Genomic DNA, 222,237 nt, shown 5'->3' on the forward strand with positions numbered 1-222,237 from the left:
AAGTGTGATTTTACTGTACTTCTGTCTTAGTCTGATTCATGGTTTCTGACAGTAGGTGAAGACCATGCATTCATAAGATTCAGTCAATCCACTTGTTGGTAATATTTTTTTCCAGATTGGATGAACTGGATCACCGCATGGATCAGTTTGCCATGGCATTACAAACGCTCCTGAGTCGCACAGCTCACCTGGAATCTCCCACTGTGGCTGTCCCGGTACAACCTATGTTGCAGACCGACCCTACTGCTGCTCCAGTCTCTGTGCAGGCACCCGCCTCGAGTATTACCTCTATAAGAGGTATGTCCGGTTCCGCCCCGCTTCCCCAATGCAGAGGGTTTCTCAACCAGGTTGAGATATACTTTGAGATGCTGCCCCTGGCGTTTCCCACGGACAGAAGCAAAGTAGGTTTCGTGATATCTTTGCTTTCTGAGAGAGCCTTGGCCTGGGCAAACCCTCTATGGGAGAAGCAAAAACCTGTTGTCTTGTGCTACCCAGAGTTTGTGGCTTAGTTTAAAAGGGAATTTGAAGTTCCCACACGCTCCACTTCTGCTGCCAAGTGCCTCATGTCCATCGAACAGAGAACGAGAACTGTTGCCGACTACGCCATTGAATTCCGTACTCTGGCAGCAGAGGTTGCGTGGAACAATGAGGCCCTCATGGCTGCTTTTTCTCATGGTCTCTCGGATAACATCAAGGATGAGATAGCAGCCTGAGATATACCCACTGAGCTGGGAAGTTGATCACATTTGCCATCCTCATTGACTCCAGACTCAGAGAAAGACCCTCTTTTAAGGAGAGCTTGCAGAAGCCTCCTGTACGTTTGCCTCCAAGCTTTGCAGTCCCACCCGTGCCTCCCTCACCTCCCATGCCTCCTGGTACCGAGTCGGTCGGTGAAGATGAACCCATGCACTTGGGTTTCACGCATCTCTCTGCGGATGAGAGAACCTTTAGGAGGAAGAAGAGATTGTGCCTTTATTGTGGCCAGGCAGGTCACTTTTTGAAGTCTTGTCCTACACGTCCAGGGACCGCCCAAACCTTGAGGTCCTGTCACGGTCAGACCTTAGGTGGCGTTGTTTCATCCCCAGTTATCCAGAAGGATAAGCCCCTGGTTTCGGTTACCCTTTCTTGGGCTGAGTTGTCAGTCGAGATACAGGCTATAATCGACTCTGGGGCTGCATGCCTGTTCATTGATGCTGCCTTTGTATTGCAGCACTCGATTCGGCTGCATCTGCGTGATACTCCACTTGCCTTTGAGGCTCTTGATAGGAGACCTCTATAGCCTGCCCATGTGACTCATGAGACGGTTCCATTGTCCATGGCCATAGGGGCTCTTCACCATGAGATTATCCAATCCCAAGTTATTCCCTCACCTACGTTTCCGCTGGTTATTGGTTATCCTTGGTTACAGAGGCACAACCCCTCTTTTGATTGGCTCCGTGCTGAGGTTCTCTCCTGGTCACCACAATGTAGTGAGAGATGCTTCCAGAAGGTAGCCAAGGTCCTGTGCACCTCTTCACTCTCCTCCCTGCCAGAGGAGTACCGTGATTTTAGTGATGTCTTTGATAAAGGTCAAGCCGGTACTTTGCCTCTACACCGGACGTATGATTGCGCAATTGACCTTCAACCTGGTGCCATACCCTCTCGTGGTCGGGTTTACCTTTTGTCGGTCTTGGAGGATAGGGCCATGGAGGAGTATGTTGCAGATGCACTTTCTCGAGGTTTCATCCGCAAATCCTCGTCTCCTGCTGGTGCTGGTTTCTTCTTTGTGAAGAAGAGGAGTGGTGAACTGAGACCTTGTATTGATTATAGGGGTCTCAATCATTTCATGATTAAGAATGCTTATCCGATTTAGTTGATTACGGAGTTATTTGACTGCCTCAAGGGAGCAACGGTTTTCACAAAGCTTGATTTGAGAGGGGCATACAATCTTGTCCCTGGAGAGCCACCACACAGATATCTGTTGTGTGCTTCAGAAACTAAGAGAAAACAATCTCTATTGTAAACTGGAGAAGTGCGAGTTCCATCGTGAACAGGTTAAATTCCTGGGCTATGTCATTTCCACTGCTGGTTTTTCGATGGACCCAGAGAATCTTTCGGCAGTCTTACAGTGGCCCCGACCCGTGGGGTTACGTCCTCTGCAGCGTTTCCTGGGCTTTGCCAACTATTATCGGAAGTTTATTCATAACTTCTCGTCTCTGGTCAAGCCCTTGACTGATATGACCAGAAAGAACGGTAACCCACAGAGTTGGTCTCCAGAGACCATTAAGGCCTTTGAAAGTCTCAAGGCTGCCTTTGTTTCTGCCTTTGTTGGCACATCCTGATCCTACGTTACCTTTTATCCTTGAGGTTGATGCTTCTGAGACTGGAGTTGGCGCCCTTCTGTTTTAACGTCCTACCTCAGAGTGCTATGCATCCTTGTGGCTAATTTTCCAAGAAATTGTCACCTGCCAAGTGCAATTACGAGACTGTGACAGAGAGCTGTTGGCGATCATTTTAGCCCTGAAAGAATGGAGACATCTCCTCGAAGGTACCACTCTGCCGGTTCTCATTCTTACTGACCATATCTCACATTCTTGTTTGAGGCTAAACGCCTCTCTCCCAGAAGGGCGCGATGGGCTCTTTTCTTGTCAAGTTTCAATTACATTGTCTCATTCTTATCCGGTACTAAGAATGTAAGGGCTGACGTCTTGTCACGACAATTTTCCTCCACTTCCAAGTTGGAGTCGGTTCCAGTTCCTATGATTCCTCCTGATTGTATTCTGGCTGTGGTTCGCACCAGTCTTACTTCTCCTTTGGGTGACAAAATTCTTGTTGCTCAGGTCCATGCTTCTCCTGAGAAACCTTGTGACTGCTGCTTTGTCCCAGAGAGTCTCCGTACCGCCGTGCTCCAGACTTACCATTCTCCCAAGGCTGCTGGCCACCCTATGAAGAATCAACTCTTTTGGGCCAATATTCCAACAATTCTGGGGGCCTAGTCTACGAGCTGATGTAACTGCCTGTTCCGTGTGTGCTCAGAGTAAGACTCCACGACACCTTCCAGTGGGCCTCCTACAACCCATACCCAATGGAGAGAGGCCCTGGACCCACCGGTCTATGGATTTCATTGTGCAGTTGCCCGACTTCCAGGGCAACACAGTTATCCTTATGGTGGTTGACCGGTTCTCAAAGATGTGTCATTGTATTCCACTTAAGAAGTTGCCCACTTCTAAGGAACTGGCTCCCATTTTTGCTCGGGAGATCTTTCGCTTACAAGGTGATTGTCTCGGACAGGGGTAGTCAGTTTGTGTCCCGGTTCTGGCGAGCCTTTTGTGCACAGTTGGGAATTCAGTTTGCTTTCTCCTCTGCGTATCACCTGCAGTCTAATGAGGCTGCAGAACGAGCCAATCAGTCCTTGGAGAAATTCCTACGTTGCTATATTTCTGACCATCATAACAACTGGTCAGATCTCTTACCGTGGGCAGAGTTTGCTCATAATAGTGCCTTGAATTCTGCTTCCCGATTGTCCCCGTTTATGGTGAATTATGGTTTCCAACCTTCCATGTTGCCTGACTCATTTTTTTTCCGCAGAGTATTCCTGTATTAGAGGAGCATCTCCGTGGTCTTCGTTCCACTTGGGCACAAGTCCAGGAGGCTTTGTGACATGCTAATTATTGGTACAGACTCCATGCTGACCGCAGACGCCTGCCTGTGCCTTCCTACCAGGTTGGGGACAGGGTCTGGCTGTCATCTCGCAACCTCCGACTTCGTGTTCCCTCACTGAAGTTCGCACCTCGGTTTATTGGGCCTTTCCGTATTCTTCACAGGATTAACCCAGTGGCTTACGCATTAGACCCTCCTTCTAATATGTGTATCTCAAATGTATTTCATGTTTCCTTATTAAAACCTTTGGTCTGCAACTGCTTTACCACCTCGGTGTCACGTCCTCACCCTGTAGAGATTGAGAACCATGAGGAGTATGAAGTACATTCCATTGTTGACTCCCATAGGTTCCGTGGGCATATACAGTACCTGGTGCATTTGAAGGGGTACGGTCTGGAGGAACGCTCTTGGGTCTCATCCTCGGATGTACATGCCCGTCCTCCTCCGTGATTTCCATAGAAGGTTTCCCCTCAAGCCTGGTGGTCCTCCGAGGGGGAGGGGTCATTGAGGAGGGGGTACTCAGCCCTTCCTTCTTAGAGCTGGCCGTTCAGCTGTCGGCTAATTGCCAGCTCCTATCTCTCCACAGTTACTCAGCTGTTGATGATATCCTGCTCGTCAGTCCTGCCTACTTAAGCCGTCCAGTCCAGAGGATCTCTGCCTTCGCCTTGGTCAACATCACAGAAACTATCTCCTGCTTTCCTGTTTAAAGACTTGCTTTGCTGACATCCCTTCTGGCTCCAGATCCTGCTTGCTGTTCTACTACATTGATCCCTGACTTCTGGCTTGGCTGACTATCCATTCCGGTCGCTGAACTTTGGCTATGTTTTGACTACGTTTGTTCTTTTTACTTTTATTATTAAACAAGTGTGATTTAACTGTACTTCTGTCTCGGCCTGATTTCATGGTTTCTGACACAGCGGTTTAGACATTAATGGCTGTGTGTTGAGTTATTTTGAGGGGACAGAAAATTTACACTGTTATACAAGCTGTACACTCACTACTTTACATTGTAGACAAGTGTCATTTCTTCAGTGTTGTCACATGAAAAGAAAGGAAAAATGTTTACAAAAATGTGAGTGAGGGGTGTACTCACTTTTGTCAGTGGGTAGAGGGGAGAGAGCAGAAGTCAGGACTATGTAATGTACAACATATTGTATATAGTTGTAATGTCAGGATTTATAATATTGGTATTCAGTAATCAGTGGAAGATTAAATGTTTACATGAGACAAGTTGCAGAGGTCCCACACCGCTGCCTCCCATCTCCTGAGACTGCACTCAGTGACTTGGGTCTGAGACTATACAGACATATCCCTCCACCCGGCACAGCCAGCAAATAACAGAGCAAGTAACCCCGGGAGAATTGTTCTGTCAGAGGTCTTGCTAGACCCGGGAATGGGGCAGAAGACCCAAGGTACATACCCCAGGTGCCTAGGTCAAGCAACGCCTATGGTGAAAATCAACATTTTGCTGCCAGCTGAACCCCAGAATATCCATAAATCCAGTCTAGATACATAAATTGTGTCTGCAGCACAGAGAAGGAAGATTATCCGAGAGAAATACAGGAATACAGGACGGGGAACACAGCTCAGGAAAGTGACCAGGGGATTACAGGCTGATATCACCCAGTCCCCGCCCTACTCTGGACCAATCAGTGAGCAGTATGGGTGGAGGAATGGATTTAGTGTTAATGACCCACCTTTGCTGATTTTTGTAGGAGTGTCCTCCTCTATAAATGTCCCCGTTATTCCATCCTCCTCCATAGACTGCTGATCATCCCTCACATACGCCTCTTCTTCTGATTTAGGCTCAACTTTAGAATCTCTCAGCTTTCCACTCTGAAGATAAAATACAAATGACATACATTGTAACAATGCAGATAATGTACAGATCCTAATGATACTATCAGTGATTGTTCCTCATCTACCTGATGATGGTGGGGGATGGTGTGATCTTCCTGTTTGGACTCCCGGGAATACAGAGGACGGGGACATCTCTCTGGTGGGTTCCTGGTATTAGGTGATGCCATCATATCCTTGTGTCCTTCTGAAAAGTCCTCCATCACTCCATACTCCTCATCCTCATCTTCATACTCTTCTTTAATGACAATATTATAATCACTCAGGTTTTCACTCTGGATATAAAAGAAATAGACAGTGACATCCTGACACCTTATAGGAACCTGACACACACAATGATACAGTCACCATCCAGACACATCCCTTGTCTGTTACTGGATAATGTCCCAGAATTCCCAGAATCCTCCTCACCTCTCCTGTCAGCAGCTCCATCATCTTCTTGGTGACTTCTAGAATCTTCTGCATGTTGTGTCTCTCAGGTTTTAGGGAGTCACATGGAGGCACTTTGATGGTCATATGATCACCTGACTTCACAAGAGGAGATCTCTGTATTGGAGAACCAATAGGAACATCATGTTAGAATCCCAGAATCCTCCTCACCTCTCCGGTCAGGTCTGTGTTTTAATAATAGAGATAAGAGTGATGTCATGTGACCTCCCAGAATCCTCCTCACCTCTCCGGTCAGGTCTGTGTTTTATTACTAGAGATAAGAGTGATGTCATGTGACCTCCCAGAATCCTCCTCACCTCTCCAGTCAGGTCTGTGTTTTATTAATAGAGATAAGAGTGATGTCATGTGACCTCCCAGAATCCTCCTCACCTCTCCGGTCAGGTCTGTGTTTTATTAATAGAGATAAGAGTGATGTCATGTGACCTCCCAGAATCCTCCTCACCTCTCCGGTCAGGTCTGTGTTTTATTAATAGAGATAAGAGTGATGTCATGTGACCTCCCAGAATCCTCCTACCTCTCCGGTCAGGTCTGTGTTTTATTAATAGAGATAAGAGTGATGTCATGTGACCTCCCAGAATCCTCCTCACCTCTCCGGTCAGCAGGTAGATGATCTCCAGGGTGAGGTTTAGTATCTTCTCAGTCATGTGACTCCGGTCCTCCTCCATCCTCATTGTTCATGTGATCTATACAGGTTCCCTGTAGATCAAAAATTGTTGACAGAAAATGATCTGGACTGTACTGGTTGTACAATATTAGGATGGGGGTAATCTGAGGGTTTCTATCAGGGAAGAACGGTCCCCAGTGTGATTACACATAGAGGAACATTCCTTTTGGCATTTTTGTGATCTGGGAGCCTCTTACTTGGCTTGATGGATCACAAACTCCTTTTTCTACGTAATGTCAGTTTTTGCTAGTTTTTCACAATTCCCTTTATGTCTAAATAAACTCCCCCCCCCCCCCCCCCCCCCCCCCACCATATAAAAGTCATATAAGCCATTAGAAGCCACTGATAAAATGAAGAGAATGTTCCGGCCCCGTAAGTGGGGGAAATGTTCTGCCCCTGAAGGGGTTAATATAGGTTTCCACACTATATATGTGTGTATCATCATCTTCTGGAGATAAAAGACATCACAGTGACTATGGAGGAAGAGGACGGACATGACGGGGGGGTTACTGGGTGTAAATAGAAAATAAGATCTTATTACCTCCTCTGCTGCAACTTCCAACGATGTCTTCGCTCTACTTCCTCCCAACTCAACTTTAACCTGGAACTTCCTGTCTGTAGCTGACATCACTTCCTGTCTTCCATAGAGACTTCTTATCTCTATGGTAGAAGTGAGATCACCACCTGGTGGAGCTCAGAGGAACTGCAGCCCCCGAGAAACGTCTCGTAGTGTGAACATGGCCTTGTGCTGTGTGTGTATGTACTGTATATCCTTATAGATGGGGTCATCTCCACTCCCACCAAGGGGGAGAGAAATATATTACTGCCTAGTCCAGCCTTTCTCATCCAGGGTTCCTTTCAAAGGGTTCTAGGGGTTCCTTGAGCAATAAACAATTTCTGTCTCTCAGTAACAACTGATTCATGATCTGTAAGGAGGGGCAGTCTTCCCACTGATGAAGATGTTAGAATGTCCTTCTATCACTGGCTGCTGATATTAAGGGGTCTTACGCCGATTGTTCACCAATGTAAGGGACCACTAATATAAGGGGGTCCTTCTCCCCTTGGTCTCCAATGTAAGGGACCACTACACTGACCACTGATGTAAGGGGGTCCTTCTCCAATTGGTTAGCAATGTAAGGGACCACTACACTGATATAAGGGGGTCCTTCTCCTTTTGGTCTCCAATGTAATGGACCACTACACTGACCACTGATAAAAGGAGGTCCTTCTCCCATTGGTCTCCAATGTAAGGGACCACTACACTGACCACTGATATTAGGGGATCCTTCTCCCATTGCTCACCAATGTAAGGGACCACTATACTGACCACTGATATAAGGGGGTCCTTCTTCGAATGATAACTATGATAAGGGGTTCTTTGATGGGAAATCCCTAACTCAAGTGTTTCAGTAAACATTTTCACTACTGAAGTGAGAAATAGATGTATTTAATACTTACAAGTGAAATGCTTTCCCCCACAAGGGAACTGAATATGACCCAGGTCTTCTTTTTCTAGTACCGAGGCTGCTTGCCACAGTCACAGTTCCATGCACACCGGCAAACACAGGCTCTGCCTAGGCCTAGGGGATGTCTTTTTGTGGATTTATTGCAGAGACTTGAACGGGAGAGGGATAAGGGTGCAGGGTACTCCAGCAACAGGAGGACCAGCTCTTAAAAGAAATCCTATAGCAGCAGCCTTTGCTGGAGGTAAAGGGAAATGGCCAGTAAACCTTGAACTCTATATGAGCAGCCCCAGTCCTTGCAGCAAGTTCTGGCACTTACTTCCCTTAAACACATGCCTACCTGGGATCCTAATGCTCTGTACACACCACCGGTTTTGCTGTCGGAATAAGCTCTGAAGGTTTTTTGCGACGGAATTCCGCTCAAGCTGTCTTGCATACACACGGTCACACCAAATTCCGACCGTCAAGAACGCAGTGGCGTACAACACGTACGACGGGACAACACGTACGACTTCTTGTACTTGCTTCAGACCATGCCACCGTCATTGAGACGAAATGACCACCGTCATTTTTGGAACATCGGAACAGCATACAGACAAGCGGTTTTTCCGCTCGAAATTTATTCCGTCTGAAAAATATAGAACATGTTCTCTATCTAAGTCTGAATTTTTGACGGAAATAGTCCGATAGGACATACACATGGTCGGATTATACGATGGAAAGCTCCCAACGGCATTAGACTCACCATGTCCTAGGACTAGGGATGAGCCGAATACCCCCCCCCCCGGTTCGCATCAGAACTTGTGAACAGGCTAAAAATTCGTTCGAACAATACAGCAGCAAAATGACATTTCTAAAGGAAAAAAACTGATCACGGCTGTAATGAATTGTCGGGCCTCGTCAATATACATAAAACTCATTGAAAAAAAAATGATTTAAAAAATGTGCGTGGAGGTCCCCCTAAAATCCATACCAGGCCCTTCAGGTCTGGTTGAATATTAAGGGGAACCCTGCGCCAAATGTAAAAATAAAAAAATGGCCACATGATGTCAGAGGGGGGCGGGGTCTCTCGTTTACGTCACCGGGTGGCCCCGTCCTCAGCTATATAACAGCTGTCACCAAAAAGAAGCGTCACTCGGCAGGAGCCTCCGTGGAGGCGGAGCTGTTGAGGCTTTTTTTTTTTCTTTTTTCGGGTCCGTAGGGCGGCGTGAGATGGATTTACATTACGGGACATTTTTTTTTTTTTAATAAAGGACTTGTTCCAAAGTGTCTCTTGTCTTTTTTACTATTTTGACACTTTTTTGTGAAATGGTAGAGGTACAATGTACCCTGTTACCAATTCACATCTGGGGGTCCCCTTGTTAAAGGGGGCTTCCAGATTTCGATAAGCCCCTCCCCTCCGCCCGCAGACCCCCACAACAACCGGGCAAGGGTTGTGGGGATGAGGCCCTTGTCCCCATCAACATGGGGACAAGGTGCTTTGGGGACCCCAAAACATCCTCCCCATGTTGAGGACATGTGGCCTGGTACAGTTCAGGAGGGGGGCCGCTCTCTTGTCCCCCCTCTTTTCCTGCGGCCTGCCAGGCTGCGTGTTCGGATAAGGACCTGGTATGGATTTTGGGGGGGACCCCTACGCCATTTTTAAAAAAAAATTTGGGGCGGGGTTTCCCTTAATTTCTATACCAGACCTGAAGGGCCTAGTATGGATTTTGGGGGGGACCCCCAGCAATTTTATTTTTTATATTTGGTGCGGGGTTCCCCTTAATATTCATACCAGACTCAAAGGGCCTGGTAATGGATTGGGAGGAATCCATGCCGTTTTTTATAATGAGTTTTATCTATATTGCTGAGACCCGACAATTCATTACAGCCGCGATCAGTTTTAAATTACTTTTTTTCCTTTAGAAATGTCATTTTGCTCTCGGACTGTTCTAAACACGGGAAACATGCACCCGTTTACAGGCATACTATAGACACCCCCAGGTACGATATTTAAAGGAATATTACACTTTTATTGTTTCACTTTAAGCATTATTAAAATCACTGCTCCCGAAAAAAACAACCATTTTTAAAACTTTTTTCGGCATTGATACATGTCCCCTGGGGCAGGACCCGGGTCCTCAAACACTTTTTATGACAATAAATTGCATATAAGCCTTTAAAATGAGCATGTTAGTGTCCCATAGACTTTAACGGGGTATATGAGCATGTTAGTGTCCCATAGACTTTAACGGGGTATATGGTTCCGCGAACACCGCATAATGTTCGTTGTTCACCAAAAGTCCGAACAACCAAAGTTTGGCCCGAACTTAAGCCCATCCCTACCTAGGACAGCTGCCGCCCACTCCGGCGTCCATGGGCCGCTCTACAGTAAGGGAGAAAAAGGATCCTTCTCCAGACCAGTGTTCCCAGGTCATGACCTTGAGCAAATAGTTACGTTCCTTTAGGTCCTCAGCCAAGCACACACTGAGGCCTAGCAACAGCTCTTCAGTAGACACACCTACAGGGCAAAGAACCAGTCTGAGCAAGCCTTCCAAACATTTATCTTCTCCCCAGCCATATTCTAGGTGCTACCTCCCAAGGATTGGCTGAGGTCAGGTAAATATTCATAACTTTAGTGGCTGACCCTCCCAGCTATTTCTGAAAGCTTCTTCCAGAGGCATGCAGGAGCAATCAACGACCCAGTTTAGGGAAACCTGACAGACCACAAAATACAGATTGCAACTCCACTGAGTACCCCAGAGCCAAAAACTACATTTAGCCTGACTAGAGCAGGGTACTACATAAGCAAGTAGGCAGGTGCAGTCTGCTTTCTCCACTACAGGTGGCACTCAAGCACAGCGGCATTGCAGAGGGAAAGGAAGTCAAGAGAAATGTAGTTAATCTATGGTTGCTTGGTTTACAGGGGCAGCTATCTGATTGAATGCTAGCGCCTCATGTGACTCTGGTGGCCATCTTGGGCCAGGCAGAGTCTATTTAAGACCCTGGCTCCCAATTTCGAGTGTGGCTAGAGTAGAGACAGGATACCTGTCTGGCAGGGAAAGTGCTTAGCATCAGGGAGAGGTTCTGGAGGAGTAGGGAAAATGCAGGGTTATGCCACCATCCTATCTGGAAGCCTACCCACTTAGGTCTGCACCGGCCAGGCCGCATTCCACCACTCAAGTCAGATGCTGCTGGCACACCCGAGGCCTACTTCTACTGACACGTCTCTGTTTCATGCTGTGAGTGTTTCCAGTCGGGACGCCGTCCTGCCGGGCCTGTTCTGTATTGAGAAACTACAGTTCCAATATATTCCTGTTTCCCTGCACTGGGACTAAATATTTTTCTACTGCCACACCACACTGCACTTACCCACAAGCATGCAGGGAGAGCAAAGAGCAATACAGGGTATTGTGTTCAGAAAGGTTCCTCTGACAAGCTGGGGCTATTACAATTAATATGTCCTAAGATGGGTGGGACATGGCTCCATCCTTGTTTCTGGCGGAATTCATTGAGACGATAATGATCATTCACACGGGTTTGTTACTTTCAGAAGTTCCTCTGGAGAAGTACACGCAATATATCTGCTTTATCAAAACTGAATGTTTGATAAATAAAATGGCTGTTGCATTTTCCCCTTCAGTCTTCTCCTATTGGTTACCAATGTAAGGGACTTCTACACTGACCACTAATATAAGAGGGTCCTTCTCCCATTGGTCACCAATATAAGGGACCACTACACTGACCACTAGGGATGAGCTTCGAGTTCGAGTCGAACTCATGTTCGACTCGAACATTGGCTGTTCGCAAGTTCGCCGAACAGCGAACAATTTGGGGTGTTCGCGGCAAATTCGAATGCCGCGGAACACCCTTTAAAAGTCTATGGGAGAAATCAAAAGTGCTTAAAGGCTAATATGCAAGTTATTGTCATAAAAAGTGTTTGGGGACCTGGGTCCTGCCCCAGGGGACATGGATCAATGCAAAAAAAAGTTTTAAAAACGGCCGTTTTTTCAGGAGCAGTGATTTTAATAATGCTTAAAGTCAAACAATAAAAGTGTAATATCCCTTTAAATTTCGTACCTGGGGGGTGTCTATAGTATGCCTGTAAAGGGGCGCATGTTTCCTGTGTTTAGAACAGTCTGACAGCAAAATGACATTTTGAAGGAAAAAACTCATTTAAAACTACCCGCGGCTATTGCATTGCCGACAATACACATAGAAGTTCATTGATAAAAACGGCATGGGAATTCCCCAAAGGGGAACCCCGAACCAAAATTAAAAAAAAAAAATGACGTGGGAGTCCCCCTAAATTCCATACCAGGCCCTTCAGGTCTGGTATGGATATTAAGGGGAACCCCGGCCAAAATGTAAAAAAAAAAATGACGTGGGGTTCCCCCTAAATTCCATACCAGACCCTTCAGGTCTGGTATGGATTTTAAGGGGAACCCCGAGCCAAAAAAAAAAAAAAACCGGCGTGGGGTCCCCCCAAAAATCCATATCAGACCCTTATCCGAGCACGCAACCTGGCAGGCCGCAGGAAAAAGAGGGGGGGACGAGAGTGCGGCCCCCCCCCTCCTGAACCGTACCAGGCCACATGCCCTCAACATTGGGAGGGTGCTTTGGGGTAGCCCCCCAAAACACCTTGTCCCCATTTTGATGAGGACAAGGGCCTCATCCCCACAACCCTGGCCGGTGGTTGTGGGTTGTGGGGGTCTGCGGGCGGGGGGCTTATCGGAATCTGGAAGCCCCCTTTAACAAGGGGACCCCCAGATCCCAGCCCCCCCCTGTGTGAAATGGTAAGGGGGTACAAAAGTACCCCTACCATTTCACTAAAAAACTGTCAAAAATGTTAAAAATGACAAGAGACAGTTTTTGACAATTCCTTTATTTAAATACTTCTTCTTTCTTCTATCTTCCTTCATCTTCTGGTTCTTCTGGCTCTTCTGGTTCTTCCTCCGGCGTTCTCGTCCAGCATCTCCTCCGGGGCGTCTTCTATCTTCTTCTCCTCGGGCCGCTCCGCAGCCATGGCATGGGGGGAGGCTCCCGCTCTTCTCTTCTTCTTCATCTTCTTCTCTTCTTCTTTTCTTCTCTTCTTCATTTTCTTCTCCGGGCCGCTCCTCACACATGCTAGCATAGCGGGAGGCTCCCGCTGTGTGACGGCGCTCCTCGTCTGACAGTTCTTAAATAACGGGGGGCGGGGCCACCCGGTGACCCCGCCCCCCTCTGACGCACGGTGACTTGACGGGACTTCCCTGTGACGTCACGGGGAATGCCACAGGGAAGTCCCGTCATGTCCCGTGCGTCAGAGGGGGGCGGGGTCACCGGGTGGCCCCGCCCCCCGTTATTTAAGAACTGTCAGACGAGGAGCGCCGTCACACAGCGGGAGCCTCCCTTCATGCCAGCATGGATGCGGAGCGGCCCGGAGAAGAAAATGAAGAAGAGAAGAAGAGAAGAAGAGAAGAAGATGAAGAAGAAGAGAAGAGCGGGAGCCTCCCCCCATGCCATGGGTGCGGAGCGGCCCGAGGAGAAGAAGATAGGAGACGCCGCGGAGGAGATGCTGGACGAGAACGCCGGAGGAAGAACCAGAAGAGCCAGAAGAACCAGAAGATGAAGGAAGATAGAAGAAAGAAGAAGTATTTAAATAAAGGAATTGTCAAAAACTGTCTCTTGTCATTTTTAACATTTTTGACAGTTTTTTAGTGAAATGGTAGGGGTACTTTTGTACCCCCTTACCATTTCACACAGGGGGGGGGGCCGGGATCTGGGGGTCCCCTTGTTAAAGGGGGCTTCCAGATTCCGATAAGCCCCCCGCCCGGAGACCCCCACAACCACCGGCCAGGGTTGTGGGGATGAGGCCCTTGTCCTCATCAACATGGGGACAAGGTGTTTTGGGGGGCTACCCCAAAGCACCCTCCCAATGTTGAGGGCATGTGGCCTGGTACGGTTCAGGAGGGAGGGGGGGCCGCACTCTCGTCCCCCCCTCTTTTCCTGCGGCCTGCCAGTTTGCGTGCTCGGATAAGGGTCTGGTATGGAATTTAGGAGGAACCCCACGTCATTTTTTTTTTTTAATTTTGGCCGGGGTTCCCCTTAATATCCATACCAGACCTGAAGGGCCTGGTATAGAATTTAGGGGGACTCCCACGTCATTTTTTTTTTTTTAAATTTTGGTTCGGGGTTCCCCTTTGGGGAATTCCCATGCCGTTTTTATCAATGAACTTCTATGTGTATTGTCGGCAATGCAATAGCCGCGGGTAGTTTTAAATGAGTTTTTTCCTTCAAAATGTCATTTTGCTGTCAGACTGTTCTAAACACAGGAAACATGCGCCCCTTTACAGGCATACTATAGACACCCCCCAGGTACGAAATTTAAAGGGATATTACACTTTTATTGTTTGACTTTAAGCATTATTAAAATCACTGCTCCTGAAAAAACGGCCGTTTTTAAAACTTTTTTTTTGCATTGATCCATGTCCCCTGGGGCAGGACCCAGGTCCCCAAACACTTTTTATGACAATAACTTGCATATTAGCCTTTAAAATTAGCACTTTTGATTATTCATGTTCGTGTCCCATAGACTTTAACGGTGTTCGCGTGTGTTCGAACGAACTTTTTTCCTGTTCGCGTGTTCTGGTGCGAACCGAACAGGGGGGTGTTCGGCTCATCCCTACTGACCACTGATATAAGTGGGTCCTTCTCCCATTGGTCACCACTGTAAGGGATCACTACACTGATATAAGAGGGTCCTTTTCCCATTGGTCAGCAGTGTAACGGATCACTACACTATCCACTGATATAAGATGGTCCTTCTCCTATTGGTCACCAATATAAGAGACCAGTACACTGACCTCTGATATAAGGGGGTCCTTCTACCATTGGTCACCCTTATAAGGGACCACTACACTGATATAAGAGGGTCCTTCTCCCATTGGTCACCACCCCCTTATATTAAAGTAGTGGTCCCTTACTATAAGGGGGTCCTTCTCCCATTGGTCACCGATATAAGAGACCACTACGCTGACCACTAATATAAGGGGGTCCTTTTCCCATTGGTCACCAATGTAAGGGACCTCTACACTGACCACTGATATAAGGGCATTCTTCTCCCATTGGTCACCAATGTAGTGGACCACTACACTGACCTCTAATATAAGGGGGTCCTTCCCCCATTGGTCACCATTGTAAGGAACCACTACACTGACCACTGATATAAGGGGGTCCTTCTCCCACTGGTCACCAATTTTAGGGACCACTACACTGACCACTGATATAAGTGGGTCATTCTCACACTGGTCACCAATTTTAGGGACCACTACACTGTCCGCTGATATAAGGGTTTTTTTTTTTCCCATTGGTCACGGTGATAGACCTAACCAAGATAGGGGCATCTGGAGAGGACTAGGAGCAAGCCACTTACTCACTGACTATGGCCCAGGGAGAGAGCAGATCATTCTTTAATGATCTGTTCACTTAATGGACACTGAGAACGTGGTTTGGATTACTTCAGATGGGACAGTAATATTTATCCACAATATCTCCCAGGAAATATATAAAGACTATTCCTGGTTTGTTAGATTCTGAACTATACATGTTAATTGAAAGAGCTGGGCACCATGATCTGCATTTCATGTTCTTCAATGTAGGACCCGAACAGTCTGCTATTGAGGTCTCCTGCTATAGTCTGTTGCCTAGGCTGAGGAGGGAGGAGAGCACTGTTTGTATTGTTAATTGTGTAAAATTTGAACACCTTTTGTCTCTCCTAGCAAACCCTTGTGGGATGTGTTTATACTTATGATAATGTATCCTTTGTATTCAGTGTTGTAGGGGCCAAATAGTCTAGTCATCCATGTGGCCAATTAAGGTAATGTTTATAGTATGTCAGTTGTAATGATGTTTCTGGTTACAGTTTGTATTGTTAGGGTAATATAATCAGGAGGGGGGAATGTCCTCCTGTGGTATATATTAGGTGTGAGTTTGTTCAAATAAACGTTCCATGTTCCTACAAGCTAGTGTCAACTAGTGTTGTACGGGCGCCTAAAATATCTGATTTATGATGTTCAGACTGGAGGAGGCTGTATACTGATGGAAGCATTCAAGCTGAGTGGGACGGGTTCCATGACATTTGGTGGCAAGCCGTGGGATGCTTCCTGCAGTCTGGGACATCCAAACCTCCACCGGGATCCAAGGTCTGGATAGCAGAAGAGGAGAGATACAGATACCAGCCACCATGGAAGAGGAATTTGGAAGGAGGTTGCGAGAGAGGCAGATACGGCACAGAGGACCAGTATCAGAGCAGGTCCTGCTGGGATGGTATGATTCTATCCACTGCGAACTCTTGAAGGAAACTCTAGCCCATGAACAGCGCCACCAGGGAAAAATTCTCCCCTCCATCCAGGAAAGGTACCGGTCGCAGTATGGATTGAGGGTGCTGTTTTTGGGAGAAGCAGGCTAGTCTGGGCAGAGATGCGGTTGGACGAGAGCTACAGAGCCCTCCAGTGGCACGTATCCCAAGCATGCCCTTGGATAGTGGAAGACAGCCCAACGGAAGGCTTTGGGTACGGTGGCCTGAGACTGCTGTATGTGAAGCTGTCAGGGGAACCTAACTGTGGGAGCAATTTGGAGTGGCGCTTGGACGAAGTCATGGATTTCAGAGAAAAGATATTGAATATCTCAGAAGTGCACTGAAAGATATAGAGTTTCTCGCCATTCAAGAATGTGAGCTGGAGATCGCCTATAGATGTCTGCTAGAATCTGCTCAGCGCCAGGGCTGGGCTACCTTTGCCTGGGACTATCCAGAAGTACCAGCCGACAGTCCTCGCTACAGTGTCAGCAATGGAGCAGAGTAACAGTGTGCTTTGCCCATCTCCACCCACAGGTATGGAAGCAGAGGTCTTATGGAGGATGCAGCAAGTGTTGACTGACCCTAACTAACCTGTTTCCTGCACAGGATGAGCTTGGATGGAGAAATGCATCTGTCCAATGGCAGTTCAAGGGCTCAGGAAGCTGCCCTCATTCCCCAGACATGGATCACAGAAAGCATGGATTTACTTTACTTTTCATCTGAGGATGTTTTGGATGATGAGTCACCTGCCAAAGTGTTGGCACTGGGCCCAAGGCCGCATGCCCTGGACTTTTAGCAATTCCAGAGACTGGGGATTTAATAGACTTTTCTGCAGAGGAGGAACCACCTAACGAATCCCCAGCAGAAGTGCTGGCAGCAGGACAGAGTACTGCAGACCCCTGCTCCACACCCGTGGCAGTTTCGGAGGCCCGAGGTGAGAAGGTAGAGGTTCTTCTTCCCCAGTGGATTTCAAAGATGCAGGGAGGGGAAGCAGCCATTCCCCCTCCCAACAAGGATTTGTGCACCTGGGAGACAGTACCAGATAAAGGGAGTCCCAGCAGCAGAAGGTGCCCCAGAGTGATGACACCAACCCAGCTGAAGCGCTGGCAACCGGACAGAGGGTCCAAGACCTCTGCCCCACAACTGCAGCAGTGCTGGTGGCCCAGGGTGAGGAGGTGGCGGTCACTCCCGAGCAGCAGATCAGGATCCAGGGGGAGAAGGGATAGAAGGTTGTTGTCTTCCCACCACAAGTCAGCCAGAGTGGAGGAAACTGTCTTCCCTGCCCAACAGTTAGCCGGAGCGGATGAGGTGAGCACTGAAGTGCTAACAGGGCAGAACACTACTCTGCACACAACAATCCACTCCACAGAAGCTGATCTGGTGTCGGTGGATGGGCCTGCGGTCTCTACTAACAGAAACCCAGCAGAAGTGCTGGCAACAGGGCAGAGTGCTACCAACCTCTGCCCAGCACCGGCAACAACTGCGGAGTTCATACGGATTGACTATGTGAGCTCACTCTGTCCGACTAACGCATGTCCATACCAGGTGGTGGTCTGGGACCTTGTTAGTCGAATTTTGATAGGGGAGAAATGTGACAGACCTAACCTAGATAGGGGCTTCTGGAGAAGACTAGGAGCAAGCCTCTTACCCACTGACTATGGCCCAGGGAGAGAACAGATCATTCTCTAATGATGGACCACCATTTAATGAACACTAAGAACGTGGTTTGGCTTACTTCAGATGGGAAGTAATATTTATCCACAATATCTTCCAGGAAATATATAAAGACTATTCCTGGTTTGTTTACTTCTGAACTATACATGTTAATTGATATAGCTGATCACATTGGCCTCTGTTTATGTTCTTCAATGTAGGAGCCAAACAGTCTGCATTTGAGGTCTCCTGCTATAGTCTGTTGTCTACTAGGCTGAGGAGGGGGAAATCACTGTTTGTATTGTTAATTGTGCTAATTGGAACACCTTTTGTCTCTCCTAGCAAATCCTTGTGGGATGTGTTTATACTTATGATAATGTGTCCTTTGTATTCACTGTTGTAGGGGCCGAATAGTCTAGCCATCCAGGTGGCCAATTAAAGTGATTGTAAAGGATCGTTTTTAATTTTTTTTAAATAACAAACATATCATACTTACCTCCCCTGTGCAGCTCGTTTTGCACAGGGTGGCCCCCGAACCTCCTCTTCTGGGGTCCCCCGGCGGCTCTTGCGGCTCCTCCCCGCATCAGATAACCCCCTAGGAGAAGCACTCTCCTGAGGGGGTTACCTTGCGGGCGTGCTCCCGAGTCCAGCATTGATTGACAGCAGCAGGAGCTAATGGCTGCGCTGCTATCAATCCATCCAATCAAGAGCCGGGACCCCATGGAGAGAGGGACAGCATGTCCCCGTTGAGGAGATGAAGGGGCTCAGGTAAGTAAAACGGGGGGGGGGGGGGGGTGGGTGGGGGTGGTGACTGCCAGGTGTTTTTTCACCTTAATGCATAGGATGCATTAAAGCAGAGTTCCACTCAAATTTTGAACAATATCTGTATGTATTCTCTTCCTTGCCTAGATGCTGACATGCCGTTTAAAAAAATTTAAATCGCCGTAATTACCTTTTATTTTTCTATTCTTCTTAGCACTTCCTGGTTCTCCTCCCATGGGAGTAGGCGTGTTTCTAGCCTCTCCCAGACTCCTGGGAGCTAGTCTCAGGCTTCCCAGGATGCCACTGAGCATGTGCGGGAAGGAGCGGTGAATGCTGGGAGCACAGCATTCACCACATCCAGGAAATAAATGCTTGTGGGTTTCAAATGCCCACAATGAAGATGGAAACCGCCTGCAGTGAATAATATAAGTTATTCTTTCCGACAAAATCTGACACAGGCGGACATATTACACACAATATGTGAGTATGTAATGCTGAGAAGAAAAGTTTGTGAATGAACTCAAAAAAAAAAAGAAAAAACGATAGATAGGTGGACCCCCGCTTTAAGGTGAAAAAACATGAAGGTTTATAACCACTTTAAGGTAATGTGTATAGTATGTCAGTTGTTGTAATTATGTTTCTGGTTATAGTTTGTATTGTTAAGGTAATATGATTAGGAGGGGGGAATGTCCTCCTGTGGTATATATTTGGTGCGAGCTTGTTCAAATAAACGTTCCATGTTGCAGGTTTGTAACTGAGCTAGTCTCCCCTGGTTTTTAGTTACAACATGTGGCTGTAATATCTGGTATCTGAAGGTCCAGACTGGAGGAAGCAGTGTACTGACGGGAGCACTCAAGCAGAGTGTTGGAAGAGGTTCCTTGACAGTCACCAATGTAAGCGACCACTACACTGACCACTGATATAAGGGGGTCCTTCTCCCATTGGTCACCAATGTAAGGGACCACTACACTGACCACTGATATAAGGGGGTCCTTCTCCCATTGGTCACCAATGTAAGGGACCACTACACTTACCACTGATATAAGGGGGTCCTTCTCTCATTGGTCACCAATATAAGGGACCACTACACTGACCACTGATATAAGGTGGTTCTTCTCCCATTGGTCACCGATGTAAGGGACCACTACACTGACCACTGATATAAGGGGGTCCTTCTCTCATTGGTCACCAATATAAGGGACCACTACACTGACCACTGATATAAGGGGGTCCTTCTCTCATTGGTCACCAATATAAGGGACCACTACACTGACCACTGATATAAGGGGGTCCTTCTCTCATTGGTCACCAATATAAGGGACCACTACACTGACCACTGATATAAGGGGGTCCTTCTCTCATTGGTCACCGATGTAAGGGACCACTACACTGACCACTGATATAAGGGGGTCCTTCTCTCATTGGTCACCAATGTAAGGAACCACTACACTGACCACTGATATAAGGGGGTCCTTCTCTCATTGGTCACCAATATAAGGAACCACTACACTGACCACTGATATAAGGGTGTCCTTCTCTCATTGGTCACCGATGTAAGGGACCACTACACTGACCACTGATATAAGGGGGTCCTTCTCTCATTGGTCACCAATGTAAGGAACCACTACACTGACCACTGATATAAGGGGGTCCTTCTCTCATTGGTCACCAATATAAGGAACCACTACACTGACCACTGATATAAGGGTGTCCTTCTCTCATTGGTCACCAATATAAGGAACCACTACACTGACCACTGATATAAGGGTGTCCTTCTCTCATTGGTCACCAATATAAGGAACCACTACACTGACCACTGATATAAGGGGGTCCTTCTCTCATTGGTCACCAATGTAGGGAACCACTACACTGACCTCTATGGATGAGCTCCTTGTTTCATTTTTTAAAGTAGGGGTGAGCATTTTGAACTGAACATTGGATTTTCAGGCCCCCTTCAGTTTGAATCGTGCATAATACCGTATATAGAAGCGATCGTTCTACCACCCCTTTCCATTGTCACAAATATTTAAAGGAAGCAGCTGGTTCTTGCACCCGTCAAATCTCTGGAAACTGCTGACCTCACGGGGATGGCAGTAAAACCACTGCCCAAATATGACCACTGGGCAATGTCTCCACTATCTCCTGCCTTTCCTTATAGAGCTGATAACAGCTCGGGGATCTGTCATTCAGCTTGTGGTACCTTCAGGTACTATGTAACCCGTACCCATTCATGTCGGTGGGGGTCAGTATCTTATTATTAAAAGGAAGCTTCCAGATTTCAATAAACTTTCTACTGGAAGACCCCAACAACCACCGGCAAGGGTTGTAGGGAAGAGGGCCTCGATAAATTCTGGCCTTCATTTATTTAACGCAGTGATTTTCTTGGCTCGTCAGCTCCACCTAGTGGCCATAATGTGGCATTTTTCCTGAAAGGCCTAAGTCAGGAAAAAGAGCGGAATATGACTTTATGGCCACTAGATGGGGCGAACGATTATAGGAAGTTAATTAAAATACTGCCAGAATTTGTCACGGCTGGAGGAAAATAGACCTCTATGTGTTTTTACACCACAAAATGTACTCAGCCAATGAGAGGTAATGACTCCATTTTTATTTTAAAAGGCCTAAAGGACTGCCTTTTAAATGGTGGCGTTAACGTGTTTCGTCCTGGAAGACGACTTGAGAAAACAGACCTCTTGCAGAGTTTGCACCACAAAATGTACTCAGCCAATGAGAGGTAATGACTCCATTTTTATTTTTCTCCTGCTATCAATGACCAACACGGTACAACACTTCATCCATGTCTTTGGTGATCTCTGATCTCCTTATCAACTGTTTCTTACATGATGAAGATCAGCCATGGAGTATATCTGAGGTGTATATCAGGGTGTGCTTCTTCCCCACATGTCCAGCAACATTCATATACAAGACATTTCCCGCACTCACTAATACACCTCGAGGGTTGTGTGGGACCCCTGATGTACAGGAAGACAGGACTTCAGGGAGGAACATTTCCCTCACTCAAGACAGGAATACGGCTTTTTCCCGGTGTGAGATCTCTGATGTGTGACAAGTTGTGATTCTTTTACAAAACATTTTCCGCACTCAGGAAGTTACTTCTCCCCCGTGTGCAATCTCTGATGTTTGTAAAGATTGGACTTATCTGAAAAACATTTCCCGCACTCTGGACAGGGAAACGGCTTCTCCCCCGTGTGAGACCTCTGATGTGTGATAAGATAGGACTTCTTTGAAAATAATTTCCCGCACACGGGGCAGGTGTGCGCCTTCTCACCTGTGTGCAATCTCTGATGATTATTAAGAAAGGACTTATCCGAAAAACATTTCCCGCACTCAGCACAAGAAAATGGCTTCTCCCCCGTGTGAGACCTCAGATGTATGGAGAGATTGGACTTCTTTGAAAAACATTTCATGCACTCAGGACAGGAATACGGCTTCTCCCCCGTGTGAGACCTGTGGTGTCTGCTGAGGCTGGATTTCTTTGAAAAACTTTTCCCGCACTCAGAACAAGAAAACGGCTTCTCCCCCGTGTGAGATCTCTGATGTGTGACAAGGTCTGATTTTTGTATAAAACATTTCTCGCAATCAGAACAGGAATACAGCTTCTCCCCCGTGTGCAATCTCCGATGATTGTAAAGATTGGACTTATCCGAAAAACTTTTCCCGCACTCGGGACAGGAAAACGGCTTCTCTCCCGTGTGTGATCTCTGATGTATGGAAAGATACCACTTGTTTGAAAAAGATTTCCCACACACTGGACAAGGATACGGCTTCTCTCCCGTGTGAGATCTCTGATGATTATAAAGAAAGGACTTCACTGAAAAACATTTCCCGCACTCAGAACAGGAATACGGCTTCTCCCCTGTGTGAGATCTCTGATGAATGGAGAGATTGGACTTCTTTGAAAAACATTTCCCACACTCGGGGCAGGAATGTGGCTTCTCTCCCGTGTGAGATCTTTTATGCTCATTAAGACCCGATTTGAAACGGAAACTCTTCCCGCACTCAGTACAGGGAAACTTCTTATTTGTTGGAAGGGCGGCACCGTCCCTCACAGTCTGAGGTTCATTTGAGGTAGTCGGGTTTTCTCCTGGACTATACTGTGTGATGTCCTCATCTTCTACTTTACAGTCTGGAGACAAAGTGAGACAATCCTCTGAGGTTTTCCTCATCTCCCGTCCATGTACTAAAATAGAAATACAAAGATTATTACTAGACATAAGCTGATTGGTTCCCCTAAACCAGGACTCCGCCCACATCAGGCAGCTTTGTCTCTGAGGATCTTACAATTCCCCCCTCAAGGTAACTAGTAAATGGGTCCTCTGATCTCCTACCAGTTCATTTCTTTATTCATGGACCTTAGTCAGAGAGTGAGGAAACAACGAGAACTGTCTTTTATAGGAGTGACAGTGATGAGGGGTGTGACGGGAGTCACTTTGGGTGGGGGGGGGCTTGTGGAACTCAGCTTACCTTGGATGAGCTCTGGAATCTCCTTGTCCAGCTCCCCCGGCCCTTCTATATGTGTAAGTCACCCTGTGTCTGATCTGCACCAATTAGACTCACTGTACAATCTATATATATATCTATCTATATATATATATAGATATATATATATAGATATATATATATCTATATATATATATCTATATATATATATATATAGATATATATATTATAGTATAGTATATTGTCTCATATACTGTTGTAGACTCTTTACCAGATCGTTTGAGGTGTGGCTGTATCCCAGTGTTCTATTGTTTGTGTCTGCCTTGGGAGCAACCTATTATGGGATGTACATGTCTATGTGGATTAGCTGTGAGGAGGGAAGGGGGGAATTCCTGTGTTGCTATGGCCATTTGTATAGTGACTTTATTGCAATAATACAGATTTAGGTTTAGTAAGAGCATATTTTTACAAAGGCTTTCCTCCCCCATTCATTGATATGTTAATAAACCAGTTGGATAGGTCTTGGAGCTGAGACAGGAAGTTGTCAGCAGGATGTGATGTAAGCAGGAGATTTAGCTTTTGAAAGAGACATGTGTTCGGAAAAGAGATGTGTTTGGAAGGACAATGAGGAAAGACATGGCTACCAGGAGCTGGAGAGTTTTGGAGACGCTTTTGAGTTGGACTGAGAAAGGAACTATGAAGGACATTACATCCTAAACCCCAAGTTGAGTAACCGTTTAGGTTACTTAATGCGTACATATTGTACATGCTTATATTTGTAGGCATATTTTTGTATGCTATGAGTTGTGTTGTATTGTGTATCCTACAGTTGTATGTGCAGCTTTCCTGTTTAGTAAAGTCTAAGCTTCTTTGGTTTTACCGCAAGAATCTGTAATAGCTAGACGCAAAGCATAACATTGGGGGCTCGTCCGGGATTTGTGCCAAAATCTCAACTGAAGCAGACCTGTTTTCTGTGGTGTTTTGTTGCTTGTGCTGGGGGAAAAATGCTGTGTACATTGTTTAGGAAGAATAAGGCTGCAAAGGTTTCTGGTGCGCCCTTCCTATCTGGGCCAGAAATAGTCAGTGGATGTCTGTAGTAAAGGAGCTGGCTGGATATGCTTCTCCTTTGAACAGAGCTTGGGGTGGAGTCTCTGCTCTTTCCTCATATTTAGTCTCAAAAGTTTTGGGTTCAGTAAGGGAGAGATGCGGGCAGTTTGTTTTGCACTTCCTGCATGCTCTACATATTGAATCTGAAAAGAGGGAAAAGGCAGAATTAGAAAGAGATTTATTAATAGCTCTCCCTGCTGATAGGACAGTCTACTGATGAGAAGTTTGAATACAGCTGTGTCATGCTACTGGTGGAGGTAAAGTCTACCCCGTCCTGTGTCATTATGCCACAGAGGGGGAGGGGGGGATTGTCCTCTGAGTGTATATCTATGTACCAGTATTCAAATAAACAATTCATGTTCCAGCTTTGCAGCCAAACAAGTACTGCCTAGTTCTTGGTTGTAATATGCGGCTATAATATCTATATTCAGTATATGAGGGAAGCACTCAAGTGGAGTGTGGTCAGCGATTCCATTACAAGGGGATTATAGGACAAGTGTCCCCACCCCCTCTATCACTCATTGCCATCTTCCCAACACAAGAAGTCCTGCACTTCCTTATTTAGTCCATGATTTAGTCATGAATAACAGCGGGGCTGAGCCCCACCAGAGGTCAGAGAGTGAGGATGGGGGGGGAGAACAACCAAGATGAAGACTGGACTGATCCTGAAGACCACCATCATTGGGTTACTGACTCCTCCCTCATTATCACTTTCTGTTTAAGGTTCCAAAGTTGGAGGATGTTATCACATTATTATCAACATGTAAAAGTCTGTGCTCCAATCAAATCATCAGATATAAAATGTCCAGCTGGTAGGAAATGGGTGTAACAAAAGAGAATACATATTATGTGTATATATAGCAGTGGGTAGAGGGGAGAGAGTAGAAGTCAGGAGTATGTAATGTATAACAGAGTATATAGTGCAGGGGTCAGGAGTATGTAATGTACAATAAACTGATCAGCCATACTATCATGACCACCCGCCTAATGAGTTTTCCTCCCAGACTGAACCCCAGAATCTCCATAAATCCAGTCTAGATACATAAATTGTGTCTGCAGCACAGAGAAGAAGATTATCCGAGAGAAATACAGGAATACAGGACGGGGAACACAGCTCAGGAATGTGACCAGGGGATTACAGGCTGATATCATCCAGTCCCCGCCCTACTCGCCCTAATCAGTGAGCAGTATGGGTGGAGGAATGGATTTAGTGTTAATGACCCACCTGTGCTGATCTCTGTAGGAGTGTCCTCCTGTGTGGTATCCCAGGAATACAGAGGATGGGGACATCTCTCTGGTGGGTTCCTGGTATTAGGTGGCTCCATCTTACCTTTGTGTCTTTCTGAAAACTCCTCCATCACTCCATACTCCTCATCCTCCTCTTTATACTCTTCTTTGACAATAATATTAAAATCCTCAAGATTTCCACTCTGAAATATAATAAAATATTTATTGGAACATTTATGCTTCTGTATAAATCTTAACTAACTTAACTTGTAACAATGCAGATAATGTACAGATCCTAATTATACTATCAGTGATTGTTCCTCATCTACCTGATATTGGTGAGGGATGGTGTGACCTTCCTGTGTGGAATCCCGGGAATACAGAGGACGGGGACATCTCTCTGGTGGGTTCCTGGTATTAGGTGTCTCCATCATATCCTTGTGTCCTTCAGAAAACTCCTCCATCACTCCATACTCCTCATCCTCCTCTTTATACTCTTCTTTGACAACAATATTATAATCTCCGAGGTTTCCACTCTGAATATATAATAAAACATTCATTGTAACAAACATGCTTGTGTATAAATCAGAACTACCAATAATTATCAATCATCTACCTGATGTTGGGGGGGGGTGGTGTGACCTTCCTGCGTGGAATCCCGGGAATACAGAGGACGGGGACATCTCTCTGGTGGGTTCCCATTACTGGATCCATCTGTAGGAAACACACACACTGACTGAATACATTGTTTCTATGTGTTTATCAGATGATGGGGGATCTAGGTGGAGCCTCCGTACTGCTCTCTCCTTTACAATAAAGTCTCCTCTTACCCGGTGATGTGAGGGGCGGCTGATTGTCCATCATGACGTCCTTGTAGAGATCCTTGTGTCCTTCTAAATACTCCCACTCCTCCATGGAGAAATAGACAGTGACATCCTGACACCTTATAGGAACCTGACACACACAATGATACAGTCACCATCCAGACACAGGGTTATCATGATATAAGATGGTGGTGAATAGCTCTAGTTTCCTATGATTGTATGGCGGTGTCAGCCACCAATTTACCTAAGAACTCCGCATGAGCTGTGGGAAAGCCTTTAACGAGGAATCATCCCTACCGCTCACCTCTCCGGTCAGGTCTGTGTTTTATTAATAGAAATAAGAGTGATGTCATGTGACCTCCCAGAATCCTCCTCACCTCTCCGGTCAGGTCTGTGTATTATTAATAGAGATAAGAGTGATGTCATGTGACCTCCCAGAATCCTCCTCACCTCTCCGGTCAGGTCTGTGTTTTAATAATAGAGATAAGAGTGATGTCATGTGACCTCCCAGAATCCTCCTCACCTCTCTGGTCAGGTCTGTGTTTTAATAATAGAGATAAGAGTGATGTCATGTGACCTCCCAGAATCCTCCTCACCTCTCCGGTCAGGTTTTCCCTCACCTTCCCCCATAGGGGAGAAGAAAGGTTTCACATTTCTTAAGATGGAAAAGTTTGTGTATATATGAGAATATAAGTTCTTTATATTACAACATTTCTTAAATAGGATATTAATAAGATCATTGGGTTTTCAACTAATACAATATACATACTGATGTATGTAGTATTTCACCCAGATGTTATATTGTATAGGTTTAATGTTTTCATACACATTGTTCTTGCCCACTCCTCAGGAATGTCAATGCATAGAGACTGTGCAACCCCCATCCTTGGGTGAGAGGTGGGAGGGAAGCTATGTCTCATTAGAAGAGTCTGTAGGACAATAAGGCTCAGAGGAACTTTAAACCAGCCCTTTTAAAGTGGGGGGGTCAGATTTCAGGAGTAAAAGCTAGGAAGAGAAGCACAGTTAGACTGATTCAGGCAGACATTGAGGGAAGCTGCCACAGCTTCACACACAAACAAAGACACACATCTGATTCAATCTTCACCTTAAGAAATAATTACATTATTGATGTTATTTTTACGTTTTACATTGATATTGTTCTTGTAATATTTTGCCATTTTATTATTAAATCAATTTTTGAGTTTTTTACACGAGAACGGAACGGGTTTTCTTGGAACTTTCCTCATCAATATAATTGACAGAATATCGGTAATAATACCATAATAACGGTATTTTAACATGATCTTTAACAATCGTGTCATATTTTATACAAATCTTGGGGTGTAGGATTGAGATACCATTAACCTTAGGGTCTCTTTCCTAATACACCTTGCAGATTAGAGAGTTTGGCAATTATTTCAATTATTGTAGTCATTGCTTTGATATGTTCATAACCAACATGTATGTGTATATAGATGAAATGTATGGGTTATATTACCGCTATCAATTATTGTTTTTATCTTGCTAATCATGGTCCTATTGTACCAAAATAAACATATTTATATTTATACTATTGATAGTTGGTTGTCCCTCAGACTGCATGCTTCATACAAAGTCCCACTTGCCCTTATTGTCCCCCTTTTCTCAATAGATAGGGATGGAGGTACATGACCTAATTGGTCTTGACCTCATACAAAGTCCCACTTGCCCTTATTGTGCCCCCTTTTCCCGTATTTCTCAATAGATAGGGATGGAGGTACATGACCTAAATTGGTCTTGAACTCATACAATGTCCCAAACAATTGTTTTCTTTTCAAGGTAAAAAGTTCTAGTTGGTGGTGAAAAGGAGGGTTCTGACAAAAACAGAGTCGGGTCTCGGATCGTTCAGGTAACCAAAAGGTTTTGAAAGAACAAATAGCTTTTTAGGGGAGGTCAGTCACTATATTTTATGCTCTAAGGGTAAGTAGACTTGGAAGGTCTTAGGCGGCTTGGGCAATTTTAGGGACCCCATGCTGGAGACCTGGGGGGGTGATCAGACTAAGTCTCCTCCAATGCTAAACAGGAGCATACAGTATTGATACGGGTAGCAGTAGATATCCTCAACCACTTTCCACCTGTGTGACATCATATGACGTCCTGGACTTGAAGTGGCTACATCTGGTTGATGGCGGCAGCTACAGGCATCACCTGAATATCTTTATTTTCGGCTGGTGATTCTCTCTAACATAAATGAAAAGGGTTTCTGATATGGAGAACTCAAGGAAGGTGTGCCACATCCCGAATGTATCAAGGAACAAGGAGGAACCCCCTACGAGTGGGACTTTACAGGCACTACCACATATACAAACAGTATTAAAAAATATCAAATATTTATTGAAAAACACATATAGAATATTGCACATAAACATGGATGTATAAATACAAAAAAATGCAAAGAAAAGATATGGCTTCCTGAAGTTCAGGAAGCCATATCTTTTCTTTGCATTTTTTGTATATGTGGTAGTGTCGGTAAAGACCTACTCGTAGGGGGTTCCTCCTTGTTCCTCTCTAACATAAAAGCCATCCTAGCAGCTGATTAGCAGCTGGATTGCTTTTACAGGCAGAAGGAGGGGCTGTTTTTTTCCTACCACCACCCATTGGTGCCTCTCTTGGCTCTCCCGTGTGATAAGGGAGCCTGAGATCCGATCTGGTGGGCCTCTACTGAGTTACCACAGAGCTGGCCGAAGAGCAGATGGTCTCCGGCCATCTCTATGATCTTGGGAGGCTGGAAGCGGCATCAAGGCTGTGTGGCCAAATGGCCAATATAGTTCCCAAATCAATGAAGTGCAAAGAATCAGATTGGGTGGGGGGCAACTGTGGAGATAGACTACTAGGACCCTGTAGAGAAAGAACTTCAACACCCCCCCCCCCAGAGCCATATGCTGAGTATGAACTAGCAAGGCCATCTGACCCACACCCTTGTGATTATCAGGGCTGGGCTCAGCCCTTCCTTCTCTGAGCTGGCCGCTCAGCTGTCAGCTAATTGCCAGCTCCTACCTCTCCACAGTTACTCAGCTGTTGATGATATTCTGCTCGTCAGTCCTGCCTACTTAAGCCATCCAGTCCAGAGGTTCTCTGCCTTCGCCTTGGTCAACATCACAGAAACTTTCTCCTGCGATCCTGTTCAAGACTTGCTTTGCTGACATCCCTTCTGGATCCAGATCCTGCTTGCTGTTCCACTACATTGATACCTGACTTCTGGCTTGGCTGACTATCCGTTCTGGTTACTGAAGTTTTTATGTTTTTGACTACGTTGACACTATAGGCTACTGAACCCAGGCAACATCCAAAGATCACTGTTCTGTATGGTATGGAGCCGGGAGCTGCTGGTGCCAACCAAGGGAAGCCAGACCAAAAGAAAAAAATGGAGCACACATGCTCAGTAAAGCAGCTGAAAAAACGAGACCAGGTAGGCACCTCAGACTTGCACCAAACCACCCAGAAAATGGCAGCGGTGTAAATTGTCCCCTGGCTCCACGGCTGCGAAATGCTGTTTAGGAGTGTCACAGTCCACCCATGCTTCTCCATGGCCTAGGCTAAGGGTAGGCAACCTGGGGTCCCTCCAGCTGTTGCAGAACTACAAGTCCCATGATGCCTCTGGGAGTCATTGTAACTGCCAGCCTTGCAATGCTTCATGGGAAATGTAGTTCCACAACAGCTGAAGGGCCCCCAGGTTGCCTATCCCTGGCCTAGGCATACAAGCCCCAGCACCCTGGGACTGAATTTAAAGGCGCAAGTCCTGATTAGACAAGTGCAATTCGTTTAGTTTTTTTTACATTTTTTTGGACACAAATTTTATTTTTTGAGATTCGGATGTATCCAAATTTCCTGAATGGACATAGAAACGAATGGCAACGAACACCAAAAAAATGAAAACAAAGTTTTCATATCCATTTGTTTCATTCGGATGACGTCACGCGATGAGATAGTTTTTCCGGGCCAATGGGGAAGTTAAATTAATTTTTCAAATTAGTTTGTATTTTCGGAAAGCGAAAAATGAATGGATCAGAATTTTCGTTGTGTTTGTTCATTCGAAAGAACATGACGCCAGTTGATATTGTCCAATCAGCGCATGCCATATCTCTTGCTGGGTTGGGCTTGCATCCAAAAATATAGAATCCTTATGGTTTCGATAATATATTAATTATAGAGAAATCTTCAGAAAAAAAAAAAAAAAAAAAATGCAAAATTTTTTTGAATCCAGTCGGACAAACAAATTTACAAAACGAATGTCGAAGATACAAAATGAATTCTGAAAACGAATCGATTCAACATAGTGAATCTGATGAAACAAAATTCTTCAATTAACAAACGTATCTAAAACGAACACCCCCCCCCCCCCCCCGATGTCTTCATACTCATACTACAGTATCTCACAAAAGTAAGTACACCCCTCAGTCACATTTGTGTAAATCTTTTCTTCTATCTTTTCATGTGACAACACTGAAGAAATGACACTTGTCTACAATGTAAAGTAGTGAGTGTACAGCTTGTATAACAGTGTAAATTTACTGTCCCCTCAAAATAACTCAACACACAGCCATTAATGTCTAAACCGCTGGCAACAAAAGTCAGTACACCCCTAAGTGAAAATCTCCAAACTGGGCCCAATTAGCCATTTTCTCTCCCCGGTGTCATGTGACTCATTAGTGTTACAAGGTCTCAGGTGTGAATGAGGAGCAGGTGTGTTAAATTTGGTGTTATCGCTCTCACTCTCTCATACTGGTCACTGGAAGTACAACATGGCACCTCATGGCAAAGAACTTTCTGAGGATCTGAAAAAAAGAATTGTTGCTCTACATAAAGATGGCCTAGGCTATAAGAAGATTGCCAAGACCCTGAAACTGAGCTGCAGCACGGTGGCCAAGACCATACAGCGGTATAACAGGACAGGTTCCCCTCAGAACAGGCCTCGCCATGGTCAACCATAGAAGTTGAGGTCACATGCTCAAAGTCATATCCAGAGGTTGTCTTTGGGAAATAGACATATGAGTGCTGCCAGCATTGCTGCAGAGGTTGTAGGGGTGGGGGGGTCAGCCTGTCAGTGCTCAGACCATACGTCGCACACTGCATCAAATTGGTCTGCATGGCTGTTGTCCCAGAAGGAAGCCTTTTCTAAAGATGCTGCACAAGAAAGCCCACAGTTTGCTGAAGACAAGCAGACTAAGGAGATGGATTACTGGAACCATGTCCTGTGGTCTGATGAGACCAAGATAAACGTATTTGGTTCAGATGGTGACAAGCGTGTGTGGGGGCAACCAGGTGAGGAGGACAAAGACAAGTGTGTCTTGTCTACAGTCAAGCATGGTGGTGGGAGTGTCATGGTCTGGGGCTGCATGAGTGCTGCCGGCACTGGGGGGCTACAGATCATTGAGGGAACCATGAACGTCAACATGTACTGTGACATACCGTATATACTCAAATATAAGCCGAGTTTTTCAGCAAATTTTTTTGTGCTGAAAATGTCCCCCTCGGCTTATACTCGAGTCAAACACTTTACTGCAGCAGAGAATTACATTTTCCGAACCGAATTTGGGGCCCTGTATCTCGGGGCCACTTGGTGCTAGGAACCCCATATTTGGTGTGCAAACCCAGTGGAGCTAGCACTACAACATATCCAAAGCTGGGGTTCCTAGCACCAGGTGGCCCCGAAATACGGGGTCCCAAATCAGTTCAGAAAATGTCATTCTCTGCTGCAGAAAAGTGCTTGACATTTTCCGAACCGACTTTGGGGCCCCGTATCTCGGGGCCACCTGGTGCTAGGAACCTCAACTTTGGATATGTTGTAGTGCTAGTTCCACTGGGTTTGTACACCAAATTTGGGGTCAACTTAGTGTGACCACATTTCCAAACAGCCATTCAGGGAGTGGTAAAATTAGGTGCCTAGAGGCGATTCAGTTCGCATGTGCAGCACTATACAAATCATTCATTCATAAAATTAGGTGCCTCAGCTTATATTCGGGTTGGTTTATACTCGAGTATGTACGGTACTGAAGCAGAGCATGATCCCCTCCCTTCGGAGACCAGGCCGCAGGGCAGTATTCCAACATGATAACCACCCCAAACACACCTCCAAGATGACCACTGCCTTGCTAATGAAGCTGAGGGTAAAGGTGAAGGACTGGCCAAGAATGTCTCCAGACCTAAACCCTATTGATCATCTGTGGGACATCTTCAAACGGAAGGTGGAGGAGCTCAAGCTCTCTAACATCCACCAGCTCTGTGATGTCGTCATGGAGGAGGGGAAGAGGACTCCAGTGACAACCTGTGAAGCTCTGGTGACCTCCATGCCCAAGAGGGTTAAGGCAGTGCTGGAAAATAATGGTGGCCACACAAAATATTGACACTTTGAGCCCAATTTGGAGATTTTCACTTAGGGGTGTACTGACTTTTGTTGCCAGCGGTTTAGACATTAATGGCTGTGTGTTGAGTTATTTTGAGGGGACAGCAAATTTACACTGTTATACAAGCTGTACACTCACTACTTTACATTGTAGCAAAGTGTCATTTCTTTAGTGTTGTCACATTGAAAGATAGAAGGAAATATTTACAAAAATGTGAGGGGTGTACTTACTTTTGTGAGATACTGTACATACATACATACATACATACAGGTAGGATGTAAAGAATTAGACTCCATCCTGACTTTCCCTCCACAGTGGGCAGAATAGGTCTTCAGGGAAATGCAGAGTGGCCCTGGACCTGTACAGAAATCAGAATCTAACTCTACAGGATGCAGCACAGGTCAAGATGAGCGTCCAAACAGGATCCAGTATCTGAAGTAACATTAAAGCCCGACCCCGCATCTTTATCCAAGTGGGGTCAGGGTAGGGTTCCCTCAAGGCTCAGCTGAGGAGTCAACCAATCTGGGAGCTGCAAAAGGAGATGCAGTGGTTGTGGTGAAGCCAGGAATCCGGAAAGAAGAAGCTTCTGAAGTTGACCACACATTAGTAAAACTTTCTTTGAAAATTTTGGCTAAATTTTCTAATGGTTAGTGAGGTCAAATCAGCCTTCGTTTTCGATCCATAGTGACAAGAAGAGCTGAAGGAGCAGGATGGAATGTTTTTCTAAATTCTATCTGTGAATGTGGTTTTTACTTCAGAAATATTGTACATAATAATGTAATGAAACCCATTCAATTCGCTCAGAAAAATCGTACATATCGTAATGAACCCATTTAATACATCTGGGATTCCATTCAAATAGCGAGTCTGGATGAAACTCGCTTTCAAATGAAATTAGCTGATTCGATGATGGCAAGAAAAAAATTTTCTGAAGAAGGATTGTTCTACAAACACTGGAAAGAAAATCTCAACCCTGAATGTCCATCTGTAGAAAGAACAACCTTCAGAGGAAAGAGGGGGGTCCTCTCAGAAGGGATGGATTAAGGAGTCAAAACTGGTGGAACAATACATCTCCAAATGAGGAGAATGTTCTGGCCCCGTAAGTGGGGGATTGTTCTGCCCCTGAAGGGGTTAATCTAGGTTTCCACACTATATATGTGTGTATCGTCATCTGCTGGAGATAAAAGACATCACAGTGACTATGGAGGAAGAGGACGGAACATGACGGGGGGTTACTGGGTGTAAATAGAAAGTAAGATCTTATTACCTCCTCTGCTGCCTCTTCCAACAATGTCTCCTCGCTACTCCGTACCTCATGGAACGGTTTTGTCTTTACCTGACATCACTTCCTGTCTGTACCTGACATCACTTCCTGTCTTCCATAGAGACTTCCCATCTGGGTAGAAGTGAGATCACCACCATGTGGAGCTCAGAGGAACTGCACCCCCCGAGAAACGTCTCATAGAGGTTGATTTTTCCAAAGGCAAATATATACCGTTACTTTAGAGCTTAGTAAATGAGGCGAAGCTTGACTTTGCAAATAATACCCAATCACAAAGAAAAAAAGAAAACACCATATTTGCTTCCACATGATTGTATGATGGAAATCAGCAGAGCTTTGCTTCATGCTGTGTGTGTGTATGTACTGTATATCCTTATAGATGGGGTTATCTGCACTTCCAAGGGGGATAGATATATACTATATTACCAGTGGCTGGACCTGAAGACTGTGCTACACTATAATACCAAAAGTATTGGGACGCCTGCCTTTACACACACATGAACTTTAATGGCATCCCAGTCTTAGTCCGGAGGGTTCAATATTGAGTTGGCTCCGCCCTTTGCAGCTATAACAGCTTCAACTCTTCTGGGAAGGCCGTCCACAAGGTTTAGGAGGGTGTCTATGGGAATGTTTGACCATGTTTGTTCGATAGTTTCAAAAAACTATTAGATAAGCACCTGAACGACCGCAACATACAGGGATATATAATGTAATACTGACATATAATCACACACATAGGTTGGACTTGATGGACTTGTGTCTTTTTTCAACCTCACCTTCTATGTAACTATGTGAGGTCAAGCACTGATGTTGGATGAGAAGGCCTGGCTCGCAGTCTCCACTCTAATTCATCCCAAAGGTGTTCTATCGGGTTGAGGTCAGGACTCTGTGCAGGCCAGTCACGTTCATCCACCCCGAACTTGCTCATCCATGTCTTTATGGAACTTACTTCATGGACACTTGTCTGGAGACAGACCTAGGGTTGCCACCTGTCCGGGATTCACCCGGACAGTCCAGGTTTTGAATCAGGTGTTTGGGTTTTTCGGTCCGCCTGAAATCCAGACACATTATTCAGACTGGACTGTCCCTACACCTTACTTACATCAAGTCCCCCTGTGCAGCCGGGATGCCCTGGACAGGCAGAGCCCCTCCTCTGCTTCTATGGTTGCTGCTGCTCGGGGTGATCCTGCCAGGGGGGAGGACAACTACCCTGACCTGTACCAAGAGCTGGATGAGTCGGAGGATGACAAGGACTCCAGTAAGACTGATGAGAGTGGAGAGCCGGGGAGGAGACAGGGGGAAGGGAGCAAATTTATTATTACGAAAACTATGTATACATCCCACCCTGAATGCATGTGTGTGTAAAGGGGGTGGAACATGGGGGGAGGGGGAACTCTGCTACATTGTATCTGTGTACACATAGCAAGACACAATCTGGGTGTACACATAGTAGCACATGCTCTGTACTTTGTCACTTATGGCTGCCCAGCAACATCCCTGCGTCATTGTTATGTAACCTAAGCTCCTGGGGGGGCAGAGCGAAATGCGTCGGTGGCATGGCCTGGGCTGCCTCATATTCCTTCACAGTGATCTTGCAGCAATGTGCGGTCTACGGGATATCTTCTCTTTTCTACATGTAGACGTTTGGAGCCAAGACAAGCTCTTTTTTTCCGTCTGGCACTCTCAGCGGTTGGCGTTGGACTGTGGTACTTTGCGGCGCCTATATATTTTTGCATTTGGTTTACAAAAATTCTTTCATTTTATTTAACAATGTTGCTTTAAGCCTCTCCCAACGTTGAGCTTGTCCCGTGTGAAGTACAAGGTATGATGTAACCTGACTTCCCTGAACTTTATCACACCTCAGCGTTATTTCCGCACATGTTAAACTGGTTCCCGTGCCCGTTTACGAAAGCTTCTACAATAGTGGAGCAAGACGTGTCCCCGGCAAATTCGAGGGCGCTAACCTAGCATAATGGTCTTCCTGAACCCTCTCACCATTATAGGCGGGCTCATTGCGAAAATGGTACCATCCAGTTGGTCTGTATGTACTCTCCACTGATCTGAGTCTGCTTTCCCCACTATTAAATAATCCTCTCTTACCAGCCGGTCTCCATGTGGCCAATTTTGGGAGGCATGACACATCAAAGTGGCCTCTGGCTCATCTCTTTGTTCATTTTGATAACTGGTTCCTTTATATTTTACTCTTCCAGCGAGGCGCATCCTCGTTGAATTGGCCCATGAAGCTTCAGCTGTTGGCCTTCAGTAAGTCTTTACATTGCACAGGCATAGTGAACAGACCCCTCTGTCAGAAACCATGAATCAGACTGAGACAGAAGTACAGTTAAATCACACTTGTTTAATAATAATAAAAAAAAGGTAAACGTAGTCAAAACCAGAGCCAGAGTTCAGTAACCGGGACGGATAGTCAGACAAGCCAAAACGTCAGGGAGCCAGAGAACAGCGTAGTAGAACAGCAAGCAGGATCTGGAGCCAGAAGGAATGTCAGCCAAGCAAATCTTTAAGAGGAACACAGGAGAGCTTCTCTAGAGATGTGACCAAGGTAAAGGCAGAGATCATCTGGGCTGGATGGCTTAAGTAGGCAGGACTGACGAGCAGGATATCATCAACAGGTGAGTCACTGTGGAGGGATAGGAGCTGGCAATTAGCCAACAGCTGAGCGGCCAGCTCAGAGAAGGAAGGGCTGAGCCCAGCCCTGACACCCTCACTGATTTTGAGAACTTGCGTCTCCTTGGGGATGCACCTCGCCACACCCTCTCCACTGTATACAAATCCGTGATACAACACACTCATGGGACCCTTACAACTTTGAGGCTGGGTTCACACTATTGCGAATTGGATGCAGGTTTTTCCCCGCATCCAATTTGCATGTCAGGAGATTGTGACTGGCTCTGTATGGAGCCGGTTCACACATCTCCGGAGCGGCTCCGGTGCAAATTGCACAGCAGCCCTGTGTGTCTTCTGGTCTGTTTCCGGTCTGAATTCAGCCCAAAATTCGGACTGAAATCGGACCTGAAATGGTGAACGGGGATGTACCAGACCCCCTGCTGTGAGCCGCTCCATAAGGCCGCGTGAACCCAGGATTTCTAGATTGTGGTCCAGAGACTTAAGCCTTGTACACACGATTGGATTTTCGGCAGACAAAGCGGCAGACTTTTGTCCGAAGGGCGTGTGCCGGGAACTTGTCTTGCATACTAATGGCACACAATTGTCGGCCAACAAACACGAACGTAGTGACGTACTACGTGGAATTTCAGCTCTTGAGCCCCACCCTTTGGGCACCTTCTGCTACTGTCTGGTTTAGTGAGCATTGATTCCGAGCATGCGTGTTTGTACTTTGGACTTCTGTGTGACGCACAATACGAAAATCTGACAACAGACCGTTGTCCGCCGAAAATTTACTAGCCTGCCATCCAACATCTGTTGGCCGAAAGTTGAACAATTGTCTGAAGGAGCGTACTAATGGTCAGATTTTAGGCCAACAGTCTGTCATCACACAATTCCCTGCCGAAAATACGATCGTGTGTACGAGGCTTTAGGGCGTGAAATCCCTCCTGAAGACTGGAAAGCGGCTTTCAAGTTCACACATAATCTTCCACATCCTGTTATATCCAAGAAAAAAAACGATAAGCTTGCTTTCCAGATGGTACAGGGACCTTGTCACCCTCCATCGCATTTTTCATACCACTTCAGAGAGCTGCTGGCATTACCTCCTAACCGTCCCTGATTCTGCGGGACTGTCCCGAGATTTTAAGTAACTCCCGCAAATCTGAGCTGGAGCTCCCGGACCACAGTGCCAGGACAAGTTCCGGAACTGGGCTCCACTCAGTAGTGGTATCCTCAATAGGTGCAATGTGTGCTCTCACACACACACAGCACCAAGTGGGGATTACTGGCAGAACAGCTTGACAGCAATCTCTGCCCCTCCCTAATGCAGTGATTGGTTGCTAAGACCGCTGGCATCCTAGCAACCGATGACATATTTTGCAGGCCACCTCCCAGCTCTGCCCCCCCGCCTTCGTCTCCCGATTCCTGCCTCTCAGCGGCTCCTGACTGGTAAGCAGTTCTGAAGCCCTTTTCTTTCCACCTTGTCACACAGAAGCACTCCACCAGCTTCTGGGTGTTAGCCCCAGGCCCCCAGGGTATATGCCCCACATTTGCTGGTGGGTGCCCCCGGGTCCGGCCCCACAACCGCCCAAATTGTTTTTTGTTTGTTGAGGATTCCGGATGTGGATTCTTTCCCTGCCTGTCAGAACCGTGTAGCATGGAGCCGAGTGAAGAACTGTGAAACTCCTCCTCGGCTCCGTGCTACAGTCCTGATAATTGGAGCTGTCAGGGGGACTGTGCTGAAAAAAAGGACAGAAATATGTAGTATTCTGTATTTGTGAGAGCTGGGGGGGGGGGGGGGGGCACTAGTAAGAGCAGGGCTTTTTTTCAGCTGGAACATGGCGGAACTCATTTTCCTGCCATCTTCAGCGCTGAATGTATGCAATGGCAAGGGGTACTGGAGTGTGCTGGAGGGTCTATTGATGCTGGCTGCTGGGGGATCTATGGTTGCTGTGGGGATCTTTTGTTGTGGGGGTCTAGTGTTGCTGGGGAGGCTAATTATTTCTGGTGGAGGATCGACTATTGCTGGAGGGAGATGATCAATTGTTGCTGGGAGGGATCTACTGTTGAGGGAGGGGTCTATTGCTGCTTGGAGATCTATTGTTGCTAGTGGGGGTCTATTGTTGCTGGGGTGGGGGGTAGTTGTTTGTGGCAGCTCTACTGTTGTTGGGGGGGAGTATATTGTTGCTGGGTGGATATTTTGTTGCTTGGGGGGATCTATTGTTGTTGACTGCAGGGGATCTATGTTATTGCTTTTCTTGTTATTAGTGTCAAATTCCATACAAATTACTTCCATGCAAATTACTTGTTTCTATATTCCTTATAAGGGGTGGTAATGAGAGGTGGGTAGGGGGTGGAACCAAGGGACGGTGCTTTAAGGTGGGTAGGTGGCGGATACAAGGGGTGATGTGGAAGGGGGAGTACCTGCACCTATTACCCAAGAAAAAAAGCCCTGAGTAAGAAAGGAGGGGGGCATTGGTGAGAGAGCTGGGGGCATTAGTAAGGGAGGAGGTAACGCATTGGTGAGAGAGCTGGGGGGGCATTGGTGAGAAAGCTGAGGGGGCATTAGTGAGAGAGCTGGGGGGGGCATTAGTGAGAGAGCTGGGGGGGCATTAGTGAGAAAGCTGAGGGGGCATTAGTGAGAGAGCTGGGGGGCATTAGCGAGAGGTGGAGGGGCATTGATGAGAGAGCTGGGGGGGCATTAGTGAGAGAGCTGGGGGGCATTGGTGAGAGAGCTGGGGGCATTAGTGATAGTTGGGGGGCATTGGTGAGAAAGCTGAGGGTGCATTGGTGAGAGAGCTCGGGGGCATTAGTGAGAGCTGGGGGGGATTAGTGAAAGAGCTGGGTGGCATTGGTGAGAGAGCTGGGGGGCATTAATGAGAGCTGGGTTGGGCATAAGTGAGAGCTGGGGGGCATTGGTGAGAAAGCTGAGGGGGGCATTGGTCAGAGAGCTGGGGGGCCATGGTGAGAGAGCTGAGGGGGTATTGGTCAAAGAGCTGGAGGGGCATTGGTCAGAGAGCTAGGAGGCATTGGTCAGAGAGCTGGGGGGCATTGGTCAGAGAGCTAGGAGGCATTGGTCAGGGAGCTGAGGGGCATTGGTCAGAGAGCTGGGGGGGATTGGTGAGAGAGTTGGGGGGACAATAGTGAGAGAGCTGGGGGGCATTAGTGATAGTTGGGGGGCATTGGTGAGAAAGCTGAGGGGGCATTGGTAAGAGAACTGGGGGGCATTAGTGAGAGCTGGGGGGATTAGTGAAAGAGCTGGGCGGCATTGGTGAGAGAGCTGGGGGGCATTAATGAGAGCTTGGTGGGGCATAAGTGAGAGCTGGGGGGCATTGGTGAGAAAGCTGAGGGGGGCATTGGTCAGAGAGCTGGGGGGCCATGGTGAGAGAGCTGAGGGGGCATTGGTCAGAGAGCTGGGGGGGCATTGGTCAGAGAGCTGTGAGGCATTGGTCAGAGAGCTGGGGGGCATTGGTCAGAGAGCTGGAGGGGCATTGGTGAGAGAGTTGGGGGGGACAATAGTGAGAGAGCTGGGGGGCATTGGTGAGAAAGCTGGGGGGCACTGTTGAGAAAGCTGGGGGGCATTGGTGAGAAAGCAGAGGGCATTGGTCAGAGAGCTGGGGGCATTGGTGAGAGAGTTGGGGAGCAATGGTGAGAAAGCTGGGGGGCATTGGTCAGAGAGCTGGGGAGCAATGGTGAGAAAGCTGGGGGGGGCAATGGTGAGAAAGCTGGGGGGCATGGTGAGAGAGTTGGGGGGGCATTGGTGAGAAAGTTGGGGACCATAGGTGAGAGAGCTGGGGGGCATTGGTCAGAGAGTTAGGGGGCATTGGTGAGAGAGCTGAGGGGGCATTAGTGAGAGAGTTTGGGGGGCAATGGTGAGAAAGCTGGGGGTAATGGTGAGAGCTAGGGGGCAATGGTGAGAGAGCTGGGGGGCATGGGTGAGAAAGCTGGGGGGGGGCAATGGTGAGAGCTGGGGGCATTGGTGAAAAAGCTGGGGGGCATTGGTCAGAGAGCTATGGGGCATTGGTCAGAGAGCTAGGGGGGCATTGGTGAGAGAGCTGAGGGGGCATTAGTGAGAGAGCTTGGGGTGGCATTGTTGAGAGAGTTGTGGGGCATTGGTGAGAGAGCTGGGGGTTATTGGTGAGAGAGCTGGGGGGCATTGATGAGAGAGCTGGGGGGCATTGGTCAGAGAGCTGGGGAGCAATGGTGAGAAAGCTGGGGGGGCAATGGTGAGAAAGCTGGGGGGCATGGTGAGAGAGTTGGGGGGGCATTGGTGAGAAAGTTGGGGGGCATTGGTGAGAGAGCTGGGGGGGCATTGGTCAGAGAGTTAGGGGGCATTGGTGAGAGAGCTGAGGGGGCATTAGTGAGAGAGTTTGGGGGGCAATGGTGAGAAAGCTGGGGGTAATGGTGAGAAAGCTAGGGGGCAATGGTGAGAGAGCTGGGGGGCATGGGTGAGAAAGCTGGGGGGCATAGGTGAGAAAGCTGGGGGGGCAATGGTGAGAGCTGGGGGCATTGGTGAAAAAGCTGGGGGGCATTGGTCAGAGAGCTGGGGGGCATTGGTCAGAGAGCTAGGGGGGCATTGGTGAGAGAGCTGAGGGGGCATTAGTGAGAGAGCTTGGGGTGGCATTGTTGAGAGAGTTGTGGGGCATTGGTGAGAGAGCTGGGGGTTATTGGTGAGAGAGCCGGGGGGCATTGATGAGAGAGCTGAGGGGGCATTAGTGAGAGAGTTTGGGGGGCAATGGTGAGAAAGCTGGGGGTAATGGTGAGAAAGCTAGGGGGCAATGGTGAGAGAGCTGGGGGGCATGGGTGAGAAAGCTGGGGGGCATAGGTGAGAGAGCTGGGGGGGCAATGGTGAGAGCTGGGGGCATTGGTGAAAAAGCTGGGGGGCATTGGTCAGAGAGCTGGGGGGCATTGGTCAGAGAGCTAGGGGGGCATTGGTGAGAGAGCTGAGGGGGCATTAGTGAGAGAGCTTGGGGTGGCATTGTTGAGAGAGTTGTGGGGCATTGGTGAGAGAGCTGGGGGTTATTGGTGAGAGAGCCGGGGGGCATTGATGAGAGAGCTGAGAGGGCATTGATGAGAAAGCTGGGGGGGCATTAGTGAGAGAGCTAGGGGGTATTGGTGAAAGAGCTGAGGGGGCATTCATTTTTAGCCCCCAGGTTTCGTTTAAGCATTCCCCTTTTTCTCCTGCCACCATGAGAGGTATGGAATACCAGAGGTAGGTATCTGTAGAGTGTACGTTGATACGGCCACTTTGGAATACGATCTTTTCAAATTCACATCGAGATCTACGGCGAGTCTCTCACCCCGTCCTCTACCATCGTCTTACTATTTTTACTCCTTGGCTCCATTTAGTCCCAGAAAAAAATGTTGACTGTGGTTCTTTCCTTCATCAGCCTGACAACCGATTTCCAGATTCTGGAAGCCTGACCCTTCCCTCCCGTTATCCCAGCGGGTGGACACTGGACAGACACAGATGTGGCCACAGGAGACTCATGGGACAAATTTACCACTTTTGGTGGTTAGCTTTCTTTTGATCGTGGTCTGGTCTTGCTGACCCGCCATTCCAGAGCATTAGAGTTAAGTGTAGAGGGACTACTTGTAAAGTTGGAGGTGTAGTAGGGAGGAAGAGCCGCATAAGCCGATGCCTCCTATGTGGTGCCAATCCTGTCCCATATGGAGTGATACCAATGGCACTCCACCTCTTATCCCGGCTAGTGGTCTCCATAGTGGTGCCAGCAGCAGGAAAGAGGAGATCTTCAGGTCAGTGTGAAGTAATACACCGGGCATAACAGTATAGGGATGCTTTCACAGTGATGTGCTGCGGCTTACCCCCACCACAGGTGCAGTGTACCGGTAGCTTTTTCTGCAGGTTTGCTGCGCTTAAAAAGCGCTTCCCCTGCATCTCAATAGGTGCTTCCACACTGGGGTGGTGCGCTGGTGGGGCGTTGGGAAAAGTCCTGCAAGCAGCATTTTTGGAGCATGTTTGGGGCGCTTCAAAAACACCCATCTCCATTGAAATGAATGGGAAGCGCTTTAAGAGTGCCTTCAAAGCGCCTAAAAAACCGCCCTGAAGCTGTGGGAAAGTCACATGACCGGAGTGCAGTGTAGGATGCTGGGATATCAGGAAATCCTGTTGAGAGGAGAGAGAGAAGAGAGCTTGGATGCAGAAAATGACCAACCAATGCGGGCCGGAAAAGAGGATGGGATTAGCCAGAGGAGTTCATACACTCCATGGGGGCCCCACTGAATTGTGGGATCTCAAGAATACCCGCTAGGCCAACTGGACTAGGAAGAACATGGCATGGAATACCATCGCTGAAAAACACATACAGGACTGGAGTGCCCTTACCAGAAAGTAAAAATCCAGCAAAAGTGAATGCCCAATCCCCTTATCCCCAACCCTAATCCCAGTCCCGCTAGTCCCAATCTTCTAATCCCCAACCCTAATCCCAGTCCCAATCCCCTAACTGTAATCCCAGTCCCACTAGTCCCAATCCCCCAAACCTAACCCTAATCCCAGTCCCAATCCCCTAATCCCCAACCCTAATCCCAGTCCCGCTAGTCCCAATCCCCCAAACCTAACCCTAATCCCTGTCCCGCTAGTCCCAATCCCCCAAACCTAACCCTAATCCCAGTCCCAATCCCCTAATCCCCAACCCTAATCCCAGTCCCGCTAGTCCCAATCCCCCAAACCTAACCCTAATCCCAGTCCCGCTAGTCCCAATCCCCCAAATCTAACCCTAATGCCAGTCCCAATCCCCTAACCCTAATCCCAGTCCCACTACCACAACCCTTATCCCAGTCCCAATCTCCTAACCCTAATCCCAGTCCCACTAGACCCAATCCCCTAATCTCAGTCCCAATCACACAAACCTAACAATAATCCTAGTCTCACTAATCCCAATCCCCTAATTCTAATCCCAGTCCCACTAGTCCCAATCCCCTAAACCTAATCCCAGTCCCACTAGTCCAAACCCCCTAATCTCAGTCCCACTAGTCCCAATCCCCTAACCTTAGTCCCAATCTCCTAAACCTAACCCTAATCCCAGTCCCACTAGTCCAAACCCGCTAATCTCAGTCCCAATCACACAAACCTAACCCTAATCCCAGTCCCACTAATCCCAATCCCCTAACCCTAATCCCAGTCCCACTAGTTCCAATCCCCTAACCTTAGTCCCAATCCCCTAAACCTAACCCCAGTCCCACTAGTCCTGATCCCCTAACCCTAATCCCAGTCCCACTAGTCCCAATCCCCTAACCTTAGTCCCAATCCCCTAAACCTAACCCTAATCCCAGTCCCACTAGTCCTGATCCCCTAACCCTAATCCCAGTCCCACTAGTCCCAATCCCCTAACCTTAGTCTCACTAGTCCCAATCCCCTAAACCTAATCCCAGTCCCACTAGTCCCGATCCCCTAACCCTAATCCCAGTCCCACTAGTCCCAATCCCCTAACCTTAGTCTCACTAGTTCCAATCCCCTAAACCTAACCCTAATCCCACTAGTCCCAATCCCTTAACCTTAGTCCCACTAGTCCCAATCACCTAAACCTAACCCTAATCCCAATCCCACTAGTCTCAATCCCCTAACCCTAATCCCAGTCCCACTAATCCCAATCCCCTAACCCTAATCCCAGTCCCACTAGTTCCAATCCCCTAACCTTAGTCCCACTAGTCCCAATCCCCTAAACCTAACCCTAATCCCAGTCCCACTAGTCCCGATCCCCTAACCCTAATCCCAGTCCCACTAGTCCCAATCCCCTAACCTTAGTCCCACTCCCCTAAACCCAGCCCTAATCCCAGTCCCACTAGTCCCGATCCTCTAACCCTAATCCCAGTCCCACTAGTCCCAATCCCCTAACCTTAGTCCCACTAGTCCCAATCCCCTAAACCTAATCCCAGTCCCACTAGTCCTGATCCCCTAACAGACCCACTAGTCCCAATCCCCTAACCTTAGTCTCACTAGTCCCAATCCCCCAAACCTAACCCTAATCCCAGTCCCACTAGTCCCAATCCCCTAACCGTAGTCCCAATCCCCTAAACCTAACCCTAATCCCAGTCCCGCTAATCCCAATCCCCCAATCCCCTAACCACAGTCCCACTAGTCCAAACCCCCTAATCTCAGTCCCAATCACACAAACCTAACCCTAATTCCAGTCCCACTAGTCCCGATCTCCTAACCCTAATCCCAGTCCCACTAGTCCCAAGCCCCTAACCTTAGTCCCAATCCCCTAAACCTAACCCTAATCCCAGTCCCACTAGTCCCGATCCCCTAACCGTAATTCCAGTCCCACTAGTCCCAATCCCCTAAACCTAACCCTAATCCCAGTCCCACTAGTCCTGATCCCCCAACCCTAATCCCAGTCCCACTAGTCCCAATCCCCTAAACCTAATCCCAGTCCCACTAGTCCCGATCCCCTAACGCTAAACCCAGTCCCACTAGTCCCAACCCCCTAACTTTAGTCTCACTAGTCCCAATCCCCTAAACTTAACCCTAATCCCAGTCCCACTCCCCTAACCTTAGTCCCAATCCCCTAACCCTAATCCCAATCCCCTAACCCTAATCTCAGTCCCACTACTCCAAACCCCCTAATCTCAGTCCCAATCACACAAAGCTAACCCTAAACCCTAATCCCAGTCCCCTAACCTTAATCCCAATCCCCTAAACCTAATCCCAGTCCCCTAACCCTAGTCCCAATCCCCTTACCCCAGTCCCACTAATCCCAACCCTAGTCCCAATCCCCTAACCCCAGTCCCACTAGTCCCAATCCCCTAACCCTAACCCCAGTCCCAATACCCCAACCCTAATCCCAGTCCCAATACCCCAACCCTAACCCATATTCCCAGTCCCACTAGTCCAAATCCCCCAAACCTAACCCTAATCCCAGTCCCATTCCCCAAACCTAACCCTAATCCCAGTCCCACTAGTCCCAATCCCCCAACCCTAATCCCAGTCCCACTCCCCCAACCCTAATCCCAGTCCCACTAGTCCCAATCCCCTAACCCTAATGCCAGAACCACTAGTTCCAATCCCCTAACCCTAATCCCAGTCCCAATCCCCTAACCCTAATCCCAGTCCCACTAGTCCCAATCCCCCAACCCTAATTCCAGCCCCACTAATCCCAACCCTAATCCTAATCCCTCAACCCTAATCCCAGCCCCACTAATCCTAACCCTAATCTTAGTCCCAATCCCCTAACCCTAATCCCAGCCCCACTAATCCCAGTCCCAATACCCCAACCCTATTAGAATTTTATGGCTAAGCGCAGCTAGCCCAGGAAAGTTGCAGATGCACTGCACCTGTGGTTCAGGTGAACCCTCAGCACATCAGTGTGAAAGCAGCCTTATAGGGGGTTCAGAACAGTAAGGGTTCATTTACATTTGCAGTTTGGGGGGAGGGGGGTGGTAAAACCCCCTAGTTAAGGCGTTAGGGTTTAGGGGGATAGGGTTAGGGTAGGGTTTCCCCTTGAAGAAAAAGGTTAGGACTCAGGGATTGGAATAGGGCCCTTCCCCAAATGTCAAAGGTCAGCAGGCGTGTCCCCAGAGGTCAAAGGTCAAGAGGCATGGCTGACCCACCCCCACCAAAGTGTTCCACCTACCCCAACTGAGTCGGGGAATGAACAAGTTGGGGTAAGCGCTTTGCTGCAGTGGCCGGGGGTGCACACATGCCGCAGCCTCAGCAGGAGTTATACGCCCTCTCATGGTTGGTGGGTGTAGCACCTGCCAAGCATGACACATTCTACTCAGCAAGTGCCCCACAACCTTGTGCAGCACAGCAAACAAGAGGTTAAAGCGGGCAGCATTGTGTTGCTTTCCCAATCACCTGTTTTAACCCCTTGGAACCCGCAGAAGCATGCAGTTGCGGGCTTGCAGAGTGGCCACATTTACTTGAATGGGTCATGATTGGCAGGCGGTAGCACCCACCAGAAGCAACAGGGGGCTTAATTCCTGCTGCAGCTTGTGTACACTCTTTGCTGCTGCCTCAGCAGCTAAAGGAGGTAGGGATTGGGGGTGGTAAAACCACGACTGAAACCGCAAGGTTTTACCACCCCCTAATTTTATGCATGACCAATCTCTTAAGGGTGCCGCTGCTGCTTGAAACTAAGAGCTCATTCACAAGTGCAGAAGGCACTGCTGATCCTCTGAAAAGCGATCTGACTGTGTTTAATAGGTGGTGAGGAGGTGATATGTTGCCTCCTCACAACCTGATTGAGACCCATGGTTGCCGTGCAATGCATGCGATTTCGACACTGGAGGCGACACTGTCCCTGGTGTAGATGCTCCTTTTACACAAGCCGGTTATCGATTCTCCTCTCCTGCTGTCAGCGTGATGATAAGAATGCTGATAATGGGCTTCTGTTTACATCGTGATTAGCTGCGATTGGACACAGCTGATCATGTGGTAAAGGGCCGCTGTGATTGGCCCTTTACCCCCGATCTGTGATCAGCTGAGTGCTAGGGACTCGGCGATCACAGAGCACGCCGCCCGCGATCATCTGACTCCCTCCCAGAACTGAACAACCGCGATGTAGCCATCATTTGGTTATAGCGCAGTCAGGAAGTGGTTAAAACTTCACTTCCCATGTGATACTTGGAGTTTCTCCAGGCTACTGTCTTCTCCCTCAGCCCCCCCCTCCATCGTTGTGTGAGGGACACCACTTTTTGGAAACCACCCTGGGCGATTTCAGGTCCCCAGAAACATATTGGTGGGCCTACAATGGTCTTTTTCATTCTTCATTTACTCCCTTTTTTTTTTTTTTTTTAGCCCTACGTCGCTGATGTTTGCCATTGCGGCTGGTTCTTTGTTTAATGGTTCGGCCCCCATAGCCCAAATTTCTTTCTCTTTTTTTCCATACTTCTTTTTCTGTTTGTAGCACATTCTAGTGTGCTAGATGTAAATAGGTTTAGCTGTGGGAAAATTTAGCTTGGCTGAGAGCCAGGCTGGGGTTGAATCTGGGTCAGGGCTGAGTGACTCAGGGAGACTGGATGGCTCAATAAGCAGCATCTTTGGTACCTCCCCCTGCTTTCTAGAACCTTGGAGAAGCTTCTAGAAGTGGTGGGCGGGTCCTTCCTTTCTCTACAGGTTTATGTACCTCCATGGGGCTTCATGGAAGACCTAACCGGACTGTTATGGTCTTCTTCCGTTCCTTCTCTCTCTTATATTTGTGTGTCATTTGTTGTTATGTGTACGGAGTACGAGAGGATTGTTCGTTGCTCTGCTAAGTGATCTTTTCTTTTTGTTATTTTCAAAATAACTAATAAAAACTATTGAAACAGAAGTGGTGGGCGTAGGTTGGGAGGAGCTGCTTGGCATATTTATGAGGTCCTGCTCAATCCCCAGCAGAAAGCAGCTGTAGGAGGGCCTATTTACCTCATAAATATGCATGGGTTGGGGCAGCAGTTGGGTGAAAGGAGATGGGGTGCTGAAGTGGACCTTGAGGGTGCCCCCTAGTCTGGGGGGTGACCTTGGGCCTGGTGCTGGATGGACCCTCTACAACACACAGAGAATATCCTTCCTGGAGGCATGGGAGCAAGGAAGGGACAGCAGTAGAGTCAGCATGTCTGGGAGATCCCTTGAGGAGTCAGCTGGGTGGGATGGTGAGTGTTTCAGTCTGGAGAAGACTGTGGAGAAGTTAGCAGGGAGGGCTAGTGAAAGGGGCAGCTAACTATTAAACATGTACAATATGAACTCTCTAGGCACACATAGTTATATGCTGAAATGGGAGCAGGCTCGTGGGGAAGAGCTCGACAACGAACAGTGGCAGGTCATATGGTCCCGGGCAGCCAAAAGATTTATTTGTACTCCTTACAAGGAAAATACATATAAAATGCTATTCTTTGGGTACATGACATATACTCACCAGATTCGGATTGTTGCTGGAGGTGTCGTAGAGACTGTGGCACTTTCCTTCACATCTCTTGGCAATGTCCATCTTTGCAACCATACTGGCGCTCGGTCCAAAATCTCCTCCACTGACTATTCGATGTTGATGTTCCCCTCCACCCAAAAATCTATTTTTTTAGGGCTACCCCCCCCCCCCCCCCAATTACCGAGATTAGCCAAGAAACTAACATAGTTTACATAGGTTGGACTTGGTGGACTTGTGTCTTTTTTCAACCACACCTACTATGTAACTGACCAGTCACATCTTAACAGTGGCCAGATGTTTGAAAGCTCTCCAATGGAAACCGCAAACACCGCCGACTTTGACTGAGCTTTATGCTAAGATAGTTCCTGTTGTTCAGACGTTTAGTCATGTCCAACTCTTCGTGACTTCATGGACCATGGCACGCCAGGCTTTTATGTCCTCCACTGCCTCCCAGAACTTGCTTAACTTCATGTTCATTGTTTTGATGATGCTATTCTTTTCTGTCGACCTCCTCTTCTTTTTCCTTCCACGTTTCCCAGCATTAGGGTCTTTTTCAACTAGTCTTCTCTTCGTATTAGGTGGCCAAAGTATTCGAGTTTCAGCTTCAGGATCTGTCCTTCCAGTGAATATTCAGGGTTTATTTTCTTCAAGATTGACTAGTTTGATCTTCTTGTCGTCCAAGGGACATCCAAGAGTCTTCTCCAACACCACAGCTCAAAAGCATAAATTCTTCGGCATTCAGCCTTCCTTGTGGTCCAACTTTCACAGCCATAGTTTACTACTGGGAATATCATAGCTTTGACTACATTGTCGGTAGGGTGATGTCTCTGCTTTTTATAACCTTGTCTAGGTTTGCCATTGCCTTAATCCCAAGAAGCAAGCGTCTCTTAGTTTCATGGCCACAGTCACCGGCTGCCGTGATCTTGGTTTCCATTTCTTCTCCTTTGAATTGCCAAGGAGTGGTGGATCTTAGTTTCCTTAATGTTCAATTTTAGGTCTGCTTTTGCGCTCACCTCTTCCAGGGCCGTCTTTAATATTGATTGGACCCTGGGCAAAACTTTTCTTGGGGCCCCCCATGCAGTTTTGCTCTCCACCTGCTCTGAGACATAAAATAAATAGCAGCTAGACTCAGAATCAGTTTACTGAATCAGATCAGGCAGCTATTGCGATTGGTTGCCAGAGGTTACAGTGTATCATTACCGCTCACTGACTGGTTGCTAGAGGTTACAGCACACATTACGGCTCACTGATTAGTTGCTAGAGGTTACAGCACATGATTTCTGCTTGTTGATTGGTTGCTGGAGATTACTGTGGATATGACCTCAGGGGGGCAAGATATACATATCAATGCCACTGGCTGCTCCTATTTACATATGAATGCCAGTAATTTACATGTAAACACAGGGTCTGAAGGTGAGTCATCTGTACACAACAATAGGGCAGAGCTGGGCAGCATTAGTAGCAGCACTTCACACTGAGATATTGGGACACAGCACAGGACTAAAACCTCAAGGGATGAGGGAATTTAAACCAGCATAGTTGGCAAGTATGAGGCAGCTGCTTTGGGCCCCACAACAATGACAGGGCCCAGGGCAGCTGCCCCTTTTGCCCTGCCTTAAAAACGGCCCTGACCTCTTCCACCTTCATTAAGAGACTCTTTAGTTCTTCTTCACGTTCTGCCATTAGTGTGGTATCAACTGCACATCTCAGGTTGTCGATATTTCTCCCGGCTATCTTAATTCCGGCTTGTGATTCGTCGATCCTGGCACTTCACATGATGCTAAGATCAAGGATGTGGAAATTATCCCTAACGACACGTTTGGCTGATAAGGTAGACCATCACCGTGTGGTTTGGGAACCCTGGCAACTCAGAGAGGATCCCCTGTGAGCTTCTAAAGACCCTTTCCCGTTTGTGGTCTTGACTCTCTTTCTATACCCAGGAGCGACAAGCCTCTTTCTCCCTTATCTTAGTTTTCTCTTTTTTCTTTGCTGCTTTCTGGATTTCTTATATAAGAAACTAGGAGGCATCTGACCTACTCCTTTGGGTTTGAAGTTATTAGGAACATTCTTTTTTCAGGAAACTACTACAATGTTATTGTACGACGAGTTTGATTGATTCCTACGCACTGTATTGTAGCTGATCTTAGCTGCAGATTTGAAGGCTTTATTCATTATCTAAGTGAATTAATATACAGCGCCCTGAAAAAGTATTCATACCCCTTGAAATTTTCCACATTTTGTCATGTTACAACCAAACACATATTTTATTGGAATTTTATGTGATAGACCAACACAAAGTGGCACATAATTGTGAAGTGGAAGGAAAATGATAAGTGTTTTTTACGGGTATTGGTGCGATACAAAGAAAGTTTCTTGGCCGAGTGTGACGAGCATTCGTCCAGCCGTGATAAACTTTGGCCATAATTTAAGAAAGTGATTTCCTAGGATCTGCAGCTCCATCTAGTGGCCATAATGGGATATTTTTCCTGAAATACCTCAATCAGGAAAAATGGCAAAGGACCACATTTTGTCCACTAGATGGAGCTGATGATTATAGGAAATCACTGTGTTATTTAAAATAATACAGCCAAAATTCATAACTTTTTTGACGAATACGTGTCACATACAGCGTGTCCAAAGATTTTTCTTAAAACAGACCTGTAAGTGTTTGTGAAATCTTCCACCACAAAATGTTCTCAGCCAATGAGAGGTAATGACTCCATTTTTATTTGAAAAAGCCTAGAGGACCGCCTTTTAAGTGGTGGGGTTAACGTGTTTCGTCCTGGAAGACGACTTGAGTAAAAACAGACCTCTTGCAAGAGTTTACACCATAAAATGTACTCAGCCAATGAGAGGTAATGACTCCATTTTTATTTTTCTTCTGCTATCAATGGCCAACACAGTACAACACTTCATCCATGTCTTTGGTGCTCTCTGATCTCCTTATCAACTGTTTCTTACATGATGAAGATCAGCCATGGAGTATATCTGAGGTGTATATCAGGGTGTGCTTCTTCCCCACATGTCCAGCAACATTCATATACAAGACATTTCCCGCACTCACTAATACACCTCGAGGGTTGTGTGGGACCCCTGATGTACAGGAAGACAGGACTTCAGTGAAGAACAATTCCCTCAGTCAGGACAGACAGATGGCTTCTCCCTCATGTGCAATCTCTGATGTGTGAGAAGACTGGACCTCATTGAAAAACATTTCCCGCACTCAGAACAGGGAAACGGCTTCTCCCCCGTGTGAGATCTCTGATGTCTGTAAAGACTGGACTTCACTGAAAAACATTTCCCGCACTCAGGACAAGAATACGGCTTCTCTCCCGTGTGCAATCTCTGATGTTTGGAAAGACTGCACTTCACAGAAAAACATTTTCCGCACTCAGGACAGGAATACGGCTTCAACCCCGTGTGAGATCTTTGATGTTTGTAAAGCTTGGGCTTATCTGAAAAACATTTCCCGCACTCAGAACAGGAATGTGGCTTCTCCCCTGTGTGCAATCTCTGATGAGTGTATAGATTGGACTTCACTGAAAAACATTTCCCGCACTCAGGACAGGAATGTGGCTTCTCCCCCGTGTGAGACCTCAGATGTGAGTAAAGATGGGCCTTTACTGGAAAACATTTCCCGCACTCAGGACAGGAATACGGCTTCTCCCCCGTGTGAGACCGTTGGTGTCTGCTGAGAATGGATTTCCTGGTGAAACATTTCCCGCACTCAGAACAAGAGTAAGGTTTTTCCCCCGTGTGAGTCCATTGATGTGTAACAAGCTCTGCTTTTTTTATAAAACATTTTCCGCACGTAGAACAGGAAAACGGCTTCTCCCCCGTGTGCAGTTGCCGATGAGTATGAAGATTGGACTTATCTGAAAAACATTTCCCACACTCAGGGCAGGAATACGGCTTCTCCCCCGTGTGAGATCTCTTATGCACAATAAGATGGGCATTAGAACGGAAACGCTTCCCGCACTCAGGACAGGGAAACCTTTTATGTTTTGGTAGGACGGCACCGTCCCTCACAGTCTGAGGTTCCTTAGGATAAGAAGACAATGGTCCATCTACACTGTGTGGTGCCGGATGGACATTTGAGGTAGTCGGGTTTTCTCCTGGACTATACTGTGTGATGTCCTCATCTTCTACTTTACAGTCTGGAGACAAAGTGAGACAATCCTCTGAGGTTTTCCTCATCTTCCATCTACGTACTAAAAATAAAAAGAATACATTTATTTTATTATAAAATTATTACCAGACATGAGAAGATTGGTTCCCCTAAACCTAGAGGGTAGAGAGAGAAGTGTGACTTCTGCGACCCCGGGAGTTCCGCCACTGGTGTCAGATTTGTATTATTTTTTTACTATTTTTTTTTTTTTTTTTACTATTTTATTTTTTTTTACTATTTTTTAGGACCCCTGTTTGGGGGGAGGGGCTTTGGTGAGATATTGTGGGTGGGTGGGGCAATAGCCCAGACTGTGGCCCCCCAGTGGGTTTGCTGGCTGCTGTTCTCTGAGCTGAGAGCATCCCAGGTGCCTAGGTCAAGCAACGCCTATGGTGAAAATCAAGATTTTGCTGCCAGCTGAACCCCAGAATCTCCATAAATCCAGTCTAGATACATAAATTGTGTCTGCAGCACAGAGAAGGAAGATTATCCGAGAGAAATACAGGAATACAGGACGGGGAACACAGCTCAGGAAAGTGACCAGGGGATTACAGGCTGATATCACCCAGTCCCTGCCCTACTCTGGACCAATCAGTGAGCAGTATGGGTGGAGGAATGTATTTAGTGTTAATGATCCACCTGTGCTGATCTTTGTAGGAGTGTCCTCCTCTATAAATGTCCCCGTTATTCCATCCTCCTCCATAGACTGCTGATCATCGCTCACATACGTCTCTTCTTCTTCTGATTTAACCTCAATTTTTATATCTATCGGATCTTCACCCTAAATCAAGAGGAGAGAAATATCATCTGTAAAATATAAGCTTCAATATTGTGACATCATATAACAAATATCCACACATCATCTCCATGAGTCCATGTTCTAGATGCTCCACTCCACCAACCTTGTAACAGTGAGGGATGGTGTGATCTTCCTGTGTGGAATCCCGGGAATACAGAGGACGGGGACATCTCTCTGGTGGGTTTCTGTAGCTGGATGACTCCACCATGGTGTCCTGGTACAGATCTTTGTGAACTTCCTCTATCACCCCATCCTCATCATCCTCCTCTTTTATCTCTTCTTTAACCTCAACTTTAGAATCTCTTAGGTTTGCACTCTGAATATATAATAAAAATGACATCAATGGCAGCAATGCAGATAATGTACAGATCCTAATGATACTATCAGTGATTGTTCCTCATCTACCTGATGATGGTGAGGGATGGTGTGATCTTCCTGTGTGGAATCCCGGGAATACAGAGGACGGGGACATCTCTCTGGTGGGTTCCTGGTATTAGGTGGCTCCATCATATCCTTGTGTCCTTCAGAAAACTCCTCCATCAACCCATATTCCTCATCCTCCCCTGTAAATTCTTCTTTTACAACAATATTATCCTTGGAGTTTTCATTCTGAAAGATTTAATAAAACATTCATTGTAACAAAATGCTTGTGTATAAATCATAATGACCAATAATTGTTCCTCATCTACCTGATGATGGTGAGGGATGGTGTGACCTTCCTGTGTGGAATCCCGGGAATACAGAGGACGGGGACATCTCTCTGGTGGGTTCCCATTACTGGATCCATCTGTAGGAAACACACACACTGACTGAATACATTGTTTCTATGTGTTTATCAGATGATGGGGGATCTAGGTGGACCCTCCGTACTGCTCTCTCCTTTACAATAAAGTCTCCTCTTACCCGGTGATGTGAGGGGCGGCTGATTGTCCATCATGACGTCCTTGTAGAGATCCTTGTGTCCTTCTAAATACTCCCACTCCTCCATGGAGAAATAGACAGTGACATCCTGACACCTTATAGGAACCTGACACACACAATGATACAGTCACCATCCAGACACATCCCTTGTGTTGAACCTTCACAGACATCAGGAATAATTATTTCCTCCTCCATAAAGATTATAAAAATCAAACATACGTATCATAAGTCCACCTCTGCATAAAACCCCCAACCCGTATCATCGTATAATCCCTTAGTATAGACCGAAAAGGTGAAATTGATGGAAGAAAAACACATCTCCAATATGAAGAGAACGTTCCGGCCCAATAAGTGTGGAAATGTTCTGCCCCTGAAGGGGTTAATCTAGGTTTCCACACTATATATGTGTGTATCATCATCTGCTGGAGATAAAAGACATCACAGTGACTATGGAGGAAGAGGACGGACATGACGGGGGGTTACTGGGTGTAAATAGAAAATAAGATCTTATTACCTCCTCAGCTGCCACTCCCAGCTTTGTCTCCTCTCTACTTCCTCCCGACTCACCTCTCACACGGAACTTCCTGTCTGGACTTGACATCACTTCCTGTCTTCCATAGAGACTGCCTGTCTGGGTAGAAGTGAGATCACCACCTTGTGGCCTTCAGAGGAACTGCAGCCCCCGAGAAACGTCTCGCAGGTGTTGATTTACTAAAGGCAAATATACTGTGCACCTTGCAAGTGTAGCGCACTCCCTTAAGGGCCGCAAGTAACTGGGATCCCCCCACCCTGCACAGACAGGCACACCAAATTTTCAGTCACTCTAAAGTCAGAGAACAGTCCGTTCCTTTTGTTTTTTTGTTTTGTTTTGTTTATTGAGGAATTAGAACTTGGATTAGGATTGGAGATTATGGGTATGGAATGCCCATTAGACTTCAGAACAACTTCAGGGACAACTCTTCCTATATACAGTCAATATACACTCCTCTGCTTTCTCCAGCTCTCGCTTGCAGAACTCCGCTGGCAAACTGATAGTGAACCTGACAAGGCCTGTTCTAGGCAGGAACCCAAGGCCCCTTTCACAATAGCACATCCCTAAAATGCAGCATAGTTCACCTGACAATGTTAGGGTTACAAACTTCAGTTACAATAAATGGAACAGAAAACGCACAACAGGTGCAAGGTTATTCAGCCCTATTATCTAGAAGGCACATTAGATAGGTAAGCCTTGTGGGTGGGGTGGTAACACATCTACCCAGGCAGATGCTTCCCTTGGAGAGGTGAGGAAGCGGACCGTTTCCTCATCCTGGACCCACAAAGGAGTAGGAAACAAAACACTGTAATGGATACTGCGAGCCCGCAGTGCCACCTTCACCTGATCGAACGATTTCCTGAGCTTCTGTGTCTCCACCGAATAATCAGGGAAGATTAGTAGGTTGGTGTTCTGGAAATGTAAATCACCATGGATTCGGGAGGCCTGGAGCACCTCATCCCTGTCACGAAAGTTGAGCAGCCGCAGGATAAAGGTCTGTGGAGGAGAGCCAGGGGGGCGCTCACAGTGTAGTGAGGTGAGAAGTGGGCATCAGGTAGCAGATTGCGCAGAAAATCTTCTACAAGAACCGTTGGGTTAGCCCCCTCTGCACCTTCTGCCAACCCCACAACACGGAGGTTATTTCTCCTATTCCTGTTCTCTGTGTCCTTAGCTTTGTACTTCAGGGCACGGAGATTAGTCTGGAGAGAACGGATGGCCGTAGTGCGCTCCGTAACTGTGTCCTCTGCTTGGCCCACTCGCTGCTCTCCCTCTGACACTCTGGTGCGGAGCTTATCTATGTCCTGCCGTAGGAGACCCACATCTAGCTGCACTGCCTCGATTTTAGCAGTGAGCGTGGCCTGACGGGTGGCAATGGCGGCCATCACATCAGTAAGGCTAGGCTATGGGGAGGCAGCCGACTCTATAGGGTCAGTCTGTAAGGCCATGTGGAAGCAGAGCGCGAAGCAAGCCGACACGTGGACACCAGGGACTGGGGTTATTTTCTCTTCTAGTGGCGGAAAACTAAGCTTTTTTCCCCTACCGGAATTCGCACCCGAGGATCTGCGTCGCATCTAGATGTCAGGAGACGAGCTACAGGTGTGATAAAGCGCCCATAAGAAGGATTTCAGCCAGCGGCCCAATAGAAGCAGCCAGTTAGGTTGACATCTTGGACACGCCCCACCCGAGGCCCTTCTAGGTGTATAGCAGAAAGTCAGTGTCCAGCATACAGTGTCATACATCCCTGTGGCTACTAATCCCAGAACCACCTTTTCAGGCACTGCCAACCCGCCTGGCTGCAGCTGCTGCTTTCACCTGCCCTTCTGGCTAACTTCTCCACAGTCCTCCAGACTGATAACTCACCAGCCCACCCGGCTGACTTCTCAGGAGGCCTCCTGGATGTGATGACCTGCTCCCGCTGTCCTCTCCCTGCTCCAGTGCCTCCAGGAAGGGCTTCCTCCATGTGTTTTGGGGATCCTTCCAGCACCCGAGCCCCAGACCTGAAGTCACCCCCCTAGAATAGGGGGCGCCCTGCAAGAGCCTCCAACAGCCTCCGCAGCACTCCATCTCCCACCTGACTGCCCCTGCTGGCATGACTCAGAACTATTTATCAGGTAAGCTCTGCTCCCTGCCGACCCAAAGCTGGGGATTGGCCGAGGCCTCATAAATGTGCATGACAGCCCCTCCTAGCTTCCACCCACTACATCTAGAACCTTCTCCAAGGTTCCGGAAAACAGGGGGAGGCACCAGAAGAGCTGTCAGATGAGTCATCCAGCCTCCCTGAGTCACTCAACCCTGACCCAGATTCAGCCCAGGCCTGGCTCAAAGCCAAGCCAATTTACCTACTCTAACCACTAACTATGTACATCTAGCACGCTAGCTAGAGAGTGCTACACTAGTGCAGCTTAGTAAATGAGGTGAAGCTTGACTTTGCAAAGAATACCCAATCACATTCAAGGAAAATAGTTTAGTCAAGGAAATTCTATTAGTTTTTGGTAAATCAACCCCACAGTGTGAACCCGGCCTTGTGCTGTATGTATGTACTGTATGTAGGGCACGTGGGTGACACTCTCTCCATGTTTCCCTCCTCGTTGGGCGACAAGCAAGGGTCACATGAGAGGCCTACTTCCGGGTGGGTTCTTTTGGGCACTTTGAACTGGGTCACTCACCTTACACATAGGGTATGCTTACTGTGCCGTGCTCATCAATGCCCCGGGACAAAGGAGAGGCTGCTTTCAAGGATATCTCAACATTAGGATGGACCTCCAACTCTAGAGAAGGCCATTCACCATGTACACTTGAACAGTAAACTGTCCTCCAGTTATCTCTCACATTCCCATGTCAATGTACACCTTCCCTATCACAGCTGCATTTAGGAGGGACACGCTGAGCCTATGCCCACTCCACCTGTCCGGCGTATCTCTGCTACTTCACTCCCAGCAACGGCATAGAGTCCCACCGAGCACCTAGCGTTGACTCCATGCACATTTTGTTATCTCTTCCTCTTCCGTACCTAGTGCCCAGGCTGAGAACTTCGAAATGCTGATCTTCTCCTGTTGCTATGGGAGACGGACCGCCAGGGAAGAAATGCAGACAACAACTCCCTCCCTTCAAGAGGATGTCCCGTCAATCACAGTTACAGGCTGCATGTTATGCCTCCGTTACCCTTGGTATCCACTTGCTTTACTCTGCACTGTGTTAACTCTTCTGGATCTGTTTTCATACCCCGGTGTGCTTTACTGACCCTGGCTGCAGATGACTAAGTACAATGTGCCGGCTACTCGCATACACTCCTTTAGAAACTTCAGACACAGCAAGGACAGCATTTCTAAAACTTTACTGAAACACTTGGTCATTCCACTCAAGAAGCGTAAGTCTTTTTCATACGACCCTAATCCCTAACTCAGGCTTGTGGCTGCCCCAGACTGTCTGTCTTGAGGGACCACATGCCTCAGCAGCCCTGCAGCAATTTCCTGTACAGGCTTCGTTCCCTCCGAGCTGGTGATTGTTGTTTTTTGTAGCCCCCTGGTCCTAAACTGGGACTACTATGTAAATGCAGTTTTTGGCTGGGCTGTAGGCAGCTCAGACTGATGGAATAGTTTAAATCTGGCTTTCCCCTAAGCTCAGGAGGCATTTCTCACAGTCGCCAGTAGGTATCACTGGTACCACATGTCATAGTATGAGATTATACAACTAGACTGAGTTATGAATACTCGTATTTCTTCCAGCCAGTTGAGTAGGGGGTTCATGGCCACGGGTGCATTCTGGGAGAGAATATTTATATATTTGGAGCGGACCATATGCTTGCTCTCCTGTCTCAGGCTGAGGCCTGAGGAGATGCTGCTAGAGAGAGTTCTGTTCTTGGACCCAGAAGTTATCTGGGGCCTACAAATGCTGATGTGGTCCTGAGGCTGTCCTGCCCGGTGTGGGAGGAAGCCAAGCCAAGGTGAAAAGATCCAGGGGAGGCCCCTTGCTGAAGAGAGGCAGGATGAAGGCTGGTCTCTCAGAAGGGCCAGGTGACTCGCTTAGAGGACACACCAGAATCCGAAAACACGCTTGCGGTGTTGCTGGGCTGGCTTAAAGGTTCTGACACTGGGAAGATGTGCTTTTTTTTCTGGATCCGAGGAGTCTGTAGGTGATCTGCTTTGGTATCTGAGACCCCTAACCCTCACTTCCTCTACTCTCTTTCCAGTTCAGCATGAAAACTTTGGGGAAGACCAAAAGTGACCGGCGCCCAATTTTTGTTCAAACCTCCCCATTATAGCCATGGACTCAGCCCTGGGGTGAATTCTAGCTCACACCCTGCCTCTGAGGGTGTTTTCTTGCCTTTAGAACGCCCAGGGGGGTGCTACATTTGGCTGAATGGATTACATTTTCAGCTCCTTATTGTCACCAATATAAGGGACCACTACACTGACCATTGATATAAGGGGGTCCTTCTCCCATTGGTCACCAATGTAAGGGACCACTACACTGACCATTGATATAAGAGGGTCCTTCTCCCATTGGTCACCAATGTAAGGGACCACTACACTGACCATTGATATAAGGGGGTCTTTCTCCCATTGGTCACCAATGTAAGGGACCACTACACTGACCATTGATATAAGGGGGTCCTTCTCCCATTGGTCACCAATGTAAGGGACGACTACACTGACCACTGATATAAGGGGGTCCTTCTACCATTGGTCACCAATGTAAGGAGCCACTAAACTGACCACTGATATAAGGGGATCCTTCTCCGATTGGTTACCAATGTAAGAGATCACTAGGACCACTCTATGCACCACTAAGACTGATCTCTGAGCTTGAACTAAATCTTAGAGGTTTGGTGAAGATCTGATATTAGTGGGGTGTTTGTCCAAGATGAACCTTCGGCTGTAGTGGGAAGTGATGCCATTTTTTGTGGTATTACTACAGGTGTTATATCTGAGAGATTCCTGCTCAGTCTGGTTGCTAGGGAGGCAGCAGCTGCCAGAATCCTAACAACCAGTGATGGATCCTTGTCTGGCCCATTCAGCTTTCAACTGGGGATTCTTGGCTGACAGGTGAATGTTATCAAAGGGATGGGGATGGTGTAAAAAAAAAAAAAAAAAAAGTCATGGTGTGCCCCCAAAATTCATAAACCCTCATCCAAGCATACAGCCTGGCTGGCAAGGAAAGGGGAGGACAAGCACCCCCCTCCAGTTCCTGATCCATACCAGGCCACTTGACCTCAGCATATGAAGAGTATCTTGCCAAGTCCATTCACTCCTGGTTGGAAAGTTGAACAAGTCCAATGTATGAGCTCGTATCGGGGAACATGAGGGATCTGTACAACATAAGACATTGGGAAATGTGTATCTGTCTGCAGAACACAGGGGAGATATTGGAGCTCTGATTAACCACCTCACGCCCAACCACTGTACATAAACAGCCAGACAAGATCAGCACTGATGTGGGTAGACATTCCCAGTACGTCCTCCAACATCGGCCGCTCGTGCGCACGATCCAGAGCGCCTAGAGGTGCTGGGTTGTTGTGAGTGGCCCTGGTACCATGTGAACGCTGTGACCACTGTTACATTGTCCCTGATCACCACCACACCAGTTACAGTTCCCTGATCCCCACCTCACCAATTACAGTGTCCCTGATCCCCCCCACACCAGTTACATTGTCCCTGATCCCCCCCACACCAGTTACATTGTCCCTGATCCCCACAACACCAGTTACATTGTCCCTGATCCCCGCCACACCAGTTACAGTGTCCCTGATCCCCACCACACCAGTTACATTGTCCCTGATCCCCACAACACCAGTTACATTGTCCCAGATCCCCGCCACACCAGTTACATTGTCCCTGATCCCCACAACACCAGTTAAATTGTCCCTGATCCCCGCCACACCAGTTACATTGTCCCTGATCCCCACAACACCAATTACAGTGTCCCTGATCCCCCCCACACCAGTTACATTGTCCCTGATCCCCACAACACCAGTTACATTGTCCCTGATCCCCACAACACCAGTTACATTGTCCCTGATCCCCACAACACCAGTTACATTGTCCCTGATCCCCCCCACACCAGTTACAGTGTCACTGATCACCACCACACCAGTTACATTGTCCCTGATCCCCACAACACCAGTTACATTGTTCCTGATCCCCACAACACCAGTTACATTGTCCCTGATCCCCCCCACACCAGTTACAGTGTCCCTGATCACCACCACACCAGTTACATTGTCCCTGATCTCCACCACACCAGTTAAATTGTCCCTGATCACCACACCAGTTACATTGTCCCTGATCACCACCACACCAGTTACATTGTCCCTGATCTCCACCACACCAGTTACATTGTCCCTGATTACCACCACACCAGTTACAGTGTCCCTGATTACCACCACACAAGTTACATTGTCCCTGATCTCCACCACACCAGTTACAGTGTCCCTGATCACCTCATTACCAGTTACAGTGTCCCTGATTACCACCACACCAGTTACAGTGTCCCTGATTACCACCACACCAGTTACAGTGTCCCTGATCCCCACCACACCAGTTACAGTGTCCCTGATCCCCACCACACCAGTTACAGTGTCCCTGATCCCCACCACACCAGTTACATTGTCCCTGATCACCACCACACCAGTTACATTGTCCCTGATCCCCACCACACCAGTTACAGTGTACCTGATCACCACCACACCAGTTACATTGTCCCTGATCACCACCACACCAGTTACAGTGTCCCTGATCCCCACTACACCAGTTACAGTGTTCCTGATCACCACCACACCAGTTACATTGTCCCTGATCCCCACCACACCAGTTACAGTGTCCCTGATCACCACCACACCAGTTACATTGTCCCTGATCTCCACCACACCAGTTACATTGTCCCTGATCACCACCACACCAGTTACAGTGTTCCTGATCACCACCACACCAGTTACAGTGTCCCTGATTACCACCACACCAGTTACAGTGTCCCTGATCCCCACCACACCAGTTACAGTGTCCCTGATCCCCACCACACCAGTTACAGTGTCCCTGATCCCCACCACACCAGTTACAGTGTCCCCGATCCCCACTACACCAGTTACAGTGTACCTGATCACCACCACACCAGTTATAGTGTCCCTGATCCCCACTACACCAGTTACAGTGTCCCTGATCACCTCCATACCAGTTACAGTGTCCCTGATTACCACCACACCAGTTACAGTGTCCCTGATCCCCACCACACCAGTTAGAGTGTCCCTGATCACCGCCACTGCAGGGACATGTTCACATGTGTGATGCTCTCTGAAGAGCCATTCATGTTTGGATCATTCTTCAGAGAACATTGGACAAGTAGTGAGCAGTCATTGTACCGCACCCTCGCAACCCATTGGAATGAGTGACAATCCTGCCACAGCTGTAAAGCAAAGCATCGCAGCCTTGTCACGTGTCCCCCCTCCTCGGTCACTGCCTCTGCAACTAAAGGGTGTAGCAGCTGAAGGGCTGTATAACCGAGGCTCAACCATAAGGTTCTACCACCCCTCCCCCCCACCACATGTGTGAATGAGCCCTAATACAGCATCCAGTTAGTGTCCCTGACTGTCGCCTGTAGCAACCCCGGTCATTGGGTGTTCCCACTGTCCTAGTGCTCCAGGGCCTCCAAAAATGTGATGGGTAGTCAAGGAATTTGATGTGCAATTTATGCCTCAAGAAAGCCTGAAGGCGCTCCTTGGATTTTGGGCCCCTCTGTGTGGCCAGTCTGTTAAAAAGTCTCTTGCATGTGGTATTGCCATACTCGTGAGAAGTAGAAGAATGTGTTTTGGGGTGTAATTCTAGGTATGCCTATGCTGTATGTCAGAAATGTCTTATTAATTCACAACTCTGTGTAAAAAAATACATTTTCATTTTTCTTCTAGTATTTCCCAAAAAAGTACATTTTCAAAACACACACTATGGCTGTCAGAAAATACTTTGGACTGTTTCCTTTCCAAAAGGGGGTAATTTTGTGGGTGTTTCCACCGTCCTTATGCTCCAGGACCCTCAAAAATGTGATAGGTAGCCAGGAAATTAGATGCATCATTTATGCTTCATTTATGCTTCATTTATGCTTCTTGAAAGCCCAAAGGTGCTCCTTGGATTTTGGGCCCTTCTATGTTGTTAAGCTGTGAACAAGTCTCACACATACACACATATGGTGTCCCCATACTCGGGAGGAGTAGTAGAATGTGTTTGGGGTGTAATTGTAAGTATGCCTACACTGTGTGTAAGACATAACTTTAAATTTTTTTTAAAAACTTAAAAAAAACCTCACCATTCCTCTTACTAAATACCCCAGATTGCCTACTTTACAAAAAGGGGATCATTTGGGGGATAATTGTACTATACTGGCATTTTAGGGCCTCGAGATATACAGGGATATACAATGTAATACTGACATATAATCACACACATAGGTTGGACTTGATGGACTTGTGTCTTTTTTTCAACCTCATCTACTATGTAAGAAATTAGATCGGCTGTCAGTAGATCAGGATTGATGGATTTTCAGATATACGCTATATTACCAGAAGTATTGGGACGCCTGCCTTTACACACACATGAACTTTTATGGCATCCCAGTCTTAATCCATAGGGTTCTATATTGAGTTGGCCCACCTTTTGCAGCTATAACAGCTTCAACTCTTCTGCTAAGGCCGTCTACAAGGTTTAGGAGGGTGTCTATAGGAATGTTTGACCATTCTTCCAGAAGTACATTTGTGAGGTCAGGCACTGATGTTGGATGAGAAGGCCTGGCTCACAGTCTCCACTCTAATTCATCCCAAAGGTGTTCTATCGGGTCGAGGTCAGGACTCTGAGCAGGCCAGTCAAGTTCCTCCACCCCAAACTTGCTCATCCATGTCTTTATGGACCTTGCTGTGTGCACTGATGCGCAGTCATGTTGGAACAGGAATGGGCACTACCCAAACTGTTCCTACAAAGTTGGGAGCATGAAATTGTCCAAAATGTCTTGGTATGCTGACGCCTTAAGAGTTCCCTACACTGGAACTAATGGGCCAAGCCCAACCCCTGAAAAACAACCCCCACACTATAATCCCCCCTCCACCAAATGATTTGGACCAGTGCACAATGCAAGGTCCATAAAGACATAGATGAGCGAGTTTGAGGTGGAGGAACTTGACTGGACTGTACAAAGTCCTGACCTCAACCGATAAAACACCTTTGGGATGAATTAGAGTGGAGACTGCAAGCCAAGCCTTCTCCTCCAACATCAGTGCCTGAACTCACAAATGCGCTACTGGAATAATGGTCAAACATTCCCATAGACACCATCCTAAACCTTGTGGACAGCCTTCCCAGAAGAGTTGAAGGTTATGATTAAGCGATTTAGTTCGTGAAACACATAAACCTTGCTGCTATAGTCCATTGGTGGTAGTATAGTCCAGTGGTCTATTGATGTAATGTGTGGATTTTTACGATTAAAGCAATTTTACGATTGAACCATTCATATTTCTGAAGATTGGAGTGCGGTCACCTCTTACACATACTTTGACAGCCTTCCCAAAAGAGTTGAAGCTGTTATAGCTGCAAATAGTGGGCCAACTCAATATTGAACCCTACGGACTAAGACTGGGATGCCATCAAAGTTCATGTGCGTGTAAAGGCAGGCGTCCCAATACTTTTGGTAATATAGTGTAGCACAGTCTTCGGCTTCAGCCCCTGGTAAGATATGCTAAGGCCCGTCAGGGTTGCTACGGGCAACAGCATAGAAACTACACTTTTAGTAGAACGATACAGTTCTGGATGATAGATAACTCCACACAGCATCTCTTCTCCGGGCTCGCTTGGTAACAAATTTACAGTTCTTTGGCTCGTTAGTTGACTATGTGCAGGTTACCATAGGGGAATCCCGGACGAGACCCCCAAATGTAGCGCTACCATCGCAGGAGCTGCTGGATTTCTGGTTCCCCCTAATTCCTCCAGAGACAGGCAACATGCATTTCCAACATATCCCTTAGTTTGTGGACTAACTTTCCGACAGACTGAATATTATACACTGATTTGGGTTATTTTCACCAAAGAAATGGAGCAGAATACATAAATTCATGAAGAAAGATTCTTTATTGGCAAAAGTTTATAACAGAAACAGAAAAACTTGTTTTTTTTCCCCTAAACTTTTGGTATTTTTTTTGTTTATATAGCAAAAAAAATAAAAAGTCCAGTGGCAATTAAATACCGCCAAAATAAAGCTCCGCCTGTCTAAGGTGATCCTTTATATCAGAGTATATCTGAGGTGTATATCAGGGTGTGCTTCTTCCCCACATGTCCAGCAACATTCATATACAAGACATTTCCCACACTCACTAATACACCTCGAGGGTTGTGTGGGACCCCTGATGTACAGGAAGACAGGACTTCAGTGAGGAACATTTCCCTCACTCAGGACAGGAATACGGCTTCTCCCCCATGTGAGATCTCTGATGTCTGGAAAGACTGGACTTCGCTGAAAAACATTTCCCACACTCAGGACAGGAAAACGGTTTCTCCCCCGTGTGAGACCTCAGATGTATGTAAAGGCTGGGCTCCAGGGGAAAAGACTTCCCGCACTCAGGACAGGAATGCTGCCTCTCCCTTGTGTGAGGCCTCTGATGTGTGGAAACAAGGGCCTTCACTGCAAAACATTTCCCACAATCAGGACAGGAATACGGCTTCTCCCCCGTGTGAGATCTCTGATGTCTGCAAAGACTGGACTGCACTGAAAAACTTTTCCCGCACTCAGGACAAGAATACGGCTTCTCTCCCGTGTGCAATCTCTGATGCTTGGAAAGACTGCACTTCACAGAAAAACATTTCCCGCACTCAGGACAGGAATACGGCTTCAACCCCGTGTGAGTTCTTTGATGTTTGTAAAGCTTGGGCTTATCTGAAAAACATTTACCGCACTCAGAACAGGAATGCGGCTTCTCCCCCGTATGTAATCTCTGGTGAGCGTAAAGATTGGACTTCGCTGAAAAACATTTCCCGCACTCAGGACAGGAATGTGGCTTCTCCCCTGTGTGAGACCTCAGATGTGAGTAAAGATGGGCCTTTACTGGAAAACATTTCCCACACTCAGGACAGGGATACGGCTTATCCCCCGTGTGAGACCGCTGGTGTCTGCTGAGAATGGATTTGCTGGTAAAACATTTCCCGCACTCAGAACAAGAGTAAGGTTTTTCCCCCGTGTGAGTCCATTGATGTGTAACAAGCTCTGCTTTTTTTATAAAACATTTTCCGCACGTAGAACAGGAAAACGGCTTCTCCCCCGTGTGCAGTTGCCGATGAGTGTGAAGATTGGACTTATCTGAAAAACATTTCCCGCACTCAGGGCAGGAATACGGCTTCTCACCCGTGTGAGACCTCTTATGCACAATAAGATTGGCATTAGAACGGAAACGCTTCCCGCACTCAGGACAGGGAAACCTTTTATGTTTTGGTAGGACGGCACCGTCCCTCACAGTCTGAGGTTCCTCAGGATAAGAGGAATACGATGGTCCGGCACCGTCCCTCACAGTCTGAGGTTCCTCAGGATAAGAGGAATACGATGGTCCGGCACCGTCCCTCACAGTCTGAGGTTCCTCAGGATAAGAGGAATACGATGGTCCGGCACCGTCCCTCACAGTCTGAGGTTCCTCAGGATAAGAGGAATACGATGGTCCATCTACACTGTGTGGTGCCGGATGGACATTTGAGGTAGTCGGGTTTTCTCCTGGACTATACTGTGTGATGTCCTCATCTTCTACTTTACAGTCTGGAGACAAAGTGAGACAATCCTCTGAGGTTTTCCTCATCTCCCATCTACGTACTAAAAATAAAAAGAATACATTTATTTTATTATAAAATGATTACCAGACATGAGAAGATTGGTTCCCTTAAACCTAGAGGGTAGAGAGAGAAGTGTGACTTCTGCGACCCCGGGAGTTCCGCCGCTGGTGTCAGATTTTTATTATTTTTTACTATTGTTTTTTTTAAACTATTATATTTTTTTACTATTTTTTAGGACCCCTGTTTGGGGAGGGGGCTTTGGTCAGATATTGTAGGTGGGTAGGGCAGTGGCTCCCCAGTGGGGTTGCTGGCTGCAGTGCTCTGAGCTGAGAGCATCCCAGGTGCCTAGGTCAAACAACGCCTATGGTGAAAATAAACATTTTGCTGCCAGCTGAACCCCAGAATCTCCATAAATCCAGTCTAGATACATAAATTGTGTCTGCAGCACAGAGAAGGAAGATTATCCGAGAGAAATACAGGAATACAGGACGGGGAACACAGCTCAGGAAAGTGACCAGGGGATTACAGGCTGATATCACCTAGTCCCCACCCTACTCTGGACCAATCAGTGAGCAGTATGGGTGGAGGAATGTATTTAGTGTTAATGACCCACCTGTGCTGATCTCTGTAGGAGTGTCCTCCTCTATAAATGTCCCCGTTATTCCATCCTCCTCCATAGACTGCTGATCATCCCTCACATACCTCTCTTCTTCTTCTGATTTAACCTCAATTTTTATATCTATCAGATCTTCACCCTAAACCAAGAGAAGGACAGAAAATATCATGTGTAAAATATAAGCTTCAATATTGTGACATCACATAACAAATATCCACACATCATCTCCATGAGCCCATGTTCTGGATGCTCCACTCCACCAACCTTGTAACAGTGAGGGATGGTGTGGCCTCCCTGTGTGGAATCCCGGGAATACAGAGGACGGGGACATCTCTCTGGTGGGTTTCTGTAGCTGGATGACTCCACCATGGTGTCCTGGTACAGATCTTTGTGTATTTTCTCCATCACCCCATCCTCATCATCTTCTTTTATCTCTTCTTTAACCTCAACTTTAGAATCTCTCAGGTTTCCACTCTGAATATATAATAAAAATGACATCAATGGTAACAATGCAGATAATGTACAGATCCTAATGATACTATCAGTGATTGTTCCTCATCTACCTGATGATGGTGGGGGATGGTGTGATCTTCCTGTGTGGAATCCCGGGAATACAGAGGACGGGGACATCTCTCTGGTGGGTTCCCATTACTGGATCCATCTGTAGGAAACACACACACTGACTGAATACATTGTTTCTATGTGTTTATCAGATGATGGGGGATCTAGGTGGATCCTCCGTACTGCTCTCTCCTTTACAATAAAGTCTCCTCTTACCCGGTGATGTGAGGGGCGGCTGATTGTCCATCATGACGTCCTTGTAGAGATCCTTGTGTCCTTCTAAATACTCCCACTCCTCCATGGAGAAACAGACAGTGACATCCTGACACCTTATAGGAACCTGACACACACAATGATACAGTCACCATCCAGACACATCCCTTGTGTTGAACCTTCACAGACATCAGGAATAGTTATTTCCTCCTCCATAAAGATTATAAAATCAAACATACGTATCATTAGTCCACCTCTGCATAAAACCCCCAACCCGTATCATCGTATAAACCCTTAGTATAGACTGAAAAGGGGAAATTGATGGAAGAAAAACATCTCCAATATGAAGAGAATGTTCCGGCCCTGTAAGTGGGGGAATATTCTGCCCCTGAAGGGGTTAATCTAGGTTTCCACACTATATATGTGTGTATCATCATCTGCTGGAGATAAAAGACATCACAGTGACTATGGAGGAAGAGGACGGACATGACGGGGGGTTACTGGGTGTAAATAGAAAATAAGATCTTATTACCTCCTCTGCTACCGATTCCAGCAATGTCTCCTCTCTACTTCCTCCCGACTCACCTCTCACACGGAACTTCCTGTCTGGACTTGACATCACTTCCTGTCTTCCATAGAGACTTCCTGTCTGGGTAGAAGTGAGATCACCACCTTGTGGCCTTAGAGGAACTGCAGACCCCGAGAATTGTCTCGTAGGTGTTGATTTACTAAAGGCAAATATACTGTGCACCTTGCAAGTGTAGCGCACTCCCTTAAAGTGGAGGGCCACCCTGAAAAAAAAAAATCACCAAAAATCCTAAAAAAAATTTTTTTTTAAATTTGAAAAAAAACTTACCTAACCCTTGTTGCTAGGCAGTCTTCCTAATCTGCCTCTTCCTATTCCGAGGCGTGTTCTGCTTCTCGGTGAGCGGCCCCGTTGTCTTCTGGGAACTGTGTGTGTTCCCAGAATACCACAGAGCACCGCACCACTCGCGCGTGCGCAGTAGGAAACTGGCAGTGAAGCCGCAAGGCTCCACTGCCTGTTTCCCTTACCTAGGATGGCGATGGCAGGACCCGAGGGACAGGTCGGCCTCGGGCGGCCGACATCGCAGGCACCCAGGACAGGTAAGTACTTATTTAAAGTCAGCAGCTACAGTGTTTGTAGCTGCTGACTTTAAAATTATTTTTTTACGGCCGGAATCCCGCTTTAAGGGCCGCAAGTAACTGGGATCCCCCCACCCTGCACAGACAGGCACACCGAATTTTCAGTCACTCTAAAGTCAGAGAACAGTCCGTTCCTTTTGTTTTTTTTTTTGTTTTGTTTATTGAGGAATTAGAACTTGGATTAGGATTGGAGATTATGGGTATGTGATGCCCATTAGACTTCAGAACAACTTCAGGGACAACTCTTCCTATATACAGTCAATATACACTTCTCTGCTTTCTCCAGCTCTCGCTTGCAGAACTCCGCTGGCAAACTGATAGTGAACCTGACAAGGCCTGTTTTAGGCAGGAACCCGAGGCCCCTTTCACAATAGCACATCTCTAAAATGCAGCATAGTTCACCAGGGTTACAAACTTGAGTTACAATAAATGGAACAGAAAACGCACAACAGGTGCAAGTTATTCAGCCCTATTATCTAGAAGGCACATCAGATAGGTAAGCCTTGTGGGTGGTGTGGTAGCACATCAACCCAGACAGATGCTTCCCTTGGAGAGGTGAGGAAGCGGACCGTCTCCTCATCCTGGACCAGCAAAGGAGTAGGAAACAAAACACTGTAATGGATACTGCGAGCCCGCAGTGCCACCTTCACCTGATCGAACGATATCCTGAGCTTCTGTGTCTCCACCGAATAATCAGGGAAGATTAGTAGGTTGGTGTTCTGGGAGGCCCAGAGCACCTCATCCCTGTCACGAAAGTTGAGCAACCGCAGGATAAAGGTCTGTGGAGGAGAGCCAGGGGGGCGCTCACAGTGTAGTGAGGTGAGAAGTGGGCATCAGGTAGCAGATTGCGCAGAAAATCTTCTACAAGAACCGTTGGGTTAGCCCCCTCTGCACCTTCTGCCAACCCCACAATACGGAGGATATTTCTCCTATTCCTGTTCTCTGCGTCCTTAGCTTTGTACTTCAGGGCACGGAGATTAGTCTGGAGAGAACGGATGGCCGTAGTGCGCTCCGTAACTGTGTCCTCTGCTTGGCCCACTCGCTGCTCTCCCTCTGACACTCTGGTGCGGAGCTTATCTATGTCCTGCCGTAGGAGACCCACATCTAGCTGCACTGCCTCGATTTTAGCAGTGAGCGTGGCCTGACGGGTGGCAATGGCAGCCATCACATCGGTAAGGCTAGGTTATGGGGAGGCAGCCGATTCTATAGGGTCAGTCTGTGAGGCCATGTGGAAGCAGAGCGCGGAGCAAGCCGCCACGTGGGCACCAGGGACTGGGGTTATTTTCTCTTCTAGTGGCGGAAAACTAAGCTTTTTTCCCCTACTGGAAGTCGCACCCCAGGATCTGCATCGCATCTAGATGTCAGGAGACAGGTGTAATAAAGCGCCCATAAGCAGGATATCAGCCAGCGGCCCAACAGAAGCAGCTGGTTAGGTCGCCATCTTGGACACGCCTCACCCGAGGCCCCTCTAGGTGTATAGCAGAAACTCAGTGTCCAGCATACATCCCTGTGGCTACTAATCCCAGCACCACCTTTTCAGGCACTGCCAACCCGCCTGGCTGCAGCTGCTGCTTTCACCTGCCCTTCTGGCTAACTTCTCCACAGTCCTCCAGACTGATCACTCACTAGCCCACCCAGCTGACTTCTCAGGAGGCCTCCTGGACATGATGACCTGCTCCCGCTGTCCTCTCCCTGCTCCAGTGCCTCCAGGAAGGGCTTCCTTCATGTGTTTTTGGGGATCCTTCCAGCACTCGAGCCCCAGACCTTAGGTCACACCCTAGACGAGGGAGCGCCCTGCAAGAGCCTCCAACAGCCTCCTCAGCACTCCATCTCCCACCCAACTGCCCCTTCTGGCATGACTCAGAACTATTTATGAGGTAAGCTCTGCCCCCTGCTGGCCCTGTGTGGAGCCGCACGGTACTACCAAAGAGACATTGTCTAAAGTTGCTAGTTTGCTTGAGTTTGAGCCAATGCCCATTGGATCTATGGTGTGCAAATCACCAAATTCTTGTGTGCCTCCTGGTTTGGGGAAAAATAAAGCTTTGCCTAGACTTGCCCGTGTACAGAGAGTGCTCACCAAACATGTTGCTACAGAATATGGTCTGGAATTTCCCTACGTTACTCTGGAAATTATGCAGGAAATTGAGGCCAACCGGGAACAATGGTACCGTGAAGCTGTTTGGGACTATTTGTCTGTACCAAAACCTTTCCGGAGAGCTGGGTATTCTGCTGCTATGGATGAACATTTCAATGGATGTTTGCTGCATTGGAACTGTGGTTGGCACATCTATGCTGACAAGGTGGTCATTTGCAGACCCGGAAAAGATGACATTGTCTATTTTATCACCACTGTGGATAAGCAAGGGAAGAAACTGACATTACCAGATCCCGGTTTTATTGGTGATTATGCAAAGAGACTGTTGTCTTCTGTTCTACTAAAAGAAAAGAGAACTTTGGGGTATATAGTCAGATAGTGTCAGGGTTTAGAGAACTCCGTGGTCAAGAGACTTTATTCACCTCAGCGCTTCTATATCCAAAGACTTTTTCTTTGCTAGCTGGATTTCTTTTACTGGAAAAAATATAATTTGCCCAGAGATAGGGATGGACTTTTCAAGTTATTTTAGTTCATTTTCATTAAAAGAAAATATGTGGGGAAGAAAGTGTCATTCTCCAGGGAATGAGGCTTTGCTCCTAAATTGTTTAAGTGATGCTACTGTACATATTTGTGTGTGTTTAACTTTGTTTCTTTCAGGAACAATCAGATCTCCTATCAAGCTGTTAGGCTTTTCAGCTAGGTAGATAGTGGGGTTTGTGACATGACTAATGTGACTTCTTTTTTGCTGGAATGATATGTTGTTGTATAAATGTTTGAAACTGTAACATTCCTTACTGCCTTTCTTCTTCCTCATTCAAGTTTTTAAGTTCAAATACCTACTCTCAGGCTTGAGAGTTATTTTTGGCAGACTTTGAGGACAACGTCTATTGTAGTGGGGGGTGTATGTAGCGCTGGTAGATTTTTCAATCTACCTCTTATATGTAAATTTAGTGGGTCATCTGTTCTGTGCATAGTTCAGATTTAATCTATGGCTAAATTAGCTTCTGTTCCAACCTTGGTTGTGTTGCGTGCAGTTCCACTCCGTCGCCTGTAGATGTCGGTGTCACTACAGACCGGAGCTGGAAAGCAACAGACTGAGGTGTATTGAGTGCTCTTCTTTCTCAGAAGTAACTCGGCAGAGGTTGTCCTCTGCGGTGCATTCTGGGAGGGGGTATTTAAGGGACAGATGCCATATTTCTGGGTCTTTTCGTTCCACCTGCTGGCCCTCCTGGCCGACAGGTATGTGCTAGGAATCCTCTGGCCCGGAAGACCACGATGCTGCAGCGTGTGGGTGGGCCCAGAACATGTCTGGGGCCTACTACAACTGCTGTGGAGATGGTCCTGTGCTGTGAAGAAGCTGGACAATTGAGAAGAATCCAGGGGAGGACCCGTCATGGAAGGATTATGCGGAGCGCTGGTCTGGAGAGGGGCCTGGTGACTCAATTGGAGGGCGCATCTTAAGTTAACCTACCACATAGTACTGCCGGGTCGGCTTAAAGGTTCTGGTACTGTGTTTGCTGTTCACTGAAAGCTACTACATCCTGCGGCCGAGGATCGTACAGTTTTGTTCTACTCAAGTCTGTGGCAGAGACTTTTTGTTCGTGCTACGCTCCGGCTGCTAGGTTAGTGAGAGAGACCTATCCGGGCGGGCAAGGATTTAATCCTGAACTGAAGATACATTCATCCCTGAGATTTCAATTCCTTAGTGCTACACCAAGAAAAGGTATTTGAACTTCCCTGCAACTCTTCTTCTACCTCTTTCCTGCTACTTCTTCCAGTTATCCCCCATTAAAGCATTGGAAAAGTACTAAAGTGACTGGTGCCTACATTGTCAGATGATAAGTTCAACGTGGACTCTAAATCTGGTATCGGTGAAATTACAGGTAAAAAGGTGACGGAAACAGCCCGCTTTAAATCAGCAGCTCCACCGTGAGTTATTGCTACACTGATATAAGGGGGTCCTTCTCCCATTGGTCACCAAGGTAAGGGACCACTACACTGACCACCTAGAGTATATAAGGGAGTCCTTCTCCCATTGGTCTCCAATGTAAGAGACCGCTAGGACCACTCTATGCACCACTAAGACTGATCTTTGAGCTTGAACTAAATCTTAGCTCTTCAGAGGTTTGGTGAAGATCTGATATTAGTGGGGTGTTTGTCCAAGATGAACCTTCGGCTGTAGTGGGAAGTGATGCCATTTTTTGTGGTATTACTACAGGTGTTATATCTGAGACCCTCCCACTCAGCCTGGTTGCTAGGGAGGCAGCAGCTGCCAGAATCCTAACAACCAGTGATGGATCCTTGTCTGGCCCATTCAGCTTTCAACTGGGGATTCTTGGCTGAAAGGTGAATGTTATCAAAGGGGCGGGGATGCTGTAAAAAACAAAAAAGTCACAGTGTGCCCCCAAAATTCATAAACCCTCATCCAAGCATACAGCCTGGCTGGCCACTTCCTGAACCATACCAGGCCACTTGACCTCAGCATATGAAGAGTATCTTGCCAAGTTCATTCCCTCCTGGTTGGAAAATTGAACAAGTCCAATGTATGAGCTCGTATCGGGGAACATGAGGGATCTGTACAACATAAGACATTGGGAAATGTATCTGCAGAACACAGGGGAGATATTGGAGCTCTGATTAACCACCTCACGCCCAACCACTGTACATAAACAGCCAGACAAGATCAGCACTGATGTGGGTAGACATTCTCAGTACGTCCTCCCACATTGGCCACTCATGCACACTGTCCAGAGCAGTTACAGTGTACCTGATCCCCACCACACCAGTTAGTGTCCCTGATCACCACCACACCAGTTACAGTGTCCCTGATCCCCACCACACCAGTTACAGTGTCCCTGATCATCACCACACCAGTTACAGTGTCCCTGATCCCCACCACACCAGTTACAGTGTCCCTGATCATCACCACACCAGTTACAGTGTCCCTGATCCCCACCACACCAGTTACAGTGTCCCTGATCATCACCACACCAGTTACAGTGTCCCTGATCCCCACCACACCAGTTACAGTGTCCCTGATCCCCACCACACCAATTACAAAGTACCTGATCCCCACTACACCAGTTATAGTGTCCGTGATCACCACCACACCAGTTACAGTGTACCTGATCACCACCACACCAGTTACAGTGTACCTGATCCCCACCACACCAGTTACAGTGTGCCTGATCCCCACTACACCAGTTACAGTGTCCCTGATCCCCACCACACCAGTTACAGTGTCCCTGATCTCCACCACACCAGTTACAGTTTCCCTGATCTCCTCCACACCAGTTACAGTTTCCCTGATCACCTCCACACCAGTTAGTGTCCCTCATCACCAGCACACCAATTAGTGTCCCTGATCCCCACCACACCAGTTACAGTGTCCCTGATCCCCACCACACCAGTTACAGTGTCCCTGATCCCCACCACACCAGTTACAGTATCCCAGATCTCCACCACACCAGTTAGTGTCCCTAATTACCAGCACACCAGTTACTGTGTCCCTGATCACCGCCACAGCGGGGACATGTTCACATATGTGGTGCTCTCTTAAGAGCCATTCATGTTCCGATCATTCTTCAGAGAACATTGGACAAGTAGTGAGCAGTCATTGTACCGCACCCTCACCACCTGCTTTAACCCATTGGAATGAGTGACAATCCTGCCACAGCTGTGAAGCAAAGCATCGCAGCCTTGTCACGTGTCCCCCCTCCTCGGTCACTGCCTCTGCAACTAAAGGGTGTAGCAGATGAAGGGCTGTATAACCGAGGCTCAAACATAAGGTTCTACCACCCCCCCACCACATGTGTGAATGAGCCCTATTAGAGCATCCAGTTAGTGTCCCTGACTGTCCCCTGTAACAACCCCGGTCATTGGGTGATTCCACAGTCCTAGTGCTCCAGGGCCTCCAAAAAAGTGACGGGTGGTCAAGGAATTAGATGTGCAATTTATGCCTCTAGAAAGCCTGAAGGTGCTCCTTGGATTTTGTGCCCCACTGTGTGGCCAGGCTGTGAAAAAGTCTCTTGCATGTGGTATTTCCATACTTGTGAGAAGTAGCAGAATCTCTTTTGGGGTGTAATTCTTGGTATGCCTATGCTGTGTGTCAGAAATGTCTTATTAATTCACAACTCTGTGTAAAAAAATACATTTTCATTTTTCTTCTAGTATTTCCCAAAAAATTACATTTTCAAAAGACACACTATGGCTGTCAGAAAATAATTTGGACTGTTTCCTTTCCAAAAGGGGGTAATTTTGTGGGTGTTTCCACCGTCCTTATGCTCCACGATCTTCAAGAAATTAGATGCATCATTTATGCTTCTTGAAAGCCCAAAGGTGCTCCTTGGATTTTGGGCCCTTCTATGTTGTTAAGCTGTGAACAAGTTTCACACATACACACATATGGTGTCCCCATACTTGGGAGGAGTAGTAGAATGTGTTTGGGGTGTAATTGTAAGTATGCCTACACTGTGTGTAAGACATAACTTTAAAAAAAAAAATTGTGAAAAAAAATTAAAACTTCAAAAAAACTCACCATTCCTCTTACTAAATACCCCACATTGTCTACTTTACAAAAAGGGGATCGTTTGGGGCATAATTGTACTATACTGGCATTTTAGGGCCTCGAGATATACAGGGATATACAATGTAATACTGACATATAATCACACACATAGGTTGGACTTGATGGACTTGTGTCTTTTTTCAACCTGACCTACTATGTAAGAAATGAGATAGGCCGTCAGTACATCAGGATTGATGGAGTTTCAGATATACGCTATATTACCAGAAATATTGGGACGCCTGCCTTTACACGCACCTGAACTTTTATGGCATCCCAGTCTTAATCTGTAGGGTTCAATATTGAATTGGCCAACCCTTTGCAGCTATAACAGCTTCAACTCTTTGGGCAAGGCCGTCTACAAGGTTTAGGAGGGTGTCTATGGGAATGTTTGATCATTCTTCCAGAAGAGCATTTGTGAGGTCAGGCACTGATGTTGGATGAGAAGGCCTGGCTCGCAGTCTCCGCTCTAATTCATCCCAAAGGTGTTCTATCGGGTTGAGGTCAGGACTCTGTGCAGGTCAGTCAAGTTCCTCCACCCCAAACTTGCTCATCTATGTCTTTATGGACCTTGGTTTGTGCACTGGTGCTCAGTCATGTTGGAACAGGAAGGGGGTCATCCCCAAACTGTTCCCACAAAGTTGGGAGCATGAAATTGTCCAAAATGTCTTGGTATGCTGAAGCTATAAGAGTTCCCTACACTGGAACTGAGGGGCCAAGCACAACCCCAACCCCTGAAAAACAACCCCACACTATAATCCCCCCCCACCAAATGATTTGGACCAGTACACAAAGCAAGGTCCATAAAGACATGGATGTGCGAGTTTGGGGTGGAGGAACTTGACTGGACTGTACAAAGTCCTGACCTCAACCCGATAGAACACCTTTGGGATGAATTAGAGTGGAGACTGAGAGCCAGGCCTTCAAGTCCAACATCAGTGCCTGACCTCACAAATGCGCTTCTGGAAGAATGGTCAAACATTCCCATAGACACAATCCTAAACCTTGTGAACGGCCTTCCCAGAAGAGTTGAAGGTTATTATTAAGCTATTTTGTTCATGGAACACGTTAACCTTGCTGCTATAGTCCATTGGTGGTAGTATAGTCCAGTGGTCTATTGATGTAATGTGTGGATTTTTACGATTAAAGCAATTTTACGATTAAACCATTCATATTTCTGAAGATTGGAGTGCGGTCACCTCTTACACATACTTTGACAGCCTTCCCAGAAGAGTTGAAGCTGTTATAGCTGCAAAGGGTGGGCCAACTCAATATTGAACCCTACAGACTAAGACTGGGATGCCATTAAAGTTCATGTGCGTGTAAAGGCAGGTGTCCCACTACTTTTGGTAATATAGTGTAGCACAGTCTTCTGCTTCAGCCCCTGTTAAGATATGCGAAGGCCCGTCAGGGTTGCTACGGGGCAACAGCATAGAAACTGCACTGTTAGTAGAACGATACAGTTCTGGATGATAGATAACTCCACACAGAATCTCTTCTCCGGGCTCGCTTGGTAACAGATTTACAGTTCTTTGGCTCGTTAGTTGACTATGTGCAGGTTACCATAGGGGAATCCCGGACGAGACCCCCAAATGTAGCGCTACCCTCGCAGGAGCTGCTGGATTTCTGGTTCCCCCTAATTCCTGCAGAAACAGGCAACATGCATTTCCAACATATCCTATAGTTTGTGGACTAACTTTCCGACAATCTGAATATTATACACTAATTTGGGTTATTTTCACCAAAGAAATGGAGCAGAATACATAAATTCATGAAGAAAGATTCTTTATTGGCAAAAGTTTATAACAGAAACAGAAAAACTTGTTTTTTTTTCCCCTAAACTTTCGGTATTTTTTTTGTTTATATAGCAAAAAAATAAAAAGTCCAGTGGCGATTAAATACCGCCAAAATAAAGCTCCGCCTGTCTAAGGTGATCCTTTATATCAGAGTGTATCTGAGGTGTATATCAGGGTGTCCTTCTTCCCCACATGTCCAGCAACATTCATATACAAGACATTTCCCACACTCACTAATACACCTCGAGGGTTGTGTGGGACCCCTGATGTACAGGAAGACAGGACTTCAGTGAGGAACATTTCCCTCACTCAGGACAGGAATACGGCTTCTCCCCCGTGTGAGATCTCTGATGTCTGGAAAGACTGGACTTCGCTGAAAAACATTTCCCACACTCAGGACAGGAAAACGGTTTCTCCCCCGTGTGAGACCTCAGATATATGTAAAGGCTGGGCTCCAGGGGAAAACACTTCCCGCACTCAGGACAGGAATGCTGCCTCTCCCCTGTGTGAGGCCTCTGATGTGTGGAAAGAAGGGCCTTCACTGCAAAACATTTCCCACAATCAGGACAGGAATACGGCTTCTCCCGCGTGTGCAATCTCTGATGTTTGTCAAGACTGGACTTCACTGAAAAACATTTCCCGCACTCAGGACAGAAATACGGCTTCTCCCCCGTGTGAGACCTCAGATGTGTGACAAGATGGGACTTCGCAGAAAAACATTTCCTGCACTCAGGACAGGAATGTGGCTTCTCCCCTGTGTGAGACCTCAGATGTGCGGTAAGATGGTCCTTTGTTGAAAAACATTTCCCGCACTCAGGACAGGAATGCGGCTTCGCCCCCGTGTGAGATCTCCGATGTGTGTAAAGATTGGACTTCAGTGAGAAACATTTCCCGCACTCAGGACAGGAATACGGCGTCTCCCCCGTGTGCAATCTCTGATGTGTGTAAAGACTGAACTTCAGTGAAAAACATTTCCCGCACTCAGAACAGGAATACGGCTTTTCCCCCGTGTGAGATCTTTGATGTTTGTTAAGACTGGACTTCATTGAAAAACATTTCCCGCACTCAGGACAGGAATATGGCTTCTCCCCCGTGTGAGACCTCAGATGTGTGTAAAGATGGGCCTTTACAGGATAACATTTCCCGCACTCAGGACAGGAATGTGGCCTTTCCCCTGTGTGAGACATTTGGTGTCTGCTGAGAATGGATTTCTTTGTGAAACATTTCCCGCACTCAGAACAAGAAAAAGGCCTTTCCCCTGTGTGGGACCTTTGATGTGTAACAAGCTCTCCTTTTTTTGTAAAACATTTCCCACACGTAGAACAGGAAAATGGCTTCTCCCCCATGTGAAGTCGTTGATGAGTGTGAAGATTGGACTTATCTGAAAAACATTTCCCGCACTCAGGACAAGAAAATGGCTTCTCACCCGTGTGAGACCTCTGATGTATGGAAAGATGGGCCTTCTTTGAAAAACATTTCCCGCACTCAGGACAGGAATACGGCTTCTCCCCCGTGTGAGATCTCTGATGACTGTAAAAATTTGATATGTGTGAAAAACATTTACCGCACTCAGGACAGGGAAACCTCTTCTGTGTTGGAAGGACGGCACCGTCCCTCACAGTCTGAGGTTCCTCAGGATAAGAGGAATACGATGGTCCGGCACCGTCCCTCACAGTCTGAGGTTCCTCAGGATAAGAGGAATACGATGGTCCGGCACCGTCCCTCACAGTCTGAGGTTCCTCAGGATAAGAGGAATACGATGGTCCGGCACCGTCCCTCACAGTCTGAGGTTCCTCAGGATAAGAGGAATACGATGGTCCGGCACCGTCCCGCACAGTCTGAGGTTCCTCAGGATAAGAGGAATACGATGGTCCGGCACCGTCCCTCACAGTCTGAGGTTCCTCAGGATAAGAGGAATACGATGGTCCGGCACCGTCCCGCACAGTCAGAGGTTCCTCAGGATAAGAGGAATACGATGGTCCATCTACACTGTGTGGTGCCGGATGGACATTTGAGGTAGTCGGGTTTTCTCCTGGACTATACTGTGTGATGTCCTCATCTTCTACTTTACAGTCTGGAGACAAAGTGAGACAATCCTCTGAGGTTTTCCTCATCTCCCGTCCATCTACTAAAATAGAAATACAAAGATTATTACTAGACATGAGCAGATTGGTTCCCCTAAACCAGGACCCCGCCCACATCAGGCAGCTTTGTCTCTGAGGATCTTACAATTCCCCCCTCAAGGTAACTAGTAAATGGGTCCTCTGATCTCCTACCAGTTCATTTCTTTATTCATGGACCTTAGTCAGAGAGTGAGGAAACAACGAGAACTGTCTTTTATAGGAGTGACAGTGATGAGGGGATTATAGGACGAGTGTCCCCACCCCCTCTATCACTCATTGTCATCTTCCCAACACAAGAAGTCCTGCACTTCCTTATTTAGTCCATGATTTAGTCATGAATAACAGCGGGGCTGAGCCCCACCAGAGGTCAGAGAGTGAGGATGGGGGGAGAACAACCAAGATGAAGACTGGACTGATCCTGAAGACCACCATCATTGGGTTATTGACTCCTCCCTCATTATTACTTTCTGTTTAAGGGTCCAAAGTTGGAGGATGTTATCACATTATTATTAACATGTAAAAGTCTGTGCTCCAATCACATCATCAGATATAAAATGTCCAGCTGGTAGGAAATGGGTGTAACAAAAGAGAATACATATTATGTGTATATATAGCAGTGGGTGGAGGGGAGAGAGCAGATGTCAGGAGTATGTAATGTACAACATAGAGTATATAGTGCAGGGGTCAGGAGTATGTAATGTACAACATAGAGTATGTAGTACAGGGGTCAGGAGTATGTAATATACAACATAGAGTATATAGTGCAGGGGTCAAGACCAATGGTGGAACTACCAGGGTCGCAAAGGTTGCACTTGCGACTGGGCCAGGGTGTTCTTCCACTGTGGGGGCCCAAGAGCTCGGACTGTGGCTTCCCAGCGGAATTGCTGGCTGCAGGGGAGAGAGAGAGAGAGAGAGAGAGATTGTCTGAGCCTCCATCCTGGGGTGAGCTCACTCACCATCCATCCATCGTGAGTGAAGTCTCCCCCCTCCCTCCCTTGTCTTTTCTGCCTTCCACTGAGTGCACTAAGGTAAGGGGGACTCTGATGTAAGGGGGGACTTTGATGAGCAGAGACCCTCTTACATCAGAGTTCCTCTTTACACCAGAGTCCACAGCATTCCCCCTTACATCACCCCACCTTAAATAAGGGTCCCCAGAGCACCCCTTCTATCAGAGTTCCCCTTTACATTTCAGAATCCACAGAGATCACCCTTAGGGTCCTTTCACACGGGACGGATCCATGATGATCCACCCTGTGAACATCCGCTTGCTCAGCGCGTATCGCTCCGCTGATCCCCGCTGGACAGGAAGATGACAGGTCCTGTCAGAGCGCCGCTCTCCCCTATGGGGGATCGGATGATGATGGACCGTAGAGTCCGTTGTCACCCGATCCGATCCGAAAACGGATGGAAAAGTAGGTTTTTCCTCCGTTACACTTTTTCGGATCGGAGCGGGTCGGATGTCAGCGGACGTCACCACTGACATCCGACGCTCCATAGAGGTCTATGGAGGGTCCGTTCAGGTCCGCCTAAAAAACTGACAGGAGGACCTGAACGGATCGTTCATGTGAAAGAGGCCGTACAGTGTAAGTGGAAATTCTACAGATTCAGATGTAAAGGGGAACTCGGCAGATTCAGATGTAAAGGGGAACTCTGCAGATACAGATGTAAAGGGGAACTCTGCAGATTCAGATGTAAAGGGGAACTCTGCAGATTCAGATGTAAAGGGGAACTCTGCAGATACAGATGTAAAGGGGAACTCTGCAGATTCAGATGTAAAGGGGAACTCTGCAGATTCAGATGTAAAGGGGAACTCTGCAGATACAGATGTAAAGGGGAACTCTGCAGATACAGATGTAAAGAGGAACTCTGCAGATTCAGATGTAAAGGGGAACTCTGTTCACTCTAATGTAAGGGGGAAATTCTTGTGATTCAATCCATATGATTAGAAATGTAATCACAAAATCTATATATACTACAGAAAAAAAAAAATTGCCACGCGTCGCTATAGTTTTTGTGTTTGGCTTGAAGAAAAGGCAACACTACCCAAGATGGCAGGAAGGGGGTTACTGCAGAATATGTGAAAGGGACTGTAATAAAGGGCAAGGTGATGGGAGTAAAAGACCCCAGGATCAATAGGGGGGGGGGGGGTGTTAGGGTGGCCTTTCATGTTTTTTTTTTGCACCAGAGCCTTAAAGGCTCTAGTTATGCCTCTGGTCAGGAGTATGTAATGAACAAAATAGAGTATATAGTGCAGGGGTCAAGAGTATGTAATGTACAACGTAGAGTATATAGTGCAGGGGTCAGGAGTATGTAATGTACAACGTAGAGTATATAGTGCAGGGGTCAGGAGTATGTAATGTACAATATAGAGTATATAGTGCAGGGGTCAGGAGTATGTAATGTACAATATAGAGTATATAGTGCAGGGGTTAGGAGTATGTAATGTACAATATACAGTATATAGTGCAGGGGTCAAGAGTATGTAATGTACAACATAGAGTATATAGTGCAGGGGTCAGGAGTATGTAATGTACAATATACAGTATATAGTGCAGGGGTCAGGAGTATGTAATGTACAATATACAGTATATAGTGCAGGGGTCAGGGGTATGTAATGTACAATATACAGTATATGGTGTAATGTCAGGATTCATAATATTGGTATTCAGTAATCAGTGAAAGCTCAAAGGGGTTGTAAAGTCTCATGGTTTGCATTCTATGCATTAAGGTGATAACCCTTCTATGCTGCAGCCCCCCCAGAGCCTCCCTTTTACTTACCTGATCCCGATCATTCCACCATTGAGGAGGAACCCAGCAGCTCCAGCCGCTGTCTCGGGTCCTCATTGAATAGATTGATAGCAGAAAGAGCTATTGGCTTCCGCTGCAGTCAAAAAAATCCAGTGAGATGGAAATTGGGGGCGGGGCCGAGATCTGCTGTCTGTGTCAATGGATGCAGCGTGCGCCCACACAGTTTCCCCCATGGAATTTGGCTCTCCGTGGGGGCACCCGATCAGGAGGAGGAGCCAGGAGTGCCGCCAGGGGACCCCAGAAAAGAAGAATCTGGGCTGCTCTGTGCAAAACCCTTACACAGAGCAGGTAAGTGTGACATGTTTGTTATTTGAAAAAAAAAACAGAAAAACCTTTACAATCACTTTAAATGTTTACTGGAGACAAGTTGCAGAGGTCCCACACCGCTGCCTCCCATTTCCTGAGACTGCACTCAGTGACTTGGGTCTGAGACTATACAGACATATCCCTCCACCCGGCACAGCCAGCAAATAACAGAGCAATTAACCCGGAAAGAATTGTTCTGTCAGAGGTCTTGCTAGACCTGGGCATGGGGCAGAAGACCCAAGGTACATACCCCAGGTGTCTAGGTCAAGCAAACCCTATGGTGAAAATCAACATGTTACTGCCAGATGAACCCCAGAATCTCCATAAATCCAGTCTAGATACATAAATTGTGTCTGCAGCACAGAGAAGGAAGATTATCCGAGAGAAATACAGGAATACAGGACGGGGAACACAGCTCAGGAAAGTGACCAGGGGATTACAGGCTGATATCACCCAGTCCCCACCCTACTCTGGACCAATCAGTGAGCAGTATGGGTGGAGGAATGTATTTAGTGTTAATGACCCACCTGTGCTGATCTCTGTAGGAGTGTCCTCCTCTATAAATGTCCCCGTTATTCCATCCTCCTCCATAGACTGCTGATCATCCCTCACATACCTCTCTTCTTCTTCTGATTTAACCTCAAATTCTATATCGATTGGATCTCCACTCTAAACCAAGAAAATGAGAGAGAAAATATCATCTGTAAAATAAAAGATTTAATATTGTGATATTGTGATCTATCATCGTTTGGATTAGCAGCAAGGATGGGAAGTGTTATCATAATGGGGGATTTTAATTATCCAGACATAGACTGGGCGGAGGGAACCGCGCATTCATTTAAGGCTCGCCAGTTCCTAAATGTCTTGCAGGACAATTTTATGGGTCAGATGGTAGACGCACCAACTAGAAATAAAACATTACTAGATCTACTGATTACCAACAATACAGACCTGATAACAGATGTGGAAATACGGGGCAATTTAGGTAACAGCGATCACAGGTCAATTAGTTTCAGTATAAATCACACAAATAGGAGACATGAAGGGAACACAAAGACACTGAATTTCAAAAGAGCCAACTTCCCTAAACTACGAACCTTGTTAGAAGGCATAAATTGGGATAAAATATTAGGAACAAAGAATACGGAGGAGAGATGGGTTTGCTTTAAGAGCATATTAAATAAGGGCATTAGCCAATGTATCCCATTGGGTAATAAATTTAAAAGAGTGAACAAAAATCCTGGATGGCTTAACTCCAATGTAAAAATGCATATAAAAGCAAAAGGAGAAGGCCTTCAAAAAAATACAAGGTTGAGAGATCATCCACAGCATTCAGACTTTATAAAGAATGCAATAAGAAATGTAAGGGTGCAATTAGGACAGCTAAGATAGAACATGAAAGACACATAGCGGAGGAGAGCAAAAAAAAATCCCAAGAAATTCTTTAAGTATATAAACAGTAAAAAAGGGAGGACAGACCATATTGGCCCCATAAAGAATGAGGAAGGACATCTGGTTACAAAGGATGGGGAGATGGCAAAGGTATTGAATTTATTCTTCTCCTCAGTCTTCACGAGGGAATCGGGGGGCTTCAGTAACCAAAACTGCAGTGTTTATCCTCATGACACAACACAGGAAGCACCTCCATGGTTAACAGAGGACGGAATTAAAATTAGACTTGGGAAACTTACCATTAATAAATCACCGGGACCAGATGGCTTGCATCCGAGGGTACTTATGGAACTCAGTCAAGTAATTGCCAGACCATTGTTCCTAATTTTTACTGACAGTCTACTGACTGGAATGGTACCAGCTGATTGGAGAAAAACCAATGTACCAATAATTAAAGGGCCCAAAATACATGCCTGGGAATTGCAGACCAGTTAGCCTAACATCAATAGTATGTAAACTCTTGGAGGGGATGATAAGGGACTATATACACAAGATTTTAGTAATAAGAATGATATCATTAGCAGTAATCAGCATGGATTCATGAAGAATCGTTCTTGCCAAACCAATAACCTTCTATGAGGAGGTGAGTTGCCATCTAGATAAAGGAAGGCCAGTAGACGTGGTGTATCTGGATTTTGCAAAAGCATTTGACACAGTTCCCCATAAACGTTTACTGTACAAAATAAGGTCCGTTGGCATGGACCATAGGGTGAGTACATGGATTGAAAACTGGCTACAAGGGTGAGTTCAGAGGGTGGTGATAAATGGGGAGTACTCAGAATGGTCAGGGGTGGGTAGTGGGGTTCCATCAGGGTTCTGTGCTGGGACCAATCCTATTTAATTTGTTTATAAAGGACCTGGAGGATGGGATAAACAGTTCAATCTCTGTATTTGCGGACGATACTAAGCTAAGCAGGGCAATAACTTCTCCGCAGGATGTGGAAATCTTGCAAAAAGACCTGAACAAATTAATGGGGGAGGGGCAACTACATGGCAAATGAGGTTCAATGTAGATAAATGTAAAGTAATGCATTTGGGTGGCAAAAATCTGAATGCAATCTATAGACTGGGGGGAGAACCTCTGGGGGGATCTAAGATGGAGAAGGACCTGGGGGTCCTAGTAGATGATAGGCTCAGCAATGGCAGGCAATGCCAAGCTGCTGCTAACAAAGCAAACAGAATATTGGCATTAAAAAGGGGGATCAACTCCAGAGATAAAACGATAATTCTCCCGCTCTACAAGACTCTGGTCCGGCCGCACCTGGAGTATGCTGTCCAGTTCTGGGCACCAGTCCTCAGGAAGGATGTACTGGAAATGGAGCGAGTACAAAGAAGGGCAACAAAGCTAATAAAGGGTCTGGAGGATCTTAGTTATGAGGAAAGGTTGTGAGCTCTGAACTTATTCTCTCTGGAGAAGAGACGCTTGAGAGGGGATATGATTTCAATTTACAAATACCGGACTGGTGACCCCACAATAGGGAGAAAATTTTTTCACAGAAGGGAGTTTAACAAGACACGTGGCCACTCATTAAAATTAGAAGAAAAGAGGTTTAACCTTAAACTACGTAGAGGGTTCTTTACTGTAAGAGCGGCAAGGATGTGGAATTCCCTTCCACAGGCGGTGGTCTCAGCGGGGAGCATTGATAGCTTCAAGAAACTATTAGATAATCACCTGAATGACCGCAACATACAGGGATATGTAATGTAATACTGACATATAATCACACACATAGGTTGGACTTGATGGACTTGTGTCTTTTTTCAACCTCACCTACTATGTAACTATGTAACATAAGAAACATCCACACATCATCTCCACCAGTCTATGTTCTAGATACTCCGTCCCACCAACCTTGTAACAGTGAGAGATCATGTGACCTTCCTGTGTGGAATACAGAGGATGGGGACATTTCTTTGGTGGGTTCCTGTAGTTGGATGACTCCACCATGGTGTCCGGGTACAGATCTTTGTGTTCTTCCTCATCATCCTCCCCTTTTATCTCTTCTTTCACCTCAACTTTGGAATCTCTCAGGTTCCCACTCTGAATATAGAATAAAAATGACATCAATGGTAACAATGCAGATAATGTACAGATCCTAATGATACTATCAGTGATTGTTCCTCATCTACCTGATGATGGTGAGGGATGGTGTGATCTTCCTGTGTGGAATCCCGGGAATACAGAGGACGGGGACATCTCTCTGGTGGGTTCCTTGTAATAGGCGTCTCCATCATATATTTATTTTCCACCAAAATCTCTTCCATCACTCCATACTCCTCATCCTCCTCTTTATACTCTTCTTTACCAACAATATTATTATCTCCGAGGTTTCCACTCTGAATATATAATAAAATATTCATTGTAACAAACATGCTTCTGTATAAATCAGAACTACCAATAATGGTCAATAATCTACCTGATGATGGTGAGGGATGGTGTGATCTTCCTGTGTGGAATCCCAGGAATACAGAGGACGGGGACATCTCTCTGGTGGGTTCCCATTACTGGATCCATCTGTAGGAAACACACACACTGACTGAATACATTGTTTCTATGTGTTTATCAGATGATGGGGGATCTAGGTGGACCCTCCGTACTGCTCTCTCCTTTACAATAAAGTCTCCTCTTACCCGGTGATGTGAGGGGCGGCTGATTGTCCATCATGACGTCCTTGTAGAGATCCTTGTGTCCTTCTAAATACTCCCACTCCTCCATGGAGAAATAGACAGTGACATCCTGACACCTTATAGGAACCTGACACACACAATGATACAGTCACCATCCAGACACATCCCTTGTGTTGAACCTTCACAGACATGAGGAATAGTTATTATCCCTCAATATATCTACATAAAACGTATAAAATAACATAAGTATACAATATAAATCTACCCCTAAAAAAAACAAAAAACAAAAAAAAAACATCCCGTAATATCGTATAATGCATTAGTATAGACTGATGAGGTGAGAAGGTGATTGGTGGGAAAGGTGACACATCTCCAATATGAAAATGTTCCGGCCCCGTAAGTGGGGGAATGTTGCCCCTGAAGGGGTTAATCTAGGTTTCCACACTATATATGTGTATATCATCATCTGCTGGAGATAAAAGACGTCACAGTGACTATGGAGGAAGAGGACGGACATGACGGGGGGTTACTGGGTGTAAATAAAAAATAAGATCTTATTACCTCCTCTATAGCCACTTCAAGCAACGTCTCCTCTCTACTTCCTCCTTCCTTCCTTCCTGAATCACCTCTCACCCGGAACTTCCTGTCTGTACCTGACATCACTTCTTCTCTACTATAGAGACTTCCTGTCTGGGTAGAAGTGAGATCACCACCTTGTGGCTTTCAGAGGAACTGCAGTCCTGAGAAACGTCTCATAGGTGTTGATTTATGAAAGGCAAATAGACTTTGCACCTTGCAAGTGCAGCTTCAGACATCTCAAGTCTCCCGCTGTGTCATGCAGCTGCAGTCTTAACTGTTCAGCGGCCGTCCACTGTAACAAAGCCCCGCCTCCTCATCCATGATAGACGGAACACGGATTCAATTTCCCAGCATTTTATCAGTGTTCAGTTGACCATCTATCGCGGACGAGGAGGCGGGGCTTTGTTACAGTGGAGGGCCGCCGAACAGTTAAGACTGCAGCTGCATGGCACAGCAGGAGAAACCCACTGTATGTAATCAAGGTACTGGTGAGGCTGCAGATGGGCACTGATGAGGATACAGATGGGCACAGTGAGGCTGCATTGTTGACACTAATGAGGCTGTAGATGGGCACAGTGAGGCTGCATTGATGGCTCAGTGAGGCTGCATTGATGGGCACTGACGAGGCTGCATTGTTGGCACAGTGAGGCTGCAGATGGGCACAGTGAGGCTGCAGTGTTGGCACTGATGAGGCTGCAGATGGGCACAGTGAGGCTTCATTGATGGGCACAGTGAGGCTACATTGATGGGCACTGACAAGGCTGCAGATGGGTACAGTGAAGCTGCAGATTGGCACAGTAAGGCTGCAGATAGGCACAGTGAGAGTGCAGATTGGCACAGTGAGGGTTCAGATTGGCACAGTAAGGCTGCAGATGGGCACAGTGAGAGTGCAGATTGGCACAGTGAGGGTGCAGATTGGCACAGTGAGGCTGCATTGTTGGCAAGGATGAGGCTGCATTGATGGCACAGTTTGGCTGCATTGATGGGCATAGTATCCAATCATGGCTCATTGCTCTTAATCCCGCACCACACTATAAAAGTATTTTTTCTATAGTGGTCATTTGTAGTGTGATAGCGGCGTGGAGAGATTGAACAGGGCTCTGTTCAGCGCTACTAGAGAGTTAGTGTTCTATTCTGATTCTATTGTCAGTAGAGTATCAGTTTAGTGTGAATCTAGTGATAGTCAATGTGAGTGTAGTGACCGTTTAACAGTTTTTTTCTGTGTGTTACTGCACATTTAACGCCATATATTTTATTGCATTACTGCAAGTTTAACGCCATATATTTCATTGTGTTACTGCAAGTTTAACGCCATATAATTAAATTCTTTACTGCAATTTTAACACACATTATAGTTCAAGCTTAATGCCATATACCATATATACTCGAGTATAAGTTGAGGCCCTAATTTACCACAAAAAAATGGGGAAAACTTATTGACCCGAGTATAAGACAAGGGTGAGAAATGCACAGCTACTGTAAGTGGAAAAAGAGGGTCAACAATGTCCATCTGCAGCTGTATACCTCCCTGTGTCCTGTGCATGTGTCCTTTGCATGTGTCATGTGCATACGTGTCATGTACCTGTGTCCTGTGTATATGTGCATGTGTCATGTACCTGTGTCATGTACATGCGTCCTGTGTATATGTGCATGTGTCATGTGTATATGTACCTGTGTCATGTACCTATGTATATGTGTATGTGTCATGTACTTGTGTCATGTACCTGTGTCCTGTGTATATGTGCATGTGTCATGTACCTGTGTCCTGTGTATATGTACCTGTGTCATGTACCTGTGTCATGTACCTGTGTCCTGTGTATATGTGCATGTGTCATGTACCTGTGTCCTGTGTATATGTGCATATGTGTCATGTACCTGTGTCCTGTGTATATGTACCTGTGTCATGTACCTGTGTCCTGTGTATATGTACCTGTGTCATGTACCTGTGTCATGTACCTGTGTCCTGTGTATATGTGCATGTGTCATGTACCTGTGTCCTGTGTATATGTGCATATGTGTCATGTACCTGTGTCATGTGTATATGTACCTGTGTCATGTACCTGTGTCATGTGTATATGTACCTGTGTCATGTACCTGTGTCCTGTGTATATGTACCTGTGTCCTGTGTATATGTACCTGTGTCATGTACCTGTGTCATGTGTATATGTACCTGTGTCATGTACCTGTGTCCTGTGTATGTGTCATGTGTATATGTACCTGTGTGCATGTGTCTGTGTGCATGTGTGTGCATCCTACCTGTGTCCTGTGCATGCCTCCATGTGCCGCTCTGCACCGATCAGCGTGTGCTATTACTATTCGGCGGCCATTCACTGTTCAAAAGCCGTGCCTCCTCCTCATCCATGATAGGCAGAAAACTCCATTTCCCAGCAGTCAGCGGTCAGCCTATCAGGGACATTCTCTCATCCTCATACCACGGACGAGGATGAGAGAATGTCCGTGATAGGCTGTACACTGACTGCCTATCACAGACGAGGAGGCGCGGCTTTTGAACAGTGAGAGCCGCTGCCAAGTGCTATGTAGCACACGCTGGCCGCTGTCTGCCTGCATGACACGCTGATCATGTAGGCAGACGGCAGTGACTCGAGTATAAGTCAAGGGGGGCACTTTCAGCCCCAAATAAGGGGCTGAAAAATTCGACTTATACACGAGTATATACGGTAGTTCTGTGCGATACTGCAAGTTTAACGCCGTATAATTCATTGCCTTACTGCAAGTTTAGCACCGTATATTTCATTGTGTTACTGCAAGTTTAATGCCATATAGTTCTGTGCGATACTGCAAGTTTGACGCCGTATAGTTCTGTGCATGACTGCAAGTTTAACGCCATATATTTCATTGCATTACTGCAAGTTTAACACCATATACAGTCAGGTCCATAAATATTGGGACATCATCACAATTCTAATCTTTTTGGCTCTATACACCACCACAATGCATTTGAAATGAAACAAACAAGATGTGCTTTAACTGCAGACTTTCAGCTTTAATTTGAAGGTATTTACATTCAAATCAGGTGAACGGTGTAGGAATTACAACAGTTTGTATATGTGCCTCCCACTTTTTAAGGGACCAAAAGTAATGGGGCAGATTAACAATCATCCATCAAACTTTCACTTTTTAATACTTGGTTGCAAATCCTTTGCAGTCAATTACAGCCTGAAGTCTGGAACGCAAAGACATCACCAGACGTTGGGTTTTATCCCTGGTGATGCTCTGCCAGGCCTCTACTGCAACTGTCTTCAGTTCCTGCTTGTTCTTGGGGCATTTTCCCTTCAGTTTTGTCTTCAGCAAGTGAAATGCATGCTCAATCGGATTCAGGTCAGGTGATTGACTTGGCCATTGCATAACATTCCACTTCTTTCCCTTAAAAAACTCTTTGGTTGCTTTTGCAGTATGCTTCGGGTCGTTGTCCATCTGCACTGTGAAGGTCGTATGCTTTGGATCATGAGCAGTTCCTTTCCTTCTCCATACTCTTCTCTTCCCATCACTCTGGTACAAGTTGATCTTGGTCTCATCTCTCCGTAGGATGTTGTTCCAGAACTGTGAAGGCTTTTTTAGGTGTTGTTTGGCAAACTCTAATCTGGCCTTCCTGTTTTTGAGGCTCACCAATGGTTTACATCTTGTGGTGAACCCTCTGTATTCACGCTGGTGAAGTCTTCTCTTGATTGTTGACTTTGACACACATACACCTACCTCCTGGAGAGTGTTCTTGATCTGGCCAACTATTGTGAAGGGTGTTTTCTTCATCAGGGAAAGAATTCTTCGGTCATCCACCACAGTTGTTTTCCGTGGTCTTCCGGGTCTTTTGGTGTTGCTGAGCTCACCGGTGCGTTCTTTCTTTTTAAGGATGTTCCAAACAGTCGATTTGGCCACACCTAATGTTTTTGCCATCTCTCTGATGGGTTTGTTTTGTTTTTTCAGCCTAATGATGGCTTGCTTCACTGATAGTGACAGCTCTTCGGATCTCATATTGAGAGTTGACAGCAACAGATTCCAAATGCAAATAGCACACTTGAAATGTACTCTGGACCTGTTATCTGCTCCTTGTAAATGGGATAATGAGGGAATAACACACACCTCCTCTGAAGAAGTCACGTGACGTGACGACACGCGTTAGGAGCACGGGACGCTGCCACACAACAGCTGATGCGACGAGCACGGCGCTCGCTGAGTTTTTACCCCCCAGCTGTCATCTTTTGTAAGTTTATGACATTTGAGTTTGTGTATTAAATTCTATATCATACGGGATCACGCTATGTGCGTTTTTTTTGTTTCGATGCTGCACTGTTCATACGTTTTATGACGGGTGGTGAGCAACAGGAGGCGAGAGACGTTGGAGGGTCCTTGGCCAACAGCTGGGAATATACGAGCTCGGCGCTCGTGGGTTGAGGCTTGCGCTCATTGGTTACAAGTGAGTGCAACCCCCTCTCTCCCCCTCATCCTGCCTTTCCTCCTGTGTTCTTAAACATCAAACGGTATCACACCATATGCTGTTTTATCCTGTTTTTTCTCTGCATATCATATACCGCATCTGTGAGCTACACCATCTGCTACATTTTTGGATTCCATTATCTACTTGGCTTCAAACATATATGCTGTATACCTTACAGCTGTAAGGTAAGGAGCCTGTGGACACTGAGGTGTTCCCACTGAAGATCACTCCTCTTCTTTCACTTATACCATTGTGATTTTGGATTGTCTCTCAGAAGTGTCACATTTGGTGGCGGGACTGCCTTTTACATATTTTTTTTTTTTTTTTTTTGCCACTATATATATATATTTTTTGTGTTATATACTTATTTTCTGTTTTTTATATGCCGAGTTCCTTCTCATGTTTTTTTGATCTACTTGCTAGTTGCCAAGTGTTTCGGTTTTTTACAACACTTATCATTGGGACTATTATATAGATATTTTTCTGTCTTCAATTTTTGTATTTGTCTATTCATGCACTCAGTGTGTTGTCATTTTTCACTTACACATTTCACATCAATGTAATTACCACCTGTGTTTTATATTGGCCTGGTCGCCTTTCTCATTTCATGTGCACTCTTCATTATTATGCTATGTAATTCATCTTCCTTGTTGCTGCACGTCAGCATTTTTTACACACTAGTTAGTAGTATTCTCACAGTGGTTATTATATGCACATGTTATTTTCTCCCTTATTCTTGGTTTATTGATTTTTATAATTTTTTTTGGTTACCTGGCATGTCGGTCACATGCACTTTAGTTTAGTCCCCTCCCCCCTTTTTTCCCCTTTATCCCCTTCTTATCACAGCGCAACTACCACCCCCTCTTTTTTTACACACCTGGCCATGGAACAGCTGAGCAGCCAATTGTCCCATTACTTTTGGTCCCTTAAAAAGTGGGAGGCACATATACAAAATGTTGTAATTCCCACACCGTTCACCTGATTTGGATGTAAATACCCTCAAATTAAAGCTGAAAGTCTGCAGTTAAAGCACATCTTGTTTGTTTCATTTCAGATTCATTGTGGTGGTGTATAGAGCCAAAAAGATTAGAATTGTGTCGATGCCCAATATTTATGGACCTGACTGTAGTTCTGTGCGTTACTGCAAGTTTACCGCCATACAGTTCTGTGCGTTACTGCAAGTTTAACGCTGTATATTTCATTGCGTTACTTGAAGTTCAATGCTATATAGTCCTCTGGGTTACAGCAAGTTTAATGCCGTATAGTTCTGTGCATTACTGCAAGTTTAACGCCATATAGTTCTGTGCGTTACTGCACCTTTGACGCAGTATATTATAGTGTATCCGTGTAGTGTGTCTGTGTCGTGAATACTCAAATTACAGTGCAGGCCACTTTCCATGGATTAAAGTGGATCCACGTACACATTTCCACATCTTTATTACATTTTCCTAATAAGCATCCCCCACTCCCCCCATCATGTCTGGGAGGACAGCAAGGAGAGGCAGACGTTCCCATGGCACTGTGAGGGGGCCAGCAGCATATGTGTCCACAGGCAAAGGTGGAAATGGACAGACTTTAGGCAGGGCACCATTTCCTCTGTTTAGTGATGGTGCCCGTGCTATCCAGCCACAGCATGCAGAGGAGGTGGTGGACTGGCTTACTAAACCATCCTCATCCTCCACATCCTCCGTCACCCAAGCAGAGACAAGTGCGCAGTCCCCTGCAGCTGCCAGAGTGGCAAAACCTGCCTCCTTGTCCACATCTATTCCTGCCATAGCGCCAGCATCAGGCATGGAGGAGTCAGCTGAGTATTTTGCAACACTTGCCACTTGCTCCTTGTCGATGCACAGCCATTACTCGATTCAGATGTTGGTTCTGACTCTGAGGTTGAGGAAAGCAGGAACATCAGCGTACAGAGAGGGGAGAACACTGGTACACAAATTGGCAGTCATGTTCCCCCAGCTGCAGCGTATTGCCAAGTTGCCTCCAGTGGTAATGAGGACGGAGGAGATGATGATGATGAGGTCACTGGCTCGACATGGGTGCTGGATAGAACAGAGAAGGAAAGTGAGGGTGAGGCACAACCCCAACGTGCTAACCATCATGGAAGAGTAGAGAGAAGCCAACCCATTCCATCACTTTGTGGAGCTGTTATTTTCGGGCCCACTTCCCACAGCTCAGCTGTCTGGGCCTTTTTTAGCACATGTGCAGCCAATCGCACTGTTGCTATTTGCAAAGTTTGTCTCAAGCGTGGCAAAAACACAAATCATTTGGGTACCACATACTTGACAAGGCATTAGTCCTCAATTTGGTGGTATATCATTTTCTAACTAGGTCCCCAGGGTTGGAAGATCTGCTAAAGCAGGCCAGAAGAGTCTGTAGCCATTTCAGGTGGTCCCACACAGCCAGTGCTCGGTTGGCTGAAATTCAGCGGGAATTTCACCTGCCCGTAAATCGCCTGATTTGTAACATGCAAATGGAACTCGACTTTGGCAATGCTGCAGCTGCTACACATGCAGCAGAGGGACGTCAATGAGTACCTGTGTAAGTATGGCACAACGACAGGCTCGGGCCGGCTCAGAATTTTTTCCCTACGCCAATTGCTGCTCATAAAGGATGCATGCACTGTACTGTCACCATTTGTGGAGGCCACAAGGATGGTGAGCCGTGACCATGCATGCATTAGTGACACAATCCCGGTTGTGTTCCTGCTGGAGCAGACTCTGCGTGGCATTATGGACAGGGCACGCAAGGCAGAGCAGCGGGAGGAAGAGGAGGACTTCCTTTCCTCTCAAGGCCCACTTTATGAAGACACCATTGTTCCTATGCCACAGAACACACAAGAGGAGAGATAGGAGGAGGAGGATTCTGGCAGGATCGGAGGCATTGAAGCAGAGGAAGATATACAAGATCATTTTCCATCTACACTGCAGAACCCTTGGGAGTAGTATGTGGCTTGGAGGAGGCAGTTCCAAATACTATATCCCCTCAGTGACCCAGAGGAGTCTGCTTCTTATGCCTCCGCAAATTTGTAGTGCATGGGCTCCCTCATGCTTCAAAGCCTGCGAAAGGACCCAAGAATGCGTGGCATAAAGAAGAAGGATCACTATTGGTTGACAACCCTTCTTGACCACCGTTATAAGGGGAAAGTCTCAGAACTCTTCCCATCCCCACAGAGAGTGCAGGAGATAAAATCTCTTGAGGACACCTTGAAGAGAAGTTTATCGAAAGCTTTTCCCGACTCTGGTAGGTTACAGTGTCATGGAAAATGTTGTTTTCTGTTGGTCAAGAGAGGAGCAGTGGAGAAGGTGGACGCCTATGTGATGCATTTCTGAATTTTTTTAGTCCTCGCCTCCCAGGGCTGTCAGCTTCCATATCCCATCGGCAGCATCTGCATCACATGGTGGACGATTATCTCGGGGCAAAAACAGTGATGGAGAGCTTTCCAGTCGAAGATCCACTGGCTTATTGGGTCATGAGAATAGACCACTGGCCAGAACTTGCCCAGCTTTTTATTGAGCTGCTGGGTGGCCCTGCATCCAGTGTGCTTTCCGAACGGGCATTTAGTGCTGCTGGAGGTTTTGTTACTGATAATAGAACGCGTCTGTCCAGAGACTCCGTGGACCGTCTGACTTTTATCAAAATTAATAAGTCCTGAATTACCAGCAGCTATGAAGACCCTAATGTAGATGTCGCTGATTAAGAGTTTTTGGGATGTGGAATCTCTGCAGGACTTTTAGACTGCCTGGTGTTGTGGGTGTTGATTTCATCTGGAAGAATGTTTTTGGTGTAGGTTTCATGGGCACAATTAACACCCAAGGACCAATTTTTCCGCACCTGTTTGACAGGTGTATATCATTACAATTTTGGACACCAAGGCCAATTCTTGCTTTCATCAAAAGATCAATTTTTCTGCACCCGTTACAGAAGTAGAAATCCAAAGTCCGTGGAAGAGACACGAGAATTTATTCAAAAAATCTCTAATCTTGTTCCCAGTGCACTACATTGTGGTCTCATCATACAGACTGCCTCCCCAAGCCGTTGCTTACAAAATAAAGCTTGCAGGGAAAATTTTCTTTTTTTAGCTTTAGAAATGCAATTATTGCTGCAGCAGCTTCTATACATGGTACAGATCTGCCACTTTACAGGTAGACTAAGGAGAACCCCAGGCACTATATTGAAAGGAATTTTTCATTTTTATGTTTTCACTTTAAGCATCAATAAATCACTGCTCATTTAAAAAAAATGTTTTCATTGATACATTTCACCCAGGGCAGTACCCAGACCCCTATAACCATTGTATGCCCAATAAATTGCATATAAGCCTTCAAAATGGGCACTTTTGATTTTTCACGTTCGGGTCCCATAGACTTCAATGGGGTTTGTTATTCGGTTCCGAAACTTTCCCGATGTTCGAAAGTTCTGGTGCGAACCGAACAGGGGGTCGTTCCGTCCATCCCTAATGGGTAGTCAGGAAATTTGTTACAGAGAGCCTCATCTGACATCTATTTTATCCCATATTCACGGACTGTCATTTTTTCACCCCAAGCTCGCTATTACTGACCCAGCTGTTCAGCAGTGTTCTGGATACTGGCCCTCAGGATTCTCGTTTTTTGGTTCCACTGCATTCGCTCATTGTGGCTCTAAGGTGAAGTGTCACCACATTCAGGACTCTGTGTTACCAGTATATATTTACCAGCATGCAGGTGCTGTTCTTATAGGGGATCCATCTTTTATGGGTGTTGTGGTCGCACTGTCCTAGCTCTCCAAGAGGGCTGCTCCGGGCTTCTTTTAGGGGAGTCAGTGTTGGGGAACCATATTTTAGTGGGAGGGTGTAGGTATGTGGGTGGGAAGAGTGTGGGTTTTCTGGGGGGGGGGGGGGTGTTTTTGTAGGGTATAGAAACCTCTGTTTTATGCTTGATCTTTATCACTCAATAAACATACATTTTTGATGGTCTAGTTTCTTGCATATACACCCAGCCCTTATAGTGGGTGGCATCTCCACTTAGCTTTCTATTGATCAGGCTCCCAGTATCCTAGGGTTCTTTTTGCTATAGTCAGTAAATTAGATGCATAATTTATGCCGAAGGAATGCCTGAAGGTGCTCCTTAGATTTTGGGCCCCTCTGCATGGCCAGGCTGTGAAAAAGTCTCTATTCCCATACTCGGGAGGAGTACCAGAATGCATTTTGGGCAGTAATTCTATATATGTCTATGCTGTGTGAGAGAAATATCTCATTCATTGACAACTTTGTGTAAAAATACATTTTAATTTTCTTTCCTGCATTTCCCAAAAACTTGTGACAAAAAATTACATTTTCAAAAGACATACTATGGCTTTCAGAAATTGCCTTGGAGAATTTTCTTTAAAAAAGGGGGTCATTTTTTGGGTGTTTCCACTGCCGTTCTCCAGGACCTCCAGAAATGTGATAGGTAGTCAGGTAATTGGATGCTTAATTTATGAGATGCTCATTGAAAGCCCAAAGGTGCTCCTTGGATTTTGGGCCTCTCTATGTGGTCAGGCTGTGAAAAAGTCTCACACGTGTATCCCTGTACTCGGGAGGATATGGCTATCATGGTCCTAATACTCTACATTACTTCACCACTGCACTCTCTACACAGGGCTGTATATGATATACTCCTGACCATTGCACGCTATACACAAGGCTGTAAATGATATACTCCTGACCACTGCACTCTATACACAGGCCTGTATATGATATACTTCTGACCCTGAACGTTTCGGGCTGAGCATAAGTTCGGCCTGAACATTGCCTGAATTTTCTGTGCTCTTGGCAGGATATTTGTAAGCCAGCCGTTGAGTCCTTAACAACGGATGAGCTGTCAGTGGCTTCCCCATTAATAGCTGAGTGAAAAAAAAAAACTCATTGCCGAATTTTCCGGTAACAGAAAATTAAAAAAATAAACGGTGTGGGGGTCCCCCCTAATCCATACCAGGCCTTTTGGGTCTGATATGAATCTTAAGGGGAACCCCAAGCCAATTTTTTTTTTAAATGGTGTGGGGTCCCCGACAAAATCCATACCAAATCCTTATCCGAGCATGCAGCTCGGCAGGTCAGGAAAAGGGGTGTGAACCATACCAGGCCACATGCCCTCAATATGAGAGGGTGCTTTGGGGCAGCTCTGCCCTCCCCCCACCTCAAAGGGCCTCTTCCTGACAACCCTGGGCGGTGATTGTGGGGGTCTGCGTGCAGGTGGCTTATCAGAATCTGGGAGCCCTCTTTAACAAGGGGGCCCCCAGATCCTGTCCCTCTCCTGTGTGAATGAATATGGGCTCAGTGATGTCACAAGGGAATGTCCCCAGGTGGCCCAACCCTTTACCTATTTAGGAACTGCTAGATGGAGGAGCAAGCATTCTTCAGTTAGTCTTCATTGTGGGCAGCTTGTTTATTTTTTCTGTTTTTGGGTCCGGCGTTGCGATGTGCATCGTGATTGATGATGGATCTACATTGGGGGGACCTGTTTTTTTTTTCATTTTTTTAATAAAGGAATTCTTAAAGACTGCCTGCTGTCTAGATTTTTTACACTTTTTTGGTGAATGGGTAGGGGTATACCTTACTCATTCACATGTGGGTGGGATCTGGGGACCCCTTTGTTAAAGGGGGCTTCCGGTTGTCAGGAAGAGGCCATTGTCCCCATCAACATGGGGACAAGGTGTTTTGGGGTGAGGAGGGCAGAGCCACCCTCTGCCCCAAAGCACCACCCCATCGAGGGAATGTGGCCTGGAATGGTTCAGGAGGGGGATGGTCGCTCGCCCCCCCTTTCCTGGCCTGCCAGGCTGCATGCTCAGATAAGGGCCTGGTAAGAATTATGGGGATGACCCCGTGCCATTTAAAAAAAAAGTTGGCGTGGTGTTCCCCTTAAAATCCATATCAGACACAAAGGGCCTGGTATGCTGGGGGGGGCACCCCACACTGTTTTTTTTTTCACTTTATTTTTATTTTCGGCAATGGCTTGCAGTCGCGATGATTGGTTTAAAAATGCCAGTTTTTTCTCTTTATAAATGTCATTTTTGCTGCAACAGGTTCTATACATGGTACAGTTGTATCACTTTACAGGCAGACTAAGGGGACCCCCCAGGCACTGTATTTAAAGGAATTTTTCATTTTTATGGTTTTACATTAAACACCATTTAAATCACTGCTACTTTAAAAACAAAAATGTTTTGCATTGATACATATCCCCCAGGGCAGCATGCGGACCCCCATACCCTTTTTTTATGGCCAATACCTTGCATATAAGCCTTCAAAATGAGAACTTTAGATTTTTCATGTTCGGATCCAATGGACTTTAATAGAGTTTGTGGCTCGGGGTCGTTTTTTTTGTCTGTTCGGGAGTTCTGGTGTGAACCGAACCGGAGGGGTATTCGGCCTAACTCTAGCTTCTGACCACTGCACTCTGTACACTGGGCTGTATGTGATATACTCCTTTCCACTGCACTCTGTACCCTAAGCTGTATATGATATACTCTTAACCACTGCACTCTATACACTGAGCTGTATATGATATACTCCTGACCCCTGCACTCTGTACCCTGGGCTGTATATGATATACTCCTGACCACTGAACTCTGTACCCTGGGCTGTATATGATATACTCCTGACCACTGAACTCTGTATCCTGAGTTGTATATGATATACTCCTGACCTCTGCACTCTATACACTGAGCTGTATATGATATACTCCTGACCCCTGCACTCTGTACCCTGGGCTGTATATGATATACTCCTGACCACTGAACTCTGTATCCTGAGTTGTATATGATATACTCCTTACCACTGCACTCTATACACAGGGATGTATATGATATACTCCTAACCACTGCACTCAGTACCCTGGTCTGTATATGATATACTCTTGGCCACTGCACTCCCTTTGTAGGCAGGTTTATGTAGGATATTATAGAGTATCTCACAAAAGTGAGTAGGCCCCTCATATTTTTGTAAACCTTTCCTTCTATCTTTTCATGTGACAACTTCGAAGAAATGACACTTTGCTACAATGTAAAAAAGTGAGCGTATAGCTTGTATAACAGTGTAAACTTTCTGTCCCCTCAAAATAACTCAACACACAGCCATTAATGTCTAAACCGCTGGCAACAAAAGTGAGACCAAAGTGTCAATATTTTGTGTGGCCACCATTATTTTCCAGCACTGCCTTAACCCTCTTGGGCATGGAGTTCACTAGAGCTTCACAGGTCACCATTGGAGTCCTCTTCCCCTCCTCCATGATGACATCACGGAGCTGGTGGATGTTAGAGACCTTGCGCTCCTCCACCTTCCATTTGAGGATGTCCCACAGATGACCAATAGGGTTTAGGTCTGGAGACATGCTTGGCCAGTCCATCACTTTTACCCTCAGCTTCTTTAGCAAGGCAGTGGTCATCTTGGAGGTGTGTTTGGGGTCGTTATGTTGGAATACTGCCCTGCAGCCCAGTCTCTGAAGGGAGGGGATTATGCTCTGCTTAAGTATGTCACAGTACATGTTGGCATTCATGGTTCCCTCAATGATCTGTAGCACCCCAGTGCCGGCAGCACGCATTTAGCCCCAGACCATGACAGTCCCACTACCATGCTTGACTGTAGGCAAGACACACTTGTCTTTGTACTCCTCACCTGGTTGCTGCCACACACGCTTGTCACCATCTGAACCAAATAAGTTTATCTTGGTCTCATCAGACCACAGGACATGGTTCCAGTAATCCATGTCCTTAGTCTGCTGGTCTTCAGCAAACTGTTTGCAGACTTTCTTGTGCATCATCTTTGGAAGAGGCTTCCTTCTGGGACGACAGCCATGCAGACCAATTTGATGCAGTGTGTGGCGTATGGTCTGAGCACTGACAGGCTGACCCCCCATCCCTACAACCTCTGCAGCAATGCTGACAGCACTCATACGTCTATTTCCCAAAGACAACCTCTGGATATGACGCTGAGCACGTGACCTCAACTTCTTTGGTGGACCATGGCGAGGCCTGTTCTGAGAGGAACCTGTCCTGTTATACCGCTGTATGGTCTTGGCCACCATGCTGCAGCTCAGTTTCAGGGTCTTGGCAATCTTCTTATAGCCTAGGCCATCTTTATGTAGAGCAACAATTCTTTTTATCAGATCCTCAGAGAGTTCTTTGCCATGAGGTGTCATGTTGAACTTCCAGTGACCAGTATGAGAGAGTGAGAGCGATAACACCAAATTTAACACACCTGCTGCCCATTCACACCTAAGACCTTGTAACACTAATGAGTCACATGACACCGGGAAGGGAAAATAGTTAATTGGGCCCAATTTGGACATTTTTACTTAGGGGTGTACCCGCTTTTGTTGCCAGTGGTTTAGACATTAATGGCTGTGTGTTGAGTTATTTTGAGGGGACAGTAAATTTACACTGTTATACAAGCTGTACACTCACTACTTTACATTGTAGCAAAGTGTCATTTCTTCAGTGTTGTCACACGAAAAGAGAGAAGAAAATATTCGACTGAGGGGTGTACTTACTTTTGTTAGATACTGTATGTCCTCTAATCTGTGCTGTACCCATAAGAACATGAGTCTGATCTCAGGTATTAGTATGAAGTCATGCCTAACATAGGAAACTAAGGGATCCATACATAGAAGATTTCTTGGTCTAGTGTGACAAGCAGCCATGATAAATTTTGGCTTTTGCAGTTTCCGCTCTAATTCATCTCAAAGGTGTTCTATTGTGTTGAGGTCAGGACTCTGTGCACACCAGTCAAGTTCCTGCACCCCAAACTCGCTCATCCATGTCTTTATGGACCTTGGTTTGTGCACTGGTGTGCAGTCATATTGGAACAGGAAGGGGCCATCCCCAAACTGTTCCCACAAAGTTGGGAGCATGAAATTGTCCAAATTGTCTTGGTATGCTGATGCCTTAAGAGTTCCCTTCACTGGAACTAAGCGGCCAAACCCAACCCCTGAAAAAAAACCCACCCCATAATCCCCCCCACACCAAATGATTTGGACCAGTGCATAAAGCAAGGTCCATAAAGACATGGATGAGCAAGTTTGGGGTGGAGGAACTTGACTGGCCTCAACCCGATAGAACACCTTTGGGAGGAATTAGAGCGGAGACTGCAAGCCAAGCCTTCTCAACATCAGTGCCTGACCTCACAAATGTGCTTCTGGAAGAATAGTCAAACATTCTAATAGACACACTCCAAAACCTTGTGGACAACCTTCCAGGAAGAGTTGAAGCTGTTATAGCTGCAAAGGGTGGGCAAGCTCAATATTGAACCCTACGGACTAAGACTGGGATGCCATTAAAGTTCATGTGCGTGTAAAGACGTCCCAATACTATTGGTAACATAGTGTAGCACAGTCTTCAGGTCCAGCCACTGTTAAGGCAGCAGGAAAACTCTAGTACTTCAGATATGCAAAGGCCTGTCAGGGTTGCTACGGGCAACAGCATAGAAACTGCACTTTTAGTAGAATGATACAGTTCCGGATGATAGATAACTCCGCACAACATCTCTTCTCCGGGCTCGCTTGGTAACAGATTTACAGTTCTTTGGCTAGTTGGTTGACTATGTGCAGGTTACCATAGGGGAATCCCGGACGAGACCCCCAAATGTAGCGCTACCCTCACAGGAGCTGCTGGATTTCTGGTTTCCCCTAATTCCTGCAGAGACAGGCAACATGCATTTCCAACATATCCCATAGTTTGTGGACTCTATAACTTTCCAACAGACTGAATATTATATTATACATAATGGAGCAGAATACATAAATTCACAAAGAAAGATTCTTTATTGGCAAAACGTTATAACAGAAACAGAAAAATGTGTTTTTTTCCCCAAAACTATTTTTTTTGTTAATATAACACAAAAAAAGTCCAGTGGCGATTAAATACCACCAAAATAAAGCTCCGCCTGTCTAAGGTGATGCTTTATATCAGAGTATATCTGAGATGTTTATCAGGGTGTGCTTCTTCCCCCACATTTCCAGCAACATTTATATACAAGACATTTCCCGCACTTAATAATACACCTTGAGGGTTGTGTGGGTCTCCTGATGTACAGGAAGACAGGACTTCAGTGAGGAACATTTCCCTCACTCAGACCAGGAAAGTTCATGCTCCTCCGTGTCCAATCTCAGATGACTGTAAGCAGAGGACTTCTGTGACAGACAATTCCCGTACTCAGGACAGGAATACGGCTTCTCCCCTGTGTGAGATCTCTGATGTGCAGAAAGATTGGACTTCACTGTAAAACATTCCCCGCACTCAGGACAGGAATACGGCTTCTCCCCTGTGTGGGATCTCTGATGTACGAAAAGATTGTACTTCCGTGAAAAACATTTCCCGCACTCAGGACAGGAATATGACTTCTCCCCCGTGTGGCATCTCTGATGCAGGTTAAGACTACACTTCTGTGAAAAACATTTCCCGCACTCAGCACAGGAATACGGCTTCTCCCCCGTGTGAGATCTCTGATGCGAGTTAAGACTAGACTTCTGTGAAAAACGTTTCCCGCACTCAGCACAGGAATACGGCTTCTCCCCCGTGTGCAATCTCTGATGTGTGTAAAGATAGGACTTCCGTGAAAAACATTTTCCGCACTCAGGACAGGAATACGGCTTCTCCCCCGTGTGCAATCTCTGATGTGTGTAAAGATCGGACTGCCGTGAAAAACATTTCCCGCACTCAGGACAGGAATACGGCTTCTCCCCTGTGTGAGATCTCTGATGTGCGTAAAGACTGGACTCCAGTGAAAAACATTTACCGCACTCAGGACAGGAATATGGCTTCTCCCCTGTGTGAGATCTCTGATGCATGTAAAGACTGGACTTCAGTAAAAAACATTTCCCGCACTCAGGACAGGAATGCTGCTTCTCCCCTGTATGAGATCTCTGATGTCTGTAAAGAACGGCCTTCACTGCAAAACATTTCTCACACTCAGGACAGGAATATGGCTTCTCCCCCGTGTGCACTCTCTGATGTTTGTCAACACTGGACTTAGCTGAAAAACATTTCCCGCACTCAGGACAGAAATACGGCTTCTCCCCCGTGTGAGACAATAGATGTGTGTAAAGCTGGGCCTTCACTGCAAAACATTTCCCGCACTCAGGACAGGAAAAAGGCTTCTCCCCCGTGTGCAATCTCTGATGTTTGTTAAAACTGGACTTATCTGAAAAACACTTCCCGCACTCAGGACAGGAGTGCAGCTTCTCCCCCGTGTGAGATCTCTGATGGTTGCAAAGACTGGACTTCACTGAAAAACATTTCCCGCACTCAGGACAGGAATACGGCTTCTCCCCCGTGTGAGACCTCAGATGTCTATAAAGATGGGCCTTTACTGAAAAACATTTCCCACACTCAGAACAGGAAAGTGACTTCTCCCCCGTGTGCAATCTCTGATGTGTGGAAAGTCTGGACTTCAGTGCAAAACATTTCCCGCACTCAGGACAGGAATATGGCTTCTCCTCCATGTGAGAACTCTGATGGTTGTAAAGACTGGACTTCGCTGAAAAACATTTCCCGCACTCAGGACAAGAAAACGGCTTCTCCCCCGTGTGAGACCTTAGATGTGTGTAAAGATGGGCCTTTACTGAAAAACATTTCCCACACTCAGAACAGTTAAGTGGTTTCTCCCCCGTATGCAATCTTTGATGTGTGGAAAGTCTAGACTGCAGTGAAAAACATTTTCCGCACTCAGTACAGGAATACGGCTTCTCACCTGTGTGAGATCTCTGATGTCTGTAAAGATTTGACAAGTGTGAAAAACAGTTCCCACACTCAGTACAGGAAAATCTCTTATCTGTTGGAAGGACGGCACCATCCCTCACAGGTTCCTTAGGATAAGAGGAATACGATGGTCCGGCACCGTCCCTCACAGTCTGAGGTTCCTCAGGATAAGAGGAATACGATGGTCCGGCACCGTCCCTCACAGTCTGAGGTTCCTCAGGATAAGAGGAATACGATAGTCCGGCACCGTCCCTCACAGTCTGAGGTTCCTCAGGATAAGAGGAATACGATGGTCTGGCACCGTCCCTCACAGTCTGAGGTTCCTCAGGATAAGAGGAATACGATGGTCCGGCACCGTCCCGCACAGTCTGAGGTTCCTCAGGATAAGAGGAATACGATGGTCCGGCACCGTCCCTCACAGTCTGAGGTTCCTCAGGATAAGAGGAATACGATGGTCCGGCACCGTCCCTCACAGTCTGAGGTTCCTCAGGATAATAGGAATACGATGGTCCGGCACCGTCCCTCACAGTCTGAGGTTCCTCAGGATAAGAGGAATACGATGGTCCGGCACCGTCCCTCACAGTCTGAGGTTCCTCAGGATAAGAGGAATACGATGGTCCGGCACCGTCCCTCACAGTCTGAGGTTCCTCAGGATAAGAGGAATACGATGGTCCGGCACCGTCCCTCACAGTCTGAGGTTCCTCAGGATAAGAGGAATACGATGGTCCATCTACACTGTGTGGTGCCGGATGGACATTTGAGGTAGTCGGGTTTTCTCCTGGACTATACTGTGTGATGTCCTCATCTTCTACTTTACAGTCTGGAGACAAAGTGAGACAATCCTCTGAGGTTTTCCTCATCTCCCGTCCATCTACTAAAATAGAAATACAAAGATTATTACTAGACATGAGCAGATTGGTTCCCCTAAACCAGGACTCCGCCCACATCAGGCAGCTTTGTCTCTGAGGATCTTACAATTCCCCCCTCAAGGTAACTAGTAAATGGGTCCTCTGATCTCCTACCAGTTCATTTCTTTATTCATGGACCTTAGTCAGAGAGTGAGGAAACAACGAGAACTGTCTTTTATAGGAGTGACAGTGATGAGGGGATTATAGGACGAGTGTCCCCACCCCCTCTATCACTCATTGCCATCTTCCCAACACAAGAAGTCCTGCACTTCCTTATTTAGTCCATGATTTAGTCATGAATAACAGCGGGGTTGAGCCCCACCAGAGGTCAGAGAGTGAGGATGGGGGGAGAACAACCAAGATGAAGACTGGACTGATCCTGAAGACCACCATCATTGGGTTATTGACTCCTCCCTCATTATCACTTTCTGTTTAAGGGTCCAAAGTTAGAGGATGTTATCACATTATTATCACCATGTAAAAGTCTGTGCTCCAATCACATCATCAGATATAAAATGTCCAGCTGGTAGGAAATGGGTGTAACAAAAGATATATACACATAATATGTATTCTAGCAGTCGGTGGAGGGGAGAGAGAAGTGAGACCTTTGTGACCCCGGTAGTTCCGCCACTGGTGTTAGTAGATTTTTCTTTTTGTTACAATTTTTTACTGTTTTATATTTTTACAATTTTATTTATTATTATTTTTTACAATTTTTTTTTTTTAGGCGCCCTGTTGGGGGGGCTCTGGTGAGATTTCAGGCGTTTAACCACTTCAGCCCCGGAAGGATTTACCCCCTTCCTGACCAGAGCACTTTTTACAATTTGGCACTGCGTCGCTTTAACTGCTAATTGCGCGGTCATGCAATGCTGCACCCAAACGAAAATTGCGTCCCTTTCTTCCCACAAATAGAGCTTTCTTTTGATGGTATTTGATCACCTCTACCGTTTTTATTTTTTGCGCTATACACGGAAAAAGACCGAAAATTTTGAAAAAAAATGATATTTTCTACTTTTTGTTCTAAAAAAAATCCAATAAACTCAATTTTAGTCATACATTTAGGCCAAAATGTGTTCGGCCACATGTCTTTGGTAAAAAAATGTCAATAAGCGTATATTTATTGGTTTGCGCAAACGTTATAGCGTCTACAAACTAGGGTACATTTTCTGGAATTTACACAGCCTTTAATTTATGACTGCCTATGTCGTTTCTTGAGGTGCTAAAATGGCAGGGCGGTACAAAACCCCCCCAAATGACCCCATTTTGGAAAGTAGACACCCCAAGGAAATTGCTGAGAGGCATGTTGAGCCCATTGAATATTTATTTTTTTTGTCCCAAGTGATTGAATAATGACAAAAAAAAAAAAATTACAAAAAGTTGTCACTAAATGATATATTGCTCACACAGGCCATGGGCATATGTGGAATTGCACCCCAAAATACATTCAGCTGCTTCTCCTGAGTACGGGGATACCACATGTGTGGGACTTTTTAGGAGCCTAGCCGCGTACGGGGCCCCGAAAACCAAGCACCTCCTTCATGATTTCTAAGGGTGTAAATTTTTGATTTCACTCTTCACTGCCTATCACAGTTTCGGAGGCCATGGAATGCCCAGGTGGCACAAAACCCCCCCCAAATGACCCCATTTTGGAAAGTAGACACCCCAAGCTATTTGCTGAGAGGCATGGTGAGTATTTTAGCAGCTCTCATTTGTTTTTTAAAATGAAGAAAGACGAGAAAAAAATTTTTTTTTTCTTTTTTCAATTTTCAAAACTTTGTGACAAAAAGAGAGGTCTGCAAAATACTCACTATACCTCTCAACAAATAGCTTGGGGTGTCTACTTTCCAAAATGGGGTCATTTGGGGGGGTTTTGTGCCACCTGGGCTTTCCATGGCCTCCGAAACTGTGATAGGCAGTGAAGAGTGAAATCAAAAATTTACGCCCTTAGAAAGCCTGAAGGCGGTGCTTGGTTTTCGGGGTCCCGTGTGCGGCTAGGCTCCCAAAAAGTCCCACACATGTGGTATCCCCGTACTCAGGAGAAGCAGCAGAATGTATTTTGGGGTGTAATTCCACATATTCCCATGGCATGTTTGAGCAATATATCATTTAGTGACAACTTTGTGCAAAAAAAAAAAAAAAATTTGTCTCTTTCCCGCAACTTGTGTCACAATATAAAATATTCCATGGACTCGACATGCCTCTCAGCAAATAGCTTGGGGTGTCTACTTTCCAAAATGGGGTCATTTGGGGGGGTTTTGAACTGTCCTGGCATTTTATGCACAACATTTAGAAGCTTATGTCACACATCACCCACTCTTCTAACCACTTGAAGACAAAGCCCTTTCTGACACTTTTTGATTACATGAAAAAATTATTTTTTTTTGCAAGAAAATTACTTTGAACCCCCAAACATTATATATTTTTTTAAAGCAAATGCCCTACAGATTAAAATGGTGGGTGTTTCATTTTTTTTTCACACAGTATTTGCGCAGCGATTTTTCAAACACATTTTTTGGGGAAAAAACACACTTTTTAAAATTTTAATGCACTAAAACACACTATATTGCCCAAATGTTTGATGAAATAAAAAAGATGATCTTAGGCCGAGTACATGGATACCAAACATGACATGCTTTAAAATTGCGCACAAACGTGCAGTGGCGACAAAATAAATAAATTTTTAAAAGCCTTTACAGGTTACCACTTTAGATTTACAGAGGAGGTCTACTGCTAAAATTACTGCCCTCGATCTGACCGTCGCGGTGATACCTCACATGCATGGTGCAATTGCTGTTTACATTTGACGCCAGATCGACGCTTGCGTTCGCCTTAGCGCGAGAGCAGGGGGAACAGGGGTGCTTTTTTTTTTTTTTGCTTTTTTATCTTATTTTTAAACTGTTCCTTTCATTTTTTTTTTAAATCATTTTTATTGTTATCTCGGGGAATGTAAATATCCCCCATGATAGCAATAGGTAGTGACAGGTACTCTTTTTTGAAAAAATTGGGGTCTATTAGACCCTAGATCTCTCCTCTGCCCTCAAAGCATCTGACCACACCAAGATCGGTGTGATAAAATGCTTCCCCAATTTCCCAATGGCGCTATTTACATCCGGCGAAATCTAAGTCATAAAATGCTCGTAGCTTCCGGTTTCTTAGGCCATAGAGATGTTTGGAGCCACTCTGGTCTCTGATCAGCTCTATGGTCAGCTGGCTGAATCACCGGCTGCATTCTCAGGTTCCCTGTTGAGACAGGAGAGCCAGAGAAAAACACGGAAGACGGTGTGGGGGGGGGGGGGGGGCATTCCCTTCCACTGCTTGTAAAAGCAGTCTAGAGGCTAATTAGCCGCTAGGATTGCTTTTACATGAAAGCCGACCGCTGGCTGAAAAGAATGATACCAAGATGATACCTAAACCTGCAGGCATCATTCTGGTATAACCATTCAAAGTCGTGAATGGCGTACCTGAAGACAAAAAAATGGTTAACAATAAAGCACAGTAAACGGTAAAGTATAAAAAATTGCATACCTGAAAAACAAACATGATAAAACATAATAACAATAATAACTCCAAAGACATGCTGGTAGGTTAATTGGATCCTGTCTAAATCGGCCCTAGTATAGGTATGAATGTGAGTTAGGGACCTTAGATTGTAAGCTCCTTGAGGGTATAGGGACTGATGTGAATGTATAATATATATATGTAAAGCGCTGCGTAAATTGACGGCGCTATATAAGTACCTGAAATAAATAAAATAAAATAAATAATAACAATAAAACATTGCAGAATAGAATACAGTAAAAAAGAGCAGAACAATAGAGAGAGAGAGAATAGAGAGAGAGAGAACAATAAAACGACAACTATTTTTTTTTATTTTTATTTTTGTTTGTGTTTTTTTGTTTTTTTTTACACTTTTTTTTGTAACTGTAACTTTTATAACGGTAACCGGTTCCAGGTTCGGGTTTCTCAAAATGTGATGGCATCTTGGGAGACCCTGTGAAAGTGTGCCTAGTCTGTGCAATGCTGTACCCTACGCTAATACTCAACTAGTGAATGGTAGCGTTCAAAACATTCACCAATGCAAAGACCAGGATTGTCAGGACAGGAGGGACAATAATAGCGGGTGTCACGCCTATATCCGCGCTTGCTGCAGACACAACATCTTTTTTGGGGGGTTCGTTGGGTAGGGGTACTCGGGAGGACATAAAGAAAATGCCTCTCATGCAGCCGACTGCATTTGGTTGGGGATGTGAATGGGGGAAGTACGGGTGCTGCAGAAGTGGTGGGTTCCCAATTAGGATTGGCGAATGCAGCAGGGAGGGCACTATGGGCACGACGGGCCTGTGTTTGTCTTCTTGGTGGCAGCGGGACACTACTTGTGCTTGCCACCTCACCAGCTTGAACTGCACTTATGGGACTCGCCACGTCACCAAGTGTTACTGCAGTGCTGGTTTGAGTACGACCGGGGTGTACTAGGCCACTGGTGCTTGCCAGTTCACCAAAACGCTACAAAAAAACTGTTAGCGATCGCAGGGATCAGGCCTGACTCTGCGAACGCTGCAGTTATGCGTTTAGTGTTTTGTAAGGGACAGTGATCGATCGATACTGCACTTGGGTGGGCTGGGCCGGGCGGAGGGGCAAAACGCAGGTGCTAGCAGGTATCTGGGCTAATCCCACTAACACTGCGCTTTTGCAATCCCTAAACTGCTGGGGACGCTAGTATAGATCTGATCGGATCAGATATTGATCCGTTCAGATACTATACCACTAAGGGAGGTGTACGGTGCGTGCGTGGGTGTTAGCGGTACTGGCGCTAATCTGACGCTGCCTGGGGCGACGCATATCACCGCCGGGCGATCAGGGGGCTAAACCTTTATTCGGTAATAAACGGCGGGTTCCCTGACACTATAAAAAATAAACAAACTAACCAGCGTCACCCGTAACGGTTATACGGTGATCAGTGGTGAAAGGGTTAACTAGGGGGCAATCAAGGGGTTAAAACATTTATTCGGTAGTATATGGGGGTCCCTGACGCTATAAAACGCTGACGGCGAACCTAAATATTTACCTCCCTAACTAGCGTCACCAGCGACACTAATACAGCGATCAGAAAAATGATCGCTTAGCGACACTGGTGACAGGGGGTGATCAAGGGGTTAAAACTTTATTAGGGGAGGTTAGGGGGGTATCCTAGACCTAAAGGGGGGTAATACTAACTGCCCTAACACTGTAACTGTCACAAACTGACACTATGCAGTAATCAGAAAAAAAAAAATATCTGCTTGGTGTCAGTGTGACAGGGGGGGGGGGAGGGGTGATTGGGGGGCGATCGGGAGGCAATCGGGGGGGTAAAGTGTGCCTGGCATGTTCTACTGTGTTGTGTGTGTGTGTGTGTGTAGTGTTGTGCACTTACATGTCTTCTCTCCTCGGCGCCGGAACGGAAACTGCCGAGCCGAGGAGAGATGACATCACATCCTCTGCCTCTGTGTACTACACAGAGGCAGGGGATGATTGTCATTGGCTGGGAGCGATCGCGAGGGGGGAGGGCCACGATCGGATGGCCTCCCCCTCATCTCTAAACGCTCCCAGACCAAAGCCGACTGCCGCTGCCACCGGGGGGGGGGGTTCCGATCGGACCCCTCGCCCGCGGGAAGGCAATCACGTACCAGGTACGTGATTTTTCCTGCCCGTGCCATTCTGCCGACGTACATCGTCGTTAGGCGGTCGGCAAGTGGTTAAACAGACCTCTGATATTCGACCTTTGAGACAGAGAAAGGAGACTGAGGACACAGCCCTCCAATCTCCGTCCCTGCATCCTCAGCTGCGCACAATGAACGGACAGGAAGAGCTCTGTACAGAGGCTTCCTCTTCATTTACACACTGAAGCATAGGAAACACAAAGTCATGAATGAACACAGGTTACTATGCTTCAGTTATGAATGGACAGAGTGAGTGATTGGCACTGATCACTCCAAAAAAGGAATGGGCTGGTAAATTACATATTTTCCAGCCCCTTCCCTGCTCTCCATCCTAAAAGCATCCCCTGCAGCAGCTGGTAGAGCTGTAGGGGAAACCAGGAAAATACACAGGGGCCCATGGGGATAAGGACTTGGATAAGAGGGGCAGCATATTCAGAAGTCAATCCCCGCCCCCATTTTCCTTCTACAGCCGCTTAATGCCTGTGGGGGGTAGAGGAGGAAAAGCCAACTTTCAGCATCTGCAGGTGGAAAATGGAGGAGATTGGCTCCTCTATATGCTGCCCCCACCTCTCCTCCTATGCAGGTGTACAGAGGAGCCGCACAGGCCCCGTGGAGCATGGGGCAGGGTCACAAGTGTGACCCATGTAGTCACGCCCCTGCATCAACCATACCTTTCTAACCACCCACCTAAAATTGAGTAGGTACCCCTTTTGCCACAAAAACAGCCTGATACGTCAAGGTATTGACTCCTCGAGACCTCTGAAGGTAAGCTGTGGTATCTGGCACCAAGCTCTCAATAGCAGATACCTTAACTCATGTAAAGTGTGAGGTGGGGATTCCATGGATGGGACTTGTTTTTTCAGCAAATCCCATCGCTTGATTGGATTGAGATCTGGAGAATTTAGAGGTCAAGTCAACCAACATCTCTATCTTATCGTTATGGTCCTCAAACTATTCTTGAATTCCTCAGACCAGGCCACCTTCTTCCATTGCTTCATGGTCCAGTTCCGATTGTCACGTGTCCATTGTAGGCACTTTTGGCTGTGGACAAAGGGAACTCTGCGGATTCAGATGTAAAGGAAAACTCTGCAGATTCAGAGGAGAACCCTGCAGACTCTGATGTAAGGGGGGAACCCTGCAGACTCTGATGTGAGGGGGGAACCCTGCAGACTCTGATGTGAGGGGGGAACCCTGCAGACTCTGATGTGAGGGGGGAACCCTGCAGACTCTGATGTAAGGGGGGAACCCTGCAGACTCTAATGTAAGGGGGGACATGATATGATTAGGAATGTAATCAAAAAATCTATTTATAGTGTATACTACAAAAGAGATAGCCATGCAACGCTAAAGTGTTTGTGTTTGGCTTGAAGAAAAGGCAAAACATATCCAAGATGGCAGGAAGGGGTCCCGCTGCAGAAAATGTGAAAGGGTTCCACTACAAGACTGAAATAAAGGGCCCTGCGATGGGAGTAAAAGACCCCAGGATCGGGGGGGGGCGTTAGTGGGGCCTTCATGATTTCTTGCACCAGAGCCTTAAAGGCTCTACTTATGCCTCTGGTTAGAAGTATGTAATGTACAATATAGGAGAATATAGTGTAAGGGTCAAGACTCATAATATTGGTAATCAGCAATCTTTACTGGAGACAAGTTGCAGAGGTCCAACACCGCTGCCTCCCATCTCCTGAGACTGCACTCAGTGACTTGGGTCTGAGACTATACAGACATATCCCTCCACCCGGCACAGCCAGCAAATAACAGAGCAAGTAACCCTGGGAGAATTGTTCTGTCAGAGGTCTTCCTAGACCCGGGCATGGTGGAGGAGACCCAAGGTACATACCCCAGGTGTCTAGGTCAAGCAATGCCCATGGTGAAAATCAACATTTTGCTGCCAGCTGAACCCCAGAACCTCCATAAATCCAGTCTAGATACATAAATTGTGTCTGCAGCACAGAGAAGGAAGATTATCTGAGAGAAATACAGGAATACAGGACGGGGAACACAGCTCAGGAAAGTGACCAGGGGATTACATATCACCCAGTCCCCGCCCTACTCTGGACCAATCAGTGAGCAGTATGGGTGGAGGAATGTATTTAGTGTTAATGACCAACCTGTGCTGATCTCTGTAGGAGTGTCCTCCTCTATAAATGTCCCCGTTATTCCATCCTCCTCCATAGACTGCTGATCATCCCTCACATACCTCTCTTCTTCTTCTGCTTTAACCTCAACTTTTATATCTATCAGATCTCCACCCTAAACCAAGAAAATCAAGAAAGTATAATCAGCAAATTAGAAGCTTTAATATTGTGATATTACATAAAAAATATCCACACATTGCTTCCACAAGTCCTTGTAGAAGATGCTCCATCCCACCAACCTTGTAACAGTGAGGGGTGATGTGACCTTCCTGTGTGGAATCCCGGGAATACAGAGGACGGGGACATCTCTCTGGTGGGTTTCTGTAGCTGGATGACTCCACCATGGTGTCCTGGTACAGATCTTTGTGTATTTCCTCCATCACCCCATCCTCATCATCCTCCTCTTTTATCTCTTCTTTAACCTCAACTTTAGGATCTCTCAGGTTTCCACTCTGAATATATAATAAAAATGACATCAGTTGTAACAATGCAGATAATGTACAGATCCTAATGATACTATCAGTGATTGTTCCTCATCTACCTGATGATGGTGAGGGATGGTGTGACCTTCCTGTGTGGAATCCCGGGAATACAGAGGACGGGGACATCTCTCTGGTGGGTGCCTGGTACAGTGGAACTTCGGATTGCGGGTAACGTGGTTAACGAGCGTTTCGCAATACGAGCACTAAATTTTTAAAAATCGTAACTCGGTTTGCGAGTCTTGTCTCGCAATACGAGCATGATTCAGGTCAAAGCGTGTGCAGTACCGCGTTTGGCCTGAGGTGGGGGGGCGCCAGAGCCGAGTGCTGTTCGGAAATGCACAGAAAGACCCGAGGACAGCTCGGCTGACCTCGGCAAACCTTGGGAACGGAGTCTTTCCGAGGTCAGAGGAGGTGTCCTCAGGCCTTTCCAGCCATTTCCGAGGCTCTCCGGTGCCCCCCACCTCTGGCCGCATGCGGTATTGCATGCCATTGAAGTCAATGCAGAACAAATTACTTTCGTTTCCATTGACTTCCATGGGGAAACTCGATTTGATATGCGAGTACTTTGGATTAAGAGCATCTCCTGGAATGGATTATGCTCGTAATCCGAGGTTCCACTGTATTAGGTGGCTTCTTTTATATATTTGTGTTCCTCTAAAAACTCCTAAATCACTCAATACTCCTCATCTTTAAACTTTTCTTTACCAACAATATTATCATCCCAGAGGTTTCCACTCTGAAAATATAATAAAACATTTATTGTAACAAAGATGTTTGTGTATAAATCATATCTACCGATAATTGTCACTCATCTACCTGATGATGGTGAGGGATGGTGTGATCTTCCTGCACAGATTTCCGGGAATATACAGGACGGGGACATTCTCTGTTACTAGGTGGCTCCATCATATCCTTGAGTCCTTCTGAAAACTCCTTTATCACTCCATATTCCTCATCCTCCTCTTTATACTCTTCTTTAACCTCAACTTTAGATTCTCTCAGGTTTCCACTCTGAATATATAATAAAAATGACATCAATGGTAACAATGCAGATAATGTACAGATCCTAATGATACTATCAGTGATTGTTCCTCATCTACCTGATGATGGTGAGGGATGGTGTGATCTTCCTGTGTGGAATCCCTGGAATACAGAGGACGGGGGCATCTCTCTGGTGGGTTCCTGGTATTAGGTGGCTCCATCATATCCTTGGGTCCTTCAGAAAACTCATTCATCACTCCATACTCCTCATCCTCCTCTTTATACTCTTCTTTTACAACAATATTATCATCCCCGAGGTTTCCACTCTGAATATATAATAAAACATTCATTGTAACAAACTTGCTGTGTATAAATCATAACTACCAATAATTATCAATCATCTACCTGATGATGGTGAGGGATGGTGTGACCTTCCTGTGTGGAATCCCGGGAATACAGAGGACGGGGACATCTCTCTGGTGGGTTCCCATTACTGGATCCATCTGTAGGAAACACACACACTGACTGAATACATTGTTTCTATGTGTTTATCAGATGATGGGGGATCTAGGTGGACCCTCCGTACTGCTCTCTCCTTTACAATAAAGTCTCCTCTTACCCGGTGATGTGAGGGGCGGCTGATTGTCCATCATGACGTCCTTGTAGAGATCCTTGTGTCCTTCTAAATACTCCCACTCCTCCATGGAGAAATAGACAGTGACATCCTGACACCTTATAGGAACCTGACACACACAATGATACAGTCACCATCCAGACACCTCCCTTGTGTTCAACCTTCACAGACATCAGGAATAGTTATTATCCCTCAATATATCTACATAAAACGTATAAAATACAAAAGTATGCATTATAAATCCACCTCTAAAAAAAAAAATCCAGTAACATCTTATAATCCGTTAGCATAGACTGATGAGGTGAGAAGGTGATTGGTGGGAAAGGTGAAGAGAATGTTCCGGCCCGGTAGGTGGGGAAATGTTCTGCCCCTGAAGGGGTTAATCTAGGTTTCCACACTATATATGTGTGTATCATCATCTGCTGGAGATAAAAGACATCACAGTGACTATGGAGGAAGAGGACGGACATGACGGGGGGTTACTGGGTGTAAATAGAAAATAAGATCTTATTACCTTCTCTACGACCACTTGGAGCTTTGTCCCCTCTCTACTTCCTCCCGATTCACCTCTCACCCAGAACTTCCTGTTTGTGCCTGACATCACTTCCTGTCTGTCATAGAGACTTCCTATTTGGGTAGAAGTGAGACCACCACCTTGTGGCTTTCAGAGGAACTGCAGTCCTGAGAAACGTTTCCTAGGGGTTGATTTATGAAAGGTAAATAGACGGTGCGCCTTGCAAGTGCAGCTTAGCAAATAAGGTGAAGCTTGACAGGGATACCTCAACTTTAAGGCAGACCTCCAACTCTAGAGATGACCATACACTGTATACATTGTGTACACTTGAACAATAAACTGTCCTCCAATCAGCTCTCTCATTCCCGTGTCAATGTACACCTTCCCAATCATAGTCGCATTTAGGAGGGACACGCTGAGCCTATGCCCACTCCACCTGTCCGGTATATCTCCATTACCTCACTCCCAGCAACGCAACGGAGTCCCGTCGAGCACCTATCGCTGATTCCACGCGTGTTCTGTTATCTCTTCTTCTTCCGTACCTAGTGCCCAGGCTAGGAACCTCTGAGTGCTGAGCTTCTCCCATTGCTATGGGAGACGGACTGCCAGGGGGAGATAATGCCAACAACAACTCCCCCGCTACAAGAGGATGTCATCCCCAATCACGGGTACAGGCTGCTTGTTAAACCTCCATTACCCTTGGTAACCACTAGACATGTGCAATTCGTTTCAGTCTGAATATAAATGCAGACTCATTTTTGGTTATTCAGAGATTCAGAAATATCTAAATTCCCAGAATAAAATAATAAAGAATTTCACTGAAATTAGTTTAGTTTAATATATTCATTTTCTAACGAATTCCACATTTTTGGAATGATTTGAATTTGGATCGGTTGAAAAATTATTTGAATACTGTGTGAAGTATAGCTGATTTATGCAATAATATGTTGATGGAGGCAATGGCCTCTTCTCCACAACCCTGGCCTGGTAGTTGTGGGTGTGCGGGGGGGGGTGATTTATCAGAATCTGTAAGCCCCCCTAATGTGAATTAAGTATTCGAAACACAACAGTTTTTGACATGTCCTTTATTACAAAAAGATAAAAATAAATGTCCCCTGAAGTAGCTTCCAGGTTGTAGGGGAAGAGTCCCTTGTCCCCAAGGTGATGTCACCAGGTGACCCCCGCCCCTTACCTTTTTAACCACTTGAGCCCCGGACCATTATGCTGCCTAAGGACCAGAGGTCTTTTTCCAATTTGGCACTGCGTCGCTTTAACTGCTAATTGCGCGGTCATGCAATGCTGTACCCAAACGAAATTTGCGTCCTTTTCTTCCCACAAATAGAGCTTTCTTTTGATGGTATTTGATCACCTCTGCGTTTTTTATTTTTTGCGCTATAAACGGAAAAAGACCGAAAATTTAAAAAAAAAATGATATTTTCTACTTTTTGTTATAAAAAAAATCCAATAAACTAAATTTTAGTCATACATTTAGGCCAAAATGTATTCGGCCACATGTCTTTGGTAAAAAAAATGTCAATAAGCGTATATTTATTGGTTTGCGCAAAAGTTATAGCGTCTACAAACTAGGGTACATTTTCTGTAATTTACACAGCTTTTAGTTTATGACTGCCTATGTCATTTCTTGAGGTGCTAAAATGGCAGGGCAGTACAAAACCCCCCCAAATGACCCCATTTTGGAAAGTAGACACTCCAAGGAAATTGCTGAGAGGCATGTTGAACCCATTGAATATTTATTTTTTTGTCCCAAGTGATTGAATAATGACAAAAAAAAAAAAAAATATTTACAAAAAGTTGTCACTAAATGATATATTGCTCACACAGGCCATGGGCATATGTGGAATTGCACCCCAAAATACATTCAGCTGCTTCTCCTGAGTATGGGGATACCACATGTGTGGGACTTTTTGGGAGCTTAGCCGCGTACGGGGCCCCGAAAACCAATCACCGCCTTCAGGATTTCTAAGGGTGTAAATTTTTGATTTCACTCTTCACTGCCTATCACAGTTTCGGAGGCCATGGAATGCCCTGGTGGCACAAAACCCCCCCAAATGACCCCATTTTGGAAAGTAGACACCCCAAGCTATTTGCTGAGAGGCATGGTGAGTATTTTGCAGACCTCATTTGTTTTTGAAAATGAAGAAAGACAAGAAAAAACTTTTTTTTTTTCTTTTTTCAATTTTCAAAACTTTGTGACAAAAAGTGAGGTCTGCAAAATACTCACTATACCTCTCAGCAAATAGCTTGGGGTGTCTACTTTCCAAAATGGGGTCATTTGGGGGGTTTTGAACTGTCCTGGCATTTTATGCACAACATTTAGAAGCGTATGTCACACATCACCCACTCTTCTAACCACTTGAAGACAAAGCCCTTTCTGACACTTTTTGTTTACATGAAAAAGATATTTTTTTTTCCAAAAAAATTACTTTGAACCCCCAAATATTATATATTTTTTTAAAGCAAATGCCCTACAGATTTAAATGGTGGGTGTTTCATTTTTTTTTTCACACAGTATTTGCGCAGCGATTTTTCAAACGCATTTTTTGGGGAAAAAACACACTTTTTAAAATTTTAATGCACTAAAACACACTATATTGCCCAAATGTTTGATGAAATAAAAAAGATGATCTTAGGCCGAGTACATGGATACCAAACATGACATGCTTTAAAATTGCGCACAAACGTGCAGTGGCAACAAAATAAATACATTTTTAAAAGCCTTTAAAAGCCTTTACAGGTTACCACTTTAGATTTACAGAGGAGGTCTACTGCAAAAATTACTGCCCTCGATCTGACCTTCGCGGCGATACCTCACATGCATGGTGCAATTGCTGTTTACGTTTGACGACAGACCGCCGCTTGCGTTCGCCTTAGCGCGAGAGCAGGGGGCGACAGGGGTGCTTTTTTTTTTTTTTTTTTTTTTTTTTTTTCTTTATTATTTTTTTGCTTTTTTATCTTATTTTTAAACTGTTCCTTTCATTTTTTTTTTTTTTTTAAATCATTTTTATTGTTATCTCGGGGAATGTAAATATCCCCTATGATAGCAATAGGTAGTGACAGGTACTCTTTTTTGAAAAAATTGGGGTCTATTAGACCCTAGATCTCTCCTCTGCCCTCAAAGCATCTGATGACACCAAGATCGGTGTGATAAAATGCTTCCCCAATTTCCCAATGGCGCTATTTACATCTGGCGAAATCTAAGTCATAAAATGCTCGTAGCTTCCGGTTTCTTAGGCCATAGAGATGTTTGGAGCCACTCTGGTCTCTGATCAGCTCTATGGTCAGCTGGCTGAATCACCGGCTGCATTCTCAGGTTCCCTGTTGAGACAGGAGAGCCAGAGAAAAACACGGAAGACGGTGGGGGGGGGGGGGTCATTCCCTCCCACGGCTTGTAAAAGCAGTCTAGAGGCTAATTAGCCGCTAGGATTGCTTTTACATGAAAGCCGACCGCTGGCTGAAAAGAATGATACCAAGATGATACCTAAACCTGCAGGCATCATTCTGGTATAACCACTCAAAGTCGTGAATGGCGTACCTGAAGACAAAAAAATGGTTAACAATAAAGCACAGTAAACGGTAAAGTATAAAAAATTGCATACCTGAAAAGCAAACATGATAAAACATAATAACAATAAAACATTGCAGAATAGAATACAGTAAAAAAGAGCAGAACAAGAGAGAGAATAGAGAGAGAAAGAACAATAAAACGACAACTATTTTTTTTTATTTTATATATTTTTTTTTTTTTTTTTTTTACACTTTTTTTGTAACTAACTTTTATAACGGTAACCGGTTCCAGGTTCGGGTCTCTCAAAATGCGATGGCATCTTGGGAGACCCTGTGAAAGTGTGTCTAGTCTGTGCAATGCTGTACCCTACGCTAATACTCATCTAGTGAATGGTAGCGTTCAAAACATTCACCAATGCAAAGACCAGGATTGTCAGGACAGGAGGGACAATAATACCGGGTGTCACGCCTATATCCGCGCTTGCTGCAGACACGACATCTTTTTTGGGGGGTTCGTTGGGTAGGGGTACTCGGGAGGACATAAAGAAAATGCCTCTCATGCAGCCGACTGCATTTGGTTGGGGATGTGAATGGGGGAAGTACGGGCGCTGCAGAAGTGGTGGGTTCCCAATTAGGATTGGCGAATGCAGCAGGAAGGGCATTATGGGCACGACGGGCCTGTGTTTGTCTTCTTGGTGGCAGCGGGACACTACTTGTGCTTGCCACCTCACCAGCTTGAACTGCACTTATGGGACTCGCCACGTCACCAAGTGTTACTGCAGTGCTGGTTTGACTACGACCGGGGTGTACTAGGCCGCTGGCGCTTGCCAGTTCAATAAAAAGCTACCAAAAAAACTGTTAGCGATCGCAGGGATCAGGCCTGACTCTGCGAACGCTGCAGTTTAGTTTAGTGTTTTGTAAGTGACAGTGATCGATCGATACTGCACTTGGGTGGGCTGGGCTGGGCCGGGCGGAGGGGCAAAACGCAGGTGCTAGCAGGTATCTGGGCTGATCCCACTAACACTGTGTTTTTGGGAACCCTAAACTGCTGGGGACGCTAGTATAGATCTGATCGGATCAGATATTGATCCGATCAGATACTATACCACTAAGGGAGGCGTATGCTGCGTGCGTGGGTGTTAGCGGTACTGGCGCTAATCTGACGCTGCCTGGGGCGACGCATATCACCGCCGGGCGATCAGGGGGCTAAACCTTTATTCGGTAATAAACGGCGGGTGCCCTCACACTAAAAAAAATAAACAAACTAACCAGCGTCACCCGTAACACTTATACGGTGATCAGTGGTGAAAGGGTTAACTAGGGGGCAATCAAGGGGTTAAAACATTTATTAGGTAGTATATGGGGGTCCCTGTCGCTATAAAACGCTGACCGCGAACCTAAATATTTACGTCCCTAACTAGCGTCACCAGCGACACTAATACAGCGATCAGAAAAATGATCGCTTAGCGACACTGGTGACAGGGGGTGATCAAGGGGTTAAAACTTTATTAGGGGGGGTTAGGGGGGTATCCTAGACCTAAAGGGGGGTAATACTAACTGTCCCAACACTGTAACTGTCACAAACTGACACCAATGCAGTAATCAGAAAAAAAAAAAAAAAAAAAAAAAACTGCTGGTGTCAGTTTGTGACAGGGAGGGGGGGGGGGGTGATTGGGGGGGATCGGGGGGCGATCGGGGGGGGGATCGGGGTGTTTTGTGTGCCTGGCATGTTCTACTGTGTGTGTAGTGTTAGTGCACTCACAGTGATGTCTTCTCTCCTCGGCGCTGCAACGGAATACCGAGCCGAGGAGAGATGACATCATTTCCTTTGCTGCTGTTTAGCATACAGCAGCAAAGGAAGTTATCTGATTGGCCGGCGGCGATCGCGAGGGGGGGGGCACGAACGGATGGCCTCCCCCTCATCTCCAATCGCCGTGGGACCAAAGACGACCGCCTCGGGCCCCCCACCCGCGGAAGGCAAATCACGTATATATACACGATTTTGCCTGTCCGTGCCACCTTGCCGACGTAAATCGGCGTGAGGCGGTCGTCAAGTGGTTAAGAACTGTCACTCAACTGAGTAGGGATTCTGCGGTCAGCCTTAGTTTTTCTGCTTCCCCCAAAGGAACAAGGTGCTTTGGGGGAAGCAGAGCACCCCCTGCCCCAAAACACTGCACCCATTTTGAGGGCATGTGGGCTGGTATGGTTTGGGGGGGTCGGTAACGTCACAAATAGGTGGCGGAGGAGGCATTCAGCAGTCAGCCTTGGTTGCACGCAGAACGTTTTTTCATTTTTTTCCCCATTGTGGCAGGTGTCATGATTGACATTGGATCTACATCAGGGGACATTTTTTTTATTGTTTTTTTTTAACAAAGGACTTGTCAGAAACCGGCTACTGTCATTATTTGTTTTTTTACACTTGTGTTTGGTGAATGAGTAGGGGTACAATGTACCCCATACTCATTCACATGGGGGTGTCAGGATCTGGGGGCCCCCTTATTAAAGGGGGCTTCCAGATCCCGATAAGCCTCCTGCCCGCAAACCCCCACAACCACTGGCCAGGGTAGTGGGGAAGAGGCCCCCCCACCCCAAAGCACCCACCCCTCCATGTTGAGGGCATGTGGCCTGGTATGGTCCAGGAGGGGGGGCACTCGCTCATCATCCCCTCCTTTCCTGGCCTGCCAGGCTGCGTGCTCGGGTAAGGGTCTGGTATGGATTTTCGGGAGGGGGGCCCCACACCATTTTTTATTATTTTCTGGCACAAGGTTCCCATTAAAATCCATACCAGACCTTAGGGTATAACTCTGATCATTTTATGGGTGTTTGTACTGTCCTGGTGCTCCAAGGGCCTTCAAAAATGTGATGGGTAGTAAGGATGGGCAAAGGGTTCGACACGAGCATGAGTTTAGGCCGAACATTGGCTGTTCGGAAGTTCTCCCAACAGCCCAATATAGTGTCGTTCGACCATTTGTTCGGCTGGCAAACGACCACAATGCACTGCACCTCCGCACAGTTCATTGAAAGCCCTGATTGGCTGAAGCAATGAGGACTGTCAGCCATGATTGGACGCTGTCATGATTACTGTATCCAATCATGGCTCATTGCTCTTAATCCCGCCCCACAATATAAAAGTATTCTTTCTATAGCGGCCATTTGTAGTGTGATGGCGGCATGGAGAGAGATAGAACAGGGCTCTGTTCAGTGCTATTAGAGAGTTATGCCGCGTACACACGATCGGACATTCTGACAACAAAATCCATGTTTTTTTCCGACGGATGTTGGCTCAAACTTGTCTTGCATACACATGGTCTCACAAAGTTGGTAGGAAATTCCAAACGTCAAGAACGCGGTGACGTACAACACGTACGATGAGCCGAGAAAAATGAAGTTCAATAGCCAGTGCGGCTCTTCTGCTTGATTCCGAGCATGCGTGGAACTTTGTGCGTCGGAATTGTGTACACACGATCTGAATTTCCGACAACGGATTTTGTGTGATGGAAATTCCAATGGAAAATGTCTGATGGAGCCTACACATGGTCGGAATTTCCGACAACAAGCTCCGATCGCACATTTGCCGTCAGAAAGTCCGACCGTGTGTGCGGGGCATTAGTGTGCTATTCTGAATCTATTGTCAATAAAATATCAGTTTAGTGTGCATCTAGGGATAGTCAATGTGAGTGTAGTGCAACCATTCATCTTTACATAAGTGGCAAAGTAGGGATAGTTCAGTCAGTGTAAGTGTAGTGACCCTTTAACACCGTTTTTTTCTGTGCGTTACTGCAAGTTTAAGGCCATATATTTCATTGCATTACTGCAAGTTTAACGCCATATAGTTCTGTGCGTTACTGTAAGTTTAACGCCATATAGTTCTGTGCATTATTGCAAGTTTAACGCCATATAGTTCTGTGTGTTACTGCAAGTTTAACGCTGTATATTTTATTGCATAACTGCAAGTTTAACGCCAAGTAGTTTTGTGCGTTACTGCAAGTTTAACGCCATATAGTTCTGTGCATTACTGCAAGTTTAAGGCTGTATATTTCATTGCGTTACTGCAAGTTTAACGCCATATAGTTCTGCGCGTTACTGTAAGTTTAATGCCATATAGTTCTGTGCGTTACTGCAAGCTTAACACCGTATATTTCATTGTGTTACTGCAAGTTTTACGCCATATAGTTCCGTGAGTTACTACAAGTTTAACACCATATATTTCTGTGCATTACTGTAAGTTTAACACCATATAGCTCTGTACGTTACTGCAAGTTTAACGCCATATATTTCATTGCGTACTGCAGGTTTAACCCCCTATAGTTCTCTACATTACTGCAAGTTTAATGCCATATAGTTCTGTGCGTTACAGCACGTTTGATGCATTGACGCAGTATATAATAGTGTGTCTGTGTTGTAATTCGTGAATACTCAAATTAAAGTGCACCAAACACCACTTTCCATTGATTAAAGTGCATCCACGTACACATTTACACATCTTTATTACATTTTGTTAATAAGCACCCCCCCCCCACTCCCCCAAAATGTCTGGGAGGACAGCAAGGAGAGGCCAACGTTAAGGGGGCCAGCAGCGTATGTGTCCACAGGCACAGGTGGACATGGTCAGTTCTCAGGCAGGGCATCATTTACTCTGTTTAATGATGTTGCCCATGCTATCCAGCCACAGTATGCAGAGGAGGTGGTGGACTGGCTTACTAAAGTGTCCTCATCCTCCATCACCCAAGCAGAGACTAGTGCACAGTCCCCTGCAGTTGTCAGAGTGGCAAAACCTGCCTCCTTGTCCACAGCTTTTCCTGCCATAGCCACAGGATCAGGCATAGAGGAATCAGCTGTGTTATTTGAACACAGCATCAACCACTTGGTCCTTGACAATGCACACCCATTACTTGATTCAGATGTTGGTTCTGAATCTGAGGTTGAGGAAGGCAGGAACATCAGTCTATAGAGGGTGGAGAACACTGCTACACAAATTGGCAGTCATGTTCCCCCAGCCACAACGTATTGCCAAGTTGTCTCCAGTGGTAATGAGAATAGAGGAGATAATGATGATGAGGTCACTGACTCGAGTTGGGTGTCGAAGTAGAGCAGAGGAGGAAAGTGAAGGTGAGGCACAACCCCAACGAGGCAGCCATCATGGAAGAGTAGAGAGCAGCCTCCCTATTCCATCACATTGTGGAGCTGTTATCTCCCGGCCCACTTTCCACAGCTCAGCTGTCTGGGCCTTTTTTAGTAGATGTGCAGCTGTTGCTATTTGCAAACTTTGTCTCAAGCGCATCAAATGTGGCAAAAACACCAGTCATTTCGGTACCACATGCTTGACAAGGCATTTAACCTCCCACCACTCAGCCTGTTGGCAAGAGCACCTAAAAGTACACACAAGGGGCACAGCTCCTCCTTACTCACCTCAGTCTGCTCTCACTATACCTCATGACCTCTCAGCAGCCTCCACTGACAGGGATGATGGTATAGCGCAGCGTGTCCCAGATCCTTGCAGCACATCTGCTAGCAGCACACTACCAGCTGTAGACTATAGGCGGCAAATTTCTCTGCCCCATCTGCTGCAGTGGGAAAACAAAAATACAGTCAATGCCATCCACATGCCCAGCATCTACTGCTGACTCTACAACTTCTGCCTTTCCGCCTGGTGGATTCTGCCCCCTTCCATGAATTTGCAGAATGTGCTGTACCACAATGGCAGGTTTCCAGTCGCTATTTCTTTTCACATAAGGCCATTCCATCTCTCTACCATCAAGTGGAAGGCAATGTTGTGGCATTGTTGGGCAAGGCAGTCAGCCGCAAAGTCCATTTTACTGCTGACACATGGTCCAGAAGCATGGGCAGCGACAATATATTTCATTCACAGCACAATGGGTAACTCTGCTTGCAACTCAGAAGGATGCAGGACAGGGCTCAGTGCTGCAGCTTGTTGTACCCCCACGTCTCCATATGAATGATGATGCCAGATTAGTCAGCTCTACCCCCTCTTCCTCCATGCCCTCCTCTGCTGAATTGTCCTATGAACCTCAAATACCTCCTAAGCGTTCAAAGGGCTATTCAATGAGTCAGGCTAAAAGGTGCCATTCAGTGCTTCAGCTGGCGTGTCTAGGGGACAGGTACCACACTGGAGCAGAGATTCTTACAGCTCTGCAGGGGCAGGCCCAGAGGTGGTTCACGCCATGCCAGCTGGAGCCAGGAATGGTGGTGTGTGATAATGGCACAAACCTCCTGTCCGCCCTTAGACAGGGAAAGTTGACACATGTGCCATGCCTGGCACATGTCCTCAATTTGGTGGTGCAGTGTTTCCTAACTAGGTACCCAGGGTTGGAAGATCTGCTAAAGCAGGCCAGAAGAGTCTGTAGCCATTTTAGGGGGTCCTACACAGCCAGTGTTCAGTTGGCTGAAATCCAGCGGGAATTCCACCTGCCCGTAAAACGCCTAATTTGTGACATGGCCACCAGGTGGAACTTGACTTTGGCAATGCTGCAGCGGCTGCACATGCAGCAGAGGGCCATCAATGAGTACCAGTGTGAGTATGGCACGACAGGCTCAGGGCGGCTTGGCTTTTTTCTCCACGCCAATGGCTGCTCATAAAAGATGTATGCACTGTACTGTCACCATTTGAGGAGACCACAAGGGGGTGAGCTGTAACAATGCATGCATCAGTGACACAATCCCTGCTGGAGCAGACTCTGCGTGGCTTTATGGACAGGGCACTTGAGGCAGAGCAGCGGGACGAAGAGGATGACTTTTTTTCCTCTCAAGGCCCACTTTATGTAGACACCATTGTTCACATGCCACAGAACACACAAGATGAGAGAGAGGAGGAGGAGAGAGGAAGATATAGAAGATATACAGTAAGAGATGGTTTTCCATCTGCAGAACTCTAGAAAGTACTACGTGGTTGGGAGGAGGCAGTTCCAGATATAATCCTCAGTGACCCCAAGGAGTCTGCTTCTCATGCCTCCGCAAACTTGCAGTGCATAGCTTATGCTTCAAAGCCGGCGAAAGGACCCAAGAATATGTGGCATAAAGGAGAAGGATCACTATTGGTTGGCAACCCTCCTTTACCACTGTTATAAGGGGAAAGTCTCAGAACTCATCCCATCCACACAGAGAGCGCAGAAGATGAAATCTCTTGAGGACACCTTAAAGAGAAGTTTATCGAACGCTTTTCCTGACTCTAGAAGGTTACAGTATCATGGAAAACGTAGTTTTGAGGCTTCTGTTGCTCAAGAGTGGAGCAGTAGACAAGGGTGGCCGCCTAAGTGATGCATTTCTGAATTTTTTTAGTCCTTGCAGCCCAGGGCTGTCAGCTTTCACTTTCCATCGGCAGCGTCTGCATCACATGGTGGACAATTATCTAGGGGAGAAAACAGAGATGGAGAGCTTTACAATTGATGATCCACTGGTTTACTGGGTCATGAGAATAAACCACTGGCCAGAACATGCCCAGCATGCTATTGAGCTGCTGGGCTGCCCTTCATCCAGCCTGCTTTCTGAATGGCATTCAGTGCTGCTGGAGATTTTGTCACTGATCATAAAACGCATCTGTCCACAGACTCCGTGGATGGTCTGACTTTTTTTCAAATCTTTTATTTAATGAGGCAAAAGACACGAAGCATAACATTGAAAAACACATTAAGGTACACTGGTATATAAAAGTTAAACAATACACAATATCATATATGGGGTTTTAGTACCAAGTAAAGGTTTCTAAGCACAATCAATGTCTCCCATGTGTTCTGAAACCCTGGTTAAATGACCAATTGGACACAACACACTAATGTAGCATGGCATCCTGCTTTCTCAAGAGTAAAGTTTAATTTCACTGAGGAACAACTTGCTGCACTAGACAGTTCCATGGATCTTGCCCCCAACATTTTCCAATATTTTGTATCAGAGAAAAAAGTATAGAGCTGTATAGAATACGGTGATGGAGAAAAACAATAGCGAAACAGAGAAAGTAAGGTGTAGGATGGAAATGGACAGAATAGAAAATATAGAAAAGAGAAGAAGTGAGGGAGGGGGGTGGGAAGGAATGGGGAGGGGGGGGGTAGGAGAGGTGAGATATGCGTAACTAATGAAATACAGTGTCAATTAAAAGGAGAATTTGGACATCGTCATTGAGATGTTGATGGCATCCGTGCCTGCGTCAGGGCAGAATTAGTTTACAGTGTCGCTTTCGAAGAGGGCTCATCCCTCGTCAGAGAAGAAAAACGTGTTCCAACGTGTCCCTGTTTTAGTACTGTATATACTCGAGTATAGGCCGACCCGAATATAAACCGAGGCACCTAATTTTACCACAAAAAAACTGGGAAAACATATTGACTCAAGTAAAAGCCTAGGGTGGGAAAATGCAGCAGCTACTGGGTAAACAATGTCCATCTGCAGCCTCACTGTGCCCATTTGCAGTCTAATTGTGCCCATTTGCAGCCTAATTGTGCCCATCTGTAGTGTCACTGTGCCCCTTCTGTAGTGTCACTTTGCCCATCTGTAGTGTCACTGTGCCCATCTGCAACTGTACATTTCATTTCCAAAACAGCGTGTGTCTCCCGCTGTGTTATGCAGTCTGTTCGGCCGTCCATTGTACCAAAGCCCCACCTCCTCGTTTGTGATAGACAGAATGCTGATACAGATCTTCCATTTTATTTATTTATTCTACTTTTTTGAGCCACAGACCTATAGTCAGAGGTAGTGTGGATTTCCAGCACAGAGGAACGCACGCTTTGGCGGCGTCAAGGAGATGGCAAACAATCTATTTTTTTGTAAATTTTTCCTTGAATATTAGAGGCATGAAGTAAGGAGAAAGCTGGGTCATCAGGAATGGGACGTTCAGTAACTTTTTGGGTAATGTGGCGAATTTCCTTCCAAAACTGCTCGAGTTTTGGACAGTCCTAAAAGATATGGAGAATTGTTCCCCGACCCTCTGGAATCTCCAGCAGCGATCCGAGTACGAGGGAAAGAACTTATGTAACTTTGCAGGTGTATTTTAACATCTGGTTCATGGTCTAGTTTCTTGCATAAACACCCAGCCCTTATAGTGGGCCGTATATCCAGCCAGGAGATACGGCCCATAGTCAGGATAGCCCATAGATAGTCAGGAAATTTGTTACAGAGAGCCTCATCTGACATCTATTTTATCCCATATTCACGGACTGTCATTTTTTCCCCCGCAAGCTCGCTATTACTGACCCAGCTGTTCAGCAGTGTTCTGGATACTGGCCCTCAGGATTCTTGTTTTTTGGTTCCACTGCATTCGCTCATTGTGGCTCTAAGGTGAAGTGTCACCACATTCAGGACTCTGTGTTACCAGTATATATTTACCAGCATGCAGGTGCTGTTCTTATAGGGGATCCATCTTTTGGGGGGGTTGTGGTCACACTGTCCTAGCTCTCCAAGAGGCCTGCTCCGGGCTTCTTTTAGGGGAGTCAGTGTTTTTGTAGGGTATAGCAACCTCTGTTTTATGCTTGTTCTTTATCATTCAATAAACATAATTTTTTGAGGAGATAGTCTTTGGGTGTTTACATTTATTTTCTGCATTTTTCATGGTCTAGTTTCTTGCATATACACCCAGTCCTTATAGTGGGCGGCATCTCCACTTAGCTTTCTATCGATCAGGCTCCCAGTATCCTAGGGTTCTTTTTGCAATAGTCAGGAAATTAGATGCGTTATTTATGCCCCAAGGATGCCTGAAGGTGCTCCTTGGATTTTGAGCCCCTCTGCATGGCCAGGCTGTGAAAAAGTCTCCATTCCCATACTCGGAAGGAGTAGCAGAATGTGTTTTGGGGTGTAATTCTAGTTATGTCTATGCTGTGTGGTAAAAATATCTCATTAATTGACAACTTTGTGTAAAAAGTACATTTTAATTTTCTTTCCTGCATTTTCCAAAAACTTGTAGAAAAAAAATGACATTTTCAAAAGACACAATATGGCATTCAGAAAATGCCTTGGAGTATTTTCTTTCCAAAAGGGGGGCATTTTTTAGGTGTTTCCACTGTCATGCTCCAGGACCTCCAGAAATGTGACAGGTAGTCAGGTAATTAGATGCATAATTTATGAGATGCTCCTTGAAAGCCCAAAGGTGCTCCTTGGATTTGGGGCCCCTCTATGTGATTAGGCTGTGAAAGTCTCACATGTGTGATATCCCAGTGGGAGGATATGGCTGGCATGGTCCTAATACTCTACTTTACTTGACCACAGAACTCTCTACACAGGGCTGTATATGATATACTCCTGACCACTGCACTCTGTACCCTGGGTTGTATGTGATATACTCCTGACCACGGCACTCTGGGCTCTATATGATACTCCTAATCACTGCCCTCCATTGGTAGGCAGGTTGATGTAGGATATTATATACAGTATCTCACAAAAGTAAGTAGACCCCTTACATTTTTGTAAATATTTTCTGCTATCTTTTCATGTGACAACACTGAAGAAATGACACTTTGCTACAAAGTAAAGTAGTGAGTGTACAGCTTGTATAACAGTGTAAATTTGCTGTCCCCTCAAAATAACTCAACACACAGCCATTAATGTCTAAACCGCTGGCAACAAAAGTCAGTACACCCCTAAGTGAAAATCTCCAAATTGGGCCCAAAGTGTCAATATTTTGTGTGGCCACCATTATTATTATTTTCCAGAAATGCCTTAACCCTCTTGGGCATGGAGTTTAACAGAGATTCACAGGTTGCCACTGGAGTCCTCTTCCACTCCTCCATGATGACATCACTTCCATTTGATAATGCCTCACAGATGCTCAATAGGGTTTAGGTCTGGAGACATGCTTGGCCAGTCCATCATCTTTACCCGCAGCTTCATTAGCAAGGCAGTGGTCATCTTTGAGATGTTATTGGGGTCGTTATCATGTCGGAATACTGCCCTGCGGCCCAGTCTCTGAAGGGAGATCATGCTCTGCTTCAGTATGTCACAGTACATGTTGGCATTCATGGTTCCCTCAATGATCTGTAGCTCCCCAGTGCCAGCAGCACTCATGCAGCCCCAGACCATGACACTCCCACCACCATGCTTGACTGTAGAAAAGACACACTTGTCTTTGTACTCCTCACCTGGTTGCCGCCACACACGCTTGTCACCATCTGAACCAATGCAGGCTTTCTTGTGAATCGTCTTTAGAAGAGGCTTCCTTCTGGGCCGAAAGCCATGCAGACCAATTTGATGCAGTGTGCGGCGTATGGTCTGAGCACTGACAGGCTGACCCCCCCACCCCTACAACCTCTGCAGCAATGCTGGCAGCACTCATACATCTATTTCCCAAAGACAACCTCTGGATATGACGCTGAGCACGTGACCTCAACTTCTTTGGTGGACCATGGTGAGGCCTGTTCTGAGTGGAACCTGTCCTGTTATACTGCTGTATGATCTTGGCCACCGTGCTGCAGCTCAGTTTCAGGGTCTTGGCAATCTTCTTATAGCCTGAAAGAAGATTGGAATTTTTTTTTTTCGATTCATCATTTATGATCATCACATCCCAATACGTTATTTGATAATACTATGCCATTCATCTTACTCGTTATACTCTTTTTTGGCATGACATTATCACATTAATACTAAACCATACAATACATCTCAATAGACTATATTCCTTTAATATATATTTAATAAAGAAACAATATACTTGTACATACAGGTGGGGATGAGCTCATTGGGAGTTATGATTATTATTAAACAAATATTAATACCCAACTATTCATTGGAATATATTAAAGGTGCCTTCCATCCCCTCCCCCTCTGTTATTCCAATAACGTGTGACTCCGTGAAAGCCTCTTGGTGTTGGCACCCGTCTGGAGGGGTGAGAATTGACATATGAGGATCCCTGGATTAGTGCTTCTACTTAGGAATCTCTGGATATGTGGCAATTTTTTTTGGAATCCGTTTTTTAAGTGGTAATTATACCAATAGAACATTACATATACATAGATGCTAGTACGTTACAAAGTGTTAGAATAATGAACCTTGTTTCTGATGTATTTCACTAGAATACAAAACCCCTGAAGAAGACTGCATCATTGGTCGAAACGCGTTGGTGTATTCATGTGGATATCAATTAATAATTTTTAATATTTAATATCTTAGATGTACTGTATTTCCATACATTGATATAATATTCTTTGAGACCATAGGTGTGCGCAGCCTCTTGCATTAGGGTGTGCACCCCAAAGCTCAAATACATATGCATGTGTATATGTACTGATGGTGTCAGTAGGGCAGTGGACAGTGTCAGTAGTTTTATTTTTATTCTTTTTAAATTATTTTATTGTGTAATATTTTTATTTGGGATGAAATATCAGTGCTCTAAACAGGGGGGAATAAGCACCACACAAGGCGATTAGGGTGTGCCCAGGCACACCTGGCACACCCTGTGCGCACGCCTATGTTTGAGACATGCCTGTAACCAGAGTACACATTCTTTTGTATAATTGATGAATAATCTGTATGTTGCCGTTTGTATCAATAAATGATTTTAATATACCTTCACCATATGATCCATACATGATTATGCCGCTAAAAAACCCTCTGGGGGAATTTTCCAATCTTCTTTCTACAAGTCATTCTCTATGGATCTTCTTATAGCCTAGACCATCTTTATGTAGAGCAGCAATTCTTTTTTTTCAGATCCTCAGAGAGTTCTTCGCCATGAGGTGCCATGTTGAACTTCCAGTGACCAGTATGAGAGCGATAACACCAAATTTAACACACCTGAGACCTTGTAACACTAATGGGTCACATGACACTGGGGAGGGAAAATGGCTAATTGGGCCCAATTTGGAGATTTTCACTTAGGGGTGTACTCACTTTTGTTGCCAGCGGTTTAGACATTAATGGCTGTGTGTTGAGTTATTTTGAGGGGACAGTAAATTTACACTGTTATACAAGCTGTACACTCACTACTTTACATTGTAGACAAGTGTCATTTCTTCAGTGTTGTCACATGAAAAGATTTACAAAAATGTGAGGGGTGTACTTACTTTTGTGAGATAGTATATATATATATATATACACACACAGTATTAGGGCTGAGATGTTGACCAGGCCAGGGTCTGACCAAACCAGCTGTATTCTACATAACAAAAAAGGATAGATAATGGCTTGTTGCTGTTAATTTTATGCAAGACCACCTTGGCCCTTGAAGGCCAATATAATTAAACAGATCACAGAGAAGTAATTTGCAAATTTGTACCTCTGTGCTGTGCAGGGACCCAATAAAATGAATCTCTCTGGAAAGAACTATTGAACTGCTGTTACTCTCCAGGCCTCCACCCTCTAGCTTCTAGAAGTTTCTCCAAACTTCCAGATCCATGGAGGAAGCACCAGAGACCTGCCTCTGTGAGTCATCCAGCCTGACCTGCAGTAAACCCTGACCCAGATTCCAGACTCACACTTACCGTGAGTCACACAAATACATTTACCTGTACTAACCTGATAGCACACTAGAGGGTACTACATTTATATAAACGTTTCCAGACATTTAGGGTCTATTCGTAAAAAACGTGCATAGCAATTCAACGGGAGCAAGTCCATGTACATTCCTTTCTTTGTGCAAATAGGGATAAAAAGATGAATGTTATTAGGATATTTGCTGTGCTGGTTGAAGGTTTTCCATTGATTTAAAAGTATATCAGGGTGTGCTTCTTCCCCACATGTCCAGCAACATTCAAATACAAGACATTTCCCGCACTCACTAATACACCTCGAGGGTTTTGTGGGACCCCTGATGTATAGGAAGACAGGACTTCAGTGAGGAACATTTTCCTCACTCAGGACAGGAAAGTGGCTTCTCCCCCGTGTGAGATCTCTGATGTCTGGAAAGAGTGGACTTCTGTGAAAAACATTTCCCGCACTCAGGACAGGAATACGGCTTCTCCCCCGTGTGCAATCTCTGATGTTTGTAAATACTGGATCTATCTGAAAAACATTTCCCGCACTCAGGACAGGAATACGGCTTCTCCCCCGTGTGAGACAATAGATGTGTGTCAAGCTGGGCCTTCACGGCAAAACATTTCTTGCACTCGGGACAGGAAAACGGTTTCTCCCCCGTGTGCAATCTCTGATGTTTGTTAAGATTGGACTTATCTGAAAAATACTTCCCGCACTCAGGACAGGAATGCAGCTTATCTCCCGTGTGAGATCTCTGATGGTTGTAAAGACTGAACTTCACTGAAAAACATTTCCCGCACACAGGACAGGAATACGGCTTCTCCCCCGTGTGAGACCTCAGATGTCTGTAAAGATGGGCCTTTACTGAAAAACATTTCCCGCACTCAGAACAGGAAAGTGGATTCTCCCCCGTGTGCAATCTTTGATGTGTGGAAAGTCTGGACTTCAGTGAAAAACATTTCCCGCAATCGGGACAGGAATACGGCTTCTCCCCCGTGTGAGAACTCTGATGGTTGTAAAGACTGGACTTCACTGAAAAACATTTCCCACACTCAAGACAGGAATACGGCTTCTCCCCTGTGTGAGATCTTTTATGCTCAATTAGATGGGATTTTAATCGGAAACACTTCCCGCACTCAGAACAGGAAAACCTCTTATCTGTTGGAAGGACGGCACCATCCCTCACAGTCTGAGGTTCCTCAGGATAAGAGGAATACGATGGTGCGGCACCATCCCTCACAGTCTGAGGTTCCTCAGGATAAGAGGAATACGATGGTCCGGCACCGTCCCTCACAGTCTGAGGTTCCTCAGGATAAGAGGAATACGATGGTCCGGCACCGTCCCTCACAGTCTGAGGTTCCTCAGGATAAGAGGAATACGATGGTCCGGCACCGTCCCTCACAGTCTGAGGTTCCTCAGGATAAGAGGAATACGATGGTCCGGCACCGTCCCGCACAGTCTGAGGTTCCTCAGGATAAGAGGAATACGATGGTCCGGCACCGTCCCTCACAGTCTGAGGTTCCTCAGGATAAGAGGAATACGATGGTCCGGCACCGTCCCTCACAGTCTGAGGTTCCTCAGGATAAGAGGAATACGATGGTCCGGCACCGTCCCGCACAGTCTGAGGTTCCTCAGGATAAGAGGAATACGATGGTCCGGCACCGTCCCGCACAGTCTGAGGTTCCTCAGGATAAAAGGAATACGATGGTCCATCTACACTGTGTGGTGCCGGATGGACATTTGAGGTAGTCGGGTTTTCTCCTGGACTATACTGTGTGATGTCCTCATCTTCTACTTTACAGTCTGGAGACAAAGTGAGACAATCCTCTGAGGTTTTCCTCATCTCCCGTCCATCTACTAAAATAGGAATACAAAGATTATTACTAGACATGAGCAGATTGGTTCCTCTGGAGCATGGGGCTGGGTCACAACTGCGACCCCTGTAGTTACGCCCCTGAATCAGCCATAACTTTATAACCACCTACCTAATATTGAGTAGGTCCCCCTTTTGCCACCAAAACAGTCCTGACCTGTCAAGGCATGGACTTCACTAGAGCTCTGAATATATGCAGTGGTATCTGGGTCCAAGCCCTCAATAGCAGATCCTTTAACTCGTGTAAGGTGTGAGTTGGGGCCTCCATGGATCGGATATGTTTTTTCAGCAAATCCCATGGATGACTTGGCCTCTGAATTCTCCAGATCTCAATCCAATCAAGCCAACATCTCTAGCTTATTGCTGTGTTCCTCAAACTTTTCTTGAATTCTTCAGACCAGGCCACCTTCTTCCATGGCTTCATGGTCCAGTTATGATTCTTATGTGCCCATTGTAGACACTTTTGACTATGGACACAACGCCCGGTGTGCGAAAGAATATATTTTTGGTGGTAGATTAAGAGGCTTTTATTGAAAGTAGCAACAAGTACATCAAGCCAACCCGTTTCGGGGAAGAGAAGCTCTCCCTTCTTCTGGGCTGTTGTTGCAAGCTATGAGATATAGATATAACCTGAATGGGAATCTTTCCCATCTAATAGTATGAAGCAACAACCCTGAAGGGAAAGCCTCTCCCCCGAAGCGCGTTGGCTTGATGTACTTGTCACTACTCTCAATAAACGTCTCTTAATCTACCACCAAAATTGTATTCTTTCAGACCTCGGGCGCTCCTTCTTTCCGACTATTCCAAGTAAAGTCACACCGTGGCAGGACCTCGCAATGTCACACCTGTCAGTGGTCATAAAGCTATGGCTGATCAGTGTATATTATATAGGGTACAGCAGTTAGGACTGTATAGTATCGGGACTATGAAGCATACAACAGAGTATATAGTGCAGGGGTCAGGACCAATGGAGGAACTACCAGGGTCACAAAGGTTGCACTTGCGACTGGGCCCTGGCGTTCCGTCACTGTGGGGGCCCAAGAGCCCGGACTGTGGCTCCCCAGCGGGATTGCTGGCTGTAGTGCTCTGAGCTGAGAATATCTTTTACACACAGCCCAGAGCCAGCACTGACGGACCACCGCCCCTTTGCACGGACTGGAGAGGAGAGAGAGCTGGATCTGCTCCTCCTTATCCCGCTCCTCTCCTCCTGTGTCTGCCCCGCCCACACTCCAATCCCCGGCAGTGCCGTGCCTCAGAAAAGGGGATGTTTGAGGATGTTTGAAGCTCAGCAGCCGGATGAAGAAAGGTGCCAACAGCCAAAGCCTGAGCCTCCATCCACTGTGAGTGAAGTCTCCCCCCTCCCTCCCTTCTTTCTCCTGCCTCTGAGAGAGTGCACTAAGGTAAGGGTGACTCTGATGTAAGGCTTTGATGAGCAGAGACCCCCTCACACCAGAGTTCCTCTTTACACCAGAGTCCACAGCATTCCCCCTTACATCACTCCCCCCCAATCAGGTTTCCCAGAGTACCACTTACAGCAGAGTTCCCCTTTACATTCCACATTGTACATTACATACTCCTGCACTATATACTCTATGTTGTACATTACATACTCCTGACCCCTGCACTATATACTCTATGTTGTACATTACATACTCCTGACCCCTGCACTATATACTCTATGTTGTACATTACATACTTCTGACCCCTGCACTATATACTCTGTTGTACATTACATACTCCTGACCCCTGCACTATATACTCTATGTTGTACATTACATACTCCTGACCCCTGCACTATATACTCTATATTGTACATTACATACTCCTGACCCCTGCACTATATACTCTATGTTGTACATTACATACTCCTGACCCCCGGCACTATATACTCTATGTTGTACATTACATACTCCTGACCCCTGCACTATATACTCTCTGTTGTACATTACATACTCCTGACCCCTACACTATATACTCTATATTGTACATTACACACTCCTGACCCCTGCACTATATGTTGTACATTACATACTCCTGACCCCTGTACTATATACTCTATATTGTACATTACATACTCCTGACTCCTACACTATATACTTTATGTTGTACATTACATACTCCTGACTCCTACACTATATACTCTATATTGTACATTACATACTCCTGACTCCTGCACAATATACTCTATGTTGTACACTACACAGTCCTGACCAGAGGGATAACTAGAATCTTTAAGGCCCTGGTGCAAAAAATTTTGAAGGTCCCTCCTACCCCCCCCTCCCCCCTTGATCCTGGGGCCCTTTACTCCTATTGCGGGGATACTTTATTACACTCTTGCAGTGGGACCGTTTCACATATTCTGCAGTGGGCCCCCTTCCTGCCATCTTGGGTAGTGTTGTCTTTTCTTCAAGCCAAACCTTAACACTTTAGTGGCGCATGGCAATCTCTTTGTAGTATATACTATATATAGATTTTGTGATTACATTTCTAATCATATAGATTTATTCACAAGAGTCCCCCCTTACATCAGAGTCCACAGAGTTCCCTTTTACATCAGAATCCACATAGATCCCCTTTACATCAGAGTCCACATAGATCCCCCCTCCTTACATCAGAGTCTGCAGAGATCTTCCTTACAGTGTTAGTGAAAATTCAGCAAAGTCAGATGTAAGGGGGGCTCTGACACAAGGGGGGCTCTTCGGACTCTGACACAAGGGGGGGCTCTTCGGACTCTGACACAAGGGGGGCTCTGCGGACTCTGACACAGCTGGGGGCTCTGCGGACTCTGACACAGCTGGGGGCTCTGCGGACTCTGTCACAAGGGAGGCTCTGCGGACTCTGATGTAAGTGGAAGGCGTTCTCTTCTCTGACACAAGGGGGGCTCTGCGGACTCTTGACACATGGGGGGGCTTTGCGAACTCTGACACAAGGGAGGCTTTGCGGACTCTGACACAAGGGGGCTCTGCGGACTCTGACACAAGGGGGGCTCTGCGGACTCTTGACACATGGGGGGGCTTTGCGGACTCTGACACAAGGGGGGCTCTGCGGACTCTGACACAAGGGAGGCTTTGCGGACTCTGACACAAGGGGGGCTCTGCGGACTCTGACACAAGGGGGGCTCTGCGGACTCTGACACAAGGGGGGCTCTGCGGACTCTGACACAAGGGGGCTCTGCGGACTCTGACACAAGGGGGCTTTGCGGACTCTGACACAAGGGGGGCTCTGTGGACTCTGACACAAGGGGGGGCTTTGCGGACTCTGACACAAAGGGGGCTCTGTGGACTCTGACACAAGGGGGGCTCTGCGGACTCTTGACACATGGGGGGGCTTTGCGGACTCTGACAAGGGGGGCTCTGCGGACTCTGACACAAGGGGGCTCTGCGGACTCTGACACAAGGGGGGGCTTTGCGGACTCTGACACAAGGGGGGCTCTGTGGACTCTGACACAAGGGGGGGCTTTGCGGACTCTGACACAAGGGGGGGCTTTCCGGACTCTGACACAAAGGGGGCTCTGCGGACTCTGACACAAGGGGGGCTCTGCGGACTCTTGACACATGGGGGGGCTTTGCGGACTCTGACAAGGGGGGCTCTGCGGACTCTGACACAAGGGGGCTCTGCGGACTCTGACACAAGGGGGGGCTTTGCGGACTCTGACACAAAGGGGGCTTTGCGGACTCTGACACAAGGGAGGCTCTGCGGACTCTGACACAAGGGGGGCTCTGCGGACTCTGACACAAGGGGGCTCTGCGGACTCTGACACAAGGGGGGGCTTTGCGGACTCTGACACAAGGGGGGCTCTGTGGACTCTGACACATGGGGGGCTTTGCGGACTCTGACACAAAGGGGGCTTTGCGGACTCTGACACAAGGGAGGCTCTGCGGACTCTGACACAAGGGGGGCTCTGCGGACTCTGATGTAAGTGGAAGGCGTTCTCTTCTCCTCTCCTTGGACACAGAGAAGGCGTTCAGACAGGATTCTTATCTCCAACAAGTCCTTCTCAAATTTGGTTTCAGTGGAAGAATATTACACGCTATTCTTGCCCTCTACACCACCCCCTCTGCAAAAGTATAATCAGCAAACAAACACAAACATTCCACATAACCAACAGAACAAGACAGGATTGTCCACTCCCCCCCCCCCGATACTCAGCCTGCTTATGGAACCCCTGGCAGAACATATTAGAACCAACCCCAAGATCTCCGGTTTTTACAATCGGACAAACATCTCACAAAATCAGCTTATTCGCCGATGACGTCATCCTTATGGTCACGACCCCGGCTCCTTCCCCGGAAGCAGTACAAAAAGAAAACCCTCCTCTGGTTCAGTAGAATATCATACTATAAGGAGAACGAAACTAAATAATTTATTCTTAATTTGGGTATCGAGGCCATAACCAGCAACTTCATACAATCCCAACTCCCCATCACCTGGGCAAGCAGTAGTAGATCATACCTGGACATCCAGCTCACATTAAGAAGTCTCTTTGCAGCTAATTATAAAGTATTTGCCAATAAACTCCAAGTTGCTCTACCACAACTGGCGAAACACCAACTATCTTGGTCTGGGAGGCTGGTGTCTTTCAAGGTGCTACATTTGACACAACTGCTCCACCCTTTTTAGGACCCTTCCCATCCCTAACCCCCAATCCTTTTTTTAAATACCTTCAAACCATGCTAAACAAAATTCATGTGGCAGGGAAAGAAACCCCTGCTGCGCTCATACAACGCTTGAGTAGTAGGAGGTTCGGGATATATAGACTTTGAAGACTACTATCTGGCCTCCGTCTTAACCCAACTACAAGATTGGCTCCACACTCACTCTGGGGTATAATAGAATCCTCCTCAGTCCTTCGACAAAACCTACAAACCTGGCTACTTGGAATCCCACTAGGCACTCCTATACCAGCTGATCTTCCCCCAACCATGAAAGCTTCGGCTCAAGCATGGAAACAATTGGCAGGTATAACATGACCAACCTCCCAATCCTCAAAGCCACCAATTCCGCTAGAAGTAATGAAACATCTAACTCCAGACCTAACAATATCTCATTGGCTTACTAAAGGCATCAAAACAACAACCCAGGACCTCTTCTCCACATCAGGCCTCAAATCCTTTTCCCATCTACAAAAATAAAATAACCTTCACTTACCTATGTGTGTCCCACTGTCTATCCACCTTACCTATCCCCCAATATTTCATCCCCTCCATTGCCTGGTCTTTTTTACATCATACATCTCCCACGCAGAAAGGAATTTCCTTATTATACAACACATTCCACCAGAAACGAGAATTCACCAAGTCGGATGTCCATCTGCACTGGCAATCAGACCTGGAGGCCTCATACTCATAGAGCAAATGTGGCGGGGGGCGTTCAAATCTATCACTCCACCTGTTGCTCTGCACTATGGGAATTAACTCAAAAGATATCTCAGAGATGGTACCTGACACCCTCAAGACTAGCAATCTCCTTATTATGCAACACGTTCCACCAGAAACGAGAATTCACCAAGTCGGATGTCTATCTGCACTGGGAATCAGACCTGGAGGCCTGATACTCAAAGAGCAAAAGTGGCGGGGGGGCGTTCAAATCAATCTATCACTCCACCTGTTGCTCTGCACTATGGGAATTAGCTCAAAAGATATCCCAGAGATGGTACCTGACACCCTCAAGACTAGCAATCTCCTTATTATACAACACGTTCCACCAGAAACGAGAATTCACCAAGTCGGATGTCTATCTGCACTGGGAATCAGACCTGGAGGCCTGATACTCAAAGAGCAAAAGTGGCGGGGGGGCGTTCAAATCAATCTATCACTCCACCTGTTGCTCTGCACTATGGGAATTAGCTCAAAAGATATCCCAGAGATGGTACCTGACACCCTCAAGACTAGCAATCTCCTTATTATACAACACGTTCCACCAGAAACGAGAATTCACCAAGTCGGATGTCTATCTGCACTGGGAATCAGACCTGGAGGCCTGATACTCAAAGAGCAAAAGTGGCGGGGGGGGCGTTCAAATCAATCTATCACTCCACCTGTTGCTCTGCACTATGGGAATTAGCTCAAAAGATATTCCAGAGATGGTACCTTGACACCCTCAAGACTAGCCTCTTTTGGCTCCAAGTTATTTCATTCCTGCTGGAGATGCAAAACATAAGGGACCTGAGGTCCAGTACAAACATACTGGTCACACATCTTCCAGATCTTAGAAGACATCACCAAACACTACATTGCCCCCTCCCCGGCGCTAGCGCTCTTGAACCTAACCATAGATGATATCCCTCCACCCTACAGACATGTAATAACGCAAAGCCTATTAGCGGATAAACTAAGTATAACGAAGCTGTGGAAATCAGACCATTCCCCTGGATTTGAAGATACCTTGGACCTGGTAAACACACATTACAGCTAGGAACTAATGATTCATCTAGCAGGGGGGGTACTCCACAGACCTAGCCATTTGGCAACCACGGCTAGAATGGCCTAGAGCAGCGCTGTACAGAAAACCAAAACCTAAAAGTGATTGACCTACCATTGGCAATCATAGTCTTGGTGGAGAAGTTACTCAACTTCATTGCCCTTAACAACATTACGTTCTTGTGTAGACTAAGGTATTTGGATTGTGAGGTATGCCTACATCACCCTATACGGAATGGTATTTGACCGTATCACCTAGACGGAAAGCAGTTTCGATTCTTGAATTCACTGTATCGGTTTGTTCTGTTGAACATGTTTTAGTGCCTGTACTTTTTGCACCGCTATAAAACCACTACAAAAAACATGACAAGGTTACTAAAGGAAGGTAGTATTGTCCCCCCCCCCCCCCCAAGACACAGTTTGTTCCCAGTCAGGGTGTCTGGGGGTTCTGGACAATACGCTCCACTGTCCAATCATTATTACACATCAAAACCAAGGTCATATGTGCTTGTGACTCTACTCTACAATGTTCACATCTAAGAAATTCTCCTCGCTATGTATTAAGATGTGACAGACTTTGTTCTTTTCTCTTCATTTCTTCCGTAATCATTATGGAAAACCCTAATAAAAATATTGAAAGCATATGCAAAAGGGGAACTCTGTGGACTCAGATGTAAAGGGCAACTCTGTGGACTCAGATGTAAAGGGGAACTCTGTGGACTCAGATGTAAAGGGCAACTCTGTGGACTCAGATGTAAAGGGAAACTATGTGGACTCAGATGTAAAGGGCAACTCTGTGGACTCAGATGTAAAGGGCAACTCTGTGGACTCTGACATAAAGGGGAACTTCGTGTGCTCTGATGTAAAGGGGAACTCTGTGGACTCAGATGTAAAGGGCAACTCTGATGTAATGTAATATGATTAGAAATGTAAATCTAATGCACCACTAAAGTGTTGGTGTTTGACCCAAGATGGCAGGAAGGAGTCCTGCTGCAGAACATGTGAAAGGGTCCCACTTCCAGACTGTAATGTAAGGGCCCTGCGATTGGAGTAAAGGACCCCAGGATCAATGGCTGGGGGGTTAGGGGGCCTTCATGGTTTCTTACAACAGGGCCTTAAAGGCTCTAGTTATGCCTCTGGTCAGGAGTATGCAATATACAACATAGAGTAGATAGTTCAGGGGTCAGGAATAAACATTTTGCTGCCAGCTGAACCCCAGAATCTCCATAAATCCAGTCTAGATACATAAATTGTGTCTGCAGCACAGAGAAGGAAGATTATCCGAGAGAAATACAGGAATACAGGACGGGGAACACAGCTCAGGAAAGTGACCAGGGGATTACAGGCTGATATCACCCAGTCCCCGCCCTACTCTGGACCAATCAGTGAGCAGAATGGGTGGAGGAATGTATTTAGTGTTAATGACCCACCTGTGCTGATCTCTGTAGGAGTGTCCTCCTCTATAAATGTCCCCGTTATTCCATCCTCCTCCATAGACTGCTGATCATCCCTCACATACCTCTCTTCTTCTTCTTCTGATTTAACCTCAACTTTTATATCTATCAGATCTTCACCCTAAACCAAGAAAATGAGAGAAAATATAATCTGCATATTAGACGCTTTAATATTGTCACATTACATAAAAAATATCCACACATCATCTCCACCAATCCATGTTCTAGATGTTCAGTCCCACCAACCTTGTAACAGTGAGGGATGGTGTGACCTTCCTGTGTGGAATCCCGGGAATACAGAGGACGGGGACATCTCTCTGGTGGGTTCCTGTAGCTGGATGACTCCACCATGGTGTCCTGGTACAGATCTTTGTGTATATCCTCCATCACCCCATCCTCATCATCTTGCTCTTTTATCTCTTCTTTAACCTCAACTTTAGGATCTCTCAGGTTTCCACTCTGAATATAGAATAAAAATGACATCAATGGTAACAATGCAGATAATGTACAGATCCTAATGATACTATCAGTGATTGTTCCTCATCTACCTGATGATGGTGAGGGATGGTGTGACCTTCCTGTGTGGAATCCCGGGAATACAGAGGACGGGGACATCTCTCTGGTGGGTTCCCATTACTGGATCCATCTGTAGGAAACACACACACTGACTGAATACATTGTTTCTATGTGTTTATCAGATGATGGGGGATCTAGGTGGAGCCTCCGTACTGCTCTCTCCTTTACAATAAAGTCTCCTCTTACCCGGTGATGTGAGGGGAGGCTGATTGTCCATCATGACGTCCTTGTAGAGATCCTTGTGTCCTTCTAAATACTCCCACTCCTCCATGGAGAAATAGACAGTGACATCCTGACACCTTATAGGAACCTGACACACACAATGATACAGTCACCATCCAGACACATCCCTTGTGTTGAACCTTCACAGGCATCAGGAATAGTTATTATCGCTCAAAATATCTACATGAAGCTTATAAAATACAAAAAGTATGCATTATAAATCCACTGCTAAAAAAAAATTTTTTTTTAAATCCCGTAATATCTTATAATCTATTAGTATAGACTGATGAGGTGAAAAGGTGACACATCTCCAAAATAAAGAGAATGTTCCGGCTCCCCTGTAAGTGGGGGAATGTTCTGCCCCTGAAGGGGTTAATCTAGGTTTCCACACTATATATGTGTATATCATCATCTGCTGGAGATAAAAGACGTCACAGTGACTATGGAGGAAGAGGACGGAACATGACGGGGGGTTACTGGGTGTAAATAGAAAATAAGATCTTATTACCTCGTCTGCTGAAACTTCCAGCAATGTCTTCTCTCTACTTCCTCCCGACTCACCTCTCACCCAGACTTCCTGTCAGTACCTGACATCACTTCCTGTCTTCCATAGAGACTTCCTGTCTGGTTAGAAGTGAGATCACCACCTCGTGGACTTCAGAGGAACTGCAATCCTGAGAAACATCTCATAGAGGTTGATTTACTAAGGGCAAATACTGCATACTGATGACCTTGCAAATGCAGCTTAGCAAATGAGATGAAGCTTGAATTTGCAAAGAATACCCTCAAGAAAAATAAAAACTAAAACAGCATTTTTGCTTAAACATGATTGGATGATGGAAATCAGCAGAACTTTCCCTCATAGTGCACAGTCTATTAGCGTTTAGTAAATCAACCCCAGTGTGAACCCAGCCTTGTGCTGTGTGTATGTACTGTATGTAGGGCACGCGGGTGACACTCTCTCTATGTTCCTCTCCTCGTTGGGCACCAAGTGTGGGTCACATAAGAGGCCTACCCCGGGGTGGGTTCTTCTGAACCTATGCCCACTCCACCTGTCCAGAGTATCTCCACTACCTCACTCCCAGCAATGGAATAGAGTTCCACCGAGCACGTAGCACTGATTCCACACGCGCTCTGTTATCTCTTCCTCTTCTGTACCTATTGCCCAGGCTGGGAACCTCTACGTCAGCCTTTCTCAACACAGAGGAACCCTTGAAATAGTTCTCCAGTCTCGGGGAACCCCTGCTAAAAATTAGAAATCTACAACTCATAAAACATTAGTGTGGTGGTCAATGGGAAGAATGGTCCTTACACTTGTGGTCATTGGGAAGAATTACCTCCTTACAGATAGCTAAAAAGATCAATGGTGTCGGTGGGAACTTATCCGAGAGGCAGAAATGGCCCAATGCTGAGGGAACCCCTAGCAACCTTTGGAGGAACCCTAGGATTCCACAGAACCCTGGTTGGGAATCACTTCTCTAAGTGCTGATCTACTCCCGTTGCTATGGGAGACAGACTGCCAGAGGGAGATAATGCCGACATCAACTCCATTGCTAGAAGAAAATGTCCCACCAATCACAGGTACAGGCTGCTTGTTGAACCTCCATCACCCTTGGTAACCACTAGACATGTGCAATTCGCTTCGATCCGAATATAAATTCAGACAAATGTTTGGTTATTCGGATGTATCCGAATCCCAGAATAAAGTAGTAATGAATTTTGTTGAAATTAGTTTAGTTTCATAAATTAATTTTCTAACGAATTCCAGATTTTTGGAATGATTTGAATTTAGATCGGTTGAAAAAATCCTTTAAATTCTGTGTGAAGAATAGCTGATCTGTGCAGCTATATGTTGATGGGGACGATGGCCTCTTCTCCACAACCCTGGCCTGGTAGTTGTGGGGGTGGGAGAGGTGACTTTTCAGAATCTGGAAGCCTCCTCCATGTGAATAAGTATTCAAAACACATGTTTTTGACAAGTCCATTATTAAAAAAAAGCCCCCTGAAGTAGCTTCCAGATTCTGATAAGTCACCCCCCCGCACCCCCACCGGGCCAGGGTTGTGGGGAAGAGGCCCTTGTCACCAGCAACATAGGGACAAGGTGCTTTGGGGAGGGGGAAACAGAGACCCCCTGCCCCAAGCTCCCCACACATTTTGAGGGCATGTGGGCTGGTATGGTTCAGGGGGTCAGTGACGTCACAAGGGGGTGGCAGAGGAGGCATTTGGCGGTCAGCCATGGTTGCGTGCAGAACAATTTTTTTTCCCGGTGCGGCGGGCATCATGATTGACGTTGGATCTACATCAGGGGACTTTTAAAAATAAACGACTTGTCAAAAACCAGTTACTGTTGTTTGTTTACACTTTATTTTGGTGAATGAATAGGGGTACAATGAACCCATATACTCATTCACATGGTGGGGCAGGTCCTGAGGGGCCTCCTTGTTAAAGGGGGCTTCCAGAATCTAATAAACCCCCTGCCCACAGGCCCCCACAACCACTAGCCCGGGTAGTGGGGAAGAGGCCCCCCTGCCACAAAGCACCCACCCTCCCATGTTGAGGGCATCTGGCCTGGTATGGTCCAGGAGGGAGGGGCGCTCGTTCGTCACCCCCCCCTTTCCTGGCCTGCCAGGCTGCATGTTTGGATAAGGGTCTGGTATGGATTTCCGGGGCACGGGTTCCCCGTAAAATCCATACCAGACCTAAGGGTATAACTCATTTTATGGGTGTTTCCACTGTCCTGGTGCTCCCAGGGCCTCCAAAAATGTGATTAATAGTCAGGAAATTAGCTGCGTAATTTATGCCCCAAGGAAGCCTGAAGGTGCTCCTTGGGGTGGTTTTTGGGGCCCTCTGTGTAGCCAGGTTAGGAAAAAGTCCCTATTCCCTTACTCTGGAGGAGTAGCAGAATGCATTTTGGGGTGTATTTCTAGTTAGGTCTATGCTGTGTGTTAGAAATATCTCATTAATTGACAACTTTGTGTAAAAAAAAAAAAAAAAAAAAATTTTACTTGACCACTGCACTCTATACACTGGGCTGTATATAATATACTCCTGACCACTGCACTCTGTACCCTGGGCTGTATATGATATACTCCTGACCACTGCACTCTGTGCCCTGGGCTGTATATGATATACTCCTGACCACCGCACTCTGTACCCTGGGCTGTATATGATATATTCCTGACCACTGCACTCTGTATGATGGGCTGTATATGATATACTCCTGACCACTGCACCCTGTATGATGGGCTGTATATGATATACTCCTGACCACTGCACTCTATACACAGGGCTGTATATGATATATTCCTGACCACTGCCCTCTGTATGATGGGCTGTATATGATATACTCCTGACCACTGCACTCTGTACACAGGGCTGTATATGATATACTCTGTTAATTTTACGCAAGACCACCTTGGCCCTTGAGGGCCAATTTAATTAAACAGATCACAGAGAGGTGATTTGCAAAGCTGTACCTCTGTGCTGTGCTGTGCTGGGACCCAATAAAATGAATCTCTCTGGAAAGAACCATTGAACTCATTGCTGTGGAGATCAACCCTCCAGGCCTCTGCCCTCTAGCTTCTAGAAGTTTCTCCAAACTTCCAGATCCATGGAGGAGGCACCAGAGACCTGCCTCTGTGAGTCATACAGTCTGACCTGCAATAAACCCTGACCCAGATTCCAGACTCACACTTACCGTGAGTCACACAAATACATTTACCCGTACTAACCTGATAGCACACTAGAGGGTACTACATTTATATAAACATTTCCTAACATTTAGGGGTCTATTCATAAAAAATTTGCACAGCCAGTCCATGTACATTCCTTCTGTGTGCAAATACGGGTAAAAAAGAGGAATGTTATTAAGATATTTGCTGTGCTGGGATCAATACATAGAAGATATCTTGGCCGAGTGTGACAAGCATTCGTCCAGCCGTAATAAACTTTGGCCATAATTTAACACAGTGATTTCCTATGATCATCAACTCCATCTAGTGGCCATAATGGGATATTTTTCCTAAAATACTTCAATCAGGAAAGATAGTGAAATACCACAATATGGCCACTGGATGGAGCTGACAACTATCGGAAATCACTGTGTTAATTAAAATATTGCCAAAACTCAGAACCATTGGGGGGAATGTGTGTCACATACAGTGTGTCTAATCATTATTTTTTAAAAACAGACCTGTATGTGTTTGTTAAATCTTCCACCACAAAATGTACTCAGCCAATGACTCAATTTTTAGTTGTGGGGTTAACGTGTTTCGTCCTGGAAGACGACTTGAGAAAACAGACCTCTTGCAAGAGTTTATACCACAAAATGTACTCAGCCAATGAGAGGCAACGACTCAATTTTTATTTTTCTCCTGCTATCAATGGCCAACACGGTACAACACTTCATCCATGTCTTTGGTGATCTCTGATCTCCTTATCAACTGTTTCTTACATGATGAAGATCAGCCATGGAGTATATCTGAGGTGTATATCAGGGTGTGCTTCTTCCCCACATGTCCAGCAACATTCATTTACAAGACATTTCCCGCACTCACTAATACACCTAGAGGGTTGTGAGGGACCCCTGATGTACAGGAAGACAGGACTTCAGTGAGGAACAATCCCCTCACTCAAAACAGGAATATGGCTTCTCCCCTGTGTGAGACTTCAGATGTCTGTAAAGATGGGCCTTTACTGAAAAACATTTCCTGCACTCAGAACAGGAATATGGCTTCTCCCCTGTGTGCAGTTGCTGATGAGTGTGAAGATTGGACTTATCTGAAAAACATTTCCCGCACTCAGGACAGGAATACGGCTTCTCACCTGTGTGCATTCTCTTATGTCTGTAAAGATGGGACTCCAGTGTAAAACATTTCCCGCACTCAGGACAGGAATACGGCTTCTCCCCCGTGTGAGACCTCAGATGTCTGGAAAGATGGGCCTTCACTGAATAACATTTCCCACACTCAGGACAGGAATGTGGCTTCTCCCCTGTGTGAGACCTTTGGTGTCTGTTGAGGCTGGATTTCTTTGTAAAACATTTCCCGCACTCAGAACAAGAATAAGGCTTTTCCCCTGTGTGAGACCATTGATGTGTGACAAGGTCTGCTTTTTTTATAAAACATTTCCCGCAAAAGGAACAAGAATATGGCTTCTTCTCCATGTGCAGGTGCTGATGAGTGTTAAGATTGGACTTATCTGAAAAACATTTCCCGCACTCAGAACAGGAATACGGCTTCTCCCCCGTGTGAGACCTCTTATGTATGGAAAGATAGGCCTTTTTTGAAAAACATTTCCCGCACTCAGGACAGGGAAACCTCTTATGTGCTGGAAGGATGGCACCATCCCTCACAGTCTGAGGTTCCTCAGGATAAGAGGAATACGATGGTCCATCTACACTGTGTGGTGTCGGATGGACATTTGAGGTAGTCGGGTTTTCTCCTGGACTATACTGTGTGATGTCCTCATCTTCTACTTTACAGTCTGGAGACAAAGTGAGACAATCCTCTGAGGTTTTCCTCATCTCCCGTCCATCTACTAAAATAGAAATACAAAGATTATTACTAGACATGAGCAGATTGGTTCCCCTAAACCAGGACTCCGCCCACATAAGGCAGCTTTGCTCTGAGGATCTTACAATCCCCCCTCAAGGTAACTAGTAAATGGGTCCTCTGATCTCCTACCAGTTCATTTCTTTATTCATGGACCTTAGTCAGAGAGTGAGGAAAGAACGAGAACTTTCTTTTACAGGAGTGACAAAAAAAAAAAAGGCTGATCCATTGAAAACTTGGAAAACACATTTCAATTGTTCAACCATTTTTAGATTATACAAACCTGGTGTTGAAACAGATCTGACTGAACGATAATGTCCCGTTTCACAAAAGAAAGAAGATATTTACCTATCTTTGGTGGGTAAATAAAAGCGACAAACACAGCCATAGAAAAAAAGGGTTATACAGACTGTTATCACATAAAAATCACCCTTGTCCAGCCAAACCCTTTGTATTATGCCGCGTACACACGGTTGGAATTTACGACAACAAATGTTCGATGGGAGCTTGTTGTTGGAAATTCCGACCATCTGTAGGCTCCATCGGACATTTTCCCTCTGAATTCCCGACAAACAAAATTTGAGGTCTGGATCTCAAATTTTCCAACAACAAAATCCATTGTCGGAAATTCCGATGGTGTGTACACAATTCCGACGCACAAAATTCCACGCATGCTCGGAATCAAGCAGAAGAGCCGCACTGGCTATTGAACTTCAAATTTTCTCGGCTCGTCGTACGTCACCACGTTCTTGACGTTCCGAATTTCCGACAACATTTGTGTGACCGTGTGTATGCAAGACAAGTTTGAGCCAACATCCGTCGGAAAAAAAAAAACATGGATTTTGTTGTCGGAATGTGCGATCGCGTGTACGCGGCATTCGATTTTAGGAGCTGTGTAGATAGCTAATCCATCTCTAAATATCCATTGAGTCTGTCCAAAGTTCACTTCAAATGGTGCAGTCAGTATTATGTTTAAAATACATGTGGTTATAAGTCATTCAATATATACATATTATATTCCAGGCCACAGATGCGATTACAATTTTAGTATCTACTGACCTAATGATAATTCTGTTATAAGGTAAAAATATAAAGGATTGTGACTTAGGACAAATTATAAGCAGAATTGTTTAAGATGCCAATCAGTGTTATGAAAGACATATGAATCGTGATTATAACTGTATAAAAATTTTACACGTAGCATGTGCCTTTAGATAAACAATTATTCATTGGATATACCAGAATTATACATTTATCCATATGGATAATCATTTTATGTGATTAATATATATATATATATAAATATATAAAACATGTGTCTTTCCTAGATAGACCAGTGTTTATAAGATATACATTTATATATATATCTATAGATAGATATCTATCTATATTTGTATATATATATCTATAGATATATATAGATATCTATCTATCTACCATTTTATTGATTAATCAAAATTAGCATATTTTTTATTAGTCCCGTTACCAGAATACTTAAAGATATATATTCTTTTCACCAAGATACTAACAAACACATGTTATGAAAATTGAACATTTTATTTAAAAGATAGTTGAGAACACATTTTTCTGCTCTCAGACATACCTAGTGGTTGAAGGTGATATTACCTGAAACTCACTAAAAAGTCTCAGTGGACCTCGCACTGTCACACCTCTCAGTGGACCTCGCACTGTCCCACCTCTCAGTGGTCAAGGCGCTAGTTTGAAGCCCAGCAGCCGGATGATGAAAGGTGCCGACAGTCATTGCCTGAGCCTCCATCCAGGGGTGAGCTCACTCACCATCCATCCACTGTGAGTGAAGTCTCCCATCTCCGTCCCTTCTTCCTCCTGCCTCCAAGTGAATACACTAAGGTAAGGGGGACTCTGTTGTAAGGGGGGGTGGGGGCTTTGGTGAGCAGAGACCCTCTTAAATCAGAGTTCCTCTTTACACCATAGTCCACATTATTACATTAAATCAGGGTTCCCAGAGCACCCCTTACATTCCAGAGTCTACAGAGATCCACCTTACCGTGTAAGTGAAAATTCTGTGGACTCAGATGAAAGGGATAACTCTGTGTACTCTGATGTAAGGGGGGCTCTGTGAACTCTGATGTAAAAAGGAACTCTGTGGGTTCACATGCAAAGGGGAATTCTGCGGATTCAGATGTAAATGGGATCTCTGTGGATTGAGATGTAAAGGGGAACTCTGTGGACTCTGATGTGAGAGGAGTTCTGCAGACTCTGATGTTAGGAGAACTCTGCAGATTCAGATGTAAGGAGAACTCTGCAGATTCAGATGTAAGGAGAACTCTGCAGATTCAGATGTAAAGAGGAACTCTTACTTAAAAAGCCTTCCTCCGACCCCACCAATCTTAACAACCTTTTTCCCCCATCTCCCTGCTAACCTTTTCCTCCACACTCCTTGAATGCCTGGTCTGCAACCGACTGAGTGACCACCTCAATAAGAATAACCTTTTTGATCCTCTGCAGTGTGGATTTCGCTCTCAACACTCCACAGAAACTGCACTTTTAAAACTCACACACGACTTACTAACAGCAAAAACCAAATGGACATTACTCTATACTTCTCCTTCTGGACCTTTCATCTGCCTTTGATACGGTTGAGCACCCCTCCTCCTCAAAAAACTTTGACGCCTTTGGTCCTCGTGACTTCGCTGGTTCTCATCCTACCCATCCATTCTATTCCCTTCTCTCCCTTTCTCCATCGGGGTCCTCCAAGGTTCTGTTCTTGGGCTTCTTCTATTCTCAATCTAGACCTCCTCCCCGGGTCAGCTTATAACCTCCTATGGCTTCCAATACCATTTTTACGCTGACGACAGACCTCAGCTCACCCCATCAGTCTCCTCGTGCATCACTAATTTACTAACAGACATATCAGCCTGGATGTCACACCACTTCCCCAAACTAAATCCATCCAAAGCCTGAGCTCATAATATTTCCTCCACCACGTACCCCTTCCTGACTTCTCTATTAAGATTGACAACTCCACTATCTACCCATCCTCTCATGCCAGGGTTCTAGGTGTAATCCTGACCTCTGAACTCTCCTTCCGGCCCCCACATTCAATCACATTCCAAAACTTGCCTCCTCAACCTCTACAACATCTCCAAGACAAGCCCCTTCCTAACCAATGACACCACAAAGCTGCTAAATCACTTCCTTGTCACTTCGACTGCTGCAACCCCCTCCTCACTGGATCAACTTTACAAAGGATATCCCTTATTCAGTTCATCGTGGTGCCAGACTTATCCACCTTACCAACCATTCAGTGTCCTACACCCCTCTCTACCAATCCCTCCACTGGCCTCCATTCAGTGTCCTACACCCCTCTCTACCAATCCCTCCAGTGGCCTCCATTCAGTGTCCTCCACCCTTCTCTACCAATCCCTCCACTGGCCTCCATTCAGTGTCCTACACCCCTCTCTACCAATCCCTCCAGTGGCCTCCATTCAGTGTCCTCCACCCCTCCCTGCCAATCCCTCCACTGGCCTCCATTCAATGTCCTCCATCCTTCTCTACCAATCCCCCCACTGGCCTCCATTCAATGTCCTCCATCCTTCTCTACCAATCCCCCCACTGGCCTCCATTCAGTGTCCTACACCCCTCTCTACCAATCCCTCCACTGGCCTCCATTCAGTGTCCTCCACCCCTCCCTGCCAATCCCTCCACTGGCCTCCATTCAGTGTCCTCCACCCTTCTCTACCAATCCCTCCACTGGCCTCCATTCAGTGTCCTCCACCCCTCTCTGCCAATCCCTCCACTGGTCTCCATTTAGTGTCCTCCACCCCTCTCTGCCAATCCCTCCACTGGTCTCCATTCAGTGTCCTCCACCCCTCCCTGCCAATCCCTCCACTGGCCTCCATTCAGTGTCCTCCACCCTTCTCTACCAATCCCTCCACTGGCCTCCATTCAGTGTCCTCCACCCCTCTCTGCCAATCCCTCCACTGGTCTCCATTCAGTGTCCTCCACCCCTCTCTGCCAATCCCTCCACTGACCTCCATTCAGTGTCCTCCACCCCTCTCTGCAAATCTCTCCACTGGCTTTCAGTCAGTGTCCTCCACCTGACCCTTACAGTGTAAGGGTCAGGACTCATAATATTGGTATTCAGTAATCAATGTTATATGAAATGTTTACATGAGACAAGTTGGAGAGGTCCCACACCGTTGCCTCCCATCTCCTGAGACTGCACTCAGTGACTTGAGTCTGAGACTATACAGACATATCCCTCCACCCGGCACAGCCAGCAAATAACAGAGCAAGTAACCCCAGGAGAATTGTTCTGTCAGAGATCTTACTAGACCCGGGTATGGGGCAGAAGACTCAAGGTACATACCCCAGGTACCTAGGTCAAGCTAACCCTATGGTGAAAATCTAAATTTTACTGCCAGCGGAACCCCAGAATCTCCATAAATCCAGTCTAGATACATAAATTGTGTTTGCAGCACAGAGAAGGAAGATTATCCGAGAGAAATACAGGAATACAGGACGGGGAACACAGCTCAGGAAAGTGACCAGGGGATTACAGGCTGATATCACCCAGTCCCCACCCTACTCTGCACCAATCAATGAGCAGTATGGGTGGAGGAATGGATTTAGTGTTAATGACCCACCTGTGCTGATCTCTGTAGGAGTGTCCTCCTCTATAAATGTCCCCGTTATTCCATCCTCCTCCATAGACTGCTGATCATCCCTCACATACCTCTCTTCTTCTTCTGATTTAACCTCAAATTCTATATCGATTGGATCTCCACTCTAAATCAAGAAAATGAGAGAAAATATCATCTGTAAAATATAAGCTTTATTATTGTAAGATCATGTTAAAAAAAATCCACACATCGTCTCCAGAAGTTTATGTTCTAAATGCTTCATCCCACCAACCTTGTAACAGTGAGAGATGGTGTGATCTTCCTGTGTGGAATCCCGGGAATACAGAGGACGGGGACATCTCTCTGGTGGGTTCCTGTAGCTGGATGACTCCACCATTGTGTCCTGGTACAGATCTTTGTGTCCTTCCTCCATCACCCAATCCTCCTCTTTTATCTCTTCTTTAACCTCAACTTTAGGATATCTCAGGTTTCCACTCTGAATATATAATAAAAATGACATCAATTGTAACAATGCAGATAATGTACAGATCCTAATGATACTATCAGTGATTGTTCCTCATCTACCTGATGATGGTGAGGGATGGTGTGACCTTCCTGTGTGGAATCCCGGGAATACAGAGGACGGGGACATCTCTCTGGTGGGTTCCCATTACTGGATCCATCTGTAGGAAACACACACACTGACTGAATACATTGTTTCTATGTGTTTATCAGATGATGGGGGATCTAGGTGGAGCCTTCGTACTGCTCTCTCCTTTACAATAAAGTCTCCTCTTACCTGGTGATGTGAGGGGCGGCTGATTGTCCATCATGACGTCCTTGTAGAGATCCTTGTGTCCTTCTAAATACTCCCACTCCTCCATGGAGAAACAGACAGTGACATCCTGACACCTTATAGGAACCTGACACACACAATGATACAGTCACCATCCAGACACATCCCTTGTGTTGAACCTTCACAGACATCAGGAATGGTTATTATCCCTCAATACATCTACATAAAGTTTATAAAATACAAAAGTATGCATTATAAATCCACTGCTAAAAATAAAAAACCATCCCGTAATATCTTATAATTCATTAGTATAGACTGATGAGGTGAGAAGGTGATTGGTGGGAAAGGTGACACATCTCCAAAATGAGGAGAATGTTCCGGCCTCGTAAGTGGGGGAATGTTCTGCCCCTGAAGGGGTTAATCTAGGTTTCCACACTATATATGTGTGTATCATCATCTGCTGGAGATAAAAGACATCACAGTGACTATGGAGGAAGAGGACGGAACATGACGGGGGGGTTACTGGGTGTAAATAGAAAATAAGATCTTATTACCTCGTCGGCTAAAACTTCCAGCTTTGTCCCCTACTTCCTCCCGACTCACCTCTCACCCAGAACTTCCTGTCTGTACCTGACATCACTTCCTGTCTTCCATAGAGACTTCCTGTCTGGGAAGAAGTGAGATCACCACCTTGTGGCCTTGAGAGGAACTGCAGTCCTGAGAAACATCTCATAGGGGTTGATTTACTAAAGGCAAATATATAGTGCTCCTTGCAAGTGCAGCTTAGTAAATGAGGTGAAGCTTGACTACGCAAAGAATACCCAATCACATTCAAGGAAAAAAAAAAAGCATTTTTGCTTACACATGATTGGAAGATGGAAATCAGAAGTTTTCCCTCATTTACTAAGCTTTGGGGCAACTGCACTTGCAAAGTGCACAGTCTATTAGACTTTAGTAATTTAACCCCACAGTGTAAACCCGGCCTTGTGCTGTGTGTATGTACTGTATGTGGGGCATGTTCCCCTTTTCATTGGGCGCCAAGTGTGGGTCACGTGAGAGGCCTGCCCTGTGGTGGGTTACGTTGGGCACCTTGAACACGCTCACTCACCTTACACACATGGTAAGTTTGCTCATCAATGCCCCCGGATAAGGGGGAGACATCTTTCAGGGATAACGCAACCTTAAGGCAGATCTCCAACTCTAGAGATGGCTGTACACCGTGTACACTTGAACAATAAACTATCCTCCAGTTAGCTATCCCGTTCCCGTGTCAAAGTACACCTTCCCTATCACAGCCGCATTTAGGAGGAACACACTGAGCCTATGACCACTCCACCTGTCTGGTATATCTCTGCTACCTCACTCCCAGCAACAAAATGGAGTCCCACAGGGCACCTAGCGATGATTTCACATGTAGTGGGATTAACATGTTTCGTCCTGGAAGACGACTAGAGAAAGCAGACCTCTTGCAAGAGTTTACATGTTTCCATGGCGTGTACATATTTGTGAGTGCCGCTGTTGTGTCATTTATTTATTTTTACATAGCACACTAAGCGCATTTTTCTTATATAAAGATTCATTAAAATACGTCCAAAACTCAGGACCATTGGGGGGGGGAATGTGTGTCACATACAGTGTGTCTAATGATTATTTTTAACAAAGAGACCTTTAAATGTTTGTAAAATCTTCCACCACAAAATGTACTCGGCCAATGAAAGGTAATGATTCCATTTTTATTTTAAAAGGCCTAGAGGACCGCCTTTTAAGGGGTGGGGTTAACGTGTTTCGTCCTGAAAGACAACTTGAGAAAACAGACCTCTTGCAAGAGTTTATACCACAAAATGTACTCAGCCAATGAAAGGTAATGACTCCATTTTTATTTTTCTCCTGCTATAACACAGTACAACACTTCATCCATGTCTTTGGTGATCTCTGATCTCCTTATGAACTGTTTCTTACATGATGAAGATCAGCCATTGAGTATATCTGAGGTGTATATCAGGGTGTGCTTCTTCCCCACATGTCCAGCAACATTCATATACAAGACATTTCCCGCACTCACTAAAACACCTCGAGGGTTGTGTGGGACCCCTGATGTACAGGAAGACAGGACTTCATTGAGGAACAATTCCCTCACTCAGGACAGGAATACGGCTTCTCCCCCATGTGAGACCTCAGATGTCTGTAAAGATTGGCTTTTACTGAAAAACATTTCCCGCACTCAGAACAGGAATACGGCTTCTCCCCCGTGTGCAGTTGCTGATGAGTGTGAAGATTGGACTTATCTGAAAAACATTTCCCACACTCAGGACAGGAATACGGCTTCTCCCCCGTGTGAGACCTCAGATGTCTTGAAAGATGGGCCCCTACTGAATAACATTTCCCGCACTCAGGACAGGAATGTGGCTTCTCCCCTGTATGAGACCTTTGGTGTCTGTTGAGGCTGGATTTCATTGTAAAACATTTTCCACACTCAGAACAAAAATAAGGCTTTTCCCCCGTGTGAGACCATTGATGTGTGACAAGGTCTGCTTTTTTTATAAAACATTTACCGCAAAAGGAACAAGAATATGGCTTCTTCCCCATGTGCAGGTGCTGATGAGTGTTAAGATTGGACTTATGTGAAAAACATTTCCCGCACTCAGCACAGGAATAGGGCTTCTCCCCTGTGTGAGACCTCTTATGTATGGAAAGATAGGCCTTCTTTGGAAAACATTTCCCACACTCAGGACAAGGAAACCTCTTATGTGCTGGAAGGATGGCATCGTCCCTCACAGTCTGAGGTTCCTCAGGATAAGAGGAATACGATGGTCCATCTACACTGTGTGGTGCCGGATGGACATTTGAGGTAGTCGGGTTTTCTCCTGGACTATACTGTGTGATGTCCTCATCTTCTACTTTACAGTCTGGAGACAAAGTGAGACAATCCTCTGAGGTTTTCCTCATCTCCCGTCCATCTACTAAAATAGAAATACAAAGATTATTACTAGACATGAGCAGATTGGTTCCCCTAAACCAGGACTCCGCCCACATCAGGCAGCTTTGTCTCTGAGGATCTTATAATTCCCCCCCTCAAGGTAACTAGTAAATGGGTCCTCTGATCTCCTACCAGTTCATTTCTTTATTCATGGACCTTAGTCAGAGAGTGAGGAAACAACGAGAACTGTCTTTTATAGAAGTGACAGTGATGAGGGGATTATAGGACGAGTGTCCCCTCCACCCCCAAATATCACTCATTGCCATCTTCCCAACACAAGAAGTCCTGCACTTTATTATTCATGACTAAATCTATGTACCAGTATTCAAATAAACAATTCATGTTCCAGCTTTGCAGCCAAACAAGTACTGCCTAGTTCTTGGTTGTAATATGCGGCTATAATATCTATATTCAGTATATGAGGGAAGCACTCAAGTGGAGTGTGGTCAGCGATTCCATTACAACGGGATTATAGGACAAGTGTCCCCACCCCCTCTATCACTCATTGCCATCTTCCCAACACAAGAAGTCCTGTACTTCCTTATTTAGTCCATGATTTAGTCATGAATAACAGCGGGGCTGAGCCCCACCAGAGGTCAGAGAGTGAGGATGGGGGGAGAACAACCAAAATGAAGACTGGACTGATCCTGAAGACCACTATCATTGGGTTATTGACTCCTCCCTCATTATCACTTTCTGTTTAAGGTTCCAAAGTTGGAGGATGTTATCACATTATTATCAACATGTAAAAGTCTGTGCTCCAATCACATCATCAGATATAAAATGTCCAGCTGGTAGGAAATGGGTGTAACAAAAGAGAATACATATTATGTGTATATATAGCATTGGGTGGAGGGGAGAGAGCAGTGCGACCTTTGTGACCCCGGTAGTTCCGCCACTGGTGTCAGTAGATTTTTATAATTTTTTCACAATTTTATTTTTTATTATTTTTTACAACTTTTTTAGGAGCCCCGTTGGGGAGGCTCTGGTGGGATATCGGGGGTCTAAACAGACCTCTGATGTTCCACCTTTAGGACAGAGAAAAGAAGACTGAGGACACAGCCCTCCAATCTCCATCCCTGCATCCTCAGCTGCACACAATGAATGGACAGGAAGAGCTCTGTACAGAGGCTTCCCCTTCATTCACACAGTGAGGCACAGGAAACACAGTCATGAATGAATACAGGTTACTATGCTTCAGTTTGGTATGGATCACTGACCCTGTCCATTCAGAAAAGGAAGGGGCCGGTAAATTACATATTTACCGGCCTCTTCCCAGCTCTCCTTCCTTAGAGCATCCCCTGCAGTAGCCGGGGGGAGAATGGAGGGGGGAAGCCAGAAGAGATGGTTGCTCACGTGCTGTGATGGCAGCAACTGCCCCGGCAGTAGATCTGATCGGCTTATAATGAGTGTGTGCCCCTGGACACAGACAACTGGCAGGACTCCAGGAAAACACAGGATCGAAAGTTCTCTCCCAACCACAACACTTTTGGGGCCTGGAGTTTGAAGGCTCCAATCTAGGAATACCGGACCCGGAGAAAGCTTCAAACCCAGAATTCTCCGATCATACCAAATACTCCGGAGCTTCTCAAACGGCAACATTAGGAATCCCGCGTCATTTCCATTTCCTAAACTCACACCGTGGCAGGACCACGCACTGTCACACCTCTCAGTGGACCTCACACTGTCACACCTCTCAGTGGACCTCGCACTGTCACACCTCTCAGTGGTCCTCGCACTGTCACACCTCTCAGTGGTCCACGCACTGTCACACCTCTCAGTGGTCCTCGCACTGTCACACCTCTCAGTGGTCCTCGCACTGTCACACCTCTCAGTGGTCCTCGCACTGTCACACCTCTCAGTGGACCTCACACTGTCACACCTCTCAGTGGTCCTCGCACTGTCACACCTCTCAGTGGTCCTCGCACTGTCACACCTCTCAGTGGTCCTCGCACTGTCACACCTCTCAGTGGACCTCGCACTGTCACACCTCTCAGTGGACCTCACACTGTCACACCTCACAGTGGTCCTCGCACTGTCACACCTCTCAGTGGACCTCACACTGTCACACCTCTCAGTGGACCTCGCACTGTCACACCTCTCAGTGGACCTCACACTGTCACACCTCTCAGTGGACCTCACACTGTCACACCTCTCAGTGGTCCACGCACTGTCACACCTCTCAGTGGACCTCACACTGTCACACCTCTCAGTGGACCTCGCACTGTCCCACCTCTCAGTGGACCTCGCACTGTCCCATCTCTCAGTGGACCTCGCACTGTCACACCTCTCAGTGGTCCTCGCACTGTCACACCTCTCAGTGGACCTCGCACTGTCCAATCTCTCAGTGGACCTCGCACTGTCCAATCTCTCAGTGGACCTCGCACTGTCCAATCTCTCAGTGGACCTCGTACTGTCTCACCTCACAGTGGTCATTGCGCTAGTTTGAAGCCCAGCAGCCGGATGATGAAAGGTGGCGACAGTCGTTGCCTGAATCTCGAACCTGGGGTGAGCTCACTCACCATACATCCAACCACTGTGAGTGAAGTCTCCCCCTCTCCCTCCCTTCTTCCTCCTGCCTCCCAGTGAGTACACTAAGGTAAGGGGGACTCTGTTGTAAGGGGGGGGGGTTGGTGATCAGAGACCCCTTTTTAATCAAAGTTTCTCTTTACACCACAGCATTGCCCACCCTTAAATCAGGGTTCCCAGAGCACCCCTTACAGCAGAGTTCCCCTTTACATTCCAGAGTCTACAGACATCCACCTTACAATGTAAGTGAAAATTCTATGGACTCAAATGAAAGGGATAACTCTGTGTACTCTGATGTAGGGGGGACTCTGATGTAAAAAAGGAACTCTGCGGATTGAGATGTAAAGGGGAACTCTGCGGATTGAGATGTAAAGGGGAACTCTGTGGATTGAGATGTAAAGGGGAACTCTGTGGACTCTGATGTAAGGAGAACTCTGCAGATTCAGATGTAAAGAGGAACTCTTACTTAAAAAGCCGTCATTCGACCCCACCAATCTTAACAACCTTTTTCCCATCTCCCTGCTAACCTTTTCCTCCACACTCCTTGAATGCTCTTGTCTGCAACCGACTAAGTGACCACCTCAATAAGAATAACCTTTTTAAACCTCTGCAGTGTGGATTTCGCCCTCAACACTCCACAGAAACTGCACTTTTCAAACTCACACACGACTTACTAACAGCAAAAACCAAATAGACACTACTGTATACTTCTCCTTCTGGACCTTTCGGCTGCCTCTGATACGGTTAAGCACCCCTCCTCCTCAAAAAACTTTGACGCCTTTGGTCTCCGTGACTTCGCTGATTCACATCCTACCTATCCCACCGCACCTTCAGTGTCACTTACAATTCTACTCCCTCCTCTCCCTATCTCCAGCGGGGTGCCCCAAAGTTCTGTTCTTGGGCTTCTTCTATTCTCAATCTAGACCTCCTCCCCGGGTCAGCTTATAACCTCCGATGGCTTCCGATACCATTTCTATGCTGACGACACCCAAATCTATGTCTCCACCCCTCAGCTTACTCCATCAGTCTCCTCGTGTATTAACCAATGACACCACAAAGCTGCTAAATCACTTCCTTGTCATCTCGCACCTCGACTACTGCAACCCCCTCCTCACTGGATCACCAATGCCTCCACTGGCCTCCATTCAGTGTCCTCCACCCCTCTTTACCAATCCCTCCACTGGTCTCCATTCACTGTCCTCCACCCCTCTTTACCAATCCCTCCACTGGCCTCCATTCAGTGTCCTCCACCTATCTCTGCCAATCCCTCCACTGGTCTCCATTCACTGTCCTCCACCCCTCTTTACCAATCCCTCCACTGGTCTCCATTCAGTGTCCTCCACCCCTCCCTGCCAATCACTCCACTGGCCTCCATTCAGTGTCCTCCACCCCTCTCTGCAAATCTCTCCACTGGCTTTCATTCAGTGTTCTCCACCTGACCCTTACGGTGTAAGGGTCAGGACTCATAATAATGGTATTCAGTAATCAGTGTTATATGAAATGTTTACTGGAGACATGTTGCAGAGGTCCCACACCGCTGCCTCCCAACTCCTGAGACTGCACTCAGTGACTTGGGTCTGAGACTATACAGACATATCCCTCCACCCGGCACAGCCAGCAGACAACAGAGCAAGTAATCCCGGGAGAATTGTTCTGTCAGAGGTCTTGCTAGACCCGGGACATGGGGCAGAAGACCCAAGGTACATACCCCAGGTGCCTAGGTCTAGTAAAGTCTATGGTGAAAATCAACATTTTGCTGCCAACTGAACCCCAGAATATCCATAAATCCAGTCTAGATACATAAATTGTGTCTGCAGCACAGAGAAGGAAGATTATCCGAGAGAAATACAGGAATACAGGACGGGGAACACAGCTCAGGAAAGTGACCAGGGGATTACAGGCTGATATCACCCAGTCCCCGCCCTACTCTGGACCAATCAGTGAGCAGTATGGGTGGAGGAATGTATTTAGTGTTAATGACCCACCTGTGCTGATCTCTGTAGGAGTGTCCTCCTCTATAAATGTCCCCGTTATTCCATCCTCCTCCATAGACTGCTGATCATCCCTCACATACGTCTCTTCTTCTTCTAATTTAACTTCAAATTCTATATCGATTGGATCTCCACTCTAAACCAAGAGAATGAGAGAGAATATCTGTAAAATGTAAGATTTATTATTGTAAGATCATGTTAAAAAAATCCACACATTGTCTCCAGAAGTCCATGTTATAGATGAAATGTCCCACCAACCTTGTAACAGTGAGGGATGGTGTGACCTTCCTGTGTGGAATCCCGGGAATACAGAGGACGGGGACATCTCTCTGGTGGGTTTCTGTAGCTGGATGACTCCACCATGGTGTCCTGGTACAGATCTTTGTGTATTTCCTCCATCACCCCATCCTCATCATCCTCCTCTTTTATCTCTCCTTTAACCTCAACTTTAGGATCTCTCAGGGTTCCACTCTGAATATATAATAAAAATGACATCTATTGTAACAATGCAGATAATGTACAGATCCTAATGATACTATCAGTGATTGTTCCTCATCTACCTGATGATGGTGAGGGATGGTGTGATCTTCCTGTGTAGAATCCTGGGAATACAGAGGACGGGGACATCTCTCTGGTGGGTTCCTGGTATTAGGTGGCTCCATCATATCCTTGTGTCCTTCTGAAAACTCCTCCATCACTCCATACCCCTCATCCTCCCCTTTATATTCTTCTTTAACAGCAATATTATAATCCCCGAGGTTTCCACTCTGAATATTAAATAAAACAATCATGGTATTAAACATGCTTGTGTATAAATCATAACTACCAATAATTGTCCATCATCTACCTGATTGCGTTTTGTGTAATTGTGATCTTCCTGTGTGAAATCCCGGTAATACAGAGGACGGAGACATTCTCTGTTACCAGGTGGCTCCATCATATTCTTGTGTCCTTCTAAATCTTTTATCACTCCATACTCCTCTTTTATCTCTTCTTTAACCTCAACTTTAGAATCTCTCAGGTTCCCACTCTGAATATATAATAAAAATGACATCAATGGTAACAATGCAGATAATGTACAGATCCTAATGATACTATCAGTGATTGTTCCTCATCTACCTGATGATGGTGAGGGATGGTGTGACCTTCCTGTGTGGAATCCCGGGAATACAGAGGACGGGGACATCTCTCTGGTGGGTTCCCATTACTGGATCCATCTGTAGGAAACACACACACTGACTGAATACATTGTTTCTATGTGTTTATCAGATGATGGAGGATCTAGGTGGAGCCTCCGTACTGCTCTCTCCTTTACAATAAAGTCTCCTCTTACCCGGTGATGTGAGGGGCGGCTGATTGTCCATCATGACGTCCTTGTAGAGATCCTTGTGTCCTTCTAAATACTCCCACTCCTCCATGGAGAAATAGACAGTGACATCCTGACACCTTATAGGAACCTGACACACACAATGATACAGTCACCATCCAGACACATCCCTTGTGTTGAACCTTCAGATACATCAGGAATGGTTATTATCCCTCAATATATCTACATGAAGCTTATAAAATACAAAAGTATGCATTATAAATCAACTGCTAAAAATAAATAAAACATCCCGTAATATCTTATAATCTATTAGTATAGACTGAGGAGGTGAGAAGGTGATTGGAGGGAAAGGTGACACATCTCCAAAATGAAGAGAATGTTCCGGCCCCATAAGTGGGGAAATGTTCTGCCCCTGAAGGGGGTAATCTAGGTTTCCACACTATATATGTGTGTATCATCATCTGCTGGAGATAGAAGACATCACAGTGACTATGGAGGAAGAGGACGGACATGACGGGGGGGTTACTGGGTGTAAATAGAAAATAAGATCTTATTACCTCGTCTGCTGAAACTTCCAGCTTTGTCTCCTCTTTACTTCCTCCCAACTCACCTCTCACCCAGAACTTCTTGTCTGTATCTGACATCACTTCCTGTCTTCCATAGAGACTTCCTGTCTGGGTAGAAGTGAGATCACTACCTTGTGGCCTTCAGAGGAACTGCAGTCCTGAGAAACATCTCATAAGGGTTGATTTACTAAAGGCAAACAGATTGTGCACCTTGCAAGTGCAGCTTAGCAAATGAGGTGAAGCTTGACTACGCAAAGAATACCCAATCACATTCAAGGAAAAAAAAATAGCATTTTTGCTTACACATGATTGGATGATGGAAATCAGAAGCGTTTTCCCTCATTTACTAAGCTTTGGGGCAACTGCACTAGCAAAGTGCACAGTCTATTAGACTTTAGTAATTTATCCCCACAGTGTAAACCCGGCCTTGTGCTGTGTGTATGTGCTGTATGTAGGGTACATGGGTGACACTCTCTCCATGTTCCCCTTTTCAAAAGACACACTATGGCTTTTAGAAAATGCCTTGGAATGTTTTCTTTCCAAAAGGGGGTAATTTTTTGGGTGTTTCCACTGTCATGCCCCAGGACCTCCAGAAATGTGATAGGTAGTCAGGAAATGAGATGCGTTAATTATGAGATGCTCCATGAAAGCCAAAAGGTGCTCCTTGGATATTGGGCCCCTCTATGTGGTTAGGCTGTGAAAAAGTCTCACATGTGTTATATCCCTGTACTCGGGCGGATATCGCTGGCATGGTCCTAATACTCTACATTACTTGACCACTGCACTCTACACACAGGGCTGTATATGATATACTCCTGACCACTGCACTTTATACACAGGACTGTATATGATATACTCCTGACCACTGCACTCTACACACAGGGCTGTATATGATATACACCTGACCACTGCACTTTATACACAGGACTGTATATGATATACTTCTGACCACTGCACTCTACACAAAGGGATGTATATGATATACTCCTGACCACTGTACTCTGTACCCTGGGCTGTATATGATATACTCCTGACCACTGCACTCTGTACCCTGGGCTGTATATGATATACTCCTGATCACTGCACTCTGTACCCTGAGCTGTATATGATATACTCCTGACCACTGCACTCTGTACCCTGGGCTGTATATGATATACTCCTGACCACTGCACTCTGTACACTGGGCTGTATATGATATACTCCTGACCACTGCACTCTGTACCCTGAGCTGTATATGATATACTCCTGACCACTGCACTCTGTACCCTGGGCTGTATATGATATACTCCTGACCACTGCACTCTGTACCCTGGGCTGTATATGATATACTCCTGACCACTGCACTCTGTACCCTGGGCTGTATATGATATACTCCTGACCACTGCACTCCCTTTCTAGGCAGGTAGATGTAGGATATTATATTTATACACACAGTATTATGGCTGAGATATTGACCCGGCCAGGGTCTGACCAAACCAGCTGTATTCTACATAACAAAAGGATAGCTAATGGTTATTTTCTGTTAATTTTGTGCAAGACCACCTTGGCCCTTGAGGGCCAATATAATTAAACAGTTCACAGAGAGGTGATTTGCAAATTTGTACCTCTGTGCTGGGACACAATAAAATGCATCCCTTTTGGAAAGAACCATTGAACTCATTGCTGTGGAGATCAACTCTCCAGGCCTCTGCCCTCTAGCTTCTAGAAGTTTCTCCAAACTTCCAGATCCATGGGGGAGGCACCAGAGACCTGCCTTTGTGAGTCATCCAGTCTGACCTGCAGTAAACCCTGACCCAGATTCCAGACTCACACTTACCATGAGTCACACAAATACATTTACCTGTACTAACCTGAGAGCACACTAGAGGGTGCTACTTTTATATTAACGTTTCCTGACATTTAGGCTCCATTTACACTTGTGCGACTTGTGACTGCACTACTTTGGTCCAACTTTCATGCGACTTGGGTGCCATAGACCTCAAGATTACACAGGCATTGCTTCAAGTAAACTAAGGATGCGATACATAGAAAATTACTTGGCCGAGTGTTAAAAGCATTCATACAGCTGTGATAAACTTTGGCCATAAATTAACACTGTGATTTCCTATGATCAACAGCTCCATCTAGTGGTCATAATGGGATATTTTTCCTGAAATACCTCAATCAGAAGAAATTGCAAAAAAAAAACACATTTTGGCCACTAGATGGAGCTGACAATTATAGGAAATCACTGTGTTAATTAAAATAACACTGCCAAAATTATAACCATTGGGGGATTGCGTGTCACATTTGTCCAATTAATTTTTTTAGAAACAGACCTGTGTTTGTGAAATTCTCCACAAAAAAATATACTCAGCCAATGAGAGGTAATGACTTCATTTTATATTTTGAAAAGCCTAGCGGACCGCCTTTTAAGTGGTGGGGTTAACGTGTTTCGTCCTGGAAGACGACTTGAGAAAACAGACCTCTTGCAAGCGTTTACACCACAAAATGTACTCAGCCAATGAGAGGTAATGACTCCATTTTTATTTTTCTCCTATCAATGTCCAACACGGTACAACACTTCATCCATATCTTTGGTGATCTTCTCCTTATCAACTGTTTCTTACATGATGAAGATCAGCCATGGAGTATATCTGAGGTGTAAATCAGGGTGTGCTTCTTCCCCACATGTCCAGCAACATTCATATACAAGACATTTCCCGCACTCACTAATACACCTCGAGGGTTGTGTGGGACCCCTGATGTACAGGAAGACAGGACTTCAGTGAGGAACAATTCCCTCACTTAGGACAGGAATATGGCTTCTCCTCCGTGTGAGATCTCTGATGTTTGTCAAGCTGGGACTTCCGTGAAAAACATTTCCCGCACTCAGGACAGGAGAGTGCCTTCTCCTTTGTGTGAGATCTCTGATGTTTGTAAAGACTGGACTTCTGTGAAAAACATTTCCCGCACTCAGGACAGGAATATGGCTTCTCTCCCGTGTGCAATCTCCGATGTGTGTAAAGGTGGGACAGCTGTGAAAAACATTTCTTGCACTCAGGACAGGAATACGGCTTCTCACCCGTGTGAGATCTCTGATGTGCGACAAGTTTTGATTTATCTGTAAAACATTTTCCACACTCAGGACAGGAAAACGGCTTCTCCCCAGTGTGCAATCTCTGATGTGCGAAAAGACTGGACTTCAGTGAAAAACATTTTCCGCACTCAGGACAGGAATGCGGCTTCTCCCCCGTGTGAGACCTCATATGTGTGTAAAGATGGGCCTTCTCTGAATAACATTTCCCGCACTCAGGACAGGAATGTGGCTTCTCCCCTGTGTGAGATCTCTGATGGCAGTTAAGACTAGACTTCTGTGAAAAACATTTCCCGCACTCAGGACAGCAATACGGTTTCTCCCCTGTGTGAGTTCTCTGATGTGTAAAAAGATAGGACTTCCGTGAAAAACATTTCCCACACTCAGGACAGGAATACGGCTTCTCCCCTGTATGAGACCTATGATGTATATAAAGACTGGACTTCAGTGAAAAAGATTTCCCGCACTCAGGGCAGGAATATGGGTTGTCATCTGTGTGAGATCTCTTGTGCTCAATTAGATGGGATTTTAAACAAAAAGGCTTCCCACATTCAGTACAGGGAAACCTATGTGTTGGTAGTATGGCGCCATCCCTCACAGTCTGAGGTTCCTCAGGATAAGAGGAATACGATGGTCCGGCACCGTCCCTCACAGTCTGAGGTTCCTCAGGATAAGAGGAATACGATGGTCCGGCACCGTCCCGCACAGTCTGAGGTTCCTCAGGATAAGAGGAATACGATGGTCCATCTACACTGTGTGGTGCCGGATGGACATTTGAGGTAGTCGGGTTTTCTCCTGGACTATACTGTGTGATGTCCTCATCTTCTACTTTACAGTCTGGAGACAAAGTGAGACAATCCTCTGAGGTTTTCCTCATCTCCTGTCCATCTACTAAAATAGAAATACAAAGATTATTACTAGACATGAGCAGATTGGTTCCCCTAACCAACCAAGATGAAGACTGGACTGATCCTGAAGACCACCATCATTGGGTTATTGACTCCTCCCTCATTATCACTTTCTGTTTAAGGTTCCAAAGTTGGAGGATGTTATCACATTATTATCAACATGTAAAAGTCTGTCCTCCAATCACATCATCAGATATAAAATGTCCAGCTGGTAGGAAATGGGTGTAACAAAAGAGAATACATATTATGTGTATATATAGCATTGGGTGGAGGGGAGAGAGAAGTGAGACCTTTGTGACCCCTGTAGTTCCGCCACTGGTGTCAGTAGATTTTTATTATTTTTTCACAATTTTATTTTTTATTATTTTTTAGGCGCCCCATTGGGGGGCTCTGGTGAGATTTCAGGGGTCTAAACAGACCTCTGATATTCTACCTTTAAGATGGAGAAAGGAGACTGAGGACAATCTCCTTTCTCCATCCCTGCAGCATCAGCTGCACACAATGAATGGACAGGAAGAGCTCTGTACAGAGGCATCCCCTTCATTGTGCCCCGTGATCTTTGACTTCATTGTTGTTGTTCAAGTAGATCTCCATCTCTCTAAGTTTGCCTAGCCCTGATATAGAGCATGTAATGTACAACATAGAGTATATAGTGCAGGGGTCAGGAGTATGTAATTTACAACATAGACTATAGAGTGCAGGGGTCAGAAATATGTATTGGTATTCAGTAATCAGTGGTGGATGAAATGATTACATGAGACAAGTTGCAGAGGTCCCACACCGCTGCCTCCCATCTCCTGAGACTGCACTCAGTGACTTGGGTCTGAGACTATACAGACATATCCCTCCACCCGGCACAGACAGCAAATAACAGAACAAGTAACCCTGGGAGAATTGTTCTGTCAGAGGTCTTGGTAGACCCGGGTATGGGGCAGAAGACCCAAGGTACATACCCCAGGCGCCTAGGTCAAGTGACACCTATAATGTAATTGAACATTTTGCTGCCAGCTGAACCCCAGAATCTCCATAAATCACACATAAATCAAGCACAGAAAAGGAAGAATATCCGAGAGAAATACAGGAATACAGGACGGGGAACACAGCTCAGGAAAGTGACCAGGGGATTACAGGCTGATATCACCCAGTCCCCACCCTACTCTGGACCAATCAGTGAGCAGTATGGGTGGAGGAATGTATTTAGTGTTAATGACCCACCTGTGCTGATCTCTGTAGGAGTGTCCTCCTCTATAAATGTCCCCGTTATTCCATCCTCCTCCATAGACTGCTGATCATCCCTCACATACCTCTCTTCTTCTTCTGATTTAACCTCAACTTTTATATCTATCAGATCTTCACCCTAAACCAAGAGAATGAGAGAAAATATCATCTGTAAAATATAAGTTTTAATATTGTGACATCACATAAAAATATCCACACATCATCTCCACCAGTCTATGTTCTAGATGTTCCATCCCACCAACCTTGTAACAGTGAGGGATGTAGCTGGATGACTCCACCATGGTGTCCTGGTAAAGATTTTTGTGTATTTCCTCCATCACCCCATCCTCATCATCCTCCTCTTTTATCTCTTCTTTAATCTCAAATAAAAATGACATCAATGGTAACAATGCAGATAATGTACAGATCCTAATAATACTATCAGTGATTGTTCCTCATCTACCTGATGATGGTGAGGGATGGTGTGACCTTCCTGTGTAGAATCCCGGGAATACAGAGGACGGGGACATCTCTCTGGTGGGTTCCTGGTATTAGGTGGCTCCATCATGTCCTTGTGTCCTTCTGAAAACTTCAACACTCCATACTCCTCATCCTCCTCTTTATACTCTTCTTTACCTACATTATTATCATCTCCAGGGTTTCCACACTGAAAATAAAATGAAACATTCATTGTAATAAACACATTTGTGTATAAATCATAACTACCAATAATTGTTCCTCACCTACCTGATGATGGTGAGGGATGGTGGGACCTTCCTGTGTGGAATCCCGGGAATACAGAAGATGGGGACATTCTCTGTTACTAGGTGGCTCTATCATATCCTTATGTCCTTCTAAATCTTTTATTACTCCATACTCCTCATCCTCCTCTTTATACTCTTCTTTAATATCAATATTATCATCCCCAAGGTTTCCACTCTGAATATATAATAAAAATGACATCAATTGTAACAATGCAGATAATGTACAGATCCTAATGATACTATCAGTGATTGTTCCTCATCTACCTGATGATGGTGAGGGATGGTGTGACCTTCCTGTGTGGAATCCCGGGAATACAGAGGACGGGGACATCTCTCTGGTGGGTTCCCATTACTGGATCCATCTGTAGGAAACACACACACTGACTGAATACATTGTTTCTATGTGTTTATCAGATGATGAGGGATCTAGGTGGACCCTCCATACTGCTCTCTCCTTTACAATAAAGTCTCCTCTTACCCGGTGATGTGAGGGGCGGCTGATTGTCCATCATGACGTCCTTGTAGAGATCCTTGTGTCCTTCTAAATACTCCCACTCCTCCATGGAGAAATAGACAGTGACATCCTGACACCTTATAGGAACCTGACACACACAATGATACAGTCACCATCCAGACACATCCCTTGTGTTGAACCTTCACAGACATCAAGAATAGTTATTATCCCTTAATATATCAATATAAAGCTTATAAAATACAAAAGTATGTATTATAAATCCAGTGCTAAATATAAAGAAAACCCCATCCCGTAATATCTTATAATCCATTAGTATAGACTGATGAGGTGAGAATAGAGTTGCCACCTCATCCCTTTAAACCCGAACACCTTTGAATTACACGGATTCTGAGGCTAATTTAATGCAGATAAGGCACCAAGTGAGTTTAATTACCACCTTAATCAACCAGAGAACCCGTGTAATTAATATGTGTCCGGGTTTAAAGGGATGAGGCGGCAACCATAGGTGAGAAGGTGATTGATGGCAAAGGTGACACATCTCCAATATGAAGGGAATGTTCCGGCCCCGTAAGTGGGGGAATGTTCTGTTAATCTATGTTCTGTTAATCTAGGTTTCCACACTATATATGTGTGTATCATCATCTGCTGGAGATAAAAGACATCACAGTGACTATGGAGGAAGAGGACGGACATGACGGGGGGTTACTGGGTGTAAATAGAAAAAAAGATCTTATTACCTTCTCAGCTTCCACTTCCAACAATATCTCCTCTCTACTTCCTCCCGCCTCACCTCTCACCCGGAACTTCCTGTCTGTACCTGACCTCACTTCCTGTCTTCCATAGAGACTTCCTGTCTGGGTAGAAGTGAGATCACCACCTTGTGGCCTTCAGAGGAACTGCAGTCCTGGGAAACATCTCATAGGGGTTGATTTACTAAAGGCAAACAGATTGTGCACCTTGCAAGTGCAGCTTAGCAAATGAGGTGAAGCTTGACTTTGCCAAGAATACCCAATCACATTCAAGGGAAAAAAAAAAGCAATTTTGCTTACACATGAATGGATGATGGAAATCAGCAGAGCTTTCCCTCATTTACTAAGCTTTGGAGCAACTGCACTTGCAAAAGTCAATTAGCCTTTAGTAATTTAACCCCACAGTGTGAACTCGGCCTTGTGCTGTGTGTATGTACTGTATGTAGGGCATGTGGGTGACACTCTCTCCATGTTCCCCTCTTCATTGGGTGCCAAGTGTGGGTCACACAAGAGGCCTGCACCGGGGTGGGTTCTTCTGGGTTACGCTGGGCGCCTTGAACACGCTCACTCACCTTACACACGGGGTAAGTTTGCTCATCATTGCCCCTGGACGAGGGGGAGGCCGCATTCAGGGATAACTCAACCTTAATGTAGATCTCCTACTCTAGAGATGGCCGTACAGCGTGTACACTTGAACAATAAACTGTCCTCCAGGTAGCTCTCTCATTCCTGTGTCAATGTACACCTTCCCTATCACAGCCGCATTTAGGAGGGACATGCTGAGCCTTTGTCCACTCCACCTGTCCAGCGTATCTCTGCTACCTCACTCCCAGCAATGGAATGGAGTCCCACCGAGCACCTAGTGCTGACTCCATGTGTGCTCTGTTATCTCTTTGTCTTCCATACCTAGTGCCCAGGCTGGGAACCTCCAAGTGCGGATCCGCTCTGGTTGCTATGGGAGACAGACCACCAGGCTGATTGTTAAACCTCCATCACCCTTGGTAACCACTAGACACATGCAATACGCTTTGGTCCGAATAAAAATTGAGACTCATTTTTAGTTATTTGGATGTATCCGAATCCCAGAATAAAATAGTAACGAATTTCGTTGAAATCCGTTTCGTACCATATATTCATTTTCTAACAAATTCCAAATTTTTGGAATGATCTGAATTCGGATCATTTAAAAAAAATGATTTGAATGATTTGGATCTCATTAATTGACAACTTTTTGTAAAAAAATACATTTTCTTTCCTTCATTCCCCAAAAACTTGCGACAAAAAAAAAAAATAAAACTTTTTCAAAAGACACACTATGACTTTCAGAAAATGCCTTGGAGTATTTTCTTTCCAAAAAGGGGTAATTTTTTGGGCGTTTCCTCTGTCATGCTCTAGGACAGGGACGGCAAACCTATGGCACGCGTGCCACAGTTGTCACGCAGATTCCTCTCTGTAGGCACACCAGGTTTGCTGGGAAACCACTGCTGCCACCACTGCCTGTGCTCTCTAATCTTCCCTCCCCCCACCTGGCGAAGCTGTGGGAGTGAGAAGTGCAGTGACGCTGTGACAAGGGGAGAAGCGAGCGCAGGCTGTCAGTGTATTTCCCCTACTTGCCCCCTTCTTCTGTCAAGGGACAGAGCGGTGCTTGCAGAGATCACTGCCCGCTCTGATTCCTTCTGCCTCCTGCTGCAGCCAGGGACCAATGAGGAGCCAGTACAAGTGCACCATGGGACATGTAGTTCCAGAAGAAGACTATGGGTATATTTTGATGTACAGCCAACCATTACCACCCAGAGAGAGAGAGGAGTCATTGCTGCCAGGGAGAGAGACTGGAGCAGCACACTGTGAGCCAGGGGACAGAGCGGCTACGAGGATAACGCCACTGCTGTGCCAGTTGTGGGTGTCACCATGGGCAACAAAGCGTGAGAGGACATCAGTTCGGAGGAAGCGTTGTTGCTCTGTCACTGGGATTGGTGAGCGGCCCTTATCTGTGGCTGTCACTAATTGCTGTGTTGGCACTTTAGAAAAAATGTGTTGGTTTTGTGTCGCAGTTTGGGCATTCGGGCTCAAAAAGGTTCGCCATCACTGCTCTAGGACCTCCAGAAATGTGATAGGTGCTCCTTGGATTTTGGGCCCCTCTATGTGGTTAGGCTGTGAAAAAGTCTCACATGTGTGATATCCCTGTACTCGGGAGGATATGGCTGGCATGGTCCTAATACTCTACTTTACGTGACCACTGCACTCTATGCACAGGGCCATATATGACATGTTCCTGACCACTGCACTCTGTACACTGGGCTCTATATGATATACTCCTGACCACTGCACTCTATACACTGGGCTCTATATGATATACTCCTGACCACTGCACTCTATACACAGGGCTGTATATGATATACTCCTGACCACTGCACTCTGTATACAGGGCTGTGTATGATATACTCTTGACCAATGCACTCTATACACAGGGCTGTATATGATATACTCCTGACCAATGCACTCTATACACAGGGCTGTATATGACATGTTCCTGATAGGGATGGGCGAACATTGCCTGAATTTTCTGTGCGCTCTGCGGGATGTTTGTAGGGAAGCCGGCCGCTGAGTCGTTTACAACAGATGAGCTGTCAGCAGCTTCCCCACTGACAGCTGAATAAAAAAAAATATTTCCGAAATTGCCAGCAATAGAACATTTAAAAAAATAAATGGTATAGGGTCCCCCCCAATCCATACCAGGCCCTTTGGGTCTGGTATGGATTTTAGGGGGAACCCCAGGCCAAAACAAAAAAGAATGTCCCCCCCAAAATCCATACCAGATCCTTATTCGAGCATGGCAGCTCGGCAGGTAAGGAAATGGGGGGTGGCAAAGGAGCCCCCCCTGAACCATACCAAGCAACAAGCCCTCAATATGGGGGGGTGATTTGGGACACCCCAAAGCACCTTGTCCCCATGTTGATGGGGACAAGGGACTCTTCTTGACAACCCTGGGCGGTGATTTGAGGGTCTGCGGGCAGGGGGCTTATCGGAATCTGGGAGCTCTCTTTAAAAAGGGGGCCCCCCAGATCCCGGCCCTCCCCTATGTGAATGAATATAGGGTTGGTGACGTCACAAGGGTACGGTGCCACAAGGCAATGTCCCCAGGTGGCCCCACCCCTTACCTATTTAAGAAATGTAAGGAGGAGCAGGCATTCCGCGGTTAGCCTTCATCATGAGGGTAGTGTTATTTTCTTCTTTTTTGGGACCCACGGTGTGGCGGGTGTCGCGGGTGACGATGGATCTACGTCAGGGGATATTGTTTTTCTATTTTTTAATAAAGGAATTCTCAAAAACTGCCTCCTGTTTTTATTTTGACACTTTTTTGCTGAATGGGCAGGGGTACAGCATACTCATTCACATGGTGGGGGGGATCTGGGGGCTTTCAGGTTCCAATATACCCCCGCCCACATCCCCCACAACCACCACCCAGGATTGTCGAGAAGAGGCCTTTGTCCCCATCAACCATGGGGACAAGGTGTTTTTGGGTGGGGGGCACAGCTCCCCCTTCCCCAATGAACCCCCCTGTTGGGGACATGTGGCCTGGTATGGTTCAGGAGGGGGGGGTGCTCGCTCGTCCCCCCCTTTCCTGGCTGCATGCTCGGATAAGGGTCTGATAAGGATTTTGGGGGGGAGACGACTATTTTTTTTTATTTTGGCATGGGGTTCCCCTTAAAATCCATACCAGACCTAAAGGGCCTGGTATGCATTGGGGGGGGGGCACCCCACTGTGTTTTTTCCTCTTTTTTTGTATTGCCGGAAATGGCTTGCAGCCGCGATAATCAATTTAAATGTCATTTTTTTTCTTTACAAATGTCAGTTTTGCTGCAGCAGGTTCTATACATGGTACAGATCCGCCACTTTACAGGCAGACTAAGGGGACCCCCCATGCACTATTTTTTTTTGTTTTACTTTAAACATCATTAAAATAACTGCTCATTGAAAAACAATCTTTTTTTTTAAATTGCATTGATAGATGTCCCCCAGGGCAGTACCCGCACCCGCATACACCCTTTTTATAGCCAATCACTTGCATGGGCCAATAGACCTTCAAAATGGGGACTTTAGATTTTTCATGTTCCGGTCTCATAGACTTTAATAGAGTTCATGGCTCAGGGGCGACATTTTTCTCTGTTGCTGTGAACCGCAACGGGGGTTCTGCCCATCCCTGACCACTACACTCCTATTGTAGGCAAATTGATGTAGGATATATATATATATATATATATATATATATATATATATATACACACACACAGTATTAGGGCTGGGATATTGACCAGGCCAGGGTCTGACCAAACCAGCCGTATTCCGCAACGGCCTTGTTCAACAATACATTTGGACTGATTTAAAGAGCATGTACGGAGTTGCGGGTTGTTCTTTATCTATTTATCACATTGGCAGCTGAGCAACTGCACATCCTGCACCCGACAGCTCAGGGGGAGTTTAATTAACTTGGGGTAGTAGCACCTTTCTTTGTTGTTTATGATTTGCAAAGTTGTACCTCTGTGCTGTGCTGGGACCCAATAAAATGAATCTCACTGGAAAGAACCATCAAACTCATTGCTGCGGAGCTCAACCCTTCAGGTCTCCGCCCTCTAGCTTCTGGAAGTTTCTCCAAACTTCCAGAGCAAGGGGGAGGCACCAGAGACCTGCCTCTGTGAGTCATCCAGCCTGACCTGCAGCAAACCCTGACCCAGATTCCAGACTCACACAAATACAGTTACCTGTACTAACCTGATAGAACACTAGAGGGTGCTACATTTATATAAACGTTTCCTTAAATTTAGGGGTCTATTCATAAAAGATTTGCACAGCAATTTAACGGGTGCAAGTCCATGTACATTCCTTCTGTATGCAAATACGGGTAAAAAGAGGAATGTTATTAGGATATTTGCTGTGCTGGATGAATGTTTTTCATTGATTTAAAATATAAAATACCACATTTGGCCACTAGATGATGGTAACTCCTATAATACTTAGCGTCATCTAGTGGCCAAATTTAGTATTTTCTGTTTAAAATCAATGCTTGGTTTATTATTGTTGGTTTCATTAACTTATGTCCTCTAATGTGTGCTTTACTCATAAGTACATGAGTCTGGTCTCAGGTATTAGTATGAAGCCATGCCTGACATAGGAAACCATATGTCGTATGGAAGGACCATTCAAAACTTCCTTCATTTTCAGATTTATCCTTGGGAGCCAACATCTTTTCTCTCTCTATAGATGCGACCTGCTGAATAGTGGCATCCAAAGTATCTGGGATAAAACCTTAATGCTTTACTATTCACTGGAGTATAGCGAATCCTCAAGAATATGGCCACTGCACTATGTTGTATGGTCTATGACAATATGGTGCGTGTCAGGATGGTGTACGAGAGTTAGGCTGCCCTCTACTGGCAATTACTAGTACTCTATTTAAGGAAGTGATGTGAGCACCGCTGTACACTACTGCCTCACAGAAGACGTTCTATTGGACGAAATGTACGTCAGGCAAGGAAAAGCGGTGACATTGTGGCACTTGTGGAGAGTGCTTGACAAAGGCTTTTTCCAATATGCCTATGAAATAACTCTCGGCTGTAAGTAAACTCTGCTATTAAACTCTTACGCTTTTAAATGAAGGCTGCCCAATGAGTTTGTTTCCTCTGCTATTTGGCATATCACATGATCAGGTCTGAGGTTCCTTAAAGATCAATACAGTGCCTTGAAAAAGTATTCATACCCCTTGAAATTTCCCACATTTTGTCATGTTACAACCAAAAACGTAAATGTATTTTATAGGGATTTTATGTGATAGACCAACACAAAGTGACACATTATTGTGAAGTGGAAGGAAAATGATAAATGATACAAATAAATATGTGAAAAGTGTGAAGGGGGGGGGCATTTGTATTCAGCCCTTTACTCTGATACCCCTAATTAAAATCTAGTGGAACCAATTAGTCACCTAATTAGTAAATAGAGTCCACCTGTGTGACATTTAATCTCAGTATAAATACAGTTGTTCTGTGAAGCCCTCAGAGGTTTCTTAGAGAACCTTAGTGAACAAAACAGCATCATGAAGGCTAAGGAACACACCAGACAGGTCAGGGATAAAGTTGTGGAGAAGTATAAAGCAGGGTTAGGTTATAAAATAATCTCCCAAGCTTTAAACATCTCACGGAGCTCTGTTCAATCCACCATTGGAAAATGGAAAGAGTATGGCACAACTACAAACCTAAACTGACCAGCCGGGCAAGGAGAGCATTCATCAGAGAAGAGCCAAGAGGTCCATGGTAACTCTGGAGGAGCTGCAGAGATCCACAGCTCAGGTGGGAGAATCTGTCCACAGGACAACTATTAGTCGTGTTCTCCACAAATCTGCCCTTTATGGAAGAGTGACAAGAAGAAAGACATTGGTGAAAGAAAGTCATAAGAAGTCCTGTTTGTAGTTTGTGAGAAGCCATGTGGAGGACACAGCAAACATGTGGAAGAAGTTGCTCTGGTCAGATAAGACCAAAATCAAACATTTTGGCCTAAAAGCAAAACGCTATGTGTGGCGGAAAGCTAACACTGCACATCACCCTGAACACACCATCCCCACCGTGAAACATGGCGGTGGCAGCATCATGTGGTGGGGATGGTTTTCTTCAGCAGGGACAGGGAAGCTGGTCAGAGTTGATGGGAAGATGGATGGAGACAAATACAGGACAATCTTAGAAGAAAACCTGTTAGAGTCTGCAAAAGACTTGAGACTGGGGGGAGGTTCACCTTCCAGCAGGACAACGACCCTAAACATACAGCCAGAGCTACAATGGAATGGTTTAGATCAAAGCATATTCATGTGTTAGAATGGCCCAGTCACAGTCCAGACCTAAATCACATTGAGAATCATGACTTCAATACTTGAAAATTGCTGTTCACAGACGCTCTCCATCCAATCTGACAGAGCTTGAGATATTTTACAAAGAAGAATGGGCAAAAATGTCCCTCTCTAGATGTGCAAAGCTGGTAGAGACATCCCCAAAAAGACTTGTAGCTGTAAATGCAGACAAAAGGAGGTTCTACAAAGTGACTCCGGGGGGCGCCGTACAAATGACACCCCCACACTTTTCACATATTTATTTGTATCATTTATCATTTTCCTTCCACTTCACAATTATGAGCCACTTTGTGTTGGTCTATCACATAAAATCCCAATAAAATACATTTATGTTTTTGGTTGTAACATGAGAAAATGTGGGGAATTTCAAGGGGTATGAATAGGCGCTGTAGATGCATCACTGGCGTCCATTAAACAGGTTGAACAGCAAAGGTGGCATATACCCGAAGTGAGGGGTGAATACTCACTGATGCGTATACAGGCCTCGAAAGGTCTAAATATCTGGTAAGAAGATAGATTTGTCCTGTCTATCCCTTGGGGAGCACTGGGTGTTGCACCCGTTGTTAATTGGAAGGACGCTTCTATTTTCTTCACTTAAGGACTTTTGCTGGTTTTTGGACCTTCATTTCACCACAATATTTCATTTAAAGTTTTGGATTTTATTTTGGTGGACTTTTTATTGTTTTTTTTCTGCATTTTTTTCCTGCTATCAATATATTGAAGAAGCATCTTATCACATATGTGATTGTTAATATATTTTGTTTCTATGGTGTGTACATATTTGTGAGGGCCGCTGTTGTGTCATTTATTTATTTATCTTTACATAGCACACTAAGCGCATTTTCTTATATAAAGATTCATTAAAATACGTCCAAAACTCGATGGGGAGGGGGGGGGGGGGGATGTGTGTCACATACAGTGTGTCTACTGATTATTTTAACAAACAGACCTGTAAGTGTTTGTGAAATCTTCCACCACATAATGTAGTCAGCCAATGAGAGGTAATTACTCCATTTTTATTTTAAAAGTCCTAGAGGACTGCCTTTTAAGTGGTGGGGTTAACGTGTTTCGTCCTGGAAGACGACTTGAGAAAACAGACCTCTTGCAAGAGTTTATACCACAAAATGTTTCATTTTTATTTTTCTCCTGCTATCAATGGCCAACACGGTACAACACTTCATCTATGTCTTTGGTCATCTCTGATCTCCTTATGAATTGTTTCTTACATGACGAAGATCAGCCATGGAGTATATCTGAGGTGTATATCAAGGTGTGCTACTTCCCCACATGTCCAGCAACATTCATATACAAGACATTTCCCGAAACCGAAGGCACTAATACACCTCAAGGGTTGTGTGGGACCCCTGATGTACAGGAAGACATAACTTCTGTGAGGAACAATTCCCTCACTCAGACCAGGAAAGTTCATTCTCCTCCATGTCCAATCTCAGATGACTGTAAACAGAGGACTTCTGTGACTGACAATTTCCGTACTCAGGACAGGAAAGTGGCTTCTCCCTCGTGTGAGATCTCTGATGTTTGTAATAACTGGAACTATCTGAAAAACATTTCCCGCACTCAGGACAGGAATATGGCTTCTCCCCCGTATGAGATCTCTGATGTGTATAAAGATGGGGCTTCTGTGAGAAACATTTCCCGCACTCAGGACAAGAATAGGGCTTCTCCCCTGTGTGAGACCTCAGATGTGTGTGCAGATGGGTCTTCACGGCAAAACATTTCCCGCACTCAGGGCAGGAATATGGCTTCTCCCCCGTGTGTGATCTTTGATGTTTGCAAAGATTGGACTTTACTGAAAAACATTTTCCGCACTCAGGACAGGAATATGGCTTCTCCCCCGTGTGAATTCTCTGATGTATGTAGAGAGGGGACGCAGATGTAAAACATTTCCCGCACTCAGGACAGGAATACGGCTTTTCCCCCGTGTGAGACTTCAGATGTTTGTAAAGATCGGACTTCATTGAAAAACTTTTTCCGCACTCAGGACAGGAATGTGGCTTCTCCCCTGTGTGAGACATTTTGTGTGCGCTGAGGGTGGATTTCTTTGTAAAACATTTCCTGCACTCAGAACAAGAATACGGCTTCTCCCCCATGTGAGACCTCTGATGTGTGACAAGCCCTGCTTTTTGTATAAAACATTTACCGCACATAGAACAGGAATACGGCTTCTCCCCCGTGTGCAGTCGCTGATGAGTGTGAAGATTGGACTTATCTAAAAAACATTTCTCGCACTCCGGCCAGGAAAACTTCTTATGTGTTGGAAGGATGGCACCATCCCTCACAGTCTGAGGTTCCTCAGGATAAGAGGAATACGATGGTCCGGCACCTTCCCGCGCAGTCTGAGGTTCCTCAGGATAAGAGGAATACGATGGTCCGGCACCGTCCCTCACAGTCTGAGGTTCCTCAGGATAAGAGGAATACGATGGTCCGGCACCATCCCTCACAGTCTGAGGTTCCTCAGGATAAGAGGAATACGATGGTCCATCTACACTGTGTGGTGCCGGATGGACATTTGAGGTAGTCGGGTTTTCTCCTGGACTATACTGTGTGATGTCCTCATCTTCTACTTTACAGTCTGGAGACAAAGTGAGACAATCCTCTGAGGTTTTCCTCATCTCCCGTCCATCTACTAAAATAGAAATACAAAGATTATTACTAGACATGAGCAGATTGGTTCCCCTAACCAACCAAGACCAAGACCAGGCTGATTCTGAAGACCACCCTCATTGGGTATTGACTCCTCCCTCATTATCACTTTCTGTTTAACCACTTCCCTCCTGCCACATTGTGAAATAACAGCGGGCAGAATTCTCTCTTGTTCGTGAATGACGTTGAAGGATGGCGCTCCAGAAGTGGGGCACAGTGCGGCGATGGCTGTTGCGCCATGTTCCTAGGCACACGTTTCTTGGAGTATGTAATGTACAACATAGAGTATATAGTACAGGGGTCAGGAGTATGTAATGTACAACATAGAGCAGGGCTCAAAATTTTAAGTACTGAGTTACTAGCCAAGCCTTAAGCGTTATTTGCCACCAGTTGCCCCAAACAACCCCTACCCTGCCCCGCACCTAATTCTGCCCCTAAACACGTCCTCATATATTATCTCATGAAATGACACTAAAATGTTTTATGCAGAATTAAGTTACAAAAATAAATATTAACAACAAATTTATCAGTGCCCCTCAGTGCAGCCTCACCTGTGCCCAAAAAAGCAACCTACTTGTGCCCATCAATGCAACATACCTGTGTCCATCAATGCAGCCTACCTGTGCCCATTAATGCAGCCTACCTGTGCCCATCAATGCAGCCTACCTGTGTCCAACACTGCAGCCTACTTGTGCCCATCAATGCAGCCTACCTGTCCACATCAATGCAGCCTACCTGTTCCCATCAATGCAGCCTACCTGTGCCCATCAATGCAGCCTACCTGTGTCCATCAATGCCACTTCACATGTGCTCAACAATGCAGCCTACCTGTGCCCATCAATGCAGCCTACCTGTGTCCATCAATGCCACTTCACATGTGCCCATCAATGCAGCCTACCTGTGTCCAACACTGCAGCCAACCTGTGCCCATCAATGCAGCCTACCTGTGTCCATCAATGCCACTTCACATGTGCCCATCAATGCAGCCTACCTGTGTCCAACACTGCAGCCTACTTGTGCCCATCAATGCAGCCTACCTGTGCCCATCAATGCAGCCTACCTGTTCCCATCAATGCAGCCCCACCTGTGCCCATCAATGAAGCCTCACCTGTGCCCATCAATACAGCCTACCTGTGCCCATCAATGCAGCCTACCTGTGTCCATCAATGCAGCCTACCTGTGTCCATCAATGCAGCCTACCTGTGCACATCAATGCAGCCTACCTGTGTCCATCAATGCAGCCTACCTGTGCACATCAATGCAGCCTACCTGTGCACATCAATGCAGCCTACCTGTGTCCATCAATGCAGTCTCACCTGTGCCCATCAATGCAGCCTACCTGTGTCCATCAATGCAGTCTCACCTGTGCCCATCAATGCAGCCTACCTGTGTCCATCAATGCAGCCTACCTGTGTCCATCAATGCCTCCTACCTGTGTCCATCAATGCAGCCTCGCCTGTGCCCATCAATGCAGCCTACCTGTGTCCATCAATGCCTCCTACCTGTGTCCATCAATGCAGCCTCGCCTGTGCCCATCAATGCAGCCTACCTGTGTCCATCAATGCAGCCTCGCCTGTGCACATCAATGCAGCCTACCTGTGCCCATCAATGCAGCCTACCTGTGCCCATCAATGCAGCCTACCTGTGCCCATCAATGCAGCCTACCTGTGCCCATCAATGCCGCCTACCTGTGCACATCAATGCAGCCTACCTGTGTCCATCAATGCAGCCTCGCCTGTGTCCATCAATGCAGCCTACCTGTGTCCATCAATGCAGCCTCGCCTGTGCACATCAATGCAGCCTACCTGTGTCCATCAATGCAGCCTACCTGTGTCCATCAATGCAGCCTACCTGTGTCCATCAATGCCTCCTACCTGTGTCCATCAATGCAGCCTCGCCTGTGCCCATCAATGCAGCCTACCTGTGTCCATCAATGCCTCCTACCTGTGTCCATCAATGCAGCCTACCTGTGTCCATCAATGCAGCCTACCTGTGCACATCAATGCAGCCTACCTGTGTCCATCAATGCAGCCTACCTGTGTCCATCAATGCAGCCTCGCCTGTGCCCATCAATGCAGCCTACCTGTGTCCATCAATGCCTCCTACCTGTGTCCATCAATGCAGCCTCACCTGTGCCCATCAATGCAGCCTACCTGTGTCCATCAATGCAGCCTCGCCTGTGCCCATCAATGCAGCCTACCTGTGCCCATCAATGCAGCCTACCTGTGCCCATCAATGCAGCCTACCTGTGCCCATCAATGCAGCCTACCTGTGTCCATCAATGCAGCCTCGCCTGTGTCCATCAATGCCGCCTACCTGTGCCCATCAATGCAGCCTACCTGTGCCCATCAATGCAGCCTACCTGTGTCCATCAATGCAGCCTCGCCTGTGTCCATCAATGCCGCCTACCTGTGTCCATCAATGCAGCCTCGCCTGTGTCCATCAATGCAGCCTACCTGTGTCCATCAATGCAGCCTCGCCTGTGCACATCAATGCAGCCTACCTGTGTCCATCAATGCAGCCTATCTGTGTCCATCAATGCAGCCTACCTGTGTCCATCAATGCAGCCTCGCCTGTGCACATCAATGCAGCCTCACCTGTGCAGGGGAAGAGAGGAGAGTTAGAGAATTGCCGGCCGGATCATCAGAGCTCCGAGGAACATCACTGTAACGGCTTTCATTTGAATTGCCGAGTGTTCCCACCGCTCGCCGTCATATACATCCCAGGATTGGACGGGTGATTTGTCTATCAAAGTACCCGGCCAGGAAACGGGGCTGTGTGTGACAGCGAGTGCTGGGAACACTCTGCAATTCTAATGAAAGCGGTTACAGCGATGTTCCTCGGAGCTCTTATAATCCAGCCACCTGTTCTCCTCTCTCTTTCCCGAGACGATCGCTGGGGGAAGGGCTCCCATTCAACCCTGCTTGCCGACGGTGCTCCCGGGGCAGCCCTCATATTCCACCTGCAAAATGCGAGTAGGCGAGTGCAAAATATGAGGGCTGACAGAGTATATAGTGCAGGGGTCAGCAGTATGTAATGTACAACATAGAGTATATAGTGCAGGGATCAGGAGTATGTAATGTACAACATAGAGTATATAGTGCAGGGGTCAGCAGTATGTAATGTACAACATAGAGTATATAGTGCAGGGATCAGGAGTATGTAATGTACAACAGAGTATATAATGCAGGGGTCAGGAGTATGTAATGTACAACATAGAGTATATAGTGCAGGGATCAGGAGTATGTAATGTACAACATAGAGTATATAATGCAGGGGTCAGGAGTATGTAATGTACAACAAAGGGTATATAAACTCTGCAAGAACACAAACAGAAGAAGAAGAGAGCAGCGCCATCTAAGTGCAGCAGTGCTGAAACATTTACTGCAAGTATAAATTAGGCAACTCACCTTGTTGCAGGTACATCAACGGATGTGGCAAAGTAACAGTTCATCCGCTCGATGGGGGGGGGGCGTGTTGCGGTGTGGGCAGCCCTTGGTTTCGGCAGCGCCGGTGGCTCCCAGCTCTACCTGGACACTCAGTTACACACAGAGCTGACCGCTGACGTCACATCCGGGTCAGGGGTGGCGCGGGCGGTGCGTGCGTTTGGAGCATGCGTGCTCCTTCATCAGGTGATCCTTACATTAGAGTTCCTCTTTACACCAGAGCCCACAGATCCCCCTTACAGTGTAAGTTGAAATTCTGCCGACTTAAATGTAAGGGAAAACTCTGTGTACTCTGATTTAAGGGCGGCTCTGCGGACTCAGATGTAAGGAGAGCTCTGCGGATTCTGATGTAAGGGTAACTCTGCGAATGCAGATGTAAGGAGAGCTCTGCGGATTCTGATGTAAGGGGAACTCTGCGGATTCTGATGTAAGGAGAGCTCTGCGGATTCTGATGTAAGGAGAGCTCTGCGGATTCTGATGTAAGGGTAACTCTGCGAATGCAGATGTAAGGAGAGCTCTGCGGATTCTGATGTAAGGAGAGCTCTGCGGATTCTGATGTAAGGAGAGCTCTGCGGATACTGATGTAAGGAGAGCTCTGCGGATTCTGATGTAAGGAGAGCTCTGCAGATTCTGATGTAAGGAGAGCTCTGAGGATTCTGATGTAAGGAGAGCTCTGCGGATTCTGATGTAAGGGGAGCTCTGCGGATTCTGATGTAAGGGGAACTCTGCGGATTCTGATGTAAGGGGAACTCTGCGGATTGTGGTGTAAGGGTAACTCTGCAAACTCAGATGTAAGGAGAGCTCTGCGGATTCTGATGTAAGGAGAGCTCTGCGGATTCTGATGTAAGGAGAGCTCTGCGGATTCTGATGTAAGGAGAGCTCTGCAGATTCTGATGTAAGGAGAGCTCTGAGGATTCTGATGTAAGGAGAGCTCTGCGGATTCTGATGTAAGGGGAGCTCTGCGGATTCTGATGTAACGGGAACCCTGCAGATTCTGATGTAAGGGGAACCCTGCAGATTCTGATGTAAGGGGAACTCTGTGGATTCTGATGTAAAGGGGAAACTCTGTGGATTCTGATGTAAAGGGGAAACTCTGTGGATTCTAATGTAAGGGGAACTCTGCAGATTCTGATGTAATGGGAACTCTGTGGACTCTGATGTAAGGGGAACTCTGCAGATTCAGATGTAAGGGGAACTCTGCAGATTCTGATGTAAGGGGAAACTCTGTGAACGCTGATGTAAGGAGAAGGTCTGTTGATTCAGATATAAAGGAGAACTCTGCAGATTCAGATGTAAAGGGGAACTCTGCAGATTCAGATGTAAAGGGAAACTGTGAATTATGATGTAAGGGGAACTCTCAATTTAGATGTAAAAGGGTAACTGCGGACTCTGATGTAAAGGAAAGCTCTGTAGATTCTGATGTAAAGGGGTAACTCTGTGAACTCTGATGTAAGGGGAAGCTCTGCTGATTCAGCTGTAAAGGGGAAACTCTGCAGATTCTGATGTAAAGGGGAAACTCTGTGAATTCTGATTTAAGGGGGCTCTGCAGACTCTGATGTAAAGAAGAACTCTTAAAAAGCTTTCCTTGGACCTAATAATTTTAATAAGCTTTTCCCCCATCTCCCTGCTCCCCTTTTTCCTCCACACTCTTTGAACGCCTGGTCTTCAACCAACTGAGTGACCACCTCATTAAGAATAACCTTCTTGACCCCCTTCAGTTTGGATTTCACCCTCAACACTCCACAAGAACTGCTCTCCTAAAACTCACAAATGACTTACTAACAGCAAAAAGCAATGGGCACTACTCTGTACTCCGACTTCTGGACCCTTTGGCTGCCTTTGATACGGTTGATCACCCCCTGCTTCTAAAAAAAAAAAACGTTACTCCTTTGGTCTCAGTGACTGTGCTCTTCGCTGGTTCTCATCCTATCTATCCCACCGCACCTTCAGTGTAATTTACAATTCTACTCCCTCCTCTCCTCTTCCTTTCTTTCGTCCCTCAAGGTTCTGTTCTTAGACTTCTCCAATTCTTAATCTACACTTCCTCTCTGGGTCAGCTTTTGGGCTCCATGGCTTCCAATCCCATCTCTACATTGATGATGTTAATTTCGTCAACAAAAACATTTTCCTCAAAATTTTTGGCAGTGCCGAAAACGACACCACATTTTCATCCACTGACGAAAATCAATTATGTTTTCATTCGAAATTGTGAGGCAGGGACATTTATACTATTGAACTTCCACGGAGCTCCGCCTGCTTCCACTCCCAGCAAGCAAATGACTCGAGTCTGTAGAATGCTTAGCAGCAGTTAGCAGGCTGTGCAGCTAGCATTACAGGCCTCCAAATCCTTACAATTACAGGTGTCTTCCACCCCTGCCAATCCCTCCACTGGTCTCCATTCAGTGTCCTCCACCCCTCTCTACCAATCCCTCCACTGGTCTCCATTCAGTGTCCTCCACCCCTCTCTACCAATCCCTCCACTGGTCTTCATTCAGTGTCCTCCACCCCTCTCTACCAATCCCTCCACTGGTCTCCATTCAGTGTCCTCCACCCCTCTCTGCCAATCCCTCCACTGGTCTCCATTCAGTGTCCTCCATCCCTCTCTGTCAATCCCTCCACTGGTCTACATTCAGTGTCCTCCATCCCTCTCTGTCAATCCCTCCACTGGTCTCCATTCAGTGTCCTCCACCCCTCTCTACCAATCCCTCCACTGGTCTCCATTCAGTGTCCTCCACCCCTCTCTACCAATCCCTCCACTGGTCTCCATTCAGTGTCCTCCACCCCTCTCTACCAATCCCTCCACTGGTCTCCATTCAGTGTCCTCCACCCCTCTCTACCAATCCCTCCACTGGTCTCCATTCAGTGTCTTCCACCCCTGCCAATCCCTCCACTGGTCTCCATTCAGTGTCCTCCACCCCTCTCTACCAATCCCTCCACTGGTCTCCATTCAGTGTCCTCCACCCCTCTCTACCAATCCCTCCACTGGTCTCCATTCAGTGTCCTCCACCCCTCTCTACCAATCCCTCCACTGGTCTTCATTCAGTGTCCTCCACCCCTCTCTACCAATCCCTCCACTGACCTCCATTCAGTGTCCACCCCTCTCTACCAATCCCTCCACTGACCTCAATTCAGTGTCCTCCACCCCTCTCTACCAATCCCTCCACTGACCTCAATTCAGTGTCCTCCACCCCTCTCTACCAATCCCTCCACTGGTCTCCATTCAGTTTCCTCCACCCCTCTCTGCCAATCCCTCCACTGGTCTCCATTCAGTGTCCTCCACCCCTCTCTGTCAATCCCTCCACTGACTTCCATTCAGTGTCCTCCACCCCTCTCTGCCAATACCTCTATTGGTTTTCATTCAATGTTCTCCACCCCTCTCTACCAATCCCTCCACTGGTCTCCATTCGATGTCCTCCACCCCTCTCTGCCAATCCCTCTATTGGTTTCCATTCAGTGTCCTCCACTCCTCTCTGCCAATCGCCAGAGAAAGTAACCCAGGGATAAATGTTCTGTCACAGATCTTACTAGACCTGGGCATGGGGCAGTTGACATAAGGTACATACCCCAGGTCCCTAGGCTGAGCAATGCCTATGGTGAAAATCAACATTTTGCTGACAGATGAACCCCAGAATCTCCATAAATCCAGTCTAGATACATAAATTGTGTCTGCAGCACAGAGAAGGAAGATTATCCGAGAGAAATACAGGAATACAGGACGGGGAACACAGCTCAGGAAAGTGACCAGGGGATTACAGGCTGATATCACCCAGTCCCCGCCCTACTCTGGACCAATCAGTGAGCAGTATGGGTGGAGGAATGGATTTAGTGTTAATGACCCACCTGTGCTGATCTCTGTAGGAGTGTCCTCCTCTATAAATGTCCCCGTTATTCCATCCTCCTCCATAGACTGCTGCTCATCCCTCACATACGTCTCTTCTTCTTCTGATTTAACCTCAAATTCTATATCGATTGGATCTCCACTCTAAACCAAGAAAATATTATCTATAAAACAAGAGCTTTAATATTGTAAGATCATGTTAAAAAAATCCACACACTGTATCCAGAAGTCCATGTTCTAGATGCTCTGCCCCACCAACCTTGTAACAATGAGGGATGGTGTGACCTTCCTGTGTGGAATCCCGGGAATACAGAGGACGAGGACATCTCTCTGGTGGGTTTCTGTATCTGGATGACTCCACCATGGTGTCCTGGTACAGATCTTTGTGTCCTTCTGGAATCTCTGACTTCTCCATCACCCCATCTTCCTCTTTTATCTCTTCTTTAACCTCAACTTTAGAATCTCTCAGGTTTCCACTCTGAATATATAATAAAAATGACATCAATTATAACAATGCAGATAATGTACAGATTCTAATGATACTATCAGTGATTGTTCCTCATCTACCTGATGATGGTGAGGGATGGTGTGACCTTCCTGTGTGGAATCCCGGGAATACAGAGGACGGGGACATCTCTCTGGTGGGTTCCTGGTATTGGGTGGCTCCATCATATCCTTGTGTCCTTCTGAAAACTCCTCCATCACTCCATACTCCTCATCCTCCTCTTTATACTCTTCTTTAATATCAATATTATCATCCCCAAGGTTTCCACTCTGAATATATAATAAAACATTAATTGTAACAGACATGATTGTGTATAAATTATACTTACCAATAATTGTTCCTCATCTACCTGATGATGGTGAGGGATGGTGTGACCTTCCTGTGTGGAATCCCGGGAATACAGAGGACGGGGACATCTCTCTGGTGGGTTCCCATTACTGGATCCATCTGTAGGAAACACACACACTGACTGAATACATTGTTTCTATGTGTTTATCAGATGATGGGGGATCTAGGTGGACCCTCCGTACTGCTCTCTCCTTTACAATAAAGTCTCCTCTTACCCGGTGATGTGAGGGGCGGCTGATTGTCCATCATGACGTCCTTGTAGAGATCCTTGTGTCCTTCTAAATACTCCCACTCCTCCATGGAGAAATAGACAGTGACATCCTGACACCTTATAGGAACCTGACACACACAATGATACAGTCACCATCCAGACACATCCCTTGCGTTGAACCTTCACAGACATCAGGAATAGTTATTATCCCTCAATATATCTACATAAAGCTTATAAAATACAAAAGGTATCAATTATAATTCCACCACTTAAAAAAAAAAATAAAATCCGTAATATCTTATAATCCATTAGTATAGACTGATGAGGAGATTGGTGGGAAAGGTAACACATCTCCAAAATGAAGAGAATGTTCCAGCCCCCGAAGGGGTTAATCTAGGTTTCCACACTATATATGTGTGTATCATCATCTGCTGGAGATAAAAGACGTCACAGTGACTATGGAGGAAGAGGACGGAACATGACGGGGGGGGGTTACTGGGTGTAAATAGAAAATAAGATCTTATTACCTCCTCTGCTGCCACTTCCAACGATGTCTCCTCTCTACTTCCTCCCAACTCACCTCTAACCCGGAACTTACTATTTATATCTGACATCACTTCCTGTCTGTTATAGAGACTTCCTGTCTGGGTAGACATGAGATCACCACCTTGTGGCCTTCAGAGGAACTACTGCCGTGAGAAACGCTTTACTAAAAGCATATATACTGTGCACCTTGCAAGTGCAGCTTAGCAAATGAGGCGAAGCTTGACTTTGCAAAGAATACCCAATCACATTAAGGAAAAAAAAAACAAACATAATTTTTGCTTACACATGATTGGATGATGGAAATCAGCAGAGCTTTCCCTCATTTACTAAGCTTTGGAGGAACTGCACTTGCAAAGTGCACATTAGTAATGTAACCCCACAGTGTGAACCCTTGTGCTGTGTGTATGTACTGTATGTAGGGCACGTGGATGACACTCTCTCCATGTTCCCCTTTTCATTGTCCACCAAGTGTGGGCCACATGAGAAGCCTGCACCAGGGTGGGTTCTTCTGGGCTATGCTGGGCACCTTGAACATGGTCATTTACCTTACACATGCGGTAAGCTTGTTCATCATTGCCCCCGGATAAGGGGGAGGCCACTTTCAGGGATAACTCAACCTTAAGGCAGGCCTCCAACTTTAGAGATGGCTGTACAAGGTGTACACTTAAACAATAAACTGTCCTCCAGTTAGCTCTCCCATTCCCGTGTCAATGTACACCTTCCCTATCACAGCCACATTTAGGAGGGACACGCTGATGTCCACTCCACCTGTTTAGTGTATCTCCGCTACCTCACTCCCAAGCAACGGAATGTAGTCCCACCGATCACCTTGTGCTGACTCCACGCGTTCTCTGTTATCTCTTCCGTACCTAGTGCCCAGGATGGGAACCTCTGAGCGCTGATCTGCTCTCGTTGCTATGGGAGATGGACCACCAGGGGACATATTGCCGACAACAACTCTCTTGCTACAAGAGGATGTCCCTCCAATCACTCTACAGGTTGTTTGTTGAACCTCCATCACCCTTGGTAACCACTAGACGTGTGCAATTTGTTTTCGGTCCGAATATAATTTTGGACTCATTTTTGGAGATTTGGATATATCCGAATCGAAGAATAAAGTAGTAATTAATTTAGTTGAAATTAGTTTAGTTTCATATATTCATTTTCTAACTATTTCCAAATTTTTGGAATGATTTGAGTCGAAAAATGATTTGAATCCTGTGTGAAGAACAGCTGATTTATGCAATAATATGTTGATGGAGACAATGGCCTCTTCTCCACAACCCTGACCTGCTGGTTGTGGGGGTTACTTATTGGAATCTGGAAGCCCCCCATGTGAATAAGTATTCAAAACACAACAGTTTTTGACAAGTCCATTATTAAAAAAAAAAAAAGTCCCCTGAAGTATGTTTTTAGATTTCGATGTCACCCCAGCACCCCCACAACCACCGGGCCAGGGTTGTGGGTAAGAGGCCTTTGTCCCCAAGGTGACGTCACCAGGTGGCCCCTCCCCTTACCTATTTAAGAAATGCCACCCAGCTGAGTAGGCATTCGGCGGTCAGCCTTCGTTGTTGTGGGGAAGAGGGTTGTAGGGAAGAGGCCCTTGTCCCCATCAACATGGGGACAAGGTGCTTTGGGGGGAAGAGCCCCCCTTCCCCAAAGCACTCCCCAATGTTGAGGGCATGTGGCCTGGTATGATCCAGGAGGGGGGGCACTCACTTGTCCCCCCACCCTTTTCTGGCCTGCCAGGCTGCAAGCTTGGAAAAGGTTCTGGTACAGTGGGGGGAAAATAATTATTTGATCCCCTGCAAATTTTGTAAGTTTGCCCACTTACAAAGAAATGAAGGGTCTATAATTTTTATCATAGGTGTATTTTATATGATAGAGACAGAATATCAACCAAAAATCCAGAAAAAAACACAATACAAATGTTATAAATGGAGTTGCAGTTCAGTAAGTAAAATAAGTATTTGATCCCCAAGCAAAACATGACTGAGTAGTTGGTGGAGAAACCCTTGTTGGCGATCACAGAGGTCAGACGTTTCTTGTAGTTGGTGACCAGGTTTTGCACACATCTCAGGAGGGATTTTGTCTTCTTTACAGATCTTCTCTAAATCCTTAAGGTTTCTTGGCTGTCTCTTGGCAACTCGAAGTTTCAGCTCCCTCCATAAATTTTCTATAGGATTAAGGTCTGGAGACTGGCTAGGCCACTCCATGACCTTATTATGCTTCTTCTTGAGCCACTCTTTTGTTGCCTTGGCAGGATGTTTTGGGTCATTATCATGCTGGAAGCCCCATCAATGACCCTGATGATCTTCAGTGTTCTGCTTGAGAGAAGAAGGATCTCATCCAAGATTTTACAATACATGGCTCCATACATTGGCCCCTCAATGCAGGAGAGTCAGTCTGTACCTTTAGCAAAGAAACAGCCCCAAAACATAATGTTTCCACGTCCGTGCTGGACCGTGTAGGGATAGTGCTCTTAGGGTCATAGCCAGCATTTTTCTTCGTTAAAATATGGAAATTACGTAACCGGGTGGCCCCGCCCCCCTCTGACGCCCCGGGAAAGCCATAGGGATGTCCCTGTGCGTCAGAGTGGGGCGGGGTCATCCGGGAACATCATAGTGTGGCCCGCCCTCAGTTATAAAGGAACTGTCAAAGCGAAGACGCGTCATACGGCGGGTGCCTCCCATGGAGGCGGGTTTTTTTAATTCTTTTTCAGTCCGTCGGCAGAGCAAGAGAAGAAGAAGATTTTGTGAGACATTTTTATATTTTTTAATAAAGGACTTGTCCCAAGCAATGTCTTGTCATTTTTACCATTTTTACACTTTTTTGTGAAATGGTAGGAGTACGGTACACCATCACCATTTCACACAGGGGGGGAGGCCAGGATCTGGGGGTCCCCTTGTTAAAGGGGGCTTCCAGATTCCAATAAGCCCCCGCCTGCAGACCCCCACAACCACCAGGAAAGGGTTGTGGGGATGAGGCCCTTGTCCCCATCAACATGGGGACAAGGTGCTTTGTGGGGCTACCCCAAAGCACCCGCCCCATGTTGAGGGCATGTGGCCTGGTACGGTTCAGGAGGGGGGGCGCTCTCTCGTACCCCCCTCTTTTCCTGTGGCCTTCCAGGTTGCATGCTCGGATAAGGGTCTGGTATGGATTTTTGGGGGGACCCCCACGCCATTTAAAAAAAAATTTGGCGCAGGGTTCCCCTTAAAATCCATACTAGACCTGAAGGGCCGGGTATGGAATTTGGGGGGATCCCCACGCAATTTTTTTTAAAATTTTGGTTCGGGGTTCCCCTTAATATTCATACCAGACCCAAAGGGCCTGGTAATGGACCGGGGGGATCCCATGACGTTTTTTTCAATGACTTCTTTTATCTGTATTGCCGGGATCAACAATTCATTATAGCCGCGAGTACTTTTAAATGACTTTTTTTCCTTTGAAATGTCATTTTGCTCTCGGACTGTTCTAAACACGGGAAACATGCGCTACTTTACAGGCATACTATAGACACCCCCCAGGTACGAAATTTAAAAGAATATTTCACTATTATTGTTTCACGTTAAGCATTATTAAAATCACTGCTCCCGAAAAAACTTTTTTTGCATTGATCCATGTCCCCTGGGGCAGGACCCAGGTCCCCAAACACTTTTTATGACAATAAGCTGCATATAAGACTTTAAAATGAGTGCTTTTGATTTTTCCCATAGACTTTTAAAGGGTGTTCCGCGGCTTTAGAATTTGCTGCGAACACCCCAAATTGTTCGCTATTCGGCAAACATTGGGCTCATCCCTAACCGCCGGAGACTGCACGCTCATTGGCTGCTGCCAGCTTCCCGCCTCCTCCTCCGCTCCTCCTCTTCGCAGCTTATCAGCTCCAACAACCGCTGCACAAATCACACAAGTGGGTGGGCTCACTGCGCCACAAGCCCACCCTTTTCAAAACCGATTAGAGCCTCAGGATCTAATCATGCGCTTCACAAAAGAAAAAATCCATTGAAATCCATGTGTCCGGCGCCCTGCATGGAAACTAGGGGTCAGGTGCATGGATTAGGGGGCGGCGCCCCTGCACCCCTAAAGAGCAGGCCGCCACTGTCGTGGATGGGTCTTCTAGCATGGCAATGACCCCAAACCTACCGCCAAGGCAACAAAGGAGTGGCTTAAGAAGAAGCACATTAAGGTCATGGAGTGGCCTAGCCAGTCTCCAGACCTTAATCCTATAGAAAATTTATGGAGGGAGCTGAAACTTCGAGTTGCCAAGCGACCGCCAAGAAACCTTAAGGATTTAGAGAAGATCTGTAAAGAAGAGAGTGGACCAAAATCCCTCCTGATGAAAACCTGGTAACCAACTACAAGAAACGTCTGATCTCTGTGATCGCCAATAAGGGTTTCTCCATCAACTACTAAGTCATGTTTTGCTTGGGGATCAAATACTTATTTTACTCACTGAACTGCAACTTGATTTATAACATTTGTATCATTTGTTTTTTCTGGATTTTGTTTGTTGATATTCTGAAATACAGCTATGATATAAAATAATAGACCCGTCATTTCTTTGTAAGTGGGGAAACTTACAAAACCTGCAGGGGGTCAAATAATTATTTTCCCCACTGTATGGATTTTGAGGGGGATGTCACGTTGTTTTTGTTTTTTTTTTCACATTTTTGCGGGCCACAAATTGCAACAGCGAGACAATTTAAATGGGATTTGACTCATTTTTTATTTTCTTTAGAAATTTCAGTTTTGCTGCAGCAGGTTCTATACACGGTACAGATGTACCACTTTACAAGCAGACTAAGGGAACCCCACAGGCACTATATTTAAAGGAATTTTAATTTTTTTGTTGCTCTTGAACCATCATTAAAATTACTGCTCCTATAAAAACAATAATTAAAAAAAAATGTTTTGCATTGATACATGACCCCCAGGGCAGTAAACTGACCCCCATACCCATTTTATGGCTAATAACTTGCATATAAGCCTTCAAAATGGGGTCTTTTGATTTTTCATGATCGGCTCCCATAGACTTCAATGGAGTTTGCGGCTCGGGGTAGAACTTTTCCCCTGTTCGGGAGTTGTGCTGTGAACCGAACAAAGGGGTGTTCGGCCCATCTCTACCCCCTGGGCACTGCCTCTGCAACTGAAAGGTCTAGGGGTTGAAGGGCTGTATAACAGTGGTGGTGCTACCATCCCCCCAATCTTATGTGTGAATGAGCCCTGATAGCGCATCCAGTCACAGTTTGTGTTCATGATTGTCGCCTGTAATAACTCAAATTTTTGTTGGGTGTTTCCACTGTCCTGGTACTCCAAAAATGTGATGGGTAGTCAGGAAATTAAATGCGTAAGCAAGCCTGAAGGTGCTCCTTGGATTTTGTGCTCCTTGGATTATGGGCCCCTCTGCATGACCAGGCTGTGAAAATGTCTATATTCCCATACTCAGAAGGAGTAGCAAAATGTGTTTTGGGGTGTAATTCTAGTTATGTCTATGCTGTGTATTAGAAATATCCCATTGACAGCTTTGTGTAAAAAATAATTTTTCATTTTCTTTCCCGCAGTTCGCAAAAACTTGTGACAAAAAAATGACATTTTCAAAAGACACAATATGGCTTTCAGAAAATACCTTGGAGTGTTTTCTTCCCAAAAGTGGGTCATTTTGTGGGTATTTCTACTGTCATGCTCCAGGACCTCCAGAAATGTGATAGGTAGTCAGGAAATTGGATTCATAATTTATGAGTAATTTATGCTCTTTGAAAGCCCAAAGGTGCTCCTTGGATTTTGGGCCCCTCTATGTGGTTAGGCTGCGAAAAAGTCTCACACGTTTGGTATTCCTGTACTCGGGAGGATATGGCTGGCATGGTCCTAATACTCTACATTACTTGACCACTGCACTCTATACACAGTGCTGTATATGATATACTCCTGACCACTGCACTCTATACCTTGGTCTGTATTTGATATACTCCTGACCACTGCACTCTGTACCCTGGTCTGTATATGATATACTCCTGACCACTGCACTCTATACACAGGGCTGTATATGATATAATCCTGACCACTGCACTCTGTACCCTGGGCTGTATATGATATACTCCTGACTACTGCACTCTGTACCCTGGGCTGTATATGATATAATCCTGACCACTGCACTCTATACCCTGGTCTGTATATGATATACTCCTGACTACTGCACTCTGTACCCTGGGCTGTATATGATATAATCCTGACCACTGCACTCTATAACCTAGGCTGTATATGAAATAATCGTAACCACTGCACTCTGTACACAGGGCTGTATACGATATACTCCTGACCACTGCACTCTATACACAGGGCTGTATATGATATACTCCTGACCACTGCACTCTATACCCTGGTCTTTATACAATATACTCCTGACCACTGCACTCTTTACACGGGGCTGTATATAAATTACGCCTGACCACTGCAATAAGTCTTTAACAACGGAGAAGCTGTCAGCGGGTTCCCCACTGACATCCGAATGAAAAAAATAAAACATTGCCGAATTTGCCGGCAATAGAAAATTAAAAAATTAAACAGCGAGGGGGCCTCCCCCAATTTTTACCAGGCCCCTTTGGGTCTGGTATGGATTTTAAGGGGAACCCCAAAATAAAAAAATTGGCATGGGGTCCCCCCAAAATCCATACCAGATCCTTATCCGAGCATGCAGCCTAGCAGGTCAGGAAAGGGAGGGGGAGTGAGCGTCCCCCTCCGAACCATTCCAGACTCACACTTACCACTTGCTGTGGAGATCAACTCTCCAGGCCTCCGCCCTCTAGCTTCTAGAAGTTTCTCCAAACTTCCAGATCCATGGCGGAGGCACCAGAGACCCGCCTCTGTGAGTCATCCAGCCTGACCTGCAGCAAACCCTGACCCAGTGTCAGGTCACCTTGAGGCTAGGTGACAGATGCACTCTGTAGGAGTCAGAACAGCACCGCTAGGTAGTGGACCCTAGGACTGACTGCTGCGGATTGAACCCTGGGTGGTTCAGGAAGCAGGCCTACTGGATCACTGACACAGATCCCACTGGGAGCTAGAGCATAGATTCCCCAGGGCGCGGAGTCTAAGCCAGCAGGTGTTCTCCAGAGCCTCTAGTGGTGAGGATAGACTGCACTGCAGTCTGGCTCCAGGTTGCGGCCCCCAGGGTCTCACAGCTCACGCTCACCGTAGACTACAGGAGAAGAGGAAGGAGGCAGCAGGCTGGAACAACAAGAAAAGTAAGGGACAAGCCAAGGTCAGGGCCACAAGCAGACAAGGACAACAGAATTCACACCGAGGTTCAGGGTCACAGGCAAACAGGGATGGTCGGAGACACGCCAAAGGTCAGGGTCACAAGCAGACAGGAATAGTTAGGAACAGGCCAAAGTTGGTAACTGGAATCAGACGTAGGAAACACAGCAAGTACACACGAAAGCTAACACACAATGGTTGATCAGCACTGCTGGCTTGCAGTGCACAGGAATATATAGGGTTCCCCGATAGGGCCTGGGGTGGGGCCATGCTTAGAGAAGAGGTTATAAAACCAGTCAGGTGAGAGGCAGCTGGTCTTTAGAGATGAACACATGGAGACAGGTAAGCTGACAGAAAACTCTATTGCATAATCATGACACCCAGATTCCAGACTCACACTTACCATGAGTCACACACATACATTTACCTGTACTAACCTGATAGCACACTAGAGGGTGCTACCCTTATATTTTTCTGACATTTAGGCCCCATTCACACTTGGGACTGCACTACTTTGGTCCAACTTTGATGCGACTTGAGGTCCATAGACCTAAAGATTACACAGGCATTGCTTCAAGTAAAGTAAGGGTGCGATACACATGTAGCGATGGTGGACTATAACTGTAATATTCTGCGCTTTCCCTGTCATTCTTCATCTATAGTTATATCTCTCTAGTGCGGGGCGCCAGTGACTGTCATCATATCTATGAGCCCAACCAAATGGATTGTGGGACTAGTAGTCTTTCTGACTGGCAATTGCATTGCATAACCATACACCAGGACTACACATCCCAGGGGTTCTTTGTACCATACACATTGTGCTACACATAGAAAATTTCTTGGCCAAGTGTGACAAACACTCATCCAGCTGTGATAAACTTTGGCCATAATTTGACACAGTGATTTCTTATGATCATCAACTCCATCTAGTGGTCATAATGGGATATTTTTCCTGAAATACCTCAATCAGAAAAAATTGCGAAAAAAAACCCCCACATTTTGGCCACTAGATGGAGCCGACAATAATAGGAAATCACTGTGTTATTTAAAACAACACTGCCAAAATTCATAACCATTGGGGAAATGCGTGTCACATTTGTCCAATTCATTTTTTTAGAAACAGACCTGTAAGTGTTTGTGAAATCTTCCACGAAAAAATATACTCAGCCAATGAGAGGTAATGACTCCATTTATATTTTAAAAAGCCTACAGGACCGCCTTTAAAGTGGTGGGGTTAACGTGTTTCGTCCTGGAAGACGACTTGACAAAACAGACCTCTTGCAAGAGTTTATACCACAAAATGTACTCAGCCAATGAGAGGTAATGACTCCATTTTTTTTGTTCCTGTTATCAATGGTCAACACGGTACAAAACTTCATCCATGTCTTTGGTGATCTCTGATCCCCTTATCAACTGTTTCTTATATGATGATCAGCTATGGAGTATATCTGAGGTGTATATCAGGGTGTGCTTCTTCCCCACATGTCCAGCAACATTCATATACAAGACATTTCCCACACTCACTAATACACCTTGAGGGTTGTGTGGGAACCCTGATGTACAGGAAGACAGGACTTCAGTGAGGAACCATTCCCTCACTCAGGACAGGAATACGGCTTCTCCCCCGTGTGAGATCTCCGATGTCTGGAAAGACTGGACTTACATGAAAAACATTTCCCACACTCAGGACAGGAAAGTGGCTTCTCCCCCGTGTGAGATCTCTGATGTACGGAAAGATTAAACTTCAGTGAAAAACATTTCCCACACACAGGACAGGAATACGGCTTCTCCCCTGTGTGAGATCTCTGGTGTTTGTAAAGACTGGACTTCTGTGAAAAATATTTCCCGCACTCAGGACAGGAATACGGCTTCTCTCCCGTGTGCAAGCTCTGATGTCTGGAAAGGTGGGACAGCTCTGAAAAACATTTTCCGCATTCAGGACAGGAATGCGGCTTCTCACCCGTGTGAGACCTCCGATGTCTGTCAAGTTTTGATTTTTCTATAAAACATTTTCCACACTCAGGGCAGGAAAATGGCTTCTCGCCCGTGTGCAATTTCTGATGTGCGGAAAGACTGGACTTCAGTGAAAAACATTTCCCGCACTCAAGACAGGAATACGGCTTCTCCCCCGTGTGAGACCTCAGATGTTTGTAAAGATGGGCCTTCTCTGAATAACATTTCCCGCATTCAGGACAGGAATGTGGCTTCTCTCCCGTGTGAGATTTCTGATGGTAGTTAAGACCAGACTTCTGTGAAAAACATTTCCCGCACTCAGGACAGGAATACGGCTTCTCCCCTTTGTGAGATCTCTGATGGGAGTTAAGGCTAGACTTGTGTGAAAAACATTTCCTGCACTCAGGACAGGAATACGGCTTCTCCCCCGTGTGCGATCTCTGATGTGTGTAAAGATAGGACGTCCGTGAAAAACATTTCCCGCACTCAGGGCAGGAATACGGCTTCTCCCCCGTGTGAGATCTCTGATGTGTGTAAAGACTGGACTTCAGTGAAAAACATTTCCCGCACTCAGGACAGGAATATGGGTTGTCATTTGTGTGAGATCTTTCATGCTCAACTAGATGGGATTTTAAACATAAAGGCTTCCCGCGTTCAGTACAGGGAAACCTCTTATGTGTTGGAAGGATGGCACCACCCCTCACAGTCTGAGGTTCCTCGGGATAAGAGGAATACGATGGTCCGGCACCGTCCCTCACAGTCTGAGGTTCCTCAGGATAAGAGGAATACGATGGTCCGGCACCGTCCCGCACAGTCTGAGGTTCCTCAGGATAAGAGGAATACGATGGTCCGGCACCGTCCCGCACAGTCTGAGGTTCCTCAGGATAAGAGGAATACGATGGTCCGGCACCGTCCCGCACAGTCTGAGGTTCCTCAGGATAAGAGGAATACGATGGTTCATCTACACTGTGTGGTGCCGGATGGACATTTGAGGTAGTCGGGTTTTCTCCTGGACTATACTGTGTGATGTCCTCATCTTCTACTTTACAGTCTGGAGACAAAGTGAGACAATCCTCTGAGGTTTTCCTCATCTCCCGTCCATCTACTAAAATAGAAATACAAAGATTATTACTAGACATGAGCTGATTGGTTCCCCTAAACCAGGAATGATCCTGAAGACCACCATCATTGGGTTATTGACTCCTCCCTCATTATCACTTTTTGTTTAAGGTTCCAATGTCGGAGGATGTTATCACATTATTATCAACATGTAAAAGTCTGTGCTCCAATCAAATCATCAGATATGAAATGTCCAGCTGGTAGGAACTGGGCGTAACAAAAGAGAAGACATATTATGTGTATATATAGCAGTGGGTGGAGGGGAGAGAGAAGTGAGACCCTTGCGACCCCGGTAGTTCCGCCACTGGTGGCAGTAGATTTTTTATTACTGTTATGTTATTATTTTATACCATTTTATATTTTTAAAATTTTATTTTTTATTCTTTTTTACAATTTTTTTTTTTCAGAAAGCCCGATTGGGGGGCTCTGGTGAGATTTCAGGGGTCTAACTAAACCTCTGATGTTCTACCTTCGAGACAGAGAAAGGAGACTCAGGACAATCTCCATCCCTGCAGCCTCAGCTGCACACAGTGAACGGACAGGAAGAGCTCTGTACAGAGGCTTCCCCTTAATTCACACACTGAAGCATAGGAAACAGTTATGAATGAACACAGGTTACTATGCTTCAGTTATAAAATGAACAGAATCAGTGATTGGCACTGATCGCTGACTGTCCATTCCCTGCTCTCCATCCAAAAAAAAATCCAGGAATATACATAGGAGCCCGTGGGCAGAAGGACCTGGATAAGAAGGGTGGCGGGGGGGGCATATTCAGGAGCTGATCTCCGCCCCCATTTTCCACCTACAGCCGCTTAATGCCTGTGGGAGGTAGAGGAGGAAAAGCCGACTTTCAGCATCTGCAGGTGGAAAATGGAGGGGATTGGCTCCTCTATATGCTGCCCCCACCTCTCCTCCTATGCAGGTGTACAGAGGAGCCGCATGGGCCCCGTGGAGCATGGGGCAGGGTCACAAGTGTGACCCATGTAGTTACGCCCCTGGATCAACCATAACTTTATAACCACCCACCTAATATTAAGTAGGTACCCCTTTTGCCACCAAAACAGCCTGATACGTCAAGGTATTGACTCCTCTAGACCTCTGAAGGTAAGCTGTGGTATCTGGCACCAAGCTCTCAATAGCAGATCCCTTAACTGGTGCAAAGTGTGAGTTGGGGCCTCCATGGATCGGACCCACTTGATTGGATTGAGATCTGGAGAGTTACATAGTAGGTGAGGTTGAAAAAAGACACAAGTCCACCAAGTCCAACCTATGTGTGTGATTATGTGTCAGTATTACATTGTATATCCCTGTATGTTGCGGTCATTCAGGTGCTTATCTAATAATTTCTTGAAACTATCAATGCTCCCCGCTGAGACCACCGCCTGTGGAAGGGAATTCCACATCCTTGCCACTCTTACAGTAAAGAACCCTCTACGTAGTTTAAGGTTAAACCTCTTTTCTTCTAATTGTAATGAGTGGCCATGAGTCTTGTTAAACTCCCTTCTGCGAAAAAGTTTCCTCCCTATTGTGGGGTCACCAGTCCGGTATTTATATATTGAAATCATATCCCCTCTCAAGCGTCTCTTCTCCAGAGAAAATAAGTTCAGTGCTCACAACCTTTCCTCATAACTAAGATCCTCCAGACCCTTTATTAGCTTTGTTGCCCTTCTTTGTACTCGATCCATTTCCAGTACATCCTTCCTGAGGACTGGTGCCCAGAACTGGACAGCATACTCCAGGTGCGGCCGGACCAGAGTCTTGTAGAGCGGGAGAATTATCGTTTTATCTCTGGAGTTGATCCCCTTTTTAATGCCAATATTCTGTTTGCTTTGTTAGCAGCAGCTTGGCATTGCATGTCATTGCTGAGCATCATCCACTAGGACCGCCAGGTCCTTTTCCATCCTAAATTCCGGTTCTCCCCCAGTGTATAGATTGCATTCATATTTTTGCCATCCAAATGCATTATTTTATATTTTTCTACATTGAACCTCATTTGCCATGTAGAGTTTGGAGGCCAAGTCAACCAACATCTCCAGCTTATTGTTGTGTTCCTCAAACTATTTTCAAATTCCTCAGACCAGGCCACCTTCTTTCATTGCTTCATGGTCCAGTTCTGATTCTCACGTGCCCATTGTAGGTAGGGATGAGCCTGATGTTCGGGTCGAGCATAAGTTCGTCTCGAACATCGGGTGTTCGCCCGTTCGCCGAACAGCGAACATTATGGGGCATTCGTGGCAAATTTGAGCGCAGTAAAATGCCCCATAATGTACTGCGAGATTGCAGAGCATTGACGGCTGCTGATTAGCCAAAACATGCACCTGACCTGCATGCTTTGGCCAATCACAGTGCGCTCTGCTGAGAGAGCCATGGCTCAGGGGGACTAAGTCTACGCCCCACACTATACAAGGCTGATTACATAGCGGCCCTGTGTAGTGTTGTTGTTGTGGACGGAGAGATAACTTGAGTTAGATTAAGCAGGAAGGTTAGTTAGGTAGTGTATTTGATATATATATATATATATATACACACACACACACACACACACAGTTAGTCTAATTTTATATATAATTTTATATATATATATATATATATATATATATATACACTCTGCATTTAGCATATATTCAGTGTTTACTCTATATTCAGTCAGTCCAGGCAGTGTATTAATTTATATATAGTATATATATACTATATATATATATATACTCTGCATCCAGTGTAGCCTATATCTACAGTGCATTCGGTGGTGTACTGTTTCTAATACACTTCTGGTGGTGTACACACTATACAATACAGTGCAACCGTAGTACAGTTTCTAATACAGTGCAGGCGGTGTACACAGTATATAATACACTTCAGGAGGTTTATTAAGATATATATATATACACACACAGTCTAATATATATATATATATATATAGGATGCGCAGCGATTTGAAGGCTCTGATGTTGGTTTACAGGTTGAGGAAGGGAGTAACGTGAGCCTAGAGAGGGGGTGCCACAGAAGGACAAGAAACTGGCAGTCATTTTCCCCCCAGCTGCAGCATACTGCCAAGTGTGCTCCAGTAAAGAGGAGAGAAGGGATGATGAGGTCACTGACTCTACTTGGGTGCCTGAAAGAAGAGGAAAAAAGTGAGGAGGAGGCACAACTCCAACTAGGCAGGATGTCCTCTAGGGGGCAACTTAAAGGGCAACTAACCTACTGCCTCGCACTGCAGAGCTCCCCAGGTGCAGGGCGCTGCTGACTCCCTGCTGACTTCTAAAAGTTCCTTGGTGTGGGCCTTTTTCGACACGTGTGCAGCAGATCACAACATTGCTGTTTGCAACCTAGGTCTGAAACGGATCAAGCATGGCCAGAACAGCAGCCGCTTGGGTACCACATGCTTGACCAGACATATGACTACCTCCCATGCAGTCCATTGGCAACAGCACTTGAAAGACCCACATCAAAGAAAAAGGCAGAGACTTCTCCTTGCTCCTCATCTGGGATCTCCAACCCTACTATACCTCCAGTCCTCTCAAAAACCTGCACTGAGAGGAATGAAGGAATAGCAATAGGTGTCCCAAGTACTTGCAACCAATCTGCTAGCAGTATACCACCAGTTGATTTTAGCAGGCAAATTTCCCTACCCCAGTTGCTGAACCGTAAAAAGAAATTCGGTCCCAGCCATCCACATGCTCAGCGTCTGAATGCTAGCTTGGCCAAATTGGTAGCACTGCAAGTGCTGCCTGTTCAGCTGGTAGACTCTGCCCCCTTTTGTGAATATGTGGAATGTGCTGTACCTCAGTGGCAGGTACCAAAAGGCCATTTCTTTTCACGGAAGGCCATTCCGGCTCCCTACTGTCATGTGGAAGACAATGTTTTGGCCTTGTTGGACAGGGCGGTCAGCAGTAAGGTGCATATTACTACTGACTCATGGTTCATGAGCAGGGACGTTACTTTTCCTTCACGGCACACTGGGTAACTCTGCTGGCAGCTGGGAAGGATGCAGGACAGGGTTCATTATTGTTGGAGCTTGCTTGTTCCGCCACCACGCCTCCAAAATGCTAGTGGTGATTCTGCCACAGCTCTCTCATCCACCCCCTCCTCTTCTTCTTCCTCTATGGCAGTGGTTCTCAACCTGGGGGTCGAATGACGATTTGCCAGGGGTCACGAATCCTGGGCTGTTCCTGCAGCCCACACCGCTCTCACAGCCTTTTCGTGGCCGCCCAACTGGGCTGTTCCTGGAGCCTGTGGCCGCCCACTCAGCCTCTTCGCAGACGCCCATTCAGTTCACGGCATGGCTGGGGGGCAGAGACTAGAGGTCAGTTGACTGGTGAGGAATGTGAAGTGGGAAAGGCTGGAGGAGACCCTATCCCCTGATTTCGGCATAGGTGTCACTGCTGTGAGACACCACAGAGCTGTAGACACAGTGAGTAACACTTCCCGTGATTAGAGTTGCCATTAAAAGTCCCCACTACAGTTCTTAGATTAGCAGATGACCTTCATCGAGAGTACGCAAGTTGGCTGATCAGAACTCCCCCCAGCACTGCCACTCATCCCACCCCCCACCAAGGAGTAAAAATAGAGAATACGTGGAAGGGAGAGGAAAAGAGGAGGAGGAACAAAGAAAAAGGGAGAGAAAAAATAATAGAAAGAACAAGAAAGACAGTTAGAGAGAGGGATGGGGAAAAAAAACAAGAAATAAGGATAGAGAGAGATAAAACGGAAAGAAAAGGAGAACAAAGAGAATGGTACATCCTAAAATATACCATAAGGGGTTTTAATACTGTAAGAGTGGAAGGGACTTAGGGAGCGCTAAATGTCCGTGGGTTAGGGGCACAAATTTCTTGTCTTGCCTTGGGTGCTGACAACCCATGCTACGAAAATAATCTTACTGTTAGGGGTCCCCACAACTTGGGAAATTTCATCAAGGGGTCACGGTACTAGAAAGGTTGAGAACCACTGCTCTATGGCCTCTTCCGCAAATTTCTCCTCTGAACCAGTGGTACTCCATAAGCGTTCAAGGGGCTACGTAAGCAGTCAGGCTAAAAGATTCCATGCTGTGCTTGAGTTGGTCTGCCTAGGGGACAGGAGCCACACTGGGGCAGAGATTCTGTCAGCTCTGCAGGGGCAGGCTCAGAGGTGGTTGATGCCACGCCAGCTTCAGCCAGGAATGGTTGTATGCAACAATGGCACCAACCTTCTCTTCGCCCTCCAACAGGGACACTTGATCCATGTTTGGCTCACGTCCTGAATTTGGTGGTGCAGCGGTTCTTGAGCAGGTACCCAGGCTTACAAGATCTCCTGAGGCAGACCAGAAAAGTCTGTGGTAATTTCCGCCGGTCATACAATGCAAGTGCTCGGCTGGCTGACATTCAAAGGGAATGCAACCTGCCCACCAACCACCTCACTTGTGACATGCTCACCAGGTGGAACTCAATGTTGGCAAAACTGCAGGGGCTGCACTTGCAGCAGAGGGCCATCAATGAGTACCTGTGTGAGTATGGCACCAGGACAGGGTCAGGGGAGTTTGGCTTCTTTTCGCCACGCCAGTGGCTGCTGATCAAGGATGCATGCACTGTCCTGTCACCATTTGAGGAGGCCACAAGGATGGTGAGCAGCGACAATGCATGCATCAGTGACACTGTCCCTTTAGTCTTCCTGCTGGAGCACATGCTTCGTGAAATCATGGACAGGGCACTTGGGGCAGAACAGCGGGAGAAAGAGCGAGACTTCCTTAACTATCAAGGCCCCCCTTATGCAGATAGCATTCCTGTGGGTCCGCCAAACACACAGGAAGAAGAGGAGGATTGTGTCAGCATGGACGTGGAGGATAACACAGATAACAGCAGTCTTCAAGGGATGGTTTTCAGTCCCCAGAAACCCAAGGAGTTGTACGTGGTTGGCGAGGAGGTGGTTACAGATAATGTGATCCTTAGTGACCCAGAAGACTAAGAATCAAATGCCTCTGAAAACTTACGCTGCATGGCCTCCCTGATTCTGCAAAGCCTGCGAAAGGACCCTAGGATTCGTGGTATTAAGGAGAGGGATCACTACTGGCTGGCAACCCTTCTTGATCCACGTTACAAGGGTAAGGTTGCAGATCTCATCCTGCCTTCGCAGAGGATGAAACATCTTCAGGAAGCCTTGAAGCAAGGTTTGTTTAACACATTTCCAGACCCTGGGAGGTTACCATTTCCTGGTGCTGGACAACGTGTTACTGAGGTTTCTTTCAGTCAGAGGAAGAGCGGTGGAGAAGGTGGCCGGCTGACCTATGCCATTAAACTATTTTTCAGTCCTCAGCACCAAGGTCTGATAGGTTCAAGCAACCATCACCAGCATCTGCATTATATGGTGCAGGAATATCTAGGGGCAAGAGCAGACTTGGAGACCTTTCCAACAAAGCATCCACTGGGTCTTGAGGATGGGCCACTGGCTTAATATGCAATCGAGCTACTGGCCTTTCTGAATGCACATTTAGTGCTGCTGGAGGGCTTTGTAATGGATCATAGAGTGTGCCTGTCCACAGACTCCGTTGATAGGCTCACCTTCATAAAAATTAATCAGTCTTGGATCAGCAGCTATCAAGCACCTGATGCTGATGTAACTGATTGAATTTGCTATGAATCTGGGATACCTTGAAGACTGCCTATGCTGACTATCCTATTCCTCCTCAATCTAGAAGATGTTAGCTTCCAAAAATATTTTTGGTTTAGGGCACCACCACCACCCAAGGGTCAATTTTTCTGCCCCTGTTTAACAGGGGCATGTCATTACAATTTTTGATATAATATTTCACAGCAGGGCCCGTTTCTGCGCCCGACAAGAGTATCTGTGAGGGGTTACAGTGTTCTGGCACCACCAAACCTAAGGCCCAATTTTTTTGCAGAGTATATAGGGCAGGCCATAATGGATATAGACTGCTGTTCAGAGTATATAGTGTCTGGGAGACCTCCACGCCATTTTTTTTATTTTGGTGCAGGGTTCCCCTTAATATCCATACCAGACCTGAAGGGCCTGGTATGGCTTTTGAGGGGGACATCCATGCCATTTTTTTTGGCATTTTTGGCGTGGGGTTCCCCTTAATATTCATACCAGACCCAAAGGGCCTGGTAATGGACCGGGGGGGAACCCACGCCTTTTTTTTCAATAATTTTTATCTATATTGCCGGGATCCGACAATACATTATACCTGCAAGCAGTTTTAAATGAAAGATTTTCCTTTAGAAATGTAATTTTGCTGCGGTATTGTTATAAACATGGGAAAGATGCGCTACTTTACAGGCATACTAAGGAGACCCCCAGGTATGATATTTAAAGGAATGTTTCATTTTTATTGTTTCACTTTAATTATTATTAAAATCACTGCTCCCGAAAAAACAGACGTTTTAAAAAACTTTTTTTTGCATTGATACATGTCCCCTGGGGCAGGACCCGGGTCCCCAAACACTTTTTATGACAATAACTTGCATATAAGCCTTTAAAATGAGCACTTTTGATTTTTCATGTTCGTGTCCCATAGACTTTAACGGTGTTCGCATAAATTTGCTGCCTGTTCGCAAGTTCTGGTGCGACCCGAAGCGGGGGGGGGGGGTTTGGCTCATCCCTAATTGCTAATTGTAGGCACTTTTGGCTGTAGACAGGACCCCTTGTGTCCAAAAGAATATATTTTTGATGGTAGATTAAGAGGCTTTTATTGAAATTAAAGGGAAAGGAAAAGGGAAAGCCTCTACAGAAACGTGTTGGATTGATGTACTTTTCTCTACTCTCAATAAACCTTTCTTAATCTACCATCAAAATTGTATTCTTTCAGACACTGGCCGCTCTTTCTTTCCTAATATTCCAAGTAAAGTCACACTGTGGCAGGACCTTGCAATGTCACACCTTTCAGTGGTCATAAAGCTATGGCTGATTGGTTTATATTATATAGGGTACAGCAGTTAGGACTGTATAGAATCAGGACTATGTATAGAATCAGGACTATACAACAGAGAATATAGTGCAGGGGTCAGAAGTATGTAATGTACAACATAGAGTATATAGTGCAGGAGTCAGGAGTATGTAATGTACAACATAGAGTATATAGTTCAGGGGTCAGAAGTATGTAATGGACAACAAAGAGCATATAGTGCAGGGGTCAGGACTTATAATATTGGTGGCTTAATGTTTACTGGAGACAAGCTGCAGAGGTCCCACACCGCTGCCTCCCATCTCCTGAGACTGCACTCAGTGACTTGGGTCTGAGACTATACAGGGGTCAGGACCAATGGCGGAAATACCAGGGTCACAAAGGTTGCACTTGCGACTCAGCCCTGGCATTCTTCCACGGTGGGGGCCCAAGAGCCTGGACTGTGGCTCCCCAGCGGAATTGCTGGCTGCAGTGCTCTGAGCTGAGAGTATCTCTCACATACAGCCCAGAGCCAGCACTGACGGACCACCGCCCCGAGCACGGACTGGAGAGGAGAGAGAGCTGGATCTGCTCCTCCTCCCGCCCCCTCTCCTCTTGTCTGCACTGCCCACACTCCAGTCCCCAGCAGTGCCGTGCCTCAGGGGATGTTTGAGGAAGACTGAAGCCCAGCAGCCGGATGAAGAAAGGTGCCGACAGTAAGTGCCTGAGCCTCCATCCAGGGGTGAGCTCACTCACCATCCATCCACTGTGAGTGAAGTCTCCCTCCCTTTTCTTTCCTGTCTCTGAGAGAGTGCACTAAGGTGACTGTGACTCTGATGTAAGAGGGACTTTAATGAGCAGAGACCCCCTCACATCAGAGTTCCTCTTTACACCAAAGTCCACAACATTTACATCACCCCCCTTAAATCAGGGTTCGCAGAGCACCCTGTGATAGACTCACCCAGGACAGAGGCTTTTGGAGGGGACTGAATGCTAGCCTCTTGCCTACCGACTATGGGCCCTGGTTTGTTTCAGCTCCCCATGTCCCTCTTATTTCTAAGTGACCCTGTGTCTATTAAGGGCACAGGGTGACCAAGAAAATGGGACAGTAATAATTATCCACAATATCTCCCAGGAAATATACAAAGACTATTCTTGGTTTATTTGATTCTGAACTATATATGTTAATAGAAAGAGCTGATCACATTGGCCGCTGTACAATGTAGGAGACGGATAGTCTGCTACTGGCGGTCTTCTGCTATTGTGTGAAGGTGTCCTGTGTTTATACTTATGATAATGTGTATTGTAGTTTGTGAGCTAGGAGACGACAAGTCTGACCTGGAAGAAGACCTCCGAGTCATCCAAGGGGTAATTAACGTCATGTTTATAGTATATGTCTGTTGTTGTAATTATATTCCTGTGTGTAGTTTGTATTGTTAGGGTAATATGATCAGGAGGGGGGGAATGTCCTTCTCAAGTATGTAAAAGCCTATATTCTTGTTCAAATAAACAGTTCCAGCTTTGCAGCCAAACGAGTCCTGCCTAGTTCTTTGTTGTAATATGCGGCTATAATATCTATATTCAGACTAAGGGAAGTGGTATATGACGGAAGCACTCAAGCAGAGTGTGGGATGTTCCCCTTTACATTCCACATTGTACATTACATACTCCTGACCCCTGCACTATATACTCTGTTGTACATTACATACTCCTGACCCCTGCACTATATACTCTATGTTGTACATTACATACTCCTGACCCCTGCACTATATACTCTGTTGTACATTACATACTCCTGACCCCTGCACTATATACTCTATGTTGTACATTACATACTCCTGACCCCTGCACTATATACTCTATGTTGTACATTGCATACTTCTGACCCCTGCACTATATACTCTATGTTGTACATTACATACTCCTGACCCCTGCACTATATACTCTATGTTGTACATTACATACTCCTGACCCCTGCACTATATACTCTGTTGTACATTACATACTCCTGACCCCTGCATTATATACTCCATGTTGTACATTACACAGTCCTGACCAGAGGCATAACTAGAGCCTTTAAGGCCCTGGTGCAAAAAAGTCATGAAGGGCCCCCCCATTGATCCTGGGGCCCTTTACTCCTATTGTGGGGCCCTTTATTACAGACTCGCAGTGGGACCCTTCCACATGTTCTGCAGTAACCCCCTTCCTGCCATCTTGGGTAGTGTTGCCTCTTCTTCAACCAAACACCAAAACTATAGTGGCGAATAGCAATTTTTTTTCCTGTAGTATACACTATATATAGATTTTGTGATTACATTTCTAATCATATGAATTTAATCACAAGAGTCGCCCCTTAGAGTCCGCAGAGCCCCCCCTTACATCAGAGTCCGCAGAGCCCCCCTTATATCAGAGTCCACAGTGATCTCCCTTACAGTGTTAGTGGAAATTCTGCGTATTCAGATGTAAAAGGGAACTATGTGGACTCTGATGTAAGGGGGGACTCTTGTGAATAAATCTATATGAATAAAAATGTAATCTCAAAATTTATATACTGTATAGTGTATACTACAAAAAAATTGCCATGCACCGCTAAAGTGTTGGTGTTTGGCTTGAAGAAAAGACAACACTACCCAAGATGGCAGGAAGGGGGCCCACTGCAGAACATGCGAAAGGGTTCTGCTGCAAGACTGTAATAAAAGACCCCAGGATCAATGGGTGGGGTGGGGGGGTTAGGGGGGCCTTCATGGTTCAGGGCCTTAAAAGCTCTACTTATGCCTCTGGTCAGGAGTATGTAATGTACAATATAAGAGTATATAGTGTAAGGGTCAGAACTCATAATATTGGTAGTCCGCAATCAGTGGCGGATGAAATGATTACATGAGACAAGTTGCAGAGGTCCCACACCGCTGCCTCCCATCTCCTGAGACTGCACTCAGTGACTTGGGTCTGAGACTATACAGACATATCCCTCCACCCGGCACAGCCAGCAAACAACAGAGCAAGTAACCCCGGGAGAATTACTCTGCCAGAGATCTTACTAGACCCGGGCATGGGGCAGAAGACCCAAGGTACATACCCCAGGTGCCTAGGCAGAGAAACATCATTCACTGCCAGCTGAACCCCAGAATCTCCATAAATCCAGTCTAGATACATAAATTGTGTCTGCAGCACAGAGAAGGAAGATTATCCGAGAGAAATACAGGAATACAGGACGGGGAACACAGCTCAGGAAAGTGACCAGGGGATTACAGGCTGATATCACCCAGTCCCCACCCTACTCTGGACCAATCAGAGAGCAGTATGGGTGGAGGAATGTATTTAGTGTTAATGACCCACCTGTGCTGATCTCTGTAGGAGTGTCCTCCTCTATAAATGTCCCCGTTATTCCATCCTCCTCCATAGACTGCTGATCATCCCTCACATACGTCTCTTCTTCTTCTGATTTAACCTCAACTTTTATATCTATCAGATTTTCACCCTAAACCAAGAGAATTAGAGAAAGTATAATCTGCAACTTAGAAGCTGTAATATTGTGACATTACATAAAAAATATTCACACATCATCTCCATCAGTCTATGTTCCAGATGCTCCGTCCCACCAACCTTGTAATAGTGAGGGATGGTGTGATCTTCCTGTGTGGAATCCCGGGAATACAGAGGACGGGGACATCTCTCTGGTGGGTTTCTGTAGCTGGATGACTCCTCCATGGTGTCCTGGTACAGATCTTTGTGTATATCCTCCATCACCCCATCCTCATCATCCTCCTCTTTTATCTCTTCTTTAATCTCAAGTTTAGGATCTCTCAGGTTTCCACTCTGAATATATAATAAAAATGACATCAATGGTAACAATGCAGATAATGTACAGATCCTAATGATACTATCAGTGATTGTTCCTCATCTACCTGATGATGGTGAGGGATGGTGTGACCTTCCTGTGTGGAATCCCGGGAATACAGAGGATAGGGACATCTCTCTGGTGGGTTCCTGGTATTAGGTGGCTCCATCATATCCTTGTGTCCTTCAGAAAACTCATTCATCACTCCATACTCCTCATCCTCCTCTTTATACTCTTCTTTAACAACAATGTTATAATCTTCAAGGTTTCCACTCTAAATATAAAAAAAAAACAAAAAAAAACATTGTAACAAACATGCTTGTGTAGAAATGCTAACCACCAGTGTGATTGCTCCTCATCTACCTGAAGATGATGAGGGATGGTGTGACCTTCCTGTGTGGAATCCCGGGAATACAGAGGACGGGGACATCTCTCTGGTGGGTTCCCATTACTGGATCCATCTGTAGGAAACACACACACTGACTGAATACATTGTTTCTATGTGTTTATCAGATGATGGGGGATCTAGGTGGAGCCTCCGTACTGCTCTCTCCTTTACAATAAAGTCTCCTCTTACCCGGTGATGTGAGGGGCGGCTGATTGTCCATCATGACGTCCTTGTAGAGATCCTTGTGTCGTTCTAAATACTCCCACTCCTCCATGGAGAAATAGACAGTGACATCCTGACACCTTATAGGAACCTGACACACACAATGATACAGTCACCATCCAGACACATCCCTTGGGTTGAACCTTCACAGACATCAGGAATAATTATTATCCCTCAATATACAGTATCTCACAAAAGTAAGTACACCCCTCAGTCACATTTTTGTAAATCTTTTCTTCTATCTTTTCATGTGACAACACTGAAGAAATGACACTTGTCTACAATGTAAAGTAGTGAGTGTACAGCTTGTATAGCAGTGTAAATTTGCTGTCCCCTCAAAATAACTCAACACACAGCCATTAATGTCTAAACCGCTGGCAACAAAAGTCAGTACACCCCTAAGTGAAAATCTCCAAATTGGGCCCAAAGTGTCAATATTTTGTGGGCCACCATTATTTTCCAGCACTGCCTTAACCCTCTTGGGCATGGAGGTCACCAGAGCTTCACATGTTGCCACTGGAGTCCTCTTCCCCTCCTCCATGACGACATCAGATAGAAGAAAAGATTTACACAAATGTGACTGAGGGGTGTACTTACTTTTGTGAGATACTGTAGCTACATAAAGCTTATAAAATAAAAAAGTATGCATTATAAATCTAACGGTAAAAAACAAACAAAGAAACACCCATCCCGTAATATCTTATAATCTATTAGTATAGACTGATCAGGTGAGAAGGTGATTGGTGGGAAAGGTGACACATCTCCAAAATGAAGAGAATGTTTCGGCCCCATAAGTGGGGGATGTTCTGACCCTGAAGGGGTTAATCTGGGTTTCCACACTATATATGTGTGTATCATCATCTGCTGGAGATAAAAGACGTCACAGTGACTATGGAGGAAGAGGACGGACATGACGGGGGGGTTACTGGGTGTAAATAGAAAATAAGATCTTATTACCTCCTCTACTGCCTCTTCCAGCGACGTCTCCTCTCTACTTCCTCATGACTCACCTCTCACCCGGAACTTCCTGTCTGTACCTGACATCACTTCCTGTCTTCCATAGAGACTTCCTGTCTGGGAAGAAGTGAGATCACCACCTTGTGGCCTTCAGAGGAACTGCAGTCCTGAGAACCCTCTCGTAGGGGTTGATTTACTAAAGGCAAATACTGTATACTGTATACTTTGCAAGTGCAGCTTAGCAAATGAGATGAAGCTTGACTTTGCAAAGAAAACCCAATCACATTCAAGGATAATAAAAAAAAAAAAACAGCATTTTTTCTTGCACATGATTGGATGATGGAAATCAGCAGAGCTTTCCCTCTTTTACTTAAAGCGGAGTTCCGCCTGGGAAAAAAAAAATTAAAGGTCACCAGCTACAAATACTGTAGCTGGTGACTTTTACTATAAGGACACTTACCTGTCCAGGGAGCCCGGCACCCGAAGCCGACCCGTCCCTCGGCTCTGGGTGGAGGCGCCGTCATCTTCACTAAGGGAAACAGGAAGTGAAGCCTTGCCTCTTCACAGCCTGTTTCCTACCGCACATGCACGAGTCGCGCTGAGCTTTCTGAATGGTCCCTGCTGTCTTCTAGGACCTGTGTGTCTCCCAGAAGGCAGCAGGGGGACCGGATATAGCGTAGTTTGCAGCACAAAGTGCAGCAATCTTTGTACGGAAGTGGAAGCAGATACCAGGTATCTGCTCCCAATCCCCCCTGAAGGGTGCCAAATGTGGAACCGGAAGGGGTGAGGATGCTGATCAGCGGAAGTTCCATTTCTGAGTGGAACTACGCTTTAAGTGCACAGTTTATTAGCATAGTTGCCAACATTGTAAAAAAAACTTATAGGGACACTTTTTTTGCCGACGGAGTCTTATTATAATTAGGGGGTGGGGCATTTGTTTGTAGACGTGACATATCAGGGAAAATTGGCGTGGTTTCAGCAAACTATTGGGCGTAGCTCAAAGGGGGTGTGGTTAGAGTCTGAGAAGAACGAGGGATGGAGGGAGAAAGAGAGAGGGAGAGAGAGGGATGGAGGGACAGCAGGCCCAGATCCTACACCACATTAGAAATATGTGTATTCCAGAAAATTTAACAATCAGCAGATAAAGATACTCCAAACACGTGGTGTTAGCATCATCCCGGCACCATGGTTGTTATGGTGTCAGGATGAATGAAGCGCATTATTTCTATTATTACATTGTAATATAAAATGAAATCATTCAACTCACCATAATGTAGAATCAGTGTAAATGGAAAATTGTTCCTCTTATGGGATTTTAAAGGGGCACCTACTCATGAGTAATAAGGAGTATGAAAATATAGGTTTGTTGCAATGAGATTAGGTATTTATTAGGGTGTACATCTGGATAGATCTAAGGTACAAAGGGTATACGTACATAGGATACAGGATGCATAATACAAACACGAAAATTGTATAGCAATACAGTATGCAGAGATCCACAATCATAGGACTCCGGTACATATGGAACACACATACGGGGAGTACCCAACGCGTTTCGAGATAAACTCTTCCTTAACCAATTGTACGGTAATATATATTCAAAATCAGCATAGACATCATAAATATCAAAAGAGGTATAACTCTTGTAGTACAGACATATAGTATGCATCTAAGATCAAACTAGAAAAAACAGTGAGGTACTGACCATATAGTATTGCTAGGGGAGCATGTATGTGGGTGCAATAAAAACAATCGAAAGGAGGGGGGTGGAGGGGATAAAACACCACTGAGCCTCAATATATGGCTCGCTCCTAATCCACGTCCAGCAGGCCTAATGTACCCAACCCAGCGGGGCGACCAGAGGGGTATTCCCCAACAGAGGGCGCCAAAGAGCCACCAGTTGAATGGAATGATCGAGGTTGAGCTCCAATCTGTAAGGAGCAAAAGGATAGGGAGAGAGGGTGTTAGAGCAAGGCAACTGGTATGCCTCAAGGAGGGTAGTAGTAAATTGTATGAAGGCCCCAGGTATGGAACCAGACATGTATGTGGATGTGTAAGAAGAGTATAGGGTAGAATACCTGAATGGTGGCCATTGGGGCCTGTACAGGCAGGAGGCTATAGGTCTGTGAGGAGGATCTAGCCAGACGAACAAGTGCAGGAACCCTGTGTAGCAGAGTATGCTGCCCTGGTTTGGTGACACCCAGTCTCCAGAAATCTCTTTGGTGCCACAAGAGGGAAGGTGGATTGGAGGTTGCCGGCTATATGGGGGCAGCGGAGATACGTGCCCAGCCAGGGGTCCAGGCCAGAGGAGGCCTGGAAGGTCCGGCCTGCAAAAATGATAGGGAGGTAGGTAAGAGAGGGGGGGAGACCGAGTGGGGTGGTGGTGTGTCAGCCCGGGGGGAGCACAGGGCAATGCATGAGGCTGGTTACCTAGGTCGTGGTCTGGTATTGGTGAGGCGCGGCGTGCAGAGATGCAGGACGCCATGGAGTGGTAGGATCCGCGTGGCGTAAGAAATAGCGTGGCCGTGCCCGCGATAGGTTGTGAGCGCGGCCAATGGATGGAGAGGTTGATGCCCCCCGGGCCTGGGGCGCGCGCACCGGTCCCCCTGGAGACCGCGGCCGGAGCATGTGTGAGAACCCTGGCGCGGTGACATCTGGCCCCTGGCGTGATGATGTAGAACGCACGGGGCGGGGAACCGAGACCCGCGTCGAAGGCCCGCGATGCAGAGATCAGAGGAGACCGGATCGAGATGTCGATCCGAATCCTCCGGTTATGAGAGGGCTGCCTGCGGCAAACAATGTCGCAGCAGGCGGCCCGCCTGCGCCGAGTGGGGAATGGACCGGCGCCGCACCAGGGGTGGGATGGCTCAGGACGAGGAGGAGGAACGAGCCAGGAGGCCAGTGGTTGGAATGTCAGGAATTTGTACAGGAGAAATGCACAAGAGGAGAAAAAAGGGGGGTAATGATGGTGAAAGGAACTGTGGATAAAAACAAATTAGGCATGTTACTACAGTACGAATATTGGCAAGCCTCAGGCGACACATGTATTGTATACAAACATACAAGTATATACAAGTCCAATAACAATATATATATATACATAAAGTATAGCCCATGGGGTAATGGATGCATGGGGGGGTGTGGGAGAATCCAGGCCAGTGAGATTGGCCCAGAAGGTGGGGGGGGCCCTAGGGGGGATCTTGTCAGGTTCCCACTCTGAGCCCCCTGAAGAAAAACCCTCCAGGAAGGGTCTAAAGGAAATGCACGTATTGAGTCCCGGAGGTTGGGTGGCTCTTAATCTGAAGATCCACCTCTGTTCCAACTGTAGGAGTGTTTTGTTCACATCTCATCCCCGCATACCAAGGTGTACACGATCGAGGATTATGAAGTGGAATTTGGGGCAAATGCCCTCATGTACATTGGTGACATGACGGCCAAGAGGTAAGTTGGGGTTGCAGGTTTGCATGGCTGTGATGTGTCTATAGGCCCTGCGCTAAATCTCCTGGATGGTTTTCCCTATATAGAAACATGTGCATTCACACGTGATCAGGTACACTACCCCACATGTTTTGCAATTAGCGTAATGCCTAGGCCTGAAGCGTTCGCCATTGGGCAAGGTGACATTACTGGAGGTGTTGAGGAACCTGCAGTAATTACATCCACCACACCGAAAGCTGCCTTTGTTTTTGCAGGGGTCCTGTTTGCCCCGCCTTTGAATTCACTGCAGACGAGCTGGTCTCGGAGAGATCCAGCCCATCTGTAAGTGAACACCGGTGCGGGGGGTACAAAAGGGCCGATGGAAGGGTCCATGGTGAGCAAGTGCAAATATTTACATATAACTCTCTTGATTGCCACGTGTTGGTTAGAAAGTCTCATGATGATGGAGATAGGTTTGGACTTGAGTTTTTTGGTCGAGGGATTGTACAGTATGTCACTGTGTGTTCTGGCACACACCCTTCTGTATGCTTTCTTGAGGCATGAGTTGGAATATCCTCTTGCACGTAGGCGTGTTTGTAGGGTCTTGGCTTCTTTTATAAAGGTTGCGTCATCAGTACAGTTCCTTCTAGTGCAAAGGTATTGGCTGTACGGAATGGAGGCAATGAGTGGCTGAGGGTGAAAGCTGCTGGCATGGAGTATAGAGTTGCCTGCAGATGATTTTCTGAATAGGCTTGTGCTGAGGAATCCATCACTGTCCTTGTGAAAGGTGACATCCAGGAAAGTGATTGATTCCTGGTCCCAAGTCATGGTAAATAAAAGGCTGAAGTCATTATCATTGAGTGATTTTAGAAAGGTAGGGAGTAATGATGTTGGTCCGTTCCACACAAGGAGAACATCGTCGATGTAGCGGTACCACAGAACGACGTTCTCCGTGTGTGGAGCGAGGTGGGGGGATTCGTGTATCATGTGTTCCCACTCCCCCCAGGTACAGGTTGGCGTGCGACGGGGCACATGAGGTCCCCATCGCAACGCCCTGCACCTGGAGTTAATGGGAGCCATTGAATGTAAAGTAATTATGCAAGAGAATGAATTCCAGTGCTGCCAACAGAAACTCATTAGTTTTATTGTTGTACTGGCTGTTGAGGGAGAGGATGTGTCACACACAGGAGAGGCCTTTATCGTGCGGTATCGAGCTGTACAGGGCTTCAACATCCACTGCCACGAGTGATGACTCAGGAGGGACTCAGAGGCCATCAATGTTTTGTAAAAGATGCGGTGTGTCCCGGATGTAGCTGGGAAGTCTGAGAACATGGGGGCATAGGTACCCATCTACAAATTAGCTGAGTCTCTCGGTGAGGGAGCCATTGCCCGAGATGATTGGTCTTCCAGGTGGACAAGTGAGACTTTTGTGCACCTTGGGTAGAGAGTAAAATGTGGGGGTGCATGGGTTTTGGATATGTATAAAGTCCTATTCGGCCTTGTTGAGGACGCCTTCACTGTAGGCGTGGTCAATCAAGTTGTAGAACTCCCTGTGGAATCTTTTGATTCTGATTGCAGGTATCTTGCAGTACCAGGCTGGGTTGTCAAGTATCTGGGTGCACATGTTGATATAAAGCTCATTGTCCATCACCACAATATTGCCTCCTTTGTCAGAGGGCTTAATGGTTATTGTGGGGTTGTCCTTGTACTAATGCAGAATCAGTGGGAGCCCTGAGCGTGCCACCTGCCACGTCGCCTGCCACCAGATGCCATCAGGTGCCCCCAACGGAGCCCCTCCTATCATCAGGTGCCCCCCAGCAGCGGAGCCCCTTCTTACATCAGGTGCCACCCAGCAGCGGAGCCACTCCTTACATCAGGTGCCCCCAGCAGCGGAGCCCCTCCTTACATCAGGTGCCCCCAGCAGTGGAGCCCCTCCTTACATGAGTGTCCCCAGCAGCAGAGCCTCTCTTTACATCTGTGTACCTGGTAGCAGAGCCCCTTCTCACATCAATGTCCCCAGCAGCGGAGCCCTCCTTACATCAGCATCCCCAGCAGCGGAGCCCTCCTTCCATCAGGTGCCTCCAGCAGCGGAGCCCCTCCTCACATCAATGTCCCCAGCAGCGGAGCCCCTCCCCACATTAATGTCCCCAGCAGTGGAGCCCCTCCTCACATCAATGTCCCCAGCAGCGGAGCCGGCCTCCTTACATCTGTGTCTCTGGCAGCACAGCCCTACTTTATACTTCTGTCCCCATCATCTGCAGCTACACAGTTCCCGGCTTTCTCATGTGTTCAGTGGAGAGGGGAGGGGCCTCCGGGCCGTGCAACCAATCAGCTTCAGCGTACAAGAGAATTGTCTATTTGTACACTGAAGAGAGAAGCCAATTGGCTGCCCCTCCCCTCTCCACTGAACACACGGGGACTAGTCCACGCGGCGGCAATCTTTTTGTAGCCTGCCGGCCGTTTTTGCCTAAAACTATCCCAATTTTCCCGGGACAAAGGCAAATTGGTCCCTCTCCCGGAGTCCCGCCGAATCAGGGCTGAGTCCCGGAATTCCAGCATCGTGTGCTGGTTGCCATGGTTCCTGCACACTGCGAGCAACACTTGTATGGCATGCCGCATCTCTACCCTCTGCCTCTGACACACACAGACAGTGCAGAGCAGAGTGCACGGAACCCGGCCCTAATCAAAATACATTTGTTCCCTGGTCTGCCTGCATAGAACAACAGTTCCATACTTGGGAGATCCATATGATGTCAGGAGGGAAGAAGGGAGGCATTTGCGATCAGCTACCCATTGGCTGAGCAGGCAGCAGGGGGCAGTGCAGCTGCTTCCTCTACCAATGGGTACACAAAGAGCATTGTCCTTCCCTTCAAATTCTTCCCGCGGGCTTCCTGTGTTAGTGGGTGCGGGGAGAAGCCTGAACAAGAGCTGCATGCAATGAGTGCGACGGTCCTGCAGTGATCCGAGGTGAGTGATCTGCTACTGACTGCACTAAATAATCGCTATCCTCCTTCACTGAGCTCTCTCCACTCCCATCAACACCCTCTCCTTCCCAGTCACTCAGCCCTTCCTCCTGATTCATGGGCATATCTGCACGTAGCACCCTCTGAACCCTGCACTCTGTACGTAGCACCCTATGAACCCTGCACTCTGTACGTAGCACCCTATGAACCCTGCACTCTGTACGTAGCACCCTATGAACCCTGCACTCTGTACGTAGCACCCTCTTAACCCTGCACTCTGTACGTAGCACCCTCTGGACCCTGCACTCTGTATGTAGCACCCTCTGGACCCTGCACTCTGTACGTAGCACCCTCTGAACCCTGCACTCTGTACGTAGCATCCTCTGAACTCTGTACGTAGCACCCTCTGGACTCTGTACGTAGCACCCTCTGAACTCTGTACGTAGCACCATCTGAACCCTGCACTCTGTACGTAGCACCCTATGAACCCTGCACTCTGTACGTAGCACCCTATGAACCCTGCACTCTGTACGTAGCACCCTATGAACCCTGCACTCTGTACGTAGCACCCTATGAACCCTGCACTCTGTACGTAGCACCCTCTTAACCCTGCACTCTGTATGTAGCACCCTCTGGACCCTGCACTCTGTACGTAGCACCCTCTGAACCCTGCACTCTGTACGTAGCATCCTCTGAACTCTGTACGTAGCACCCTCTGGACCCTGCACTCTGTACGTAGCACCCTCTGAACTCTGTACGTAGCACCCTCTGAACTCTGTACGTAGCACCATCTGAACCCTGCACTCTGTACGTAGCACCCTTTTGACCCTGCACTCTGTACGTAGCACCCTCTGAACGCTGTATGTAGCACCCTCTGAACTCTGCAGGTAGCACCCTCTGAACCCTGCACTCTGTACGTAGCACCCTCTGGACCCTGCACTCTGTACATAGCACCTTCTGAACTCTGCAGGTAGTACCCTCTGAATCCTGCACTCTGTACGTAGCACCCTCTGAACGCTGTATGTAGCACCCTCTGAACTCTGTACGTAGCACCATCTGAACCCTGCACTCTGTACGTAGCACCCTCTGGACCCTGCACTCTGTACATAGCACCTTCTGAACTCTGCAGGTAGTACCCTCTGAATCCTGCACTCTGTACGTAGCACCCTCTGGACCCTGCACTCTGTATGTAGTACCCTTTGAACGCTGCAGGCAGCACTCTCTAAACCCTGCACTCTGTACGTAGCACCCTCTGAACTCTGCAGGTAGCACCCTCTGAACCCTGCACTCTGTACGTAGCACCCTCTGAACCCTGCACTCTGTATGTAGCACCCTCTGAACTCTGCAGGTAGCACCCTCTGAACCCTGCACTCTGTACGTAGCACCCTCTGGACCCTGAACTCTGTATGTAGCACCCTCTGAACTCTGCAGGTAGTACCCTCTGAATCCTGCACTTTGTACGTAGCACCCTCTGGACCCTGCACTCTGTACGTAGCACCCTCTGAACTCTGCAGGTAGTACCCTCTGAACCCTGCACTCTGTACGTAGCACCCTATGAACTCTGCACTCTGTACGTAGCACCCTCTTAACCCTGCACTCTGTACGTAGCACCCTCTGGACCCTGCACTCTGTATGTAGCACCCTCTGGACCCTGCACTCTGTATGTAGCACCCTCTGGACCCTGCACTATGTACGTAGCACCCTCTGAACCCTGCACTCTGTACGTAGCATCCTCTGAACTTTGTACATTGCACCCTCTGGACCCTGCACTCTGTACGTAGCACCCTCTGAACGCTGTATGTAGCACCCTCTGAACTCTGTACGTAGCACCATCTGAACCCTGCACTCTGTACGTAGCACCCTTTGGACCCTGCACTCTGTACGTAGCACCCTCTGAACTCTGTATGTAGCACCCTCTGAACTCTGCAGGTAGCACCCTCTGAACCCTGCACTCTGTACGTAACACCCTCTGGACCCTGCACTCTGTATGTAGCACCCTCTGAACTCTGCAGGTAGTACCCTCTGAATCCTGCACTCTGTACGTAGCACCCTCTGGACCCTGCACTCTGTACGTAGCACCCTCTGGACCCTGAACTCTGTATGTAGCACCCTCTGAACCCTGAACTCTGTACGTAGCACCCTCTGGACCCTGCTCTCTGTACGTAGCACCCTCTGAACTCTGCAGGTAGTACCCTCTGAATCCTGCACTCTGTACGTAGCACCCTCTGGACCCTGCACTCTGTATGTAGCACCCTTTGAACTCTGCAGGTAGCACCCTCTGAACCCTGCACTCTGTACGTAGCACCCTCTGAACTCTGCAGGTAGCACCCTCTGAACCCTGCACTCTGTACGTAGCACCTCTGAACCCTGCACTCTGTATGTAGCACCCTCTGAACTCTGCAGGTAGCACCCTCTGGACCCTGCACTCTGTACGTAGCACCCTCTGGACCCTGAACTCTGTATGTAGCACCCTCTGAACTCTGCAGGTAGTACCCTCTGAATCCTGCACTCTGTACGTAGCACCCTCTGGACCCTGCACTCTGTACGTAGCACCCTCTGAACTCTGTACGTAGCACCCTCTGAACTCTGCACGTAAC

General features: G+C 46.3%; 10 protein-coding genes across 10 annotated transcripts; all 10 read right to left on the reverse strand.

Moving 5' to 3' along the window:
* Positions 1-5,259: 5,259 nt before the first annotated feature.
* LOC141104928 (uncharacterized) lies at positions 5,260-7,244 on the reverse strand. The gene is made up of 5 exons (XM_073594734.1): positions 7,152-7,244; positions 6,534-6,642; positions 5,908-6,042; positions 5,565-5,771; positions 5,260-5,475 (listed from the first exon to the last, which is right to left on the reverse strand). The coding sequence occupies exons 2-5, from the start codon at positions 6,615-6,617 to the stop codon at positions 5,275-5,277; spliced, it is 627 nt and encodes a 208-aa protein (XP_073450835.1). The 5' UTR covers positions 6,618-6,642; positions 7,152-7,244; the 3' UTR covers positions 5,260-5,274.
* Positions 7,245-21,533: 14,289 nt separating this feature from the next.
* On the reverse strand, positions 21,534-105,955 carry LOC141106816 (uncharacterized). Its single transcript, XM_073597744.1, has 12 exons — positions 103,222-105,955; positions 86,783-86,813; positions 86,488-86,517; positions 78,096-80,012; positions 67,659-67,868; positions 67,392-67,533; positions 65,419-66,818; positions 55,719-55,769; positions 52,521-52,619; positions 25,930-26,061; positions 25,704-25,803; positions 21,534-23,006 (listed from the first exon to the last, which is right to left on the reverse strand). Exons 1-12 carry the CDS (start codon positions 105,795-105,797, stop codon positions 21,916-21,918), a joined length of 7,779 nt encoding a protein of 2,592 aa, XP_073453845.1. The 5' UTR covers positions 105,798-105,955; the 3' UTR covers positions 21,534-21,915.
* Positions 105,956-113,387: 7,432 nt separating this feature from the next.
* LOC141104918 (uncharacterized) lies at positions 113,388-115,572 on the reverse strand. Its single transcript, XM_073594722.1, has 5 exons — positions 115,458-115,572; positions 115,172-115,378; positions 114,888-115,082; positions 113,829-114,041; positions 113,388-113,704 (listed from the first exon to the last, which is right to left on the reverse strand). The coding sequence occupies exons 2-5, from the start codon at positions 115,304-115,306 to the stop codon at positions 113,501-113,503; spliced, it is 747 nt and encodes a 248-aa protein (XP_073450823.1). The 5' UTR covers positions 115,307-115,378; positions 115,458-115,572; the 3' UTR covers positions 113,388-113,500.
* Positions 115,573-127,808: 12,236 nt separating this feature from the next.
* On the reverse strand, positions 127,809-135,451 carry LOC141104843 (uncharacterized). The gene has a single exon (XM_073594625.1). It carries the CDS (start codon positions 135,019-135,021, stop codon positions 133,507-133,509), a length of 1,515 nt encoding a protein of 504 aa, XP_073450726.1. The 5' UTR covers positions 135,022-135,451; the 3' UTR covers positions 127,809-133,506.
* LOC141106817 (uncharacterized) lies at positions 135,356-143,405 on the reverse strand. The gene is made up of 3 exons (XM_073597745.1): positions 143,123-143,405; positions 142,853-142,997; positions 135,356-135,600 (listed from the first exon to the last, which is right to left on the reverse strand). Exons 1-3 carry the CDS (start codon positions 143,357-143,359, stop codon positions 135,356-135,358), a joined length of 627 nt encoding a protein of 208 aa, XP_073453846.1. The 5' UTR covers positions 143,360-143,405.
* Positions 143,406-148,034: 4,629 nt separating this feature from the next.
* On the reverse strand, positions 148,035-183,007 carry LOC141106818 (uncharacterized). The gene is given in 6 exon segments (XM_073597746.1): positions 148,035-149,299; positions 151,629-151,744; positions 162,829-162,890; positions 166,758-167,978; positions 169,859-169,885; positions 179,511-183,007. Coding segments are annotated over 6 exon segments (3,696 nt in total). The 5' UTR covers positions 180,783-183,007; the 3' UTR covers positions 148,035-148,301.
* On the reverse strand, positions 156,482-158,320 carry LOC141104893 (uncharacterized). The gene has a single exon (XM_073594685.1). The coding sequence runs from the start codon at positions 157,657-157,659 to the stop codon at positions 156,760-156,762; it is 900 nt and encodes a 299-aa protein (XP_073450786.1). The 5' UTR covers positions 157,660-158,320; the 3' UTR covers positions 156,482-156,759.
* Positions 183,008-187,544: 4,537 nt separating the features above from the next.
* On the reverse strand, positions 187,545-188,895 carry LOC141104926 (uncharacterized). The gene is made up of 3 exons (XM_073594733.1): positions 188,617-188,895; positions 188,309-188,527; positions 187,545-188,193 (listed from the first exon to the last, which is right to left on the reverse strand). Exons 1-3 carry the CDS (start codon positions 188,857-188,859, stop codon positions 187,990-187,992), a joined length of 666 nt encoding a protein of 221 aa, XP_073450834.1. The 5' UTR covers positions 188,860-188,895; the 3' UTR covers positions 187,545-187,989.
* A 9,189-nt stretch (positions 188,896-198,084) lies between these two features.
* Positions 198,085-199,986, reverse strand: LOC141104855 (uncharacterized). The gene has a single exon (XM_073594639.1). The coding sequence runs from the start codon at positions 199,955-199,957 to the stop codon at positions 198,509-198,511; it is 1,449 nt and encodes a 482-aa protein (XP_073450740.1). The 5' UTR covers positions 199,958-199,986; the 3' UTR covers positions 198,085-198,508.
* Positions 199,987-211,129: 11,143 nt separating this feature from the next.
* Positions 211,130-217,664, reverse strand: LOC141106819 (uncharacterized). The gene is made up of 5 exons (XM_073597747.1): positions 217,215-217,664; positions 212,057-212,176; positions 211,761-211,967; positions 211,459-211,671; positions 211,130-211,333 (listed from the first exon to the last, which is right to left on the reverse strand). The coding sequence occupies exons 1-5, from the start codon at positions 217,662-217,664 to the stop codon at positions 211,130-211,132; spliced, it is 1,194 nt and encodes a 397-aa protein (XP_073453848.1).
* Positions 217,665-222,237: the final 4,573 nt, after the last annotated feature.

Source organism: Aquarana catesbeiana, linkage group LG08, assembly GCF_042186555.1.
Source record: "Aquarana catesbeiana isolate 2022-GZ linkage group LG08, ASM4218655v1, whole genome shotgun sequence".
Classification (NCBI taxonomy): domain Eukaryota; kingdom Metazoa; phylum Chordata; class Amphibia; order Anura; family Ranidae; genus Aquarana; species Aquarana catesbeiana.

Excerpts from the sequence above, each read along its gene's own strand:
- LOC141104928 (XM_073594734.1), bottom strand. The coding sequence starts at position 6,617 with ATGAGGATGGAGGAGGACCGGAGTCACATGACTGAGAAGATACTAAAC. Across the intron at positions 5,772-5,907 it reads TGGAGCTGCTGACAGGAGAG|AGTGAAAACCTGAGTGATTA; the intron begins GTGAGGAGGATT and ends TTTTATATCCAG. Across the intron at positions 5,476-5,564 it reads CCATCCCCCACCATCATCAG|AGTGGAAAGCTGAGAGATTC; the intron begins GTAGATGAGGAA and ends TTTTATCTTCAG.
- LOC141106816 (XM_073597744.1), bottom strand. The coding sequence starts at position 105,797 with ATGTGGGCGGAGTCCTGGTTTAGGGGAACCAATCTGCTCATGTCTAGT. Across the intron at positions 52,620-55,718 it reads CAAGGGAAGCATCTGCCTGG|GAACCTCAGACTGTGAGGGA; the intron begins GTAGATGTGTTA and ends TCTTATCCTAAG. Across the intron at positions 25,804-25,929 it reads CCATCCCTCACCAATATCAG|AGTGGAAATCTTGAGGATTT; the intron begins GTAGATGAGGAA and ends ATTATATTTCAG.
- LOC141104918 (XM_073594722.1), bottom strand. The coding sequence starts at position 115,306 with ATGAATGAGTTTTCTGAAGGACCCAAGGATATGATGGAGCCACCTAAT. Across the intron at positions 115,083-115,171 it reads CCATCCCTCACCATCATCAG|AGTGGAAACCTGAGAGAATC; the intron begins GTAGATGAGGAA and ends TTATATATTCAG. Across the intron at positions 114,042-114,887 it reads CCATCCCTCACCATCATCAG|AGTGGAAACCTGAGAGATCC; the intron begins GTAGATGAGTGA and ends TTATATATTCAG.
- LOC141104843 (XM_073594625.1), bottom strand. The coding sequence starts at position 135,021 with ATGTCTAGTAATAATCTTTGTATTCCTATTTTAGTAGATGGACGGGAG.
- LOC141106817 (XM_073597745.1), bottom strand. The coding sequence starts at position 143,359 with ATGTCATTTTTATTCTATATTCAGAGTGGAAACCTGAGAGATCCTAAA. Across the intron at positions 142,998-143,122 it reads CCATCCCTCACTGTTACAAG|GGTGAAGATCTGATAGATAT; the intron begins GTTGGTGGGACT and ends TTCTTGGTTTAG. Across the intron at positions 135,601-142,852 it reads TCCTACAGAGATCAGCACAG|CCCAGAAGAAGGGAGAGCTT; the intron begins GTGGGTCATTAA and ends TTGCAACAACAG.
- LOC141104893 (XM_073594685.1), bottom strand. The coding sequence starts at position 157,659 with ATGTGGGCGGAGTCCTGGTTTAGGGGAACCAATCTGCTCATGTCTAGT.
- LOC141104926 (XM_073594733.1), bottom strand. The coding sequence starts at position 188,859 with ATGTCTGTTACAATTAATGTTTTATTATATATTCAGAGTGGAAACCTT. Across the intron at positions 188,528-188,616 it reads CCATCCCTCACCATCATCAG|AGTGGAAACCTGAGAGATTC; the intron begins GTAGATGAGGAA and ends TTATATATTCAG. Across the intron at positions 188,194-188,308 it reads CCATCCCTCATTGTTACAAG|AGTGGAGATCCAATCGATAT; the intron begins GTTGGTGGGGCA and ends TTCTTGGTTTAG.
- LOC141104855 (XM_073594639.1), bottom strand. The coding sequence starts at position 199,957 with ATGAGGAAAACCTCAGAGGATTGTCTCACTTTGTCTCCAGACTGTAAA.
- LOC141106819 (XM_073597747.1), bottom strand. The coding sequence starts at position 217,664 with ATGATACACGAATCCCCCCACCTCGCTCCACACACGGAGAACGTCGTT. Across the intron at positions 211,968-212,056 it reads CCATCCCTCATCATCTTCAG|AGTGGAAACCTTGAAGATTA; the intron begins GTAGATGAGGAG and ends TTTTATATTTAG. Across the intron at positions 211,334-211,458 it reads CCATCCCTCACTATTACAAG|GGTGAAAATCTGATAGATAT; the intron begins GTTGGTGGGACG and ends CTCTTGGTTTAG.